At 42.2% G+C, this 258060-nt stretch overlaps 1 protein-coding gene and 1 non-coding gene across 2 annotated transcripts; one reads left to right on the top strand and one right to left on the bottom strand.

Annotated features, from left to right (window-relative positions):
* Positions 1–67163: 67163 nt before the first annotated feature.
* On the bottom strand, positions 67164–67236 carry Trnaa-cgc. The gene has a single exon. It is a non-coding gene; the product is annotated as a tRNA-Ala (tRNA).
* A 23164-nt stretch (positions 67237–90400) lies between these two features.
* Positions 90401–242138, top strand: LOC124803191 (orexin receptor type 2-like). Its single transcript, XM_047264374.1, has 7 exons — positions 90401–90412; positions 117449–117596; positions 135816–136070; positions 140077–140088; positions 162769–162931; positions 192074–192237; positions 241828–242138. The coding sequence occupies exons 1-7, from the start codon at positions 90401–90403 to the stop codon at positions 242136–242138; spliced, it is 1065 nt and encodes a 354-aa protein (XP_047120330.1).
* The last annotated feature ends 15922 nt before the right edge of the window (positions 242139–258060 follow it).

The raw sequence follows: 258060 nt of genomic DNA on the forward strand, positions 1-258060 counted from the left end.
ACAGGCATCACAACAATCTTCCACCAGACAACGCCGGTCTACTGCTGTTTGTGTATGAGAAATCGGTTGGAAACTTTCCTCATGTCAGCACGTTGTAGGTGTCGCCACCGGCGCCAACGTTGTTTGAATGCTCTGAAAAGCTAATCATTTGCGTATCACAGCATCTTCTTCCTGTCGGTTAAATTTCGCGTCTGTAGCACGTCATCTTCGTGGTTTCGCAATTTTAATGGCCAGTAGTGTATAAATGATCCAGTAGTAAATGTCGGATGCTCCATACGGCTGGTCGCAGATGATCTGTTAGCACGCCAAAGGGCAGTGTCGATTTGCAAAAGGCCTGAGGAGAATTGATGAATAGTGCAAGGACTGCCTGTTGGCCCTGAACGTAAATGTATGTAGCTTACGTTACTATAGGTGTTCTTCAGAGTAGCATATTTGGAACAGTATTGTTCCTGATATACGTCAATAACTTTCCCAATAGTGTTAGTCACGGGGAAAAGTACTCTTCGCTGATGACAGCAATATTACATTCACTGAGAGCACAAGAGCACGCTTTTGCACAGAAAGCAAATGAAACCGTGATGGAAGTTTACAATACGCAATAAAGTTACATATAAAGAAAAAAATGCAACTGCTGTGTAAGTATACCATTGATGACGAATCTACCGTTCTATGAACAACAGCTGTTCCATAATTCCGATCACCTTGAACACCAATTGCAAAGGTGCGATAAGAAATAATGTCTCTGTCGTAGTAGGCCTCCAATCCTTCTAATGGCTTATCACTACCTCGTACAACAGCAAGTGTTAACCATGAATTGCCTGGAACAGTTTCTGTAGTTGTACATGAAAAGTTAATCTTGCATCCAACAAAAGTGAAGGGTCCAATCAGTAGCTCCTCTTGAGAAACATTGTTCGGAACGAAGCTAAAGCTGTCAACTGTCTTGTAGACTGGTAGTCTACTCCTTCTTCTATATCCTCTCCTGCGGTACGGCATGGCTGTGTGCTCGGTGCGGCTGCCTCGAGTCGAATGAGCCTGCAGCTGCCTCAGTAGCGGAAGCGCTGATAAGACGTCACGCGCGCCTTATCGTGACGTCACTTCCGCTGATAAGTTTGATTTTCGAGCAACACGGGCCTAGTAAAACTAGGGCCCGTGTTCCGTGTGCCTCGCTTGGCGCACTGGTCAGACAAGATCCAACGAAGAGTGGCGCATTTCATCACAGGATCGTTTAGTCAGCACGAGAGCTTTACAGATATGTTCAACGAACTCCATGGGCAGACGCAAGAAGAGAAGCGTTGTGCATCACATAGTGGTTACTGAAGAGTCGGACAAAATATTGCTTCCTTCCATATAAGACCCGCGAAAAAACCAAAACGAAGAAATTGGAGAAATAGAGCTAACACAGAGGTTTACCGACAAGCATTCTTCCCATACGGTATTCGCGAATGAAACATGTAGGGGCGGTGTGGGAGGCACCGGAGGGAGAGGGAGGGGGGGGAGGAAATCAACTAGTTGTACCAGAAGTACCGTCAGCTGTATAATGGAACAATGACAATGAAAATTTATCCCGAACTGGAACTCGAACCCGTATTTCCCGCGAGCCTAATGTTAAGGCGACTGCTCGCCTTGCAGTTAGGCTTGCCATAAGCGGGAAATACGGGTTCGAGTTCCATTTCGGCACAAATTTTCATTGTCATTGTTCCATTATACAGCTGATGGGAGTACATTTAGTGTAATCCTAATATACATACATCTGGAAAATAATGGTTTCGCCCTACAACGTACGGATCTCACCGACATAATGGTCGTGTGTACTTTGATTTCCTGCAACACGATCTAATCGACTATATGGATGACGTTCCTTGTGGCGAAAGCATGTGTATGTGTTACACGCATATTGGTGAGCCGCCGACCTTTCATATGACCGTTCGAGAATACGTAGCAGAAACATCCACAGCTAGTGTATCGGTTTTGGATCGCCAGCACCATGTCCTCCAATGCTCCCCGAATTCAACCCCGGTTTTGTGTGTGTGTGAGGGGGTGGGGGGGGGGGGGGTAGTGGGGTCAATGAACTTTGATAAAGCGTTAGGGATGGCTGTCAATGGATTCGCAACATCCCTGCGATTTTGGAGCCTATCCGGACGTCAATGGGCAAAGTTGCAAAGCCATGCCTTCTCGTTAACGATGTTCATGTGGACCACTTGTAATGTGTTTATACTCATGTGGATATCTGCAGTCTGGATCTTCGGAGACTCTATTTTAATGTGTTCATGCACTTAGTCGTAATGAGTCGTATCGGAAAAACCAATGGTTTTGGACCTGTATTTGTTAGCTTTATTTGCTTGTTTCGAGTCCTGTATCCTCTCTTTTTTTTTTTTTTGTACTTATAATAGTCACCTTCTATATATATCCGGTTTTGTTAAGAGCAAATTTCTGCAGTGCGCTATGACCATAGCACCACACAGTCTGTTTCACCAGGTAACACACAGACACAATCATGACATCCTCTTTGATCGAAGACGCACTTGTTACTCGCATAGCCCTCACGAATAGACCTTTTGTCTGCAGGCCGTTGTGGACGAACGGTTCTAAGCGCTTCAGTCCGGAACCGCGCGGCTGCTACGGTCGCAGGTTCGAATCCTACCTCGGGCATTGATTTGTGTGATGTCCTTAGATTAGTTAGGTTTAACTAGTTCTAAGTTCTAGGGGACTGATGACCTCAGATGTTAAGTCCCATAGTGCTCAGAGCCATTTGAACCAGAGCTTTTGTCTCGGACTCCGTCGTCTGCGTCGCGCCCTCTCCGGCTGTTCACAGACGGCAAGTCGATACGACGCAGTCAACGACAATTTGCGCTCCCCCCCCCCCCCCCCCTTTCCCACCAGAAGCTCTCAGCAGAGTCTCCGCTGGCTGCGGTTTCCGCTCCTCATTCTGTGCGGTGAAGTCAAAAAGGTATGCGCAAGCACTCCGTGTTCTCTCTGGATCCTCAAAGGAGCACTTTAACCCGTTAATGCTGTTTATAAATACACTTATCGTTCTTTACGACTCCTCTTACCTTTGTACTGTCATGACCTACGCGCTTCGTCCCGTGTTTCTTAATACTTAATGTGTGATGATTTCTGCCTGCAGTTCCATTAATTTACAGAATATAAAAGACGTAGGGTCCAAGAAACCTTTAAGCACAAGATTATATAGCTAGCAGGGCTTCCTGAACCGATTATTTTGAAATGAGGAGCCAATGGTCGGAAATGAATATTTCAAGTGGTACATGCTGCTGAATGAGGGATGTACGTTGATATACAGGATGAGGCATTTAAAACTTTCTTTGGAAATATCTGGAAAATCACAACTCAGATTTAAAAGGGGTCGTATTACCAGTTGTTTTTCTCGAAGGGGAAAATCCAGTGACACGAAACTCAAACATTCTGCCCCCACCCCTTCCCCAGGGGCAGGAGGGGGGGGGGGGGGGTCAACTTTGAAATCTTAAACAGGAATCCCCATTTTTTATTGCGGATTCGGATTCTCCGGTAAAGGTTTCGTAACTTCTGTGTTTAAATTTTTTTCCTCTGTCATAATAAAACTGTAATTGACAAAAACCAAAATGGATTATTATGATTATATCTCCAGAAATACACTTCAGATTATGATTCTAGGAAGCTACAAAGGCAGTTACTTCAAAATTTTCAGCGAGAAACCGGCTTTTGAAGTAAAAAAGCTTGATTCTCCAAAACATAATATACCACTTTGTCCACATTATTGATGTAATTTCTTTCACAGTTGTCGCTGAAATGTAAAGTAGTTGGAACAATTCATCAGTTTGCTTATTATTCATTTAAAAATTACTTTTAGCGTGACCCAGATACTGTGAAAGAAAGTGCACCAATAATGTGGACAAAGCAATGTATTATTTCTAGATAATCTAGTTTCTTGCTATAAAACCAGTTTGTAGTTAAAGGTTTTATAGTAACTGCCTTTCTAACCTCCTGCGGTCCTAACCTGATGTGTATTTCTTGAGATATTACAATTTTTCAACGATGTTAAATACATTTTTATTTTTGTCGATAACATTGCCATCTATTACACAACGAAAAAAAAGGTAAACACAAATAATGTTAAGTATTCTTTCCCGAAGAACCAGAAACCGCAGTAAGAACTGTGGGTTTCTATTTAAGATTTCAGTGTTGACCCAATTCCTCCCCCCCCCCCCCACACACACACACAGTCCTGGGGGGTGGAACAGGGAGTCTACTTTGGTGTCATTAAATGTACCCCTTCGAGACGATAAACTTTTACTACGCCTTTTTTAATCCGATTTGTAGTTTCCAAATATTTCTAAATGCCTCACCTTGTGTATGTTAATTTGTTCTTTTTAAGAATTGGCACGCTGTCTCTTGTTAGTGGAGGAAGTATTTTTTTTTTTTTTTTACCGTAGCTTGGAGGTAGAGTGAAGACAAGTAACGGGACGTTGCACACCTTATGTACATAGAGCGCTCATTCAAGAGCACTCTTTTTTTTTTTTTTTTAGTCATCAGTCTTCTGACTGGTTTGATGATGCGGCCCGCCACGAATACCTCTCGTGTGCCAACCTCTCTATCTCAGAGTAGCCCCTGCAACCTACGACCTCAATTATTTGCTGGATGTATTCCAGTCACTGTCTTCCTCTACAGTTTTTGTTGTCTACAGCTCGCTCTAGTACAGCGCAAGTCATTCCCTGATGTCTTAAGGAATGTACTATCATCCTGTCCCTTCTGCTTGTCATTGTCTTCCACATATTATTTTCCTCTACGATTCTGCGCATAACCTCTTTCTTCCTCACCTTATCACTCCACCTAATTTTCAACATTCGTCGGTAGCACCACATCTCATATGGTTCGATTCTCTTCTGTCCCGGTTTTCCCACAGTCCATATTTCACTACCATACACTACTGTGCTCCAAACGTACATACTCAGAAACTCCTTCCTCAAATTAGGGCCTATGTTTGTTACTACTAGACTTGTCTTGGCCAGAATTGCCATTTTTGGCACTGCTAGTCTGCTTTTTATGTTCTCCTTGCTCCGTCTATCATTGGTTATTTTGCTGCCTAGGTAGTAGAATGCCTTAGCTTCATCCACGTCGTGGCCATCAACCCTGATGTTAAATTTCTCGCTGTTCTTATTTCTGCTACTTCTCACCATTTTCATCTTTCTTCGATTTGCTCTCAGTCCATATTCAGTACTCATTACGGTGTTCATTCCATTCAGCAGATGATGTAATTCTTCTTTACTTTCACTCAGGATAGCACTGTCATCAGCTAGTCGTATCACTGATATCCTTTCACCTTGAATATTAATTTCACTCCTGAACCTTTCTTTTATTTCCATCATTGCTTCTTCGATGTACCGATTGAAGAGTAGGGACGAAAGACTACATTCCTGTTGCTCTGGCTGTGCCCTCTTGTAATGTTTTATGGAAAAATTTAGAAATTTGTGGTAAGCACTATGGGACCAGACTGCTTAGGTCATCGGTCCCTAGTCTTACGCACTACTTAATCTAGCTTAAACTAACTTATCCTAATCACAACATACACAGAGATGCCCGAGGGAGAACTCGAACCTCCGACGGGGGTGGGAGCCGCGCGAACCGTAACAAGGCGCCCCAGATCGCACGTCTACCCCGCGAGGCTAATGCGTTATAGTGCCTGGCTGGATAAGGAGGGGGTGTTTTGCTAGGTGGGTGACCGGTTTCATCTCACTACAACACAAAATGCTCACGTAGTTAAAATACACTTTATTACAGGAACCAATTGAGTACTTAATTTCAATAACGTCTTATCTGAAGTTCTGTGGATAACAGCAATCAAAGAACGTACGAATTATTGAATCTTGTCCGTGTCCACGTCACAACCACATACAATGACTAACGTTCCGTGACAGCTAGCTAAGGTGCGATGCGACGACTATCACTGTGGAAGACTAAAGCACAGTGCGACGTATTGAGGTGCAATACTAATTGAGTCCCGATGTGACGCACTGAGGTTGAGAGACTGAGACAGCACGGTCGGCGGCCTTCATGCACGCTGCCCAGGGGCGTTTCCGGCGCGTAGCCTGGGGACTTGTCTTGGTCTTCTCTTGCCATAGTAACGCCGAGTCCAGCGCCTGCTAAGCAATGTTTTCTAATGCCGTCCAGTATGCTGGCGAAGACGTACGCTAGCACGCCTGTCTTACACCCTTTTCAATCCGAACACTTCGTTCCTGGTCGTCCAGTCTTCTTCTTTCCTCTTGGCTCTTGTACATATTGTATATTGCCCTCCTCTCCCTATAGCTTACCCCTATTTTTCTCAGAATTTCGAAAATCTTTCACCATTTTACATTGTCGAATGCTTTTTCCAGGTCGACAAATCCTATGAACGTGTTTTGATTTTTCTTTAGTCTTGCTTCACCCACAACGTCACAATTGCTTCTCTGCTGCCTTTACCTTTCCTAACGCAAAACTGATCGTCATTTAACATATCCTCAATTTTCTTATCCATTCTTCTGTATATTATTCTTATAAGCAACTTGGATGCGTGAGCTGTTAAGGCGACTGTGCGACAATTATCTGACTTGTTGGCTCTTGCAGTCTTCGGAATTGTGTGGATGATATTTTTCTGAAAGTCAGATGGTATGTCGCCAGACTCATACATCGTACACACCAAAGTGAATAGTCATTTTCTTCCAACTTTCACCAATTATTTTAGAATTTCTGATGGTATGTTAGCTTTCCCTACTGTCTTATTTGATCTTAAATCCTCCAAATCTCTCATAAATTCTAATACTTGATCCCCTATCTCTTCTAAATCCACTCCTGTTTCTTCTTCTACCACATTAGACAAATCTTCCCCCTCATAGAGGCCTTCAATGTCCTCTTTCCACATACCTCCTCTCTCCCCTCCAGTTAACAGTGGAATTCCCGTTGCACTCTTAATGCTACTACCCTTGCTTTTAATTTCAAGAAAGCTATTTTGTCTTTTCTGTATTCTGAGTCAGTCCTTCCGGCAATCATTTCTTTTTCGATTTCTTCACATTTTCCGTGCAGCCATTTCTTCGTAGCATCCCTGAACTTCCTATTTATTTCATGCGTCAGTGACCTGTATTTCTATATTCCTGAGTTTCCCTGAACATTATTCTACTTCCCTCTTCTATCGATCAGCTGAAGTATTTCTCTTGTTACCTGTGGTTCCTTTCCAATTACCTTCTTTGTACCTACGTTTTTCTTTCCAACTTCTGTGATTTCTCTTTTTAGAGATGTACATTTCTCATCAACAGTACTGCCTACTGAGCTATTCCTTATTGCAGTATCTATGGCCTTTTTGAAGATCATCATCGATCCCTTCAGTCTGTCATTTTTATTACAGGGAACAGCCAGCTCTATGACCGAACACGCTGAGTTACCGTCGCAGCATCACTAAACCAGAGGTGTGTGTGTTCAAATGGCTCTGAGCACTATGGGACAACATCTGAGGTCATCAGTCCCCTAGAACTTAGAACTACTTAAACCTAAGGACATCACACGCATTCATGCCCGAGTCAGGATTCGAACCTGCGACCATAGCGGTCGCGCGGTTCCAGACTGAAGCGCCTAGAACCGCTTGGCCACACCGGCCGGCGGTGTGTGTGTGTGTGTGTGTGTGTGTGTGTGTGTGTGTGTGTGTGTGTGTGTGTGTGTGTGTTTGTCTATTGAACTGGGCACCTAGAAGCGACGGAGAGGCTTCGTTCGGCGGTAGCCCTCAGTAGTGGTTCACAACCCCACAACAGGTCACAGCAGTTCACCCACCCCACCTCCGTGCCACTCCGAACCCACGATTATTGTGCGGTTCGGCCCCCCGTGGACCCCATCCCCCCCCCCCCCCCCTGCCACCGGGAACGTTTCATACAGGAGTAATTATGGTGTACTCGTACATGGAGACAGTCTTTGCGCAGCAATCGCAGACATATTGTAACTGAGGCGGAATAAAGGGAACCAGCCCACATTCGCCGAGGCAGATAGAAAACCACCTAGAAACCATCCACTCGCTTGCCGGCACACCGAACCTTGACACTAATCAGCCGGGCGGATTCGTGTCGGGGACCGGTACGCCTTCTCGCTCGGGAAGCGGCACGTTAGACAGCGCGGCTAGCCGGGCGAGCAACCAGAGGTACTTACAAAAGCAGTCACGCGCTGAAATATTCACTTCCGGCCACATGTTCCTCATTTCAGAATAGTTTAGGAATCTCTACAATCTACGAGTATATAATCCGGACTGGTATACTGTTTCTGCTACGTGCTGACGACTAAACCGCTGAACCGATTTCGATGACATTTGGGGTGGAGATAGCTTCAACCCTGAGGAAAACGTAGGTTACTTTAGAAAGTTATGGACAAAAATCTGTCCATAAAAGGGTGAAGTATGTAATGGACGTCTTGTTTCCATCAGGTTCACCATTCGGAATGTTTATAAGTTATTCCGTGACAGTGCGAATAAAATGTTTACTAGTGCGCGCAGTTTCAAAAAAAAAAATTAAACTGAATTCGTACGCTACATGACGGAGTTTTTAGAGAAAAATATTGTGAAGATACGATGCAACATCCGACTGTAAGCTCCAAAATCGTATTTAAAACTGTTACTTCGAGAATGCAGCAAGAAACATATTATTTATATTATTTTACGATACGCCTCGCAAACATAAGTCAGATTTAACGCATAGTTCTGGAGAGCTGGATCTCCGAAAATTAATCGAAACCGACAAACCTCTGATCAATCTCAGACCTGCGGAAACTTAGATGCAGAATTTCATGCGGTCTTAAGAGACATTAAAACAGTCACAAGCCCTTCCCGTTTTATACTCCAAGAGTCACGTGTCTGTTATAGCGCCTGAGACGCTCGAAGACTCACAAATAAGGCGTCATATAAATGTTCTACAGCAAAGAGAGAGACGTCGTACCTTTTCAATTCAAAATATTGCGATTCCCACTAAAAAATGCTAACGAAATGACAACAAATGAAGCGCAAGTGTAAACACTCAAAGTTGCTCATGTGACGTGTAACAAATCCACAAAATCTTTGAGTCCTCGCAAAAGAAGCCAAGGCCAAAAACTTTGTTTTTAGAACAGTGTTAATATCGTGCAATAAATAATTTATAAAAAAGAAAAAAATGTAGTATTTGCCATTACGTAACTAAGACATAATGGCAAAATAATAAAAACACTCTCATTATATACTTATATTAATGGCGATGCGTACATTTTACATACACACAAACATATCTATATCACTATATTGCCCTATGCAAAGTGATTCAGCTGCCCCTAGTTAAAGATTTTTGCAACCCACAACGCTTTGAAATACTACGCGCAATAGGTTCACGTTCTCTCGCTCGCTACGTGCAAATTGATAGTCCTACAGAATAAATGAACAGGACCTTTTTTAGGAAACTTAACGTACTTAAATTTCTTACTGAGATACGTTTTCGCTAGAAGCCGATGTTTTCGAATTATTCGAGAAAAACGTACAAAAATGACCTTCAATCGAATTTTCCTTGAATTACTCGGAAACCGTGGCGTCCAGCGAAATCGTATCCCAGTACAAAATGTAACTACAATAAATTTCCTAGAAAAAGATCTACATCTACATGGATATGCTTAAAATCACATTTAAATGCCTGTCAGAGGGTTTATCGAACCACCTTCACAATTCTTTATTGTTCCATTCTTGTATAGCGCGTGGAAAGAACGAACACCTCTATCTTCCCGTAAGAGTTATGATTTCCCTTATTTTATAACACTGATCATTTCTCCCTATGTAGATCGGTGTCGACTCAATTTTTTTGTATTCGGAGGAGAAAGTTGGTGAGGGGAACTTCACAACAAGATTCCGCCGCAACGAAAAACCCCTTCGTTTTGAAGATGCCCACCCCAAATCCTGTATCGTTTCAGGGACACTCTTTCCCCTAATTCGCGATAATACAAAACGTGCTGCTCTTCTTTGAACTTTTTCGATCTACTCAGTCAATCCTATCTGGTAGGGATCCCACACCGTCGGACGAGCGTAGTGTAGGCAGTCTCCTTAGTAGATCTGTTATATTTTTTAAGTACCCTGACAATAAAACATACACTCCTGGACACATTGACACCGGTGTGTCAGACCCACCATACTTGCTCCGGACACTGCGAGAGGGCTGTACAAGCAATGATCACACGCACGGCACAGCGGACACACCAGGAACCGCGGTGTTGGCCGTCGAATGGCGCTAGCTGCGCAGCATTTGTGCACCGCCGCCGTCAGTGTCAGCCAGTTTGCCGTGGCATACGGAGCTCCATCGCAGTCTTTAACACTGGTAGCATGCCGCGACAGCGTGGACGTGAACCATATGTGCAGTTGACGGACTTTGAGCGAGGGCGTATAGTGGGCATGCGGGAGGCCGGGTGGACGTACCGCCGAATTGCTCAACACGTGGGGCGTGAGGTCTCCACAGTACATCGATGTTGTCGCCAGTGGTCGGCGGAAGGTGCACGTGCCCGTCGACCTGGGACCGGACCGCAGCGACGCACGGATGCACGCCGAGACCGTAGGATCCTACGCAGTGCCTTAGGGGACCGCACCGCCACTTCCCAGCAAATTAGGGACACTGTTGCTCCTGGGGTATCGGCGAGGACCATTCGCAACCGTCTCCACGAAGCTGGGCTATGGTCCCGCACACCGTTAGGCCGTCTTCCGCTCACGCCCCAACATCGTGCAGCCCGCCTCCAGTGGTGTCGCGACAGGCGTGAATGGAGGGACGAATGGAGACGTGTCGTCTTCAGCGATGAGAGTCGCTTCTGCCTTGGTGCCAATGATGGTCGTATGCGTGTTAGGCGCCGTGCAGGTGAGAGCCACAATCAGGACTGCATACGACCGAGGCACACAGGGCCAACACCCGGCGTCATGGTGTGGGGAGCGATCTCCTTCACTGGCTGTACACCACTGGTGATCGTCGAGGGACACTGAATAGTGCACGGTACATCCAAACCGTCATCGAACCCATCGTTCTACCATTCCTAGACCGGCAAGGGAACTTGCTGTTCCAACAGGACAATGCACGTCCGCATGTATCCCGTGCCACCCAACGTGCTCTAGAAGGTGTAAGTCAACTACCCTGGCCAGCAAGATCTCCGGATCTGTCCCCCATTGAGCATGTTTGGGACTGGATGAAGCGTCGTCTCACGCGGTCTGCACGTCCAGCACGAACGCTGGTCCAACTGAGGCGCCAGGTGGAAATGGCATGGCAAGCCGTTCCACAGGACTACATCCAGCATCTCTACGATCGTCTCCATGGGAGAATAGCAACCTGCATTGCTGCGAAAGGTGGATATACACTGTACTAGTGCCGACATTGTGCATGCTCTGTTGCCTGTGTCTATGTGCCTGTGGTTCTGTCAGTGTGATCATGTGATGTATCTGACCCCAGGAATGTGTCGATAACGTTTCCCCTTCCTGGGACAGTGAATTCACGGTGTTCTTATTTCAATTTCCAGGAGTGCAGTGTTTGGTTAGCCTTCCTCACAAAATTTTTTGTGTGTTCCATCCAATTTGAGTTGTTCGTAGCTGCATTTCCTAGGTATTTAGTTGAATTTACGGGCTTTAGTTTTGACTGACTTATCGTGTAATCGAAGTTTAAAGGATTCATTTTAACACTCATGTGGATGACTTCACTCTCTTCGTTATTTAGGGCCAACTGCCAATTTTTGCACCATACAGATAACTTTTCTAAATCGTTTTGCAATTTTTGATCGTCTCATGACTTTATTAGTCGATAAACGACAGCGTCATCTGCAAACCGCGCTGGGTAGCCTCGCGGTCTGAGGCTCCTTGCCACGGTTCGTGCGGCTCCCGATAGATAGGGAACAGCAAAGGGCCTATAACACTACCTTGCGGAACGCCAGAAATCACTTCTGTTTTACTCGATCACTTTCCGTCAGTTACTACGAACTGTGACCTCTCTGACAGGAAATCACGAATCCAGTCACATAACTGAGACGCAATTTTACTACGAGCCGCTTGTGTGGTACCGTGTCAGAAGCCTTCCGGAATTCCAGAAATACGGAATTAATCTGGAATCCCTTGTCAATAGCACTCAACACTTAACGCGAGTAAAGAGCTAGTTGTGTCTCACAAGAACGATGTTCTCTAAATCCGTTTTGACTGTGTGTCAATAGACCATTTTCGTCGAGGTAACTCATAATGTTCGAATACAATATATGTTCCAAAATCCGGCTGCATATCGACGTTGATGATATGGGCCTGTAATTAAGTGGATTTCTCCTACTACCTTTCTTGAATATTGGTGTGATTGTGCAACTTCCCAGTCTTTGGGTACAGATCTTTCGTCGAGCGAACGGTTGTATATAATTGTTAAGTATCGAGCTTTTGCATCGGCATACTCTGAAAGGAACCTCATTGGTATACAGCCTGAAACAGAATACTTGCTTTTATTAAGTGATTTAAGTTGCTTCACTACTCCGAGAGTATTTACTTCTACGTTATTCATGTTGGCAGCTGTTTTTGATTCGAATTCTGGAATATTTACTTCGTCTTCTTTTGTGAAATATTTCGGAAGGCTGTGTTTTTTTTCTGTAGGATTAATAGTTTGCGAGTAGCGAGCGTGACAATATGGAAATTTTGTGCTTGGTTTTCGTAGGCGTTGCTGGTTGCATAAAACCCTTAAGTAGGGGCAACTGAATCACGCCGTATTTATAAATTACTAGCTTACTTTCTTATCATCACTCATTATAACGAAAGTACTGATGTTCCAGGGCTGCCGAGGACAACATCTACCCTTGTCAATCAAAATGTCACAAATACTGTCTTGTTATCTTCTGTAAATTATCTATACATACACTTCTAACAGTACTACAATCGTTATTAACACATAATTCTGTTTTCACTCTGATGAATAATGAGAAAATCCTTACTAAACGACTTATAGTCTCTTTTCGTAGACGTATTAATTACAGAGATATCAGTATCGCTTTTTGAAATGTAACTATGGTAATTTCTGCCGGCAGTATCGTAGCTCTAAAAGAGACAGTGGCGTTTCACGCTTCAGAATCCGATTGCGACTTTCGGAGTAATTACGGTGCTCAGAACTTAGGATTCATCTGTTATGTAAATGAAACAGATTGCCTCCTTACGTAGAGCTTCATGATTTCACACTCAAATAAGTAAATATATCAAGTCAGACATGGAGAAAACGGTCTGATGCAGCGCCGCAATACCAGTACAAAACAGGCACAGAGGAGAGAGACCGCTACAAGCGACCGGTGGCCCTACTAAGCAGATAGTAGGATCAGACCTAAAGTAAATTACCACATTAGAGTTTAATAGACAGTAGTTCCCGCTAACGAGTTGCAAGCCAAATAAATCACCTACCCTAAACGTTGCATGGGGGCTTAATTAAATTAATTATGATTGAAAATGAATTTAATCTTTAGTAACTGTATGTCCGATTACGTAAGTCTCGTAATCGGTTGCCCCTGACTAGAATATTTACGCTATCTGACTGCAACAAACAATATAAGAAAATTTTCGTAAACACAGTTAATTAATTAAGACCCCAGCAACTATAAAAAAAGAAAACCAACAAGACCAATAAGCACAAGAGTCACTGTTCTGTATGTGGGAGTGTGACTCAACGTCCACATCTGGCACGGTTCTTTTCCAACAAGACAAGAATTTTGATACCAATTATACTGACGTGACAAAAGAAATTTAGAAAAACTATAATTACGCAAAAAAATCACAATTACACTCTAATACAAGAACACGAGCCAGATGCTTTGTTGACTGAACCTGTAGTGACACATTATTTCAGATACACAACTAATAAAGGAACATTATAAATTTTACCTTCATATATATTGACGAAATGCACTCATTACAATAACATCTGCTATCTCTCCCATCAAATAACTGCATAAAACAAGGAGCAACACTCTTTACTACCACATCTCACTCCGACTTCACGACAATCACGAGCTCTTAACACACACTGTGCTCTCTACTAGCACTGACTGCCACGAACTCTCAACAACCACTGACTTCTACAATCTCATAACAAGCACTGTGGAGGCGGCTTAATAGTACTCTTTGGCGCACTCTCTGGCGCAGTGGCACAGTGTAGCCACCTTTCATATGCCCCTCCTCCACAGGCCAGAATTTGATGGTATTTTTGCCAGCATTGGTGGTGAAAATACCACCAAATTCGTCCACAAAAATACAGACAAAAATAAAAGATAATATTAATACCTAAACATCACATAATTAGTTAAAAATTTTGGCTTTGCACTGACCTTTCACTAACCTAATGTATGAAATACAGTAAGCAATACAACTTCTTTTCATACATGTGACTTTACATAATAGTTTACAATATACAAAAAATCAGTTTATGCAAATGTTCACATAAAATGCCTTCAATGATTAGTTTATACAAAAAAAGAACACCAACAGGTAACATCTTTTCAGTAGAAGCAGTCCATCAGTTGCATCCAGTAAAGTTTAGCAGGTACACCCAGCAACAAGTCACATTAATTCAGTAGAAACAGTTCATCAGTGGCACCCAGCAATGTTAAGCAGGTGCAGACACCAACAAGTGACATCATTTCAGTAGAAGCAGTCCATCAGAGGCACCCAGCAATGTTGAGCAGGTGCAGACACCAACAAGTGACCATCATTTCAGTAGAAGCAGTCCATCAGTTGCACTCAGTAAGGTTTAGCAGGTACACCCAGCACAAGTCACATTAGTTCAGTAGAGGCAATCCATCAGAGGTACCCAGCAATGTTGAGTAGGTGCAGACAGCAACAAGTGACTTCATTTCAGTAGAAACAGTTCATCAGTTGCACCCAGCAATGTTGAGCATGTGCAGACACCAACAAGTGACATCATTTCAGCAGAAACAGTCCATCAGTTGCACCCAGCAATGTTGAGTAGGTGCATACAGCAACAAGTGACTTCATTTCAGTGGAAACAGTTCATTAGATGCACCCAGCAATGTTAAGCAGGTGCCGACACCAACAAGTGACATCATTTCAGTAGAAGCAGTCCATCAGTTGCACCCAGCAATGTTGAGCAGGTGCAGACACCAACAAGTGACATCATTTCAGCAGAAACAGTCCATCAGTTGCGCCCAGCAATGTTGAGCAGGTGCAACAGCAACAAGTGACTTCATTTCAGTAGAAACAGTTCATCAGTTGCACCCAGCAATGTTGAGCAGGTCCAGACACCAACAAGTGACATCTCTCAGCCGAAGCAGTTCCACAAAATTCACAAGCACTGATCACACAGTTCATCAGCAGAAATTAAACACGACCAAATGTCACACATCATGTTGAAAAGTGCAGGTAACAGTTCAGAATATTTATCTTCACTAATCAGACAGTTCAGGCATGAACAATAGTTTGAATGCACATACAAATGCTTTTACAGTAACATACAAATCATAACAAACACACAAATGATGTCAGATAATTTTCATATTAACTATTACAATACACAAATACCAGTAAACCTATAATATTTATGGGTCTCAGTGCAAGCCACTACCAACAAATAAAATAATATTTAGGAGATAGGTGGGTAGGATTAGGAAAGGAAAACACACAAAACACACTCACGCATCTCTCATCCACATTAAATACTACTGTGTAATTGAATAGTGTTAATTGTGTAAATGAAATTCTGTCTAAATCTGATGTTCATCATGTGTATCAAGTAGTAGTGGCAGCAATGTATAACAGTCAATAATAGTTAGTCAACGTCATAGTCATCATGTCAAGACCAATGTTTGCCAAGCCAGATCAAAATGTACTGTTGTTGAACAACTGTCAGTGAGCCAAGATATGCAATTACTTCCTCTCTCCAAAAAAAAGTATATATTGCTTAGTGATTTAACAAAGTGTGTGTATAGACTATCTTCCTTCTATTTTAGTGTTCTAGTCTGCTATCTTCATCCTCCTTGTTCCATAAGACCAACAAAAAAATATGCTCCTCACTTACTTTACCTCTTATACACCAAAACTCCAATAATCATTAGCATCACATAATCTCAATAATACCTCAATAATACCTCTTCAATACGTCTTATCATCAATATCATTTACCTTACCTCCTGTCCACAAAAACTCCAATAATCAACAACTTAATATACTCTCAATACCTCAATAATACGTCGCTACATATAAACCTCAGCACCAATATCATTTCACTTCCAACACAACTCTTTCCTCTAGTCAGTCTCCTCGAACAAGTACAGATAAAATCCTAATGCAACTTCAATTCAGCATCCCATACAATCCGAAGACACAGTGTCCACACACAACCTCTGTGTAATCCATCTGACCCAAATTTTCTACTCATTATAAATTATAAGATACATTTTGGTTCCTTGTCCATTATTACATAAAAGAAATGCATACCTGACCTCTAACAGACTTAGTTTGAATAACTCTCAGTAATTAAGTACGATTACGGAGTGTGAATGATCATAATATTTCACAGTGTGTACACCACTTCAAGAATCATAGCAGAAGCAAACATGTGGAGTATTTTTTGTGTCAAGTGTCACTTCCTATTTCAATTGCTCACGAGAAATGCAGTGTAATAACTGTTAATGGTCTAAACCTAGTATTGGTATGTCATGTCGTTAACTTCCTTCCTATTAGCATAAATTTATACAGCTTCCATAAAACCTCAGCTCATGTGACTTTCTTGTACTAATGTCGTTCGTCGAATGATAGCAGTTAATTTTTTTATCTTAAAAATATAAGGCACTGAGCGTAAGCAAAACTTGCAATAGCGAGTAAATATACCAGTAGAGAACAGAATGTCAACAAATGTATGCAGCATAATTCTTACAACGAGGCTCTGCCAAGCGAACAATCTATAATTAATACAGTAGTGTGACCTAAACTCTATGTTTATACACAGTATATCAGCATTTCTATATTCTAAATTGAAGAGCAGTTATGGCAACAAAACAGAAATGTGTAAATATGTAATCCATACGCATAGCAGTAAACATATATCTTACGTAATAAACAGGTCATTATCATCATATCAGCATACGCAAATAAATGTTCATATGTAATCTTAATAAGTAAACATGAAGGCGCAAGCAGATAAATCACAAAGTACAACATACATCAGCATAAGCAAATAAATGTTCATATGTCATCTTAGCAAGTAAACATGGAGGCGCAAGCAGATAAATCACAAAGTATAACTTACATACATAATCACAGTCAGCACAATTAATCAGGTTACAATTATAATTTAAATAAATAAGCACAGCAGGCACATAATTAAAAAAAAATATGACATCAGTGAAAAAGCAGTGCAGCCAAGCGATGCATAATATATATAAATAACAACCCTGTTCATTAATCAATAATTGTCAAAATCAGTAAATGTACACAAGCACGTCGCTTCACCAGTAAATTCATAGAACATAAAATTAGCACAAAGTATGAATCACGTAATCGCGAGCAGCAAATTACGTCTAAAGTACGTACCTAAGTGGAAATATGTTACCTGAAAAATGAACTCAATTAACAGTTACCTTTTTTAGTTTATTAGTTTCTTCTTCGAAATTACATTCTTCCTGAAAATTTCTCGATAGCAAGTCGTCTTAACGTCGGACACGCACAGAATTTACCTGAAGTTCTTAAATACTTTACACAACCGTATCCTGAAAAATACTGAATGTTAATAACAGAATTCATCAAGGCACTATAGCTTTATACTGAATTTTTAGTCGGAGAAATTAAACTGTGTGTTTGTTTACGGCTGTCAGTGCATTCGCACTGAGCGCTCGATCAGCTGTAGGCGCGTGACGTAGGAAGCAATTGTTTGCGGTCAACGACTGCCTTGTGCGGCGCGCAGACTTCACTGTTGCTTTGAGCATGTGCCGCCGCCAAAACACAGCGCGGTATCCTTGTACTCTCTGCGTGTTTACATGTAGCTGTTAGTTTCTCACAAGTATGTCATTCCACAAAAATTTTAACGTTTGATATATGATGTATTCCTTTAGAGCGTCGTGATTTAAGAGTTTCTACTTCGACAGTGTTATCATGAATAATTTTGCGAATTCTATATGGACCGTTATAAAGCAGAAAAAATTTGCGACACAAGCCTTTTCCTTTGTGAGACAAACGGTGGGATTTAATTAATACCTTTTGACCAACCGACAAATTTTTTAAACGACCAGGACGCTTCGCCGATTTCTTTCTTCTAGCAGCCGCAGATGCAATATTTTGTAGAGCCAGGTTAACAACTTCAGAATGTCGCAGTTTCCGTGAAGGCGGAAAAGGAACGATTTCAGAAATGCGATTTGTCGGTGCTTTATTTTTTAATATCAATAGAGGCGGTAAAGAAGTTGAGTCATTAGGAAGTTCATTCAGAATGTTTTGAAAAATATGAAGATACTGATCCCAAGTTCTGTGATTCTGATGACAATAAAGGCGGCACAATTTATTGATTTCCTTCATCCATCTCTCTGAAGCATTAGATTGAGGGTGAAAAAGTGAAATGAAAATTGGTTTAATTTTACGACGGTGTAGAGTACGAAGCCAAATTTTAGAACGAAACTGTGATCCATTATCTGATATAACCTTGTCAACATGACCAACTTCTTTAAGAAAATGTTTGACGAAAGCATTAGATACTGAACGAGCTGTTGCTTTGCGTAAAGGTGTAAAACACACATATTTTGATGTCAGTTCCACTGCTACGAAAATGTACGCAAAACCATTAGTAGAACGAACCACTGGACCGAACAAATCGACTGCAGCCATCTCCTTTAATTTCGCTGGAATGATGGGAAACAACGGTGCTCTGTGAGAAATCGTTGGAGGCTTAGCCATTTGACATAATTTACATTTGGCAAGAACAGATCGAATACGTTTTTCCATATTACTGAAGTAACAATTTTCTCGTAATTTGTGAAAGCATTTTCGGGGACCAAAGTGTGCATAACTGAGATGCGTATACCAAATCAATTTATTGACCCACTCATCAGGAATACAAACTAACCAAACGGAGTTGTCGACCGATTTTCGTTTAAAAAGAACTTTCCAGATAGATCGCAAAAACGAGGTGTGGCCAAATCGTCCAAACTAACAAAGCGTCTAAGAAAATTAGAGACACCAAGGAAACTACGAACGTCACGCCTTGTGCCAGGAACAGCACAATTACGAATAGCGTCTAATTTCTCTGGATCAGGATGAATACCTTCTGTAGAAATAATGTGGCCGGGAAATTTCACCTGTGAACGACCAAATTCAGATTTTTCTAAGTTCACTGTAATGCCAACTCGTGCAAAAATACGTAATAATGAATCCAAAATTCTGCTGTGCTCACTCCAAGAACGTTTAGCAATAAGAATGTCGTCAACATAAGAAGCAATATTGTCACGAAGATAAACAGGTAAAATTTCATTTAGGCTCCGAATGAATGCTGATGAAGATACAGTAAGTCCAATCGGTAATTTCCGAAATCACTTTTAGGTACAATTAGTCATATCAGGTTATTATTTACTTACTCTCTAGATAGATTGATAGTCGAAGAGCTGGTTTGACAGATGCAAAGAATAGTAAAAGAGTAGGCAGCGGTACAGAAGACTAAAAGAGAAATAGCACCACTACAGCTCGGGGCCCTATGCTCGCTACGGCACATATTCACTTAGAGTAGTGAATCCCCTGAGGACCTTAATAAGTCCAAACAGTAATTTTCGAAATCTCATTTAGGTAAATTGTCATGTCCGGTTATTGTTTACTTACTCTCTAGATAGATTGATAGTCGAAGAGTTGGTTTGACAGATGCAAAGAATAGTAAAAGAGTAGGCAGCGGTACAGAAAACTAAAAGAGAAACAGCACCACTACAGCTCGGGGCCCTATGCTCGCTACGGCACATATTCACTTTAGAGTAGTGAATCCCCTGAGGACTTTAATAGCTGCACATAATTTCTAGTTTGTGACCTTGTGGCACATCTGGCGGAAGTGCGTACGTAAATTGATCTAGCCATGAACATGGATGTATGTCATCCTTAGAATTACGAAAGATCTTAAATGTCCGAACAGTTAAGAAGTGTTTATAGTCAAAGTTTTCGCCTCGTGGCGACAAAGACCTACCGCGTCTGTCCCGGTCCGAATGTCGATTATTGTTAAATTCACGCGCCTGGCGCTCTCTTGTTGCTTCTCGTAAATGAAACAAATTACTTTCTTCACACCCTTCTGCTAAACTAACACTTGTCAATTTATCTGAGATCTCCTCAACTCTTTCCGATGAGTCACTTAATTGTTCTTTCTGTTTAATTACGTCTTCTGTAAATGTCGCGACTCGGGTTTCGGTGTTGTCACATTTAGTAGTTAACTGTTCACACTGTTGCGTTAAGTTATTTATTCTGTCGTTTGGTACGGATTCCTCGATTCTCTCAAGTATTTCTTCCTTATCGTTTGCACGTTGTAAATTTAACTCTGAAAATTTTTGTACTATCACGCGATCTCTTTCTTCCTGTTCTCTATCCTGTTCCCTTTGTCTGATTTCTACTGCAATTAATCTATTATTGTGAGAATTCAGAATCGGTTGTACTTCTTCCCTGATTTCTTTCTTCAATTCATCTTTCATATTTTTGAAACATGTCCCTATTCGTGAATCTATCCGTGTTTCCAAAGTTCCCATCTCTGTTTTAAATTCAGATCCTAACCGTGTTTCCATTGTTCCCATATCAGTTTTAATTTCAGATCGCAAAGTTCCCATCTGTGTTTCCATTGTTTCCATTCGTGTTACCATTGTTCCCATTTGTGATCCCAGATTTAATATTGCACCCATCAACTGCTCCAAGGTAGCCGGTTCGCAATTCTTTTCGCGCCTAACATTTCCCGCAAAACCAGTTTCCTCCGTCATAGCTGTAAAGCTATCTGTGTTCGATACAATTTCAGAATCTTCTATCGTTAATCTCGGATTCTGTGAATTTTCTGATTGAGAAAAATTTTGAAATGGTTCCGGACTATTTTCCCGACTTATTCATTGTTTTCCACTTCATTATCCATCATACTGTTTTCCTCTGTTGGCGAGTTCGCCATGTTAACAATTTCGTTATTCTCACTATTCATCATTTTTGCCTTTTTCATTGATCGCGTAATCATTTACAAAATATACGAAAGATTCGTCACTGTACGAAAATCACACACAATGACCCCTTATCTCCAACAATACTATTCACACGCAATATCTCCCTCAAACACGATCAAACGAACAATTCAAATAATTGCACTAATTTGTCAACGCGTGTACAAGGCAATAAAAATTAAATTTTGAAAAATACCATTAGAAGAATGCTAATTACCAAATCTACACACTCAATACAGACTACAATCACTATACTACAAATTACTACAACAATACTACAGTCTACAATTTTCACAATCAGAAGAATCCAAGGGACGATCCTGGCAGGGTCGCCACGTGCATGGGGGCTTAATTAAATTAATTATGATTGAAAATGATTTTAATTTTTAGTAACTGTATGTCCGATTACGTAAGTCTCGTAATCGGTTGGCCCTGACTAGAATATTTACGCTATCTGACTGCAACAAACAATATAAGAAAATTTTCGTAAACACAGTTAATTAATTAAGACCCCAGCAACTATAAAAAAAGAAAACCAACAAGACCAATAAGCACAAGAGTCACTGTTCTGTATGTGGGAGTGTGACTCAACGTCCACATCTGGCACGGTTCTTTTCCAACAAGACAAGAATTTTGATACCAATTATACTGACGTGACAAAAGAAATTTAGAAAAACTATAATTACGCAAAAAAATCACAATTACACTCTAATACAAGAACACGAGCCAGATGCTTTGTTGACTGAACCTGTAGTGACACATTATTTCAGATACACAACTAATAAAGGAACATTATAAATTTTACCTTCATATATATTGACGAAATGCACTCATTACAATAACATCTGCTATCTCTCCCATCAAATAACTGCATAAAACAAGGAGCAACACTCTTTACTACCACATCTCACTCCGACTTCACGACAATCACGAGCTCTTAACACACACTGTGCTCTCTACTAGCACTGACTGCCACGAACTCTCAACAACCACTGACTTCTACAATCTCATAACAAGCACTGTGGAGGCGGCTTAATAGTACTCTTTGGCGCACTCTCTGGCGCAGTGGCACAGTGTAGCCACCTTTCAACGTATACCCAACCGATCACAGCAATAAACGCCATAAGGGTAAAGGCTGCATCTTACTCCTTTTAAAATAAGAAGAAAGTGACCATGTACTGTTCAATTGTGTCAACTTCAAATTAATTTGAAAAATAAATGTTTTTCACAAACAAAAAGAAACTTGATGCAGAATGCAGAATGAAGGCAAAAAGATATCCCGACAGACGGTGTCCAACAAGAATGACAATTCAGCGAATGTACAAGTAATTTATACTTTAAGGGGAGTGTGGTACTACACAGAGAATAAGTAGCATGCCTGCAATGAGCAGGGCAAATGAAATAGATATTTGAAGCTGTTGCTCATAATATACAAGATAACTCCAGAGAAACTGAGAGTGCCTAGCCTATTGTCGTTACCATTTTGTACGCAAACTGTTTCCATCTTTATCAAATCACTTCACCGGCAGATTAACTAACAGTATTTCAGAAGACACATCTAAGTACGTCGCTCGGTTCTAATGCGACAGAATGATAGGTTCTTCTTCAAAGAATTTTCTTTACCGATGCAGCTACCATTACGATTCGTTGAAAGTTGAAAGTAAAAAAATGCATTATTGGACCAATGAGAATCCGTACTGGTTGAGGTAGATTGGTCGCAGAGGCAGTGGAGTGTGAGCTGTTGGTGCGGAATTATTGAAGACTACGTGATCAGTTCTTGCTTCATTGAAGAATCCTTAATGTATAAAAGACACGCACAATTTCTTGCCGAAATTTTACTCGCTCAGGTAGAGGAAGTACAACTTGAAATACGTGTATGTAGGTGGTACCAGCAGTATAGATGTCCGGCTCTCTACTCGCTTGTAGCTAGGAAAGCGCCCACCCGTCTTTTTCCTGGTTGCTGGGTAGAACGTGAAGGCGTTATCAGCTGACCTGTGCGTTAGTCTGATTCGACGCCACTGAAATTTTTTGTTTGCCGTCAACTTAAAGATGAAGCTGATGTTAAGCTTCCGACGACCAAAGATGATTTAAGGTATTCCGTTGTTACAGCTGTGCAATGACATCGAAGGAATCTTTTCAAGCCGGCCAGAATTTGTTGAACCCGCGGCTTCAAACGTGTATTCCAATAGACGGAGGGAATTTGAAACATTTGATGCCACAAATGAAATTTTAAGTAAGTGTTTATGACCACATTCTTTTGTGCTTTCCTTTTTATCTCTTCTGATGCAATTTTGCAATGTAAGTGTTTATCTTGACATTGAATAACACGAAGTTATTATTTAACAGTCCTTATACCTCAGTTTTCTGTTTTACAAATTCATTCGATTTTTACTTTCACCTCTTTACCAAGGATCTCGTAGAAACAAGAGCAGAACTATTGCCGTAGATAATTGGCGAATCATCCTTAGGTGATATGTCCTTGATCTTCCAGTTGGTGTACCGATCGAGCGACAATGGTACTTAAGTATCTTTACTATGTTTTAAATTAAACTTTTCTCCACTGCTCTGCTATAGTAGGTAGACTCTCTTTGCTGTTTCAAGATAGAACGCACCATGAGTCTGATGCGACAGTTTCCTAAAACAAAATAAAATTCCCAGTTAGACTGTACTCGATTTCTTGTTACTTTTTAAAGGAAAACATACCGCTATTTAATTGTTTTACTGTTTATTTATATACAACCTAGGTTTCAGCCTTTTATGTCATTTTCAAGCATTTGATTTTATGTCCTTAACAAATACTGCAGTACACTTAATATATTGTCAAGCTCAAAGTTGGCCACAAATTAAGAAAAAAATTGCACATTAATTCTTAGTTTATGGCCAACTTTGAGCCTGACAACATGTTAAGTGTACTGCAATATATGTAAAAGACATGAAATAAAATGCTTGAAAATGACATAAAAGGCCGAAACCTAGGTTGTACTTAAACAAACAACAAAGCAGTCAAATGGCGGTGTGTTCCTTTAAAAAACACTGTATGACTGTTGCTCAACAACATCAAAAACTGATTTCATGTTAAAAACAGATAAATCCTTAGTTATAAACATAACTAGCTGACCAACCGGCATTTCTCGGGTATTCATTTCGCCAATTTTCTGTTACAAACGAAACCTTATATGTACTCCTGCAGTAGACTCGGTGTGAGATGATCCTGGAAGGTTTCTGTGTGCTGGGTGCAGCTGCTTCGCGTGTCTACAATGCGATTTTGTAAACATCTGTATGGGACCGCCTTTCCATAGCTCTGTACACGGTCTTTGTTTACGCCTACAAACGTTTGCACTTCGCAGTTGAAAGCTATCAAAAGCGCTGCCACGTATCAAGGACTCCCCTAACCTGACTAGACTGTAGGAATAAGAGTAAACAATAAATGCATTAATACGTCATACAGGATCGGCATTTTTTTCACGCGTCTCAGTGTTTATGATGTCGTATCTCTTGAACTATGTGTCGTATAATGATATGTTTGTGTAGTTACATTCAGCTCCATATTTGGATACTATCTGAGAAATATTTTGCGATTCGAGTTAGTAGCAAAGAAGTAATAAATTTAAACGTCATGCATGATGCGGTAGTTTTTCACTCATCTCATGGTTTATGACGTTATATCTCTTGGACTATGATAAATGGTGGTTGCTACCCCCGTAGCGACTGTTGCCCGACAGTAAGGGATATCTGTACCACTTTTGGTTGAAATCGGTCCAACGGTTTAGGGAGAGATGTGGAAAACACACACACACACGCATAAGTACATAAATTTTTATAATATATATGGATTTCTCTGAAATTACTAATCGGATTTTGAAGAGTGAAACACCGTTGATTTCGTCTCTTTTAAAATTACAATACAAAGAAAAGAAATTATCATAGTTCCATTTGAAAGAGCGAAATTGATAAAGATGTCTCTGTAATTAATATAGCTCTGACAAGAAACTATGTTGCCCTCCTGTCTCATTGTTTTTATCAAAAATGAAGCAGAAAACAATGAAATCCATTATTACGCAAACAAGTCGATTCTTCTTCTTCTGCTGCTGCTGCTTATTCATTAATGGATGTTGACGGCCACATGTTGCATCTTTCTTTTGTGAACCGCAGTATGTAATAGTTGGTCTACGCTTTGCAGTCCTGTCCACTGCTTTATATTGTCCAACCAGGACAACCTTCCCTTCTATTGTTAACTGCAGAAGCATATATTTGGTGTTCCGCACTATATGTCCTAGGTATGCAGTTTTGCTTCTTTTAAGCACTGTCAACATTTCTCGCTGCTTGTTCATTCGTTCTAATTCTTCGGTGTTGGTTATTTTTGCAGTCCACAGTATTTTAAGCATTCTGCGATAAATCCACATTTCAAAGGCCTCTAACTTCTTCGTTGTTGTTATATTTAGTGTCCATCTTTCGGAGCCATATAGAAGCACGGACCAGATGAAGCGTTTTACAAATCGGGCTCTAAGGTTTACGTTCAGGTCCGTGCTTGTAAGAATATTTTTAAGTTTTACGAAGGTGTTTCGGGCGTCCTCTATGCGACATTTTATCTCCATGGCTGTTCGCCAGTCTTCACGAAGCCAGGTTCCGAGGTATTTTAACTTGTTGACTCTTTGTATTACAGACTCTTGATACCGTAGATTTGCGTCTTTACATGAATCAGACTCACGTGTGACAATCATAAAATTAGTCTTTTTAATGTTAATATTCACACTTAGAGTACTGCTGTAATCTCCTACTATGTTGACGAATTGTTGAAGGTAATCTAAATTATCAACTACCAATAACGTGTAATTAGCATAGCGAATGTTGTTGCTGTACACTCCGTTAACCTTTATCTCTTTTTTTACATCAAGTGCCTCTTGAAAAATACTCTCGGAGTATAAGTTAAATAACAGGGGTGCAGTATGCATCCTTGTCGGACTCCTCTACATATACTGACAAAATCTCGGACCTTATTATCAAATTTAACCTGCACTGTTTGATTCCAAAATAAATTCTGTATACAGCGGATATCTTTCTCATCTATATCAATTCTTTTGAGAATTTTCATGAGTTTATGATGTTTTACTCTATCGAATCCTTTTTCGTAAATAAAACAGAGGCCTACATTTTTACCCTGATCATAGCAGTTTTGTACTAGAACTTGTAGTGCAACTATTGCTTCTCTTGTACCTAAACCTTTCCTAAATCCAAACTGTGACTCACTAATGAATTTCTCACATTTTTCGTATAGCCTTTGATGTATGACTCTCAGAAATATTTTCAGAGAATGGCTCATAAGACTAATGAGTTTGTGATCTCCACATCTTCTCACATTCCTCTTCTTTGGTAAGGGAATGAAAGTTGATAATAGCCATTCGGCAGGGTAATGTCCAGTGCCGTAAATTTTGTTAAACAGTTTTTGTATGACTTTGATACCTTCTTCATCAAGGAGTTTAATAAGTTCGATTGAAATTTCATTAGACCCTATGGCTTTATTGGTTTTTGATTTTTTGATGGCTTTCTCGATTTCTTCGTTCATGATTGGAGGTCCTGTTACATTGTTGTTCCTAGAAAGCTCAACATTTGGCCCATCATCTGAAAAGAGGTTCTTAATGTACTCCTCCAATATCTCTTTCTTCTCAATGGTAGCTAGAACTTTTTTATTATTTTTGTTGGCTAATAAGCGTATGTTTCTTGTTCTATATATGCCAGCAGTTTCTTTTAACCTTTTATGTCCATTAAAATCATCATGTGAAGCTTACAAGCTTTCAATTTCTTCACATTCATGTTGTACCCATTCATTTTTTGCTGCTCTAATCTTTGATCTTTTGAGTTTCTGGATATTATTTTACTTAATTTGATCTAACTGGCCTTTATACCTTCGCCGTTCATCCATCAGTGAAAGAATGTCATCAGTCATCCATTTCTGTTTTCGATCTCTTGTTTTATATCCTATTTTTTCTCGATCAGTGCTTAGCATGATGTTTTTCATCTCTTCCCGTACTCTGAAACAGTTTTCTTGGTCAATCAGAGGTTTCATTGACACTATTTTGATGTCCTTGCTATCGTCACTTGTTAGTTCAGTCTGTTTGAGTTTTTCATAAGCTATCTTCCTTTGTTGAGTTGGTTTTATATGTTTTACAAGTTTTGTTTTTAAAGAAGCTACCAGTAGTACACGGATAGATGGAACATCTGATCCAGGATAATTGTATTCCTTGTAACTGAAGTTCTAAAACGCTTATTAATTAAAACTCACAATATGTCAGTTACATGTATGTGTAGCTGAGTACATCAGAACAGTAGCGTTTGTGTCAAAATTATATTTGAGATGCAACTGCACAAAAAAGGAGAACTTTCTAAAAGCATCTGAAAACGGTTTGGGACGAGAAAACAAAGTGAAAGTACTGAAACACCACTAGAGTTCAATATAACTCCGCTTTGAGTCTCCCACTACGGCGGCAGAATCTTCGTTATCTTCAGCAATGAGACATGATTTTATTAGAAATATACACTACGCCGACATCTTACTGGATGTGCAGACACCATCTTCAGCACTTTTGGATTCGATGTAAGCTTTTAGAAACGTTCTTCATTGGAGACAGTGACTCGTATAGTAAAAAGAGAAAAAGGTCACAATCTGCCCTGCCTTTGCATCAGATATAAGAAATTACTGACGTACACAAATGTTTTGCAACTACAACGAACTTTTGTTTTTTTAATTTCGAAAGTCCGTGGCTTGTGCGGGTTGGTTTCACGAATAAATATTTTTAAGTAACACCATTACTGATAATTGCCGGTTGATACTGTTAATAGAGTTCAATTCAAAACCTTTGACTTCTAAATATTTTAGTATTAAATAAAATAATTGAAAACATTATTGTACACGTCTGAAACGCATAGTTCGTGATTCTGACACAGCCAGGTGGACTGTTAACCCCCAAGCACTATCCACTATAAGTATCTTCAGTATAAATTTCCTTTAATTTACGTCTATGGTCACAAACTTTTTATTGACAGATTACCGGTTTTGGTCTATAATGACCATCTTCAGATCTGTGTTTTATAAAAACATTGTCCTAATGTACTGCAACCATAGTGGCATCGTTAAATGTTAAATGCAAAATCAGCGCCAGCATCGTCAAATATATATAAATAACAGCATATGCACGACTCATGCTGTCAGTAGTATCTTAAGTAATTTAAATTATACATATATGATGACTTACGGGTTTATAACCTCCAATGATTTCTGTCACAACCTTCAATCAGATCACTAAAATGTTCCAGCATCAAGTGAACTGATGAGCAAAACTTATGGACGAAAGTATGATGCATCACTGCCAAGTACGAGAATTATTGCACAGTCACCTTAACAGCTCATGCATCCCAAGTTGCTTAGACAGTGAAAAACAGATATACAGCACAATGAAAAAGAAAATTGAGAACGTGTTCGATGACGATCAGTTTGACTTTTAGAAAAGTAAAGGCATCAGAGAGGCAATAGCGGTTGATAATGGAAGAGAGGCTAAAGAAAAATCAAGACACGTTGATAGAATTTGTCGACCTGGAAATGTTCGACAATGTAAAATGGTGCACGAAATTTGAAATTCTGAGAAAAAGAGGGGTAATACATAGAAAGAGATGGGTAATATACAATATGTCAAGCGCCAAAAGGGAGTTGTAAGAGTGGGCGGTCAACTGCGAAGTGCTCGGATTAAAAAGGGTGTAAGACAGGAAGTGTAAGACAGGAATGTAGTCTTTCGCAACTATTATTTAATCTGTACATCCAAGAAGCAATGATGCAAATAAAAGGAAGGTTCAGCAGTGGAATTAAATTTCAAGGCGAAAGGATATCAATGATACTATTCGCTGATGACATTGCTATCCTAAGTGAAAGTGAAGAAGAATTACACGATCTGCTGAATGGAATGAACAGACTAATTAGTATAGAATGTGGATTGAGAATAAATCGAAGAAAGACAAAAGTAATGAGATGTAGCAAAGTGAGAACAGCGAGAACCTTAATATCAGGAATGCCAGTCACGAAGTAGATGTAGTTAAGGAATTCTGCTACCTAGGCAGCAAAATAACCAATGACGGACGTAGCAAGGAGGACATCAAAAGTATACTAGCATTTGAAAAAAGGGCATTCCTGGCCAAGAGAAATCTACTTCTATCAAACATGGGCCTTAATGAGGAAAAACTATCTGAGAATGTGCGTTTGGAGCACAGCATTGTATAGTAGTTAAACATGGACTGTGATAAAACTGGAATAGCAGAGAGTCGAAGCATTTGAAATGTGGTGTTACAGACGAGTGTTGAAAATTAGCTGGACTGATAAGATAAGGAATGAGGAGATTCTGCGCAGAGTCGAAGAGGAAAGGAATGTATGGAAAATGCTGATAACGAGAAGAGACAGGATGATGGAACATCTGTTAAGATATCTGGAAACGATTTCCTTGGTACTAGAGGGAGCTGTAGAGGGCAAAAACTGCAGAGGAAGACAGAGATTGGAATACATCCAGCAAATAATTGAGGACGCAGGTTGCAAGTGCTACTCTGAGATGAAGAAGTTGGCACAGGAGAGGAATTCGTGGCAGGCAGCATGAAAGCAGTCAGAAGACAACTGATGACAAAAAAAAAAACCCACTGCCAAGTAACATAGCTGGACGAATCTTGGAGCATACATAGAAGGGATTGGTAGAGTACAGTACAGGAGGCAAAGCGATGATATGAACAGAAATGAAGAAATGACACTCTTATTCAAAGACAATACTTACTCTGAAGTCATCACGATTCCCGATAGTGCCCTGAACATTAAAAAAGGAGCGACACATGGCACGTGATCACAACGGACTGCAGAGCATGCTCAGCAAGGTTGGTAACGAGTTTTTGCCGTAGTATATTTCATTCCTCCAACAGCGCGGTTGGCAACTATTCGATGGTCCTTGGTGCATGCGGGCGTGCTTGCAAGACGTGTCTCGTACGAAACACGCGGGTGGTCCATGTTACTTAACTCGGACGACGGGTAGTCATTGCGCCGAATATTCTCTCGTTCCAAGAACTGTTCCACCTGCGCCGTTCGATATGGTCGTCCACTGTGATCCGTAAAATTAAAATCAAAGCCTAATGCACCCCTGAAAACAAGCTGTGAGGAAGGAGTACAATGTCACAGTAGCGTTGCCCGATGAGTGCACCGTGTTCAAAGATTTGGACGTCTGTACGCCCAAGCAACACTGTAACTCCCCACACCGCAAGAACTGGACCACCAAAACGATCATGTTCGGGAAAGTTCCTGGGTTCATTTAATGTAGCAGGACAGAGCGGATTAGGTTGTGGAAAGGGGCCAAAATGAGTTGCTGTCAGTTGCACTCAACATACAAGCTTTATTTATCAACACACAATTTTACAAGAATAATGTAAAACACTCAAAACTTTAATCGACCTTTTATTAACTTTAGATCGGCTGAAGGCCACATTCAAAATCCCAAGGCTCAAACAAAACTGAAATACTAGGTTCTTCTGGAGGTTTCGCCCAAGAATATTTTCTAAATCTTCAATCTAATCGGCCGGTTGGAGTGGCCGTGCGGTTCTAGGCGCTACAGTCTGGAGCCGAGCGACCACTACGGTCGCAGGTTCGAATCCTGCCTCGGGCATGGATGTGTGTGATGTCCTTAGGTTAGTTAGGTTTAATTAGTTCTAAGTTCTAGGCGACTGATGACCTCAGAAGTTAAGTCGCATAGTGCTCAGAGCCATTTGAACCATTTCAATCTAATCGGCTGAAGGCCTTAGCAATTTAATGTTAATGGAACTAAGCTGGAGGTCGCATATTAAGCAATAAGAGGAGTTTCAATCAAAAGGCAGGAAGTCTTATCTTAAAACATTTCATGCAAATTGGGCTGAAGGCCCCATTGAAAATCGTAACAATCTTATGCCTTAAGGGCAAGAGAAGAAGATTAATTTAAGAGATATTAAAATTCGGCTGAAGGCCATTCACCGACAAATAATGTAACAGCTTAAGCCCTAGAAGAAAAGTATCAGTTTTAAAGGGCAGAAGGCTTTATCTTAAAACATTTCATATAAAATAGAGAATAACAATTGCACACCTTAAGGGTAAGACAAGGACATTAATTTAAGAGATATCGAAACTTGGCTGAAAGCCACACATCAACCAAATAACTAAAATCAAAACAGGGAAATTACTACGTAAGACACAAGGAACGGCGCTCAGAAGTTTCCAATGGTCGGAATGGGATTGTAACACTAACGCCCGTTTAGGTGAGACGGGCAGCCTGTCCAACGACTTCTTAATCTGGAGGCAACCCAACTGCCAGATAGCCGACGTCAACGACCACAAGTCAGAAGATACAGCTGGTGAACTTCCGTAACAGGGAATTATTAAGATAAGTTAAATTTCACAGGAAGATGGCTGGAATCTTAGCCAACTTAAATACACACATGTTGTTGCTTGTGGGAATGTCCCAAAAGCGACAACCAGGATCAAACGACGAAATATAAACAGTTGAGGCTCGATAGTAAGTGAGGACTCAACTTTCATGTCCAAGATTGGGGGCGACAAACTTTGTAGCACTTGCAAGCAGCACCTCACACTCCAACCGCGCGTGCACGCCTCCAGCAGCTCCAGCCTGACTTCGCACGACGGTGGCTAACTTGCTGCTCCACGCCAACCGACCGAGTGGACTGCTGGTCCGTCCGCAGCTGCTGCTCCGTCGCGACTGCACTGCTGGTGCGTCTCCCACTCACTGACTACCCGACACACGACGACCCGGAAATACTATCGGTCGCTCCAGAGACGGTACGACAGTGCGCTTATCGATACGCGCTGCTCTGCCACTCTCGGGCAAGTAAGCAGGAAGTTAGTGACGCCAGTAAATGGAATAAGAAAACGAGGCGTCACTACCGTAATTGAAGATGACAAACAATTAATGGGATGAACACGAGCCGTGCATGGCTCGGAGGGTACATCCAGAATCACTAGTCCCATGTGTGCAGATTCCCTCAATCCTTGTTGATCCAGTCACTGTGCTCTTGGCACCACAACAAACGGTATCACGGACCTGGAGGTGTCCACGGAACACAATTTACTGGTCACTGGGAAATGAGACCACCCCCACGCAGTCGTCGTGGCATTGTGTATAGTGAGAGACCATTCCTGTTAAATGCGGCTGCACTTGCACCCGGTGTTTGACGTGAGTCCCTTCTTGCCTGCTGCACAACGTAGCAGCCATCTGCTGCTGTAGTGGGCCGTGGTCGATCACCTCCTCTCGTCCAGCAGTGCCCGTGGTTCGGAACGCTCCCGAAGTACGTGACACAATGCGGTAAGCAATGCTAAACACCTCCTCTAGAGTTCACACTTGGTAATTCCTCCAGTTTTCCAATGATTCTGACTCGTGTGAAGTCTAAATGTTGTCTCCGGGCCTTGTGCTGCGGGGCCAGAACCAATTGGCGCTATAGCCACGCTAACCTCACGCGATGTGACGCCCAGCTTTATCTGCACGAGTGAGAGATCTCTGGAAACATCCTCCCGACTTTCATTCATTTCCACTGGATAGTTAATACGTTACGTTACTTTATATACCTCGTCCTCAAGAAGAAATGCAGATGATAAACGGGTATTCATTGGACAAATATATTATACTAGAACTGACATGTGATTACATTTTCACGCGATTTGGGTTCATAGATCCTGAGAATTTAGTACCCAGAACAACCACCTCGGGCCGTAATAACGGCCTTGATATGCCTGCGCTTTGAGTCAAACAAAGCTTGGATGGCGTGTACAGGTACAGCTGCCCATGCAGCTTCAACACGATACCACAGTTCATCAAGAGTAGATTGGCGTATTGTGACGAGCCAGTTGCTCGTCCACCATTGACCAGACGTTTTCAGTTGGTGAGAGATCTGGAGAATGTGATGCTCAGGGTAGCATTCGGACATTTTCTGTATCCAGAAAGGCCCGTACAGGACCTGCAACATGCGGTCGTGCGTTATCCTGCTGAAATGCAGGGTTTCGCAGGGATCGAATGAAGGGTAGAGCCACAATGCGAACAAGAGGTGACCAAGACGTGTGACCAATGGCACCCCATACCATCACGCCAGGTGATACGCCAATACGGTGTTCACCGCGATGTCGCCAAACACGGATGCGACCATCATGATGCTGTAAACAGAACCAGGATTCATCCGAAAAAATGACGTTTTGTCATTCGTGCACCCACGTTCGTTGTTGAGTACACCATCGCAGGCGCTCCTGCCTGTGATGCAGCGTCAAGGGTAACCGCAGCCATGATCTCCGAGCTGATAGTCCATGCTGCTGCAAACGTCGTCAAACTGTTCGTGCAGATGGTTGTTGTCTTGCAAACGTCCCCATCTGTTGACTCAGGGATCGAGACGTGGCTGCACGATCCGTTACACCCATGCGGATAAGATGCCTGTCATCTCGACTGCTATTGATGCGAGGCCGTTGGGATCCAGCATGGCGTTCCGTATTATCCTCCGAACCCACAGATTCCATATTCTGTTAACAGTCACTGGATCTCGACCAGACGGCCGGTGTGGTCGTGCGGTTCTAGGCGCTACAGTCTGGAACCGCGCTACCGCTACGGTCGCAGGTTCGAACCCTGCCTCGGACATCGATGTGTGTGATGTCCTTAGGTCAGTTAGGTCCAAGTAGTTGTAAGTTCTAGGGGACTGATGACCTCAGACGTTAACTCCCATAGTGCTCAGAGCCATTTGAACCATTTGATCTCGACCAACGCGAGCAGCAGTGTCGCAGTACGATAAACCGCTATAGCGATAGGCTACAATCCGACCTTTATCAAAGTCGGAAACGTGACGGTACGCATTTCTCCTTCTTACACGAGGCATCACAACAACGTTTCACCAGACTGGTCAACTGCTGTTTGTGTATGAGAAATCGGTTGGAAACTTCCCTCATGTCAGCACGTTGTAGGTGTCGCCACCGGCGCCAACCTTGTGTCAATGCTCTGAAAAGCTAATCATTTGCATAACACAGCATCTTCTTCCTGTCGGTTAAATTTCGCTTCTGTAGCATGTCATCTTCGTCGTGTAGCAATTTTAACGGCCAGTAATGTACGTATTACAACCACGCACCGTCTCTACAATTCCATCAACAGAATTTAAATTTAATCCTGAAAATTAATAAACAGGAAACAGAATTAGGAAACAAATGTTCTGAAATAATAAGTACAAATTATTAGTATATAAACTCTGACAAAGTTCGATAACAAGTCTGTAAATATCGATCATTAGGCTCAAGTACCGACATACATGATTTTTAATTTTCAGTGCTCCCTCAGTCGTAAAAATTTACATTAGCTGTCGTTACCATACTCTACTTAAACTAGCGATACCAATCTCCATGGAACTTACGTTTCATAGCAAGCAAACGCCCCCGCACAGATATCTCTGGTGGTACGTTGAAGGAGATTTACAAATCATATGCAATGAAAAAAGTACAGGGCTCCATACTACTGCAAGGATCTCCTACGCAGAATAAAATGTATGTACTACGAGGGAGCCTTTCGGTCGAGTGGAGGTCAGGCGGTCCTGCGGCCGCGCAGGCTGTAGATTCCTCTACTTTGGCCACAGGGTGGTAGGGCTTCTGGTTCCACTAAACAGGTCAGGAGTCCATTACACGCAGGAGGCGGCTAACCTGGTAGCGGGAACTGTGGGGCGTGCACTGGGCGGTTCCTCAGTTTAGGGAGTACCAGTAAAAGACAAGAAGGGCTTCATTTTCAAAGGGTGCAGGTCGAACACAGAACGTAGATCTAGGAACCATCGATATAACAGCTGTGTTGAGAAAGTACCAGAGCTCCACGCGCTAATAGAAAGCACTGATGCACAAATAGTTGTAGACACTGAAAGCTGGCTAAAGCCGGAGGTAAGTTCAGCCGAAATTTTTGCGAAGAACCTAACAGTGTTCAGAAAGGACAGGTTAAATACAGCTGGCGGTGGAGAGTTTGTTGCCGTTAGAAGTAGTTTATCTTGTAGCGAAACTGAAACAGACAGTCCCTGTGATTTGGTATGAATAGAGGTCATTCTTGGCAACCAGAATAAAATAATAATTTGATCCTTTTACTGACCTCCCAACTCAGATGATACAATTGCTGAAAGGTTAAAAGAAAACTTGGGTCTAATTTCAAACACGTACCCGGCTCATACATTTATAGTTGGTGGCGACTTCAATTTACTCTCGATATGTTGGCGAAAATACCTTTCAAAACCGGAAGTAGGCATAAAGCATCATCCAAAATCGTGCTAAACACATTCTCTGAAAATTATTTCGAGCAGTTAATTCATGTGTTCAATCGAATAGTAAACGGTTGCAAAAACACACCTGATCTCCTACCAACAAATAATCCTGAACTAATAACGAGCGTCAAAGCGTGTACAGGGATTAGTGAACACAGGGTTGTCGTAGGGAGATTAAATACCGTAACTCCCCAATCCATCTAAAATGAACGAAAACTATATATATTCAAAAAAGGAGATAAAAATTCGCTTCCTAAGAGACAATATCAATTCCTTTCATTTTAACAATGTAAGTGCAGACCAGATGTCGCGTAAATTCAAAGAAAGAGCAAGTTTGTTTGTGTGGTCATCCACCGCAGCAGGCATATTGTTCTAAGGCATCATCAGTAGTATTATTTGCTGATCTACGTTTCCTCCAGACCAGATGAGAGGAAACGCAGATCAGCAAACCATCCCAATGATGATGCCTTAGAACATGAAAAAGGCGAAACGCGTCTGGGATAAATAAATTGTCAGCAGGAAAAGCCAGTTTTATTTACAAAACAGGTATCAAAGAAAGAGCATTGACAGGAACTGAAAGATTTCTACTAAATAAATTGACAAATGACGGAGCTGATGCCCCATGGTACACAAAACAGGTCAGAAAACTGTTGCAGAAACAACGCAAAAAGCATGCCAAATTTAATTGAACGCAAAATCCCCAAGGTGGCGATCTTTTACAGAAGCTCGAAATTTAGGTCGGACTTCAATAAGAGGTGCTTATAACCGTTTCCACAACGAAACCGTCTCGAAACCTGGCAGAAAATCCAAAGAGATACTGGTCGCATGTCAAGTATGCTAGCGGCAAGACACGATCAATGCCTTCTCATCGCGATATCAAAGGAAATACTATCAATAAAAGTGCTTTTAAAGCAGAGTTACTAAAGACAGCTTTTCGAAATTCCTTCGCAAAAGAAGGCGAAGTAAATATTCCAAAGTTGGGATCAAGAACAGCTGCCAACATAACTTAGAAGTAGATATCGTGAGAGTAGTGAAGCAACTTAATCACTTAATAAAAGAAAGTCTTTTGGTCCAAATTGTATACCAGTTAGGTTCGTTTCAGAGTACGCTAATGCAACAGCTCCATACTTAACAATCATATATAACCGCTCGCTCGGCGAAAGATCGGTACCCGAAGACTGGAAAGTTGCACAGGTCACAGGCCCATATCATTAACGTTGATATGCAACAGGATTCTGGAACATACACTGTGTTCGAACATTGTGAATTACCTTGTAAAGGTCAACATGGCTTTAGAAAACAACTCTAGTGAGAAAGATAACTAGCTCTTTACTCACACGAAGTGCTGATTGGCTATCTACAAGGGATTTCAAACAGATTAGGCATTTCTAGATTTACAGAAGTATCTTGAAACCGTACCTCAAAAGCGGCTTGTAATCAAATTGCGTGATTATGTTATATCGTCTCAGTTATGCGATTGGATTGGTGCTTTCCTGTCAGAAAGGTCACAGTTCGTAGCTGGTAACGGAAAGTCATCGGGTAAAACGGAATTGATTTCTGGCGTTGCCCAGGTAGTGTTATAGGCCCTCTCCTGTTCCTTATCTACCTAAACAATTTAGGAGACAATCTGAACAGCCGTCTTGGGTTGTCTGCAGATGATGATGTCTTTTATCGTCTAGTAAAGTCATCAGATCAAATTAAAAAACAGATTTAGATATCTGTAAGGTGCAAAACTTGGCAGTTGACCCAAAATAGTGGAAAATGTGAGGTCATCCACATGAGTGCTAAAAGTAATCCGGTAAACTTCGGTTACACGATAAATCAATCAAATTGAAATTATTTCTGCTCGATAACTTCTTCTGGTCACAGATGATTTACTGAATAGATAAATTGGTGCGTGACTGAGCTATATTTATTAAATTTTATTATTGATGAAAGCAAATATCCAGTTATACATATGATCAGTTTCTAGCCATACTTTCAGTGAGAAAATGCGTAATATTGGCAAACTTACTGATACTTTCCACACTACAGCGAATGGTCCAAAGTATGATCTACGAAACGTTTAAAGGAATAACTAACCAGTGGATTATACCAGCATCGGTGGCTATCACTTTTTCTTTGTGCAAGTCACGAGTCACAGTTCCCTGTTACTGTCGAATATAAGCCATTATTATATTCACGAGTTACGCTGTGAACACTACTTATATTTGCTTTTAAATAAAATGAATATGTTTGTGTGTGTGTGTGTGTGTGTGTGTGTGTGTGTGTGTGTGTGCGTGCGTTTGTGTGTTTCTCGTCTTCATTAAACTGGGCAATGTAACGTTACAGTGTTGAAAAGGTTAATAGGACACGGTTGATTTCTTTCTTATTGTTCCCCGATCCGAGCATGTGTCCAGCCTTTAACGATTTCTTTGTTTACGGGACATCAAAATTCAGTCCACATATTTTCCGATGTGTTGTGAGATTTGCCATTGAAATCGTAGTCACTAGCACGTTTGCTTTCGTGTTATGCCATAATTGTTTTTCAAGGGATTTACGCTATTTTTAAGGGGAATTTATAGGAAATTAATTGTATTCAAGTGAGTATTGTTCCCTCAAACTGTCGCTCAACTAATTTTATCCACATTTAGCCCCGACTGCCAATAACTGAATTACAGGCCTACTGACAGATATTATTAATACTACCGTGAGTTTCCTGCAATGCAAAATTTTTCGATACTGATGCGGTAGCATTGATGCTAGCTCACGTCAAGCCATTTCTCTGTGAGTGCGTTTAACGAATCCTACCAGTTCGATATTCTGTAAGTGGGGGTGTGATTATAGCAAATTTGTGCATGGATATCACGTAGTTGGTGATAATAATAAAAGGCCGTGATAACCGGCACCAGATACAGTTCTTTTAGACTACTGAGAAAAAATGATAAAATACTGTCGAATATATTATCCATAGACTTCTTTACTCTATTTAGTAGTACTTAATTTCATAATTCATTTGTCTCCAGTTTTTAATGTTTGTCGATAGCTTCCAGCCGCTATTTCTTCAGATTTCCAATGGTCCAAGTTTCACTTCCATACAGTTCTGTGCTTCCAAAGAACAGTTTTAGTAAACTCTTTATCTTGACACTAGTTGTTGTAATCACCAGACACACTTGGTGTCTGGAAGAGAACCCTGAAGCACAGATAGGAGTTGGTATTACGAGGCGGCTTGTTGGCATGAAACAACTACACAGCCTTGTTACAGGGACAAGTAGGGTTAGGCGACACAAATTGTGAAACGCCACAATGATTTACTACCAGAAACTTTATAATACTTGACTTTATAACACTTGACTTTTAAATTTTTACTAACAGAAACTTTATAGCATTTGGCTTTATACTTCTAAACTGTAGCACGCGTGGTAATAGTTCAGTGTTCACTTGCGCTGATTTGTAACTCTGGTCTAGTCCTGATTCCAGTGAACTGCGATCACTTGTTGAGCGTCCAGTTTGGCTCTTCCTGGTGGCGACTGTAGACACGATCCTGACGTTGTCTTCGTCTGTATCCACATCTACATTACTCTGCAATTTACACTAAAGCGCCGAGCTGAGGTCTCATCAAACCACCTTCAGGCTCCATCGTTCCACTCTCGAACATCGTGCAGAAGAAATTTACATTTAAATCTTACCGTGCGAGCTCTGATTCTCTTATTTTATTACGATGGTCATTTCTCCCTATGTAGGTAAGCCTGAAAAGATGTTATTGCATTCTAACGAGAAAGTTGGTGATTGAAATTCCATAAAAAGACCTCGCCCTCAACGAAAAAGTCTTTCTTTTAATATTGCTGTCCCCAACATGCTCATCATATCCGTGACACTCTCTTCCGTGTTTCGCGATAGTAAAAAAATTAACTGTCCTTCTCTGAACCTTATACATGTTGTGTGTCAATCTTACCTGCTAAGGATCTATACGCGCAGCAGTTCTCTAGAAAAGGACGGCAAATAAAGTTAAATAAGACATTATAATACTTATAACTAACCTTTCAGTACAGACTAATGGGGAAACAGCACATAATACCCATAAGAAAAAAGGAACTCGCACGACATTTAGACTGCAAGAATTATTAACTGGCCAAACATACGCATTTGATCACTTCACCATACTCTACACCTACAAGGCCTTGACTTGAACAGGGAGATAAAAACAACAGTGGTCCTAAGCCATTACGTAGACCGTCTCACCACCTTGCGCAACACTCCCTCCATCCTCTATCTCTAAGAAACTTAAAATGACAACAACCCATCCAAAGATCTGCCCTTCATTTCAGCTTACCCTTACTGTCAGGGCTCCACACCCCTCCCCACTGCCCAATTTCCCTCAATTTAATTTACAAATGCTTGGCTATTGCTCATCCTCTCTAAACCTTCCACATCCTTTTCAAAACACAGCCCTTGCAACAACAGTTCTCTTTTATCGTTCACTTTAGGTTTAATAATTTGAAAAATATGTATATATTTCACATTTTTAATTTATTTACAATCCATGCTTGTTTGTTTTATTTGTGAATTCGGCTGAAAAGCGATTACGAAACGCTGTCAGTCACGCTCCCCTCCCCCTCATTACGGACGAAGGAACGAAATAACAAGAAAGAAAACAAATTGCTGAAAATACATTTTACCCGAACAAGTTTCGAAGCGATATTTCCAAGAAAACGTGCCTGTATGTCAGGTCTCAAGCATCCTGTACACTGGTCTATGCAGTTTTTCTCTTCCTTGTATAGTTACTCGATCTCAATTTAGAGTAAAATGTTATCAAGTTGTTGGACTCCTAATTTGATTTTCGAAGAGGCACTATCTCCTTTCAGGTTGTTAACAAGTCTTCTTCGTAGGTCTTAAGTAGCATCCCTGCCTACCTCCCTGTTTTATGACTACCGCTGACCATAACTACTTTCCAGTTTCTATGACGATTCTGACAGATATACACTCCTGGAAATGAAAAAAGAACACATTGACACCGGTGTGTCAGACCCACCATACTTTCTCCGGACAATGCGAGAGGGCTGTACAAGCAATGATCACACGCACGGCACAGCGGACACACCAGGAACCGCGGTGTTGGCCGTCGAATGGCGCTAGCTGCGCGGCATTTGTGCACCGCCGCCGTCAGTGTCAGCCAGTTTGCCGTGGCATACGGAGCTCCATCGCAGTCTTTAACACTGGTAGCATGCCGCGACAGCGTGGACGTGAACCGTATGTGCAGTTGACGGACTTTGAGCGAGGGCGTATAGTGGGCATGCGGGAGGCCGGGTGGACGTACCGCCGAATTGTTCAACACGTGGGGCGTGAGGTCTCCACAGTACATCGATGTTGTCGCCAGTGGTCGGCGGAAGGTGCACGTGCCCGTCGACCTGGGACCGGACCGCAGCGACGCACGGATGCACGCCAAGACCGTAGGATCCTACGCAGTGCCGTAGGGGACCACACCGCCACTTCCCAGCAAATTAGGGACACTGTTGCTCCTGGGGTATCGGCGAGGACCATTCGCAACCGTCTCCATGAAGCTGGGCTACGGTCCCGCACACCGTTAGGCTGTCTTCCGCTCACGCCCCAACATCGTGCAGCCCGCCTCCAGTGGTGTCGCGACAGGCGTGAATGGAGGGACGAATGGAGACGTGTCGTCTTCAGCGATGAGAGTCGCTTCTGCCTTGGTGCCAATGATGGTCGTATGCGTGTTTGGCGCCGTGCAGGTGAGCACCACAATCAGGACTGCATACGACCGAGGCACACAGGGCCAACACCCGGCATCATGGTGTGGGGAGAGATCTCCTACACTGGCCGTACACCACTGGTGATCGTCGAGGGGACACTGAATAGTGCACGGTACATCCAAACCGTCATCGAACCCATCGTTCTACCATTCCTAGCCCGGCAAGGGAACTTGCTGTTCCAACAGCACAATGCACGTCCGCATGTATCCCGTGCCACCCAACGTGCTCTAGAAGGTGTAAGTCAACTACCCTGGCCAGCAAGATCTCCGGATCTGTCCCCCATTGAGCATGTTTGGGACTGGATGAAGCGTCGTCTCACGCGGTCTGCACGTCCAGCACGAACGCTGGTCCAACTGAGGCGCCAGGTGGAAATGGCATGGCAAGCCGTTCCACAGGACTACATCCAGCATCTCTACGATCGTCTCCATGGGAGAATAGCAGCCTGCATTGCTGCGAAAGGTGGATATACACTGTACTAGTGCCGACATTGTGCATGCTCTGTTGCCTGTGTCTATGTGCCTGTGGTTCCGTCAGTGTGATCATGTGATGTATCTGACCCCAGGAATGTGTCAATAAAGTTTCCCCTTCCTGGGACAATGAATTCACGGTGTTCTTATTTCAATTTCCAGGAGTGTATTAATATAAAGACTCTGAATCACGCGATTCAGAAGTCTTGGGTAGCCACTCCTTATGATCTCCCAAAGGTTTTTCCTGCCAGATTGATGAAACGCCTATCCGAAAGTCATGAAAGACAAGTGTTTCTCCATTTATTATAAAAAAAACTATATTCAGATACTATGCGGAGCCTTTCAGTTAGAGCCTTTGATTTATCATTATTTTCATACACTTTGTACACTTATAAATCTGTGGAGGAATGGCGGCCCAATTTTCCCCGACAGCCGAAACCAGAGAAGATATGTTGGACGCTGACTCTAACTCATGCCAAAGGTCTTCCAGTGAATTTAGGTGTGGACGCTTGAGGAGCTGGTCCATTCCAGGAAAGCTGTTGTCCGTAAATCATTGCCTCACAGACGCTGATTTATGACAGGAGCATTGTCATCTGATACAAACATCGTCTCCGAAATGTTCCTTTACTGCAGGCAGTATACTGTGCAGTAAAATACCTTCATATCCTTCCGCATTTAACGTTTCCTCAAGTGGAATAAGGGAACCAACCGTAATCACGAAAAACACCCCCATACCACAACCACACCTCTTCCGTATTTCACTGTTGGCACTACACATGGCGGCAAGTAACATTCTACAGAGCTGCCAGGTGTGGCCGAGCGGTTCTAAGCACTTCAGTCTGGAACCGCGCGACCGCTACGATCGCAGGTTCGAATCCTGCCTCGGGCATGGATGTGTGTGATGTCCTTAGGTTAGTTAGGTTTAAGTAGTTCTAAGTTCTAGGGGACTGATGACCTCAGATGTTAAGTCCCATAGTGCTCAGAGCCATTTGAACAATTTTTGAACATTCTACAGACTTTCGCCAAACCCAAATCTTCCATTAGATTTCCACAGGGTATAACGTGTGTCCTCTTTCGTAACCACTCTTTTTCGGTCATTCACTATCCAGAATCGGCACCCTGTAAACCAGCTCAATCGTCGCTTAGCACTGACTGCATAAATTTGTGACTCACGACGAGCTGCTCGAGTACTGAACCCCGTCCTTTTTAAGTCATTACGCACAGTCATTGCGCTGCTCGGACTCTCTGCACAACTCAAAGCTTAACGCCTCACCTGGGCCCGTCAGCACCGACAATGGAATGTTGATGACTGGAAACTTGTTGCCTGGTCAGACGAGTCTCGTTTCAAATTGTACCGAGAGGATGGACGTGTACGACCTCATTAATCCATGGATCCTGCATGTCAGCATGGGACTCTTCAAGCTGATGGAGGCTCTGTGATGGTGTATGGGGCGCGTGCAGTTGGAGTGATATGGGACCCCTGATACGTCTAGATACGACTGTGACAGGCGACACGTACGTAAGCATCCTGTCTGATCACCTGCATCCATTCATGTCCATTGTACATTCCGACAGACTTGGGCAATTCCAGTAGGACAATGCGCCACCCCACACCTCCAGAATTGCTACTGAGTGGCTCCCGGAACACTCTTCTCAGTTTAAATACTTCCACTGGCCACCAAACTTCCCAGACATGAACGTTTTTGAGCATATCTGGGATGCCTTGCAACGTGCCGTTTAGAAGAGATATCCATCCCCTCGTACTCTTACGGATTTGTGGATAGCCCTGCAGGATTCATAGTACAGTTCCCTCCAGCACTACTTCAAACATTAGTCAAGTCCGTGAGACGTCGTGTTGCGGCACTTCTGCGTGCTCGAAGGGCCCTACGCGTTGTTACGCGGGTGTACCAGTTTCTTTCGTTCTTCAGAGTATGGCCGCGAACTCGCCTTTCGTGACATCTAGTAGTTAATTTCGCATCCCATATTGGTGTTCGGGTATTTTTGATCAGATAGTGTATTTTTAATTATTGCGATCGTATCGTTTTCCTTTCTTAAAAAGATACGTAACTTACGCTAAAGCCTACTCGTAAGTTATTTCGCAGCTTTCCCAGCACGTGCTGAAAAACATAAACATCCTAAATTTTAGGACTATACAGACATAATTAGTTCTAGTTTTGCACAGTTTGTTAAGGTGGCCTGTCGTTTATTTCGGCAACGCTCTTTTAATTTTCGCCATTTACAAAGCATCACTACTAGGTGTCCAAACTGTCAAGTTTCCTTCCTTGTAAGATATTACAGTGGTGTGGAAGTACGGAGGCGGCAGCGTGATACTTACTACACAGATAGCGAATACTTTATGGCGTCGTCAGTGCGCCCTCTCTATCTCATATGACACACGCCAGCCGTTGTCTCTTCTGGTTATTGGCAACTCTGAGATAAGCGCCACGTTACGCCACTATTCCTGGTTTTGATCCTCTATAGGAAAAATGACATGCTTGCGAACTATAGTAGTCGTTTCTTAATGTAATACTTGTGTTTGCTTTATCTTCCTGTTCTTTCCTTTCTTAAAGAGTTAGCATTTGTTACGTTATGTTGCTCAGTGCGTCTGTTGTCTGTTGTTGGTTTGTGTTTCATCTCTCCATCTCTTGTTTGGCCTATCTATTCATATTTTCTCTATCCGTCGGCCATTCTTTTTTATCTTCATATTACCAAGTAGGATCACGCAAAAACTTAATTCCTCTTCTTTCTTCGTTGGACTTTAGTTTTCCAGCACTGTTTCATGTTTTTCCCATGTTTTCTTTTCCTTTCTTTTGTGCACGTTCTTAATTTCCTATTTCTTCTACATTGAAAATTTTATAGATTTAGTATTTTATTCTTAGAAAGGTTTCTCTCTTTCTTTGTCGTTATTTCTTTCTAATTCTTTTCTTATACCTGCAATTCATGCTGTCACCGATTTTTTTTTTTTCAGAAATACCAGTATGTTTCATTAGGCTCTTCTCACTCATTCATTAGAAGTGTCCAAAGAGAGTCAATCTTCGCTTTGCCACTACTTCTGATATTTTCTCTGTGTTTTCATAGCTCTGCTCGTTACTTCACATTTCCAACCATATGTACTATGTACAATACCCAATATTTTTCTTATAATCCGTCTTTCAAGGGTCTCTAGTCTCTCTAGGTTATAAATCATCGTTAAAGATTCGCATGCATACTTACGTATAGTATGCGTCAAGTACTAAAGATCTTATCTCTTGTGCCCCTAAGTCCTGTTTCTGCTTTTGATACATCCTAGCAGAAAGTTATATGTTTGAGAAACCATTGCAATCGCTTCTCCCTCATTAATTTAAACATTCTATGTTCAATCATTCTTGTGACATGATCTCTCCATTTTTTCCATGCTCTTTCATCTGCTCATGTATACTTTTTAGTCCTAGTTCTTTTATGGTTGTTGTATTAGTTATTATATCAGATAGTTTACTGTCAGCTGTTCAACTCAATTTATGCAGTTTCTCTTCTTACTTGATTTCAAGCTTTGTCTAAATTTCTCTGCTATAAAATGTAGATGGTATTTCCATTGATTTTTAGAACCTTATTGTGGTTTCTTTCCTCACCTTTTTATTCAGTTTTCGGTATTCGGTTCCATAATGAACAGTACCATGGCTGAATAAATTCACCAATCACAAAATAACGTGAAAATCAACGGTAAACGTTCTACATGCACCAACCGACGGCGTGGTGAAGTGTTGCCGGGGCTGGACTCCAGTTAAGGTGTTTTAATTCGGCATGGTACCACGGTACTATAGGTTTTAAATTTTAATGTTGACTGTGCCTTACTCTGGCATGTTATAGTCATTTTTATGCTTCTGAAGAAGGCTAGATTAATCTAGCCGAAACCTGGGTAAAGACCAGCAAATTTTCGCAACTGAGGCGGATTTATCAATATATTAGTCCATCACAGTTGCTGACGGGGCTGCAATATGCTAAAAATTCGTAACGTTAACAACGGCAACCAGCCACTGTTGTAATATTGTTTGTTAGGAACAAATAGCGTCGTTATCGGTTTCGAACCGGAAAGCTTAACCTCAGATGGCTGTGCTCATTTAAAAATACATTATTGTGTTTACGTGATGGTCGTTCATTGTAGCCAACTTTCCTTGGGGTGGCTATGAGCTAAAGCAAAAAAAGAAGTAAGAAAAAGAACTATTTTATTGTGCATTGACCTATCAACGAAATGCAATAACAAACAGCTACCTAAAACAATAAGTAAATTTCTTTTGTGTTATTTACATGATCACTACTGCGTCTTCTTATTTCATTTTCGAAGAATTGCATATTATGGCAGATTTAACAATTTCCTGGACTTCGAACACACAAATAGTGTAGAGCACCAAACACACACACACACACACACACACACACACACACACAAACACACACAGACACACACACACTCTTAATATTTCTGCCACGCTGTATCTGTCAGAGAACTTTCAGTTTTCCACCCCTCAACGGCTGTAAGTGTCACAAGTCAGTTATGACTCTGTGCTAATTGACCACGTACTCAGTTATGCGCTTTGTTGATTAAAAGGAATTTTGGGAGTGAAAGATAATTAACTTAGAAATTTGTTCATAATGAACAAATATTCTGCCTCACAGCTCCCCAACTCATTGGAACGATTTAATGAACTGGAGTGAGAATACTTGAGGCCTCACGCATTCAGTCCATATGCAGCTGAACTACAAACACCTTCCGGAATTTGGGACCGCCTGAGTGCAGTGGCACCAGTTACGTGGTGCAGTCACATTAATGTGACCGCCGCCTATGTTCGACGTCAAAGTACAACAACCACTGACTCACGAAAGGCGGCAGCCCTAGCAGCGGAGGGTATATAAAGTCTGTCGGGGGGATGCGGATAACAGTGCGGAAACGAATCGAGTTATCTGACGTCCGAAAGGGCTTTCGGACCAAGGGTGGAAGCATTCTGAAACGGCTACGTTCGTACACTTTTCGCGTGTCGCCATGGTTAAGTATGCTCTGCAGGACAAAATGACGTTGTCCACAAGTGTCGCAGAGACAGTTGTGGTGCACCACAGGCCACAGATGACAGGGGTGAACAATGGCTGCGGGAATGTGTACGGGCGATTAGCCGTGCAACTATTGAACAACTGACCACTCAGATGAACCAAGCGCCTACCAACAAAGACTCCTCAATCGACCGTTCAGCCAACGTTGCTGTATATCTCTTTGAGGGGCAGGTAAACACCACTAAAATTTACCCTAGTGGGGCAAGAAAATTTATTTGCAAATTTGAAATTTCTTTTACTTGTAACACATTTGATTTATTGTCTTGACATGTTTTATACATTGAGTTTGTAAAAATTCACTCAAACAACAACAAAATATTAACATTAAATGTGGTCACTACAGGTAACCACCACCCCATTACAGTATACAAATTCGATATTTGGTGGCTGAACTTTCAAATAACTAGTTTTTAATTTTCGTGGCATCTCTTGAAACAGTTCTTGCCTGCTCTCAGACACAAAGGTACTTTGAACACATCCACACTGTTCGCACTGGATTTTTCTTTGAACTGCAAACTGCACATTTTCTAGATGATGAGTGAATTGGTTGATGTTTACTGCTTTCGTGGTGAATACTTTCGTCTACGTATGGTTTGTGTGATTTGATCAGAGTTTCTGTACTACTTTGGGATACAGAAGCAAAATTAGCTGCCACTGAAACTATTTTTGGAGCCAACAAGATTTTGTACACCTCTCGACGGAAGTCTTTATTGGAGAACTGCTCCATTTCGATTTCTTTGTGCATAATCAACGCGTTTGTCCCACTGCAGTCTAAAAAGTGAAACAAAAAAAATCTCATCCACCATTTCTTGCTTTTTCTGTCAATAGCATAGTCTGACTTTAGTCGATCAAAATTATCCACATAGTTCATAGTGGAATTGTAGTCTTTCAATACAATTGGACAAGTGATATTGGTTATTGTTCCATCTTTCATTTTTCGAGTTACTGTGGACACATCTGATGGTGAATGACATGTTGAAATCAAGTTGACTGCCCTGTTATCTTTCCATCTATAGATTACTATGCCATCATTGCTTATTTTGTAATCGAATCCCCCTCTTTCCAGTTCCTTTTCCTCCTTGAGTTTTGGTATGTTTCTCCTTCTGGGATTTATTGTTCCACAAGCGTACACAATTGGATTTCAGGTCCTTGAATAGATCATATGATGTAAAATAATTGCCTATGAAAATAATATGATTCTTTCCATGAAGACGACTGGTTAAATTTAGAACCACACGACTGCACAGAAGACTAGAACAGCTAGTCGTTAATGTGGGGTCATTTCCATCACTGTCAACACTGCTGTCACTAGAAGGTATTTCTTCAAATAAAATTCCGTAACATTTGTCCTCAGTTATTCCTTTTCGGCTAGACATATTCGATGGAGACGAAGAAAATATACTGGGTGGAACAGAAGTGCGGTGGTTAGCAGCACTAACCACACAGAAATTTTCAGTAAAACATGGAAAATTCTATTTCAATTTAAAGTTACATTACACGAAGACTTATTTGTGTTCAACACATAAATATAAGCAATTACTTGCCAAAATTAGTCGTATAAAGAAGAGCTACAGAGAATACTGCACGCCGCTTCCAAGAACAGTGCTAACAATGAAGAAGTATCAACTATTGTTCCGAATACGCGGCAAAAATTCGCGCAGAGGACCTTCACTGCCATCTAGCGGCATTTTAGGCAACAATTAGCTGGTTTGCAGAGAGACTACTGGCCCCTGAGTGGTAAAGGGAGAAAATATTATGTGGTTAGCCACAGTGACCACCGCCCATTGAAACCGTCTACGTATGTGGTTAGTTACAGTTTTGCCTGCCCTTCAAAGAGATATGAGCCCTGCTGCAGGCGCCCAGTTCACGCATCCATACTGACTGCTGTTCACCGGTGGCGAAGGCTGAGACTTGCATAACAGTACCGAACTGACGTTCACTGAATGGCGACAGGTGGCCTTTTCAAATGAATGTTTTATGCTCCACCGGACAGATGGCCTTATGCGCGGTACGGCCGTGCAACAATCGTCGTAAGGGTTCAGGTCGGAGGAGAAAGCGTCGTGATCTGGGGAATGTCTTTGTGCGAGCTCGTCATTATGGAAGGCACAGTCGTCTATCTTTGAGGGATCATGTACACGGCTACTTGCAGTTTTTTTTTCCTCGGCACCATACCATCTACCAGCAAGCCAACGCATCGTGTCATACAGCCGGCAGTGTACGTGCATGGTCCGAAGAAGAGTACCAAGAGGAGTTAATCGTACTCCCCTGGCCATCAACGCGCTACGCCCCCCTCCCTCCCCCCCCCCCCCCCCAACTATTTCAACGTAATAGAGAATCTGTGTGTACCACTGGATCGGGCTGTTTGCGCCATGGATCCTCAACTGTGGAAGCTAGCGCCGCTGGCCACGACACAGGTGTCGGCATGACTCCAAATTCGTGTCCCTACCTTCCAGAACCTCACTGACTCTCTACCTGCACGTTGTAATGGTACTTGAATTACGTAACCATTATGGCAGCTCCCCCCCATGAACCATGGACCTTGCCGTTGGTGGGGAGGCTGGCGTGCCTCAGCGATACAGATAGCCGTACCGTAGGTGCAACCACAACGGAGGGGTATCCGTTGAGAGGCCAGACAAACTTGTGGTTCCTGAAGAGGGGCAACAGCCTTTTCAGTAGTTGCAGGGGCAACAGTCTGGATGATTGACTGATCTGGCCTTGTAACACTAACCAAAACGGTCTTGCTGTGCTGGTACTGCGAACGGTTGAAAGTAAGGGGAAACTACAGCCGTTATTTTTCCCGAGGTCATGCAGCTCTACTGTATGGTTAATGATGATGGCGTCCTCTTGGGTAAAATATTCCGGAGGTAAAATAGTCCCCCGTTCGGATCTCCGGGCGGGGACTACTCAAGAAGAAGTTGTTATCAGGAGAAAGAAAACTGGCGTTCTATGGATCGGAGCGTGGAATGTCAGATCCCTTAATCGAGCAGGTAGGTTAGAAAATTTAAAAAGGGAAATGGATAGGTTAAAGTTAAAAATAGTGGGAATTAGTGAAGATCGGTGGCGGGAGGAACAAGACTTTTGGCCAGGCGAATACAGGGTTATAAATACAAAGTCAAATAGGGGTAATTCAGGAGTAGGTTTGTGTTGTTATGGTCTTCAGTCCTGAGACTGGTTTGATGCAGCTCTCCATGCTACTCTATCCTGTGTAAGCTTCTTCATCTCCCAGTACCTACTGCAACCTACATCCTTCTGAATCTGGTTAGTGTATTCATCTCTTGGTCTCCCTCTACGATTTTTACCCTCCACGCTGCCCTCCAATGCTAAATTTGTGATCCCTTCATGCCTCAAAACATGTCCTACCAAACGATCCCTTCTTCTAGTCAAGTTGTGCCACAAACTTCTCTTCTCCCCAATCCTATTCAATACCTCCTCATTAGTTACGTGATCTACCCACCTTATCTTCAGCATTCTTCTGTAGCTCCACATTTCGAAAGCTTCTATTCTCTTCTTGTCCAAAATAGTTATCGTCCATGTTTCACTTCCATACATGGCTACACTCCATACAAATACATTCAGAAACGACTTCCTGACACTTAAATCTATACTCGATGTTAACAAATTTCTCTTCTTCAGAAACGCTTTCCTTGCCATTGCCAGTCTACATTTTATACCCTCTCTACTTCGACCATCATCAGTTATTTTACTCCCTAAATAACCAAACTCCTTTACTACTTTAAGTGTCTCATTTCCTAATCCAATTCCCTCAGCATCTCCAGACTTAATTTGACTGCATTCCATTATCCTCGTTTTGCTTTTGTTGATGTTCATCTTATATCCTCCTTTCAAGACACTGTCCATTCCGTTCAACTGCTCTTCCAAGTCCTTTGCTGTCTCTGACAGAATTACAATGTCATCGGCGAACCTCAAAGTTTTTACTTCTTGTCCATGAATTTTAATACCTACTCCGAATTTTTCTTTTGTTTCCTTTACTGCTTGCTCAATATACAGATTGAATAACATCGGGGAGAGGCTACAACCCTATCTCACTCCTTTCCCAACCACTGCTTCCCTTTCATGCCCCTCGACTCTTATAACTGCCATCTAGTTTCTGTACAAATTGTAAATAGCCTTTCACTCCCTGTATTTTACCCCTGCCACCTTCAGAATTTGAAAGAGAGTATTCCAGTTAACATTGTCAAAAGCTTTCTCTAAGTCTACAAATGCTAGAAACGTAGGTTTGCCTTTTCTTAATCTTTCTTCTAAGATAAGTCGTAAGGTCAGTATTGCCTCACGTGGTTTAATAGTGAATAAAAAAATAGGAGTACGGGTAAGCTACTACAAACAGCATAGTGAACGCATTATTGTGGCCAAGATAGACACGAAGCCCACGCCTACTACAGTAGTACAAGTTTATATATCAACTAGCTCTGCAGATGAGGAAGAAATTGAAGAAATGTATGATGAAATAAAAGAAATTATTCAGATTGTGAAGGGAGACGAAAATTTAATAGTCGTGGGTGACTGGAATTCGGTAGTAGGAAAAGGGAGAGAAGGAAACGTAGTAGGTGAATATGGATTGGGGGTAAGAAATGAAAGAGGAAGCCGCCTAGTAGAATTTTCCACGGAACACAGCTTAATCATAGCTAACACGGTTCAAGAATCATAAAAGAAGGTTGTATACATGGAAGAAGCCGGGAGATACTGACAGGTTTCAGATAGATTATATAATGGTAAGACAGAGATTTAGGAACCAGGTTTTAAATTGTAAGACATTTCCAGGGGCAGATGTGGACTCTGACCACAATCAATTGGTTATAAACAGTAGATTGAAACTGAAGAAACTGCAAAAAGGTGGGAATTTAAGGAGATGAGACCTGGATAAACTGAAAGAACCAGAGGTTGTACAGAGTTTCAGGGAGAGCAAAAGGGAACAATTGACAGGAGTGGGGGAAAGAAATACAGTAGAAGAAGGATGGGTAGCTTTGAGGGATGAAGTAGTGAAAGCAGCAGAGGATCAAGTAGGTAAAAAGACAAGGGCTAGTAGAAATCCTTGGGTAACAGAAGAAATATTGAATTTCATTAATGAAAGGAGAAAATATAAAAATGCAGTAAATGAAGCAGGCAAAAAGGAATACAAACTTCTCAAAAATGAGATCGACAGGAAGTGCAAAATGGCTAAGCAGGGATGGCTAGAGGACAAATGTAAGGATGTAGAGGTCTATCTCACTAGGGGTAAGATAAATACTGCGTACAGGAAAATTAAAGAGACCTTTGGAGAAAAGAGAACCGCTTGTATGAATATCAAGAGCTCAGATGGAAACCCAGTTCTAAGCAAAGAAGGGAAAGCAGTATGTAGAGGGTCTATACAAGGGCGATGTATTTGAGGACAATATTATGGAAATTGAAGAGGATGTAGATGAAGATGAAATGGGAGATATAATACTGCGTGAAGAGTTTGACAGAACACCGAAAGACCTGAGTCGAAACAAGGCCCCGGGAGTAGATAACATTCCACTAGAACTACTGACAGCCTTAGGAGAGCCAGTCCTGAAAAAACTCTACCATCTGGTGAGCAAGATGTATGAAACAGGCGAAATACCCTCAGACTTCAAGAAGAATATAATAATTCCAATCCCAAAGAAAGCAGGTGTTGACAGATGTGAAAATTACCGAACTATCAGTTTAATAAGTCACGGATGCAAAATACTAACTCGAATTCTGTACAGACTAATGGAAAAACTAGTAGAAGCTGACCTCGGGGAAGATCAGTTTGGATTCCGTAGACATATTGGAACACGTGAGGCAATACTGACCCTACGACTTATCCTGGAAGCTAGGAAAGGCAAACCTACGTTTCTAACATTTGTAGACTTAGAGAAAGCTTTTGACAATATTCACTGGAATACTCTCTTTCAGATTCTGAAGGTGGCAGGGGTAAAATACAGGGAACGAAAGGCTATTTACAATTTGTACAGAAACCAAATCGCAGTTATAACAGTTGAGGGGCATGAAAGGGAAGCAGTGGTTGGGAAGGGAGTGAGATGGGGTTGTAGCCTCTCCCCGATGTTATTCAATCTGTATATTGAGCAATCAGTGAAGGAAAGAAAAGAAAAATTCGGAGTAGGTATTAAAATCCATGGAGAAGAAATAAAAACCTTGAGGTTCGCCGATGACATTGTAATTCTATCAGAGACAGAAGAGCAGTTGAACGGAATGGATAGCATCTTGAAAGGGGGATATAAGATGAACATCAACAAAAGCAACACGAGGATAATGGAATGTAGTCGAATTAAGTCGGGAGATGCTGAGGGTATTAGATTAGGAAATGAGACACTTAAAGTAGTAAAGGAGTTTGGCTATTTGGGGAGCAAAATAACTGATGATAGTCGAAGTAGAGAGGATAAAAAATGTAGACTGGCAATGGCAAGGAAAGCATTTCTGAAGAAGAGAAATTTGTTAACATCGAGTATTGATTTAAGTGTCAGGAAGTCATTTCTGAAAGTATTTGTATGGAGTGTAGCCATGTATGGAAGTGAAACATGGACGATAAATAGTTTGGACAAGAAGAGAATAGAAGCTCTCGAAATGTGGTGCTACAGAAGAATGCTGAAGATTAGATGGGTAGATCACATAACTAATGAGGAGGTATTGAATAGGATTGGGGAGAAGAGAAGTTTGTGGCACAACTTGACCAGAAGAAGGGATCGATTGGTAGGACATGTTCTGAGGCATCAAGGGATCACCAATTTAGCATTGGAGGGCAGCGTGGAGGGTAAAAATCGTAGAGGGAGACCAAGAGATGAATACACCAAGCAGATTCAGAAGGATGTAGGTTGCAGTAGGTACTGGGAGATGAAGAAGCTTGCACAGGATAGACTAGCATGGAGAGCTGCATCAAACCAGTCTCAGGACTGAAGACCACAACAACGAAACAACTACGGCAGCTCACCTGAACCTCTCGATACCAGCAATATTCTACTGTGTTTCTGTAAAGTAGTTAACATATTTCTGAGACAACATTCAGATTTGATTTCATTAATGTAGAGGCACTTTGATACATCGATATGTTTATGTTGCAATGATATTATTCTTATGTGTATTCTTTCTTGTGTCACTATGATCTTTGACGTACTTGTAACTCTTGATTTTTGGGCGCGTCAGCGATTTTTAGTTTGTTAGAGAGTTAGAGACTGTAAAGTCAAGTATTGGACGTCATGTTGGAAAGACGCATATTGTAGTCAGTTTATATAATGTGAACTTTAACAGTGAGGAAGATGTTTTCAGGTATGTTTTGTATTGTGAAGTGATGTTTTGTGTGTTACGCGATATTGCAAGAAAAGCAATAAAAAGGAAGTGTAACTTAAGTTCGGACTGCTGATTATTTTTTTACATCACCATTGTGCTAACTTTCAAAGGTTTAATCTTCAAGAATGGTTTGTGAAACACATCTATAAAACCTTTGGAAATAGCAGAATAAAACCTAGGCCTCTTTGCATCCGAGCTTGGAATCATCACCACCTAGATTTTCTACGATTGAGCCATGATTTTACAATGTCCACGTTAGAAAAGGTACTTATACAGACTTTTGACAGGAGGTAAATTTAATATGACTGCAACGTGTAATACAACTCTCACGCTCTCGCTTCTTCGTTCATGTAATCAGTCGTTGTCCTCTTTTTAACTTTATTTTTGTAAATGCCGGGGTGGAATTCACAGAGATGGAAGCTACTGGTGGTTCGTCCTGTAATTATATCCCGAGTCTTGGAGGAATTGATTCTGAGTTTTCACTGACTGTTCCAGGAGTTGAAATGGTTGAGAAGGAGTTGGAGGAATAGTTGGAATTATTTACGACTAATAAGGACGAACAGAATGGTGAAGCTACAATTGCCTAGATTGTGTTTGGAAAAGGAGAAAATGAATTCAGCTACAAAATTTGAAATAGGGACGTGTTAAAATGTAGCTGTGGCCTAGCGGTTCTAGGCGCTTCAATTCGGAACCATGTTGTTGCTACGGTCGCAGGTTCGAGTCCTGCCTCGGGCATTTATGTCTGTGATGTCCTTACGTTAGTTAGGTTTAAGTAGTTCTAACTCTAGGGGACTGATGACCTCAGATGTTAAGTCCCATAGTGCTCAGAGCCATTTGAACCACTTGATTTAAAATGTTAGTACCGTCGAAAAGTGCTCTCTCAGCTGAAAAGTTTTTTCGAAAACTTTTTTTGTATTTTGCGCAGTTTCGGTGAAGTCATCAAAAATCTTCCTGCCAACATGTCACGTGTGCTACGTCACGCCATAGCACGCCACTTACCCATATCTAGTGTTAACTGTTGATGTTAGAAATCTTGACTTGCATACCCTCGCTGACAGTGTCATTACTCGTGTCCAGTGAGCCGCGTTTTACAACTATATTGTGAAAGCTTTCACAAGCTGCGTATGGTTGCTCAGTTAGGTACCCTGATCGTTCATGTGTCTTTTTGATATTTGACATACGGATACTCAATAATGGCTAAAAATTACCTATAATGGTAGCAAAAATGTCGCAAGAGGTTTTAATGGCGACAGAATTGCAAGTATCCGAGTTGCAATACGTCTCGACTCATCTTTCTTCACCAAAAATAACACTGAGACTCTAGGGCGAGCAGATGTACTATCTGCGTACCTGTAGGTGATATGTACGTCCGTATCCCATCTGTCATTAAGAAAATATTATTTACAGACAAAAATCGCTTCTGCACTTTGTTTTTAAATACAAAACACCACGACTTTCATACAGTGGACTGATGAAAAGTCCTCTAAATGTAACGTAAGGGGAAATATCCACAATCCTCATTATTGATGAGAAGAAAATACTTATTGTTTACGTCACCAAGACAACTTGCACGTCTTAAACGTGGATAGTTGGTTTGGGCTCATCCCTGAAGCGCCTTTTCGTTTTTCAACAATTACATGCTGAGCGCTACTCAAAAATGGTTCAAATGGCTCTGAGCACTGTGGGACTTAACATCTGTGGTCATCAGTCCCCTAGAACTTGGAACTACTTAAACCTAACTAACCTAAGGACATCACACACATCCACGCCCGAGGCTGGATTCGAACCTGCAATCGTAGCGGTCACGCGGTTCCAGGCTGAAGCGCCTAGAACCGCTCGGCCACACCGGCCGGCTGAGCGCTACTCTGAAGCTTCTCCAGCGTGCAATGACAGATATTCCGCTGTCAACAGCGACATTTCAGTTCAGCAGAAGATGCACAGTGCTTGTTTTGAAAATGACTTATTGACTGCCACCATCAGTTTATTCAAACAAAGTGACTCGTTTCGGACGGCATCTACCAAACTCAGATCATAAGCACATTGAGAGTCTGGTTTCAAGAGTGCTGCGACTGAAACACGGCATGTTTTTCATGGTCAGACAATGGCCGATGACGGACGAGACCAGTAATTTCTTTTGAAATTAGTGTAACTGTGACGGATGTTAGTCACATTGCAAAACGTTGTGTGTCCAGAACATGTGAAGAGTGGAAGTGTCATCTGTTCTAAGTTGCAAATCTCATATTTGTCTGGAGAATGAAAAAGCTGTGTCACTCTTTCTAAATGACTTGTTTGTGTCCATAGAACCGAGAAGGTAATCTACCACAGAATTTTGCTAATCACCTTATCATCGCAAAAAATAAGGCAAAATTTTGAAAAACACAGCCCTCAGTTGCGAACGCAATTTATTTGTGACCTAGGTTTCCGTGTCACAAGGGACACCTTCTTCGGACAAAATTAAAAATAGATGTTACAGCATAACGTACCAAAAAATACGAAAACTGCGGTCATACCTGACAGCGTCAGATAGTCAGAATTAAAATAAAATGCAACAGAGGTGCAAGCCACTAGGGGCTGCCATGTGTCCTCTGCTACAGTCAACTGTTAACTGAACTGACCGGTTCTAAGTGCAAATAAGAACGTATCTATTCCAAGTGCTAGTAACATTGAGGAACTAGATTTTATTTGTGGTAACACAATTATTGAAATAAAGCAGTAATATTTTAAGTAGTAGGACTGTAGTCAACAAAATAACTTCTCAATTCTTTTAAATTTTATTCAAGAGCAGAACAAAATGAAATTCAGGAAATAAGTCTCTCAGTATTGACTTCTATTTGTTACACAACTCCACACAAGTTTATGTTAGAATCTCTAATAAGACTTATTAACCTCGTTGTTTATTGTCTGTGTAACAGGACTTCCTCTCTTCTTTTCTCTTTCCTTAACATTTTCCTGCCACACGTAGTTTTTTCTATTCCCTTCTCCACAGTTTTTTACAATTTTTGAAATCCAGATTATCTACTTCCCTCACAAAGACGTTTTATTGATAGAAACAAATGCTTGCACGCGCTCTACTTACCACGCGCATCGACCAAATTGAGGACAGTTTGGTGCATGGCACTTCAAACTCAGAGGGGACGACTACTGGACACAAAGCCTTTTAGAAACAAATGCTTGCACGCGCTCTACTTACCACGCGCATCGACCAAATGGAGGACAGTTTGGCGCATGGCACTTCAAACTCAGAGGGAACGACTACTGGACACAAAGCCAATATATCCATATTACCACTGAAATTTTGAAGATCCACTTTCCATGAACTTCCAGGCAGACTAAGTCCTACGAATCTACTCACCGGTAACCGTTTTCCCAAAAGTATTTTACTGGAAATAGACCGGACGCACCGTTGTGATGAATCAGGTCTGAAGCATGAGATTTAACGTCTCGTCGAAATAAGGTCTGATGCAGTCCGTATAAGCTAAATGTCTCGAACGCTTCACATCATTAAAAGATTTCTAACTGGAACTACGATAATGGCTTTGTTAGGAAAGGGTAGAATGAGAGAAAAATCTGTATCGGAAGTAAAACTTTGTAGCAAGTGCCTCATCTCCACTACTTTGACTACAAGAAAGATCTATGAAGATGGCTAGCGAAAAAATTTAAAAATATGTATCTATAAGAGAATAAGTAGGGAAATCAAAGGAAAAGCTTGCAATACAGGTACAAATTAAATTTTGTAAAGTAATGACACTCCCACACTGTATAGAGTAGAAAGTGAGATTGTAAAACGAAACTCTTAGGCAAATGAAATCGCCAAAAATGAGATTCTGCAGATCTGTAAAAGTTCTACCCCAGAGAATGAAATCGGAAACGTCTGCATAATGTTAAAATTAGGTGTGAAATCTGTAATAGAGAAATCTGCGCTAGGAAAAAAGCTGCATATATTTCAGACCACAATCCCAGTTCATAAACATTTGTGGAGAAGTTCAGTGGACAGACCGTGGACTCGATATATAAACCGAAACCAGCAGGCTAATGAGAATAGAATGAAGAAGGTACAATATAGCAAATGAAAACGAGACAGAAATGATAGCACTCGAAGTGCCTCTTCTGTAAGATTCAGATGAAACAAGAAGGCCTGTGACAAAGAAGGTCTGTGACAAAGCCTTAGTAACAGTTTCTAAGTTCAAGAGGTCGAGTCGCATCCCTGTATGACTTCCTGCTCGACACACGGTTTTAATTTGTAAGAAGGGTCGCAACCGTAACCTTTAGCATTACTTTGGCTGAGTCAGCTGCCTTAAGTGAACGAGGCAGGAGGCAGTGAATAGCGCAAGCCTTCAGGGAGATAGCAGCAATCCCATTAACAGACACGGTAGCAGACGACGTGGGTGGAAAGGTTACGGCCCATAGGAATGAGAGAAGGAGGTGCGTGCGCATCCTTAATGTTTATTCACTCGATGCAGTAAGCATGAGGTCATATTCGTTAGCTGTCTCATACTGTCTTCCTCTCTACAGGTCTTCCGATCTTCAGGAAGGAAGGGAAGTAATTTGGAGTTTGTCTCGCCACCACCGTGGTAATTAAGTGCGGAGCACTATCTCAGTCAGACAAAGATGTGAAAGAGAGCAGCCCTTATGAAAGGAAGCGTCCCAAACTTCTCCTTAACTGATATAAATAAGCAGACTCCCACGGCCCGTGCAAATCATTTTGTGTGTGCAACCACGTCTTTGAAAAACTAAAACACTAAAGCTAGCGAGTTTTAGATCGTTCCAGCGACCGTCCTCAGGGCGTTGACTAAATTAGAGTTTTATTGATTTTTTTTTTGTTTGGCCTACAGAAGAACACATGAAATAACTTATGTCTTCTTTCTGTTTTCATTGTTATTCATTTCCCCACGAGGAACGCAGCGGATAATGCAGTACTTTAAAACACCGGTTTTATATGTCAGACAAATGCTGTTCAATATGTGAAACATGAAATAAATTCTGTTTTCAAAAAGATACACATTGTTGAAACACCTCATGATTAAAAAAACAAGTTAAAATGTAATCAGAGATGATGTTGATGTTACTATGGTACAATTGTGATGCTATCGGAGCATGAATATCGTGTTCGTGATGAAAGTGGAATAGTGAGTACTACAACGGAACCCTGTGGAATAACTGTTATTGACGGGAAGGATGGACAAGAGAGCAAATGAAAGGATGGAGAGAGGTGGTGCGTTGTCCACTAGGTCTGGAAGGATGGATATCGTCGTCGGGTAGTGGGATTTATCGTCGTAGATAAAGTGTTCTACAGTCTAAATTCTCAGAAAAATAGGTGTAAACTGCAGAATAGGAGAATAATATACAATATGTACAAAATCTATAAAGGGAACAATAAGAATGGGATGCCATAAACGACATTCTCAGACTAAAAATGGTGTAAGACAAGGATGTAATCTTTCGCCCTTACTGTTTAATCTGTATACTGAAGAAGCAGTGAGAGAAATATAAGAAAGGCTTAAGGCCGGTTTTAAAATTCAGGGTGAAAGGATGTCAGCGATAAGATTCGTTGATGACACTGATATTCTCAATGAAAGTGATGAAGAATTAGAGGACATGTTGAGTGAAATCGACAGTCTAATGAGTAAGCAAAAAGACAAAAGTAATGAGGAATAGGAGAAATAATATTAGTAACAACACTTGTTTCAGGAATGTTACTGTCAAAAAACCATTGCCTAACAATGCTGCTTTATTTTATTTTATTTATTTATACGTCAAGTTCCGTAGGACCAAATTCAGGAGCAAATCGCCAAGGTCATGGAACGTGTCAGTACATGAAATTATAACATAAAAGTAATAACAGATAAAAATAAAATGTTTATGAACCACGAGGTCATTAGCTTAAGTAAACGCAATCAATAATACAACATAACAATCAGTTTAATTTTTTTTTCAAGATATTCCTCAACAGAATAGAAGAAGTGACCCATAAGCAAACTCTTCAGTTTCGATTTGAAAGCGGGTGGATTACTGCTGACATTTTTGAATTCTTGTGGTAGTTTATTGAAAATGGATGCCCACCTTTCCGCACAAGAGTTCAGTAAATGTTTTTGGAGTCCTGAAAAAGACATTTGTAGCTGTCTATTTCCTTCGGACGAAGATATACACGCTTGGATGCAATCACGGTTCGGTAGGCTACCGGAAACATTTTTCCACGAAAGGATTGACAGTTACGTCTCAAAGTGCGACAAATGTGTTAACAGTTACGGGGATTACTTTTGAAATAATGAACAGTTTAATAACTTCTTTTCCACCTGTCTCGTTTTCATAAGGAATATGTCGCCATTCCGACGGCTGAGACTGCGGCGGGGTAGCGAGCTTTTAGGGCAAAAAGTAAGTGGACAGTTTCTGTGTCCCACAAGACAGACAGTGCCAGACAGCTAGGGTGTGGTGGTGCACTCTTCGTGGACGTAGATGTGCAAAAGGCAATGAAAACGCACCAGACGTCTCTGAACAAAGCCAAACCGCTGTATCTCCGGCAGTGTGTGTCCTGGACACTCGGCAACTCTCCACTTTTAATTCCTCACGCCTCGCGCACAGGATCCGTCTTTACACGGCCCGGATGCCCTGCTGAACCACCGAACGGCGTCGTAGAAGTTTTACGAGGTGCTTGGGACTAGTCGCGAGGGGAAACCAGACATTTACTGTCCCTGACCGCCAGTAACGTGCCAGCACTTCTCGCGTCACATCAATCCAGCGTACTCTACGATTTATCGATTCTGTCTTTGTTACTTAACGGAAGTTTTCACTGTTCGGTAGGTCAGTGCAGGTTTATTGAGTGCCTACCTGACTGTGTGCCCAAAGCCACGTATCCCCTAAACGTCAAAAAAATCCAGTCTTTACAAATAACAAAATGGCTTGAAATAAATGGTGTTTATTAAAACTTTTGCCTAAGTTATATATTCCCTATTAGACATTCACCTGTTGTAGCATGCCTAACGTTTATTTCTGAACTAGCTTTACCATTCATGTTAATGTAGCGAAAGGGGCAGGATTTCGACCGTGTGTGTAAATAGCAAGTAAGCTACGAAGCAAATTGTCAAACTGGAAAGTATTCGTGGCTTTATTCATCAAACAGTGAGAGTAGGCACGTAAATTTGAGGGAGGTCTGGATGCTTTTGCAAAATTTTAGCAAGGCCTACAGGGAACATAATAACTCACATGCCGGAAAATTTTCGTTTTTCAAGTTTACTTAGTGTGGGCCAAAAGTCCCGAAAGGGTTATATCTGTGAGTAAAAGTTTTATTCTTTTCTACTTTCTTTTCTTTCAGATACTGACTACTGACAAAAGAAGGGCGGGAGACTGTCAATCCTTGCTCTTTAAATCTGTAAAATATCAGTGGAAACTAATTATAAACAAAAAAGTTATTCACAGTTATAGCCCCTTTGTGACTTTTTGTCCACCCTGTATGAACTCGTATTATAAGCATAAATTTGTTTTTAATGCTTATTTTTGCTCTTATAAATAATATAAGAGATACAGAATTACAAGTCAATTCGAGAAATCACATTTGTGGTCTTGAACCAACTTTACATACTTCGCTTCTCGTGAAGAACATCTTTCGCGAAGAATGCCTTGAAGGTGGGAATACGTTAACCATAAACGGTATATGCTCTCAAAAAAATTATTTTTTAAGAAATATAGTTTCACATATGTATGCGGGGCCATGTAAACAGCCTGTGTTTTACAATTTTCGTTATTTTCCGTAACAAGTTCGCTCCAAAATTCTTTAGCGGATGCAGCTGCTTTACGAGGACAAGGAAACATCTTCTTACAAGTCGACTACATCTATTTGAGGCGAATGCTGTAGAAAACTAAACAGATTTGCAACCACATCAGTCCATTCTGCCACTGGGGGCACTTCGTACGGCGATTTTAAGAATTGCCACAGCTTCCACATTTCGGTAAAGTCTTGTAATCTTTCCGTAAATTCCTTGCCAAGCTCTGTTCTAAAAGCTAGAAACACTGCCGTGTCTATTTCGAAATACTTCTTTTAATATTCAAGTGTTGTTGGAAAATGAATAAATTCTTGATATCCAGTAACGTTTTCAAACAAGAAATCCACTCTGCGACGGAAACCAGACTGACTTTGTTTCAAATCTCATATTAAATTCTCGTTTCCTTGTACGTCGGTGTTGAACACATTTAAATATTTCAGAATGTCTTTCACGAAAATCACAGCTAGCAATTTCACTCGCATACTAGAAATTCCAGGTATGCCCTTGCTCCCTTGTATCCAAATTTCCCAATAATTAGGCTAGTTGTCATTTTATTTGCCAGAAATTACCATTAACTAAGCCAAAGAACATTCTAGTGTTGTAGTAAATCAGAGTACGCCATATCACATTCAGACAGAAACTCCTTGAACTGCCTTTGTCGAAGAGCTTTTCAGGTTACTACTGAGTGTGTCAAAAAGGGCTGTCTGATAAAATAGTAACACACCCTTGTTATCTCTGGTCCTCTTTAAATATCTTTGCCTGTCGTAAATGGAGCACCATCAGTTCATTTTTTTTTTTTTTTTTTTTTTTGTCATCAGTCTACTTACTGACTGGTTTGATGCGGTCCGCCACGAATTTCTTTCCTGTGCTAACCTCTTCATCTCATAGTAGCACTTGCAACCTACGTCCTCAATTATTTGCTTGACGTATTCCAATCTCTGTCTTCCTCTACAGTTTTTGCCCTTTACAGCTCCCTCTAGTACCATGGAAGTCATTCCCTCATGTCTTAGCAGATGTCCTATCATCCTGTCCCTTCTCCTTATCAGTGTTTTCCACATATTCCTTTCCTCTCCGATTATGCGTAGGACCTCCTCATTCCTTACCTTATCAGTCTACGTAATTTTCAACATTCGTCTATAGCACCACATCTCAAATGCTTCGATTCTCTTCTGTTCCGGTTTTCCCACAGTCCATGTTTCACTACCATACAATGCTGTACTCCAGACGTACATCCTCAGAAATTTCTTCATCAAATTAACGCCGGTATTTGATATTAGTAGACTTCTCTTGGCCAGAAATGCCTTTTTTGCCATAGCGAGTCTGCTTTTGATGTCCTCCTTGCTCCGTCCGTCATTGGTTATTTTACTGCCTAGGTAGCAGAATTCCTTAACTTCATTGACTTCGTGACCATCAATCCTGATGTTAAGTTTCTCGCTGTTCCCATTTCTACTACTTCTCATTGCCTTCGTCTTTCTCCGATTTACTCTCAAACCATACTGTGTACTCATTAGACTTCATTCCGTTCAGCATATCATTTAATTCTTCTTCACTTTCACTCAGGATAGCAATGTCATAAGCGAATTGTATCATTGATATCCTTTCACCTTGTATTTTAATTCCACTCCTGAACCTTTCTTTTATTTCCATCATTGCTTCCTCGATGTACAGATTGAAGAGTAGGGGCGAAAGGCTACAGCCTTGTCTTACACCCTTCTTAATACGAGCACTTCGTTCTTGATCGTCCACTCGTATTATTCCCTCTTGGTTGTTGTACATATGGTATATGACCCGTCTCTCCCTATAGCTTACCCCTACTTTTTTCAGAATCTCGAACAGCTTGCACCATTTTATATTGTCGAAAGCTTTTTCCAGGTCGACAAATCCTATGAAAGTGTCTCGATTTTTCTTTAGCCTTGCTTCCATTATTAGCCGTAACGTCAGAATTGCCTCTCTCGTCCCTTTACTTTTCCTAAAGCCAAACTGATCGTCACCTAGTGGCTTCTCAATTTTCTTTTCCATTCTTCTGTATATTATTCTTGTAAGCAGCTTCGATGGATGAGCTGTTAAGCTGATTGTGCGATAATTCTCGCACTTGTCAGCTCTTGCCGTCTTCGGAATTGTGTGGATGATGCTGTTCCGAAAGTCAGATGGTATGTCGCCAGACTCACATATTCTACACACCAACGTGAATAGTCGTTTTGTTTCCACTTCCCCCAATGATTTTAGAAATTCTGATGGAATGTTATCTATCCCTTCTGCCTTATTTGACCGTAAGTCCTCCAAAGCTCTTTTAAATTCCGATTCTAATACTGGATCCCCTATCTCTTCTAAATCGACTCCTGTTTCTTCTTCTATCACATCAGACAAATCTTCACCCTCATAGAGGTTTTCAATGTATTCTTTCCACCTATCTGCTCTCTCCTCTGCATTTATCAGTGGAATTCCCGTTGCACTCTTAATGTTACCACCGTGGCTTTTAATGTCACCAAAGGTTGTTTTGACCTTCCTGTATGCTGAGTCTGTCCTTCCGAGAATCATATCTTTTTCGATGTCTTCACATTTTTCCTGCAGCCATTTCGTATTAGCTTCCCTGCACTTCCGATTTATTTCATTCCTCAGCGACTTGTATTTCTCTATTCCTGATTTTCCCGGAACGTGTTTGTACTTCCCCCTTTCATCAATCAACTGAAGTATTTCTTCTGTTACCCATGGTTTCTTCGCAGCTACCTTCTTTGTACCTATGTTTTCCTTCCCAACTTCTGTGATGGCCCTTTCTAGAGATGTCGATTCCTCTTCAACTGTACTGCCTACTGCGCTATTCCTTATTGCTGTATCTATAGCGTTAGAGAACTTCAAACGTATCTCGTCATTCCTTAGTACTTCCGTATCCCACTTCTTTGCGTATTGATTCTTCCTGACTAATGTCTTGAACTTCAGCCTACTCTTCATCACTACTATATTGTGATCTGAGTTTATATCTGCTCCTGGGTACGCCTTACAATACAGTATCTGATTTCGGAATGTCTGACCATGATGTAATCTAATTGAAATCTTCCCGTATCTCCCAGCCTTTTCCAAGCATACTTCCTCCTCTTGTGATTCTTGAACAGGGTATTCGCTATTATTAGCTGAAACTTGTTACAGAACTCAATTAGTCTTTCTCCTCTTTCATTCCTCGTCCCAAGCCCATATTCTCCTGTAACATTTTCTTCTACTCCTTCCCCTACAACTGCATTCCAGTCGCCCATGACTATTAGATTTTCGTCCCCCTTTACATACTGCATTACCCTTTCAATATCCTCATACACTTTCTCTATCTGTTCATCTTCAGCTTGCGACGTCGGCATGTATACCTGAACTATCGTTGTCGGTGTTGGTCTGCTGTCGATTCTGATCAGAACAACCCGGTCACTGAACTGTTCACAGTAACACACCCTCTGCCCTACCTTCCTATTCATAACGAATCCTAAACCTGTTATACCATTTTCTGCTGCTGTTGATATTACCCGATACTCATCTGACCAGAAATCCTTGTCTTCCTTCCACTTCACTTCAGTTCATATGGAAACTATTTTATCGTAATTAATGTTTGATTTTGTCAAGAAATCATCAAAAGTCTTGAACAAACCTTCTCCGCGAATCTTGCCTTTAAACGGCAGTAATACTATTAGCAATTTTTCCCTATGTACGATACAATCGCGCAAATGCTGACGTCATCAACAGTGTCACATGGTTCGTCAAGGACAATAGCATAAGAATGACAATGGCACAGCAATGTGGCCTCTGTTAAAGTTCACCCTAGCTACTTTTCTTCTCAGTTTGCGTGCTTCGTTTATTACTTCCTGCCAACAGTGGAATACCTTGAATAACGGCGACGATATCCGTCTTTTCTTCAAAATGTGCAGTGCGCACTTCCAACATACATTCATTTACTACCTCAGAGTCCCTGAATGGCTTCTGGTTTTTATTAAGCTTCCAGCGCACGTGCGACGCCGTTTCTCTGCAGATTTGTCTCAGTCGCTCTTGCACCACCCAAGCACATGCTTTTTTATAGGACGTTAAACATGCTTGTAGTTTAACTACGGTAACAAACTTCATGGGTACCACCTCGCATAGTGTCAGACCTATTTATGTCCGACGTAGAGCAGTAGCTAGACGTGGCCTGGACTCAATAACTCATTGGAAGTCTCCTGCAGTCGTATGAAGGGCTTATTTCAATAGTGCTACAGGTCCATTACCTCCATTTCTGCCTATAATGCTTCTGAAATCAATGATCCAAACAAACAGAAAGAAAGGTTCATCTCTAGCAAGAAGCCATATGCTTGAATATTTCTGATATCTCAACTGCAGATTTTTCAGCGCTCATTTAACTATAGGACCTTGTATCTCACAATGAACAAAAATGGACTTGCACCGCTATTGAAATAAGCCCTTCATATTGAGCCGTGCTTCCTCTATAGCTGTCCATAATTGCGAAAGTGTTGTCGGTGCAGGATACTGTGCATGAAGTGACTTATCTCATAAATGTTCGGTGGAGTTAATGTCGGGTGATCTGGGTGGCCAAATCAATCGCTCGAATTGTCCAGAATTTTCTTCAAACCAGTCGCGAACAATTGTGGCCCAGTGAGATGGTGTATTCTCATCCATAGTTGTTTGGAACATGAAGTCCATGAATGGCTGTAAATGGTCTCCAAGAAGTCGATCATAATCAGGGACCAGTTCATTCCATGTAAACACAGCTCATATCATTATAGAACCACCAACAGCTTGCACAGTGCCTTGTTGACAACCTGTGTCCATGGCTTCGTGGTGTCTGCCGCACGGGAACCCTGCCATCAGCTGTTACCAACTGAAGTCGCGACTCATCTGACCAGGCCACGGTTTTCCGGTTGTCTAGTGTTCAATCGATATGGTCACGAACCCACGACAGGCAAGCCAAATTTCGTCTCAGTGTCCTAACGGATACGTTTGTCGTATGTCCCACATCAACTGCTGCAGTTGCTTCACACTGTGTTACTTGTCTGGCAGCACTGACAACTCTACACAAACACCGCTGTTCTCGGTCGTTAAGCGAAGGCCGTCGGCCACCGCATTGTCCATGGTGAGAGGTAATGCCTGAATTTTGGCGTTCTCGGCACGCTCTTGATACTGTGGACCTCGGTGGTGGTGGTTAGTGTTTAACGTCTCGTCGACAACGAGGTCATTAGAGACGGAGCGCAAGCTCGGGTTAGGGAAGGATTGGGAAGGAAATCGGCCGTGCCCTTTCAGAGGAACCATCCCGGCATTTGCTTGAAACGATTTAGGGAAATCACGGAAAACCTAAATCAGGATGGCTGGAGACGGGATTGAACCGTCGTCCTCCCGAATGCGAGTCCAGTGTGCTAACCACTGCACCACCTCGCTCGGTGTGGACCTCGGAATACTGAATTCCTTAACGAATTCCGAAATGGGACGTCCCACGCGTCCAGCTCTAACTACCAAGCTGCGTTGAAACTGTCTTAGTTCCAGTCGCGCTGCCACAATCCCATCGGAAACCTTTTCACATGAATCACCTGTGAACAAACGCCAGTTCTGCCATGCGCTGCCCCTTGTACCTTGTGTGTGCGATACTATCGCCATCTGTACGTGTCCATATCGCTATACGATGACTTTTGTCACCTCAGTGTATCTTGAGGCGTTTCACTGAGAGGAGGAAAGTTTTTCTGGAACTATGATGTTATGTTTAGTAGCGTCACTACAAACTAGCGCTTTTAAGAATAGCGACCGTTTTGTAGCAGTTGAGGCAAACTGAAACGGCTGTAGGTCTAACAGTCAGAAACTTTCTAATTTCACTGTCAACATTACGCTTTTTAGACACCATATTTACTGATGCACGAAACTTTATTAGTACACGTCTATAAAGGAACGAACGCTCATGTTGCAACAGCCGTGCGGGGTTGCCGTGCGGTTTGAGGCATCTTGTCCCGGGCCGGGCGGCTCCACCCGTCGGAGGTTCGAGTCCTTCGTCGGGCATGGGTGTGTTTATTGTCCTTAGAATAAGTTAGTTTAAATTAGATTAAGTAGTGTGTAAGCTTCGGGACCGATGACCTCAGCAGTTTGGTCCCATAAGACCTTACCATAAATTTCCAAAATATTCACTTTGCAACAGATCACAGCGACGGATGCCGGCCCACTGCCGTCCACATCGCAGCTCACATTTCGGTCGACCAATGGTCGAAACGCACTTGGCAAAGAGTCGATCAGCCCTGCCACATCAACTTCGGCATTGCTGACGTTGAAATAAAATCAAAATCAGTCTTCGAGAGCATGACAGTGGATGCTCGAGCTTGTGCGTACAGATTCCTACTAGAATCATTTTTTTTTTTTACTAATTTACTTTGTTTCATCGCCATCAACGTTGAAATTCATTTGCGCTGCAAAATCGAATGCACTGATGCTCGAGCAGCCGCACACCTCGCAGAAATCGCCTCACGTCAGATGCACGCTATGTGATCAAAAGAATTTGGATACTCCTATGTGATACGGAATTGAACACTAGATGTAACGGGAGGCAGACCTGCCAGTATAAAATGTGAGAAACAATAAAAGGAGAATGGGACGGCCAGCAGAGCTAAGCTATTACGGACATTTAAACCATTCTAAACCCGCTCAAGTCGACTGTTGGTGATGTGACTGTGAAGTGGAAAAGTAAAGGGACAACCACAGCTAAACCAGGATCAGGCAGAGAGCAGGTACCAACGTGCAGGAACCGCTGAGCATTGCAGAGGTTGGTTGCAAAAAATGGCGCCATACCAAGGATGCGAATCCCTCGTGAACTCCAGACCACTACCAGCAGTTCTGCAAACACAGTGATTGTGCGAAGGGAGTTAAAAAGAGAGGGGTGCAATGGTCAGCATTTCCCATGAAATATACTTTCATGAAGTCAGTGCTAACTGGCGCTTGAGCCGGTGTAGAAAGTGGATCGACAGCGGATGACTGGGAACGAGTGACTCTGACTGATGTATCGCGCTGTATCACGTGGAAATCCGGTTGGATTGTTTAGTTTTGTCGGACGTCTGTAGAGCGTTACCTGCCATCATGTGTATTCCCACTGGTGAAGCATGCACGAGATCGTGTTGCGGTATAGGGGTATTTTTCGTGATTAGATTGTGGCCCTCTTATTTTGCCTAAAAAATCGCAAAAAGTGGAAGGATACGAACACATTTCAAACCTTCTTAATAAACGAAATGAATTTCATGTATGAGTCAGCTATCATCAGGAATATTTTGTGAATAAAACCATCTAGATCGCTATTATTTCTTTTAAATTTGTTGTATCTGGGATTCACAGTCATAAAATAGCCTGCAAACAGTAATCTGCAGCTGCGGTCTAATGCATTTGTGACTAGTGACGGTTTAACGAACATGTGCACTTACAGATTATGTAGTTTTACGATGTTTGAATACGTGTGCTCGGACTGTGTAACAACGTCAAGAGTGTATTTAACAGTATTGACAGTGACTTACAAATCCTATGTCGCAGATTCCTACACCTTCTACCCCTCCGCCGTTGTGCCCCAAGGTTCCGTCCTCTCCCCTCTTTTCTACCTTCTGTATACGGCGGACATGCCGCCCCGCCTCCACCCCCCCACACCTCCCCCGTCCACCTTCTCCAATACGCCGATGACACCGCATTCCTTGCCCTCGCCCCAACCTGTGACTCTCCCAACACCTTCTCCAATCCCATCTAGACCGGTTCACCACTTGGTGCAACCAGTGGTTGCTCAAGGTCAATCCTTCCAAGACCCAGGCGATCATTGTTGGCAAAACCACCCTTCCTTCCGTCTCCTCGACTTCTATATCATCATTTATGGCCGTCCTATCACCCTCGCCCCCACCCACAAGTACCTTTGCATCACCCTTGACCGTCGCCTCTCCTGGACCCCCCATCTCCTTACAATCCAAGCAAAAAGTACACTCCCGTCTCCTCAAGTTCCTTTCTGCCTGCACATGGGGTCTGGACCCCTCCACCATTCTCCACACCTATAAACCCCTCATCCGCCCTATTCTCTGCTCCCCCCAACCTGCCTGGATCTCCGCCCCTCCTACCTTTTACAAATTCCTTCAAATCCTGGAACGCCATGCGCTCCGTCGCCCCTCCCCCATGCAGATCCTGTATGACCTCATTCCATTCCCGCACCTCCTCCGTTTCCTCAAATGGATACGGATCCTCTACACCTCCCGTAAACTTGATCCCCCTCACCCGCTTGTCTCACCCATCCTCTCCCACTCCCGTCTGCTGCCGTGCCTGTATTCCCACATCCCACCCGCTCTCCATCTCTCCACTCTCCGTACCCTCGCCCAAGGTGGCTTCCACCAACTCTTCCTCCCTGATGATGCCCTCGTCCCCTCCATCCACCCCTCCTACCAACTTTGATCCTCCCAATCCACCCCCTGGGTCTTTTCCCAAGGGCATCTTCTCTCCCTCCTCCCTTCCTCCCTCCTTCGTCCCCCCTGGGATTTCCCTAGCCTCCTATCTTCTTTCCTCCTCCTCCCCCTCCCGTCTCCTCTGCCACTGACATCTACACCCTCCCCTCTCCTCCTCCCCCACCTTTTCCCCTGTGGCAGGTCCCCGGATTCGTACATGTACAGTGAAAATTCGCGCGCCGGAGATCATCGCCATTGGTTTGTTCTGTGTGCCATCGTGTTAGTGCTTTAGTATTTCACCGCCCTCGCTCCATCGTCCACATGTGTCATTTTAGTCATCTGTGTTCGTGTACCAGTGCTTCGTTTTTTTTAGTTTATCACGCCTGTGAACGGCTCCGTGTTTTTTTACTCATGTGTCTACTGTTTTTTGTCCATCGTTATGTTTTGTTCTTCTGTGTCTTCCCGTTTCTATTTGTATTATCTGTGGCCGAAGAGCTGCGTAATATTGCCGCTGCCGGCCTACCTTTGTATAAGGTGTTAAAATAACAATAAAGAAAGAAAAAGACATACAAATGTGTCAGCTTACATTACGTTGACACTGCTTAAAGCCATAATATCACTTGATAATGGCCTAAGGCCATTGCAATAGTGTAATAAAAACTTATAACGGTCACTGGCGGAAAGATGATGTCCTTCAAAAAATTAATTTTTTGGATTATGATGCAGAAGGAAAAGGAAAGGAAAAAAATAGTTGTCATATATACAGTTTTATTCACAAAACATTTTCCAGCACTGTGTTTGCGTTATCACGACAATGCAACCTGTGATCAATCAGCTTCTGTGAGGGGTGGTTTCTTGACAGCAACATTCCCGAAATGGACTCGCCTACTCAGAGTCCCGGCCCGAATCCAGTGGAACACCTTTGGAATGAGTTAGATCGTGAGCTTTGCCGAAGACCCTATCGTTCGACATCACTACCTTCTCATGTTTCGGCCCTTGGGGAAGAATGGTGTACCATTTCTCCATAGACCTCCAGACGCGTCACTGAAAGTGTTCTGTTCCCAACGGAGCTCGATCCTTACGTCGTATCTAGGTCCACCGGAATTCTTTTGATCAGATAGTGTATGATGACCAATGGTCATAAGGCAACATGACAGTGTTGCTGCGTTTAGGCTTATTGTCGGCATGGCAGCGTAGGACGGGGTTACGAGTAAACTCTAAAATTTTGTTGCACATTCAATTCAGTCACGGTATTACCATGCCAGAAGGACTTCATGGAATGCAAAAAGTCTGGTAACTGTCTACTGAATTTTAATTTAATGATAAATTAAAGTTTTAAACTATTTTTTGCGGTCAAGTTATGAACGTTGCCTACTGTAAGTGACTTCACACTTCCGGTAAGCTGAGCAGTTTGTTACAGAATATTTCTGCCGTGATCGGCGCAACACACGAGAAAGAAAGGTTAATTTTTGCGTCCCACCAGGAATTCCTCGCGTCCAGATGCAGGTTGCTCATCTCTACGCAACTCACAATTGTTATCAAGTTGATTTTCAACGTATCGCTAACATTTTCTGGAATTCACCAGAATACTATAGATGAGCGTAAAGGCGCCATTCCACTAAAAAATAAAAGGGAACGATATCGAAATTATTGCATTTCTGACACAACCCATTACCATTTTGTGTAAAATTTAATTTGGAATTTGTTATTCACGGTAAGTTAACAGAAATTCACAGTGAAGCACACAAAACGGCACGAGGAAATAAAATAAAGTCTCACAGCTTGGGAGGATGTGTGTGTGTGTTTTTTTTTTTTTTTTCTTCCAGTAATTTTTGGGTTTGCAGCCGGATACAATCAACATTGTGCCACGATATTTCGGCCCAGAGACGTCAGGCCATCCTCAGGTGAGCAGACGAAGTACTGAATGCAGTCATGGTACTTATAGCGAATTTCGCACATGCAAATGGAACTGCGTCAGGAGGCGACATGCGCGAGGCAGCCAAGTTGTGTGTGCTGCCCTCAGTGGTGAAGTAAGAACAAACTCATCGCTGAGTATCGACTGAGCATGTCGATTCCGTTGTGACCGCATAATTTTAATAATTGGCTTCCAATTTTTATCCAGCTGAAAGCCGTTATCACGATTCATGACAAGGGCCAGAGGTTGACCAACGCGTTATGGACTTGCTCAGTCTGTGAAGCTCTTACTCTTGAATAAATCATCCAGTTTTTCTGAAACTGTAATCATTTATTTGTCTGCACGTATACATCACATCTACTGATTTCCCTACCACTCAGATAAATTCTTTTGATGCATCGTTTACACACCCGCCTATGGTGTATACCTGTAGGAAGTTACATCCGGTCACGTCTTCTGGGTGCTTCACTTACTTGTCAGGCAGTGCATATCCCGACATGACACGAAGTAAATGGATGTTGTTAGAACGATAATTAAATATTATGCGCTTCGGTCCGAGGTTGTAGTTGTCAACCAATAAGCTGACTCTCTTCTTCTGTTAACTCCAGATTTCTCAGTAGCAAAACATCGTCACAAATATATTCATAGCTAGCTTCTTTCACTATCGCATAAACTTACAGAATAAGCAGGCCACACTTTTTACACAGTACAACGTTGAAACCAATCACACGCGTTCCTCGAATACTGATCAAGCGAATAATTAATAATAGTTACAGGAGCATAAGCTATTTATAAAAGTTTTAGTAACATGTACTCATATTCCATTCTTAGTAACCTTAATCACAGTTAAATCTGTTAATTTACAATAATTCAGAACATATGTTGCAACTACTACACTGAGATGAAGAGGTTGCCAAAGGAGAATAACCGTTGATGAATTTCGAAAAATAACTAATGGAAAGCATAATTGCTGACAAATTACAGCATCATACTTAAAAATGGTAATTTTACATTAGAAATCATTTTAAAATTACTATTACCATTTCCACAACTATTTCCTGTTATTCTTTACAATTCTTATAACAGAAACTTTAAATAGCACTGCTAATATTCCTAAAGTTTATATTAATACTATCCACACAGTGCTTTTTATTTACAACCAACTATTAACAAAACGTAAATTGTTATAAGAATTGATAGTACCACAAAATAAATTTAAATTTCACACATAACATTTAATTATAAGTCAACATGGTGTAATGAAGTATCTTTCGTTAGTAAATTAATGTAAGTACGAAACAATACACATTGTGTCATGCTGTCTGCTAGTCGGAAATCATGTTCTCCAATAGTACCCAACATTAAACAGCATGGTCGTAGAAAAAAGTCAGTATGTAAACTAATGAGGCAGCGCAACACGTTATCTAATGCTGATACTAGTTCTTAGGTAGCATTTCAAATTGTAAATTGTAATACATCAGTGTTAGTCTGTCGCTACCTCATTTGATTATATTTTGTAAAGCCAGTGCAAGCAAGGCCCTGTAAAAGAGAGGCGATAAAAACTTCAGTCTTTGATATTCGGGTATCACAATGAATGAAGGGCCCAGAGGAGAAAGGGATGAAGGGGTGGGAGGGGGGGGATGAGAATGTTCTAGTGTCACGCTTCATTTCTTGTAACAGAATCATGTGAGAAGTCAATAGTTCTGAGCCGATATCGCGATTGAATCACACATATATCTCACGGAATGGTGCTTGGTTAAGGCTCAGATATACGGGAGGAATGGAGCGCAGTTTCTCGGCAAACAATCCAATTTAGGTTCTCGTATAGTAGACTCCCTGAATCATGGCAGGGGTAGATAGATAGTCGGTGACTTTTCTTCACAATCATTTTACAGTATTAGACATACCAATGTAATATCGCAGTAAAACACAGCTAAAAGTTAACAAACACGCAGGTGTATTGTTCTAGTTAATTCAAAAATAGTGTTGTACTACATATCCACACCTGACGGAATACATTGCACTCAACGCGCAAAACACACACATATGCTTCCGACTGTGCAGAATGGATTAATGATCGAGTTAATCTATTTAAAGAGATTTTTAATAAGCACGATCACTGTTTTTAATTACTACTCCTATGGCTGTTTTCTGTAGTTTGGATAATGCAGGCATATTTTGTGTATTTCGTTTCCAAACGTTGTAGCAAACTAAGGCCTGTGTTCTTACCTACGTATATATTTGATATTTTTATAATGCTACCGTGTCTTTTATAATGTTATTTTGCGTATGGACCCTTAGGGCTTATAAAAAGAGGTCTGCAGACGGTCATCACACCGAAATCGCTAACCTATTAATAAATAAAAAGTGAGGCATGGGCTTTTGTTTTCTTTAACGCGTAACTGATGCGACCTTCATATTACAAAATGCAGATACCAAACCAATACATCTGGGTAGAAATTGATGCGAATGGCATCCAAGCAATTCAGAGAAAGGAAATCCGATTAGAAGCTTATGAGAGGTAATTCAATGTCAGTCGCTGGGGAAAATAAGTAGGAATAAAGACAAATTTCCGCAGTTTGTGAAACGGGCGAGAGCTTCTGCTAAAATTGCTTCGAAGAGTGGCACAGAATAAAAATGTGGATGAGGTTGTCAGGATTGATGTTCTACTGTGATTGATTCGTTAGACTCTTATTTGCTTACGGACAAATAGATACATTTTACTTTGTCATCTTATGTAGTCCTTACAACGAAGACTTCATAAAATATTACCGAAAAATATGTAACAATTTAAATAAAATTTAGTCAGACAATTGCCTACGACTGCTTGTTCCCAATGAAATGTATGAATTATTTTTGAAGCTCTTCGACTAATCTACTGAGAAATCATGTTTTATATTTCATTAATGAACTCCACCACCTTTGGATAGTATATGATAATCAAAAAAAACGTTTAACTGTGATATGCTCAAAGTAGATTCGCTTATTATTATTATTATTATTATTCTCAAGCAGCAGGGTGTTGTGCTAGCGTTGACTTACTTGCTATCTTTTACTCTCAACTGTAGCAGGATCATTGACTGAGCTTTCCAGTCACGTCTTGCCGCTGTTTCCCATAGGTTCCCTTTTTCAATTTCATTTCTGCTGTGGCTGTCCATTTCATTTCATTTTCGGTGCTTTAATCATTCACACAGACACATACATGAATACACACAAACAGCAGCCTCCAACATCAGCGATTACTTCTAGCTAGAACGAATTGGCAGAAGATTAGAGACATGATAGAAGATTTTCCCGTGCAAGATATCCAACGTAGCATAGACTACAAAAGATGTCTTTTAACAGGCTTATTCAAAGAGCACAAAAGCAGCCATCCCACGAGAGAAAGCCGGACGGCAACAAACTAGAATGGTCTACAGGGTGGGACGCTTAAATCCGTACAAATGAGACTTTTTTAAAAGCAAATTTATTAAAACAAAATACAAATGAAGATAAAAATCCTTTTACATATAAGTAGTGGTGTCTTTCAAGAGTACCATTATTCGATGTAATCCCCTTCAGCCGCAATGACAGTCTCCAGTCTGGTCCTGAAGCCATCGTAAGCACTCATTAAAACAGCACTGTCCATATTCGCGAATGCTGCTTCGATAGGGGTGCGCAGAGATGCGACATTAGGGTGCCTCGTCTTATTGGTAACTCTTTCCACTACGCTCCAAACATAGTAGTCGACGGGGTTCAAATTCGGGCTACTCGGGGGCCAGAGCTCCTTTGACCAGAACATGTCAACGTTTTGTACTAAATGGCTCGTATGAGATCCTCCTCTGCCAGCGACAAGATTGTACGCTCGCTGACATTCAATACTGACGAAAATTTCCTCAGCGATTGCCCTGGGTCCTCCGAAATCAACACCTGAGTCTTTTCGATGACCGCCTCAGTTGGGGACACGTGTTTTCTCGAATGAAGTTTCCTCGCCGAGTGAGCGGAACCTCCTTCAGACTTTTCCGAAGCATTATATGTGGCCTCACTATCGTAAATAGCTGACCTGGGGTACCCGAAGAATCGAATTATTTCAGTGGGCGAAGACCCAGCACGATGATTTTCGATAATCGCGGCTCTTCGGTTGTACTCCTCATTTGACCGTAACATCTCCGCCATTTTGAGATTCTGACGGTTTACTGCAGTAAAGCCTATGGCTTTCAAGAACGCCAATCGCGACCTCTGGTGGAGCTTCGATATGACGGGAAATTCAAATTGAAATCTGTCCGGAATTAAGCACCGCACCCTGTACAGAGCTGACAAGACTACGGAAAGACTCATGGGACAAAAGAAGATACTACCGAAGAGCGAGGGCAGCACGATAGCTCAGATTTGAACTGCACCGTGGCGCGAAACAAAAATACAAAAAAGAATTAAACAGGGCAAGACAGCAACATCTGGACGACTTTGTTAAAAGACAGCTATAGAAGACAGGATGGGGAGAACCGTTTAAGTTACAGACGGTACGAATTAAGACCACAACGATTCTGTCAACATTAATATGAGCAGGCGGTAAGAAGACATAAGGCTGTAGATGCTCGGCTAGTTGTTTGCTGACTCAAGCTCCTCCCTAACGACGATCAAACACACGACTACCAACACCATATGGACTTAAGTGACCAGATGAACGACATTTACGCAAAAGGCAGTGTTACCAATTCTTTCGACCCTGAAGAGGTGGCGCCAGCGATAGCTAGACGTAACAATAGAAGTCGCAGACCCAGATGGTATACATTCGGAAGTTCTTAAAAATACGGCGACAGAGATCACGCCCATTCTAACGGACATGCTAAAAGACTCCTTATAACAAGGCAGAGTCCCTTCTCTATGGGAAAGAACCCACGTGGTCAGCTGACACCAAAACATACGGGCCAATCTGCGTCCTAAACACATTGGAGCGATTCATTTGTGGTCGACTACAATCACACAGGCAGCTCTTTGGTCTAAAACCACCCCATTAAGGTTTTAGGGCAAAAAGATCAATAGACGACTCGATCAAGCGCGCATTAGAAATAATACACTCGACAAACGATAAATATGTAGTTGCAGTTGTAATCGACGATCTCGGAGCTTTTGATAACCTTTGGTTGCCTGCATTGTTCGCTGAGGGAGATGCAACTAATAGGTGCGCTATACAGGGTGTCCCATTAATCTTGACCACCCTAAATAACTGTTTGTCCAGATGCAAACTACAAAATGTTTCAAGCAAATGTTCTTTAGCCGTCAGGGGGACATCAATCAGCATGATTGCCTTCGTTGTAGCTTTGTTTTTTTTTACAGAGATATGAACAGCGGTATGGCGTTTTTAAATGGCACACATCGGGTAACGAGCTCCATGTAGACGTCGAACGACATATTGTAGTATACAACCTAGTACAAACAGCATGTTTGCTAACAAAAATGCAAAATACTAGTCGTGTCCCCATTGATAAATACATACAGTGCATAGTTACCAGAACAAACGTATCGCAATGTATTAAATACACCGTTGATTCCGAGAATTACGGATGTAATAAAATTAGCTACTTAAGGCATTATAAGACATACACAGGATTTGTTTAAAGTTTTAGGCTAACTTTATGTAGTTTTATATCAAGAATTGTCAAAAAAATTTTAGAAGTACATTTGGAAAAAGATTAGATAAAAATAATGTAATTCTGTATGAAAATTTGTCTTAAGGATTTGTTGTAAAAATATTTTTAAAATTTTGATAATCTGGACACTGCCCATATTCTGTTACAGGATGGCATTTCTGACATTAGTCATCTAGGACAAATATCACGTGAACATATTTGTTCTAGCACAGGATCATGGGCTCAGTTTATGAGCGATTGCAATGCTACGTGGTGTAATAATTGCGCATTGGTTGTAGTAAAGATTGGAAGAGTGTTCACCTAGATATCAGGTGATCAGATTGCACACAGGCGTCAGGTGACGAGATTTCACTTAGCCTCAAGTGACGTGTTGTCGTGGATAAGCTGATATAAACATTCTAATTGACAACAAAAGCACAAAACATTAACTAGCCCACTGTCAGTATATATAATTTCAATGCATTCTTGATGAAATATATCTGTGCATGTAGATATCGAGCTGTTCCTGATGCATTAAAATCAACCTACATGTCATACCATCAGCTGTTCATAGAGACTTTTTGACGTGGTTGTTGGTTGTCATATTGCTTGTCATTTTGTATAAAGAAAAATTTGGGAAATAATTATTAAGAATTTTTATAAAATGTGTAAAAATATCTAAAATGGTGTATAAAGGTTTACGTATAAATTATGTTTTATGTGTGATGCACATGATTTTACTGGCAAATTTTAAAAAAATGTAAAATACAAACTTGACTTATATCTTATGGTGACAATTTAGGCATATGTAATTATATGTAATAGTAGAACCATGATAATATCAATTCGTACTACTATTGCGCCATCTGGTGTACTTACGTACCACTAAGACTCTGTCAGTTGTAAAGTGGTGATGAATTTGAGGACTTGTAATCAGCTCAATGACATGCGTGGATATAGCTGATATTTTAAAATTTACATGCTGTCTCTAATATAGCTCACGATATTGACATGGATAGACATTGTATAGCACCACATACTGTAAACATGGGTATGTTGTTACTCCAAATCATGTATATAATTATGAATGCTGTTATTTTAGTTGCTGGTTCCTAGCATTTTCGGTCCCATCTTTTGCAGATCCAAAAATGGCAGAGAGAATTGCCGAAATGGTAACTTTTATGAATAAATGATTTTAGCAATCTTGGCAGCTGGAAGTTTATTCAGCGTTCATAATACTACAGATGAACCCCGTCTGACGATGTTAGAAGTGTACAGCCGGTATCCACCATATCAGGGACCGGCTACAGCAGTCGTGGGCCAGCTAACCTCGGCAGAGAACACAGTGACTTTATGACACTTTTACAACCGAATTAGGGCATGTATCCAGGTCAGAGAGGGTGCAACGTCGTCCTGATAAGTGGGCTCATATTGCCAACTTCTTTGTAAATTTAACTCGATTTGGTAATAAATGAAATAATATCACACATCCTCTCAAACGGTGAAGTTACAATTTCATTTCCCCCTGCATTTCTGGATCTTTTGCCAGATAGTGAATAGAAAAGATTACCAGACATAACGTGAAGTTGACGTTTGTTTTATGTTGATACATGTTGCAAAATGACGTATGTTAAGTTTCGGTGCAATATTTGACCTGGGCTTTTGGGAAGAACGTCATTTTAGTAGTATTGAACCCATCTATCCATCTATGACTGACAAATCTTTTTAATGTATTGAATTTCAAAATAAAATTAGAAGGTCCCGCCTGTGCTTATCGTTACCAGATCTTGAGAGATAGCTGTGATATTTTATGCGATTGCGTAGGATGAAAAATCATATGTCACGTACTCCTACAGTAGGTAGTATATGTCGAAAGTAAAAGAAACTTTCTATAATGTTGTGACGTAGCAATGGAGTAGTGGTGCGGGGATTTACAGGCACACGTTATGATATTCCAATGAACAAAGATTCGTGCTTTTATTACACACAAGTATTTAAACAGAAAACTCAATAGTCTTACTAGAGAATCGAGAGAACAATTTTATTACACGCTGTTCTTTTAAATACAACTTTTAAGATCAATGAGCAGGGAAAATTTGAATTTAAAGTTTCATTCACCTTTTACCTTTAAGAAACAACTAATAGTAAGACAGCAGCTAATGAACCAGCATGACATAAACTTACTTAGAATCCAGAATGAGATTTTCACTCTGCAGCGGAGTGTGCGCTGATATGAAACTTCCTGGCAGATTAAAACTGTGTGCCCGACCGAGACTCGAACTCGGGATCTTTGCCTTTCGCGGGCAAGTGCTCTACCATCTAAGCTACCGAAGCTACCGAAGCACGACTCACGCCCAGTACTCACAGCTTTACTTAGAATCAACCAAAACAACTTTGAAATTGTGTGCTGGGTTCAGCTTCCTGCATTTGGAATAAGCAATTTTAAAAGAGCACACAGCTAATCTTCACACAAAAAATGAATCCAGTCAATTAACATGACAGACAGAAATCATAAAAATGTCACTAGCAGTTATCAAGAAATCAGCATCACATAAGCGTACTTGAAATCACCCAAAACAGATTTCAAATTATGTACTGGGTTCACTTTCCTGCATTTAGAATAAACAATTTTAAAGCGCCCACAGATAATCTTTACATAAGGAACAACTAACATGGCAGATGGAAATCGCACTGGTCTCACTAGCAATTAACGAGAAAATTTTGAATTTCCGCACTGAGTTTACCGTCCTCCATTTCAGAATAAATAATATTAAAACTATCACAGGTAAATCTTACACAACAGACAAGTCCATAACTACTTGGAATAGATAGCTTACACGTTAACATCACCCATATACAGCCCTCCTTCCAAAATGTGAACGACACCTTTTTTCAATAATAATCAAATGAATACTCAACATAATGTAATAAATAAGGTTCATGTCAAGACAAGCAAGTACATCCAAAATCACGTGAATTCATTAAAATTACCAAGATCCGCACCAGTAACGTACTGCACTATAACCAAGTTACTCAACTGTGTGAGCAGTAAATGCGCTTTTACAAACTGTAAGGCCACATGAATCCACACAGGCTAACAGTTGCAAACGGCCATCTCGACCAACATCACCTTTTTTATGTGGCTGTTTAACGTCGCTCACAGTCCACAATTCGGCGAATGGCGGTATGGAGCAGTTCCAGCGGGGATCCTTCATAAAATTCCTCTTACCCACTCGATTCAACAACGGCTTGGAACCTCCAGTTGACCGTCCATGCGCCGGAACCAGTCCAACGGATCACCAAGGGAAAGACTGCTGCCACTCTCCATCAGCCATCTCTGTCGCACCGAGAGCTTTTGTCGTCCCACTCCGGAAGGTCCTGCTCGCACACTACCAGCAGCACGGACGCGACCGATCCCGGAGCGTCCTCTCTGTCATTACGGCCACTCGGCGGGAATTCAAAGTGGCGAATCCAACCGTCAGAAATGATATGACTGAAAACCAATATCTTGTGAGATATGGGCCAATCTGTCATCTTATGCTCATCTATCCATCTGTCTCCTGCATGTGGTTATCACTTATCCTGACACATCTTTCAGGCCTACTCCGCAGTGAATCGCGCATCACGCACCCTTCCAAATATACATGGCTCCGTGCATATTGCGTCACCTGCCTTGGTCACATGCTCCTGTAACGTCCGAGGATACACCTATGCCATTAAAAGTAGCCACAGGATTCGGGCCATGCCACCACCATAGCGGTGATGCCCCATCGTGCACAAACCACAGTCTTCTCTTTTTGCAAAGATGACGTTCTCAGTTAGCGCTGATAATTCATGGCGCAGAAATCGGTGACACACATCACCTTCTGATCTGTTTGGTAAAGTGTATGACTCTACGAGTGTCGCCGACAGTTTATGCCCATGCATTGTTACTGAAACTATCTTGATGCTTCATCTCCAAGGTTGCTCGAGGATTTGCATATAACCACTTTTGCATATTGTGGTAATTTATGACGCCATCTCTTGTGAATCCCCCCTTATCTGTAGGCTAACTGCGCACCTTTAAAGGCCCATATCGAAGCAGGTATTATTTTCTGGGTTTCTAATTACAGGAACTTCTCTTCTACGAGGGGCGTTCAATGAGTCGATTTCGTTTGAAGAAAAGCAAAATTTGTTGTGGATATCATGGAATATTCCCGCTTCAGCTCCTACAGTTCCATAAAATTCCGCTAACTGGCGAGCTATACGTAGCCTTGAAAATAGCATCTGTAACGGAGGTGCGGTCCTTTTGGCGGCAAACGAGAGCTCTGCAGATATTCATAGGCGCTTGCAGAACGTCTACGCAGACCTGGCAGTGAAAAGAAGCACGGTGAGTCGTTGGACGAGGCGTACGTCATCATCGCAACAGGGTTGCACAATCATGTCCGATCTCCCGCGTGCAATGCTGTAACGTGCGGCTACTCTCATTCGGGATAATCGACGCATCAGAATCAATCATCAGAGTCATCGTGGCGGTTTTCTGGGACTGTGAAGGAGTTATTCTGTTTGATGTCCTCCCTCGTGGTGCAACGATCAACTCTGAAGTGTGTTGTGCTACCCTCAGGAAATTGAGGATACGACTTCAGCCTTTTCGACACCATAAAAATGTAAACGAATCTCCCCTTCTGAATGGTAACGCAAGGTCTCAAACAAGTCTGCGCACAGAGAGAAGCTCACAAAACTTCGTTGGAACTGTCTTCCTCATCCACCCTATAACCGGGACCTTGCACCTAATTTCCATATGTTGAGCCCAATGAAAGATGCACTCCGCGGAAACCAGTATGTGGATGATATGAAGGTTGCTGGTGCAGCAGAACGTTTACTCCAACGTCGACTAGCAGCGTGATACCATGCGTGCATACAGGCCCTCCCAATAAGGTGGCGTAAAGCAGCCACATTGAACGGAGATAATGTTAAGAAATATGATTTTGTAGCCTAAAGAGTAGGTAATAATATCTTGTATTGGGATCCTGAAAAAAAAATACTGACCTGCTTTCAGAAAAAAAAGTGTTTCATTTGTACATTTTGACAAACACCTTTTGAGTATACTCAATTTTATTTCGACAACCAGGCCCTGCGGTTTGACTCTTAACTTAGATAACTTCCAGAAAGTAGGGACTCCATATCTATCCATCTACGTTATGGAACTATAACCTTTATGAACCTGAAGATGCCTCTATGCTGACATACAGCTGATAGCTGCGAATAAAGCACCTTCATACAGCTATGCGGCTTTTGGAAACACCTCATCACCTTAACTTTCTAATTATTATAATTTTTATGATAATTTGAATGATTATTGAATGTTCACTTCGTTATTGATATTCACTTTCGTCGTAGTAGTAATTGTAGCACACATTTTTCAACTGTGTATTCCGTTTTTGGTAGATAGTTAAAATTGCAAATATTCTGACAAAGTCAGCTTGCTACGGTTCCTAAACTTGACGTCGTCTCATGTTACCCACTCTCCCTCATGGACCGTTACGAAATTCATTTTCTGCCCCTGTCCCTACGATGACAGCTGCTGCACCAATCTGTAGACCACCTCTCCATACCGTTGTGTACGAAGCAGAAATTTCCCACAAATACACCTCTGACCACAATGTCCGCTAATTCCTTTGCAACTGGATATACGACATCCAGCGCAACACAAGTTGTGTTGGCTGGAAGACGAGTATGTGTTTGAGTTGTTCTACAACAGATACGATCCCGAAATTTGTTCTACCATTGCAAAGTGTGCAAACCATTGCGAGTAAGACGGTTCTGTCATCTATCCTGAAACAAACGAAATACACATTTGAACAAAGTTTGATGTACTAATTGATTCATTAATGAACTTACTACGGCAAAAATGACTCTATTTAAAATACTTTATATGATATATATACACTACTGGCCATTAAAATTGCTACACCAAGAAGATGACGTGCTACAGACGCGAAATTTAACCGACAGAAAGAAGATGCTGTGATATGCAAATGATTAGCTTTTCAGAGCATTCACACAACGTTGGCGCCGGTGGCGACACCTACAACTTGCTGACATGAGGAAAGTTTCCAACTGATTTCTCATACACAAACAGCAGTAGACCGGCGTTGCCTGGTGAAAGATTGTTGTGACGCCTCGTGTAAGGAGGAGAAATGCGTGCCACAACGTTTCCGACTTTGATAAAGGTCGGATTGTAGCCTATCGCGTTTGCGGTTTATCGTATCGCGACACTCCTGCTCGCGTTGGTCGAGATCCAATGACTGTTAGCTGAATATGAAATCGGTGGGTACAGGAGGGTAATACGGAACGCCGTGCTGGATCCCAACGGCCTCATATCACTAGCAGTCGAGACGACAGGCATCTTATCCGCATGGGTGTAACGGATCGTGCAGCCACGTCTCGATCCCTGAGTCAACAGATGGGGACGATTGCAAGACAACAACCATCTGCACGAACATTTCGACGACGTATGCAGCAGAAAGGACTACCAGGTCGGAGACCATGGCTGCGGTTACCCTTGACGCTGCGTCAGAGACAGGAGCGCCTGCTATGGTGTACTCAACGACGAACCTGGGTGCACAAATGGCAAAACGTCATTTTTTCGGATGAATCCAGGTTCTGTTTACAGCATCATGATGGTCGCATCCGTGTTTCGCGACATCGCGGTGAACGCACATTGGAAGCGTGTATTCGTCATCGACATACTGGCGTATCACCCTTCGTGATGGTATGGGGTGCCATTGGTTTCACGTCACGGTCACCTCTTGTTCGCCTGGACGGCACTTTGAACAGTGGACGTTACATTTCAGATGTGTTACGACCCGTGGCTCTAACCTTCATTCGATCCCTGCGAAAAAGTTCAATTTATCAGCATAATGCACGACCGCATGTTGCAGGTCCTGTACGGCCTTTCTGGATAAAGAAAATGTTCGACTGCTGCCCTGGCCAGGACGTTCTCCAGATCTCTCACCAACTGAAAACGTCTGGTCAATGGTGGCTCGGCAACTGGCTCGTCCCAATACGCCAGTCACTACTCTTGATGAGCCGGCCGCGGTGGTCTAGCGGTTCTAGGCGCTCGGTCCGGAACCGCGAGACTGCTACGGTCGCAGGTTCGAATCCTGCCTCGGGAATGGATGTGTGTGATGTCCTTAGGTTAGTTAGGTTTAAGTAGTTCTAAGTTCTAGGGGACTTACGACCACAGATGTTAAGTCCCATAGTGCTCAGAGCCATTTGAACTACTCTTGATGAACTGTGGAATCGTGTTGAAGCTGCATGGGCAGCTGTACCTGTACACGCCATCCAAGCTCTGTTTGACTCAATGCCCAGGCGTATCAAGGCCGTTATCACGGCCAGAGTTGGTTGTTCTGGGTACTGATTTCTCAGGATCCATGAATCAAATTGCGTGAAAATGTACTCACAAGTCAGTTCTAGTATAATATATTTGTCCAATGAATTATCTGCAATTCTTCTTGGTGTAGCCATTTTGAATGGCCTGTAGTATATATATATATATATATATATATATATATATATATATATATATATATATATATATATGTGTGTGTGTGTGTGTGTGTGTGTGTGTGTGTGTGTGTGTGTGTGTGTGCGATGAAATTGAAAAAAAAATGTAGCGTCAGCATGATAGCGGCGAACCTTAGTCACTACGCTCGCTTGGATGAAACGTGATTAACGTTACGAGTATAGGAGTGCGCACAAAACTCCAACATCGATTTTCTCGGAAACTGAGGGCCATTGTATGAAAATCCGCTAGCCAATGTCCTGCTCAGGACAGGTCCCTCTACAAAATATCTGTTGTTGTTGTGGTCTTCAGTCCTGAGACTGGTTTGATGCAGCTCTCCATGCTACTCTATCCTGCGCAAGCTCCTTCATCTCCCAGTACCTACTGCAACCTACATCCTTCTGAATCTGCTTAGTGTATTCATCTCTTGGTCTCCCTCTACGAATTTTACCCTCCACGCTGCCCTCCAATGCAAAATTGGTGATCCCTTGAAGCCTCAGAACATGTCCTACCAATCGATCCCTTCCTCTAGTCAAGTTGTGCCACAAACGTCTCCTCTCCCCAATCCTATTCAATACCTCGTCATTAGTTACGTGATCTACCCATCTAATCTTCAGTATTCTTCTGTACGCATTTCGAAAGCTTCTATTCTCTTCCTTTCCAAACTATTTATCGTCCATGTTTCACTTCCATACATGGCTACACTCCATACAAGAAATGACTTCCTGACACTTAAATCTATACTCGATGTTAACAAATTTCTCTTCTTCAGAAACGCTTTCCTTGCCATTGCCAGTCTACATTTTATATCCTCTCTACTTCGACCATCATCAGTTATTTTGCTACCCAAATAACAAAACTCCTTTACTACTTTAAGTGTCTCATTTCCTAATCTAATACCATCAGCATCTCCCGACTTAATTCGACTACGTTCCATTATCCTCGTTTTGCTTTTGTTGATGTTCATCTTATACCCTCCTTTCAAGACACTGTCCATTCCGTTCAACTGCTATTCCAAGTCCTTTGCTGTCTCTGATGGAATTACAATGTCATCGGCGAACCACTAAGTTTTTATTTCTTCTCCATGGATTTTAATACCTACTCCGAATTTTTCTTTTGTTTCCTTCACTGCCTGCTCAATATACAGATTGAATAACATTGGGGAGAGGCTACAACCCCTGTCTCACTCCCTTCCCAACCACTGATTCCCTTTCATGCCCCTCAACTCTTTAACTGCCATTTGGTTTCTGTACAAATTGTAAATAGCCTTTCGTTCCTTATATTTTACCCCTGCCACCTTCAGAATCTGAAAGAGAGTATTCCAGTCAACATTGTCAACAGCTTTCCCTAAGTCTACAAATGCTAGAAACGTAGGTTTGCCTTTCCTTAATCTAGCTTCCAAGATAAGTCGTAGGGTCAGTATTGCCTCACGTTGTGGGGCGGCGGATAATTTGTAAAAATGTGTTGGTTATATAAATATGTTTGAATGTAGAAACACTGCATTTCCTGGCCGATGCACCATATGTGGGGCGGCGGATAATTTGTAAAAAATAAATTGCTGTATAAATGCTTGAATGTTGAATCAGTTTCAGGCTTTTAGAATGTTGTTAATGCTGTCTTTCGCCGTTCTCAACGCTGGCTCTCTATTTACTTTTTAGCACCCAGAAAGTGATTTAACAAAACGTGAAGCATGTAATTAGAATTCCTAGTGCCCACTTCATCTGAGAATACCATTATAGCTGCAGCTTATAGCTCTGAGGAATTAGGAGATTGTCCGGGATTTCTAATAAAAACCGATTTTCCAAAATAGTTGAGTATATTCTGAAATTCACTGATAAAAAACACAAGTATCCCTACAACCTAACTAACAGAGCAGTTCAGAGTCTAATGCGCTGATGCAACTATAAATGTCCGAATTAAATGTTAAAAAGAATGCTCGACATAATTTGATGAGAGTATTTCATCAAACGCCACGCTAAATAATTGGTAGAATGTCTGTCCCGCGACGGCACGTGAAAATACGACAATACGCAAACTGAAGCTAGATAATGAAAATCATCCCAGAATTAACCCTTCACTTGAAATGATTTCATGGTTCCGCGTATCTCTAGTAACTTAATACGGCACCCGAGGCTGTTTGTAGCAGTGATACCGATGCGACGTGACTCCCGACACAGATGGCGTGTTATTCAGCGTCTAGAGAGAACTGGGGCCTTCCTTCCTCGCGCAGCGTTCTTATATATAAAGCCGCGGTGCGGACGGCTTAGGGAACGCCTGATCAAATCGACTCTCCCGACTAGCCGCTGGGCTAGTAACGCACCACTTCAAGTTACATAATAATTTATAGCTTCTTTTGCTGATGGCCGATGAAGCTCTTAATTTAAATGTGCATTCAGCACGCAGGTAAGTATTGATAATAAAATTTTGACGTGGCTGAGTTAAATATTTTGGGCGAGAGAATTAATTAAATTACACTGCACGCAGTAGATGAGCTCTGAACTGGCCCTTTTGAGATCCGCTATCGCTATAATTTTATAGGTATTCAAAAGAAACTTTTCACATCTTCATAGTCATAGCGGACCTCCAACCTACTTAAATCTAAACATCCTAGCCTTATTTATTAGCCTACTTAATCTATCTTGCTTCCTTCAGTTTTGAGATGAAAACCAGAAAATCATGAATTTCCACTAAAATCTTAATTTGTGAAATCCAAAGTACTGTTTTTATTAAATCATTATGAAAAATGAATCTAAATATAAATTTTGAAGTCTCTAGCTCTTTTCTGTTGCGCCAATGATTTTTTCAGAAAAACGTCCAAATTTCGAAAATGGCTGAAGTTATCGAACTGATATTTAACACATATTAATTTAGTATTACTTCTGACATGCCAGAAAAGTTTTTGGTTCTTTGCTTGATTTTTAAAGTATTGCGCAACATTTATGACGTCAGAGCTAGTTACAGCAGACTGGCTGGCACACAATGGAAAGACTGATGTGAATTTACTACAGCGTGAGTAGGCTGCTTCCCTACAACGTGTTCCAATATTTCTACGGAATCCAAACTGATCTTCCCCGAACTCGGCTTCTATTAGTTTTTCCATTCGTCTGTAAAGAATTCGCGTTAGTATTTTGCAGCCGTGACTAATTAAACTGATAGTTCGGTAATTTTCACATCTGTCAACACCTGCTTTCTTTGGGATTGGAATTATTATATTCTTCTTGACGTCTGAGGGTATTTCGCCTGTCTCATACATCTTGTTCACCAGATGGTAGATTTTTGTCAGGACTGGCTCTCCCAAGGCTGTCAGTAGTTCTAATGGAATGTTACCCACTCCCGGGGCCTTGTTTCGACTCAGGTCTTTCAGTGCTCTGTCAAACTCTTCACGCAGTATCATATCTCCCATTTCACCTTCATCTACATCCTCTTCCATTTCCAAAATATTGTCCTCAAATACATCGCCCTTGTATAGACCCTCTATATACACTTAGCCGGCCAGTGTGGTCGAGCGGTTCTAGGCGCCTCAGTCTGGAACCGTGCTACTGCTATGGTCGCTGGTTCGAATCCTGCCTCGGGCATGGATGTGTGTGTTGTCCTTAGGTTAGTTAGGTTTAACTAGTTCTAAGTTCTAGGGGACTGATGACCTCAGATGTTAAGTCCCATAGTGCTCAGAGCCATTTGAACCTCTATATACTCCTTCCACCTTTCTGCTTTCCCTTCTTTGCTTAGAACTGGGTTTCCATCTTGATATTCATACAAGTGGTTCTGTTTTCTCCCAAGGTCTCTTTAATTTTCCTATAGGCAGTATCTATCTTACCCCTAGTGAGATAAGCCTCTACATCCTTACATTTGTCTTCTAGCCATCCCTGCTTAGCCATTTTGCACTTCCTGTCGATCTCATTTTTGAGACGTTTGATTCCTTTTTGCCTGCTTCATTTACTGAATTTTTATATTTTCTCCTTTCATCAATTAAATTCAATATTTCTTCTGTTACCCAATGATTTCTTCTAGCCCTTGTCTTTTTACCTACCTGATCCTCTGCTGCCTTCACTACTTCAACCCTCAAAGCTACCCATTCTTCTTCTACTGTATTTCTTTCCCCCATTCCTGTCAATTGTTCCTTTATGCTCTCCCTGAAACTCTGTACAACATACCTAAGACTCATCAAAAACCAATGATTAACAAGTCTTCCCTTGTCAGAGCGCCCAAGTGCCACCGTACATGTTTGGAAAGATGAGCCGTCATTGACCGTTGTCCGTCGTCGACCGATTCGTCCACTGCCCGCACCACTGTCCCCACAACCCAAAATGAAATGTTCGAATCGCGTGAATGAAATAGCTGAAATGGCGATCACGAAGTGATGTGAATGGTGAGAAAATAGATCGCCATCCCCTGTTTAGCAAGGAGAGTCTAGTTGTCGTGACGCCATAATTCCACGAGTTAACCAAGCACGCCGTTCGGGACTTCCTGACAGGGTCGCCAGGACTGCCGAAGGGATCACCTGGCGCTGGCCGACACGGCGAGTTACACGGAGCGGCGCAGCCGATGCGCCCTGATTGTGGCTGCATTATTCAGGTCTCCCGGGAGCGGGCGCGCCTCTGGACATCTCCTGGATGACCCGCCGTGACTTCCATCACGAATCTCATTACGGACCGCACGCGGCGCAGACGGCAGGCTGGGCCACGCCTAGGGCGATGAGCGGAGCCCTCCACTTCCGCTACCTGACAGCTCGCCGTGGAGACCTCACGCTCCCAAGAGCAATTCTGGCGCCACGGCTTTGAAATCGGTTATGTTTCTTCCAACTATCCAGAATCCAGAGTTAACCTGAATTCACAAGACTTTATCTTCTACACTATTTTGAGGAGGCGATGATTTACAGCTTCCAAAATTGATTGACAAATCGTGGTAGAGCACGTCTGTAGTAATCAGTTTATGACAAAAGCTGTTCAGTTATAAACAGACCACCGTCATGCAGCAGACGTGTCACAATCTATAACTACTAACAAGCTTCATGTTGCAAACCAACATCTCCACTCAGCTATATATCAGAAGCACTTACAGGATGTCATAGGAGGAATGATCAGTATTCAGGGATATGACGGAAAAGGTAATTTGGAGCAAAAGACTTCATTTGGGGATATACGCTATCTCGAATGGTTCTGAGATAGAGTACATTTAATATATACTGTTATTTATCTCTGTCCTCTTCAATACATTGTTAGGTTAACACATTACACATGTACAACAGTTAGTAAACATCTTTTTATGAGATTTATTAACAACTATAAATCTTTCCAACATTATCTGCATTAGGTATGAAGATATTAGCTATTGGTGACATATGAAAATTTGTGCCTGACTGGGACTCGCACCCTGGATTTCCTACTTGTCGCCTCAACCACTTTGGCTATCCGAGGATGCTTCCAGATCCACTCAAACTTCCACATCCGGGTTCGGGTTCAGGTCCCAGTCCGGCGCTAGTTTTCATGTGTCACCAACAAGTAATATCAAATTGTCATGTGTCACCAACAAGTAACATCTTCATACCTAAGATGTCAGTAAGATTCCGCAGTTGCTAGTGAACTTCATAAATTTAGTGCGACTGCAATTTCGTTACCAATGTCTGTTTCTTCAGACATTGATAAAAATAAGTGTCGCAACATGCGTTCTACAGAGCATCAATTGAAAAATACATGTTCCATAACAGATAAAAATAAGTGTCGCAACATGCGTTCTACAGAGCATCAATTGAAAAATACATGTTCAATAACACATTCACCTCTAACCTTTACCATACACGTCACACTACAGCTGTTGTACAGTTCACAATAAATGTTCGAGTATACCGCCATCAACTTCAATGCATTTGAGCTCTCTTGGGAGACATTCCGGAATAGTCCCCCATTCGGATCTCCGGGAGGGGACTGCCAAGTGGGAGGTTACCATGAGAAAAAGATTGAATAATCAACGAAAGGATAACGTTCTACGAGTCGGGGCGTGGAATGTCAGAAGCTTGAACGTGGTAGGGAAACTAGAAAATCTGAAAGGGGAAATGCAAAGGCTCAATCTAGATATAGTAGGGGTCAGTGAAGTGAAGTGGAAGGAAGACAAGGATTTCTGGTCAGATGAGTATCGGGTAATATCAACAGCAGCAGAAAATGGTATAACAGGTGTAGGATTCGTTATGAATAGGAAGGTAGGGCAGAGGGTGTGTTACTGTGAACAGTTCAGTGACCGGGTTGTTCTAATCAGAATCGACAGCAGACCAACACCGACAACGGTAGTTCAGGTATACATACCGACGTCGCAAGCTGAAGATGAACAGATAGAGAAAGTGTATGAGGATATTGAAAGGGTAATGTAGTATGTAAAGGGGGACGAAAATCTAATAGTCATGGGCGACTGGAATGCAGTTGTAGGGGAAGGAGTAGAAGAAAAGGTTACAGGAGAATATGGGCTTGGGACAAGGAATGAAAGCGGAGAAAGACTAATTCAGTTCTGTAACAAGTTTCAGCTAATAATAGTGAATACCCTGTTCAAGAATCACAAGAGGAGGAGGTATACTTGCAAAAGGCCGGGAGATACGGGAAGATTTCAATTAGATTACGTCATGGTCAGACAGAGATTCCGAAATCAGATACTGGACTGTAACGCGTACCCAGGAGCAGATATAGACTCAGATCACAATATAGTAGTGATGAAGAGTAGGCTGAAGTTCAAGACATTAGTCAAGAAGAATCAATACGCAAAGAAGTGGGACACGGAAGTACTAAGGAATGACGAGATACGTTTGAAATTCTCTAACGCTATAGATACGGCAATAAGGAATAGCGCAGTAGGCAGTACAGTTGAAGAGGAATCGACATCTCTAAAAAGGGCCATTACAGAAGTTGGGAAGGAAAACATAGGTACAAAGAAGGTAGCTGCGAAGAAACCATGGGTAACAGAAGAAATACTTCAGTCGATTGATGAAAGGAGGAAGTACAAACATGTTCCGGGAAAATCAAGAATACAGAAAGTCGCTGAGGAATGAAATAAATAGGAAGTGCAGGGAAGCTAAGACGAAATGGCTGCAGGAAAAATGTGAAGACATCGAAAAAGATACGATTGTCGGAAGGACAGACTCAGCATACAGGAATGTCAAAACAATCTTTGGTGACATTAAAAGCAACGGTGGTAACATTAAGAGTGCAACGGGAATTACACTGTTAAATGCAGAGGAGAGAGCAGATAGGTGGAAAGAATACATTGAAAGCCTCTATGAGGGTGAAGATTTGTCTGATGTAATAGAAGAAGAAACAGGAGTCGATTTAGAAGAGATAGGGGATCCAGTATTAGAATCGGAATCTAAAAGAGCTTTGGAGGACTTACGGTCAAATAAGGCAGAAGGGATAGATAACATTCCATCAGAATTTCTAAAATCTTTGGGGGAAGTGGCAACAAAACGACTATTCACGTTGGTGTGTAGAATATATGAGTCTGGCGACATACCATCTGACTTTCGGAAAAGCATCATCCACACAGTTCCGAAGACGGCAAGAGCTGACAAGTGCGGGAATTATCGCACAATCAGCTTAACAGCAGGATTTGTCGACCTGCAAAAAGCGTTCGACAATATAAAATGGTGCAAGCTGTTCGAGATTCTGAAAAAAGTAGGGGTAAGCTATAGGGAGAGACGGGTCATATACAATATGTACAATAACCAAGAGGGAATAATAAGAGTCGACGATCAAGAACGAAGTGCTCGTATTAAGAAGGGTCTAAGACAAGGCTGAAGCCTGTCGCCCCTACTCTTCAATCTGTACATCGAGGAAGCAATGATGGAAATAAAAGAAAGGTTCAGGAGTGGAGTTAAAATACAAGGTGAAAGGATATCAATGATACGATTCGCTGATGACATTGCTATCCTGAGCGAAAGTGAAGAAGATTTAAATGATCTGCTGAACGGAATGAACAGTCTAATGAGTACACAGTATGGTTTGAGAGTAAATCGGAAAAAGACGAAGGTAATGAGAAGTAGTAGAACTGAGAACAGCGAGAAACTTAACATCAGGATTGATGGTCACGAAGTCAATGAAGTTAAGGAATTCTGCTACCTAGGCAGTAAAATAACCAATGACGGACGGAGCAAGGAGGACATCAAAAGCAGACTCTCTATGGCAAAAAAGGCATTTCTGGTCAAGAGAAGTCTACTAATATCAAATACCGGCCTTAATTTGAGGAAGAAATTTCTGAGGATGTACGTCTGGAGTACAGCATCGTATGGTAGTGAAACATGGACTGTGGGGAAACCGGAACAGAAGAGAATCGAAGCATTTGAGATGTGGTGCTATAGACGAATGTTGAAAATTACGTGGACTGATAAGGTAAGGAATGAGGAGGTTCTACGCAGAATCGGAGAGGAAAGGAATATGTGGAAAACACTGATAAGGAGTAGGGACAGGATGATAGTACATCTGCTAAGACATGAGGGAATGACTTCCATGGTACTAGAGGGAACTGTAGAGGGCAAAAACTGTAGAGGAAGACAGAGATTGGAATACGTCAAGCAAATAATTGAGGACGTAGGTTGCAAGTGCTACTCTGAGATGAAGAGGTTAGCACAGGAAAGGAATTCGTGGCGGGCCGCATCAAACCAGTCAGCAGACTGATGACCCAAAAAAAAAAAAAAAAAAAAAAAAAAAAAAGGGAGAACATGTTTTCGTTGTCTGTCTCTGCACGTTATCTAATGAGGGCAGCAGCGTCCATGTGCGTAACCAAGCAGTTCATATTCACATGCCGTTTGTTAACCTCAGATTCATTCAGTCTCATTAACAAAAAATTAGTTACTTAAGGTCTGGCGATTTTGGTGACCAGTTAATTCTACTACCATGACCAAGCCGGCGATTAGGGTAAATGCAGGTGACAATTTTCCTCATACCCATTGTAAAATGAACATTACATTCGTTCTACTTTCGAAATCCTTCGAAATAGGGCATGAAATGTTTTTGAATAGGACATGAAATGTTTCTGCTTCAATGAGCGTACCTGCCATATTCCTGAAAACTGACCAGTCCTCCTGGACACCCAGCGTTCATTTCATACTGTGCAGGCCATAGGAACAAGGCGTTATTGCGTATTTGAAAACGTTATTTACTTGTTAAAATATATCTGACCTGTCTGTGACATGTCGAAAATGATTGTTGTAATATTATTTTGGTGTTTGGTAATTTTTAATGATTGTTGTAAACATTATTTTGGTATTTCCTACCCTCGTACCTGGCCACTTTTCCCCCTCAACAACTCACTCCCTATCCCATAGCAGTTCTTTTAGAGTTTCTAGTGACAGAAAAATGCTACTCTTAAACTTCAGTGTCTCGGCAACATGTTTTAAATGTTTTAATGAGCGTTTATTATGTTTCATTTTACCTTTTATTATTTCTGTTTTTATCTGCCAGTGCAACAAGTCATATATCATTTATCTAAGATACTCCATTTTATTTTCACCTTAAAAAATTTTTAATTCCGTGTAAATATCTCCAGTATCCGTTCCTTCCTTTCGTCTCATTTGATTTTTACTGTCAATTAGCTGAAGAGCGGCTTGCCTGCGCCGCTGACAGCCCAACCCCACTGCCCATGTAGGGCCTGGAGGGACGAAAAACAATAAGGAAAACAAAAACAAAAAAGTGCAGCACTTTATTTGGTCTGATTGTGTCAATTGTTAAAAAAAAAAGGGAGTGATCCACAGACAGTGCTCCAAGGATCGACCTGAGAGAAGTCCCTACAGCTGCGTTAGCGGTGAGACTGACAGCCAAGAGTTATGCTCACCTAACAAGATCGCAACTCAAACTGGGGACAGTTTAAACGCCGAACAATCCTCTTACCAAATCCACCCAATGTTTGATAATTCAGGAGAGGACAAAGTGACAGACAGCACTGCGTCTTCAGAATCCGGTGTTTAAAACACTGAAAGGCAGCAGGAAACACTACAACCACGGTAGACAAAAGAAACCACAATCCACACCGCAATCAAGAAGGCTGTCGAACTACACGTCATGCCGGACAGCATCGGCAAGACGAGGAAAAGTACACTGCCGCAAAAATACGCTAACCTCCAGGGCAGGTAACTGGGGTGTTAGCGGCCACTAGGCAGTAAAATACCACTAGCTGCACTTCACCAAATAATAACACAAAATTCAAAAACTAGTAACAGGCAGTAGAAGATGGCTAATAGAGTCCGCCAACTCGACACGCTCCACTTGCTGCTGTTCATCTCATGGCGACCCTCGAGCAGCAACGCACGAACAAACGGCGTGATCACAAAAATGGAGGTTTTACTACTGGATTAATGTTCACTCAACTCAACTTGCTGGGTCTGGTGGACAACGAGGTTGTCGCCCTCGCAACTACAGCCCCTCGATGCCAACGTGCCGCCAGCCGTCCCGGCATGTCCTTGTACTGCCGGACCTCTCTGCTGCTCCGTCCCAACCGAACTACCGGCACACCCGACCTGAAAAACACTTCACGTTCTTCCAAAGATAGTACGGGTACTAGATATCGATAAAAGCTGCTGCTGCCACTCGCAGACAGCAAACGTAGTGGCGCCAGTAAACAGAAGAAGGAAACGGGACGCCACTATCCTTTATCACACGATGCCAACCTACCAACGGCACCAACGCGAGCAGTACACGGCTCAATTACAGTCATGTGACCGTTTGGAAATCTAAATTTTATTGTGCATCTAAAACGGTTATATTTACATTCAGAGTATGTGTCACTGTAAGGGGGTGTTACGAACGTGTATTACAAGGACACTTAAGCTCATGGATGTACCATGTGACTCAACTGTCCTCTCCACTGCGCTCCACACAAATCCTCATAATCTGTCATCTGCCCCTCCCATTGCCACCCCGCCTTTCATTATCCCTCTAATGAATAGTCCTATTGTGGGGACTGTCTTGTTATAGGAATGTGCAGAGAAAGTCATTGATCTGTTCTGGCTCAGGGTCTTTCACTTTCTTGCTAATACTTTTTTTTTTTTTTCATCAGTCTACTGACTGGTTTGATGCGGCCCGCCACGAATTCACGAATTCCTTTCCTCTACAGTTTTTGCCCTCTACAGCTCCCTCTAGTACCATGGAAGTCATTCCCTCATGTCTTAGCAGATGTCCTATCATCCTGTCCCTTCTCCTTATCAGTGTTTTCCACAGATTCCCTTCCTCTCCGATTCTGCGTAGAACCTCCTCATTCCTTACCTTATCAGTCCACCTAATTTTCAACATTCGTCTATAGCACCACATCTCAAATGCTTCGATTCTCTTCTGTTCCGGTTTTCCCACAGTCCATGTTTCACTACCATACGATGCTGTACTCCAGACGTACATCCTCAGAAATTTCTTCCTCAAATTAAGGCCGGTATTTGATATTAGTAGACTTCTCTTGGCCAGAAATGCCTTTTTTGCCATAGCGAGTCTGCTTTTGGTGTCCTCCTTGCTCCGTTCGTCATTGGTTATTTTACTGCCTAGGTAGCAGAATTCCTTAACTTCATTGACTTCGTGACCATCAATCCTGATGTTAAGTTTCTCGCTGTTCTCATTTCTACTACTTCTCATTACCTTTGTCTTTCTCCGATTTACTCTCAAACCATACTGTGTACTCATTAGACTGTTCATTCCGTTCAGCAGATCATTTAATTCTTCTTCACTTTCACTCAGGATAGCAATGTCATCAGCGAATCGTATCATTGATATCCTTTCACCTTGTATTTTAATTCCACTCCTGAACCTTTCTTTTATTTCCATCATTGCTTCCTCGATGTACAGATTGAAGAGTAGGGGCGACAGGCTTCAGCCTTGTCTTAGACCCTTCTTAATACGAGCACTTCGTTCTTGATCGTCGACTCTTATTATTCCCTTTTGGTTGTTGTACATATTGTATATGACCCGTCTCTCCCTATAGCTTACTCCTACTTTTTTCAGAATCTCGAACAGCTTGCACCATTTTATATTGTCGAACGCTTTTTCCAGGTCGACAAATCCTATGAAAGTGTCTTGATTTTTCTTTAGCCTTGCTTCCATTGTTAGCCGTAACGTCAGAATTGCCTCTCCCGTCCCTTTACTTTTCCTAAAGCCAAACTGATCGTCACCTAGCGCATTCTCAATTTTCCTTTCCATTCTCGTGTATATTATTGTTGTAAGCTGTTAAGCTGATTGTGCGATAATTCTCGCACTTGTCAGCTCTTGCCGTCTTCGGAATTGTGTGGACGATGCTTTTCCGAAAGTCAGATGGTATATCGCCAGACTCATATATTCTACACACCAACGTGAATAGTCGTTTTGTTGCCACTTCCCCCAATGATTTTAGAAATTCTGATGGAATGTTATCTATCCCTTCTGCCTTATTTGACCGTAAGTCCTCCAAAGCTCTTTTAAATTCCTATGGTAATGCAAACATCATGTGGCCCACATTGGTGCTGCTTTGTTACGACCTCTGCCATTGTTTTGACGTATGTTAACGTCAGTTGATGAACAGAAGTGACGAATGCAGGTCATAGGAATATATTGGCTGTTAAATACACCATACTGTGTGTTAATGGTTTTCCACTGTACACAATATCAGTCATAGTATGTGTCTTCAACATATAATCATATCCTGCCTATAAGAATAGAAATATGTTTTTTCTATTTGGTCTGATTGTGTCAATTGTTTAAAAATAATATTTTGTTTAAATTATTCCTATTGTTTGTGGCCTTCAGCCGACAAATAATTTGAATTCTTCTTAATGAGGCTTTCATCCGTCAGTGTAGCTTGTGTTGCAGTCGATTTGCTTGTTTTCACGGTTTTCGTCCAGTAGATAAAGTTTGTAGTTTTTGCTGCATTCCCATCATTGCACACATAACCTTGCATAATTCAGCGTTTCAGATTTGTCACTGAATCCATTTCCATCACAGTCCTATCGTTCCACACGTAGATTTGTATCACTGAGAACTTCAGCTTTGTTAGAAGTCTGTTTTTTGACAAAGCTGAAGTGCTCAGTGATACAAATTTACGTGTTCTACGATAAGAATGTTGTGGAAATGCATTCACTGACAAATCTGAAGCGCTGAGTTATGTACGTTTACCCGTGCAATGATGAGAATGCAGCGAAAACTACAAACTTTGTCTGCTGGACGAAAGCCGTGAAAACAAGCACTCCAAACCGACATTTCACGTGGCTCACATCCCAGTGCAAATCTGTAACTCAACCATCTGTGTGGCGTGCTTATAATTACGCATTACTTATATTTTAGGGCAACTAATCAGTAAAAAAACGCAACACATGTTCTAATGAAAGCGTGAAAGCTGTCTGACGATGAACTGTAATGATTCGAAACCGGTAACGGTACCTTTTGAATAAAGGAACTTAAAATAAATGTATGGCTGGTTGCTGTCTCAGCACCATCAATACAGATGTTTCTAAATCACATATACAAAAAAAATGTAGTATATGCCTGGCCGAATCTTTATTAGAGTATTACGCAAAAGTCAGATTTTTGCTAATATATAAGGTATGTAGCCCATTTCTGTCGAAACGTTTTTTAGAGTACAGTGTTAAAAATTTGAAGTAATTGAGTCAATTCGAAAGGATATAGCCTAAATGCATCCAAATGTTTGTAAAGGTGTCGTATAAATATCATCAAGAACTATTCGAGATTTTTGGTAACAACTATAAACTACGGTTTGTCTTCATTTCGAAGTATATATATATAAGTTGTCAGCAGATTTATTTCAAGTTTTTACACCATACTCTAATGAATGTTCGGACAGATATGGAAGGATGTGTAGCCTATGTCCACCCGAACGTTTATTAGAATAACATGCAAAAATCTGAAGTAAATCGATCAAGGACGTTCTGAAATTTTTGGCAACTACGCTAAACTATGAGTTGCTTTTATATATTAGTATAGATATCTAAGAACATCCTTACGGAGATTCCGAAATTATTCAGTAGGTGATTTACACGAGTATTATGGACACTAACTTTAACACAACACTTTTTTAAAGTACGTTCAAAGCTATTTTTCATTTGAAAATTCCCTATTTCTCGGTGTAATTTTCAGAATGCTGTAACACACATCATGAGCTCTTCTAATCACTTCTGTACCAGTTTTCCCCTTCTCCGTGATTTACTTTCATACAGTGCTGTGCTCCATCGTACATTTTTTTTAAAATACCCTTCTCAGACGAAGACTCAGGTTTCATATAACACACTTATTTTACTGAGAAAAACTCCCTTTGTCTGTGTAAGCCTACTCCATTATTTTCTCCTTGCTTCATTCGTCTTGCGTTATTTTGCTCCCACGGCAGCACAATAACTGCACTTCATATACTCCTTTGTCTCTAATTTTTATGCAAAGAATGGCAATTCCTCTTTTTTAATACCACCATCCCGAAGAGGTAGACACTTGAGACGTAACACAGCTCAGAAGTCAATGAAAATGCAGTATTAGCTCGCTTTCTTCTCTGTTGTGGCACAGGATACTTTGTGTAACACTGCTGTTTCCCCCATTCCATATACCTTCATCTCTACAATTTCCATATTTCATTGCTTCACAGATGTTCCTTTATGACAAAGAGCTGAAAAAAATCACCATCTCCGAACGGTTCTTCCATGCACCACACAATGGGTAAAATGTGTTCACATCCTTCCACACTTTCTCTTACCACACTCTGACCACGAAAAATACCCCCATGCCGTGACACGACATTCTCCGTCACTGTAGGTACTACATTTGGTGGCAGGTAACGTTATACGAGCATTTCCGAAACCCAAATTCTTCCATAGGATTGTCACCCGATAAAGCGTGTTTCATCATGGCGTCGCTCTTTACACCATCTGAAGTGTCACATAGCATTGACTAACAAATTCGTGTCTTATGAAGGGCTGCACGGCCATTGTATCCCACACAACTTCCTGCGCACTGTCATTGTGCTAGCTAGGCGGCTGATAGCACGCTGAAACTGGCGAGTTACATCTTCCGCTTATTTCATGCGATTTTTTACAGCCACCCTCCGCAATACTAAACGGCCCCTGTCCATCCGCTCATGAGATCTACTTCCCCTTTGTTTAGCTGTGGTTTTTTTCTTCGCATTTTCGTACTCACATCAGCAGCAGTCCACAGGCAGAGCTTAAGAAGCGTCATGCCTTGTTTTTTATCATTGGTTGCAGTCCAGTGGTATCTTATTTCTTCTTCGGTTACCGCCATAACGTTGCTGTCTTCTCTCCGTGAGTGGCGGCAACAGCAGCGTGTATCGATGCTAGTACTGCTGAACTATCTTTGGTGTGGCGGATATATATTCCGGCTGTGCAGTGTGTGGCAGTCGGTCGGTTGGGGCAGAGCAGCGAGGAAGTCTCCATGGTGCGTTGTCAGGCCGGAGCCGCTGGCGGCGTGCACACATTGTTGGGAGTTGGGAGGCGCTTCTTGCGAGGTTTACGAAGTTCGTCGCCCATCGATCCTGGACACTAAAGTTGAGTGCTCTCTTAATCTACTATCAAGCCTCAACTGCTATCACACCTCTTCGTTGGATCTTGGTTGTCGCTTTCTGAGAGATTCCCGCCAGCAACAACATGTGTACATTGAAGTTGGCTAGAATTGCAGCCGTCTTCCTGTGTGGTGTTTAACTTAATTTCTGTGTCTGGGCTTTAAGCCGTGAGATTGTTTGGGTTTCGTATGTGGCCTTCAGCCGAGTTTTATGTGAAGCATTTTAGGATAAAGTCCTTAGCGTATTGTAGTTGAAATTTAGAAGCTCTTCCGTTTAGGCCTTAAGCTGTAAAATTGTTTTCTGCATGGTGTGTGGCCTTCAGCCGAGTTTTAATCTCTCTAAACTAAAAATTAAAAATCCTTGTCTTGCCCTTAAATCATAAGATAGTTATTCTTTAGTATGAGGCCTTCAGACGAATTTTTCGCGAAATATTTTAAGATAAGGCCTTCAGCCTTTTCAAATTGAAAGCTCTTCTTCCTAGGCCTTAAGCCGTTAAATTGTTTTATTGACATGCGGGCTTTAGATTAAACAATGAAAATCTTTGTCTCGGCCTTAAGCCGTAACACTGTTCTTGATTAATGTGAGGCCTTCAGCCGAGTTCTATGGGAAAAATTTAAGCTAAGGCTTTCAGAATATTTGTATTGAAGATAATTTTTTTTTTCATAAACGAGTGAAACCTCCAAAAGAATTCCTGTACCTCAGTTCTTTGCTTACGTCTTGTGTCATGGATTTTCGATATGGCCTACAGCCGATCTAAATTAAATCAAAGGAGGTCTTTCGATAAAACCTTAAGACTTTTGATTCTCGCTTGTGTGATTTTCTGTTTTAAGAAATAAATTTTATATGTTGAATGCAACTGACAGTAACTTATTTTGGCCCCTTTCCACAAATATAACCTCATCCGCTCTGTCCTGCTAGCCCAGGGATTTCAGGCCTGACGGCTGGTGTGGCCGAGCGGTTCTAGGCGCTTCAGTCTGGAACCAAGCGACCGCTACAGTCGCAGGTTCGAATCCTGCCTCGGACATGGATGTGTGTGATGTCCTTAGGTTAGTTAGGTTTAAGTAGTTCTAAGTTCTAGGAGACTGATGACCTCAGATGTTAAGTCCCATAGTGCTCAGAGCCATTTGAACCATTTTTGACATCACACGCATTCATGCCCGGGGCAGGATTCGAACCTGCGACCGTAGCAACAGCGCGGTTCCAGACTGAAGCGCCTAGAGCAGCTCTGCCACAACGGCCGACAAAAAGTCAATGTACGTTGATCTGCCTCCACTTCTTCAATATATTCAGTAGGTGAGATTCTTCTCAAAATATGTACACCTAGTATCACTTCAGTCTTAAACATTCTATGCAAGTTAAATTAATTCTCCTGGTCTAGAGTGGAAGTTTCGATTGTATTCCTCTGTCATTAATTTCTCGTACATTTTCACTTAGAAATACATGAAGCAGGCCAAAAGAAATACAAACGTCTCAAAAATGAGATCGACACGAAGTGCAAAATGGCTAAGCAGGGATGACTAGGGGACAAATACAAGATTGTAGAAGCATACAGCACTAGGGTAAGATAGATACTGCCTACAGGAAAATTAAAGAGACCTTTGGAGAAACGAAAATCATCTATGTAAATATCAAGAGTTCGCATGGAAAACCAGTAGTAAGCAAAGAAGGAAAAGCAGAAAGGTGGAAGGAGTATACAAAGGGTCTGTACAAGGGATATGTACTGGAGGGAAATATTATGGAAATGCAAGAGCATTGGCTGAAGATGACTTGGGAGATATGATACTTCGTCAAGAACTTTAAAGAACACTGAAAGACCTAAGCAGAAACAAGGCTCCGGGAGTAGACAACGTTCCATTAAAACTACTGATAGCCTTTGGAGCGCCAGCCATGACAAAACTCTACCATCTGGTGAGCAAGATGTATGAGACTTGCGAAATACACTCAGACTTCAAGAAGAGTATAATAATTCCAATCCCAAAGAAAGCAGGTGTTGACAGATGTGAAAATTACCGAACTAGCAGTTTAGTAAGTCATGGTTGCAAAATACTAACACGAATTCTTTACAAACGAATGGGGAAGATCAGCTTGGATTCCTTAGAAATGTTGAAACACGCGAGGCAATACTGACCCTACGACGTATCTTCGAACGTAGGTTAAGGAAAGGCAAACCTACATTTCTAACGTTTGTAGAGTTACAAAAAGATTTTAACAATGTTGACTGAAATACTCTCTTTCCAATTATGAATGTGGAAAGTATAAAATACAAGGAGTGAAAGGCTATTTACAGTTTGTACAGAAACCAGATGGCAGTTATAAGAGTCGAGGGACATGAAAGTGAAGCAGTGGTTGAGAAGGGAGTGAGACAGGGTTGTAGTCCATCCCCGATGTCATTCAATCCGTATATTTAGCAATCAGTAAAGGAAACAAAAGAAAAATTGGGAGTGGGAATTGAAATACATGGAGCAGAAATAAAAACTTTGAGGTTTGCTGACGACACTGTAATTCTGACAGAGACGGCAATGGATCTGTAAGGGCAGCTGAATGGACTGGACAGTGTCTCGAAAGGAGAAAAATAAGATGAATATCAACAAAAGCAAAACGAGGATAATAGAATGCAGTCGATTTAAATCAGAGGATGCTGAGGGAATTAGATTAGGAAGTGAGAAACTTAAAGTAGTAAATGATTTTTGCTATATGGGGAGCAAAATAACTGATGATAGTCGAAGTAGAAATGATATAAAAGGTAGACTGGCAATGCCATGGAAAGTGTTTCTGAAGAAGAGAAATTTGTTAACATCGAGTATAGATTTAAGTGCCAGGATGTCTTTTCTGAAAGTATTTGTGTGGAGTGTAGCCATGTATGAAAGCGAAACATGGACGGTGAACAGTGTATACAAGAAGAGATTAGAAGCTTTCGAAATGTGGTGCTACAGAAGATTAGATGGGTGGATCACGTAACTGATGAGAAGGTACTGAATACAATTGGGGAGAAGAAGACTTTGTGGCATAACTTGACTAGAAGAAGCGATCGGTTGATAGGACGCGTTCGGAGGCATCAAGGGGTCACCAATTTATTGTTGGAGGGAAGCGTGGAGAGAGACACTAAGCAGATTCAGAAGGATGTAGATTGCAGTAGTTATTCGGAGATGAAGAGGCTTGCACAGGAAAGAGTATCGTAGAGAGCTGCATCAAACCAGTCTCAGGTCTGAAGACCACAACAACAACGTGCATTTCCAATACAAACAATTTCTTACTGTTACCACTCCATGATCTCTTCCATATAACAAGTTGCCTTGATGTCTCTCATAGAATTATACTTCACGAGCTTGCGACTGGCAGTATTGGCGTCAAAAATAGATAATTAATACAAATCTGCAAATTGTCCATTTTTTTAATGTACAAGCTTCTTTTTAATTTTTCTACCTTCGTATTTCCAATCACATTTTCATTTACTTACAATTTGGAATGCAATTTAAGAAATAATTTAGATAAAATTAAAATGATACATAATGGGTGATTCAGCTGCCCCTACCGATGTCGTTTGATGCAACACGAAATGTCACATGTAGCCTTCAAAAACCTCGAGTAAGATTTAAGTTTTCTCTTACTCGCTACGTGCTAATTATTGGTAATACGGAAAAAATGTACAGGAGATTTTATGCAGGACATTTAATGTAGTTAAATTTAGTGCTGGGATACGTTTTCACTAGAGGCCGTTGTTTTCAGTTATTCAAGAAAAACTTACGAAAGCGACCTTCAAATGATCCTCTCACTCTAACACTCAGGCCCCACCAGTCAGAATTTCTAGCACCTTGTTCATGGCACTCACTCCTACCACCGTACGAAAAATTTTGACTGCACGAAGTATTTACCACATTCAGCCGTCTTTGGTCTTCATTGACTGTCCATATTACGCCACTGGCTTAATCGGACATTTATAGAGCGTAAAATTGACGTTTCTGTTAATTTTACCAAATAATTTTTTGACTTTTTGCTGCGTAAAATAAACAATTATGTCATAGTATTGTCAATGCGTTCTGACTACGAAACTACTGAGCTAGTAAGGGATAAGTTTGAATGGATTGCCAACGCAATTACTTTTAGGGTAACGTATACATTTACAAAAGTCGTTTCTCTTTCATTACTGTCACAGGCACGTTTAAATTAATAATGTTAATGAAATCACTGACTGCTGTGGTAGTTTAACAGACCAATCAACAGAGAGAAAAAAAGTCGAATATCGAGAATAGTTTGTGCAGCAGGAAATTTTTGTACAGTGGTAGGAGCGAGCGCCACGAACAACGTACTAGAAATCCTGACTTGTGAGAGACGAGTGAGGGTGGAGGTGCGTCTGAAGGTAACTTTTGTACGTTTGTCCTGGATAACTCGAAACCTAAGGCTCCTAGCCAAAACGAATCCCCGTACAAAATTGAACTGCATTAAACCTCCTACAAAAAGGTCTACATCTACATCCATACTCCGCAAGCCACCTGACGGTGTGTGGCGGAGGGTACCCTGAGTACCTCTATCGGTTCTCCCTTCTATTCCAGTCTCATATTGTTCGTGGAAAGAAGGATTGTCGGTATGCCTCTGTGCGGGCTCTAATCTCTCTGATTTAATCCTCATGGTCTCTTCGCGAGATATACCTAGGAGGGAGCAATATATCACTTGACTCTTCGGTGAAGGTATGTTCTCGAAACTTTAACAAAAGCCCGTACCGAGCTACTGAGCGTCTCTCCTGCAGAGTCTTCCACTGGAGTTTATCTGTCATCTCCGTAACGCTTTCGCAATTACTAAATGATCCTGTAACAAAGCGCGCTGCTCTCCGTTGGATCCTCTCTATCTCTTCTATCAACCCTATCTGGTACGGATCCCACACTGTTGAGCAGTATTCAAGCAGTGGGCGAACAAGCGTACTGTAACCTAGTTCCTTTCTTTTCGGATTGCATTTCCTTAGGATTTTTCCAATGAATCTCAGTCTGGCATCTGCTTTACCGACGATCAACTGTATATGATCATTCCATTTTAAATCACTCCTAATGTGTACTCCCAGATAATTTATGGAATTAACTGCTTCCAGTTGCTGACCTGCTATTTTGTGGCTAAATGATAAGGGATCTATCTTTCTATGTATTCGCAGCACATTACACTTTTCTAAATTGAGATTGAATTGCCATTCCCTGCACCATGCGTCAATTCGCTGCAGATCCTCCTGCATTTCTGTACAGTTTTCCATTGTTACAACCTGTTCATTTTTTCTGTGGGCGCGTGGCGAGCAAGAGAATATTAAAATCTCGCAGGTGGTTTCCGAAAGCCGCATATAGCATTGCTGGTCGCATAACAGGACTTCGATAGGGGTAGTTCTGTATAGTAATTTGACTGAAACCTTATCCAAACCATCTTAAAATGACGCACGCATCTTAGAAACTTAAAAGATAGATGTGGTTCTTTACGAATATTCCCAGTCTGTACTCTGTCAAAACTTGTTTACATTAAAAGAACAAAATTCGTACAGCCTCTTGTAAGATACCTAAAACTAAACTAAAACTCCGTCCGAACAAGCCTTGGAAGGCCCAACGGCACCGACCGGCCGCTGTGTCATCCTCAGCCTACAGGCGCCACTGGATGCGGATATGAAGGGGCATGTGGGCAACATATCGCTCCCGCGGTCATACGTCAATTTACGAGACAGGTGCCGCTACTTCTCAATCAAGTAGCTCCTCAGTTTGCCTCATAAGAGCTGAATGCACTCCGTTTGTCAACAGCGTTTAATTCAGTGGGATTGCTTGAAGTCGAATTAAATTGAACGCATTTAGAATGATATTCGGATAGTAATGGTACGAAAACAACCAGCTCCGACTCTAGCACAAAATGGAAGAGCAGACAATTGCAGATACTATACACAGCAGCGGTGTCACTGTCATGAAATGAAACGGAAACCAACGAACAGTACCCTCTGGAACGATAGAGAACGAATTAATTTCTCAACACACATTTTTATTTTCCAAGAATCTCTACCTGTTCACAGCTATCACACTTATAATTAACGCTACTCACAATCCCAATTATCTTCAGAAAATTTAGAGAAGGTAATTTTGTTCCATATAGATAATAAATATTGAATATTTTAGTACTTATAACGTAATAAAAAACGTAAAACCATTAAGATTGTAGACAAAGACTTAAATTCGGCTTAACGATATTCAATTAAGTAATGAAACAACTCAGTGCGCTATCCTCTCACCTCTTAAGCATCATGAATTGTTTTATCTGTTACGGCTACAACACACCGCAGCTGTTTTCGTAAACTACACAGCAGGAAATACTGAAACCATCCCCAGATTTTTGGAACCGATTTTTAGTACCGTTACTAGTTTCAGGCATGAGCCCATCGTCAGATGGTAGCGTTGATTGCTTGGCAAATTGTAAATCTGTGTCTTAGTGAAAAGCCATCCTTTACTTGTTATAAGAATGAGGTTTGATACTATGTTTCGATCCATGCTGTTCCATGATTTCAATTAAGTACAAGATCCTGTATCTTACAGGCTACTCATTGTCTTTCCTGTTGACTGGCGGCAGCAGAAACTTTAGTTGCGAAAACAGATAATGCTATACTTCCGCTACAAAACAGATAGCAGGCTTACTGAAAAGTTGATAGCAACTTGTGCATATGTAAAAACGGCCATGCGTGAGCCCCCACAATAATTGTCACAGTCAGACCCTGGCAAAGATTGATCAGAAATTCCTACAAAGTTCCTGACACATGTAAAGATAATGAACGGACCCAAACCCACCACTCAGTCACTCACGGATCTGACTGGTGTCGAAACTGAAGACAACGGACAGTAAACAGAAATTTTAAATTTTATGTTTCAATATGTATACACACAAGAGGCTACTACCGTAGCAACTTTTGACCCCAAAAAAGACTCTCAAATGGCTGATATCGATAATAGGATCACTGGTATTAAGGATAATTGAAAATCGTGAAAGCGAGCAAGGCATCAAGGCGTGAAGGAATTCCGATTGAGTTTTATATTTATTGCTCCCTCGAGAATCGGTTCCGCAGTGATTAGTCCAGTGTGGGGAAAAGAGCGCAGATCGCTCCTGTTTACAGAAAGGCAAATAGATCGTAAGCAGAAAATTATAGGACAATATCACTGAAGTCTGTATGTAGGAGTACCCTAGAGCTAACACTAAGCTAAGAAACTATAACGTTCTGGAGGCAAACAAGTTTCTCTCTCTCTCTCTCTCTCTCTCTCTCTCTCTCTCCCAACCCCCCCCCCCCCCTCTCTCTCTCTCTCTCTCCCTCGCTACAAGAAAAAAATGCCTCATGCGAAACACATCAGTGACGTCTTGGAAAAAAAAAGAAAGCCCTCATGCCAAACACGAGGGACGTCTTGTAAACGGATAAACGATACATGCAAGTGATTGGGTAGATTCTCTCTTTCTAGGCTGCCATAAGGTGTTCGAACAATACCACACCGTCAATTACTAACAAACATACGACCCTACCAAATACCCCTCCCCCCAAATACATGATTGGCTCGACGAATATTTGACAAATATAAGGGGCAGTAAATGAAAACGAGGCGTTATGTCACGAGCTTGGCGCGGACGTTAGTAACATACACTATGTGATCAAAAGTATCCGGACACCTGACTGAAAATGACAAGTTCGTGCTGCCCTCCATCAGTAATACTGGAATTCAATATGTTGTTAGCCCACCCTTAGCCTTGACGACCGCTTCCACTCTCGTAGGCACAAGTTCAATCAGGTGCTGGAAGGCTTCTTGGGGAATGGCAGCCCATTCTTCACGGAGTGCTGCACTGAAGAGAGGTATCGATGTCGGTCGATGAGGCCTGGCACGAAGTCGGCGTTCCAAAACATCCCAAAGGTGTTCTATAGGATTCAGTTCTGGATTCTGTACAGGCCAATCCACTACAGGGATGTTATTGACGTGTAACCACTCCGCCACAAGCCGTGCACAATGCACAGGTGCCCGATCATGTTAAAAGATGCAGTCCCCGTCCCCGATTTGCTCTTCAACAGTGGGAAGCAAGAAGGTGCTTAAAACATCAGTGTAGGCCTGTGGTGTGAAACTGCCACGCAAAACAGCAAGGCGTGTAAGCCCCCTCCATGAAAAACACGCCTACCCCATAACACCACCATCTCCGAATTTTACTGTTGGCACTACACACGCTGGCAGACGACGTTCACCGGGCATTCGCCATACCCACAAAAAATGGTTCAAATGGCTCTGACCACTATGCGACTTAACTTCTGAGGTCATCAGTCCCCTAGAACTTAGAACTACTTAAACCTAACTAACCTAAGGACATCACACACATCCATGCCCGGGGCAGGATTCGAACTTGCGACCGTAGCGGTCGCGCGGTTCCAGACTGTAGCGCCTAGAACCGCTCGGCCATCCCGGCCGGGCCATACCCACACCCTGCAATCGGATTGCCATATTGTGTTCCGTGATTCGTCACTACACACAACGTTTTTCCACTGTTCAATCGTCCAATGTTTACTCTACTTACACCAAGCGAGGCATCGTTTGGCATTTACCAGCGCTTAGGCTTATGAGCAGTCTCCCGACCATGAAATCCAAGTTTTCCCACCTCCCACCTAACTGTCGTAGTACTTGTAGTGGAACCTGATGCAGTTTGGAATTCCTGTGTGATGGTTGGATAGATGTATGCCTATTACACATTAATACCCTCTTCAACTGTCGGCGATCTCTGTCAGTCAATAGGCGAGATCTGCCTGTACGCTTTTGTGCTGTACGTGTCCCGTCGCGTTACCACTTCACTATCACATCGGAAACAGTGGACCTAGGGATGGTTAGGAGTGTGGAAATCTCGCGTACAGGCGTATGACACAAGTGACACCCAAACAGGTGACCACATTAGAAGTCCGTGAGCCCCCTATTCTGCTCGCTCATGATGCCTAATAACTACTGAGGTCGCTGATATGGAGTGCCTGACAGAAGGTGGCAGCACAATGCACCTAATACGAAAAACGTGTGTTTTTGGTGGTGTTCGTATACTTTTGATCACATAGTGTAGGTAGGTGTGTGTTTAGGCGCTGTTACTGGGAATCGAGGAGGAACAGCGCGAACGTTCACCGCTGTGCTATTTGTCTGTTTCACGTGCTCGACGTGAGGTTAGCGAGTAGTGTGAGCGTGGCACTTCACTATGGAGGCCTTGAAAGACGAACAGCGACGTGTAGTGCTGTTTTTGACAGCGGGAGATGTCAGGAAGTGAAATTCGTTCCGGAACATCTGCTGTGTGTGTGAGGAACACGATATGTCACATGCGCTTGTTTTTGCGTGCAATAAAAGATTTCTGGTAACCAGAATGCTGTGAGGACGGGGCGTGAGTCGTGGTTGGGTAGCTCAGTTGGTAGAGCACTTGCCCGCGCAAGGCAAAGGTCCCGAGTTTGAGTCTCGGTCCGGCACACAGTTTTAATCTGCCAGGAAGTTTGATTTCTGGTATGTTTGAAAGACAGCAGTCGGCCAGGACAGGCTCGCAGTGGCATTACCAAATCATTGCTGCAGTGGATGCTGTCGGCATGAATGACCGACAGCGGTCGGTCGGAAACATTCGGCTCATGTTAGGTATCACTCACGGTACCGCTCACCCTATCATCTGAACATCTGAAGTTCCATGAAATGTGTTCCCCAAACCCTGACGGAGGAGTAGTAATTGAAGAGAATGTCAACATCATTGTAACACCTGGAGTGGCATCATAGTGAAGAATATCGTTTCCTGCCCCGAGCTGTGCCACAAGACGAAGCATGGTGTCATTATTTTGAGCCGCAGAGCAAACATGAGAGCCAACAATGGAAGCATATGGATTCACTCCCACCGGTAAACATCCAAAGCCGTGCACGACAGCTCGGGGAGAGTCATGATGAGCCTTTTCTTTGACTGCAGGGGACTCTCTGCTCATTACTTTCTGGGAAGCGACGCCAAAATTAACGCACGGCGGTACGATACCATTCTGTTGCACGGTAATAAATTCGATTCGTTGAAAAAGTTGTTTCGACTGTGCCGCAGCATTTGAGCTTGGAAGCCCATACATATCATTCGATCAGTCCCGATCTTTCCCCGTACGAGTTCCATATTTTTGGATCTCTGAAGGAGAACAATCGCGGCTGTCGGTTTGATTCGGACGAAGAGATACACGCCTGTGTACAATCACATTTCCGTAGGAAACCACAACCATTTTTCGATGACGGTATTGACCGCCTTGCCTCACAGTGAGGTAACTGTATTAACAGTTGCGCTATTACTTTTGAAATAATAAACGATTTACTTATTTCTTTCCATGTGTTTCGTTTTCACTTGACAGCCCCTTACAGAACGGTGAATGTTCTCCAGAAGCTAAAGTGGTGCCGGTTGTGCCCCAAAGCGATCGTAAGAGCCATTCTAAAGTTTTTTCAATACATAGAGGGTATTACAAAGTCTTCGCATCAAGTGTCCAGCGCGTGGGGAGCAACGTTTGGTAAAATGTTTGCTAATGTTACCAGGCGACACTGGGACGACCAATTTCAACTAACTGGCAGTGTCTGCAGACTATCTACAACCGCAAATTCATAGAGTGATTTCAAATGGAAAACCGTAAGAGCGAGTGTCTCTAAGCGAAGAAAGATATTTTAGAAGCAAATCAGGAACTTTATTTGCTGCGTTTATCCCTTCCACACTGGGGATGATTATAGGCAACATAAACTTCATAGCGCGCCACAGAGTGCGTGCGCCTTGCTGCCTCTCAAGCGCAAAAGCAATACAAAAGGACGCCCACCATCGCCAGAACATGTCAGCGAACATTTCATGTCTAACAAAAGTTGTTCCCCACGATGTGATCTGTCACTCCAAGAAGTCTTGAGGCAAAGATTTTGTAATACATTGTCTTAACGATTTCTCTGACAGATTCAGCAGCACTATTTGATTGTTCGGTGACGTAGTAATTGTGTACAGCAAATTATCGTCGGCCGGTTGGTTTGGGGGGGGGGGGGGGGGGGGGACCAAACAGCGATGTCCCATCGGCTTAGGGAAGGATTGGGAAAGAAGTCGGCAGTGCCCGTTCAAAGGAACGATCCCGACATTTGCCTGAAGCGATTTAGGGAAATCACGGAAAACCTAAATCAGGATAGCCAGAGGCTGGTTTGAACCGTCGTCCTCCCGAATGCGAGTCAAGTATGTAAGGAATTGCAGAAAGACTTCTGTAAAATTACCACTTGGCTTAATGAATGGCGGGTCTATTCAAATATGGGTAAATATAATACAATGCCGATAAAAAAAAAACAACCGTATAGCATCTGATTACACGGTTACTGGTGAACATAACATCAAATATTTAAGAGGGCTATTTTGTTTTTGAAGATCCTATCACTAGAGAAATGGAAACCACATTGAATATAAGAAATTTTCCACTGGCAAAACTCGGATACAGTTTCCAGCTACTTCTCTACATAGTCGATGCTCCAACTTAGACACCTGTCGTAGCGTGGTACCAACTTCCCAATACCCTCCTCATAGAAGGCAGTAACCTGTGCTTTCTGCTAATTCTCTACGCTGATTTGCAGTTTGTTGCCTGTGCAAAAATGCTGTCCTCATAGCTGGCGGTTCGTATGACCGAAGAGATGAAAATCAGAGGAAGCCAAGTATGGTGGCTATGTGGTGGGAGATCAAAGCCTTCCAATCGAAAATGTTGCAGGTGCGTCTTTGTTGCAGCTGCAGTGTACAGCTGAACATTTTCATCAGTGCCTGATGAAAAAATTGCTCTTCGTTTGTTCTGAATTGCCCTTAGTAGCAGAGTTTCTTGTATCGCATATTCCACTCGCTGAACAAGACCATCGCCTAATACTGGCTTTCTTTCCTAACCACCTGCATCATGAACATCTGTAAGGCTGGCTTCAGTTTCTGCACTGTTTCCGCACTTTTCTGTAACGCATGACAATTACGTTATGTGGGCACCATGAACTAACGCTGCAACCCTCAGCTAGAAGAAATCGAACGACAGCACGCACTTCACACTTGGCGGGAAGCTCTGTTGTTTTAGGCTTCTTCACGCGCTCTCTGTGCGCTCAGAATTGAAAAGTGCGACGTGACGCGATCGACGGCCTCACTAGTGACTCTGCACAACACATCTACACAGATCTTCATCGGACTTTCACTGTAGTTTTAATGGCGCGACCAATCGTATCTCGAAAAAAAAAACAGACCTCGTATTTATGGGTAACCCTAAGAAGCCTTATGAAATGGGGCGATCACGTAAAATCAGTATTAGCGAAGGTGAATGGAAGACTTGTTGTAAGGGCTGTGCGACAGTGCGGTGCGTCTGTAAAGGAAAACTCATACAAAGAGCAGATGCACCCAGTTCTGTTCCAATGTTTTGGCATGGAACAGCCTTCGAATTAATTCAGAGGCGCTCTGGTAGGATCGTAACAGACCCGTATAGCATGACGAAAGTGTGACAGAAATTTTCGGGTAAGGTAAATGGCACTCCTTGAGAGAAGACGAGTTTTACTGAAGCTCGAAATGTAGCACGAACTTCGGTGAGAGAATTTTAATAGTTTTCACAACGAACCACTGTCTCAGAATCTGGTAGAAAACCCAAAGAGATTCTGGTCGTATATAAAGCACACATCTACATTTACTACATCTACATGGATAATCTGAAATCACATTTAAGTGCCTGGTAGAGAGTTCATCGAACCACCTCCACAATTGTCTATTATTCCAATCTCGTACAGCGCGCGTAAAGAACGAACACCTATATCTTTTTGTACGAGCTCTCATTTCCCTTATTTTATCGTGGTGATCGTTTCTCCCTATGTAAGTCGGTCTCCGCAAAATATTTTCGCATTCAGAGGAGAAAGTTGGTAATTGGAATTCCGTGAGAAGATTCCCTCGCAACGAAAAACGCCTTTCTTTCAATGATGTCCAACCCAAATCCTGTATCATTTCAGTGGCTCTCTCCCCCATATTTCGCGATAATATAAAACGTACTGCCCTTCTTTGAACTTTTTCGATGTACTCCTTCAATCCTATCTGGTAAGGCTCACACACCGCGCAGTAGTATTCTAAAAGAGGGCGGACAAGCGTAGTGTAGGCAGTCTCCTCAGTAGATCTGTTACATTTTCTAAGTGTCCTGCCAATATAACGCAGTCATTGGTTACCCTTCCCCACAACATTTTCTATGTGTTCCTTCCAATTTAAGTTGTTCTTAATTGTAATTGCTAGGTATTTAGTTGAATTTGTGGCCTTTATATTTGACTGATTTATCGTGTAACCGAAGTTTAACGGATTCCTTTTAGCACTCATTGGATGACCTTACACATTTCGTTATTTTCGTACCATTCAGATATATTTTCTAAATCGTTTTGCAATTTGTTTTGATCTTCTGATGACTTTATTAGTCGATAAACGACGCCGTCATCTGCAAACAACCTGAGGCGGCTGCTCATATTGTCTCCCAAATCGTTTATATAGATAAGGAACATCAAAGGTCCTATAACACTACTTTGGGGAAAGCCAGAAATCACTTCTGTTTTACTCTATGACTTTCTGTCAATTACTGCGACTGTGACCTCTCTGACAGGAAGTCACATATCCAGTCACATAACTGAGACGATATTCCATAAGCACGCAATTTTATTATAAGCCACTTGTGTGGTACAGTGTCAAAAGCCTTCTGGAAATCCATAAATCGATCTGAAATCCCTTTTCAATAGCACTCAACACTTCATGCGAATAAAGAGCTCGTTGCGTTTCACAAGAACGATTTTTTCTAAACCCACGTTGACTGTGTGTCAATAGACTGTTTTCTTCGACGTATTTCATAGTGTTCGAACACAATGTATGTTCCAGAATCCTGCTGCATATCGACGTTAATGATATGGGCCTGTAATTAAGTGGATTATTCCAACTACCTTTCTTGAATATTGGTGTGACCTGTACACCATTCCATTCTTTGGGTACGTATCTTTCAAAAATGGCTCTAAGCACTATGGGACTAAACATCTGAGGTCATGAGTCCCCTATACTTAGAACTACTTAAACCTAACTAACCTAAGGACATCGCACACAGCCCTGCCCGAGGCAGGATTCGAACCTACGACCGTAGCAGGACCGCGGTTCGGGACTGAAGCGCCTAGAACCGCACGGTCACAGCGGCCGGCTACGGATCTTTCGTCGAGCGAACGATTGTATATGATTGTCAAGTATGGAGCTAGCGCATCAGCATACTCGGAAAGGAACCTAATTGGTATACAGTCTGGACCAGAAGATTTGCATTTATTAAGTGATATAAGTTGCTTCACTACTCCGAGGATATTTTTTTCTACGTTACTCATGTTGGCAACTGTTCTTGATTCGAATTCTGGAATATTTACTTCGTCTTCTTTTGTGAAGGCATTTCGGAAGGCTGTGTTTAGTAACTCTTCTTTAGCAGCACTGTCTTCGATAGTATCTCCATTGCTATCGCGCAGAGAAGGCATTGATTGTTTCTTGCCACTAACATTCTTCACATACGACGAGAATCTCTTTGGATTTTCTGCCAGGTTTCGAGAGAAAGTTTCGTTGTGGAAACTGTTATAAGCATCTCGCATTGAAGCCCGCGCTAAATTTCGAGCCTCTGTAAAAGATCGCCAATCGTGGGGATACGCAATCTTGGCAAGACGCAATGATACCTTCATTGCGCGATAACGTTGGTGATATTATTGATGACAGTGCCACTAAAGCAGAATTACTAAAGAGGACTTTCCGAAATTCCTTCGCAAAGTGAGACGAAATAAAAATTCCAGAATCCTCACCATGAGCAATTGCGAACATGAGTAACCTAGAAGTAGATATCCTTGGTTTAGTGAAGCAGCTGAAAACAAGAAAGGCAGGTTCCTGTCAGGGTATGCTGATACAATAGCTCCATACTTCGCGATCGTTTACGATCGCTCGCTCGTAAAAAGATTGGTACCCAAAGACTGGAAAGTTATGCAAGTCACACCAGTACCCATGAAAGGAAATAATAGTAATCCACTGAATTACCGGCCAATATCACTAACGTCAGTTTGCAGCAGGATTTTGGAAAATATACTTTGTTCTAACATTATAAATAACCGCAAAGAAAACGATTTATTGACAAACAGTCAACACAGACTCAGAAAACATCATTCTTGGCAAACGCAACTACCTCACTATTCTCACGAAGTAATGAGTGCTATCGAAAAGGAACCTCAAATTATTTCCGTATTTTTAGATTTCCAGAAGGCTTTTGACAATGTCTGTGTCACGTGAATTCTAATCAAATTACGTGCCCATGCCGTATACCGTATAGTCTCAGCTGCGCAACTGGATTCGTGGTTTGCTGTTAGAGAAGTCACAGTTCGTAATAACAGACAGAAAGTCATCGGGTAAAACAAAAGTATTATCTGGCGTTCCCAACGAAGCGTTATAGGTCCTCTGCTGTCGCTGACCTACATAAACGATTTAGGAAACAATCTGACCTGCCCTCTTGGAGTGTCTGCAAATTATGTTGTCACTTACAGTCCTGTAAAGCCATCAGATGGACTGAAAAACTGAAAAACAATTTCTAGAACATATCTGTATCGTACAAAAAGTGGCAAAAGTGGCAAAAGTGGCAATTGACTGTAAATAACGAAAAATGTAATGCCATTCACATCAGTACTAAAAAGAATCCTCTAAATTTTGGGTTACACAATAAAGCCCACAAATCTAAAGGCTGTAAACTCAACTAAATACTTAGGGATTACAATTACGAATAACTTAAATTGGAACGATTGCGGGGAATCAAACCAAAGACTGCGATTTATTGGCAGAAATGTAACAGGTCTACTAAAGACACTGCTTGCACTACTCTTGTCCGTCCTCTTCTGGAATATTGCTGTGCAGTGTGGCATTCACATCAGTCAGGATTGACGGAGGACTCGGAAAAGTTCAAAGAAGGGCAGCGCGTTTCGTATTATGGCGAAATAAGGGAGGGACTGCTATGGATATGATATACGATTTGGGGTAGCAGTCATTAAAAGAAATACGTTTTCCGCTGCGGCAGGATCTTCTTATGAAATTTCAGTCACCAACTTCCTCCTCAGAGTGTGAAAATGTTTCGTTGGTGCCCATCTACATAGGGAGGAATGATCAGCATAATTAGAGAAATCAGAGCTCACATGGAAAGATTTAAGTGTTCGTTTCTTAGCGAGTTGTTCCAGAGTGGAACGGTATAGAAGTAACTTGAAAGTGGTTCGACGAACCTTCTGTAGGGCACTTAGTTGTGAATTTCAGAGTAATCATGTAGATGAAGTAGTACTGGAAAAATTCAGTAATTTAAAATAACCGGTATTTAAACTGTGCTATGGCTGCCATCAACATTTTCCTTACGCAGGGCTCATAGGTAAAAGATAAGAAGTTAGGGAATGTACAGAGGCATACAGTCATTTTAGCTCGCTCAATATCCAAATGTGACAGGAAGAAAGTTGCTAATATTGGTCCGATGTACCATCCGCCATGCAATGTGCAGCGATATTCATGTAGATGTTTACGAAGACAGCGCCCACGGGCCGTGCCGCTTTGCATCACAGATCAGAGCGACAGCGGGTCCCTCTCTCTGTTGCAGACGGTGTCGGTGGCGGTATCGGTGCTGACGCTGACGTTCATCAGCATCGACCGCTGGTACGCCATCTGCTTCCCGCTGCGCTTCAACTCCACCACCAGCCGCGCCAAGACAGCCATCGGCATCATCTGGTTTGTGTCGCTCGCCTTCGGTAAGTGCTTCTGTCCCCGTCCATTGTATTGCATCTGCTCGTATTGAGATCGGCCTATACTGTTGGCATAAACTCGACCCCCCCCCCCCCCATTCAGTACTGTCTCATATCCTCGAATGTCGTGAATATGGCGTCTTCTTATTTTCTTTGGACTCCTCGTGTCCAGAATTGCAGGTCCGCGACTTCGTAGGTGGTAATTTGAATGGTTCAATGACAAACAAACTTGGTATAATTTTTGTTTATAATTACCCAAAAAAAATAAAAACACTACAGTATGCCCACCATCAGAGTTGCAACCATACTAATTCACAGAATATGAAACTGTTTAAACCGAACATTAATCGGTGGATTAATTAAGCAGTGTTTGGAAGATCTAATACAGATTGGCAACGTCAATAAAGCTTTCTGGCTCAATACTCACATCCTTGAGCATGTAGTCTAGCCTAATAAGTTTCTTAATGTGGCCATTTCCACATAAAGTTTATAAATATTTCTTCCATAAACTTGAAAATAATCAGAATAAACAGATCTATCACGGAAATTATCGTACACACGAAAGTAAAGCTGCAAAGAAAACGCTTTAAAGACCAAGTATATATGACAAGCCTTTAAAGAGCAATTGTGATGGCAAACTCATTGCTTCAATTAATAGAGAAAATCAAGTCAATAGATGATAATCAGAAGAAAGCCAAAAAAACTCGCACCAAACTATCTCTAAAGCTAAAATCCAGCTGTCGACTTAGAAAACACATTGCCTTTTCTGATATTTGAATGACGCTCTATTAAAAATATTTTGAGACTGAAAAAATGTTGGAACTTTTTTAGCCTTCGGGCATATATGACAGAAATACGTCAAGGCCGCACAACAGCGGACAGGACGATCTACATAACCTAACTTTTCGTTACTTACTGTTACACAAATCATTTCACAAAAAATTTGACCATTTTCTTATTCAATTTTTTTATTTATTTTCAAGTTTCTTTCAGAAAGCGTGCTCTCAAAATTACTCGACTTTTGTACTTGATTTTAAGGAAGACGTTTTCACAGTTAAATATCACACCAGTGCAACTTTTAATGCAAAAATTGCTATGACTTGAAAAGATGAATTTTTTGACACTTCATTTACATAGCTAGCAGCAGCTCCTCTTAAAATATTTAAATTTTCCCTCAAACCACTAATTACGTTTTCCATAACTAGCATGATTACTTTCAAGCAAATAAACTTTTTTTTTCTGGCTAGACCTCAGGCTGCTCAGTTTTATAGCATTTGTTCACTTCCCACACTTAGTCTGAGTATGAAAATTAGCAAAAATCCATTGCGTAATTTTTTCTTAAACCACTAGTTAATGTTTTCTCAATCACTATGGTTGCCTTCAAGCAATTCATTATTTTTCAAAACTACACCTAGTGCTGGTCGGTTTGATACCCCATTTGTCCATTTCCCCCTCCTCGCTTGGCTATGAAAATTGTGATAGAAGCCCATTATATAATTTATGGGGTATTGTGTACGACTTCCTGCACTATGGTAAGGGGAAATGTGTTACAGAGTGGTGCTGCAACTGTCGTTGTAGGAAAGCAACACAAGAGCAGAAATAACTAGCAAACAAGTTAACGCCGGCCGCTGTGACCGAGCGGTTCTAGGTGTTTCAGTCCGAAACCACGCTGCTGTTACGGTCGCAGGTTCGAATCCTGCCTCAGGCATGGATGTTTGTGATGTCCTTAGGTTAGTTAGGTCTAGGGGACTGATGACCTCAGATGTTAAGGCCCATAGTGCTTAGAGCCATTTGAACCATTTTTGATCAAGTTAACACAACAAACAGAAGATTTACTTAACTTATATTTCTCCAAGCGAATGAACACTAATTACAAATAACCCCAAGGCTCACAGAATAGCAACTAGGATGAGGCTCGCTGTCCTAAGCACAAAGGAAGGTGTCATAGCGTAACGGCTTCAAGCACAAGAGGCGTGAGTGGCTGCCGACGGCCGTCCTATGTTGTGGCGGCAGAGGGCACTCATAGTAGGAAGCTGGAGGTGTGGCTCACTGGGCGCACACCATTGGGTCCGCCAGATCCTGTGCAACAGCTGTCAGTGTCCGAGGGAAACCTGTCGTTCCATTACCAACCTTGGTACACCGTGGGAAGATATCGATACTCGATACACATAGCAGCAGCAGCATTCCTTCAGGCCACGGGTGGCCCATCGGGACCATCCGACCGCCGTGTCATCCTCAGATGAGAATGCTGATAGGAGGAGCGTGTGGTCAGCACACTGCTTTCCCAGTCGTTATGATGGTTTTCTTTGACCGGAGCCGCTACTATTCGGTCGAGTAGCTCCTCAATTGGCGTCACGAGGCTGAGTGCACCCCGAAAAATGGCAACAGCGCATGACGGCCCAGATAGTCATCCATCCAAGTGCCGGCCACGCTCGACAGCGCTTAACTTCGGTGATCTGACGGCAAGGCCGGTGCCGTCGATATACATAGGGAACCTTGTTTTCTCTCCACTCAAACATTTGACCAAAAATCCAATCATCTCTCGCCCCCTTTGCCTCTCCTGCTCATCCTTCATCTATTCCCTGACAGTTATTTGATCCACTTTCAACAATCAGCAGTCTCTATCCCCCCCAAGAGTGACACACCACTCCCCCAATGCATTAACATAATTTTACAAACTCTGAAGTATATATGCCATCACACTACAATTCATACTGAAAAAGCACACATTCAAGCACATACATGAACACAACCACACACACGTACATGTGCACACACACACACACACACACACACACACACACACACACACACACACATACACACACACACACAAATACACATAAAGAACAGAAATGAATGTACTCTAAAGTTCGCAACAATTGTACGAAGTGTTTGAGATAAGGAGCTTTTCTCTGTAGCTAACAAAATAATAAATGAATGGTAGAATTATTTAAATTGTTAAACAGAAGAGTTGTTACTCTTTCTCCGGAGTTAATTTATATGTTTTTCAGAGCTACTACAACGAGTTATAATTTTTTAAGTAGAACGTAATTTTTTCTGTCAGTTAGCTAATGTACACTACTGGCCATTAAAATTGCTACACCAAGAAGAAATGCAGATGCTAAACGGGTATTCATTGGACAAATATATTCTACTAGAACTGACATGTGATTACATTTTCACGCAGTTTGGGTACATAGATCCTGAGAAACCAGTACCCGAGCTTGGATGGCGTGTACAGGTACAGCTGCCCATGCAGCATCAACACGATACCACAGTTCATCAAGAGTAGTGACGCGTATTGTGACGAGCCAGTTGCTCGGCCACCATTGACCAGACGTTTTCAATTGGTGAGAGATCTGGAGAATGTGCTGGCCAGGGCAGCAGTCGAACATTTTCTGTATCCAGAAAGTCCTGTACAGGACCTGCAACGTGCGGTTGTCCATTATCCTGCTGAAATGGAGGGTTTCGCAGGGATCGAATGAGGGGTAGAGCCACGGGTCGTAACACATCTGAAATATAACGTCCACTGTTCAAAGTGCCGTCACTGCGAACAAGAGGTGACCGAGACGTGTAACCAATGGCACCCCGTACCATCACGCCGGGTGATACGCCAGTATGGCGATGCCCAATACACGCTTCCAATGTGCGTTCACCGCGATGTCGCCAAACACGGATGCGACCATCACGATGTTGTAAACGGAACCCGGATTCATCCGGAAAAATGACGTTTTGCACATTCAAGTACCCAGGCTCGTCGCTGAGGACACCATCGCAGGCGCTCCTGCCTGTGATGCAGCGTCAAGGGTAACCGCAGCCATGGTCTCCGACCTGATAGTCCATGCTGCTGCAAACGTCGTCGAACTGTTCGTGCAGATGGTTGTCGTCTTGCAAACGTCCCCACCTGTTGACTCAGGGATCGAGGTGTGGCTGCACGATCCGTTACAGCCATGCGGATAAGATGCCTGTCATCTCGACTGCTAGTGATACGAGGCCGTTGGGATCCAGCACGGCGTTCCGTATTACCCTCCTGAACCCACCGAATCCCTATTCTGCTAACAGTCATTGGATCTCGACCAACGCGAGCAGCAATGTCGCGATACGATAAACCGCTATTGCGATATGCTACAATCCGACCTTCATGAAAGTCGGAAACGTGTTGGTACGCATTTCTCCTCCTTACACGAGGCATCACAACAACGTTTCACCAGGCAACGTCGGTCAACTGCTGTTTGTGTATGAGAAATCGGTTGGAAACTTTCCACATGTCAGCACGTTGTAGGTGTCGCCACAGGCGCCAGCCTTGTGTGAATGCTCTGAAAAGCTAATCATTTGCATATCACAGCATCTTCTTCCTGTTGGTTAAATTTTGCGTCTGTAGCAAGTCATCTTCGTGGCGTAGCAGTTTTAATGGCCAGTAGTGCTTTTAAACTAAATGAGATCAAAGCAAAATAAAATTTCTATCAATTTTAGTCAAGGACCTAGAAACGTTCAAAGGTTTATAGATGGATGCAACATGTTGGACATAAAGTTGCTGGCGTCGTGGAGCGACAAGCACCCTTGACGCACTGTTTGAAGACATCTGGGGTTGTGGATTCGACGACATAAACACGATTCTTTAAGTACCACATAAATCTTAAGCCACTGGTGTTAAATCGAATGGGAAGACTATGAGGATCATTCCTGAGGACACTGGCGTCCTAACTATATTCCAGCAAATTCATTGCTCAGTTCTCAAAGCACGCCAAACTTGGAATGAGCCGGACAAACGTCGTGCTGCATCCACATACGGCCTCTAATGTCTACTAGAATGAGATTTTCACCTCACAGTTGAGTGTGTGCTGTTATTAAACTTCCTTGTTGATTAAAACTCGGGACCTTTGCTTTTCGCGGGCAAGTGACCGGCATTTCTTCCAGGACTGCTAGTCCTGCAAGTTTAGCATGATAACTTCTATGTCGTTTGGAAGATAGGAGATGAAGTACTGACGGAAATTAAGCTGTGAGGACAGGTCCTGGTCGTGCTTAGGTTGCTCAGTCGGCAGATCACTTGCCTGCGAAAGGCAAAGGTCCCCAGGTCGAATCTCGGCCAGTCATACAGTTTTAATCTGTCAGCAAATTTCTTCTCTAGTATCTAGCAAGACATTTTCAAGCAGAGAACTTACACTGTCTATAATACACTTAGGTGACAAAAGTCATGGGATACGTCCTAATTTCGTGTCGAACGTCATTTTTACCCGGCGTACGGCAGCAACTCGACATGGCATAGACTCAAAACGTCGTTGGAAGTCCCCTGCAGAAATTCTGAGCCTAGCTTCATCTATAGCCACCCATAATTGCGAAAGTATTACCGGTTCAGGATTTTGAGCGCGAAATGCCCTCTCGACTATGTCCCGTAAATGTTCGATGGGATTCATGTTGGACGATCTCGATGGCGAAATCATTCTCTCCAATCGTCCAGAATGTTTTTCAATTCAATCGCGAGTAATTCTGGCCTTGTTACAAGATGTGTTGTTATCCAAAAATATTCCATCATTGTTTGGGAGCATGAAATCTACGAGTGGCTGCAAATAGTCTCCAAGTAGTCGAATATAACCATTTACAGTCAGTGATCGGTCCAGTTGGACCAGAGGATCCAGGCCATTCCGTGTAAACACAGCCCACAGCATTATGGAGCGACTACCAACTTGCTGAGTGCCTTGTTGACCACTTGGAAGCTTTGCTTCGTGGGGTCTGCGCCATACTCGAGCCCTACCATCAGCTCTTAGCAATGGAAACTGGGACTCATCTGACCAGGCCACGGTTTTATATTCGTGTAGGATCCGAACGCTACGGTCACAAGCGATGTCGTGCTATTAGGAAAGGCACTCGCATCGGTCGTCTTCTGCCATGGCCCATTCACGTCAAATTTCGACGCACTGTCCTGAAGGATACGTTCGTCGTACGACCCACATTCAATTCTGTTGTTACTCCGTATTATGTTGCTTCTCTGATAGTCCTGACAACTCTATTCAATCGCCCTTTCTCTCCGTCGTTAAATGAAGGCCGTCGACCACTGTGCTATTCGAGGCGAGAGGTAATGCCTGAAATCTGGTATTCTCGGTGCTCTCTTACCACTGTGGATCTCGGAATATTGAATTCCTTAACGGTTTCGAAGTGAAATGTCCTACGCGTCTAGCTCCAATCACCATTCAACGTTCAAAGTCTGTTAATTCCCGTCGCAAACCTTTCCAGGTGAATTTTGTGATTACAAATGATAGCTCCGTCAATGCGCTACCCTACTAAACCTTGTCTACACGCTACTGCGGACATCTACATACGTGCATATGCAATGACTTTTGTCACCTCGTGGTAAGGGTTCGATGCATCTTACCTGTCAGAGTACATACAAAGCAGTGTGGATCGATGATTTCGTCTCCAAGAATTCCCCACCACACATGGACCAACTCGTTGGACGAGAGACGTGACGGACCCATGTAAGATTTTCTGTGGTCTAGTAATGTATTTTACGACGGTTCACTGCACCATTACTTACGGGCGTGGATTCATCAGATAACATGACACTTTGTAAGCCGTGCAGAGCGAAATTATTCACGGACCACTCGCAGAAAGCAACTCCGTGTTTGTTCCACGTCAGTGTCCCCCGGACCAGACTTACTTTGTTTGTGCATTCTGATCTGCAGTGTAAGTACAGTGTCTTCAGTCCAACTGACTTCGAACAGTGCATTGATGAATATCGTCACTCATTGACACAATCAGTTTTATGTACAGCATGTGAGATCCACCCTTAAAAATTTTAACATTTCTAGCTCTTTAACTAAAATTTATAGAAATTGAATTTAAATACCATTTATTTAAAAACAGCGTTATCTACATGATAAAAAATAGAACTCATTGCAATAACACTCTGCATAACATCTGAACAAACTATATTCATATCTCTGGATAACGAGTAACGCTTCTTACGTTACTTGTCTAAAGAAATATTTGTTTGGTTTATTATTTTCTAAGTTACACAGAAACACTCATTATCTGAAGCACCCTGTGTTCACATAACAGACAAGAGGCACAAAGTGAACAAACAGTGTAAGGACAATTCTCTTAAGATAAACATGCTGTTCTTGCCAGATCAGAAGTGAAGTGTTTTGCAGAATTTAGCTAAAATCAAAAGATCTCGACGCGAATATATGGTGATTTTTCTGAACTGAAGTGGAAGTGCACCCTCAAACTTATGATCAGATGAGAGGAAACACAGATTTCAAAAGGACAAACGAGTAATTGCAACCTTTTATTCATGTAAAAATTATGATTTTAACACTTTCGAATCAATATCGAATGTATAAACGAGACTGTATCGTTCCAGAAAAAAATACACTGAGGATGTTTTTAACATAATACTATATTGCAGCAAGAAAAGAGTGTTTGATGAACAATTTGCTAAACACCTCTGGCCTCGAAACATTGTTTTCTAAGTATAGCACTTTAATTGTGACATCAGTCAGCGACTAATGATTTCCGGCGTATAAAGTCAAACATCACAACAGCCTCCTAACAGGAGGGCGGAAGATCAGCCGTAAAAGATTGGATCTTCCTCTGAAGTAAGACATGGGAAACTCTCCTTAAGGTTGGGAGGATTACATTAATCAACGGCATGGCGATCGAGAAAGCAACTGAGAAGATGATGATCTCTAACATACCAAAGCAATCATTGTTAGTTGCCATTCGGTTCTCGAAGATGTGAACACTAAGTGGTGGGTGACCATCAGAAAAAGACTGAAAAACCAACAAAAGGGTAACATTTTACGAGTATTGGAGTAAAATGTCAAAACTCTGAATGTGGTAGAGTAGCTAGACAGTCTGAAAACGGAACTTAAAGTAGATGTAGTGACCATCAGTGAAATGAAACGGGAAGAAGACAGATGTTTGATCTGATCAGTATCAGCAGTAGAATTCATTGTGAAGAGGAACTTAGCGCAGGAGCTGAATCACCGTTAATGGTTCTGTGACTGGGCTATTCTCATCAGAAATAAAGTTATACATGGAAAAGGCAAAAAAACTCAGAAAAATACTAATTGTATTACCTCATCGTGAGGAAAAAGTTCCAAACTCAGATATTCGAGCAAAAGGTGTATCTAGGAGCAAATACAGATCGCAATTTAGTGATGATGAAGAGCAAGATGAAGTTTAAGCTAATTGTCAGGAAGAATCAACGTGGAAAAAAGAGGGCTACTGAAACAGTGAAGAGTGATGATGTACGTTTGACGTTCTCTGAGGCTCTAGGTACTGCGATACTGAATACCACTCCAAGGAGCTACGCTGATGAGGAATGGATATCTCTAAAAAGAGCAGTCACAGAATTTGGGCAGATAAAGATAGTTACAAGGAATGTAACGGCGAAGAAACCTTGGGTAACAGAAGAAATACTTCAACCGGTCAAAGAAACGAGGGTGTACAGAAATGGTCAGGGAAATTCAGATGTACCTCACGTAGAAATGAAATAAGTAGCAAATTCGAAATGACTGCAGGTACAATGTGAAGAAATCGATAAAGAAACGGTCGCCAGAACTGATGCAGTATATAGAAAAGTCAAAACAACGTTGGGGGAAATTAAAAGCAAGAGTGGCAACATCAAGAGTGCAAGGACAATTACGCTGTTAAACGCAGAGGAGAAAGAGGATACGTGGAAAGCGTGCAGAAGAAATGGGAATCGATATGGAGGATATGGGGGACCCAGTATTAGAATCAGAGCTTAACAGACCTTTGGAAGACAGTGACAAATAAGGCAGAAGCGAAAGGTAATATTCCTTCAGAATTTCTAAGATCATTAGGGGAAATGGAAACCAAATGACTATTCAGGTTCGTGTGTACAACCTACGAGGCTTGGGACATATCAGCAGACTATCGGGAAACCATCATCCACAGAATCTCGAAGATAGCAAAGGCACCGGCCAGAGTGGCTGAGAGGTTCTAGGCGCTTCAGTCCGGAACCGCGCGACCGCTACGGTCGCAGGTTCGAATCCTGCTTCGGGCATGGATGTGTATGATGTCCTTAGGTGAGTTAGGTTTAAGTAGTTCGAAGTTCTAGGGGGCTGATGACCTCAGATGTTAAGTCCCATAGTGCTCAGAGCCATTTGAGCCATAGCAAAGGCAGATAGGTGCAAGAGCTATCGCACACTCAGCTTAATGGCTCATGCATTCAAGTTGCTTACAAGAATCTACTTTGATCATTCGCAAATCACATTTAAGTGCGTGGAAGAGGGCTCATCGAATACAGAATATTGCAATTGAAAACTGAGGATGTGACAGATGACGGTCAGTTTGGTTTTGGAATTCGTGATAGCCGCATCAAAACAGTCAGTAGACTAACCACTAAAACAAGAAAAAGAAATAAAAATGTTGCGGAACACCCGGCATGCAAGATTTAATGATGACAATTGTATATATAGAGTCTTTATCAGCTGTTATTGGTTTTTCTTACAAAGCTTACTGCAAATAATTAAGGAGCACTTTTATTTATAAAGCATTTTCTGTGATCATTCTGGAAATCTGGATGCAAAATATATGATTTGGTATTTGGTTGATTTTATCATTTGTGTGTTTTTTTTTCTTTTCTATTATGACTTTATGAATGTGGTAATTTTCTTGTAGGATAGGAAGGTGTTTTATGTTTTTTATAATTAAAATTTCCATTTCTGTGTCTCCGATGGTAATTTTATATTGGTGTTGGTGTAAGTGTTCAGTGAAAGCTAAATGATTTGTCCTGTACTTTCACGCTCTTTCAAGCTCTTTATATCTTTGGTGACTTATTTTTATGTTTTGTTTTCTGAAAGTATTAGATATTATGATATTATATGTGTGTACTTGTGGTTGTATGTCACTATTTATTTTTTTCCTTTGTCACACTGTGTGTTCGTGTTCTTGTGCCTTGTATGTTTGTTTACGTGGAAGCCTGTCCTTGTGTCACTGAAAGTTGGGTGTTTGCTCTTTTCTCTTTGTATTTCTGCCCTTTGTTCAGCCTCGTTACCAAGTTTTCTTTGTATCTATTGTTAATGTGGCTATTTTCCTGTGGTATTCATTTGTTTTGTTTATTAACTTTATGTAGTAACCTGATGCACAATAAGCACACTGTCCGGCACTGGATTAGATGGAGTGGATCCTGAATGTGATAGATGAACCAAGCAGTAAAACTGACCGGTTAAATGCAGCCATAAAATGTATTCATGAAAAAGAAAATTTTACAAAAGAAAAGGAGCAAAACAGTTAAATTTCTTGAACAGAAGCATGAAGATTCAAAACAACAAACACATATTCGACATGTATCGAAAACTCACAACAGACACAATAATAAACCAGACATCAAATCATACACACTTACACAAACAAGCAGGACTTAGATATGTGCTGCACAAACTAAACACAGATCCATTAGACACAGATGTCTACCAAAAATAAATGCATACGTAGTACAAATAGTCACAAACAATGACTACAAAGGAAACATAATAACAAAGCTGAATAATGAAATCAGCAAATGCTCAGCTATCACCAACACAAGGACAGATTTCCACACAAACAAAGTAACAAGACACAAGAGCAAATACTGAGAGTGGTGAACACATGAAACTACACTACTACTCCTATTTGTATTTTGATGTTTTACAAAAGTGATATGAAGTGGAATAAACATCAAAGCAGCATGAAAACGAGGATATAAAAAGCCAAGAATGAATGTGCAACCAATTTGCTTTCAATCTTAACCTAAACCGACAATGAAGGAACAAGCAATGGTTTGCAAGATATGTAAACAAGAGGCAAAAATACCTTGAGTAAATTGTATGTCAATTTTGTCAGGTAATACTGTCTTAAACCTACAGATACCAACATCTATAGGCATACTATGTTTCCATATTTCCAGAATGACCACAAAAGATGATTTATAAATAAAAGCAAATTGTGTCTGGTGAAAAGTACTCTTATTATTTTCAGTAAGTTTAAGAGATAGGATTAGAAGACCAAGAACGAAGTGATCGAATTACAGTGCTAATGATATTGCTATCCTTAGTGAAAGTGAAGGAAATTTACAAATTCTATTGAATGGAATGAACAGCTTAATGAGTACACAATATAGATTGAGAGTAAACAGAAGAAAGACGAACTTAATCAGAAGTAGCAGAAACGAGAATATTGAGAAACTTAACATCAAAATAGGTGATCATGAAGTGTACGAAGTCAAGGAATTGAGGTCCCTTGTAGGAAAACTAAATCTATTAATATTAAACATAGGCCTTAATTTGAGGAAGAAATTCCTGAGAATATACATTTGGAGCACAGCGTTGTATGGTAGTGAATCATGGATTGTGAGTAAACTGGAACACGAGAGAATCGATGCATTTGAGATGTGGTACAAACAGAAGAATTCAGAATGAGATTTTCACTCTGCAGCGGAGAGTGCGCTGATATGAAACTTTCCTGGCAGATTAAAACTCTGTGCCGGACCGAGACTCGAACTCGGGACGTTTGCCTTTCGCGGGCAAGTGCTCTACCAACTGAGCTACCCAAGCATGACTCACGCCCCGTCCTCACAGTTTTACTTCTGCCAGTACCTCGCCTCCTACCTTCCAAACTTTACAGAAGCTCTACTGCGAACCTTGCAGAACTAGCACTCGTGAAAGAAAGGATATTGCGGAGACATTGCTTAGCCACAGCCTGGGGGATGTTTCCAGAATGAGATTTTCACTCTGCAGTGGAGTATACGCTGATATGGAACTTCCTGGTAGATTAAAACTCTGTGCCGGACCGAGACTCGAACTCGGGACCTTTGCCTTTCGCGGGCAAGTGCTCTACCAACTGAGCTACCCAAGCATGACTCACGCCCCGTCCTCACAGTTTTACTTCTGCCAGTACCTCGCCTCCTACCTTCCAAACTTTACAGAAGCTCTACTGCGAACCTTGCAGAACTAGCACTCGTGAAAGAAAGGATATTGCGGAGACATTGCTTAGCCACAGCCTGGGGGATGTTTCCAGAATGAGATTTTCACTCTGCAGTGGAGTATACGCTGATATGGAACTTCCTGGTAGATTAAAACTCTGTGCCGGACCGAGACTCGAACTCGGGACCTTTGCCTTTCGCGGGCAAGTGCTCTACCAACTGAGCTACCCAAGCACGACTCACGCCCCGTCCTCACAGTTTTACTTCTGCCAGTACCTCGCCTCCTACCTTCCAAACTTTACAGAAGCTCTACTGCGAACCTTGCAGAACTAGCACTCGTGAAAGAAAGGATATTGCGGAGACATTGCTTAGCCACAGCCTGGGGGATGTTTCCAGAATGAGATTTTCACTCTGCAGTGGAGTATACGCTGATATGGAACTTCCTGGTAGATTGAAACTGTGTGCCGGACCGAGATTCGAACTCGCGACCTTTGCCTTTCGCGGGCAAGTGCTCTACCAACTGAGCTACCCAAGCACGACTCACGCCCCGTCCTCACAGTTTTACTTCTGCCAGTACCTCGCCTCCTACCTTCCAAACTTTACAGAAGCTCTACTGCGAACCTTGCAGAACTAGCACTCGTGAAAGAAAGGATATTGCGGAGACATTGCTTAGCCACAGCCTGGGGGATGTTTCCAGAATGAGATTTTCACTCTGCAGTGGAGTATACGCTGATATGGAACTTCCTGGTAGATTAAAACTGTGTGCCGGACCGAGATTCGAAATCGGGACCTTTGCCTTTCGCGGGCAAGTGCTCTACCAACTGAGCTACCCAAGCACGACTCACGCCCCGTCCTCACAGTTTTACTTCTGCCAGTACCTCGCCTCCTACCTTCCAAACTTTACAGAAGCTCTACTGCGAACCTTGCAGAACTAGCACTCGTGAAAGAAAGGATATTGCGGAGACATTGCTTAGCCACAGCCTGGGGGATGTTTCCAGAATGAGATTTTCACTCTGCAGTGGAGTATACGCTGATATGGAACTTCCTGGTAGATTAAAACTGTGTGCCGGACCGAGATTCGAAATCGGGACCTTTGCCTTTCGCGGGCAAGTGCTCTACTAACTGAGCTACCCAAGCACGACTCACGCCCCGCCCTCACAGTTTTACTTCTGCCAGTACCTCGTCTCCTACCTTCCAAACTTTACAGAAGCTCTCCTGCGAACCATGCAGGACTAGCACTCCTGAAAGGAAGGTTGGTAGAGCACTTGCCCGCGAAAGGCAAAGGTCCCGAGATCGAGACTCGGTCTGGCACACATTTTTAATCTGCCAGGAAAGTTTCAAAACAGGATAATGTTGAAAATTAAGTGGACGTACGAGATAAGGAAAGAAGAGATTCCCTGCAGAATCAACGAAAAAAGGAACATACGGAAAACACTGAGAAGAAGGAGAGGATGATACGGCAAGTGCTATGATATGGGGGAATACCTTCCACAGCACTGGAGGGAGTTGTACAGAGTAAAACCTGTAGGAGGGAAAAAAAGAAAGCAATGGTGCATCGCATACACGACTGTGTTTGTATACGTAATGCCTTTACTTTTAAATATAGCTAAACTATTGGGACAAAAATCGCAGCACCAAGACGTAGCCGTGCAACGTAAGCGAAAGATGGTAGGCGTCTATTAAAATTTTGCGCCAGTGAGTGGCGTAGCAGCGCGACAATGACGATGCAAACCAGGTCTACTTTAAATACACGGTGTCGTGAGCGTTAGTTACATTTGACATTTGACGTGGCGACTTTATACTAGTCAAGAATGCTTCTAAGTCGACAAAGACGCCAATATCAACACCTCCTCGAGTTTGAACGAGGACGTGTAATAGGGCTACGATGAGCTGGGTGGTCCTTCTGCGATATTGTAGAAAGACTTGGCACGAATGCAGCCACTGTACATGACTGCTGACAGCGGAGTGACGAGAGTGTGCGATAGCAAGATGATCGGGCTCCGGACGGCCACATGGCAATCCGAGAGGGAAGACCATTGTGTTCGCCGTATGGCTCTGGCGCATCGGACTGCATCTGCAGCAGCACTCTGAACAGCTGTTGGCACCACAGTGACACAACGGACTGTTACAAATCGGTTACTTCAAGGAGAGCCCGACGCCCTGTAGCGTGCTTTCTACTGACCCCAAACCACAGCCGTTTGCGACTTCAGTGGTGCCAAACGAGAGATCAATGGAGGGTAGGGTGGAGGTCTATTGTATTTCTGATGAAAGATGGTTCTACCCCGGTGCCAGTGTCGTGTGTTGGTTAGATGGAGGCCAGTTGAGGGCCTGTAAGCAACCTGTCTAGGTGCTAGATACACTGGACCTACACCTGGAGTTATGGCCTGTATAACTGCAGGAGCACTCTCATGTTTATCCTACGTACTCTGATTGCAAATTATACCTCAGCCTGGTGATTCGACCTATTCTGCTGTCATTCATGAACAGCAGTCCCGGGGGTGTTCTGCAACACGATACCCCTGACCCACACACCGCTGTTGTATCCCGACATGCTCTACAGAGTGTCTTGTTGCCTCGGCCCGCTCGATCACCAGATCTGATTCTAGTCGGGCACATAAGGGACACCATCGGACGACAACTGCAGTGACATCCACAAACAGCATTAACATCCCCTGTACTGACAACCAAATGCAACAGGAATTGAACCCCATCCCACAAACTGACTTTCGACACCTACGCAACACAATGCAAGAACGACTGCATGTTTGCATTCAACTCCCTGGTAGTTACATTGCTTAACAATGTACCAGCGTTTCACGATTGCCCTGACTTATTTCGGGCTTCCATTAACCTGTGATCTTGTAATTTTAGTCACGTATGTATGTTACCTAGACAGTGTACGGCAAGAAAGGAAGAATGAATTGATTGTTGGTGTTAATAACGATCATCCTCCTTTACCTCCTCTGCATTACTGCATATGACGTGTCACTGAGCACATTTGTTCTGTGCATGCAGTACACGTGAAGCGCCCAGTTGTTTCAAAAAATGATTCAAATGGCTCTGAGCACTATGGGACTTAACATCTGAGGTCATCAGTCCCCTAGAACGTAGAATTACTTAAACCTAACTAACCTAAGGACATCACACACATCCATGGCCAAGGCAGGATTCGAACCTGCGACCGTAGCGGTAGCGCGGTTCCAGACTGAAGCGCCTAGAACCGCACGGCCACACTGGCCGGCCCTAGTTGTTTCCACTGCACTGTGTGGAATACGAAGGTTCTCTTATAGTTCACTGACCTGCTGTCTTCAAGTTGATGTCCCCAGCGCAGAAAACAGTACGCAGGTCGTAGGTTCTGTATCTTAAGGCTGAAACTGAGTTTTAGCGAGGTTCTGTTCTGGAATACAGCCAAACGAGAAGACTACAGGATCTTAACACAACACCTTCTGATACAGCAAAGTACATGATCAAACTCAATGTTTACGGAAATGTATCTTTACACTATTTGTGGCACGTGTCTGTGCCTCGTGACTACCGGAGTGAATCTTTTAATACTGAATACTGGCAAACACATCCTGCGACAGACAACATGTCTATGCTTCTCGACTGTCTAATCCAGAGTGACGAACAGGAACTTAAATAAAAATTGGAAACACATCCTACGACAGACAACATGTCTGTTCTTCTAGACTGCCTAATCCAGAGTGACGAACAGCCCGAAACACTTCGCGCGCCATACCAGAAAAAGCGTGACCCGAACGCTTCGTCTTCAATTTCGTCAGTCTTTCGTTTTTGATTTAAATTGTTTTTCATAATTCTAAAATGACTGACTGATAGTCAGCTGTTGAGAGATATTTATATTAAAAAGTGAAGTCATTCCAATGAATAGTTTAACTAATAACTATACTTTAACGTATTGGCGCCCTTGCTCCGAACACAGCACCCAGTCACAGAACAGTAACATTATGCACGGTCTTTCTCACGGCAATGGTACAGAATCTAACATCTGCCACAGGTACCTCACACCATAATTCGTCATCTGCATACTTCTTGCATCTCCACTGCTCTGGGAACAGCTTTTTGGAGCCTAATATGATGGCTGACTAAGCCAGAAATATTACACTAGACAGATATATTTCCGTAATTTCATTACTTTACATTAATTACTTTTTTGGTGTTCTTTTTGCCTGTGTATACTGACTATTCGTACCGCTGACTGAGAATGGTCACTGATGACCCTACTACTGAATCTCTCTCTCTCTCTCTCTCTCTTTCCAAGCATTAACCCCGACTTGCGGGGTCTGCTGTTTTGCTACATCTCCTCCATTTCTCCATGTCGTTGACATTTTCTGGTCTTAAGCCAACAACGTGCAAGTCTGCCCTCATGTTATCAGTGCATCTCTTTTCCTGTCTTCCTGGTGGTCTTGTTGCTCCTGGGTTGATGTGGAGCGCTGTTTTTGCAACTGAGTTATCTTGCTTTCTCATGACGTGGCCGCTCCAGAGGAGAAGGACTTCCCTCACTTTGTCGGTGATCGGTGCGACATTAAACCTTTGCCTCAGTCCCATACATTGCTGGGCGTATCATGGTCTTATATACTTTTGCCTTTAGATACTGAGGCATCTTTTTATCGCAGAGGACTCCAGTGACCTGTCTCTACTATTGAATGTCCCAATATTAAATCCATCCATCCATTCATTCATTCACCCATCCATCCATCCATCTATTCTTAAAGGCATTTTGCGGAGTATAGATGTACAGTACTGGCCATTAAAATTGCTACGCCACGAAGATGACGTGCTACAGACGCGAAATTTAACCAACAGAAAGAACATTGTGATATGCAAATGATTAGCTCTTCAGAGCATTCACACAAGGTTGGCGCCGGTGGCGACACCTACAACGTGCTGACATAAGGAAAGTTTCCAACCGATTTCTCATACACAAACAGCAGTTCACCGGCGTTGCCTGGTGAACGTTGTTGTGATTCCTCGTGTAAGGAGGAGAAATGCGTACCATCACGTTTCCGACTTTGATAAAGGTCGGATTGTAGCCTATCGCGATTGCCGTTTATCGTATCGCGACATTGCTGCTCCCGTTGGTCGAGATCCAATGACTGTTAGCAGAATACAGAATCGGTGGGTTCAGGAAGGTAATATGGATCTCCGTGCTGGATCCCAACTGCCTCGTATGACTAGCATTCGAGATGACAGGCATCTTATCCGCATGGCTGTAACGGATCGTGCAGCCACGTCTCGATCCGAGAGTCAGCAGATGGGGACGTTTGCAAGACAACAACCATCTGCACGAACAATTCGACGACGTTTGCAGCAGCATGGACTATCATCTCGGACACCATGGATGCGGTTACCCTTGACGCTGCATCACAGACAGGAGCGCCTGCGATGGTGTACTCAACGACGAACCTGCGTGCACGAATGGCAAAACGTCATTTTTTGAATGAATCCATGCTCTGTTTACAGCATCATGATGGTCGCACCCGTGTTTGGTACATCGCGGTGAACGCACATTGGAAGCGTGTATTCATCATCGCCATACTGGTGTATCACCCGGCGTGATGGTATCGGGTGCCACTGGTTACACGTCTCGGTCACCTCTTGTTTGCATTGACGGCACTTTGAACAGTGGACGTTACATGTCAGATGTGTTACGACCAGTGGCTCTACCCTTCATTCGATCCCCGTGAAACCCTACATTTCAGCAGGATAATGCACGACCGCATGTTGCAGGTCCTGTACAAGCCTTTCTGGATACAGAAAATGTTCTACTGTTGCCCTGGCCAGCGCATTGTCCAGATGTCTCACCAATTGAAAACGTCTGGTCAATGGTGGCCGTGCAACTGGCTCGTCAGAATAAGCCAGTCACTACTCTTGACGAACTGTAATGTCGTGTTGAAGCTGTATGAGCAGCTGTACGTGTACACGCCATCCAAGCTCTGTTTGACTAAATGCCCGGGCGTATCAAGGCCGTTATTAGGGCCAGAGGTGGTTGTTCTGGGTACTGATTTCTCAGGGTCGATGTACCCAAATTACGTAAAAATGTAGTCACATGTCAATTCTAGTACAGTATATTTGTCCAATGAATACCCGTTTATCTTCTGCATTTCTTCTTGGTGTAGCAATTTTAATGGCCAGTAGTGTAGATGTAGATCAAGGTGGGTCCCATCCATCGTCTCTCTACACAGATATTTTTGGATCGACTTGTTTGGGCTGAATGTCTGTTTCATTTTCGAGCGTACAGTCTGAACACGTGCTGAGAGTGAGTGGTCTGCGTGCAGACATCCCGGAGCTGGTGGTGCTGAGGGCCCGCGGCCGCGACTGGGACTCTGTGCTGCTGACGCAGTGCGAGAGCACCTGGAGCTACGACTCCGAGATGGTGTTCCACGGCGCCAAGAGCCTGCTGCTGTACACGCTGCCGCTGCTCTTCATGTCGGTCGCCTACTACCAGATCGTGCGCGTCCTCTGGCGCTCCGACACCATACCCGGACACGGCAGCAGCCGCAGCGGCGCGCTCAGCTCCAGCGCCAACGGCCGTGCCTACACCTCCTCCGGAAACTGCGGTACGTACATCTCCGTCCTGCAAAGTATGGGTGTTTCTGACCAAAACGAGTGTAACATCTGTAATTGGAGGAAGAAACAAAATCAAACGTGACGAGTGGAGAGAGTGTGTGGTGCAATTTCAGTGATTACAAAATAAGATTAACTTTACAAAGAATATAGCAGTATAAGCCTACTTACCAGTATAACGGGGCACACACACTCTGGCCCGGATTCGTGCACTGATTCGCATGGGAAGCCTGTCGTAAGGCCGTTGTATCCTCTTCTGAGGCAAATGTTACAACTGTCTATGAAAATCTCTATATGGTACTGGTGTAGCCTCCCCCTTACTAATCGGCCTATCCTGCTTGCGATATAAAATATGACCTTGGATCTCGTGAATGCCTAATGAATTTTTACTAATCGGATAAGGCTATCTTTCCCGAAGAAATAGTACCAATAAGTAGGAAGAAAGTGTACAACAGACTTTTCTGATGGAAAAGTCTACTAAAATTAAAAGGTAATTAAATCGAACTGGATTGTAATTTGGAAAAATGAAAGTTATTTTGTGCATTCACTCACGAACAACACTGGACAGAAAAGGGGTACCACTGATCATGAATCCAAAAGTTACACTAATGAACGAAAAGGAAGTAATTAACGGTCGCCAGCCCACTAGGGCAGTTTACATCCAAAATCCTGTACAAGATGATGGGAAAGAAAAACATGAATTGTTAACCACTGACGTGGCAACTGAAGGTTGTCACTTTTTTTAACACTAACTTTAAGTGAGTATGTAATGATGAAGAAAACTGACAACTGACTCTTACGTTATTTTTGTCATTAAATTTCGAAAAAAACAATCGAGTAATGATTTGAAAATATACAATTAAACTGTACGTTAGTACTGAACTTTGTTACGTGAACAATGACTTTCAATGACCTCAACGTATCGTCATCAAAGAAATTTAGAAAAAAAGCAAGTGCTTTTTACTTTGCAGTAACTTATTTTGCAAACTGGATTTCAAATTATTGTCTGAACAACTGAGCTTCTTTTACTGACTTGAACAGAAATAAATAATAGAATACGTACCAAACCAAACAGCCGTGTGCTCCAAGTTATATCTAAAATAAATAAAACTTCTGCACTCTTAATTTGTGCATTTCTTTAGATTTGGGTTCTTTCCAGTGATTGATTCTCAAACTTGAAAATGAAATTCCTTTACTTTACTCATATACTGAAACCTCTGTTTTACAACAGTTAATTGAAAGTAGACTGAGGCAAAATTTCTTAAAAGTGAAATTATACATTAATAATTTGACTGTAACTATTCAATTTGTTTCTTATGACCCTCGGTTAGCATATGAGAGAAGAAAAGGAACAAGGACCCTGCTTGGTAACAATGTCTGAGGACAATGAGGACACAATCGTCCTGAGTTTAACTGATTATTATTTAAATAAATTTTTTCAATCAAATCACATTCTGTTGTGCTTCTGGGTTCGCTGTTAATACTTTCTACCAATGAACATTCTTACTTCAGCGTTGTACATACGACGAAACTTGGAGCCGCCGACAAATCTCTGTTGCTGGAACTGCTGCTGTTGTTGAAGACGGTAGCATCTTGTGGAGCATGGCTAACTACAGGAACAAGCAACCTTAATTAATACAGCCTCTTTCGTCCGTCCACTGTTCTTACTCCTGCTACTAGACATCTGGCTGGCGCACGTACATGACGGAAATGAAGTGGTACTCTCTACTGCGAGAGCGTTAACACTACACTTCCGCACACTACAAGCGCTCGAACCTGTCTCCCTCTCTCCACGCGCTCCGCGCAACAACCACCTACCCAAAGATTTTAGAACGCACAGGCACTGCTATTATCGTTTCTAGTCGATGCAAATAACAATTCCTTTTGATTTTTCCCAGAACTTGTAAGTTTCACAGGAAGACACAGATAAATATAATGAAATTTCAACGGACTTCTACATAAATTTACACATACAATGAAGCAATGTCCTTACTAATTAAAGAAAGCATTTAAATTAAAAATGGTTCAAATGGCTCTGAGCACTATGGGACTTAACATCTGTGGTCATCAGTCCCCTAGAACTTAGAACTACTTATACCGAACTAACCTAAGGACATCACACACATCCATGCCCGAGGCAGGATTCGAACCTGCGACCGTAGCAGTCACGCGGTTCCGGACTGCGCGCCTAGAACCGCTAGACCACCGCGGCCGGCGCATTTAAATTACAAATATTTACAAACAATTCAGCAAAAAAGTTTATATATCGGTAGGAGGTGCCATGCATCCTGCATTTTCGATGTTACACTGGGACAGAGTTTAAACCAGAGCTGCTCCCTCACATCTTCTGTCGGAACAGACCTGGGGATCTTACTGACCATAGGAGTACCTCAGCATCACGGAGACAGTTCATAGAGACACGCTCCATGTGTGGACGACCGTCGTCGTGTTGAAAAATGCTACCACTGTACTGTTCCGTGAGAGGTAACACTTGCGACCGCGAGATGTCAGTGCTATCAGAGTTCCTTCAATCACTACCGACCATGAAATTAGGTCATGCCCAATGGCTTTCCACACCATGACGCCAGGAACAACAATGCTATACCTCTCTAAACCATTGCAAGAACGGCATCTCTACCCAGATCACCAATATAGCCGCCGGCGATGGCCACCCAGGGAAGTGCGTAACCCTCATTCATTTACGAAGGCAATGCGACGCCATTAATCAGTAGTCCATGCTTTCCAGGTACGGTACCACTCTAAATGCAGCCGTTTCTGATATGTTGTTAACGACAGCCTACGCATTGGACAGTATTTTCCCATCCTGGCTGTTGCTAGTCCCCGTCCAATGGTTCGGGATGGCACAGACTGTCGCGGGGAGACCAATAAGTGTTCTCGCATGGCAAGTGTAAAGAGGTTACGATTTCCTTGTTGCACAGTACGGCGATCCCCCATTGTGGTGGTTATACGTGGTCGCCCGGAGCTTTTGCGACGGTTATCCCCGCCCTCCGGTCCCATGTAGTCCAACATCGGACCACTTGTCAGATATGAATGCCTCGCAAATCTGAAAATTACACGATTCGAACAGCCGGCCAAATGAAGGCGAACAATGAGACCACTTTCAGTCTCACACTAGTATGCGGCATCTCCGTGTCCTTCACAGAGATCACCCAACTTCTAACGCTGTTCATGCGGCTTATAAACACTACCTGGTAACAACAATGATAACGCACTCTTGTGGCCGTTCTGTCTATGACAGAGAATTTGCAAATCTAATCATCTGCATACCAGCCCACGGGCGTACGTGTACGATGTTACATTGGCATTCGGCCATGTCTTCTGCTTGCTTCACTTTTTTGACAGGCAGTGTATTATTAGTTTCAAGAGTAATGAGTGCTGTTCACAGGGGATGTAAAATTGACTCCATATTTTTAGATTTCGAGAAGGTTTTTCACACAGTGCCTCATAAGTGACTTCTAATCAAATTGCGTGCCTACCGACTACCGCCTCGGTTACGCGACTGGATTCATGATATCCTGTCAGAAAGGTCGTAGTTCATAGTAACTGATGGAAAGTCATCGAGTAAGACAAAAGTAATATCTGGCGTTCCCTAGGAAGTGTTATAGGCCCTCTGCTGTTCCTGTTCTACACAAACAATTTAGGAGACAATCTGATTAGCGCTCTTAGATGTTTGCAGATGAAATTATCATTTATCGTGTGTTAAAGTCATCAGAAGATCAAAACAAATTGCAAAAGTGGCAATTGACTCTAAATAATGAAAAATGTGGAGTCACCCACATGGATACGAAAAGGAACCCGCTAAATTTCGGTTACATAATAAACCACACAAATCTGTAAATTCAGCTAAATACTTAGGGATTACAAATACGAATAACTTAGGTTGGGACGATCACATAGATAATTTGTGGGCAAAGCAAATCAAAGAATACGATTTATTGGCAGAGCACTGAGATAATTCAACAGGTCTACTAAAGAGACTGCCTATTCTGCGTTTGTACGTTCTCTTCTGGCGTATTCCTGTGCAATATGGGATCCACATCAGATAGGATCGAAAGAAGACATAGAAAGAGCTCAAAGAAGGGCGGTCTGTGTTGTACTAACGCGAATTACAGGAGAGGGCGCCATGTATATGATACGTGAATTGGTGTGGTAATTATAAAGAAAGACGTTTTTCATTGCGGCACGATCTTCTCATCAGTCACCAGCTTCCTCCTCAGAGTGCGAAAATATTTTGTTGGCGCCTACCTAAGTGAAGGACTTTCTGATGTTGCTGCACGGGACTGTTCTTCTGTTCACGTAATTTACCCTGCAAGAGACTTATGAACACACATCAAGGATTTACTCAATGGTTAATTTGGTTCTGGGAAATGATGATGAAGAACCTCAGGCTGCAGAAGAATAAAATGTGCATGCTGAACTGCCACCAGTTGAAGGTGACAGTGAAGATGCTAAAAGTTTGCTAATGCTAAAGACTGAAAAATCATTCCTCATTCTATGAATGCTGTGATTCTTGACCATATTTATGTCATTTCATTGTAAGCTAGACATTTTTGTTATTGTTTCTGTGGAACAATTAAAAAAACATAGGGAGGAATGATCATCGTCATAAAGTAAGAGAAATCAAAGATTCCCTAGAAAGATTTAAGTGCTCGTTTCTCCCTCGCGCTGTTCGAGAGTGGAACGTAGAGAAATAGCTTGAAGATGGTTTCTATAAACCCTCTGCCAGACAATTGTCAATTGCAAAGTAATCATGTAAATGTAGAAGTGTACGATGCAGCAACTCAACTGAATGAAAAATTATGTTTGAAAATGAGATAAAACTGCCTAGCAATACCAAATATGAGATTAAGACATATAAAGTTTTCATTAAAACTTCGAAAAAAAAAAAAAGATCTGCTACCATCATGTTTGGTGGCAGTGTCAATCCTTTTCTCTGTACTCTCGCTCCACGCGGACACATTTTTTCCAGTAGTGGATAACTGCAGAGACGTTGGCTGTAGAAGCTGCTATTTGGCTGTTCAGGAGACGTTCTATCTCGAACGTCACCTCATTGCCCTTCTGGAAATACCTGTTACGCTTTTGTTTCTTCATCCGAGGAAAGAGAATGCAGTCACTGGGTGCCACGTCAGGTGATTACCGGAGCGAGAATCAGCTAGGACGGTTTCGCGGGGCAAAAATACCCGCTTGGCCAGCTTCCAGCGACACTTCTTGACAGCCTCCAGCAAGCTCGCTTGAAGAGTTCGGAAGCATACCCCTGCGATAGTTGACCCCTCACGAGCGTAATCTGTTAGCACTCACCATGAAAGTTACAAAACACACCATCTTTCGCGATAATGAGTCCGCATTTTTCGGCGGAGATTATTTCCGCATGTTTCCAGTGCTTGCTATGCTACTCTGTCTTAGAGTCATAGTACCACACTCAGTAGCCGGCTATAGGAGTCATCTGGATTTGCCTGACGCAGCTGAAAAGTATCTGCTGCTGCTGTCAGGCTTCTTGAATGGTTGTGAGCAGTCGCGAGACCCAGTGGGCAACGACCTTCATCGTGACCAAAACGTGGTGAAGATACTGACAGCAGATCAATGACTGATTTTCACTTTTCCCGCAATCGCTTCGATTGTGATATGTGGGTCTTCGAGAACCAGAGTCTTTCCTTCTCTTGCGATTCTCGATTCTTCAAGGGCAGGTGGTGTGACACTTTGTTCTTTTTCATTCACACTTGTCTGACAACAACTGAAGGTTCGCGCCCTCTCCCGCTGTGCAATATGGTGGTGCACTGTTATCGTAAACTTCGACCGACTCATCATGGATTCTTGGAGCTTTGTTCTCTTCAAAAGCAGGAAACTTGTTTCGATACGATACTCTGCCAATAAGTCTCCGCTATTTCCCGTTGGATCCTCAACTGGCGTACTATGATCTGCAAAGAAAATAAAAAATTAATTACGTAATTTCATTTTATTCCAGGCCATAAATAAAACTGCATGATTACGTCTTGTAAACTACATATTTTAATCAAATAGCCTGGTGAAAATAATATCTTTCCTTGAATTAAATGAAGCTATGTGCACACCCACAAGAAAACAGTCCAAAAACAAGGGATCATAAATTCGCTTTAGTATACCAAGCGGACTAATTCTTTTGAAAACAGTTGAGCACAGTTCTGCATCAGATTATCTAGAGACGACATTAATTTATCTGACATACGTCCACTTGCTGGGCAGTTGCTCATCTTTGTTTCTTATTCGTGTGAAACTACTACATCACTTTACTCATTCTGAGCCGCAAGGGGCGGTCTGTGATAACAGATTAAAGAAGATAAACTTCTTCAACAAACTCGCTAGTAAGAACCTTTACTCTCCAATATACGGTCGCAGGTTCGAATCCTGCCTCGGGCATGGATGTGTGTGATGTCCTTAGGTTAGATAGGTTTAAGTAGTTCTAAGTTCTAGGGGACTGATGACCACAGATGGTAAGTCCCATAGTGCTCAGAGCCAGCCTCTCCAATACCGGTTTCGGTAAACAATGTTACTATCTTCACATCTGGAAAACATGTATACAGTGTAAGCATATACAATGCAATTGTAATACACAGTATCAGATACAATATTGTTGTTGTTGTTGTTGTTGTGGTCTTCAGTCCTGAGACTGGTTTGATGCAGCTCTCCATGCTACTCTATCCTGTGCAAGCTTCTTCATCTCCCAGTACTTACTGCAACCTGCATCCTTCTGAATCTGCTTAGTGTATTCATCTCTTGGTCTCCCTCTACGATTTTTACCCTCCATGCTGCCCTCCAATCCTAAATTTGTGATCCATTGATGCCTCAGAACATGTCCTACTAACCGGTCCCTTCTTTTTATCGAGTTGTGCCACAGACTCCTCTTCTCCCCAATTCTATTCAATACTACATCATTAGTTATCATAGTTATGTGATCTACCCATCTACTCTTCAGCATTCTTCTGTAGCACCACATTTCGAATGCTTCTATTCTCTTCTTGTCCAAACTATTTATCGTCCATGTTTCACTTCCATACATGGCTGCACTCCATACAAATATTTTCAGAAACGACTTCCTGACACTTAAATCTATACTCTATGTTAACAAATTTCACTACTTCAGAAACGCTTTCCTTGCCATTGCCAGTCTACATTTTATATCCTCTCTACTTCGACCATCATCAATTATTTTGCTCCCCAAATAGCAAAACTCCTTTACTACTTTAAGTGTCTCATTTCCTAATCTAATTCCCTCAGCATCACCCGATTTAATTCGACTACATTCCATTATCCTAGTTTTGCTTTTGTTGATGTTCATCTTATATCCTCCTTTCAAGACACTGTCCATTCCGTTGAGCTGCCCTTCCAAGTCCTTTCTTGTCTCTGATAGAATTACAATGTCATCGGCGAACCTCAAAGTTTTTATTTCTTCTCCATGGATTTTAATAGTTACTACGAATTTTTCTTTGGTTTCCTTTACTGCTTGCTTAATATACAGATTGAATAACATCGGGGATAGGCTACAACCCTGTCTCACTCCCTTCCCAACCACTGATTCCCTTTCATGCCCCTCGACACTAATAACTGCCATCTGGTTTCTGTACAAATTGTAAGTAGCCTTCTGCTCCCTGTATTTTACCCCTGACACCTTTAGAATTTGAAAGAGAGTACTCCAGTCAACATTGTCAAAAGCTTTCTCTAAGTCTACAAATGCTAGAAACGTAGGTTTGCCTTCCCTTAATCTTTCTTCTAAGATAAGTCGTAAGGTCAGTATTGCCTCACGTGTTCCAGTATTTCTACGGAATCCAAACTGATCTTCCCTGAGGTCGGCTTCTACCAGTTTTTTCATTCGTCTGTAAAGAATTCGTGTTCGTATTTTGCAGCCGTGACTTATTAAACTGATAGTTAGGTAACTTTCACATCTGTCAACACCTTCTATCTTTGAGATTGAAATTATTATATTCTTCTTGAAGTCTGAGGGTATTTCGCCTGTCTCATACATATTGCTCACCAGATGGTAGAGTTTTGTCAGGACTGGCTCTCCCAAGGCCGTCAGTAGTTCTAATGGAATGTTGTCTACTCCCGGGTCCTTGTTTCGATTCAGGTCTTTCAGTGCTCTATCAAACTCTTCACGCAGTATCGTATCTCCCATTTCATCTTCATCTACATCCTCTTCCATTTCCATAATATTGTCCTCAAGTACATCGCCCTTGTATAGACCCTCTATATACTCCTTCCACCTTTTTGCTTTCCCTCCTTTGCTTAGAACTGTGTTTCCATCTGAGCTCTTGATATTTATACAAGTGGTTCTCCTTTCTCCAAAGGTCTCTTTAATTTTCCTGTAGGCAGTATCTATCTTACCCCTAGTGAGATAAGCCTCTACACCCTTACATTTGTCCTCTAGCCATCCCTGCTTAGCCATTTTGCACCTCCTGTCGATCTCATTTTTGAGACGTTTGTATTCCTTTTTGCCTGCTTCATTTACTGCATTTTTATATTTTCTCCTTTCATCAATTAAATTCAATATTTCTTCCGTTACCCAAGGATTTCTACTAGCCCTCGTCTTTTTACCTACTTGATCCTCTGCTGCCTTCACTATTTCATCCCTCAGAGATACCCATTCTACTGTACTTCTCTCCCCCATTCCTGTCAATTGTTCCCTTATGCTGTTCCTGAAACTCTGTACAACCTCTGGTTTAGTCAGTTTATCCAGGTCCCATCTCCTTAAATTCCCACCTTTTTGCAGTTTCTTCAGTTTTGATCTACAGTTCATAACCAGTAGATTGTGATCAGAGTCCACATCTGCCCCTGGAAATGGCTTACAATTTAAAACCTGGTTCCTAAATCTCTGTCTTACCATTATATAATCTATCTGATACCTTCTGATACTAAGAAACACAAAAAGGCCAGTAAACGTAAGTGTGGCTGCTTATCCTAGCAGGCCCCATGCACACCACATAGTTCATATCATTGGTGGTTACAATGCTGTGTTTATACAGTGTATCTTCATAATACAGTGTCCTTCAAGCACACAGATGGTCTCCCTATGCAGGAATCACGAATTGTGCGAGCATAGGGGTTGTGACTACGTAATACACTATGTGTTCAAAAGTACCCGGACACCCTCAAAAACATACGTTTTTCATATTAGGGTGCATTATGCTGCCGCCTACTGCCAAGTACTCCATATCAGCGACCTCAGTAGTCATTAGACATCGTGAGAGAGCAGAATGGGGCACTACGCGGAACTCACGGACTTCGAACGTGGTCAGGTGATTGGGTGTCACTTGTGTCATACGTCTGTACGCGAGATATCCACACTCCTAAACATCCCTAGGTCCATGGTTTCCGATGTGATAGTGAAGTGGAAACGCGAAAGGACACGTACAGCACAAAAGCGTAAAGGCCAACCTCGTCTGTTGACTGACAGAGATCGCCGACAGCTGAAGAGGTTCATTACTAGATGGGCATTCTGTTAGTAAAAGGGTGAATGGCGTTTCAGACCATGGTGCACAAATTTTAAGACTAAAATGCTTTTTTACTCAAACAAATGTCACATATAATTACAAACTACTTTGTAAAGTTAATCCAACAGCAATAGAGAGCTTTTAAACCTTGTCAAGGATGTTTGTAGTGTCGATAACATAGATGATAAACGTAATGCTTTCCATAACACATTTCTCGTGCTATTTGAGAGTTGCTTTCTGTTACAACGCTATAAACGGGGTACTAGCAGTAATAGGCAGCCCGGGTGGCTGACTAGTGGAATAAGGATATGATGAAGAACAAAGCGGGAATTATATCAGTCAAGTAGATCATTACAAACAGTATTGTAAGGTGCTTAAAACGTTATTAGGAAGGCAAATAGTATGTGGTATGCAAATAGAATAGCTAATTCACAGGATAAAATTAAAACCATGTGGTCAGTTGTGAAGGAAGTGTCTGGTCATTAGCACAAGGTCGACGATATAAAGTCAGTTCGTAGTAAAAATATTTCTGTTACTGATAAATCAAGTATATCTACAGTATTTAACAATCATTTTCTGAGGATTGAGCGTGAATTAAATAAAAATTTAGTTTCTACAGGGAATCGTGTAACTTTCTTGGCAGAAGCCTTTCCCAGATTGATATCTGAAATACTCCTCTGTGTTACCGACAAGGGGGTGATTGAGTCAATAATTAAATCACTGAAGCCTAAGGGTTATCATGGATATGATGTAGTGCCTTGCAGAATATTAAAGTACTGTGCTGTACATGTTAGCCCTGATTTAGCCATATTTGTAATTTTTCCTTTAGGAACGATGAAAGTACTCAGATATCTATATGCACTGTAGCTGTTCGTTGCAGATTTTTGACATAGTTTTCACATCTTCGTAAATACCATTTCTGACTACGTTACGGTGATTTGAAAATAAGTCTCGGGCCGAAACTAGTCATCGAGTGAATAAAAATGGTAAAATTTGCAGCTTTAGACTGATTTTTCGTTGTACTGAGAATTTAGTGTTGTGCATTTGTGTAATTCATTAAAGATGTTCTATTACATTGTGGTGAGGACACCAGAAAAATATAAAAAATGCGTTATAAATGTCATATCGCTATACACAGTTACAGAAATACTTTACTGGTAGCACTGTATAATAACGAACTCATCAAACCCACTATTTAACGGAGTATCTGTTAGTCGTATGATCCACGTGCCGGAGAAACCTCAGAAAATTTTTGACAAATCTTCTTCACAATCAATGTACAACGAACGTTAACAACAGTAACTTAAAGCTAACACAATTATACTACGAAAAAATTACTCACTAAAGCTAAATCTAATAGTAAGTCACGCAGTGATCTAGTTATCATTTCACTTATACATTGATCAAGCTATCAGTTCACCATGCATGAATTATTCTAATGAACAGTAACATTTCTTCTACAGAATGTTATTTGTAAACTTGTTTTTAGGAGATTTTGTACCTTATTGGCATATTTTGCCTATTATTTTATTGTATATTTTTATTTCCATACACTATGGATTTTGAGCGTATAACTTCAATGTATGTGGCGCAAACAATTATCTTTGGATCTTGTGTGGTAAACTTGGCCATAATTATTTTATCAACTAAATCTGTATAGTGATTATAAATCAGTGACTTTATATGAAGAAAAAAGTTACGAATTCTAGTTCCTGAAATAATGGATAACAAGATTATATTGTCTATGCTTCACACATGCATGAAACATGAAACAGTATTCTCCCGCAGCTTCAGTGACTGAGATACAGTATTTGAACGTGCCCAAAACACTATACCAAAGTTAATGGAAGACTCAAACTTACTATGATTTGTTTTTTTGGTCGGGGGGGGGGGGGGGGGAGGATGCATTTGTGTCAGCAGAACTTGCTAATATCCGCACTGCAAATGTAGAACTGCTTAATTAAGTTGTTTAAATTTAATCCAAGCAATTTGACTGTATCAACTTCTTCCTAAAGATGATCATTATGACGTACTCTAATGTCCACGCATTTTGAATGCTTGGTTTTCAACTGTATTAGGTAAGTTTTTGCGTTGTTCAGTTTGGACCCGTTTAACGGGAACCAATTTCGTAGTATCGTCTCCGAGTGATGCACCTGCTCAGCACGTCAACACGAGCCTGTAGCAGCTCTGGTTTTCCAGCACAGACGCAAATGTAAAGCGCTGTAACATGGCAGGTTACAACATGACTCATCAGGGTATTGTCTTTACTGATATTGGATACTCGTATGTGGTAAGAGGACGGAGGCAAATGTAACTAGATTGTCTTCCCTGTGCCTGAAGACGCCCAAGTGATGAATACTGCTACTAGGAGTTGTTCTGCATGACATCATCATCATGATCATCATCATCATCATCATCATCATCATCATCATCAGGCATGCTGGATGAAGGCTTCTTTAAATTTTTCTTTGCATTATGGTCTTAAGCTACACCCATGTACGCTGCTGGTCATTTAAATTGCAGCACCATGACGGTGGCAAGCACCAAACGGCAAACTGACCTGTAGTACACAACATACTCGCATAAACAAATGCCTAGAACTTCAGCGCAACCACACAAAGCAGGTAGCAATAACTCCATCTACATTCAACATATAACGAAAGATTGCACAGTGGATTTCTCGTTCAGAAAACACATTTTAATATTGCTTCTTTTGAGAAGACAGTGAAAGAGGGTAAAACGTCTACCAACTGGCGTGGGAATCTGACAGCGGCAGGTTCAGAGCCTGTCGAGACTGCGGTTATCGGTCCATGATACTGCTGCTCGTGTTGGTCGGGATCTGACGATGTCATCCAAATATGGAATACGTGGGTTCAGAAGGGCCATACTCCACGCCCTAACTAACCAGCAGCAGAGAGTACAGACATATTGCTCATTTGTCTGTGTGGGATTGTACAGACACATCACGTACGTTGCGTCAGAAAATGAGCTTGTCTGCAACACTCTAGCACTACGGACCGTCAGCACGGCGACCTTTGACGTAGCAGCAGTGAGGGCCGCGCCGGCAGTGCTGCATGCATCGATAATAGCATGGCAACACTGCTTCTTTTCAGTCCTGGTTCTGCATGCAGCATCCCGGTGGACATATCCGTGCATGTAGGCACCGATGAGAAGGAACGTCGGCAGATTGTAATCGTCGTCGTAATACGGACCTCACACCTGGCATGATCATATGAAGTGTCAGTGGTTACAGAATATGGTCATCTCTTGTACATGCAGCTGTTTAGTTTAACAGCAGGTATAGCATTTCTGACGAGTTAAGGCCGATATCAATGTCCTATTTTTGAAGTCTCCGTGGCGTTATCTTTAAACAGAAGAAAGAACGCATGATGCCCCTGCTGTGCTAATCTACCTCGATACGATGGGTATTTGACTGTTGCCCTGACCAGCACATTTCGAGATCTGTCGCCCATTGGAACCGTCTGAAAATGGGTGGACTCCACGCCACCATTCATCAGTCACTCCTCTTGATAAACTCTGGTACAGAGCTGACACAACAGGATCAGCTTCGCAAAATATTTTTCTTCTGATTTCCCGGATCTCTAGAATGACTGTGCAACTAGATCCCATATCTGCTTGCCCCGAACAAGTACAAACACAAAATTTCTGATTATTGGGCCAGATTTATTTAAATATGAATTAATTAAACTGATAAATATGTGCCACCTCACAGGTCATTTGATGAATTAATAAAATACCAATCTATATATTGGATATATACGAGGGTTGGAACTTAAATAGTGGCAACAATTTATTCACAGCCGATACAAAAGAGATACATATTAGCACCTGTTATTGTGCTTCAAAGTAGTCACTAGTCCCTCAAAGCTGGTCGTTTTTGGAGCATCAACTGCGAGCAGCTTTGCGAAAGAAGCGGCAACACTTTCTGCATAACCCACTCATCATTTTGACGACAATGCGCGGGCGCATACAGCGCAAGCTGTGGCTGCTCTGTTCGTTCGATGGGACTGGGAAGTACTGCACCATCCACCATAATCCTCCGATTTAAGTCCTTGTGACTTTGATTTGATTCCGAAGATGAAGGAACCACTTCGTGGCTTTCGCTTCAGAACTGTTCCAGAGATTCGACAGGCAGTAGACCACTCCATTCGCACCATCAACAGAACAGGCTCTGCTAACGGTGTACTACGCCTTTCACATCGCTGGCAACTGGTTCTACACAACGCTGGTGACTACTTTGAAGCACAGTAACAGGTGCAAACACGTAACTCTTTTGTATCGGTTCTGAATAAATAGTTGCCACTATTTAAGTTCCAACCTACGTATATACAATAATCACGACAAATTTCATTGATACAACTGGTGCAAACTGACTGATTTTAAGGATCCTGATTAGGGAGAGGAATGGCGCAGTGAGATGTAATATCAATGAATTTAGCAATAATTAACATTTCCTCATTAAGACTAACACACACACACATGTTAAGTTAAAACACAGCTACTTTGAATGCCGGCGCGTGAATCTCGACACATGGTACATTATACAACTCAACAACTGGGCCAACAAGTGTGGGACAAGTCTGCTAAATTACTGGTAACGATTTATCAAGATGACACACACCACGTTCACTCTGATAGCTTCCCTATTCCACATGTAAGCTCATTGGGTCCGAACGCGACATGCTGTAGCGGTCAGTTTGAGAAATAAAAGTCTACTTCCGAAATTTCGTAAAATTCAGTAATCTTGTCAATAAATTTACCAAACATAAGCATATCTACTCCGCAATGAAACTGAGGCTTCAATTCGAACACGAGAGGTGTTTACGTCGAACTGGAGCTTTGTGGTTTACAAAGAAACGCACGTGGTGCAGCAGAGTTCGGGCTGCTGAGTCCATGGGGATGAAATAAATTAAATAAAATTTAACACAAGCATCCCACAACGCACACGTCACATTCGGATATGATACACGAAACTGCACATAACGTGGCGACACCGCTCGTCCATGCCAAGTTCAAATTGCATTAAAGATCTCATCGAATAAACTGAATACTAATGAAATTAACATCGTTCCATGAGTGAAATAGTTGGTGCGGCATGATTATCGTTACCACAGACCAGAGTGACTACCGGCAACTCAAACAAAGCTAACGCTTACACACTTCAGCTTAGCAACTAGAGAAAACACTCAGAGCGTCCTTACTCACCGGGGACCTGGGGAATAGTAAAACTAACCTGCTCAGTCGCTGGTATCTAAGAATTAACCCGTAAGGGCCCAGAGAGGGTAAGCGGTTTCTACCTGTACCAACCTCACAACCAGTGGCCACTAGTGCCTGTCTGACCCAACGTAGCCTTATTCAATGCTCTACATCTACATCTACATGGTTACTTTCAATTCACACTTAAGTGCCTGGGAGAGGGCTCATCGAACCATTTTCATACTACTTCTCTACCATTCCACTCTCGAATGGCGCGTGGGAAAAAGGAACACCTAAATCTTTCCGTTCGAGCTCTGATTTCTCTTATTTTATTATGATGATCATTTCTCCCCACATAGGTGGGTGTCAACAAAATATTTAAGCATTCGGAAGAGTAAGTTGGTGATTGAAATTGCGTAAATAGATCTCGCCGCAAAGAAAACCGCCTTTGTTTCAGTGACTGATTGCACATGACTCGCGTACCATATCAGTGACACTCTCACCGCTATTGAGCGATAACACGAAACGAGCTGCCCTTCTTTTCACTTTTTTGATGTCCTCCGTCAATCCTACCTGGTAAGGATCCCATACCGCGCAGCAATATTCCAGCAGAGGACGGACAAGTGTTATGTAGGCTGTCTCTTTAGTGGGTTTGTCGCATCTTCTAAGTGTTCTGCCAACAAAGCGGTCTTTGTTTCGCCTTCCCCACAATATTATCCATGGGGTCTTTCCAATTTAAGTTGCTCGTAATTGTAATTCCTAGGTATTTAGTCGAATTGACAGCCCTTATATTTGTGCGATTTATCGTGTACCCAAAATTTATCGGATTTCTTTTAGTACCCATGAGGATGACCTCGCACTTTCCTTTGTTTAGTGCTAATTGTCACTTTTCGCACCAAACAGACATTCTCTCTAGATCAGTTTGTAATTGGAATTGATTGTCTGATGATTTTACTAGACGGTAAATTACAGCGTCATCTGCAAACAATCTAAGGGGGCTGCTCAGATTATGACCTAGCTCATCTATATAAATCAGGAACAACAGAGGGCCTATGACACTACCTTGCGAACGCCAGATATCACTTCTGTTCTACTCGATGATTTACCGTCTGTCACTACGTACTGTGACCTCTCTGAGAGGAAATCACGAATCCAGTCACACAACTGAGACGATACTCCATATGCACTCACTTTGATTGATGGTCGCTTGTGAGGAACGGTATCAAAAGCCTTCCGGAAATCCAGGAATATGGAATTGAGCTGAGATCCCATGTCGACAGCACTCATTACTTCATGGAAATAAAGAGCTATCTGTGTTGCACAAGAGCGATATTTTTTGAACCCGTGTTGGTTATATATCAATAAGTCAATTTCCTTCAAGGTGATTTATAATGTTCTAGAACAGTATAAGCTCCAAAATCCTACTGCAAATTGAAGTCAGTGATATGGGTCTGTAATTCAATGGGTTTCTCCTATTTTCTTTTTGAATATTGGTGTGACCTGTGCTACTTTCCAGTCTTTAGGAACAGACTTTTCGTCAAGTGAGCGGTTGTATATGATTGCTAAGAAAGGCGCTATTTTGTCTGCATACTCTGAGAGGAACCTGATTGGTATACCATCTGGACCGGAAGACTTGCCTTTCTTAAGTGATTTGAGTTGGCTAAACTGCTCTTAACATTCAAGGAAATCTCCTGGCAACTAGTACCAGCTACAGACAAACCACACACTCATACTAGCACACCACAGTGTAGAGAGGAAAGATATCACATGAATACATGATAATGCATTACACAGATACATACAGAACACAGTTATGAATTTGAAATTCAAAAAGACATTTTTCTTTAGCGTTGAAATGCCGCTGTAATAGCACGCACTCTGTCGTCCATCTTTCTTCCCGGATATAGTCGTACCGAACATTTGAGTCGTTAAAAACTGTAGCAAAACCGAAGTTTGCTTTCCAAGATCAATTGTTTCTAAAAGAGGTGGCAGCATTGTTTACTAAAGTTCACACCGTTTACATCCTCAGATCAACAGGAAGTTTAATCGCGCGTTCTTCCACTCCACTATATGATACAATAAGTAAAAGTTCATTATTGGCTAGCCTTGCGGTGTTGCAGTTTTAATGTCCAGCAGTGTGTGTTGCTCCTGAATGTTTTAGAATCTCATCTACCCACCTCTATCACGCTGACATCACGAATCGGTGAAAAACTTTCTTGATTCATTTACCGTCTATTCTTCTCATTAAATGCTTTGCCAACTTACATTAATTAAGTCTCCCACTCTGTTTGTCACCTAATAAATTAGATTGTTTTCCTTTCTTTCCTAGTAATTGCCATGCATCTCTCCATTGTTGCTTACCAATCCTTACGTTTTGAATGGTTTTTCGTGTTGAAAGTCCGTCTCCCTGTGCCATAAGTCAAAATTGGTAAGATCCACTGATTGCGAATTTCCCTTCTCAGACACGCAGGAAGATCAGTATTTAGTCTACTAAAAGCACGTGTAGCCATTTTTACTCTTCTGTGAATTTCTTTCACTTTACATTCAGTCACTATCTTCAGCTGTCCTGAGGTCATCACCTGTTCTATAACAGTTGCTTTGCATTACTATCGTCTAGATATGTTGGTGTCACGTGATTACAGTCTTATTGTAATTGACTTGAGACCTTCATCACCGGATTACTCTAAATCTTATGTACGGTAAGTAGCTTCTGGTACTAGGGCAGGATACAGTTAGGACGGGCGTTCGATAAGTAATGCAACACATTTTTCCTCTCTGCCAGTTTCAGTTGAAAAATGCAGTATTTGTTGTGTAACATAGTAGAATTTTCCCTCATTAGCCCCTGTCGTTTCATGAAGGCGGTGGCGCTATACGCAGCCTTCAAAATGGCATCTGTAAAACCTAGTTTACACGACGACATTAGGTTGCGCCACTCTGCAATGAAGCCAGTAGATACTTCAGTTTCGTCGTTTTGTGGGTTCCTGAGTCGTGTCTGAAATGAAAGTTTTGGCAGCTGCACGAGCTGTGATGGAGTTAAAGCTTGTTGCATGGAATCGATGCATAAGAAAAAAACAAGAAACGTGTTTCGATTCGTAACTGGATGAAGAAAAGACGTCAGCTCGGTTGCTTAGCATCCTTGCTGAAATAATTTGTAATGGAAGACCCAAGAAGTTCTTTTACTTATGTTAGAATGTCACCATAACTGTTAACGTTTCTTCTAAATAGAGTTAATTATGCGATAAGTAATAAAGATATTGTAATGCATGAAACACTGCCGCCAGAACTGAAATTACATATGGCATTGCATGCGTTACAATCGAGAACACTCGGCATGCTATAATATGCGGTTTTAGTTGGTGCCAGCCGGGGTGGCCGTGCGGTTCTAGGCGATACAGTCTGGAACCGCGAGACAGCTACGGTCGCAGGTTCGAATCCTATCTCGGGCATGGATGTGTGTGATGTCCTTGGGTTAGTTAGGTTTAAGTAGTTCTAAGTTCTAGGGGACTGATGACCTCAGAAGTTAAGTCCCATAGTGCTCAGAGCCATTTGAACTATTTTTTTTTATTTGGTGGTTTTTCATTAATTCCAATAATTATTAACAGTAATAGTTATTAACATTAACAGCACTAATTACTCAAAGCAGGCCGCATTGAGAAGATAATGGTTTGCAAACTACTCTCTTGAATATAGATCTGTACAGTGGCAATATTTCAAATTTCAAACATTTCTGAATGGGGAGCAATACAGCGACGTTTTAAATAGATGAATATAGAACAAAGAAAGTAGCTTCTTGATTTGCATAGCCTTCCCTCCTGCCAACAATATTACTTAAAAAAAAGAGTGGGCCAGCTAGAACGATGGGAATTTAGTCTTGTAGACAAAAGCATTTCTACAGCTAGAATTACGTTTGCTTGTATTCTTCTTAATTCAGTTGTGTATGTGCTCCTAATTCAGTAAATTTTGCCCTGCATCTCACATATTGTCAAACTATTTATGTTCTGATTGCACATGACGGTCTCAGGAGGAGCAGTACGTTGCTTATTTTTGTAACCAGCATCACCGAAATCCCACAAACACCCACGCAAAGCATAGATATCCAAAAAGCAAACATTATTCTCCGGTCCCCACTTTACAGTCAGTTTGTCTACACTCTACGAACACACACAACCTCAAAACTCACGCGGCTAGTGTCACGAAAGTTGGAACACGCCGAAACTGTTTAGTTTCACCGATGAGTTGCGCAAACGCGCGGCGCGCATGCGCAGTTTCCGGTAGAGCAGCTGCCTGCAACCTAGTGTCGTGTAAACTAAACGGTGGTGCGTTCCAAGTAGAGAGCTGTCACTGAGTTTCTTTTGGCGAAAAACCATGGCATCTCAGATGTTCATAAGCACTTCCAGAATGTCTACGGAGACCTGTCAGTGAGCAAAAGCACGGTGAGTCGTTGGGTGAGGCGTCTGTCATCATCGCAACGAGGTCGCGCGAACCTGTCCGATGTCCTTCATGTGAGCCGGCCGCACAAAGCTGTCACTACTGCAATGTCGGAAAGCGCGGGCACTCTCACACGAGGTGATCAACGGATCCCAAACAAACACCTCGCTGCACAACTGGGCGTTTCTGTTGGTAGTTCTGAAACACTCGTTCACCAGCTAGGGTACCCAAAAGCGTGTGCCTGCTGGCTTCCTCGCCGCCTAACAGAAGATATGAAGAGCAACGAAGGACCATTTACGAATAATTGCTTGCGGGTTGCGAGACTGATCGTGACAGTTTTTTGTCGAACACCGTCACAGGAGATGAAACACGAGTTCATCACTTCGAACCGAAAAAAATGGTTGCCCATCCGCCACATCAACTCTCCTCCGAAGCAAACGTTCAGAACCGCACCTCCTGCCGGTAAAGTAATGGCGGCAGTCTGCTGGGGCTCTAAAGGTGTTAGTAGTAGTAGTAGTAGTAGTAGTAGTAGTAGCTCTATTCATCCGTAGATCTCTTTTTGCAAGGATATAGGACATGTCAAAGTATTTACAAATTTAGATCAATTTAAAATAAGTTAATTCGTATACGCATATATTTAAAGAATCCTAGTTAGAGACAATCATTAGATTACTCCTGGTATACAATACTTTTTTCACAAATAAGTTGTTAAATAATGTAATGCCACATTGTTCACTCGTATGCCATTATCAGTCACTGCACACACTATACACACATTGTTTCATAACACTTCACTGACTACACACACACACACACACACACTGGTGATCCCTGGGGGGCCATTTTCGGCACCGCAACTTCCCAGTTGCTATCCTGAAAAACTGAGTCAGCATCCCTCCATAATGAGTGAGAGGTTGAGCTTAGAAAGAGGAAGAGGTGTTAGTATTGTGCTATGCATAGCTTGGGGTAAGTATTTCTATAAAGGAAAAAAAGAAGGAAAAAAATTAAGTGAAGGTGTTATGTGAAATTTTGGATAGTTTATAATCATTATTATTATTATTTATTTGTATAACATTTTTTATCAAACTCTGCTTTAGCTAAGTAATCCTTCAAAGTATAAAATGTATTGCATCAGAGGTATTTTTAGCTGCCTTTTTAAATAAGTGTATTTTGGCAATTTCTTTGATCACTTTTGGTACTTTATTGTACAGTTTTATTGCTTCGTAGAAAATGCTGTTTTGAGTTTTATGTTTACTTTTTTCTTGGTAAATGTAAGTTGAGTCTATCTCTTGTTGCATCGTCATGGACAGAGCTGGCTTTGCAGTCAAAAACCTCAGTGTTCTGAACAGATCTCTACTATGAGCTCGACTAGTATTTTTGGTTATTATTCTTATGGCTCTTTTCTGGAGTTTGAACATTGTATTCATATTTTGTGCATTTGTTCCCCCCAAAAAAAATTCCATAGCTAAGAATTGAGTGTTCATATGAATATATGTAACTAAAATTAGTCTGTTTGATGTCCTCCCTCACGGTGCGACGAACAACTCTGAAGTGTATTGCGCTATCGCAAGGAAATTGAAGAAACGACTTCAGCGTGTTCGTTGCCACAAAAATGGAAACGAACTTCTTCTCCATGACAACGCAAGAAGCTCACAAAACTTAATTGGACTATTCTTCCTCATCCATCCTATAGCTCCGATCACGCTCCTTGCGACTTTCCATGTGTTTGGCCCAAAGAAGGATGTACTCCTAGGGAAGCAGTACGCGGATGATGGGGAGGTTACTGATGTAGCAACACGTTGGCTCTGACGTCGACTAGTAGAGTGGTGCAGTTTGGGCATATTGAAACTCCCCCTTTGCATGAAAAGAATTACTGTGCTGGTAAAACCTCTACGTTACTTGATTTTCAAACTCCAGAGTAAAACTGAACGTACTGAGGCTGTTTTCTCTTTACTTTGTAACCTCCCAACAGTAAAAAATATAATTATATAATTCACATTAAGCGTAACCTCCCAACAGATAAGTTCCGTAACCTACTAATAATAAAATGTGACTAATCTCTCAATAAAAAATTGTGGCTCACTTATAACCTTTCAATAATTGACTGTGAATTTAAATTGGTAAATTTTGGACACCAGCAGTGCTGCGTCATGGCCCTGAAAATTCATTCTGAATAAATATAAAAATCTTACCTTATTGGAGTCGCCGGATAACGCGTATATACAGGGTGTTTCAAAAATGACCGGTATATTTGAAACGGCAATAAAAACTAAACGAGCAGCGATAGAAATACACCGTTTGTTGCAATATGCTTGGGACAACAGTACATTTTCAGGCAGACAAACTTTCGAAATTACAGTAGTTACAATTTTCAACAACAGATGGCGCTGCGGTCTGGGAAACTCTATAGTACGATATTTTCCACATATCCACCATGCGTAGCAATAATATGGCGTAGTCGCTGAATGAAATTACCCGAAACCTTTGACAACGTGTCTGGCGGAATGGCTTCACATGCAGATGAGATGTACTGCTTCAGCTGTTCAATTGTTTCTGGATTCTGGCGGTACACCTGGTCTTTCAAGTGTCCGCACAGAAAGAAGTCACAGGGGTTCATGTCTGGCGAATAGGGAGGCCAATCCACGCCGCCTCCTGTATGTTTCGGATAGCCCAAAGCAATCACACGATCATCGAAATATTCATTCAGGAAATTAAAGACGTCGGCCGTGCGATGTGGCCAGGCACCATCTTGCATAAACCACGAGGTGTTCGCAGTGTCGTCTAAGGCAGTTTGTACCGCCACAAATTCACGAAGAATGTCCAGATAGCGTGATGCAGTAATCGTTTCGGATCTGAAAAATGGGCCAATGATTCCTTTGGAAGAAATGGCGGCCCAGACCAGTACTTTTTGAGGATGCAGGAACGATGGGACTGCAACATGGGGCTTTTCGGTTCCCCAGATGCGCCAGTTCTGTTTATTGACGAAGCCGTCCAGGTAAAAATAAGCTTCGTCAGTAAACCAAATGCTGCCCACATGCATATCGCCGTCATCAATCCTGTGCACTATATCGTTAGCGAATGTCTCTCGTGCAGCAATGGTAGCGGCGCTGAGGGGTTGCCGCATTTGAATTTTGTATGGATAGAGGTGTAAACTCTGGCGCATGAGACGATACGTGGACGTTGGCGTCATTTGGACCGCAGCTGCAACACGGCGAACGGAAACCCGAGGCCGCTGTTGGATCACCTGCTGCACTAGCTGCGCGTTGCCCTCTGTGGTTGCCGTACGCGGTCGCCCTACCTTTCCAGCACGTTCATCCGTCACGTTCCCAGTCCGTTGAAATTTTTCAAACAGATCCTTTATTGTATTGCTTTTCGGTCCTTTGGTTACATTAAACCTCCGTTGAAAACTTCGTCTTGTTGCAACAACACTGTGTTCTAGGCGGTGGAATTCCAACACCAGAAAAATCCTCTGTTCTAAGGAATAAACCATGTTGTCTACAGCACACGTGCACGTTGTGAACAGCACACGCTTACAGCAGAAAGACGACGTACAGAATGGCGCACCCACAGACTGCGTTGTCTTCTATATCTTTCACATCACTTGCAGCGCCATCTGTTGTTGAAAATTGTAACTACTGTAATTTCGAAAGTTTGTTCGCCTGAAAATGTACTGTTGTCCCAAGCATATTGCAACAAATGATGTATTTCTGTCGCTGATCGTTTAGTTTTTATTGCCGTTTCAAATATACCGGCCATTTTTGAAACACGCTGTATCTGCTGCTATAAGAAATTTTTCTGGCACAGCCCAGTGCAATGCTGGCCGCTAGATTTGTCATGTATAAAAAGAAACAACTGATTTTTTTTTACAATAATCGGGATGACCATGGATTGCAGAAATTAGTAAATTCTTTAAATTCAAATGAATGATTGTCAAAACAATCAATTTTATAAAAAAGATTATTATTAAAAGATTTTTAAAACATTTACATGGAACTTGATATAACAATAGTACAAATTTTGTTGTAATAAACTACATATGCGCGCGGCTATTTTTACCTTATACTACATCGCTCAGGCACCGCCATCACTCCCCACGACCGGCATTGCGAACTCCATACACCAGACTGATAACTACTACTTACTCCTACTGACACTGCTCTTACTGCAGCCAACACTGCTCTCTGGTCTGAGATTCTCTTATAGCTTACATATCGCAGGCAGCGCGTAAGCAATCACGTCGGGGAAGTTGCTGCTGTACAAGGTAACGTTGACCACGACACTGTATGGAGAGTGCTACGGGAGGACCAGTTGTTTCTGTACCATGTACAGCGTGTGCAGGCACTATCAGCAGCTGATTGACCTCCTCGGGTACACTTCTGCGGATGGTTCATCCAACAATGTGTCAATCCTCATTTCAGTGCAAATGATCTCTTTACGGATGAGGCTTCATTCCAACGTGATCAAATTGTAAATTTTCACAATCAACTTGTGTGGGCTGAAGAGAATCCGCACGTAATTGTGCAATCACGTCATCAACACTGATTTTCTGTGAACTTTTGGGCAGGCATTGTTGGTAATGTGTTGATTGGGCCCCATGTTCTTCCACCTACGCTCAATGGAGCACGTTATCATGATTTCATACGGGATACTCTACCTGTGCTGCTAGAACATGTGCCTTTACAAGTACGACACAACATGTGGTTCATGCACGGTGCAGCTCCTGCACATTTCAGTCGAAGTGTTGGTACGCTTCTCAACAACAGATTCGGTGACCGATGAATTGGTAGAGGCGGACCAATTCCATGGCCTCCATGCTCTCTTGACCTCAACCCTCTTGACTTTCATTTATGGGGGCATTTGAAAGCTCTTGTGTACACAACCCCAGTACCAAATGTAGAGACTCTTCGTGCTCGTATTGTGGATGGCTGTGATACAATATGCCACTCTCCAGGGCTGCATCAGCACGTCAGGGATTCCATGTGACAGAGGGTGGATGCATGTATCCTTGCTAACGGAGGACATTTTCAACATTTCCTGTAACAAAGTGTGTGATGTCACGCTGGTACGTTCTGTTGCTGTGTGTTTCCATTACATGATTAATGTGATTTGAAGAGAAGTAATAAAATGAGCTATAACACGGAAAGTAAGCATTTCCGGACACATGACCACATAACATATTTTCTTTCATTGTGTGTCAGGAATGTTTCCTGAAAGTTTGGCCGTACCTTTCTGTAACACCCTGTATATATTTGTGACATTCAGTTAAACAGATCTCTTTTCTGACGAACACACGTCCAGATCGTCAGTTCATATTAACATCTCTCAGAACGCTGGCACCTCTCTCCCTACATCCACCGCTGCTGACGGGTCACTTCCAACTGCCCAACGCTACTGGCTGTTCTCACCCAACAGCTCAACACTACACGCTGTTCACATCCAACAGACCAACACTATACGCTGTTCACATCCAACAGCCCAACACTACATGTTGTTCACATCCAACTGCCCAACACTAGACGCTGTTCACATCCAACTGCCCATCATTACACGCTGTTCACATCCAACTGCCCAACACTACACGCTGTTCACATCCAACTGCCCAACACTACACACTGTTCATATCCAACAGGCCTACACTACACGCTCTTCACATCCAACAGACCAACACTACACGCTGATCACATCCAACAGACCAACACTACACGTTGTTCACATCAGACAGACCAACACTACACGATGTTCACATCCAACAGACCAACACTACACACTGTTCACATCCAGCAGACCAACACTACATGCCATTCACATCCAACTGCTCAACACTAGACGCCATTCACATCCAACTGCCCAACACTACACGCTGTTCATTCACAACCGACCAACACTACACACTGTTCACACACGACATACCAACACTACACGCTGTTCACATCCAACAGACCAACACTACATGCTGTTCACAAATAACAGACCAACACTACACGCTGTTCACATCCAACAGACCATCACTACATGCCATTCACATCCAACAGACCAACACTACATGCTGTTCACATCCAACAGACCAACACTACACGCTGTCCACATCCAACAGACCAACATTACATGCCATTCACATCCAACTGCCCAACACTACACGCTGTTCACTCACAACAGACCAACACTACACGCTGTTCACACACAACAGACCAACACTACACGCTGTTCACATCCAACAGACCAACACTACATGCTGTTCACATCCAACAGACCAATACTACATGCTGTTCACGTCCAACTGCCCAACACTACATGCTGTTCATATCCAACAGACCAACACTACATGCTGTTCACAACCAACTTCCCAACACTAGATGCTGTTCACATCCAACAGACGAACAGTACACGCCGTTCACATCCAACAGACCAACATTACACTCTGTTCACATCCTACAGCCCAACACTACACGCTGTTCACATCCAACTCCCCAACAACACTCGTGAATATCTTCCAACAACGAGTCCAACCAGCCGCAGACTGCACACAGTGCAGTCAGAAATTTTAATACCCGGTCTCCATCTGTCCACCCTCCTTACCCTCTCCCAAGGTGGCTTTCGCCAGCTCTCTCTCCCTGATGATGTCCTCATCCCTTCCATCTACCCCTCCTATCAACTTTGACCCTGCCCCGCCCCCCACTTCCCGTGTCCTTTCCTTTCGGCACCCTCCCTCCCTTCTCTTCTCTTCCCTTCTTTTTCCATCTCCCCATCCCCTCCCTTCCCCCTCTTCCCCCGGGCTTCCTCTCCCCCTTCCTCCCTCCCCCCTATCACCCCTGCCCGTGGCATCTCTGCTCTCCCCTTTCGCTCTCCCGCTCCCCTTCCTCCTCCTCCTCTCTTGGCAGGTCCCCGGACTCGCACACGCATAGTGAACCTTTGCGCGCCGGAGATCGTCGCCTTCTGTGTCTCGTGTGTGTGACGTCGTTTAGTGTTTTTGGTGTCCGCCGTCCCACACCTACGTTCACTTGTGCCGTCGGACTCATCAGTGTTTTGTGCGCCGTGCCAACGTGTTTTCAGTGTTGTTATCGTCACATGTGAACGACTCCGTGTTTTTTGTGTCTCTGTGACCTCTCTCTTTTGCCCGTCACTTTGTTCATTGTCATTCACCATTTTTTTATACTCTTGTAAAACGCTATGGCTGAAGAGCGGCGTAGTGTGCCGCTGCCAGCCTACCTGAGTTGTACAGGTTTAAAAATAATAATAAAGTAAAAAAAAAAAATTAGTATAGAGTGCTATGTAGCGTTACCAACATTAAACCTAAACAGCCTACTTACAATATGAGCGCTCCCAGTAAGGCGCCGTAAGGAACGAAGATTATGTTGACAAATAGTGTCTTGTAGACAAAAGAGTGGATGCAATATGACGTACTGGAATCCTGAATTAAACCATCCTGTTTTCTGAAAAAAAAGTGTCTCTTTACTTGTTGAATACCCCTCGTACTCTTTCGAGTGTGCTAGCTTCGCAGCAGATGCGTCCTCTGACTTGGTGCGATGCCTGTCTACAGCGCCGCCGCTGACGAGCTTCGCCAGCCGGCGCAGCGCCATGGGCGCCAACGCGGCCACCGAGGTGCAGCTGCGGTCGCGTCGCAAGGCGGCCAAGATGCTGGTCGCCGTCGTCGTCATGTTCGCGCTCTGCTACCTCCCCGTCCACCTGCTCAACATCCTCAGGTGCGTACCCTGCCTACCCACTCCATGACCCCCTCTGTGTTTTAACGTGACGGAGTGTTTGCTGTGTGCATATCCTACTACCGTCCATGCTCATTGACGTCCATCTCTTCTATAATCCTAGAACATATTCTGAGCTAAAACATTCTAAAAGGACTGCCTCTTTCACGCCACCAAACATGGATTCCGAAAACATCTACACTACTGACCTTTACAATTGCTACACAGAGAAGGAATGCAGATGATAAACGGGTATTCCTTGGACAAATATATTATACTAGAACTGACATGTGGTTACATTTTCACGCAATTTGGATGCATAGATCCTGAGAAATCAGTACCCACAACAACCACCTCTGGACGTAATAACGGCGTTGATACACATGGGCATCGAATCAAACCGAGCTTGCATGGCGTGTTAAGGTACAGCTGCCCATGCAGCTTCAACACGATACCACAGTTCATCAAAAGTAGTCACTGGCGTATTGTGACGAGCCAGTTGCTCGGCCACCATTGAGCAGACGTTTTCAGGTGGTGAGAGATCTGGAGAATGCGCTGGCCAGGGCAGCAGTCGAACATTTTCTGTATCCAGAAAGGCCCGTACAGGACCTGCAATATGCGGTCGTGCATTATCCTGCTAGAATGTAGGGTTTCGCAAGGATCGATCGAAGGGTAGAGCCACGGGTCGTAACACATCTAAAATGTAACGTCCACTGTTCAAAGTGCCGTCAATGCGAACAAGAGGTGACCGAGACGTGTAACCAATTGCACCCCATACCGTCACGCCGGGTGATACGCCAGTATGGCGATGACGAATACGCGCATCCAATGTGCGTTCACCGCGATGTCGCCAAACCCGGATTCGACCATCGTAAACAGAACCTGGATTCATCCGAAAAAATGACGTTTTGCTATTCGTGCAACCAGGTTCATCGTTGAGTGCACCATCGCAGGCGCTGCTGTCTGTGATGCAGCGTCAAGGGTAGCCGCAGCCTTGGTCTCCGAACTGATAGTCTGTGCTGCTGCAAACGTCGTTGAACTGTTCGTGCAGATGGTTGTTGTCTTGAAAACGTCCCTATCTATTGACTCAGGGATCCGTTACAGCCATGCGGATAAGATGGTCATGTCGACTGCTAGTGATACGAGGCCGTTGGGATCCAGCACGGCGTTCCGTATTTCCCTCCTGAACCAAGCAATTCCATATTCTGCTAACAGTCATTGGATCTCGACCAACGCGAGCAGCAATGTCGTGATACGATAAACCACAATCGCGATAGGCTACAATCCGACCTTTATCAAAGATGGAAACGTGATGGTACGCATTTCTCCTCCTTACACGAGGTATCACAACAACGTTTCACCAGGCAACGCCGGTCAACTGCTGTTTGTGTGTGAGAAATCGGTTGGAAACTTTCCTCATGTCAGCACGTGTTAGGTGTGAATGCTCTGAAAAGCTAATCATTTGCATATCACAGCATCTTCTTCCTGTCGGTTAAATTTCTCGTCTGTAGCACGTCATCTTCGTGGTGTAGCAATTTTAATGGTCATTAGTGTATTAATAGATAGCCAACTTGCGCTTTTCTCATATGAAATCCTGAAAGCCAAGGACCAAGGCAATCAGAGGGTTGCTGTGTTTCTTGAATTCCGAAAAGCATTTGTCTCGATACTACACCTACAATTATTAATAGTAGTACTTTATACAAATGAAATTTGTGACTGAATTGACGATTTCTGGGTAACAAGATGCACCTTTTTATCTGGATGGAGAGTTCTCTACAGCAGAAGGAGCTTCACTCGTTCCCCAGCAAAGTTTGTTGGGACCCTTGTTGTTCATTACGTATATTAACGAGCGGGCAGAAAATATTACTTGCAGCATCAGAATTTTTGCAGCTGCCGCAATTATCTATAACGAAGTACTATGGGAACGAAAAAAGCACCGTCCGAACAGCCTTGAATGCCCAACAGAACCGACCGGCCGCCAAGCCATCCTCAGGCCTGAGACATCATCAGTTGCGCATACGGAGGGGCATATGCTCAACACACCGCTCTCCCATCCCGTATCATGTTTCGTGACCGGTGCCGCAACTTTTCAGTCAAGTAGCTCCTCAATTGGCCTCACAAGGGCTGAGTGTACCTCGCATTCCTAGAGCACTCTTTAGTCCCGGACGGTGACCCATCCAAGTGCTAGCGAAGCTCAACAGCCCCTAATTTCGGTGATCTGACGGTAACCGGCGTTACTACTGCGACAAGGCAGTATATGTATAAGTTGCAATCTTGGCATCACATTTGAATCTTATCAAGATCTAACTGGACATTTGTGCAGCCTTGTTTAAAAAGCAGAGAGAGAGAGAGATAGAGTCGCATCTGGAACCAGTAAACTCATACAAATATCTGGATGAAATGATTGCATAAGCTCAATCATAGGCAATACGCATGACAAGTGGGAAACTTTGGCTTGTTGGCAGGGTCTAGGAAAATGTAGCCAGTCTGGAAAGGACACTGCTTATAAGTTACTTGTGCATCCCATCTTATAATAGTGCTCAAGTCTATGGGACCTGTACCAAATAGGACTAACAGTCGATACTGAACGTATTCCAAAAAGGGCGTCACAAGCGGTCAAAGATTTATTTGACTCTCGCGAAAACTTCACAGAAGTGCTAAGAAACTAACTGGTAAACAGTTGAAGATACACACAAGTATTCATGTTCATGTGAAAGGGTACTTACAAATGTAGGGGATCTCGTTTTAAGGGAGGAATCTAGAAATATTCTTCAGCTCTCTTCGTATCTCTCTCGTAAGAACTGTGATGCTAAAACCAATTACAGGACGCACTGAATCAATCATTCTTACACTATTCCATATGCAATTGGAACGGGAAGAAACCCTAATATGTGGTACCTTGCTAAGTACCCTCTACCGTGCACTTCACTGCGATTTGGAGTCTCTTTATGTAGACGTAGAAGGAGCTGGCCGTGGTTCGTCGAGAGTTCAATACGTTTCAGGTAGCTGGATTGGTGTGTAATGTTTGTGCAACAAGTGAAGAACCAAATGGTATCCTTCGAGTATCACATGCTCGGATCACGAGCTCTGCTGCCGAGGCACCTTCCACAGTACCCGATAAGGTTTTATTGCACTCGTCGCGATGTATTCTGGATTATCGCTGGTCCACTTTCCTCAAGACAGAGAACAAATATGAGGGCTGTCCATCTGACGCCTCTCGTTCACCTTATGTACGACAATGTAGCAAGGTAAAGAATGAGGAGGATCTCCGCAGAACCGGCGAGGAAAGGAATATATGGAAAACACTGACAAAAAGAAGGTGTGCAGGATGATACGACATATGTTAAGACATCAGGGAATAACTTCCATGGAACCACAGGGAGATGTGGAGGGTAAAAATGTAGAGGGAGACAGAGATTGGGACATATCCAGCAAATAAGTGAGGGCATAGGTTGCTAGTGCTACTCTGAGATGAAAAAGCTCGCATGGGAGAGAAATTCCTGGTGCGCCGCATCAAACCAGTCAGAAGACTGATGACACAAAAAAAGAACATGTGTCCACTTCTACAGTAGGACCTGAGTGGACACTAGGGGGGAGGGGGACCCTTATTTGTCGAGAGTTGCAATCTTAAGTTGGTTATGGAGCAAAATCTAAGGCAAGAAAGCCAACCGATGTGCTGTCATTATATCTACCAGAGTATCTGCCTGCTGCTATCGAGAGTGCATTGTGCTGTCATCTTCGCATTTCAGCTCATATCAGTATCAATGACACCTGTCGCTTGAATTTTAAGGCCATCCTCAGTTCTTACAAACAGTTGGCCGAACTGGTGAACGCCTGCTCACTGGATGCAAGCTCGGCCTATTCACTGTGCGCAAACTGGACTAAACATTTGCAATATTGTACCTTTGATTGGGTGTCTCTGGTTTGGAGCCGGTTGGAGGGTCACAACCAGAAGCTTTGTCGATTCTGCGATTGTCTTTGGCTGCAGATTCCTGAACCTAGACAGCCCAGAGACAGGTAGTGCTACTTTCATTGTTTTCAACAAGAAGTGTCAGCTATCAGCCGCCTTTAGTGAATTAGCAATCTAGTTAAAAGTTGATTAACTCTCGACAGTAAATTGATTTCTTAGGATTTATTACTGAATGACACGAACCTATGGATAAGACATTGGATTCGCTATCGGTTTAAGAAATTTCCGTCTTATGTCAAAGCGGTAGGTGGATCAAAACAAAATGTCACTCTGTGACCAAAACGGTAATGAAACAGAGGATGACAGACTAAAGGCCGAAATACTAAATGTCTTTTTCCAAAGCTCTTTTACAGAGGAAGACTGCACTGTAGTTCCTTCACTAGATTGTCGCACAGATGACAAAATGGTAGATATCGAAATAGACGACAGAGGGATAGAGAAACAATTAAACTCTCCCAAAAGAGGAAAGGCCGCTGGACCTGATGGGATACCAGTTCGATTTTACACAGAGTACGCGAAGGAACTTGCCCCCCTTCTTGCAGCGGTGTACCGTAGGTCTCTAGAAGAGCGTAGCGTCCCGAAGGATTGGAAAAGGGCACAGGTCATCCCTGTTTTCAAGAAGGGACGTCGAAGAAATGTGCAGAACTATAGACCTATATCTCTAACGTCGATCAGTTGAAGAATTTTGGAAAACGTATTATGTTCGAGTATAATGACTTTTCTGGAAACTAGAAATCTACTCTGTAGGAATCAGCATGGGTTTCTAAAAAGACGATCGTGTGAAACCCAGGTCGCGCTATTCGTCCACGAGACTCAGAGGGCCATAGACACGGGTTCCCAGGTAGATGCCGTGTTTCTTGACTTCCGCAAGGCATTTGATACAGTTCCTCACAGTCGTTTAATGAACAAAGTAAGAACATATGGACTATCAGACCAATTGTGTGATTGGATTGAAGAGTTTATAGATAACAGAACCCAGCATGTCATTCTCAATGGAGAGTAGTCTTCCGAAGTAAGAGTGATTTCAGGTGTGCCGCAGGGGAGTGTCGTAGGACCGTTGCTATTCACAATATACATAAATGACCTTGTGGATGACATCGGAAGTGCACTGAGGCTTTTTGCGGATGATGCTGTGGTATATCGAGAGGTTGTAACAATGGAAAATTGTACTGAAATGCAGGAGGATCTGCAGCGAATTGACGTATGGTGCAGGGAATGGCAATTGAATCTCAAGCAGATTGTAGCGTAGTCATTAGACATTTGTACAGGTTAGTTCATACATTCTTTGCGTGCTTACCTTGCATTATCTAGGCACGGACTCGTGTTTCAATAACTGTTGTTCAACATCGATTATAATGGACAGGGACTGTGATTGCTGTGTTTGGATGAGGGCTGAGTTGACATCCCTTTGCTCACAGCTGCAGGCGGCGCTGACTTCGGTCGTGCCAATGGGCACCACTGTGAGGAGCCGGACTTGGGTATCACGGGGATGTCAACCTCGTCTCGTCTGTCCCCAGATCGATCTGCCGCTGTGGTTGCCCCGATTGCTGCTCGCAGTGGGACTGAGCCCTCGCCTGTGGTTGATTGGGAGGTCGTTCCAAGGCGTGGCAGGCAGCGAAAGACGTCCCTGTAGGCTGATCAGAAAGCCTCCCCGGTGCGTCTGACAAACAGGTTTCAGGTACTGTCTCTGGCTGAGCCAGATGCAGCTGCCTGCCCTGTTTCAGAGGATGATTTTCAGCCTTCAAAGTCCGGGCAATCGCAGAGGGTGGGCTTATTGGTAGTTGGGAGCTCCAATGTTAGGCGCGTGATGGGGACCCTTAGGGATATGGCGGCTAAGGTGGGGAAGAAATCCATTGTGCACTCCGTGTGCATTCCGGGTGGAGTCATTCCTGATGTGGAAAGGGTCCTTCCATGCCATGAAGAGCACAGGGTGCAGCCAGCTGCAGGTGGTGGCACATGTCGGCACTAATGACGTGTGTCTCTTTGGATCTGAGGAAATTCTCTCTGGATTCCAGCGGCTATCTGATTTGGTGAAGGCTGCCGGTCTTGCTTACGAGATGAAGGCAGAGCTCACCATCTGCAGCATCCTTGACAGAACCGACTGCGGACCTTTGGTGCAGAGCTGGGTGGAGGGTCTGAATCAGAGGCTCAGACGGTTTTGCTACCGTGTTGGCTGCAGATTCCTTGACTTGCGCCATAGGGTGGTGGGGTTTCGGGTTCCGCTGAATAGGTCAGGAGTTCACTACACTCAGCTGGCGGCTACACGGGTAGCGGAGGCTGTGTGGCGTGGAGTGGGCGGTTTTTTAGGTTAGAAGGCCTCGGGAAAGTACGGGGTGGGCTGCAATCTCAAAGGGTGCATGGCAAATACAGGACGTGCTTGGATCCAGGAACAGTCGGAATTGTAGTTCTAAATTGTTGTGGTTGTGCTGGGAAAGTCCCTGATCTTCAAGCGCTAATAGAAAGCACAAAAGCTGATTTGTTATTGGTACAGAAAGCTGGCTAAAGCCTGAAATAAGTTCTGCATAAATTTTTACGAAGTCTCAGACGGTGTTCAGGAAAGATAGATTAGGCAGAATTGGTGGTGGAGTGTTTGGGTCTGTTAGTAGTGGTTTATCTTGTAGTGAAGTCGAAGTAGATACTCTGTGCGAATTGGTATGGGTGGAGGTTATACTTAACAGCCGAACTAAGTTAATAATTGGCTCCTTCTACCGACCCCCAGACTCCGATGATATACACTCCTGGAAATGGAAAAAAGAACACATTGACACCGGTGTGTCAGACCCACCATACTTGCTCCGGACACTGCGAGAGGGCTGTACAAGCAATGATCACACGCACGGCACAGCGGACGCACCAGGAACCGCGGTGTTGGCGCGTCGAATGGCGCTAGCTGCGCAGCATTTGTGCACCGCCGCCGTCAGTGTCAGCCAGTTTGCCGTGGCATACGGAGCTCCATCGCAGTCTTTAACACTGGTAGCATGCCACGACAGCGTGGACGTGAACCGTATGTGCAGTTGACGGACTTTGAGCGAGGGCGTATAGTGGGCATGCGGGAGGCCGGGTGGACGTACCGCCGAATTGCTCAACACGTGGGGCGTGAGGTCTCCATAGTACATCGATGTTGTCGCCAGTGGTCGGCGGAAGGTGCACGTGCCCGTCGACCTGGGACCGGACCGCAACGACGCACGGATGCACGCCAAGACCGTAGGATCCTACACAGTGCCGTAGGGGACCGCACCGCCACTTCCCAGCAAATTAGGGACACTGTTGCTCCTGGGGTATCGGCGAGGACCATTCGCAACCGTCTCCATGAAGCTGGGCTACGGTCCCGCACACCGTTAGGCCGTCTTCCGCTCACGCCCCAACATCGTGCAGCCCGCCTCCAGTGGTGTCGCGACAGGCGTGAATGGAGGGACGAATGGAGACGTGTCGTCTTCAGCGATGAGAGTCGCTTCTGCCTTGGTGCCAATGATGGTCGTATGCGTGTTTGGCGCCGTGCAGGTGAGCGCCACAATCAGGACTGCATACGACCGAGGCACACAGGGCCAACACCCGGCATCATGGTGTGGGGAGCGATCTCCTACACTGGCCGTACACCACTGGTGATCGTCGAGGGGACACTGAATAGTGTACGGTACATCCAAACCGTCATCGAACCCATCGTTCTACCATTCCTAGACCGGCAAGGGAACTTGCTGTTCCAACAGGACAATGCACGTCCGCATGTATCCCGTGCCACCCAACGTGCTCTAGAAGGTGTAAGTGAACTACCCTGGCCAGCAAGATCTCCGGATCTGTCCCCCATTGAGCATGTTTGGGACTGGATGAAGCGTCGTCTCACGCGGTCTGCACGTCCATCACGAACGCTGGTCCAACTGAGGCGCCAGGTGGAAATGGCATGGCAAGCCGTTCCACAGGACTACATCCAGCATCTCTACGATCGTCTCCATGGGAGAATAGCAGCCTGCATTGCTGCGAAAGGTGGATATACACTGTACTAGTGCCGACATTGTGCATGCTCTGTTGCCTGTGTCTATGTGCCTGTGGTTCTGTCAATGTGATCATGTGATGTATCTGACCCCAGGAATGTGTCAATAAAGTTTCCCCTTCCTGGGACAATGAATTCACGGTGTTCTTATTTCAATTTCCAGGAGTGTAGTTGCTGAACAGTTCAGAGAAAATTTGAGTCTCGTAACAAATAAATACCCCACTCATACGGTTATAGTTGGTGGGGACTTCAACCTTCCCTCGATATGTTGGCAAAAATACTTGTTCAAAACCGGTGGTAGGCAGAAAACATCTTCCGAGATTGTCCTAAATGCTTTCTCCGAAAATTATTTCGAGCAGTTAGTACACGAACCCACGCGAATTGTAAATGGTTGCGAAAACACACTTGACCGCTTAGCCACAAACAATCCAGAGCTAATAGAGAGCATCATGACTGATACAGGGATTAGTGATCACAAGGTCGTTGTAACTAGGCTCAATACCGTTTCTTCCAAATCCACCAGAAAAAACGCAAAATAGTTTTATTTAAAAAAGCGGATAAAGTGTCACTAGAAGCCTTCCTAAGAGACAATCTCCATTCCTTCCGAACTGACTATGCAAATGTAGAGGAGATGTGGCTCAAATTCAAAGATATAGTAGCAACAGCAATTGAGATATTCATACCTCATAAATTGGTAAGAGATGGAACTGATCCCCCATGGTACACAAAACAGGTCCGAACGCTGTTGCAGAGGTAACAGAAAAAGCATGAGAAGTTCAGAAGAACGCGAAATCCCGAAGATTAGCTAAAATTTACAGACGCGCGAAATTTGGCACGGACTTCAATGCGAGATGCCTTTAATGGGTTCCACAACGAAACATTGTCTCGAAATTTGGTAGAAAATCCGAAGAAATTCTGGTCGTATGTAAAGTACACAAGCGGCAAGACGCAGTCAATACCTTCGCTGCGCAGTGCCGATGGTACTGTTACCGACGACTGTGCCGCTAAAGCCGAGTTATTGAACGCAATTTTCCGAAATTCCTTCACCATGGAAGACGATTGGAATATTCCAGAATTTGAAACGTGAACAGCTGCTAGCATGAGTTTCTTAGAAGTAGATACCTTAGGGGTTGCGAAGCAACTCAAATCGCTTGATACGGGCAAGTCTTCAGGTCCAGATTGTATACCGATTAGGTTCTTTTCAGATTACGCTGATACAATAGCTCCCTACTTAGCAATCATATACAACCGCTCGCTCACCGATAGATCTGTACCTACAGATTGGAAAATTGCGCAGGTCGCACCAGTGTTTAAGATGGGTAGTAGGAGAAATCCATCGAACTACATATCTATATCAGTGACGTCGGATTGCAGTAGGGTTTTGGAGCATATACTGTATTCAAACATTATGAATCACATCGAAGGGAACGACCTATTGATACGTAATCAGCATGGTTTCAGAAAACATCGTTCTTGTGCAACGCAGCTAGCTCTTTATTCGCACGAAGTAATGGGCGCTATCGACAGGGGATCTCAAGTTGATTCCGTATTTCTAGATTTCCGGAAAGCTTTTGACACTATTCCTCACAAGCGACTTCTAATCAAGCTGCTGGCCTATGGGGTATCGTCTCAGTTGTGCGACTGGATTCGTGATTTCCTGACAGGAAGGTCGCAGTTCGTAGTAATAGACGGCAAATCATCGAGTAAAACTGAAGTGATATCAGGTGTTCCCCGGGGAAGCGTCCTGGGATCTCTCCTGTTCCTGATCTATATAAATGACCTGGGTGACAATCTGAGCAGTTCTCTTAGGTTGTTCGTAGATGATACTGTAATTTACCGTCTAGTAAGGTCATCCGACGACCACTATCAGTTGCAAAGCGATTTAGAAAAGATTGCTGTATGGTGTGGCGGGTGGCAGTTGACGCTAAATAACGAAAAGTGTGAGGTGATTCACATGAGTTCCAAAAGAAATCCGTTGGAATTCGATTACTCCGTAAATAGTACAATTCTCAAGGCTGTCAATTCAACTAAGTACCTGGGTGTTAAAATTACGAACAACTTCAGTTGGAAAGACCATATAGATAATTTTGTGGGGAAGGCGAGCCAAAGGTTGCGTTTCATTGGCAGGACACTTAGAAGATGCAGCAAGTCCACTAAAGAGACAGCTTACACTACACTCGTTCGTCCTCTGTTAGAATATTGCTGCGCGGTGTGGGATCCTTACCAGGTGGGATTGACGGAGGACATCGAAAGGGTGCAAAAAAGGGCAGCTCGTTTTGTATTATCACGTAATAGGGGAGAGAGTGTGGCAGATATGATATGCGAGTTGGGATGGAAGTCATTAAAGCAAAGACGTTTTTCGTAGCGGCGAGATCGATTTACGAAATTTCAGTCACCAACTTTCTCTTCCGAATGCGAAAATATTTTGTTGAGCCAACCTACATAGGTAGAATGATCTTCAAAATAAAATAAGAGAAATCAGAGCTCGAACAGAAAGGTTGAGGTGTTCGTTTTTCCCGCGCGCTGTTCGGGAGCGGAATGGTAGAGAGATAGTATGATTGTGGTTCGATGAACCCTCTGCCAAGCACTTAAATGTGAATTGCAAAGTAATCATGTAGATGTAGCTGTAGATGTAGATGATTTAGTAATCGCGAAAGCGTTACGGAGATGATAGATAAACTCCCGTGGAAGACTCTGCAGGAGAGACGCTCAGTAGCTCGGTACGGGCTTTTCTTGAAGTTTCGAGACCATACCTTCACGTAGGAGTCAAGCAGTATATTGCTCCCTCCTACGTATATCTCGCGAAGAGACCATGAGGATAAAATCAGAGATATTAGAGGCATACCGACAATCCTTCTTTCCACGAACAATACGAGACTGGAATAGAAGGGAGAACCGATAGAGGTACTCAAGGTACCCCCCGCCACACACCGTCAGGTGGCTTGCGGAGTATGAATGTAGAAGTAGATGTATATGTGTTGGAGGCCAGACTCCACACGACAGGACAGGTTGCACTACACAATGGAAGCTGCTATCTGAGTAGCAGAGTACACTTGGAAAGCATATGACGGTTTTCTAGGACAGATGTAATTTCGAAGTCATCAGATAACAACTTTCCAGTTCATATATCAAGGAAGAAATCGTGTTGCCAACATATTGTATCCAGTGAGGATATCAAAATTCTAATTGTTTGCTCAAGCGTTTGTAACAAAGACCCACAATTCACCATTTTTCAGCAAATATTTGTGTCCAAATTATACTGGATAAAATTTGAGGTACAAAGTTTCTAAATATTTAATAAGATACGAAAACTATAGCGAAAAGATAGTTTAAATTTCCCAAGGATCAGTGTATTCTTTGCAATAAAATGAGTCGGGTAACGTCCAAATTCAAACTTAATACGCACTTATATGTTTGCGAGTTACTGGCCTATACGCTTCAAAATTAGTCACCAGACGCCTTTACTGGCCAAGATGTCTTTACTCGCCACCTGGACTCTTCTTGTACTAAATAGTAGCAGGAGGAGACTTTAACCTAGCAAGTATAGACTATGTGCTGGTGGAACGAACAGGAAATCAGGAGAAATAGTAACGAATATTTTATTCAACAATGCCTTGACCATCTAGTTCTATGCCTCATGCTTAACAAATATTTTAACCCTCGTGGGGACAAACAGAGCTGAGCCTATCAACGGTTAGTAAAAAGGCAGGGTTTAGAGATTATGATGTAATTATAACCATGATGGCTACTAGGATCAATAAATCCATCAAAAACATTAAATGACGTTTTATGCTCCGCAGGATAGACAAACAGGTGTAAAAATCCTTCTTAAGAAACGAATAGATAGCTTTTAATTCGAATGTGATGTAGTGGGCAAAGTTTAAAGTATCGTACTTCACGCTCTAGATATGCCGCGTAAGCCGTGCAAAGCAATGCTAACAACTGCAGCTGAGGTACATGCCGCTCTAGGTAAGTATACGTCGCGCATGCCGTGCAAAATAATGCTAACGACCGTAGCTTAGGTACATGCCGACGTGACAAGCATAGGGTGAAGAGATAGAGTATGAGGATACTGAAAGGGTAATTCAGTACATAAAGGGAGATGAGAAATCTAATAATGGGGATTGGAAGGAGATTTTAGGGCAAGGAGTAGATGAAAGGGCTTGGGAGAATGTGGCCAAGGTAGCAGGGACGAGAGAGAAGAAAAACTAATTGATATCTGCATTAAATATCAGCTAGTAATAGCGAATACTCTGTTCAAGATTCACAAATGGACGAGGTAGATGTTGAAAAGGCCCGGAGATACAGAAAGATTCCAATTGGGTTACATGATGATCAGACAGATTCCGAAATCAGAAAATTGATTGTAAGGCATACCTGGAACAAATATAGACTCATACCACGACTTAATAATGATGAAGAGGAGACTGGAGTCTAAGAGAATCATATGAAACAATCAGTGTGGAAGTATGTGGGATACTGATGCACTAAGGAAGGATGAGACGCGTTTGAAATTCGTTAAAATGTGGATAATGCGATAAGGAGTACTACAATAAGCATTTCAGTTGAAGAGGACTGGACATCCCTAAAAAGAGAAATCACGGAAACTGGAAAGACAAACATGGGTATTAGGAAAGTAATTGAGAAGAAACCTCGGGTAACAGAAGAAATACTTCAACTGATCGAGGAAAAAGGAACAACAACAATGTTCAGGGAAATACTGGAGTACCACAACATAAACCACCTAACAGTGAAATAAATAAGAAGTGCAGGAGAGGCAAGGCGAAATGGCAGCAGAAAAAAATATGACAAAAAAGAAAAACAAATTATTGTTGGAAAGACTGACTCAAGAATATTGAAAACAACCGCCGGTGAAATGAGAAGCAAGGGCGGCAACATTAGGAGTTCAATGGGAATTCCACGGTTAACCACAGAAGGAAGAGTGGATAGGTGGAGAGAGTACACTAAAGACCTTTGTTATTGAGAGGGATTGGCTAATGACATGATATAGGAAGAAATTAGACATTGAAGAGACCGGGGATCCACGATTATAGCTCTGGAAAAATTAAGATCAAATACCGCAGAAAGCTTACATACATTCCACCACAATTTCTAAAATCACTGGGGAAGTGGCAACCAAACGACAGTTCATGTTGATGTCTAGAATCTACGATACTTGCGACATAGCATCAGACATTTGGAAAACATCATCCAACAGTTGCAAAGGCACCAAGGACAGATAAGTGCGAGAATTATCGCACAACCATCTTGACAGCTCACGCATCCAAGTTAATAAGAAGAATTTACAGAACAATAGAAAAGAAATTTGAGGATCTGTTAGATGACGGCTAGTTTGGTTTTAAAAGGGGTAAAGGAGGCATCAGAGAGACAATTCTGACGTTGCGTTTGATAATACGTAGTAGCAATACTAGAGAAAAATCAAGACACGTTCATAAGATATGTCGACCAGAAAGACGGATTGAGAGGAGACCGAACAAAGACGAAAGTAATGAGAAGCAGCAGAGATGAAAATAACGAGAAACTAAACTTCAACGTTGGTGATCAGGAAAGTGGACGAAGTAAAGAATTCTGCTACCTTGGAAGCAAAGTAACACATTACAGATGAAGGAAAAAGGAGACGAACGAAACAATAAGATTATAAAAATTAGCACAGGTGAAGAGGGCATTCGTGACCAAAAGAAAACATAGGCATACGAATAGGTCTTAACCTGAGGAAAAAGCTTCTGAGAATGTAAGTTTGAGTACAACTTTGTATGATAGTGAACCGCGGAAAACCACAGCCCAAGAGAATATAAGCGTTTGGGATGTGTTGCTACAGCAGAATGTTGATAATTAGATGGATTCATAAGACAAAGAATGAGGCGGTTTCCGCGTATCGGCGAAGAAAGGAACATATGGGAAACACTGACAAGAAGAATGGTAAAGATGACAGGACATTCGTTAATACAACAGGCATTACCTTCAGTGGTACCAGATGGAGTTGCACGTAAAGGGTAAAAACTGTAGTGGACATAGTTTGGTACACAAACAATAAATAATTGGGAACGTATGTTGCGAGTGCTACTCTGAGATGAAGTGGTTGGCACAGGAGAGAAATTCGTGGCGACCAAACAGAACACTGATGACTCAAAAAAAAAAGAACATTCTGAGTAAAGACGGGAAAAACTGAAACTGGTTTAATAATAAGTTCAGAAAAGGATGGATGAATGTCGAGAGGCAAAAATTAGCAGAAAATTATCATCCGTAACAACTTCCATCATCATACGTAAGTGAAAGATCTGTCCGAGAATCTTTATCTTACGTCAGATCTCTAAGTAGGTCGAAAACTCCTGTCCAGTGACTGGTCGACCTGTCTGGTGCGGAAGTAAGAGACAGGAAAAGGAAACCCGAAGTCTTAAAACTCGTATCCTATTTTAAAAAATCGTTCACACAAGAATGTTACACAGAATGATCATTGTTTGACAGCCCCACAGACTATCAAATGTATTGCACAGAAATGAGCATCCATGGTGTTGGAAAACAACGAATCAGTATAATATAAATAACACGCCAGGCCTTGATGGAATTCCGTTTCGTTTCACAGAAAGTCCTCAGCGGCATAGGCATCACTCTGTTATTTTGATCTGCGTATAATTTCGTACTCATTTACGGACAAAAGCTGATTGACAGCGAAACAGTTGAGCGTGAAGGGGGCATTGTCGGTTTGCCGACGCGTGCGTGCAGTATGGCACCAGCAGCAGCCGCTGTGCGCTTCGTACTATCTTCTCACGCTGACTTTTAAAGGAAATTATTGAGTTCACTTTACAGTATCGTAATATCCTCGTCGCTCGACGAACGCACTACTGTGTATAAAATGATACCGTTCTCCTATTATTTACATGTCTCAACAAAAGCAACAGGACGTGTACTGTCTTTTACAATTATCATTATGATTCACGTTTAGTTGGCGTATTCTGTGCGAAAATGGCGCTCAGATGGATCTGAATCCTTCTAGTGAATACAATAACTAGCAACATTTAGAACAATATTCACTGCTTAAGTACTTACCAATCACTGTAGTGTGAAAATATTACATGCTTGTGCAAAGAGATATTCCTCAACAACTAAATGAGATTTATTATGGAAGTGCGGTAGGCGACACTCACTAAAAATATGTAACACAAACCATGTCTACAAGCACTCAGACAGGCGAATTATGGCAAAGGATAAATGTTAGTTTAGAGTCACTTCCTCGTTCCATCGAGACACACAATGTCTCCAAACGGTATCTTAATAAGGATTTCATTTTTTTCCATAATAATTTTGCGTCCATTAATTTGTTTGCATAAGAAACCACGCGAACTGACTACAGTTAACAAAAAAGTCTTGCTGCTGCCGATTAACTCTGTCTCGCGAAGAGTAACGCATAGTCTTTTTTTCTAGTTGGGCGTTCTTCTCTCTCATAAAGTCCGTATATGTGGTGACGAACATCTTTTTTGGAATGAGTCCAACTTCGTTGTTCGTTGTCTTGTCTTCCTCTTTTTACTGGCTGTCCGTAGCTTAGATGAAACAGCTCCTTCCTGTTCTGCACGGTGTTTTTCCTTTCAAACTTTCACGGCAGTGTTTTTATCAGGCTTCAAAGCATCTGGTGTTCTCTCGACTTCGTTAGGGCAGCAGAGTCGCACCATTGTCTCTCCTCGAAATATTTCAGCAGCGAGCTCATAAACTCACGTGTGTGACCACGCGAAACGTGAGCAGATCGTCGATCTTTCCAGTTAGCAACCACACTAATCTGCACACCTCCGCTGCAAGCTACAGGCAGTCCGCAGCACAAAATAAACCAGCCGCACGGAGAAACAAAAGACTCAAAGAAGAGGATGGTAACAGGTTAGCGGCCGCAAGAGTCGCCTGCAAGCGGCTACAGTAACCGCCACCTGCGGTAGCAGAGCGATTTGACAACTGCGAACAGAAGTGCGTTTTCTGATTGGTTGTTGCTATGGCAGCAGCCCAGTAAACAGCTACACGTCAGTCACTTTGATATTCTGATCAAGGTACAGAAGGCGGTATTTGTGAGAAATGGAGCTCGCCTGTTTATGTTTTAACTGTACTTTTTTTTTGTGAAGTAGAACATTAAAATCATAGTTTCAGTTTTACGCCATTTTCTTTGAAAATATTCTGCAAATCATTTTGAAAGTTCAAACGGTTCAAATGGCTCTGAGCACTATGGGACTTAACATCTGTGGTCATCAGTCCCCTAGAACTTAGAACTACTTAAACCTAACTAACCTAAGGACATCACACACATCCATGCCCGAGGCAGGATTCGAACCTGCGACCATAGCAGTCGCGCGGTTCCGGACTGAGCGCCTAGAACCGCTAGACCACCGCGGCCGGCTTTTAAAGTTCCTTTTGCATTACTCTTTCTCTGGCGATAGCCATTTCTGATGAGTTACCCTGATTTACTGACACCTTCCGTTTCCTCATACCTAGAGATGTACGGGATGTCTCAAGAGGGATGGGCACTATGCAGGTATCTGACAGGAGTTATCACTAAAAGCAAAAAAGAACACTAAATACGGGCTCTAAAATTCATACCTTAGATCTACGAGCATTCCCTCATCATCGATAAAACTAAACAAATCTCTTCTATTGCAAGCTCTTTGCATTACATATTTTGAGAGGTGGTAGTATGGACCAAAACAAAAAATATATCCCGTGAAAATGGCCTCTAAAATGCATATCTTAAGAGTTTCGCTTCTGTGAAACACATGTCTTCTTCTGAACAAGTGCTCATACCTCTTAAGGTGTGCATTTTAGAGGCCATGTACACCAGTCTTTTTTTTCTTGTTTTGGACCAAACTACCTCCTCCCAAAATATGGAAACCAAAGAGCTTGTAGTAAAAGAGATTTGCTTCACAGTTTCGAAGAGGCAGAAGTACTCGTAGCTCTTAAGGTATGCATTTTAAGGCCAATGTTCACTACACTGTTTTGCTTCGTCTGATCGTTCATGTCCTATCCCTGAATAATAACCATTCCTCCTTGGACATCCTGTATACCTTACGTGGCAGTACTTCTGGAACATCGTTGTTTTCATTATTAACTATCTGTGTTTCCGAATACTCTCTAGACCTATACAAACATTTAAATACATCTACGAAGCTTGAGTTGGAAGAAGATGTGGAAGGAAATGAGTTATGTATTTTGTGAAGGGATACTCGATCAAGGGCAATCGTGGTAAAAGTCAGAATGTCCGTACGCTGATTACAGCCCTGCATTACCGATCTACATCTACATCTACATCTACATCCATACTCCGCAAGCCACCTGACGGTGTGTGGCGGAGGGTACACTGAGTACCTCTATCGGTTCTCCCTTCTATTCCAGTCTCGTATTGTTCGTGGAAAGAAGGATTGTCGGTATGCTTCTGTGTGGGCTCTAATCTCTCTGATTTTATCCTCATGGTCTCTTCGCGAGATATGCGTAGGAGGGAGCAATATACTGCTTGACTCCTCGGTAAAGGTACGTTCTCGAATCTTCAACAAAAGCCCGTACCGAGCTACTGAGCGTCTCTCCTGCAGTCTTTTCCACTGGAATTTATATACAATCTCCGTAACGCTTTAGCGATTACTAAATGATCCTGTAACGAAGCGCGCTGCTCTCCGTTGGATTTTCTCTATCTCTTCTATCAACCCTATCTGGTACGAATCCCACATTGCTGAGCAGTATTCAAGCAGGGGCGAACAAGCGTACTATAACCTACTTCCTTTGTTTTCGGATTGCATTTCCTTAGGATTCTTCCAATGAATCTCAGTCTGGCATCTGCTTTACCGACGATCAACTTTATATGATCATTCCATTTTAAATCACTCCTAATGCGTACTCCCAGATAATTTATGGAATTAACTGCTTCCAGTTGCTGACCTGCTATATTGTAGCTAAATGATATGGGATTTTTCTTTCTATGTATTCGCAGCACATTACACTTGTCTACATTGAGATTCAGTTGCCATTCCCCGCACCATACGTCAATTCGCTGCAGATCCTCCTGCATTTCAGTACAATTTTCCATTGTTACAACCTCTCGATATACCACAGCATCATCCGCAAAAAGCCTCAGTGCACTTCCGATGTCATCCACAAGGTCATTTATGTATATTGTGAATAGCAACGGTCCTACGACACTCCCCTGCGGCACACCTGAAATCACTCTCACTTCGGAAGACTACTCTCCATTGAGAATGACATGCTGGGTTCTGTTATCTATAAACTCTTCAATCCAATCACACAATTGGTCTGATAGTCCATATGTTCTTACTTTGTTCATTAAACGACTGTGGGGAACTGTATCAAATGCCTTGCGGAAGTCAAGAAACACGGCATCTACCTGGGAACCCGTGTCTATGGCCCTCTGAGTCTCGTGGACGAATAGCGCGACCTGGGTTTCACACGATCGTCTATTTAGAAACCCATGCTGATTCCTACAGAGTAAATTTCTAGTTTCCAGAAAAGTCATTATACTCGAACATAATACGTGTTCCAAAATTCTTCAACTGATCGACGTTAGAGATATAGGTCTATAGTTCTGCACATTTCTTCGACATCCCTTCTTGAAAACGGAGATGACCTGTGCAATTTTCCAATCCTTTGGAATGCTACGCTCTTCTAGAGACCTACGGTACACCGCTGCAAGAAGGGGGGCAAGTTCCTTCGCGTACTCTGTGTAAAATCGAACTGGTATCCCATCAGGTCCAGCGGCCTTTCCTCTTTTGGGAGAGTTTAATTGTTTCTCTATCCCTTTGTCGTCTATTTCGATATCTACCATTTTGTCATCTGTGCGACAATCTAGTGAAGGAACTACAGTGCAGTCTTCCTCTGTAAAAGAGCTTTGGAAAAAGACCTTTAGTATTTCGGCATTTAGTCTGTCATCCTCTGTTTCATTACCGTTTTGGTCACAGAGTGACATTTTGTTTTGATCCACCTACCGCTTTGACATAAGACGGAAATTTCTTAAACCGATAGCGAATCCAATGTCTTATCCATCGGTTCGTGTCATTCAGTAATAAATCTGTACGGCTTCTTGTTATTAGATTAACGTCCGGTGTTTAATCCATACCTTTGTAATTTTGTATTTGTGGGGATCCACATGGTCCATATTAGGCTGTAACGCGATGTTTATTTAATCGAGCGATTAGCTAATTTCGACTAAGCTTCATTATCAAGCACATTTGTAACACCATAAAATTACTGCCCGGCACTTCGACATAAAAACCCGCATACGACATTACACTACAAACACAGTTGCCACAGTCATCTAAGCTAATTATAGGCACTTGAGGAAGACGAATTCGTGTTTAACGCCTTTTTGATTTCGCCATGAACCATGGACCTTGCCGTTGGTGGGGAGGCTTGCGTGCCTCAGCGATACAGATGGCCGTACCGTAGGTGCAACCACAACGGAGGGGTATCTGTTGAGAGGCCAGACAAACATATGGTTCCTGAAGAGGGGCAGCAGCCTTTTCAGTAGTTGCAGGGGCAACAGTCTGGATGATTGACTGATCTGGCCTTGTAACATTAACCAAAACGGCCTTGCTGTGCTGGTACTGCGAACGGCTGAAAGCAAGGGGAAACTACAGCCGTAATTTTTCCCGAGGACATGCAGCTTTACTGTATGATTAAATGATGATGGCGTCCTCTTGGATAAAATATTCCGGAGGTAAAATAGTCCCCCATTCGGATCTCCGGGCGGGGACTACTCAAGAGGATGTCGTTATCAGGAGAAAGAAAACTGGCGTTCTACGGATCGGAGCGTGGAATGTCAGATCCCTTAATCGGGCAGGTAGGTTAGAAAATTTAAAAAGGGAAATAGATAGGTTAAAGTTAGATATAGTGGGAATTAGTGAAGTTCGGTGGCAGGAGGAACAAGGCTTTTGGTCAGGTGATTACAGGGTTATAAATACAAAATCAAATAGGGGTAATGCAGGAGTAGGTTTAATAATGAATAAAAAAATAGGAGTGCGGGTTAGCTACTACAAACAGCATAGTGAACGCATTATTGTGGCCAAGATAGACACAAAGCCCATGCCTACTACAGTAGTACAAGTTTATATGCCAACTAGCTCTGCAGATGATGAAGAAATTGATGAAATGTATGACGAGATAAAAGAAATTATTCAGGTAGTGAAGGGAGACGAAAATTTAATAGTCATGGGTGACTGGAATTCGTCAGTAGGAAAAGGGAGAGAAGGAAACATAGTAGGTGAATATGGATTGGGGGGAAGAAATGAAAGAGGAAGCCGCCTTGTAGAATTTTGCACAGAGCATAACTTAATCATAGCTAACACCTGGTTCAAGAATCATAAAAGAAGGTTGTATACCTGGAAGAATCCTGGAGATAGTAAAAGGTATCAGATAGATTATATAATGGTAAGACAGAGATTTAGGAACCAGGTTTTAAACTGTAAGACATTTCCAGGGGCAGATGTTGATTCTGACCACAACCTATTGGTTATGAACTACAGATTGAAACTGAAGAAACTGCAAAAAGGTGGGAATTTAAGGAGATCGGACCTGGATAAACTGAAAGAACCAGAGGTTGTACAGAGTTTCAGGGAGAGCATAAGGGAACAATTGACAGGAATGGGGGAAAGAAACACAGTGGAAGAGGAATGGGTATGTCTGAGGGATGAAGTAGTGAAGGCAGCAGAGGATCAAGTAGGTAAAAAGACGAGGGCTAATAGAAATCCTTGGATAACAGAAGAAATATTGAATTTAATTGATGAAAGGAGAAAATATAAAAATGCAGTAAATGAAACAGGCAAGAAGGAATACAAGCGTCTCAAAAATGAGATCGACAGGAAGTGCAAAATGGCTAAGCAGGGATGGCTAGAGGACAAATGTAAGGATGTAGAGGCTTGTCTCACTAGAGGTAAGATAGATACTGCCTACAGGAAAATTAAAGAGACCTTTGGAGAGAAGAGCTCAGATGGCAACCCAGTTCTAAGCAAAGAAGGGAAGGCAGAAAGGTGGAAGGAGTATATCGAGGGTTTATACAGGGGCGATGTACTTGAGGACAATATTATGGAAATGGAAGAGGATGTAGATGAAGATGAAATGGGAGATAAGATACTGCGTGAAGAGTTTGACAGAGCACTGACAGACGTGAGTCGAAACAAGGCCCCGGGAGTAGACAACATTCCATTAGAACTACTGATGGCCTTGGGAGAGCCAGTCATGACAAAACTCTACCATCTGGTGAGCAAGATGTATGAGACAGGCGAAATACCCACAGACTTCAAGAAGAATATAATAATTCCAATCCCAAAGAAAGCAGGTGTTGACAGATGTGAAAATTATCGAACTAACAGTTTAATAAGTCACAGCTGCAAAATACTAACGCGAATTCTTTACAGACGAATGGAAAAACTAGTAGAAGCGGACCTCGGGGAAGATCAGTTTGGATTCCGTAGAAATGTTGGAACACATGAGGCAATACTAACCTTACGACTTATCTTAGAAGAAAGATTAAGAAAAGGCAAACCTACGTTTCTAGCATTTGTAGACTTAGAGAAAGCTTTTGACAACGTTAACTGGAATACTCTCTTTCAAATTCTGAAGGTGGCAGGGGTAAAATACAGGGAGCGAAAGACTATTTACAATTTGTACAGAAACCAGATGGCAGTTATAAGAGTCGAGGGGCATGAAAGGGAAGCAGTGGTTGGGAAAGGAGTGAGACAGGGTTGTAGCCTCTCCCCGATGTTATTCAATCTGTATATTGAGCAAGCAGTAAAGGAAACAAAAGAAAAATTCGGAGTAGGTATTAAAATTCATGGAGAAGAAGTAAAAACTATGAGGTTCGCCGATGACATTGTAATTCTGTCAGAGACAGCAAAGGACTTGGAAGAGCAGTTGAATGGAATGGACAGTGTCTTGAAAGGAGGATATAAGATGAACATCAACAAAAGCAAAACGAGGATAATGGAATCTAGTCAAATTAAATCGGGTGATGCTGAGGGGATTAGATTAGGTAATGAGACACTTAAAGTAGTAAAGGAGTTTTGCTATTTAGGGAGTAAAATAACTGATGATGGTCGATGTAGAGAGGATATAAAATGTAGACTAGCAATGGCAAGGAAATCGTTTCTGAAGAAGAGAAATTTGTTAACATCGAGTATAGATTTAATTGTCAGGAAGTCGTTTCTGAAAGTATTTGTATGGAGTGTAGCCATGTATGGAAGTGAAACATGGACGATAACCAGTTTGGACAAGAAGAGAATAGAAGCTTTCGAAATGTGGTGCTACAGAAGAATGCTGAAGATAAGATGGGTAGATCACGTAACTAATGAGGAGGTATTGAATAGGATTGGGGAGAAGAGAAGTTTGTGGCACAACTTGACTAGAAGAAGGGATCGGTTGGTAGGACATGTTTTGAGGCATCAAGGGATCACAAATTTAGCATTGGAGGGCAGCGTGGAGGGTAAAAATCGTAGAGGGAGACCAAGAGATCAATACACTAAGCAGATTCAGAAGGATGTAGGTTGCAGTAGGTACTGGGAGATGAAGCAGCTTGCACAGGATAGAGTAGCATGGAGAGCTGCATCAAACCAGTCTCAGGACTGAAGACCACAACAACAACAACATGACTGAAGACTAACGCTGTGTTGCTTCAATCGCAGTGAATAAGAGAGCCCTTCTCTGTGACACCATGGATGGCATGTAACTGTCATTTACACTGGAGTATCAGGCCGTGCAAGGGTCCTAGCTGTATCTTGCTGCGTCAAAGCAAAACACAGAATTTCTTATTTGTCCACCAACCAAAGCCGTACCGAGGTGATCCTACGCCCTTGACAGAAGTGCCAAAGCAGCGTCTCCCCCTTCCCTCCCACCGGAAACTTCCTGCGACTTTTTCTATACAACAATAGGAAATTTAGAATTTGTAAGATGAGATTAATAAAGAAACGGGTATAATTGAAAAATATTAGTTAAATGAGCTATGGAATAAGTTACAGATTGCACAGACTTCCTGAAAGAATTGAGAGTAAAACAAAATCTATGTTTTACTGTTTGTGATAACTACTGTACATCGATTTGATCATCATGTATAATGAAGAACAGATTTTATTGCTCCTATTAAATTATTAACAATGTATGAATCAGTAATAAGAAATAAATGAAGAAAGGCTATAAATAAAGTGCTGAGAACAGAGTTCTTTCCAAGAATTGTGTTATTATAGTTTTACTTTACATCTCCTTGCTTTGAGTGCAGCAATCTCGTTGGTAATGTCATTGAAACCAAGTTTAGCGGCTGTGTCGTATTTGTCGACAAGACAGCTGAATTTGACGGTCTGCTTCAAATATACGAGGGATATTCGGAAAGTAAGTTCCGATCGGTCAATAAATGAAAACCACTGTGAAAATCTAATAAAGCTTTGCACATATGTGTTCTACAGCGTCTGTAGAATGCCTATCGGTTGCATCACTTCGCTCTTTTCAGTTCTGGGCGCATGGTAAGCACATAAAGATGCGTAGAAAATAGTGTCTCCCGCCAAGTATGAGGTCCTGGTGAGAGATTTCACCTGATGTTATGCAGCCCACATTACGAAACTGTCATACGGTTCCTACTTCGTGACAATCCTCGGTAGCAATCCGCAGGGGCAATGAAAATGCGCTTGCAGCGTTTCATCACCCACACTACAGCCGGTAATTGGCTCACTCTGTGTTTCATCTCTTCTCACATTAACTACTGGCTATGAAGACAACATTTTCACATAGACAAAGAGCTACAGATGAGCGTAGAGAATTCGTCGGAAGCACAGGCGGCTGCCTTCCTATGACGAGGGTACTGGAAAGTTGGAAGAATGCTACGACAAATGTCTAAGTCGGAGTGGTGACTGTGTAGAGCAAAGGATAAAAGTTGTAGTAACTGTTGCAAATAAAATATTTCTCATTTTCGAAGTGGTTTCCATTTCGCGATCAATCGGAACTTACTTTTCGGATAGCCCTAGTACTCAACCATAAGTAGTTTTCTTTCATCTTTACTTTGCCGACACTACATTTAATTTTTCACCTGTCATAAACATACGCAAATCTGTTTCGATGTTTGAATAAGCATCTAATAACCCATTCAAGAAAAGAATAACTATATCCTAACTGGAGTTTGTATCAGCACTTATCATCAGGACTTTCTATTAAAATCTGAAAGCAGCTCTACTTCACGGGTATTTCTGTTATATTTGACATCAAAATCTGCTGCATATTTTTCAAAATAAGATACAGAGGTCTAATTTAACGTTTTCCTGACATAAACATTTCTGACTTACGTGTTATTGCCATATGTGCTATAGACACCATCTAACTTTTCAGGAATGTTTATAACGATTGATTTCCTTTATTTATCTTAAGGAAAGAGTCGTCAGTATTCTGATGGTACTTATGATTAAATTTTCTGGCAGATTAAAACTTTGCGCCGGACCAAGACTCGAACTTGGAACCTTTACATTTGGCGGGCGGGTGCTCTACCAACTGAGCTACCCAAGCACGAATCACGACCCGTCCTCACAGCTTTACTTCCGCGAGCACCCGGTCTCCTCTTCCAAACTTCAGAGAAACTCTCCTGCGAACCTTGCAGAACTAGCACTTCTGGAAGAAAGCCCCGAGTTTGAATCTCGGTCCGGCGCACAGTTTTAATTTGCCACGAAGTTTCATATCAGCGCACACTCCGCTTCAGAGTGAAAGTTTCATTCTTGATACATTTATACTGTTCATCATGATTGCCCCTCCTGTGCCGATCACGTACCGTAAGAGAAACTTTTGCAACCAACGATCTCAGCTTATGTCGTATGTATGCAGCCTCTCCCTACAGTTTTTGCTCTTACCGCTCCATGTAGTACGACGTAAGTTATCCCCTGATGTGTTAACACGTGACCTATGAAATATCGGTAGTTGAAGTGGCCAATAAACACAATCAGACATCTTCAAAAAGGTAACGCATTAGTAAGTTTAATTACAATATGTACACTTAATAATGAGAATACACATAACTTGTGGTACTGAGTTATATAAGAGTAATGAATTTGATAGTAACAAATATTGTTAAATACTTATATGGATATGGTGTCTGTTCTTTCGGACAAGGATAGAATATGGGTCTCGCGTGAGGCGTACGCGAGATAGTCCTTGCAGTCGCGATATCCTCTGTGCCCTCGGTGGCTCAGATGGATAGAGCGTCTGCCATGTAAGCAAGAGATCCCGGGTTCGAGTCCCGATCGGGCACACATTTTCACCTGTCCCCGTTGATATATATCAACGCCCGTTAGCAGGTGAACGTATTATATAATTCTAATATTCTTTAATGTTAATGCAATCTGATAAGACTCTGACACAGAGTAAAGTTCAAAAAAAATGGTTCAAATGGCTCTGAGCACTATGGGACTCAACTTCTGAGGTCATCAGTCCCCTAGATTTTAGAACTACATAAACCTAATTAACCTAAGGACATCACACACATCCATGCCCGAGGCAGGATTCGAACTTGCGACCGTAGTGGTCTCGCGGTTCCAGACTGTAGCGCCTAGAACCGCAAGCCACTCCGGCCAGCGTGAAGTTCAGTAGTATCGATCTACATGGATGTATTGTCTTTGCAGACTTCCGTACTAGGGCTGATATGTCTGTATAAACGTTGAATCTGGAGCGAAGGTGAGAGTGCGGCTGCTTAAAACGACTTGGCAACCAGTCAGAGTTGTGGGCAATGAGATCATGTCAGCTTAGCGTCCTCTGGTTGCATGTATGCCTGGCGCCCCGCCCCCTCCCACCCCCACCCCCACCCCCACCCCATCAGAGACAGCGAGCAATGGAAGAGGTATCTCTCCTGGTGGCTAGTTGGAGGGAGGCTTAAAAGTTCCGTCTCCTACATAGCTGCGAGCGGTGCCGAGTGCACTCGATGAAGATGAGGTCGATACTGCAGTCCATCAACCTGTCACTTCTCATAATCAGTATTTTCCACATAACCGTACCTTATCGATCTTTCTTTCCCAATTTTTCAGCAGTCCATGATTCACTTCTACACTACTCTGCACTCCAGACATTCGAGGGGCGTTCGATAAGTAATGCAACACTTTTCTTCCGAAAGCAGGTTGGTTTCATTCAAGATTCCAATACATCATATAATTTCCCACTCTTTAAGATACAAAACCCTATTTGCAACATAATCTCCGTTCAATGGGAGGGCCTGTATGCTTGCATGGTACCATTCTGCTGGTCGGCGTCGGAGCTAATGTCATACTGTATCACCAACCTCCCCATCAACCACGTACTGGTTCCCGGGGAGTCGGAAGATGCAAGGTTCGGGCTGTGGGATGAGGAATGAAGTTTTGGGAACTCCTCTGGGGCGCGCAGACTCGTCTGGGGCCTTGCGATGTCGTGGAGAAGGAGAAGTCCGTTTGCATATTTGTGGTCACGAACACGCTGAAGTCGTTTCTTTAATTTCCTGAGGGTACCACAGTACACTTCAGAGTTGGTCATTCCACCAAGAAGGAGGACATCAAACAGAATAACCCTTTCAAAGTCCCAGAAGGCCATCGCCAAGACAATACCGGCTGAGGGTACGGCTTTGTACCTTTTCTTCAGTAGAGAGATGGTGTGGAGCCACTCCATGGATTGCCGTTTTGTTTCCGATTCGAAGTGATGAACCCATGTTTCACGGCTAGACAAAAAGCTGTCACGATCAGCCTCGTAACGTGCAAGAAATTTCGCACAGATGGTCCTTCGTTGCTATCTATGGTCTTCTGCGAGGCAGTGAGGCGCGCAGCGTAGACATACCTTTGAGAACCTCAACTGGTAGACGAGTGTGTCAGCCCTACCAATAGAAACGTCCAGATCAGCAGCGAAGTGCTTGATTGTGATCTGTCTATCACCTCGAATAAGAGTGTCCGCACATCCCAACACTGCAGGAGTCAGAGCTGGCCGGTACGTAAGAGATCGGTCAGGTTGGCGCGATCTTGGTGCGACGATGACAGACACTTTGGCCAACTCACCGAGCTTTTGTTCACTACCAGGTCTCACAGAAACATTGCAAGCACCTACGAATATTTTCCGTGCTCTGGTTATCAGCTAAAAGAAAATGACAGCACTGTGATTGGTACGCATCTCCGTTACAGACGCTATTTTGAAGGCTACATATAGCGCCGCCAACTATCCAAACTTCATGAAACAATGGGGGCTGATGTATGAATATTCCACGACGTCGCATAACAAATTCCTTATTTCTTTAACCGAAACTGTCCGAGAACAAAAATGTGTTACATTACTTATTGAACGCCCCACGTGCATTTCCAGAAATTTCTTTCTCGCATTAAGGTCTAAGTTTGCTACTATTAGACATCTTTGGCGAGGAAAAACGTCTGTCTGTCTGCTTTTTTACTTCGTTCATCATTCATAATTCTCCATCCAAGGTAGCAGAATTTCTATACTTCCTCGACGAAGTTTGAAATTTTCATTAATCTCATTTCTGCTGCTTCCAGCTTTTTCTTCTACCTTTGATTGGTTGTCAATCCACATTATTTGCTCAGTAGACTGTTCATTCCATGCACCAGGTATTATGATTCTTCCTCACACTGATAGAGGATAGCAGTGTCTTCTTATTATTGACATCTTTTCACCCTGAATTTTAACCTTACTCATAATGTTCTCTCTTTCCTTCATTGCTTCTTCGACAAACAGACTGAATAATTTTGAAGATGAGCATTTCTCTCTCACTGTTAGATCCCTATAGTACCCTCTTGCATCTCGTACATTTTGTATATTACCTACACTATGTGATCAAAAGCATTCAGACATTGGCTGAAAATGACTAACAAGTTTATGGCACCCTCCATCGATAATGCTGGAATTCAATTTAGTGTTGGTCCACCCTTAGCCTTGGGTGACAGCTTCCACTCTCCCAGGCATACGTTCAGTCAGGTGCTGGAAGGTTTCTTGGAGAATGGCAGCTCATTCTTCATGGAGTGCTGCACTGAGGAGAGGTATCGATGTCGGTCGGTGAGGCCTGGCACGAAGTCGGCGTTCCAAAACTTCCCAAAGGTGTTCTGTAGGATTCAGGTCAGGACTTTGTGCAGGCCAGTACATTACAGGTATATTATTGTGTGTAACCACTCCACCACAGGCCGTGAATTATGAACAGCTGCTCGATTGTGTTGAAAGTTGCAACGCCATCACTGAACTGCTCTTCAACGGTGGGAAGCTAGAAGGTGCTTGAAACATCAATGTAGGCCTGTGCTGTGATAGTGCCACTCAAAACAACAAGGGCTGCAAGTCCACTCCGTGAAAAACACGACAACACCATAACACCACTGCCTCCGAGTTTTACTATTGGCACTACACACGCTGGCAAATGACGTTTACCGGGTATTCGCCATACCCATACCCTGCCATCGGATCGCCACATTGTGTGCCGTGATTCGTCACTCCACACAACGTTTTTCTACTGTTCAAGCGCCCAATGTTTACGCTCCTTAAACCAAGCGAGGCATCTTTTGGCATTTAGCGGCGTGGTGTGTGACTTATGAGCAACAGCTCGACCATGAAATCCAAGTTTTCTCACCTCCCGCATAACTGTCAAAGTACTTGTAGTGGATCCTGATGCAGTTTGGAATTCCTGTGTGATGGTCTAGATAGATGTCTGCCTATTACACATTACGACCCTCTTCAACTGTCGGCGGTCTTTGTCAGTCAACAGACGAGGTCGTCCTGTACGCTTTTGTGCTGTACGTATCCCTTCACGTTTCCACTTCACTGCGACATCGGAAACAGTGGATCTAGCCATGTTTAGGAGTGTGGAAATCTCGTGTACAGACCCGTATGACACAAGTGACACCCAATCACTCGACCACGTTCGAAGTCCGTGAGTTCCGCGGAGCGCCCCTTTCGGCTCTCTCATGATATTCAGTGACTACTGAGGTCGCTGATGTGGAATACCTGGCAGTAGGTGACAACACAATGCACCTAATACGAAAAGCGTGTATTTTTGGGAGTGTCCGGATGCTTTTGATAACAGTGTACGTTTCTCTAGGTGTAATCCCGTTTCACTCAGGATTTCGATTACCTTACATCACTTTTCATTGGACACTTTTTCTATATCAACAAAAATTATACATGTGTGTGTGATTTATGTGCCAACTATAGTATCTGATTGCAGGTACACGATGGATATTCCACAGAACGACGCGACTAGCATCATTTCCATGTTGGCACACTGGCTGTGTTACGCCAACTCTGCCGTCAACCCCATCATCTACAACTTCATGAGCGGTGAGTACGCTTTCTCTAACCCATCGCTCTTCCGCTCGTGCGCTCCTCATTGTCAGTGGATGGAAGGGATGCACATCAAACGTTTAGCGGGAATCACAGTAATTTTTCATAGATTAAAGCGCGCTCACATCTCTCGTTTGAAACAACGCAATTTGAGACTAGCTTTACACATAGTTTGCAGTAACTTGACGGCATAAACTTCACCTCCTCTCTGGCACCGAACGAGCAAAGGTAAGATTCTAGACTCGCATTTGGCAGACCTAAGATTTAAATCCCGATTCAGTCATCCAGATTTAGGTTTTCTCTGTTTTTCCCAAACTCGCTTAAGCCATTTGCTGAGATAGTTCCTTGAAAGGAACGTAGCCGATTCCTCTCTCAGTCCTTCCCCAACGCTTTTTTGTGTTCCGTCTGTAGTGAACTCGATCTTGACAGGACATTAAATCCCAATCTTCATTCCTTCTTCCTTAATACACAGGGGCTATACAAGTACATAGTACCACACTGATTTATTTACGTAACTGTGTACACGCTAGCGCCTGCAGCTATCTTTCGACAGGGTCACCATCTAAGGGCAGACTGGAATTCCTGAGACAGCGGTCGTCCCCTTTTTCAAGAAACGTCACAGAACAGATGCAAATAATTATGGAGGTATACGGGCAGGGGTAAAATACAGGGAGCGAAAGGCTATTTACAGTTTGTACAGAAACCAGATGGCAGTTACAAGAGTCGAGGGGCATGAAAGGGAAGCAGTGGTTGGGAAGGGAGTGAGACAGAGTTGTAGCCTACCCCGATGTTATTCAATCTGTATATTGAGCAAGCAGTAAAGGAAACAAAAGAAAAATTCGGAGTTGGAATTTAAATCCATGGAGAAGAAATAAACACTTTGAGGTTCGCCGATGACATTGTAATTCTGTCAGAGACAGCAAAGGACCTGGAAGAGCAGCTGAACGGAATGGACAGTGTCTTGAAAGGAGGATACAAGATGACCATCAACAAAAGCAAAACGAGTATAATGGAATGTAGTCAAATTAAATCGGGTGATGCTGCGGGAATTAGATTAATAAATGAGACGCTTTAAGTAGTAAATGAGTTTTGCTATTTGGGGAGCAAAATAACTGATTATGGTCGAAGTAGAGAGGATATAAAATGTAGACTGGCAATGGCAAGGAAAGCGTTTCTGAAGAACAGAAATTTGTTAACATCGAGTATAGATTTATGTGACAGGAAGTCATTTCTGAAAGTATTTGTATGGAGTGTAGCCATGTATGGAAGTGAAACATGGACGATAAATAGTTTAGACAAGAAGAGAATAGAAGCTTTCGATGTATCACATAACTAATGAGGAGGTATTGAATAGAGTTGGAGAGAAGAGAAATTGATGGCACAACTTGACTAGAAGAAGGGATCGGTTGGTAGGTCATATTCTGAGGCATCAAGGGATCACAAATTTAGTATTGGAGGGCAGCGTGGAGGGTAAAAATCGTAGAGGGAGACCAAGAGATGAATACACTAAGCAGATTCAGAAGGATGCAGGTTGCAGTAGGTACTGGGAGATGAAGAAGCTTGCACAGGATAGAGTAGCATGGAGAGCTGCATCAAACCAGTCTCTGGACTGAAGACCACAACAACAACAACCGCTGACGTCAGTGTGTTGCAGAATTATGGAACATGGCTTATGCTAATGTGCTATGATGTTTATAGAGAACGAAAATAGCCTCTATAAAAACCAACACGGATTCCCAAAACAGAGATGTTTCGAAATCAGCTCGCTCTTTTTGTCTATGAGATCGAGAGCACCGTACACAAAGGTCCGAGCTTGTTTCCGCGTTCCTTGACTTCAGGAAGGCACATCACACAGTTCCGCACTGTCGTTTAGGCAACAAAATACGGGTTTATCGACTATCGAACCACATTTGTGACTGGATTCAAGACTTCCCTGCAGATAGAATTCGATGGGTTGCTCGTAATGGAACAAAATCCACAAAAATTAATTTCAGGAGTATCTCATGGAAGTGTCAAAGGACTTTTACTGTTAAATATATAAGTGATAAAATGCAGTTGTTCCCAACCCCTCAGAAAAGTACGTTTTACCTCTCAGGGGGTAAAGTTTAGTTTTCTGAGGGTTAAAAACAAAACGGTTCAACTGTCTTTCTATCACGAAAGTAAATTGTTTTTTAAAATCATTATTTCGTAGGACGTAATTACTGGTTAGAAAAGCTACCAATAATTAGATTTTCTTTTCATATACTAGCATTAATGTATGACACAGTGTTTCGGGGATAACAGCTTGTGAAAGTAGCGTATGAGCAAGATCTTCCTCGCACAGGCCACCCGCTACACATATACTGTGTACTACGCGATTATGAGTGTTATATTGAGACAAGTACATCACATGCGATATAATATTTCATGAAAATGGTTTCCCAGAGTTATAGGTAGTTCCACAAGAGAACATAAATTATTTTATTATTCACTTCGCAACAATAAACAAACTAATTGTCAGCAAAAAAGTAACTATGGAATGGCTGCTATACTGCTGTACGTTCTACCCACTATTATTATTATTATTATTGTTATTATTATTGGTGGCAGTGTTCAGACAACAAGCACTGGCAGCCTGAAATCTTCCAGTTCGGCCAATTCAGAAGTAACGAGCCCAAGAATCAAGCGATTTACAAACAATCGGCCCAAGTATAGTTCACACATTTTCATTTGTTTGATTTTAAATGGGAGTGTAATGTCGTGGGTGAAGCAAGCGTCGCTAGGGAGAGCAATGGTGGAAAGGAAGCATATTTTGTAAGAAGTTTCTACCATCCATGTTGATATACATCTTTCTTTTCTGAGAAGGAGGCTTAGGTAACTCTCGCAGTGCACTGAGAATTGCTTCATCATTCTATAAAAAAAGATTGTTAGAAATAACTTGTACTAATTATCTCATTGGTTTATTAGTTCGTGATTCAACAATACACTTACATAAACTGTCATCTATCTTTCGTAGTTTTAAAAACAAAATCATTCAAAAATATTTTTTTCGTTCTGATGTTAAATAGATGATAATGTTGATGATGGCAGGGGAGTTTATTGCACTCAATGGTATTTTTATTAGAAAGGCTGACGGCTACTGATTTTTCTTTTTTCTTTCGTCTGTCTTCCGACTGGTTTGGTGCGGCCCACCACAAATTCCCCTCCTGCGTCAATCTCTTCATCTCGGAGCAGCACTTGGACCCCTATGTTGTCAATTATTTGTCGGATTTATTCCAATCTCTGTCTTCCCCTACAGTTTTTACCCTCCACATCCCCATCTAGTACCACAATAAGCGACAAATCACCGGAAACAGTAACTACCGTAAAATACCTAGGAATAATCATTCGGAGCGACCGTAAGTGGGATGACCACGTAAAACGAACTATAGGAAAAGCAGATAATATCAGCTTAGTCTTAAGGAAATGTAATTCAGTCACAAATGAAGTCGATTACACAACCAATTGTTCGACCAGTTCTCGAGTATTGCTCATCAGTCTGGGATCCTCGCTAGGTTGCATCCATCTCACATACGTCTTGCATGATGACCACAACGAGTAAATCTGAGAAATGAGGTCTACTACGGAGATTTACCGACAATTATTGTCCCCGTGCGCAGTTCGCAAATGGAACAAGGAAGGCAAAAGAAGATAGTGGTACCAGAAGTACCTTCTGCCACACATCGTAAGGTGGTTTTGGGAGTATGCAGAGGTTGAACAAAAGTGTGGAAACACCAAAAACAATACCATACCTAATACTGTGTAGGAGACCCAATGGCATTGAAAACAGACCCGTTGGCATTCAAAACAGCCTCTAATACTCTCGGGATGTATAAAAATACGTCCTGTTTGGTTTTCAAGGGAGTCTCATACCACGACGAGGGTGGATAGCGATTACCCTTCTCTGCAAAGTAGGCCACAAAGGCTCAATAACATTGAGACATGGTGACAGAGGTGGGCAGGGGAGATGCGACCGTTCATCCATACTTTACAACCATCACAAACTGAAATGTTACATGAGTATGACCAACTGTAATCATATTAAAATAGTCGAACAAATTATGCATGACATACAATATAACCATTTCGGTAGACCTAGATGAGAGGCAACAATTTGAAATAAAACAGAAGCTAATATTACAATTTGTTTGTTTAAAAAAACGTAAGGGCATCATATCAGAATGTATAACAGATCAGTTTGAAGCAGATGCATGAGGACATCCAGAAAACATCTTAGCATACTGTGCTTAAGGACGTAAAGTTAGGATCACTGGTTGACTAAAACTGATGCCTAGGCAATCGTAATGCTAAAAAGTGGCTGAAAGTATGTCTTCTGTTCTGCTTATTGACTAACGACTATCTCTGCAACATTGTTCACGATGCTATCTAACGACGCACATTTCATGCTGTCAGCATGAGTTTCTCCTCCATAAAAGTAGCATAAACGTATCTTTGTCAAGTTGTTTACGAGGTTCTGACATGTAGTTTTCGCAGTGCATATTTGTTTGTATAGTAACTCTTTGACAGCCTTTCTATGGATAATGCTAGCGCCACCTACTGGTCTTCGTTTACTTCTTTGACAGCTTAATCGCCACAATCAGTTTAGCACTGGTTATCTTCGAATAGACAACGGCACTGTCAAATTATGCCTACCTGAGATGAGATCTATGTTGTTTTCAGTCTATGTGCTCACTTTTGTGAGTTTAATCTAAATATAAGTAATTGTGTCATTATGTACGTATTTGTTATCGTTAATTTTCTTATCCACGTTATTCCACAGCTTTAGTCTCACGATGAAACTTTGAAACACGCAAGGCTTGATAAAGAATTGGGGGTTCAAGCCCTTTATACGAGGATGCTCCAGAAAGTAAGTTCCAATCGGTCACGAAATGGGAACCACAGTGAAAACCAGAAACGTTTTATTTACAACAGTTAGGTACACCTTTCACCTACTTCTCTACACAGTCGCCGCTCCAACTTCGGTTTTTGTCGTAGTGTTGTATCAACGTTCCAATATCCTCGTCTTAGAAATCAGCCGCCTGTGCTTTCGGCTTCTGCACTGGTCTGCAGCTAGTTGTCTGTGGAAAAATTGTGTCTTCCTATCCAGCGGTTCTTGTGAGCAGAGATGAGACTCAGAGGGAGCCAATTACGGGCTGTATTGTGGGTGATCAAACACTTCTTCTCCTCGTAAACGCTGCAGGAGCGTCTTCATTGCTCCTGCAGTGTGCGGCCGAGAACTGGCATGAAGAAGGAACTGCTCGACAGTTGTGTTATGTGGGCTGCATGACACAGGCGAAATCTCTAACCAGGCCGTCATACTTGGCAGGAGACGCTATTCCCTACGCATCTTTACATGCTCGCTGTGCACTCAAAACTGAAAAAAGCGACGCGACGCGATCGACGGGCATACTAGAGACGCTGGCCAACACATCTCTGCAAAGCTTTACCGGATTTTCCCAGTGGTTTTCATTTCGCGTCCGACCGGAACTTACTCTCTGGACAGCACTCCTATATTTCAAGCTTTTACCAATTCTGAATGGTCGCCTGCCTCTACCATGGGTGTATTTCTCCATCAAGTAATGTAACTAAATTCCACCACTATAAATAGGAAACTTTCACTTTAAGGGATTCGTTAAAGATAGCTTTCAGTGGATCAGATGTAGCCCTGCGTAACATTATTTCAGGAAATGTATCCGCAGATTGCAAATACGAGACCACCACAACTATACAATTGACTGGAAACAAATGAAAATTTGTGATGGACCATACTCGAATCCGGATTTCCCGCTTTACGCGAGCGCTCGCCTTAACCGTTTGGCTACCCCAGCACGCTTCACCGAAAAATCCAAACTCTCATACGCCCCAGCGTCTGCTTTCTACAGTACTCGCACTATGATGCGACTCCCGCTCATGGTGAGACTTACTTTGTTTCCTTGTCAGGCTGCCTTGGCTTTGGCATGAAATGCCAGTGCCTGTATTTGACAGTGCTTGTCCAAACAAACATTTCTTCGAACTTCACAGAGACTGTCAAATACAGACTTTGCTCTAATGTACTACTACATAATAATTGGGGACATAGGCTGCAAGTGCTACTCTGAGAGATGAAGAGATGGGCATAGGAGAGGCCGTATCAAACCAGTCAGAAGACTGACGAATCAAAAAAAAAATCCTTAGCGTTTCTATTTCACCGTCACCATTACCAACCGTCGACTTGGATAGCTTGAGAAGAGCTGGAATATCCCTGATGGATTTGATGCTCAGGTGACATCTAGGATTGGTCTACGTTCTAAATCACTGAGCTCTGCTCACCGGCGTGTTCTGATGTTGCTGCTCCGCTACTGAAAACGCAATAGTCCTAGCCTACTTTTATACCTAGCTGATTCGCATCTAAAGACATCTAGTGGCAAATTCTGCATTACATAGGGGTATCCGGATACTGTTTATCAGATTGTGTAATGGATGAAAGGATATGATCAAACAAGGTACTGGGCGGTGTTCATGTTGAGGTTCCATTATGTGACACAAACGAAAAACCAAAGTCTCATGATTCAATAAATGTTCATTCATTTTCGTGTCAGCAAGAAAATAGTGTTTGTCCACTGAAGCAGCACACATGAAATGCAAGTGTTGAAGTGTTGGAGTTATGTGCTGAGTCTCTAGCGAAGAAGTAAGCAGAACCACTGATGTTGTGGAGAATGGGTCACATTTAATTCAATAAACAAAGGCTCGGGAAAGTGTCTGTTTTTAGGCAGCGTCATTACCCTTTAGATGGTAAGGGAGTTCCAATTTATCCAGGAGAATCAAGTGAAAGTCAATTTGTGATGGGTGGGGGGGGGGGGGGGTGGGGGGGGGGGGGAACCTCGACATCTGAGTCAGATAGTAGAATATGCACAATCGAACAAACAGATACCAGCTATTGGTTGTTAGGCTTAGGTGAATCGAAAGATTTTTCGAAATCGAATGGAACTCTGTTCGTGCAACTTTATCTCCGTCAAGAGCATAGCCACGCATAACTGACCGCTACGGTCGCAGGTTCGAATCCTGCCTCGGGCATGGATGTGTGTGATGTCCTTAGGTTGGTTAGATTTAAGTATTTCTGAGTTCTAGGGGACTGATGACCTCAGATGTTAAGTCCCATACTGCTCAGAGCCATTTGAACCATAACTGACGGGAAAAAAACTGAGTATAACTTTGCGGCTTTCTCAGCACCCAACACTTCTATACCGTGGAACCAGAAATGTGGGGACAAGGATTTATATCTACATTTGCAGGATCGGACAAAAATATGGAAACATATCGAGAAATGGATCCTTGAACACAAATGCAGTTGCTAGCCACGCCTGCTGTAGCTGACCATGAACGATACGCCTGTGATGTCCTCAGTAGGTTGCAGTTGCTGATGTATCAGTCGTGGACAGAACAGTATTCTGTACTATAGTTGTGAGTGCATTACGTCGGAGCTAAGAGAATTCGAACGTGGGCAGACTGTTGGCAATCGTATGGTGGGTGTTCCTGTAACCAAGGAAGCCTAAGTGTTTGGTGTTTCAAGAGGCACTGTATCGAAAGATTATACCATATACAGGGAAAGTGGGAAAAAAACACCATCCGCTAAGCCACAACGCGGACGAAAGCGTATGTTGAATGAGCGTAACGGGTAGTCATTGAAGAAGAGTGTGACGAACAATAACGAGACGACAGCTGTAAAAGTAACTGCAGAATTCGCATTCGCCAAACCTGTCATCATCAAAACAGCACGAAGGGAACTCCATAGGCAAGGAACTGGAGGACGAGCTGGAATTCCAAAACCACTCATCAGTGTTGCAAACAACCATAACAGGAAAAGTGGTGCCAAAGCCATAAAACGTGAAATGTGGAGTAACAGAAGAAATTCATTCGGTCGGACGAGTCTCGTTTCACACTGTTTCCAACTCCTGGTCGAGTTTACGTTCCAGGAAGGAGACATGGCGAGGGTTCGTGATGATCTGGCCAGCCATTTCGTGGTATTCCCTGGGCCCCATGGTTACTCCGCAAGTTTGGATTACTGTCAAGGTTTGTGTGGCCATTTTTTTAATGGTACCATGTGTTTCGATGGGGGGGGGGGGGGGGGGTGGCAGCTAGCAGTCAGCCATGACCCTTGCAAATGGTCATTGTTTCAGCATGCAAGTTAAGTCCTGCATGATTTCCCAACAAATGTCCAAGAACCTTGGGTGGGGTCTAGTATCAAAGTGTTCCACAGTAGAAGGGAAGTTCCCTCTAGAGCACTTAAATTTTTCTATGTACAATTAGTCAGCAATGGCCAACTTCAATCCCTTGTCTAATCAACCTAATTATTTGCTAGCAATTTTTTCCTGTAGCTAAGCATTCTCCCTTCCCATGGTAAATCTGCCTATCAAGCGTGGAATTTAGGCCGAGGATTATGCAGACATGGGGCTCAGTTTAACAGTTATTTGATTAAGCACCCATACTTCAATAAATAAAAAAGTAAACCACTTACAATAAAACAAAATTCATATTTCCTTTGCCCGAAAGAACTATACATAGTGCCAAAATAACCTATCGTACAATTATCCTTATAACATTAACAGAACAAATTCGAAAAAAAGTATCACAATCCGAAAGCAGAAAGATAATGAGAATCTGCCCCACAATCAGACTCAATATGACTCCCCCAAGTACTCACGCTCAGGAGTTTTCGTCTCTTTCCCTTCTTCGCAACCTTCAGGGTGTTGAATTTCCCGTCGTATCATCTTTCGATTTGTAGGCGGAATTTGCAGTACTTCCCTAATGAATTATTGACATTGGAAATCGTCACTGGCCAGGTTTGGTGACAGGGGGGCCAACATATTCGATTCTGCTTCGAAAATTCCCTAAATTATCATTTACCTGTGGATGGGCTTCCCATCCCATCATCAGCAGTCAGTCTAGTGTATATAAGCTCCAATTGTTTTCCATGGCGGACCTCGTGTCACAACAAGAGTCGTACTGGCAGCCTCTCAGTCTACAGTGAGTGCCTTAGCAGCTTATACGTCTATTTTCTTAACAAAAGTCTGTGAATGCGTCCAAGTGTCTTTTTTCTGTGTTCCTGAGTCGCCAAGAAGTCTGCAACTTAACAGCAAGGTCTTGAAGTTTCTCGCGCAAGTTTCCCAAGCCTTTGGGAATTTGGTGGCCCACCTCAGCTGTCAGTCAGTTTTCAAGCAGCACGCACCTTCCACTGCGAAGCTCAACAATTGTGCACAACATCTGTCCATTTTTTGTGGCTAGTGATAAATCTCACGGTAACAAGGCACGCCTTAACTAGATCTCTTTCCTCCAGTGTGTTGAGCTGCAAATTACTACGTGGCTTCTTGTCATAGTTTTTTAAGCTTTTTGTACATCAGATTAAGAGTCATAGTAAGGTGCCCTATCTATTGCACCCACTTCCTGTTCATTAAAAAAACATGTATGCACTTCCAAAAGCATAGTACAAATCATTTGCTTGCTTAGCAGTGTTTATAGGGAATACAGTTACCATTTTTACCCAAAATGTGACAAGTTCATACAAGAAAAGTCCTTGACCACTCATAAGTAACCCTGATGTGACATGCATAAAAACTTACAAGGATAAACATGTAAGTAACACGCTAGGAACATAAATTTTTCAGTTATGGTTAAATTACAGAAGAAGAAACACATAACGCATGGGATGGTTTAGAAGCCATGTGAAACATACTGCAAAAGAAATTAAACATCACTTCACACTTATCAAACAAAATAGGATATGTAATGGTGTCAATAAAGATTATAAACTAAACGTATGCATAGAAAAAAACTTGAAATAACGTTGTTACAACCCATATAGTACATTACATAGACAAGAAAACATAAGGGTGAGTCAATAGATAAGGCGCAAACTAGAATACAGACATGAGAGGCGCGTATAGCAGCCTGAAATTTATTTTACTTTTCAACATAATCCCCTCGTAAACTTAATCACTTACCCAACGCTCGACGAAGCGTTAAAAACCTTCCGCGTAGAATTCTTGTGGCAGTTGTCGCATCTACCGAATGACCTCTCGAGGTATAACAAGTTTATTTAGTTCCTTAAGTTGCCGCAACCCACAAGACCGATGTGCCCTGAGGGTAGCAAAATACCCCTAGACGGGGAAACAGTGAGCCACCGGTGGAGAACCATGGCGGTCAAGACGCTCCTTGTTTGTAATTTAATTGCACTTCGCTGAATTCTTGTCCAAATTCAACAAAAATTTCCATTAAATACACTTCTAACCATATACGGGACGAACTGCTCTATGGGCGTGCTCTGTAGACAGTCCCTCGGTTAACAAAAATCGCTTTTTTCTAATCGGGTTAATATTGGCTGCGGAATGATGTGTATCGGCTATTTTCCACGCGACATCTAGATACGTGTAGACGCGAAATGCAAAAAAACATTCCGTATTCTGTCGTTTGCTATTTTTTTTATTGACTCATCCACGTAATTTAGACACTCAATATCAGAGTACCTTAAGCGGGGACGCCGGTCGAATAGGATGGAATGGTTACCAACATAAGATCATAGATGATACACAAAAATGTCGTCCTCAGTCGGTTCACGTACTAACAGTTAAAAAATCAGTGCATAGCATTACATTGCACCACCTGTGATCATGAAATACAAGGTAAACACTAACCATCTTTGAAGGCCTCTCGCATTTTCAGGGATTTATTTAGGTGTTATAATATGAGCTGTGTGAGCCATGCCAATGACCTTGAATAATAATAATAATAATAAAGTAAAATAAAATAAAAATGAAACAAAACATTTGTTTACCTAACTCTTTGTAATCGCGCACTTAAGCTATTCTGATCTACCCTTAACCTCGAACATACAAATGATCTTTATCATGCCTAAATCTATTTCTCCTGCACTATTTTAAAAGAAAACGGCATCCGTGTCTCCGATTGTAAATACTCACTAGTGTGGGACTCCTGACACATTTTCTCTAACGTCACCAGTTTTACACAGAACCTAATGCAGCATCAAAGCATACAAATACATAAACTTAACGTGGCCGCATCACGCTGAAATATATCTAAAACGTCACAAAGTACTCCGGCGCAATGTGAAATTGTAGCTTCGCTAATGTGGACGGCTCTTCTCAGCCTTGTGCTGCATGATGCGTCAGCACATAGACAATATGCGCTCACACATGCATTCGACAGTTGTCCTCTCCGCAACTGTACTAATAAATTCAGTTTTCATGCATACAAATAAGTTGTTGTTGTTGTGGTCTTCAGTCCTGAGACTGGTTTGGTGCAGCTCTCCATGCTACTCTATCCTGTGCAAGCTTCTTCATCTCCCAGTACCTAATGCAGCCTACATCCTTCTGAATCTGCTTAGTGTATTCATCTCTTGGTCTCCCTCTACGACTTTTACCCTCCACGCTGCCCTCCAATACTAAATTGGTGATCCCTCGATGTCTCAGAACATGTCCTACCAACCGATCCCTTCTTCTAGTCAAGTTGTGCCACAAGCTCCTCTTCTCCCCAATTCTATTCAATACCTCCTCATTGGTTATGTGATCTACCCATCTACAAATAAGTATAAAGTTACAATAAGCGCATGCCAACTACTGTCTCATGTAATATGTTCAAAATACTGGATTTTTACAATCTTTACAGCCATTACCACTTGTATAACGTTTTCTGTTACCTTCCTAACAGAAAAGAATGAAAAACAGTGTCTCGGACAATGTTTAACACTCTAAAGGTAAAAAAAAATCCACCTGCATACGATCTTTAACAAATTACTGAGTCCCACCATAGACATAATACATACTTTCATAGAGGTCACATATTACGAAAAACAATACCTTCTGTGACTATTTTAATCTGCTCCTGCTACTCATTTCACTTACAGTCACAAATATGACACTTGTATCAGCAACTATCAGCTGAAGTAAGAAGTATTGGTGTACTTACGTGTTTAGTCAATAACTTATTCACAACATGATTCATGAGAACAAATGCAACAGCATGGACATACATTAATTACAAAAGAGTGAAGCCTCCAGAACACTTAGAACGCCACGAGGCATAGACTGACAAAAGAAAAATCACTATCCGCTCGAATTACTGTTCTTAAACAATTTTACACTTGATTGGGAAGAGTAAGTCTGTTCTCCACAAAAATTCTTTTCCTACAATTTTCAAGCACACCATCGACTAGGGAAAGACTGAGAGGCCATCTACAAATCAAGGGACATACACAGTCCACTTTCACAAGCTGTCCTTGTCTCCAGAATTTTAAGAGTAGGGAATAAAAACATTATACGAATACACCTGTAGTACAAATATGGACTGCAGCACCCATGGGTTCAACACAAAGCTACTTGGTAAGAATTCCAGTGTCATCCACCTGGCACAACTTTGCACAGGCTTAATTAATATAATACCAGCAGTGACTTCATAATTCATAGTATCAGTCAAAAGCTGAGATCTCCAAATCTGGTTATTCATGTGGTTGATGGCCACGTTGTTCTTCGAAGGAAAATCACGTTTGTACTTTTCTTTGTCATTTACTTTGCAAAGATAAATTAAAACAATAATAAACGATAGTATAAGATATTCCTAATTGTGAAAGATAGAAAATTTGACCTTAAACTCCTCTACAGCACAAGCTAAGCTGTATTGGTGCGATCTCGCCAAAACAGTGATGCACAAGGGCACCTCTTTTTTTATTTTTAAAGAAAGTGTCCGATCGATCGTGAAATCAAATCCATAGCGAAAATCCGGTGAAGATATGAGCATACTTATTCTGCAACACCACTGCTACGCCTGTCGATCACGTCACGTCGCACTTTTCAGTTCTGAGCATACAGTGTGCACTGAAAGATGTCTAGTAGGAAAGGGAAGAGAAGGAAAAGTAGTAGGTGAATACGGAATAGGGATAAGGAATAAAAGAGGAAGCAGACTGGTAAAATTTTGCACAGAGCATAACTTGATCATAGCTAACACTTGGTTTAAGAATCATGAAAGAAGGTTGTATATGTGGAAGAGGCTTGGAGACAGTGGAAGCTTTCAGATAGATTATATAATGGTAAGACAGAGATTTACGAACCAGGTTTTCAATCATTATCCAGGGGTAGCTGTGGACTCTGACCACAATCTATTGGTTTTGAACTGTAGAGTAAAACTGAAGAAACTACAAAGAGGTGTGAATTTAAGAAGATGGGACCTGTATAAACTGAAAGAACCAGAGGTTGTAGAGAGTCTGAAGGAAAGCATTAGGAAACGATTAACAGGAACAGGTGAAAGAAATACAGTAGAAGAAGAAGGGGTAGCTTTGAGAGACGAAATACTGAAGGCAGCAGAAAATGAAGTAGGTAAAAAGCCGAGGGGTAGTAGAAATCTTTGGGTAACAGAAGCGATTTTGAATTTAATTGAAGAAAGGAGAAAATATAAAAATGCAGTAAATGAAGCAGGCAAAAAAGAATACAAACGTCTCAAAAACGAGATCGACGGGAAGTGCAAAATGGCTAAGACGGGGTGGCAAGAGGACGTAAGGATGTAGTGGCATATATCACTAGAGGTAAGATAGATACTGCCTACAGGAAAATTAAAGAGACCTTTGGAGAAAAGAGAACTACTTGTATTCATATCAAGAGCACAGATGGAAAACTAGTTTTAAGCAAAGAAGGGAAAGCAGAAAGATGGAAGGCGTATATAGAGGGTCTATACAAGGGCGATGTACTTGAGGGCAATGTTATGGAAATGAAGCTGGTCGTAGGTTGTGTTCCAAAAATGAAGAGCATAGAGACAGAAGTGATGACACTTTCTGCAGGACCTGACCATCATTTTGCAGGACAGTGCTCAAGCACGTACAGTGCAAGCTATTACTGATTTGTTTGACCGATGGGACTGTTAAGTGCTATACCACCTACTGCACCCCCCTGACTTAAGCCCTCGTGAGTTCAACTCGATTTCTAAACTGAAGGAAATACTTCACGGCATTCGCTTCAGAAGTGCTACAAATTCGTCGGGCAATAGACCGCGCCGCTCGAACTGTCAATACAACTGGCAGTGCTAAGACTACCCTACGACTTCCATATCGCTGGCAACGGGTTATGCGCAATACTGGTGACTACTTTGAAGGTCAGTAAAACTTTGAAACACTTGTCTATTTTGTACAAGCTGTAAATAAATAGTTGCCACTATTAACGTTCCAACCCTCTTATATCACTGCTCTGACCTCGACTGACACTTGCAATGTATTGAGGACGCTGCACAGATGCCAGTCGTGGTCAGATGCAACAGGCTTGGCTAGCATCTGTATTTATGTTCAAGCATGCATTTCTCTCTTGTTTCCATATTTTTGTCCAACCCCTGTATGCTCTCCAATAACTAATCAGGCCACTCGGTTCGCAGCCACTTGCCAAACTCATTCAAGAAGAGTGTGTAAGGGGGAATACGGTAGTACTTCAGTGAACTCTTAACCTTTTGTGAGTGAAATTCAAATTTCGGGAACGTCTGGATGTTTTTGTTGAGAACTTCAATCCGAAGACTCATTTGATGAAGTTATCCATGCTAGTCTACCCTGTGAAAGCTTCTTCATTTCTGCACAGCTGCTGCACCCTATATCCATTTCAATCTGCTTACTGCATCCAATCCTCAGTCTCCCTCTACAATTTTTACCTCCCCCCCCCCCTCCAAACACACACGCAAACACATTCTTACATTACCAAATTGACGATTTCTTGATGCCTCAGGACGTGTCCTATCAAAGGATCCCTTCTTTTAGTCAAGTTGTACCATAAAAATTTCTTTTTTGTCCAAATTCGGTTCAGTACTTCAATATTAGTTATTCGTTCTGCCAATTTAATTTTAGACATTCTTGTCTAGCACTATATTTCGAAAGCTTCTGTTCTCTGAACTGAAATGCTTATCGTCCACGTGTCACTGTCGTACAAAGCTACACTCCATGTTAATACCTTCAGAAAAGACTGTCCAATACTTAAACTTGTATTCGATGTTAACAAGTTTCTCTTCTTCAGAAACACTTTCCTTGCTATTGTCAGTTTGCATTTTATATTCTCTCTACTTCGGCCACCGTCAGTTATTTTTATCCCCAAATATTGGAGACATAACAGAGACTTAAGTCATCAATAATATAGTCTCCTTCACTATTTACAACTGTCTGCCAACGATGGGGTAGCATTTTGATTCCGCAACTGCAGAAATCAAGTGATCTTGAGGCGAAGAATTCGTCGAGCCATGTTCGGAGCGCATTTTCATCCTGAAAGGAAGTTCATTGAAGGTTGTTCGTTAGAGAGCGAGAAAGGTGAAAGTTTGAGGGCGCAAGATCAGGTGAATAAAGTGAATGCGGAGTGACTTCCCAACCCGACTCCTGTATAGTACTTTCTGTCACTCTATCAGAGTGCGGGCGGGAGTTATCGTGAAGTAGCATCACTTCACGCACCCTTCCTGGTCGTTGTACTTGGACTATGTCTGCAAGACGACCAGTTCTTGCCAGTAAATGTCATCTGTGTTGGTTACAATTCCTAGTACACCACACCGTCGCTGTTCTACCAAATGCCTGACATTATCTTTTGTGGATTTGAACGGAGAGTTTCTGCTTTGTTTGGGCTCAACCATTCCTTTCTTTTCGGTGTGTTAGGATAACGACACCATTTATCGTCACCAATAACGATACAGAATAGGAGTAGGCGGTGTTATTCACAAGCCAACTGCTATCGAGCAAGCAGAGATGCACATACAAACACCCACCGATTTTTGTGATTTTGGTTTAGAGCAAGCGGTGCCCACGCACCCGATTTTTGAGCCTTCGGAATTGCACGCAAATGTCGCACGACAATGCAATAATCCCTGTTCATTACAATACAAATAAGAACTGACAATCGATAAATAAACCCATAGCAACAGGAATACTAACATTCAAAACAAAAACGCTACGAACTTATGCACCAACCTAATAACAAATCTCATCACCTACTTTTAGTGCCTCACTTTGGGCTCTAATTCTACCAACATTCCCCTTATTTCATTCATCTTATAACATCTTTTCGAAACACTATCCATTCCGTTCAACTGCACTAGCAAACACTTTGCCATCTCTGACAGAACTGCAATGTCATGAGCAAACTGCAAAATTTTTATTTCTGCTCCTTGAATTTTAATTCCTTTTTCCAGTTTCTCCTTCGTTTTCCTTCATTGTTTGATCAATGTACAGACTGAATAACACAGCGGAGAGACTAAACCTCTATCTCATTCCTTTCTCAGCCACTTCTTTCCTTGCTGCTTCGTAAATACAGAGGAATGACTATCATGAAGAAATAACAGAAATCAGATAGCACAGACACAGAGTTAGATGTTCATTTTTCCCATGCGGAACTCAAGAATAGAATATTAGAGATATAGTTTGAAAGTGCCATGCTCAACACGTTAAGCGAAGTGGAGTGTAGTAGAACAACGGACTGGGATTCAGGAGGCTGGCATTTCAGCATCCTGGCCGCGACACACATTTAGGTTTTTCATGTTTTCCGTAAATCTCTCAAGGAAAATGCTACTATCGCGGATGTCTCGCTCGACCCAATGTCCCAAGCAACTGGAATAATCGTAGGTGACTCCTGCATACAAGAAGGGTGAAAAAGCAGACCTACTAAGTTACGGACCAATGTCCTTAACATCGGTTTGAAGGTATTCTCAGTTCGAATACAATAAATTTCCTTGAGACGGAGATCTCAAATGGAATAATCAGATTACACAAGTAACGGGTAAGGCGAACTCTAGATTGGGGTTTATTGGTAGAATCCTGAAGCGATGCAGTCCTTCAACAAAGGAAATAGCTTACAATACGTTGTATTGCATTGTATTGTGTGTTAACTGGGGACCTAGAAACGACGGAGAGGCTCCTTCCCCGCCGCAGCCGCAGTGGTCCACAATCCCACGACGACTATTGCAGTCCACTTCACCCCTTAGCCGCCCCACACCGAACCCAGGGTTATTGTGCGGTTCAGTCCCCGGTGGACCCCCCAGGGAACGTCTCATACCAGACGAGTGTAACTCGTATGTTTGCGTGGTGGAGTAATGTAGGTGTACGGGTACGTGGAGAACTTGTAAGCGCAGCAATCGCCGACATAGTGTAACTGAGGCGGAATAAGGGGAACCAGCCCGCATTCGCCGAGGCAGATGGAAAGCCGCCTAAAAACCATCCACAGACTGGCCAGTTCACCGGACCTCGACACAAATCCGCCGGGCGGATTCGTGCCGGGAACCAGGCGCTCCTTCCCACTCCGGAAAGCCGTGCGTTACACCGCACGGCCAACCGGGCGGGCCTTACAATACGTTAGTTCGTCCAGCCTTGGAGTATTGTTCGTCCGTATGGGACTCTTACCAGTTGGGTCTGATTCAAGAGTTTGAGAAGGTCCAAAGAAGAGCGGCAAGATTCGTGACTGGTACATTTAGCCATCGCGAGAGCGTTACAAATCTAATAGAGAGTTTCAAGTGGGACGCACTTGCAGATAGACGGCGCGATAAACAGAAGGGGCTACTCACTAAATTCCGAAATCCGATCTTCACCGAGGATGTAGAGCATATATTATTACCACCAACTTTAAAATCGCGCAATGATCACCATTCAAAGATAAGGGAAATAAGAGCTCGCACTGAGGCGTTCAGACAGTCGTTTTTTCCTCGAGCGATCCGCGAGTGGAACTGGGGGGAGGAGGGGGGGGGGGAATATGACTTTGGCGCGAATTGTGCCCTCCGCCACATACCGCTTGGAAGCTATCGGAGTATATATGTCGATGTGGAAAAGATTCAGTCCACAATCAGCGTTGTTTTAGAAAGCATCGCTGGCGCAAAATTCAGCTTTCCGTTTTCTCACACGATCTTCTGAGGACCATGTATGCAATAGGCACATTCCACATTCCTAGATTTCCGGAAAGTGTTTGACACGGTACCCCACTGCAGGCTTTTAATGAAGGTACGAACATACGGAATACGTTCCCAGATATTCAGACAGCTGTACTTTGCGTATTACTAATAGATTTGACCAACTGTCAGAGTTTAGTGGAGAGGAGTCTTGTAGCTGTAGTTGTAGGAAACATGCAGCAATCCTCAGCAGTTAGGAAGCCTAAGTCAGCTGCAAATTCTAACAGAGAAGAATGTTCTGCTGCTAGGTAGTCCGCAGGGCAGATGTGCGGACCAGCAGTTGCAGGAAGTGTTGGCGAGTGAGTACCAGGTCACCAGCATTGTGAAGCCTACTATAGGGATAGCTCAGGTAACTGTTAGCATAGGGGGGATATACAGGAATTTTACGAAAGAGGATCAGGTAGTGATTGTGGGTGGAGCTGGAAATAGTCTTGATAGGGACGAGAAATATTATGTAGGTGGTGACCTGGTAAAGATATCTACCGAAACTGGTGGCACAAATGTGCACTTCGCGCAACTGTTTCAGCGTCATGGTCAGCCTCATCTTAAAGTGGCTGTTAGGCGTATTAACATGGGGCTGGAGAAGGCGCTGATGGCGGAGGACGTGGCTCACATTGCAGTGGTGCCAGTCGAGTCCATCAACAGATCAGGTTTCACTAGGCATGGTCTGCACATCAACAGGTATGGGAAGGGGGGCTGGCAAAGCTTATAGCTGACAGTGTAGTGGGTGGTGGGATCACTTATGAGAAAATTCCTGTGGTAGATGGTGTTAGAGCTGCATCCTTTTTAGACTGAAGTCAGCTGATAGATATCCCTGCTTAAAGGAAGTCCATCTAACACAGGAATGGCCTTCAAAGGAAATCTGGTTTCCAAATAGTGAAGGAATTAGCATATTTCATCAAAATATAAGAAGTATTAGAGATGAAGTTAGTAAACTGCTTATAGATGTTTACTCTGACATTATTGGTATATCGGAGCGCCATTTGAATAATTTGAAAATTCAGAGGCTCGCTGTACCAGGATACAGATTACGTGGCTGTTTTTCAAGGAGTTTTTTGCGGAGTGAGGGAGTGGTCATGTACGTAAAAAGCAGTGTTCCATTTTAGTACGTAGACGTATCTCGGCACTGCACTGAACAGGTATTTGAATATTGTGCGGAGGCAGTTGAATTTAGTGAAACTATACTTCTAGTTGTTGTTGTTTATAGGTCCCCTAACTCTAGACCTAGCGGGGTGGCGCAGTGGTTAGACACTGGACTCGCATTCGGGAGGACGACGGTTCAATCCCGAGTCCGGCCATCCTGATTTAGGTTTTCCGTGATTTCCCTAAATCATTCCAGGCAAATGCCGGGATGGTTCCTCTGAAAGGGCACGGCCGACTTCCTTCCCAATCCTTCCCTCATCCGATGAGACCGATGACCACGCTGTCTGGTCTCCTTCCCCAAACCAACCAACCAACCCTAACTCCAGCTTCAGAGCATTTCTTGGTTCACTTTACAGTAAGCACCCAAAATTAATTGTGTGTGGTGACTTCAATATTAATTTTGTATGTGATTGTGCAAGATGAAGGATGTTGGAATATCTAAATTTATATGATCTGCCGCAGACAGTGTTTTTCCAACAACGGGCAGGGGAACAGTTACGCAGCCATAGACAATATTTTTATTCATTCTTCATTACTAGATAGGCATTCTATTAGAAAAGGGTGAATAGCCTTTCAGACCATGATACACAAATTTTAAAACTAAAAGGTTTTTGTGCTCAAACAAATGTTGTATATAATTACAAACTACGTAGAAAAACTAATCCAACGACAATGGAGACTTTTTTAAACCTTGTTAAGGAAGAAGAGTGGCATAATGTTTATAGTGTCGGTATCATAGATGACAAATACAGTACCATGCTTTCCTAAACACTTCTCGTCTCTTTGAAAGTTGCTTCCCATTCGAACGTTCTAAACAGGGTGGGATAAGGAAATCATGTAAAAAAAGCTGAAATTATTTCAAAATTTTAGAAGTAGTCACGATCGAGCTACAGTAGCACATCACAGTCAGTATTGTAAGGTGCTTAAAAATGTTATCAGGAAGGCAAAGAGTATGTGGTACGCAAATAGAATAGCTAATTCACAGGATAAAATTAAAACCATATCGTCAGTCGTGAAGGAACTAACTGATCAACAGCAAAAGGTCGACGATATAATGTCAGTTCGTAGTAAAAATATTTCTGTTACTGGTAAGTCAGATATATGTACAGTATTTAACGATCACTTTCTGAACATTGCTGGTGAATTAAATAAAAACCTAGTTTCTACAGGGAATCGTATAACTCTCTTGGAAAATTCCTTTCCGAGATTTATGTCTGAAATACTCCTCTGTGATACTGGCAAGTGGGAGATAGAGCCAATAATTAAATCACTGTACACTAAGGACTCTCATGGATATGATGGAGTACCTAGCAGAATATTAAAGTGCTGTGCTGCACATTTTAGCCCTGTACTTAGCCATATTTGTAATTTCGGTTTTGAGAATGGTCAGCTTCAGAACGATTAAAGTACTCAGTAGAAAGCCGCTTTATAAAAGGGAGAAAGGGGTAATGGATACAATTTTAGAACTATTTCTATACCATCAGTGTTTGCTACAGTTACTGAATAGGTTGCGTAGGTAAGGATAATTGATCATTTGATATCACATAATTTTCTATCAAATGTACAGTTGGTTTTTGGAAGTGGTTTAAAAACCGAAAATGCTGTATTCTCTTTTCCCTGTGAGGTACTGGATGGATTAAACAAAAGGTTTCGAACTGCTAGGCATATATTTTTATTTAACTAAGGCGTTTGATTGTGTTGATCACAAAATATTGCTCCAGAAGTTGGAGCATTATGGAATACAGGGAGTAGTTCACAATTGGTTCACCTCTTACTTTAATAACAGACAGAAAAAGGTCATTATTCACATTGTTGAGAATGGTTGTGATGTGGGGTCTGAGTAGGGCACAGTCAAATGGATGCTGTCCCAGGGATCAGTGTTGGGGCCTCTCCTTTTCCTTATTTACATAAACGATATATCCTCTAGTATTACAGGTGATATTAAAATATTTCTGTTTGCTGATGACACTAGCTTGGTTGTTGTTGTTGTTGTCGTCTTCAGTCCTGAGACTGGATTGATGCAGCTCTCCATGCTATATCCTGTGCAAGCTTTTTCATCTCCCAGTACCTACTGCAACCCACATCCTTCTGAATCTGCTTAGTGTATTCATCTCTTGGTCTCCCTCTACGATTTTTATCCTCCACGCTGCCCTCCAATACTAAATTGGTGATCCCTTGATGCCTCAGAACATGTCCTACCAACCGATCCCTTCTTCTGGTCAAGTTGTGCCACAAACGTCTCTTCTCCCCTATCCTATTCAATACTTCCTCATTAGTTATGTGATCTACCCATCTAATCTTCAGCATTCTTCTGTAGCACCACATTTCGAAAGCTTCTATTCTCTTCTTGTCTAAACTATTTATCGTCCATGTTTCACTTCCATACATGGCTACACTCCATACAAATACTTTCAGAAATGACTCCCTGACACTTAAATCTATACTCGATGTTAACAAATTTTTCTTCTTCAGAAACGCTTTCCTTGCCATTGCCAGTCTACATTTTATATTCTCTCTACTTCGACCATCATCAGTTATTTTGCTCCTCAAATAGCAAAACTCCTTTACTACTTTAAGTGTCTCATTTCCTAATCTAATTCCCTCAACATCACCCGACTTAATTAGACTACATTCCATTATCCTTGTTTTGCTTTTGTTGATGTTCATCTTATATCCTCCTTTCAAGAAACTGTCCATTCCATTCAACTGCTCTTCCAAGTCCTTTGCTGTCTCTGACAGAATTACAATGTCATCGGCGAACCTAAAACTTTTTATTTCTTCTCCATGAATTTTAATACCTACACCGAATTTTTCTTTTGTTTCCTTTACTGCTTGCTCAATATATAGATTGAACAACATTGGGGACAGGCTACAACCCTGTCTTACTCCCTTCCCAACCATTGCTTCCCTTTCATGTCCCTCGACTCTTATAACTGCCATCTGGTTTCTGTACAAATTGTAAATAGCCTTTCGCTCCCTGTATTTTACCCCTGCCACCTTTAGAATTTGAAAGAGAGTATTCCAGTCAACATTGTCAAAAGCTTTCTCTAAGTCTACAAATGCTAGAAACGTAGGTTTGCCTTTCCTTAATCTTTCTTCTAAGATAAGTCGTAAGGTCAGTATTGGCTCAGGTGTTCCAGTGTTTCTACGGAATCCAAACTGATCTTCTCCGAGGTTGGCTTCTACTAGTGTTTCCATTCGTCTGTAAAGAATTCGTGTTAGTATTTTGCAGCTGTGACTTATTAAACTGATAGGTCGGTAATTTTCACATCTGTCAACACCTGCTTTCTTTGGGATTGGAATTATTATATTCTTCTTGAAGTCTGAGGGTATTTCGCCTGTTTCATACATCTTGCTCACCAGATGGGAGAGTTTTGTCAGGACTGGCTCTCCCAAGGCCGTCAGTAGTTCCAATGGAATGTTGTCTACTCTGGGGGCCTTGTTTCGACTCAGGTCTTCCAGTGCTCTGTCAGACTCTTCACGCAGTATCATATCTTGCATTTCATCTTCATCTACATCCTCTTCCATTTCCATAATATTGTCCTCAAGTACATCGCCCTTGTATTGACCCTCTATATACTCCTTCTACCTTCCTGTTTTCCCTTCTTTGCTTAGAACTGGGTTCCCATCTGAGCTCTTGATATTCATACAAGTCGTTCTCTTATCTCCAAAGGTCTCTTTAATTTTCCTGTAGGCAGTATCTATCTTACCCCTAGTGAGATAGGCCTCTACATCCTTACATTTGTCCTCTAGCCATCCCCGCTTAGCCATTTTGCACTTCCTGTCGATCTCATTTTTGACACGTTTGTATTCCTTTTTGCCTGCTTCATTTACTGCATTTTTATATTTTCTCCTTTCATCAATTAAATTCCATATTTCTTCTGTTACCCAAGGATTTCCTTGGGTAACAGAAGAACTAGCTTGGTAGTAAAGGATTTTATGTGCAACATTGACACTGTTTCAAATAGTGCAATTCATGATGTAAGTTTATGGCTTGTAGAAAATAAACTAACGTTAAATCACAGTAAGACTTAGTTTTTACAGTTTATAACACAAAATTCAACAAAACACGACGTTTTAATTTTGCAAAATGGGTATATGATTAGTGAAACTGAACAGTTCATATTTCTAGGTGTTCAGATAGATAGTAAACTGTTGTGGAAAGTCCATGTTCAGGATCTTGTTCAAAGACTTAATACTGCATTTTTACTATTCTAACGGTATTCTCAAAGGATATTTTTTACTCAGAAATGGGCGACTCGGGCAGTAAGTGGTGTAAGTTCACGAACCTCTTGTCGATCCCTGTTCACCAGCCTGCGTGTTCTTTACTGTCGTTTCTTGTTAACAGTATCAACTTACTCCCAAGAATTAACAGCTTTCACTCAATACTAGGTATAAATCCAATATGCATTTATATCACACTTCCTTGACTCTTTCTCTTGTGCAGAAAGATGTACGGTATACTGCTGCATCCATTTTCAATAAACTACCACAAGAATTCAAAAATCTTAGCAGTAATCCAAGCGCTTTCAAATTTTATCTGTTATTACTTTCATGTTGTCGTTTTATGTACTGACATGTTCCATGACCTTGGAGGTTTGACCCTCAATTTGGTGCTACTGAACAAGACTAATAAAGTAAAATAAATATGGGAGTGGCTAGAAAACTTCGTAAGTAACAGAACCCTGTCCTTGACAGCGGGAATTCATCAGAGACAAAAATATCGTCAGGAGTGCACCAGGGAAGTGTTATAGGACTGCTCTTATTCTCTGTCTGTCTAAATCAGGGATCCCCAAACTACTTTGGACAAGTGACCCCTTTTCCAAAATGAACTCTTACCTCAGACCCCCATGTCCAAATTACCTACTTTTAAGGTCAACCCCCTTATTCATAATGGTCCGCTAACTTAAAGCAGCTGCTACAGAGTGTTATTTTTCATTCTGACTTAGGTCAATAAAAGAAGACAGAGTGTGAATTAGTAATGCTTTAAGTTACCAGACAGTTTTAAATATTGTGTTAATTTAATAGCGGTCGATTTTTAGACCTTGTCGACCCCCAAAATCAGATTTTGTTCATGTCGACCCCTAGGAAACCGATATCGACCCCAAGGGGTCGATATCGACCACTTTGGGAATCCCTGGTCGAAATGACCTGACGACCAGAGGTAGCAGCAATCTGCGGCAGTTTGCTGATTATACTGTGGTGTATGGGTAGATGTCGTCGCACATCAGGTTCGTGGCAAGAACTGGCATTGGCCGTAACGTAAAGTGTCTGTCTCTTCATGATCTTTGCTTGCGCTACGAAATAAACAGCCAACCACCTATTTTGAGCGTATAAGTCCTTGCACACAGCCAAATATTTGTGACAAGTAATAATGCTGCTCGTTTCGCCCGCAGTAATTTAAGGTGTCCTCTTAGCTTCCTACCCAACCACACTCCGGGAAACCGTCACATATTCGAAAAAAACAGCGGATTATTTGTGACATGGAAGAAGATGAAATATATTGCTCCTCGTTTCACCCGCAGCAATTTAAGCTGTCCTCTTAGGTTCCCGCCACACATTCCTAAATCGACACATATTCGGAAATAAATAGCCAAATATTTGTTCCATCTGTCGTATTGTAATCAGATGGAAATGTAAATAACATTGAATATCGAAGAACGTACTTGTATTACATTTACAAGAATGTCTCAGAACGTGTTAACAGCGCTAAGGTGAAAGAAAACAAACACACACACAAACTTGCATGCAGCTGCACGTGAACCAGATAGCCTTCCACACCGCAGTCTGCGGTTTTCTCCATTTCGCTACGATTGTGTCGCAGTAATTTTGGGTATGGTCTTAATTATCATACTTTCTCTCGAAGGCTTCATGCATCATTAACTGACATTTAATGATAAGAGTGATGTATAAATGTTCAATGCGCCGTTGCCTTGAAATGGCATATTCCAAGTTATAGTACAAAACGGCTAAATTACACCAGTACTGTGTAACAGTCTCTGGCCCTAAACGGAAATGGTGCAAGTCCTCCGTTAACGTATACTCTCTGTCTGTAGACTCGTTATCAATGGGATTTTAAACCCCAGTCTTCCTTCTAATGAGTCGCAGATTAATATTATAGATGTGACTAACGAAGGCCCGGAGATTTTGTTCGATTTGTCGCAGCTCGAAAGCGGAGAGGATTTCGTTCAAGCATGCCGCTACCAATGATTTCCGCGAGAGGGATAGTGAGAGAGGTGAGCTGCCTGCTTGAGCCTTTGGTTTGCACTATAGAAAATTTATACCTATGCAGTAAGCGTAGCGTGCCCCTATTCTCAACCTCAAACCTGGCTAGTCAAGTAATTTCGGGACGACGTTGCTTGTCTACAATTTTCAATAACAGCGAAACTTACACTTACACTATCCGATTTGTTTTATATACGTTTCTGCACATTTGAGTTTAAGTTACAGCTATGGCACAGTATTGTCGTTTCTAGGGATGTAAAGAGAAGGGCAGACAGTCACTTTTCATAGGTTTCTTCAGAAAATGTATAACTGCGAAGTCATATTGATATGAGGCACATTATATGTTGAAAAATATCGAGACACAGTATTATAAAGTCTTGCATTATAAGATATTTCTACAGTTTTATGAACATATACTTACGAGACAATGCTAGATAAATTTGCAAGTGTATGTGAGTAAACTGCCAGTCGGTATATACATATTGGTGCTTTGTTAGTAAGTAGATAAAATTTATGCATGATCCCAGTCTGATTAATTTCCTCCACTTTGTGCAGGTCCTCAAATCCTTGCATGTATCTAAGTATTTCTGCATGGGACAGTTCCCTATACATTTTTAATGTAACGTTATTAATTAGAACAGATTCGACAATATGAATCAGTGAAATAGAAAACTTAAAAAAATGTTGACGGTCACTTTTTTTATTTCTCCAAAATTCGAGCATTGAATTTGTATTTGCTATTTTTATTTTTATTTATTTGTTTATTTATTTACTTTGTGGCAGAGTATAGTTTTACTTTTCTGATAAGATGTCGAAAAAATGGTTTTAGACAGTTTACTTGCCTATAAAATGCAGAGGGGTAAATAAATAAAAATTAAAAATAATAATGGACAAGCTGGTGGTGACAACCGATACCGTATTTACTGTCACAGTCTCATAGTTCCAAATGCGTTTTTCTTTCGCAACACTGCAACGTAATTAATTAGAACAGAGATTCGACAATATGAATAAGTATAACATAAAAAGAAAGAAATGTTGTTGGCTGTCACTTCTTATTCCGTTGCCGAAAAAAACGTTAATAAAGTAGAATCAAAGCAATGATACTGTGGCGGAAAAGCACAGTAGCATTGCTGTTTACATTTTCAAGCACACTTCAGTTCCTGATATCAAATTGTTAAGATGTCTGTAAAATGGGTATACAAAGTTTCACGTTACTTCTGAAGGTGATCCAGGATGGAGTAGTTTACAATTGGTTCACCTCTTACTTTAATAACAGATAGCAAAAGGTCATTATTCACGTTGTTGAGAATGGCTGTGATGTGGGGTCTGAGTAGGGCACAGTCAAATGGGGGGTGCCCCAGGGATCAGTGTTGGGGCCACTCCTTTTCCTTATTTACATAAACGATATGTCCTCTATTATTACAGGCGATATTAAAATATTTCTGTTTGCTGATGACACTACCTTGGTAGTAAAGGATTTTATGTGCAACATTGGCACTGTTTCAAATAGTGCAATTCATGACATAAGTTTATGGCTTGTAGAAAATAAATCAACGTTAAATCACAGTAAGACTCATATTTTACAGATTATAACACACAATTCAACAAAACACGACGTTTTAATTTTGCAGAATGGTTATATGATTAGTGAAACTGAACAGTTCAAATTTCTAGGTGTTCAGATAGATAGTAAACTGTCGTGGAAAGTCCATGTTCAGGATCTTGTTCAAAGACTTAATGCTGCATTTTTACTATTCGAAAGGTATTTTTTACTCAGAAACGGGCGACTCGGGCAATAAGTGGTGCAAGTTCGCGAAGCTCTTGTCGATCCCTGTTCACTAGCCTGCGTGTTTTGACAATGGCCTCTCAATATATACATATTCTTTACTGTCGTTTCTTGTTAACAGCATCAACTTACTCCCAAGAATGACATAAGCGAAGTAGGGACACTCAAAATACGCAGAGCGCTATACGGGTTAAGATGTGCCGTCCCAAAATCACGTGACTTGAGCTGCAGGAGATTTGCAGACGGAATTCCGAATGCTCACTCCCTACATGACTATGCTCCACGGTTTGCACGCGCGCCAGTCGCTCCAGCGCCCCCTTGTCGTGGCGGCCAGGCGGCACCGAGCCGCGCACCTGTTGGCAGGCAAGTTCCGGCAGGCCTTCCGCCGGCTCTTCCGGGTCTGCGCCCCGCGCCGCTGCGGCTGTGCCTGCGGCGACGGCAGCGCCGCCGAGGGCCGCGGCGGCGGCGGCAGCTACGAGCTACGGCGCCGCGGCAACCGCACGTCCGTGTCGCGGCGCGTCACGTGGGCCGTGCCGCCGGCCACGCTCGCCTGCCAGTGACAGTTCCTGCACCAGTAGCTGCGCGGCGCTGCCTGTCCGCGCCCAGGGGCGCCAACTGCCCCGCCTCAGTGGCCCTCCACATTGGGCAGTCGGTAACGGCTCGTCAGGCAGCTGGGGTCGTTAACGTGCGAGGGTGATTCAATAACAACCCGTGTTTGCGCACAGATCTCATTGCTAATGACAGCTGACTACAACACCTATACAGAGAGCGGTTAAAGTGTCCCCTCGACGTCAGTGTTATTCTACTGGGAATTTGTAATTAAAGTGCACCCACCTACAAAGGTCCAGTGCAGGCCTTAATTATCGCACGGCAGCGAAACTTGGTAGATATTGCTAATGCGTTAATGCGGAACAGATTTACGCTAAAAAAAATGTAGTTCCAATTTTGGTCAACAGGTGCAGATCAGACGCTGTAAATGCAAGAAAGATGTTTAGAATGGTTTTCGCATGTAATGGTACTTGGGCAGAAAAAGGCATAGTGTTGATTTTATTATTAATCACCACATACTCAATGAAGGTAGCAGAGGATCAAGTAGGTAAAAAGGTGACGACTAATAGAAATCCTTGGGTAACGGAAGAGAGATGGAATTTAATTGATGAAAGGAGAAAATATAAAAATGCAGTAAATGAGGCAGGCAAAAAGGAATACGAACGTCTCAAAAATTAGATCGACAGAAAGTGCAAAATGGCTAAGCAGGGATGGCTAGAGGACAAAAGTAAGGATGTAGGATCACTAGGGGTAAGATAGATACTGCCTACAGAAAAATTAAAGAGACCTTTGGAGACAAGAGAACCACTTGCATGAATATCAAGAGCTCAGATGGAAACCCAGTTAGCTGCGCGGGATTAGGCGAGTTTCACACACGTTTTAACTTTTTTTTTCTAAGCAAAGAAGGGAAAGCAGAAAGGTGGAACGAGTACACAGAGGGTGTATACAAGGACGATGTTCTTGAGGACAATATTATAGAAATGCAAGAGGGAGTAGATGAAGATGAAATGGGAGATATGATACTGCGTGAAGAGTTTGCCAGAGCACTGAAAGACCTAAGTCGAAACGAGGCCCCGGGAGTAGACAACATTCCATTAGAACTACTGACAGCCTAACAAAACTCTACCATCTAGTGAGCAAGATGTATGAGACAGGCGAAATATCCTCAGACTTCAAGAAAAATATAATAATTCCAATCCCAAAGAAAGCAGCTGTTGACAGATGTGAAAATTACCGAACTATCAGTTTAATATGTCACAGCTGCGATATACTAACACCAATTCTTTACGGACGAATGGAAAAACTGGTACAAGCCGACCTCGGGGAAGATCAGTTTGGATTCCGTAGAAATGTTTGATCACGTGAGGCAATACTGACCCTACGACATATCTTAGAAGACAGATTAATGAAAGGCAAACCTACGTTTCTAGCATTTGTAGACTTAGAGAAAGCTTTTAACATTGTTGACTGGAATACTCTCTTTCAAATTCTAAAGGTGGCAGGGGTAAAATACAGGGAGGGAAAGGCTATTTATAATTTGTACAAAAACCAGATGGCAGTTATAAGAGTCGAGGGGCATGAAAGGGAAGCAGTGGTTGGGAAGGGAGTGAGACAGGGTTGTAGCCTCTCCCCGATGTTATTCAATCTGTATATTGAGCAAGCAGTGAAGGAAACAAAAGAAAAATTCGGAGTAGGTATTAAAATCCATGGAGAAGAAATAAAACCTTTGGGTTCCCCGATGACATTGTAATTCTGTCAGAGACAGCAAAGGACTTGGAAGAGCAGTTGAACGGAATGGATAGTGTCTTGAAAGGAGGATATAAGATGAAAATCAACAAAAGCAAAATAAGGATAATGGAATGTAGTCGAATTAAATCGGGTGATGCTGAGCGAATTAGATTAGGAAATGAGAAACTTGAAGTAGTAAATGAGTTTTGCTATTTGGGGAGCAAAATAACTGATGATGATCGAAGTAGAGAGAATATAAAATGTAGACTGGCAATGGCAAGGAAAGCGTTTCTGAAGAAGAAAAATTTGTTAACATCGAGTATAGATTTAAGTGTCAGGGAGTCGTTTCTGAAAGTATTTGTGTGGAGTTAGCCATGTATGGAAGTGAAACATGGACGATAAATAGCTTGGACAAGAAGAGAATAGAATCTTTCGTAATGTGGTGCTACAGAAGAATGCTGAAGATTAGATGGGTGATCAAATAATTAATGAGGAGGTATCGAATAGAATCGGAGAAAAGATAAATTTGTGGCACAACTTGACTAGAAGAAGGGATCGGTTGGTAGGGCATATAATCTGAGGCATCAAGGGATCACCAATTTAGTATTGGAGGGCAGCGCAGAGGGTAAAAATCGTAGAGGGAGACCAAGAGATGAATACACTAAACAGATTCAGAAGGCTGTAGGTTGCAGTAGGTACTGGGAGATGAAGAGGCTTGCACGGGGTAGAGTAGCACGGAGAGCTGCATCAAACCAGTCTCTGGACTGAAGACCACAACAACAACACAACTCACTTTCGAGATACTACATCCGCAAAACGACTGATCAACAGTTTCTCTCAGCAGATCCGCTGGAATCTAAGCAACATCTTTCTGTGTCCTGGCTTTCAGATGAGGTAGAGACCAAATATGTCCCTAGTAAATGCGTTCTTTTAGATGTACCCAAAGCCAAAAGTCACATGGATTCACATCAGACGTTTTAGCAGGCCATGCATCTAGAAAACCTCTGCCGATAACACGTTCGCGGAACCTTGCATTAAGCAGATCTTTCGCTGGGCGAGCGACAAGATACGATGTGTTGCGCCATCTTGCATGAAAACAGCGGTTTCCACACTGTTGCGCTCTTCGAAAGCAGAAACCACACGCTGTGTAAGGAGGTCTATATAAAGCGCACACATCACAGAACACCTGTCAGCGCATCTGGGCTTCTCTTCAAAGAACAGCGGGCCGAGAATAAAGGTGCTTGTGGATCCACACCGCACAATCACATATGGCGAGTGCAATGACTCTTTGTGCACAAAACGCAGTTTACCAGTATCCCAAATTCGGCAATTCTGCGCATTCACTGCACCTTGTAGTGTAAAATATGCCTCGTCACTCCATAAAATATTGCCCAAACACATCTCATGAACTTCGATCCATGCCAGAAACCGAAGAGCAAATTCACAAGTTTGCTGCAGATCATGAGGTTTCAGTTGCTGCACCGTCTGGGTCTTGTACAAGCAACTGTACCAATGTAAAATAAACCGCAAAACTTCCCATACCGTTGACCATGGGACGAATAAGTCTCGTGACACGACACGAACGCAAGCACTACCTGGGACACTTGCTGCATGGTCAGTTACAGCAACAGCAACCTCGTCAAGAACTTCCTCTTCCAGGTGCCACACCAAGCCCCACCCGTGTTTTCGAATTTCATTATCTTCTTTAAACCATTTAATGACACCGGGCCTCTCCTCAGACCTTTTAGTCGGCGATATTCTCTCAGTGCAGCAGCGTAATTGCTGCTGTTCACATAAAACTGTTCCACTAACAGTCCCTGGTCTCTCTTCTCGATAGCCATATTGTTCACTCATGTTGTGACTTGTCAAATGACAGTGTGGAGCTCGTACCAGAATACATACAGTGTACAGCGCCAGATTTGCAGCTGGTAGCCTAAATAGAAACTACTGCTTTTCCAAGCTGCGACATGGTCGCGAATGGAACAGAGATCCAGAAAGTGTAGAATAAATTTCTTTATTTCACGTCTATGATCACAGGCATGTCGGTCCTCAGACAACCGATTCCGGTCAGCAATGACCATCAGCAGACCTGCAGAAAAAAATGGGACAAAACAAAAGTACAGCTTAAAACAATAAAATAGGCCACGATGAAAAAGTATTACACACACACATGTGAAAATAATACGCTTTAAATATGACGAGGCATACCTATTTGAACAGTAGCACTGTTAACAACATGACTGTCGTATAGCCCATATTTTTTTGTATGTGTGACGGTGCTGGCGCTGATTTTGTGTTTACCATTTTACAATGCCACTATGGCTGCATTATATTAGGACATGTTTTAAAGACAGGTGGGTCTCGTCATATTTAAAGCGCATAATTTTCACATGTATGTCAGTAATATTTTTTCATTATGGCCTATTTTATTCTTTTAAGCTGCAGACAATCCACTAGTTGTATATGTGTTCTTTCTCATGTTTTGCTGCAGACCTGAAGATGGTCACTGCCGACCGAAATCAGTAGTCTGAGGATCTACAAGTTTTTGGTCATAGACATGAAATAAAGAAATTTATTCTAATGTCTTTCCAGGGTAAATCTGCTCTACATTAATGTATTAGCATATCTACCAAGATTCGCTGCCACACTGGACCTCCGTGAGTACCTGCCCTTTAATAATAAACATTCGGCACAATAATATTGCGCAATATTGTTGACGTTGTCCCTAGATGGCTCAATGAAACTGTCTAGTGTTTAGTCTGATTCGATTTTAAGACGATCAACACTCTTCTGCCACGGTAATTGCGCAACTTTCTTCCAAGCAGAAGAAAAAGGGGTGACTGAAAAATTGGCATAAGGAGCGTGTAAAATTCATTAATGATAACTTACTAAGAAAACTTAGGTTGAAAGAGGTAAATGATCATAAAATTTTAGTACACCCTGATGGTCCAACATTTGATACATTACCGTTACTGGCAAAGATTGCCCTCCCATGTTTTTTTTCCTAAAGATTATTTTTAAAAAGTCCGTCCGAGCAGCTGTAGCATACAGCTTCCTATATCTAGCGAGCAACTGCTCATCAGAGTTACTTATTCATTTTCCAATTTTTTACCCTTCTGCCACAACATCCCATAATGTTGCAAATCATTTCTACATTTCATTGCAACATACACACATCAAAAAACGTTTTGAATCACCCCCGTTCCCAAAACTCCTGAAGACAGATGTTGACTGTGGATGTTGTATTACAGACACAGTCCCTTTGACTGTTCAGAGATGTCATTAAACACGCCCAAAGATGTGAACAACCATGCATGAGCAGCCCCTATTTTACGGAGGAGGTCCGACAGCCGATCAATTCCAGTCATTCCACCAGGAAGGAGCTACACGACTCGTCTTGTCTACAGTTCAATACCGCGGTTCGATCGCGTCCGCATTGTTACATTCTGCCAGGAAGGGCTTTCAACAAGGGAAGTGTCCAGGTGTCTCGGAGTCAACCAAAGTGATGTTGTTCAGACATGGAGGAGGTACAGAGAGACAGGAACTGTCGATGAGATGACTCGCCCAGGCCACCCAACGGCTACTACTGCAGTGGATGACCGCTCTCTAAGGATTATGGCTCGGAGGAACCCTGACAGCAACGCCACCGTGTAGAATAATGCATTTCGTGCAGCCACAGGATGTCGTGTTACGACTCAAACTGTGTGCAATAGGCTGCAGGGTGCGCAACTTCACTCCCGACGTCCATGGCGAGGCCCATCTTTGCAACCACGACACCATGCAGCGCGGTACAGATGGGCCCAACAACATGCCGAATGGACCGCTCAGGTTTGGCATCACGTTCTCTTCACCGATGAGTGTCGCATATACCTTCAACCAGACAATCGTCGGAGACGTGTTTGGAGGCAACCCTGTCAGGTTGAAAGCTCTAGACACACTGTCCAGTGAGTGCAGCCAGGTGGAGGTTCCCTGCTGTTTTGGGGTGGTATTATGTGGGGCCAATGTACGCCGCTGGTGGTTATGGAAGGCGCCGTAACGGCTGTACGATACGTGAATGCCATCCTCCGACCGATAGTGCAACCATATCGGCAGTATATTCCCGAGGCATTCGTCTTCAAGGACGACAATTCGCGCCCCCATCGAGCACTTCTTGTGAATGACTTTCTTCAGGATAACGACATCGCTCGACTAGAGTGGCCAGCAGGTTCTCCAGAGACGAACCCTATCGAACATGCCTGGGATAGTTTGAAGAAGGCTGTTTATGAACGACTCTGAGGGATCTACGCCGAATTGCTGTTGAGGAGTGGAACATTCAGGATCAACAGTGCCTTGATGAACTTGTGGATAGTATGCCACGACGAGTACAGGCATGCATCAGTACAAGAGGACGTGCTACTGGGTATCAGAGGTACCGATGTGTACAGCAGTCTGGACCACCACCTCTGAAGGTCTCACTGTACGGTGGTACAACATACAAAGTGTGGTTTTCATGAGCAATAAAGAGGGAGGTTATGATGTTTATGTTGATCGCTATTCCAATTTTCTGTACAGGTTCCAGAACTCTCGGAACCGAGGTGACGCAAAACTTTTTTTGATGTGTGTAATATTAATGATCTTTCTTCTTGTAAGTGAACGAGTGGCAAGAATATTGTCAATACTGTTCACAGACAGCGCAGTATTTCTCAGGGTGCACAATACGTTTCAAAAATTTATGATCACTTTAGTATTATTACACAGCGTCCCAACATAATCCATACACGTTCGATACTATTGCACAACTACAAAAAATGAGCAACAATATTGATCATCTAGGGGCTGATTAATGGCTCCATAGTTCACATTACCTGTAATCGATAGTGACTTAGGTATTCTTCGCTTTTCAACCGAGTTAGTGACTTTACAAATGTACTCTAATATTCAGTAGTCTTTCATGTTTTGTCAGCGATATAATGTCCAAAATTAAATGAAAAATAGTCATCATCCTTGGTTCTCACCAAGGTTTTTCAGGAGGTTCCCGTTCGTTGTAAGGTAAAGGCCTGAACTGGAATCCGCACCAAAATATTCCCAAGTGGGACTCCCTCTGCCGCATTACCAACCCGGCTAGTAGTTGGCGAATTTCAACAATGATTGACAGAAATCTCAAAACGCCATATTCAACATATCTCGTACTTACAGTTGTTGGAGTAGGGTGCCCACTGTAGATTGAGCCAAGCGTATCAATACATATTCCATGACGTAATTCATTGCTGGTAGAAATACAATAGATTTTGGTGCGCTTCTGCGTCTCCTTAGTCGGCTCATTTCACGTTATGTAACGTACGTAATAGAAAGTGAAATGTGCAGTGATAATTTTCATATAAACTTTTCATTCTATTTTTGTACAGCAAATTTTTATTGATGGGATTTTATTCGATGTAACTAATATGGATTACTTAATTATTAAAGGTAGTCCAGAGAAATGACAGGTTGTTCCGCTGTCAAAAATCAAAATTGCAGTGAAGGTGCCTTCAAGAGGCTAGTATTCCCAAGAAATTAAGGAAATAGGGCCATATGTAGGGTTTGTTGACATCTAGCTGCGGTGTGTGCATACGAGGAGAAATTTTACGTTGCATAACTTGCCTAAACAACATTTAACATCAATTTTCATTAAAAGCCTTCAATGTAGTACTTGATGTTTATTATCTAATTCTATAAAGTTTTGCTTTACAATGTATGAGTTAATGAATTAATAAGACAAAAAACTAAAAGAAAGCCATCCGCTGTGACCGAGCGGTTCTAGGCACTTCAATCCGGAACCGCGCTGCTGCTACGGTCGTAGGTTCGAGTCCTGCCTCGGGCATGGATCTGTGTGATGTCATTAGATTAGTTAGGTTTAAGTAGTTCTAAGTCTAGGGGACTGATGACGTCAGATGTTAAGTCCCATAGTGTTTAGAGCCATTTGAACCATTTGATGTAAAAGAAAGCTGAATTAACTAAGATATTCAACATGATTTATAAACATCACTATGAACAATTGTATTAAAAAAGAACAAAAATTAACTTTCATGTCTATACAAAAATCATTATTTCAGTTTTAAGAATAACATTACTGTAAAGAGTAGGAAATATTTTTGTTAGGCAGATGCCAGTTAACAAAGGGAATGTATCAACTAACAAATTTTACCTGTATTTATTTCAAAGAAAACATTTCCTCAAATAATCAGCTTTAAAATGGAAGTTTTGGATAATGTTACGGAATAATTTGTTTATGCCTACACTTCATATTAATTGAGTACTTATAAAATCTTCATAACCTATTTCTATTTAAGTGAAAATGTTGATCCTGTCTTCTAACAAGGTTGGTCAAAGCCTGTTTTTGACCAATTTGAGTTCTCAAAATGACATTTTTCAAGTGTTTTTGATATCTTAAGTGACAGGTACATTCTTAGAGCGACCTTGATATTAGAAATACAAATTGGCATTTTACAGGTACTCCAAGCAATCCATCTCATTTCATATTGCTTAAATTCAAGTGACCATTCTTTTAAAACAGTCTTGTTGGTGTGCTGTCGCCATTTGCACCATATCAGGAAAGAAGGTTCAGCATAACGGTCATCGATGTTTTTCTACCCAATATGAGAGGTGGTTACAATTAAACTGACAGTGTTTCGAGTGTTGCAGTGCGGGCTGTATACATCGCAGGTATGTTCGTCAATAGGTGCGCTCGTTGATTACGACGAAAAAAATTATAATTCCGCTTTCCAGCACCGGGTGAAAATATGCCGCAGTAGGCAGTCAAAATGTGGTGTTGGTCCAGAAAAAGGGGAGGAACGATCAAACAGATGATAACTGTGGTTCTTGTACGTTTATTATGATATGTTTACAAGTTACAACACATTTCCAGTATGGTCTCCTGGCTGAGTAACATGCTGCATTCGTTAACACGGCTTGGTCGACATTGCTCACAGCATATCCGGTAGAATCAGAGTGATTTGTCGTCGTACGCTGTCCTTCAGAAACTTCGACACATACTCTGTCTTGCAGCTGCTCTAGCACCTGAAGGCAGGCAAGCTCTACCTGAGGGGTGTCGAAGGGGATACCTAACTCTCAGGTGTCAGAGCACTCACGAAGCTGAATGCGTGTCGCAGTTTCTGACAGGTACAACCTTTGCCTGCGCCATTTAAGCGTATGAGCCCTTTGCTGCTTCGGATCACCAGATTTTGTCGAACAGTTTTTAACAGTACCTAGTGGTTTCAAGCTATACAGCAGAGCAAAAATTTCGGTCGGGATACACTCCAAAGGGATCAGGGGTTCGAGGGGTTGTAGCCCCACGATATCCTGATAATAGGGTTGAAACGCCCAAGGGATGGCAGCAGTGTCGAACTTTGTAAAGAACCTCGTCCTTTGCTCATCACACTGCGAACTATGGTATTCGGCTACGAAATATGTGGTAATCAACGCCCCAAGCGAAGGAATTGTTTCATTGACGCACTTTATGCCATTCCCTGAGGCCTTTTCGCGTCGATTCTAAGCGGCGGTGTGTGTGAAAGGTTTTACTCGGCTACCTATAAGAAAACCACGTGACTTCAACGCTGGGCGTCGCACTTTTGAACTCCATCGCTTAGGCGTTAAGTTAAGGGGGTGAAATGTTGATAAGAGGGGGTGTGACGACCTTCCCATCGTGTGACACGTATGCTGGGCGGAGCTGTGGTGAAATCTGGTGTCATTGTTACACGATTAACCCACCTAAGACGTGACATCAAGTTCTGAGCTGTCCCCCTTTTTTTCGCATACCTTGCCGTTTCAAGTGTTGTCGAGACCGAGGGTGATGTCGCATGGCGATACGATTTTGCACCCTTACAGAGAAAAGTTGTAGGCAACTTTGAGTCAGATTTCAAATTTCTACGTCAAAATGGGAAACAGTTTTGGGATCTGGAAAAAGTGAACCTTTAATTGCGTTGCACAGTGTATTTAGTTCACAGTCAAATATTCTTCGAAACTCCACTCATAGTTTCTCCATGTGCTCCTTTCCTGTGTCAAAAGTTCCAAGTTCTTCATCTGGTAGAAAATCCGAAGAAATTCTGGTCGTATGTAAAGTACACAAGCGGCAAGACGCAGTCAATACCTTCGCTGCGCAGTGCCGATGGTACTGTTACCGACGACTGTGCCGCTAACGCGGAGTTATTGAACGCAGTTTTCCGAAATTCCTTCGCCAGGGAAGACGAATGGAATATTCCAGAATTTGAAACACGAACAGCTGCTAGCATGAGTTTCTTAGAAGTAGATACCTTGGGGGTTGCGAAGCAACTCAAATCGCTTATATGGGCAAATCTTCGGGTCCAGATTGTATACCGATTAGATTACGCTGATACAATAGCTCCCTACTTAGCAATCATTTACAACCGCTCGCTCACCGATAGATATGTACCTACAGATTGGAAAATTGCGCAGGTCGCACCAGTGTTTAAGAAGGGTAGTAGGAGTAATCCATCGAACTAAAGACCTATGTCATTGACGTCGGTTTGCAGTAGGGTTTTGGAGTACATACTGTATTCAAACATTATGAATCACCTCGAAGGGAATGATCTATTGATACGTAATCAGCATGGTTTCAGAAAACATCGTTCTTGTGCAACGCAGGTAGCTCTTTATTCGCACGAAGCAATGGCCACTATCGTCAGGGGATCTCAAGTTGATTCCGAATTTCTAGATTTCCGGAAAGCTTTTGACACCGTTCCTCACAAGCGACTTCTAATCAAGCTGCGGGCCTATGGGGTATCGTCTTAGTTGTGCGACTGGATTCGTGATTTCCTGTCAGGAAGGTCGCAGTTCGTAGTAATAGACGGCAAATCATCGAGTAAAACTGAAGTGATATCAGGTGTTCCCCAGGGAAGCGTCCTGGGACCTCTGCTGTTCCTGATCTATATAAATGACCTGGGTGACAATCCGAGCAGTTCTCTTAGGTTGTTCGCAGATGATGCTGTAATTTACCGTCTAGTAAGGTCATCCGAAGACCACTATCAGTTGCAAAGCGATTTAGAAAAGATTGCTGTATGGTGTGGCAGGTGGCAGTTGACGCTAAATAACGAAAAGTGTGAGGTGATCCACGTGAGTTCCGAAAGAAATCCGTTGGAATTCGATTACTCGATAAATAGTACAATTCTCAAGGCTGTCAATTCAACTAAGTACCTGGGTGTCAAAATTACGAACAACTTCAGTTGGAAAGACCACATAGATAATATTGTGGGGAATGTGAGCCAAAGGTTGCGTTTCATTAGCAGGAGACTTAGAAGACGCAACAAGTCCACTAAAGAGACAGCTTACACTACAGTCGTTCGTCCTCTGTTAGAATATTGCTGCGCGGTGTGGGATCCTTACCAGGTGGGATTGACGGAGGACATCGAAAGGGTGCAAAAAAGGGCAGCTCGTTTTGTATTATCACGTAATAGGGGAGAGAGTGTGGCAGATATGATACGCGAGTTGGGATGGAAGTCATTAAAGCAAACACGTTTTTCGTCGCGACTAGATCTATTTACGAAATTTCAGTCACCAACTTTCTCTTCCGAATGCGAAAATATTTTGTTGAGCCCAACCTACATAGGTAGGAATGATCATCAAAATAAAATAAGAGAAATCAGAGCTCGAACAGAAAAGTTTAGGTGTTCGTTTATCCCGCGCGCTGTTCGGGAGTGGAATGGTAGAGAGAAAGTATGATTGTGATTCGATGAACCCTCTGCCAAGCACTTAAATGTGAATTGCAGAGTAATCATGTAGATGTAGATGTAGATGTAGAGATACGAAATTACTGCTTTATATCTAGTTTACTCAACGTTTAAATCTTCCCACTTTTGTAGTTGGCCTTTGTGTTTTGGTAATCACAACCGTCTCGTGTTCATTGATACCAGTTTCGATGTGGACTCCCTCAAAGAGGTCAGGTCTATTTGTTGCATTAGATGTTATATATTTTCATCACGAGTCCGACTCCATATGATGTGTTCTGGCTAGTTTTCAGAGAAGGGATTTAGTAATGTTTCACAGGATGTATTGTAACGTTAACAAAACTGTAATTACCCCAGTTTGAGCGATTTAAGTCTGCTCCAATGATTACAGTACGATTGAACAACTTACGTACAAGCAAACTGGTGTGTTCTCTAAAGTTTCGCTTACATCAGAAAGTGGGCAATAGAAGGGTACAATTGCAATTTTATGCCCAGCCCTGACATTGATTCTTGCCCAAGTAATCTCACGTGCAGCTTCAATTTCTAGCTCGGTGGATTTCAGTTTTTTATCTGCTGCGAGAAATATGCCACTTCACTTTCCCATTAGTTTAGCATTTCGATATGTGCTTGAATTTTCCCCAGAAATCTCACTGCTGTCAACTGCAGCCTTAACCAGCTCCCTGTACCCAGTATTATGTCAGACTCACCGCTTTTAAGGAGCGCTTCAAACTCTGGCAATTTGTTGTGAACGCTTCATTGGTTAACTACTAGGATTCTAATACTCTCACCTCTGAAAGAGGATTGGGGGGGGGGGGATATTTCTTTGGATCTTACATTAATACTTCCGGGTCCCTCATAGCTATTGTTGTTTGGACTGAACGGAGAGTTGCCTAATCCAAAAGAAAAACCTTATGGGTACCCCACACACAGTCAACTACCTGATTAGCAGCCTCTGATTTGTAGTGCTCACTTGACCCACTTAGGGAAACCTTACAGTTCTCAAACGTATCGTGCACAGACCCTTTGCAGTCTCTGGTTCAAGCCTTCCACTCGACTCAGAACCAGGGTGGCAGCAATCTGTTCTCGGAACCATGCTGCAGACTGTGAGCTCCGTTCATACTTCGTGGGAAAGACTGGGATTTTCAACTTCCTCTGCAGTTTTGCAATGGTCCAAGTATGGCTTCAAAGACCAGACGACGGGCTTCGTTTGTCCTAATGCGCGCTACAATCTTAAGTTAGTTACACCCTGTTGCCTTAGTGGCTATTGGGACAGCTCCTTCAACATGGTGAACGAGCTCCTCAGCCAAACACAGTGAGTGTTCATAATGTTCGTCCCCATCCCTTTCTGCCATTTCTCTGTGAGGTACCATTATTCACCATACGTTTGAGTTGCCAACGATTAATAGATTTTGCATAGGGGACACAGCACATTTTCCAACATGTGAAGTGGGTGTCCCTGGCTCTGTTTCGATTTCAGTGGAAGACAGCGCTCCTACCACTAACACATCACTCACAGTCAAGTAGACGAGTGGCCATCGATCTTGTATTTCCTGCAGAAGAGACGGTATCCACATGAGAGGATAGTATCTTGAGATACCGGTACCTTTGTGATCTTTGGTACAAAGCTCTAGGGGCCGTCCCATCACACTCATTTACAGCAGCTTCCAGTCGCTTGACAGTAACCACGGCGATTTCCACCTGCTTACGAACAGCAACTAACTAATCCTGTGCCCGAGAACACCACACACAATGGTGGTGCACTGTGCTTGGTGCATTTCACAGAATAGTATACAAATAACTTTAAGTTAATCTTGCCGATTCTCTTAATTTATAGGTACGATATCATAAAAGGATTACCAATAGTGTTTCACAACTGAGGCGATTTATAGTAAATACGAGATAGCTATTACAACAGAAAAGCTTGGTACAAATTTTACTGTTCCTCTGAAACTTTTTTCAGGTTCTGGACACTAACAAATTCAACAGTGGTGTTAATTTACGATGAACGCAGACAACGTATACTCCTGTTAAAAGAGAAAGCTAATGTGACCAGATGTGTTTTTACAATAACTGTAAATCACAGACGTCGATTTAGTACGAAATAGGTTATGCACAATACTCGACACTTAATCAGGATTATCCAGAATATGCGTGAGGGCTCTCTAAAGTAGATATAGCTATTGTGTACTGTTATCTGTTATACGACGCTAAAACACAACCCATACTCATTCATAGGTTAGTCTGGATGTGGCAGCCATTTCAATCATTTGTGCTACGTGGTCTTTCCCGAGATGGAAAGGCGTAGTTCCTTCAGTGATCCGATATTTGCTTCTGGATAGAAGTAATTGTACGAAGATGAAAACAAAATTTGATGTTGTCTACGGCGATCCATAACCATCAGTGACAATGTTCACACATTATCGATTCACCAAATTTAAAGATGGCCGAGTGTCTGTTTTAGAGGACCACTCAGGATGCCCAGCAAATCTTGAAAAAAAAAAAAATCCACAACACCATTCTCACTGATAATCAAACGAAAATGCACAAAGTAGCTGAGGAGATAGGTCAGTCTCATCAGCTGAAAAAAATTTACCTATGATATATGCGCGATATATACGTGTAAACCGTCATACTCATAAACTTTGTCGAAAATGGGAAACGGTCGCAAGACAGCGCCACAGAGAGATATCGGATCGCTTCTAAAAAAAATTGAAGGAACCATATCTCCATTTGGTGAAGAAGAAAGGGCAGTTTCACCACGACAATGTGGCAGCAGATTTCTCTGACATCGTCTCTTACCAGATAGAATTGACGAAGGATATCGAAAAAGTTCAAAGAAGGGCAGTCCGTTTTGTACTATCGCGAAATATGGGGGGAGAGAATCACGGATATGGTCCGCGAATTAGGAATGGCAGTCATTAATACAAAGGCGTTTCTCGTTGCGGCGAGATATTTTCACGAAATTTCAATCACGAACTTTCTCCTCCGAATGTGAAAATATTTTGCTGATGTCCACCCACATTGGCAGAAATTATAAAAGTGATAAAATAAGAGAAATCATAGAACACACGTAAGGATTTCAGTAGTGGTTTTCCCAGGCGCTGTTCGAGAATGGAACTATAGGGAAATCGTGCAAAGCTGGTTAAGTGAAAACTGTAGAGCAGTCACGTAGATGCAGAAAAAGCTGCATTAATTGCTTTATTAATCACAGCCGTAACCCCGTATTTGCTGTCTGGCTTGCTGCGATTTCTTCTTGTTCCTAAACATCAAGACATGGCTAACAGGTGAAAAATTCTGCTCAAATAAGAACGTCATCGTCGAGACAGAGTCGTATTTTACAGATATTGACAACTCGTATTTTTCGTAGAGGTTAAACAGGGCTTGGAATTTTTGGATAAATACGAATGCCTATGAGGGCACTATATTGAAAAATAATTGTTTTCAGTGTTTCTTCATTACTAACGCTGGTACGTACTGAATCACCTTTATCCATTGGGTTCAGTTATTAGATGTCCTTCACAACAAATGCATCTAGATTGATAAGTCTGGTAAATTTTCATGACACAGAGGAATATTTTATCCAACGTGACTGTTGGTGATCGCAGTTCTTGTAACAAGTTTGTTTCAAATAGGTCTAGTGCACAGTAATTCATTGACAATTATGATAAGGCTGGTGTGGGCAAATAGCGTCCCACGGGCCGCACTGCGGTCAGCTAATCGTTTTATGCGGCCAGCTAAGTCAGAATTTTTATGTAACAATTTATACCTTTTCTGAAATTCCAAGTTAACTAATGCATGCAGCCATCAAAAGGTGAGGCCCTCCGCTAACCTCTGCTTCCATAAAGTGGCCTTCAAGCCAAATCGATCGTCCATTCCTGCCTTAAGGTATTAGGACCACATTTTGTGGAAACGGGGGAACTGTATCCATTGGCATCCCCACTTATCCCAGTCGCTGTCCTGTGGTTGCCTCAAGCTTGATATTCTTTTCCTATTGCATGCTTAATCCACCTTGGCTTCACGTTTGATCGCAGTTCGGTGACCGAGCATGACGAAAATTAACAACAGCATATGCAATACCTAACAAAGACTATTTGTAGAATTTGTGTTCTCCGTATAACGGTGGAGTCCACATCTGTCACTGAAATAAGAAAACATTGGGCAGCTTGAGAAACTTACGTTTTTGCACAGTTTTCTCTGTACAGTCGGCAATTTTTCCCAGGATGTGGTTACAAGGGAAGACAGAAGGAAGCTTGTATTTTAACGCCATGTCGACGACGAAGTCATTAGAGACAAAGCACAATATCAGATTGGACAGAAATTGAGAAGAAAGTCAGCGGCGTTCTTTTTTAAAGAATCATTCCAGCATTCTTCTTAAGCGATTTAGGAAAACCACCAAAGTATCCAAGTAAGATAACATAAATTCAGTTATTACTAGCAAAGTAACGTGGAAACTCTATAGAGTTAGATCAATTTTACATTTCTTATAATTTTGTACATGGAGAAAAGAAAGATGTATTTAGCATTGCAGAGCAGAAAAATAATATCAAATAAAAACATGATCTACACTGTACAAGATCTTGTATGCAAACTAGTAGTACTGCCTTGGGCTAACAGTAGCAAACAGACGTTCTCAAAAGATGGGCTACCCTACCTGCCGACCTGATTCACAACTGACGAGCTATTATTACCGCCTCTCCATTAAAGGAACAGCCACCAACGCTGCCCATGTAATAACTTCCTGCATCGGACATACAGAAATTTAATACAGGTGTGGACCCAAGACATACGAGTAAAACATTTTACACATTCAGTTTCACTTCATACTCAAAGGAGTACTCTCTTCTGTCTGCCTGCCGAAGAAGCATTTCAGTAACGTTCATTATCACGAGTGCATTCAACTGTAAAATTAGTATAAAATAGTATAAAACGAAATTAATTCTGGTTGTTATATTTATTTGATTGAAAAAAGTGAAAGTTATTGTTATATGTCGTTAAATCCATTACCATAAAATGAATATATGGCGGGAGAATTGATTTACTTCTGATGTTACTAGATGATGCCACCGTCCCTCTTCTGTGTATGTACAGTGTTCAGCACACTCCATTTTAAATAAACGAATTTCTGGTCAAAATCTACTACTTGTAGTGGGTGTGCATCACATTCTCGTGTGTAAATCAGCCACCAGCAGTACCACGAGTGAGTCACGTCAGTGATGAGTTGACTGAGCGAAGTGCAGATTTCTAAAATACCAAGTAAGCTACAAACTGCGCATGCGCAGAAATACGTGACTGTGGTGTGCTAACATTGGAAATTAACCTATTCTCGCAGATCTCGCTCATGTTATAGTAGTGGCTTTTGTGTATTCTTAGTCTTTATTTTGTTCTTTACTTTATTTTCGTGGTACATTGCAAAGATTGCACGAGGGCCTAGTATCTTTCCTGCTATTGTTCTAAAGAGACAAAATATCTCAAAGCAAAGAGGTATTTAAGTTCTACAATGACTGTGCAAAGAAAAAGCCTACAGAATGCGCAGGCCTAATTGAGAACGTAAATGGATAAACGTTTTCTAATGAATATTGATTCAACATGTCAGAAGTATTTAACAAGAAAAATAATTTTCGATGTTATTTGACAATTACAAAGAAAAGAAGATACAAAGGATAAAGTAAAAGTGAGCTTTCTATATATTGTTAGACTTGTTTGTAAGTACATATTCTCTCGAGAAGGTAAATATAGATGTTTCGAAATGTTTAGATGACTTTTATTTCCATTCTCAGGAGTGTAGAGAATTTTCCAACCGACCTTTGTCCAGAACATCCACTAATAATTTAGCTTTGGTTATTAGCGAACTGTGTTATGACTGGTTTTCACACATTGTTACTATATTTCGACTTTTCTGTAAGAGGGGTTACCTCACATAACCACACTTTCACCATTCAGGTAGCAAACAGCACAGCACATAGCTTTCACAACAAAAGCAATTTTGGCGCTGACGTGTAAACAAAAATAACCACTCGTGACAGGTGAGACGCAGTACAAGAGGGGCGCCACATAGGCTCACTTGCCACGAGTAGTTGAACAGAATGACCTTCTCAATGCCAACCAGCATGGATTTCGAAAACATCGATCTTGTCGAACCCAACTCTCACTTTTCTCACATGAGATACTGAAAGCTTTGATCAAGGCAACCACGTAGATGCAATATTTCTTGATTTCCGGAAAGCGTCTGACTCAGTACTGCACCTATGCTTGTCAAAAGTACGATCATATGCGATATCGAGTGAAATTTGTGACTGGATTGAGGACCTTTTGGTACAAAGGACACAGCATGTTACCTTGGATAGAGAGTCATCGTCAGATGTAGAAGTGACTTCAGGACAGTAAAGTCAGGCTTTTTGCAGATTATGCAGTTATCTAAAATGAAATACCATCTCAAAGGAGCTGCATAAATATTCAGTCAAATCTTGATAAGATTTCAACGTGGTGCAGAGATTGGCAACTTGCTCCAAATGTTCAAAAGTATAAAATTTTTCACTTCAAGTAACAAAAAAAAATTATTTTCCTACGACTATATCATCTCACGGTGGTTTGCAGAGCATAGATGAAGATGTACGTGTTGTCGATTGTGACAAAACTGCTCAAGTAGATGGGGATTTGAAACTACTGCATCTCAGAAGTATTTGGCTGTTTATTTCCGAATATGTTGCGATTTCGGAGAGTGTGTTTAGGCAGGATCCTAAAAAGGCAGCTTAAATGTCAATAAAGCCCCTTAAAGGTCATGTCACTAGGCAGTGCTGTCCCAGACTTTCTGCCTTTCTTGTGATGTCATAGACGTGTGCCAAGCAGCAACTAATTCACTAACAGCTGTGATAGGTAGATCTTCAGAACTCTTCACTCAACACAATCAGTTTATCATTGACATCACTGTCCCACTCGCGATGTGGTCGACTGTTGATTTACATGCAGCCACGTAACATGCATCCATCCCGAGCAGTCGATTTTGAGCAGAAAGTTGTTCGTGTAAAACACGATTTATACTAAAGTTGTTCGTTTCTTCTTGCTTGTGTTTTGCTGCTCCATAACTGTGTACTGAATTCATATCCACTCCAATTACTAAAAACTTCTTTATTATACTCCACAGTCAGTTCTGGCTTTTATACGGAAGCCATTTCTATTGAAGTCTGAAATCGTACCTGCAGTCAAACGATGTACAAAGGCTCTAATGAATACTTAAATATCTTATGTTACAGGAATGTGGGAGTTTTGACATGATAAACTTTTAAGTTTACAAATGTGCAGTATAAATATAGAAAGAAGAAAACATAAAAATATAGCATTACTGACTGTTCCGTATGTGCTTGGTAGAACTTTTTATATGTTATGAATGAAAAAACACACAACAGTGGTGTAATATTCTATAATATTTATTGCTATTTCAGAAACCGGTTTTTAACTGTTGCGCCATCATTAGGTACGAAGATAAGTAAGTGGTGCAATGATATTTTGTTGAATAAAAGATTTTGAACTAGTGCGTGTAATTTACAGGGTGTCTCCATTCCCAGAAATGAAAATGTTAATGTCATATTTAAGAATAAAATGAGCGAAATTACTTCAATGTAAAAAAAAGTTTTAAAAATTTGACTTTCACTTACCTACTTTATCTCACCAGTATACCTTATTTGGTTGTAATTTACGATCTATTAAAGACAAGATTGTCTTGTTCAGGCACACCCTTGGAACATGTCACCAAATTTCATTGTTAAATTTATTTTCTTCTATAAATAATTGTTATAATTTGTATGTAATTCATCAGTTAATGTGTCCCTTATTTCAACTTAGTTAAATAATCTTACATCGCGTTTACACTTAAATAATTCCTCTCGTTTTATTCTTAAATCTTACATTAACATTTTCATCTCCGTAAATGGAGATACTCTGTAGATACACTAGTTTAAAATCTCTGCACCACATATTTATGTTTGTACCTGATGATAGCCGAAAGCCGATTTATGAAATAAATAATAAATATTGCAGAATATTGGACCACTGTTGTGTGTGTTTTCATTCATAAAGAAAAACATAGTTTATATTGTGCTACAGGGAAGATAAGTTACTTGATTAAGAAAGTAAAAGTCGAGTAGCTATAAAAAGTGATGTGCCCAACAATATCGTAGGAAAACGGGCTTATCACAACTGCAAAAACTGTAGATGTTGATAAATGAAAAGTATTGCCATGCTCTAGTATTAAAAGCAACTACATATCGACATGTTAGAGATTTTAAATGTTATACTTTATCAATAAAAAAACTAAATGTAGTTGTATGGATTGAATGAAATTCTAAACTAATTTCAGTGGACGTTGCGTCACGCCAGAAGGTCACGAGGTCTACGAGAAAGACAGGCCGTGGCGCGTGCGTCACGAAGGTAGTCCTGTACTCGCTCGCTCAAATCAGCAGACAAACTTCGTTTCTACACCTGTTACCTCGTAACTAAGCGTGTTCGTACAAACGAAAACTGAATCTTCTACTGGAATCCGCTATTATGGAATCTTACTGTTGTTGTTGTTATTACTGTTGTTGTGCTCTTCGGTCATGAGACTGGTTTGATGAAGCTGTCCATGCTACTCTATCCTGTGCAAGCTGCTTCATCTCCCAGTACGTACTGCAGCCTACATCCTTCTGAATCTGCTTAGTGTATTCATCTCTTGGTCTCCCTCTACGATTTTTACCCTCCACGCTGCCCTCCAATACTAAATTGGTGATCCCTTGATGCCTCAGAACATGTCCTACCAATCGATCCCTTCTTCTAATCAAGTTGTTCCACAAACTCCTCTTCTCCCCAATCCTATTCAGTACCCCCTCATTAGTTATATGATCTACCCATATAATCTTCAGCATTCTTCTGTAGCACCACATTTCGAAAGCTTCTATTCTCTTCTTGTCCAAACTATTTATCGTCCATGTTTCACTTTCATACATGGCTACACTCCATACAAATACTTTCAGAAATGACTTCATGACACTTAAATCTATACTCGATGTTAACAAATTCCTCTTCTTCAGAAACGCTTTCCTTGCCATTGCCAGTTTACATTTTATATCTTCTCTACTTCGACCACCATCAGTTATTTTGCTCCCCAAATAGCAAAACTCCTTTACTACTTTAAGTGTCTCATTTCCTAATCTAATTCCTCGGCATCACCCGGGTTAATTAGACTACACTCCATTATCCTCGTTTTGCTTTTGTTGATGTTCATCTTATATCCTCCTTTCAAGACACTATGCATTCCGTTCAGCTGCTCTTCCAGGTCCTTACAATGTCACCGGCGAATCTCAAAAGTTTTTATTTCTTCTCCATGGATTTTAATACCCACTCCGAATTTTCCTTTTGTTTCCTTTACTGCTTGCTCAATATACAGATTGAATAACATCAGGGAGAGGCTACAACCCTGTCTCACTCCCTTCCCAACCACTGCTTCTCTTTCATGCCCCTCGACTCTTGTAACTGCCATCTGGTTTCTGTACAAATTGTAAATAGCCTTTCGCTCCCTGTATTTTACCCCTGCCACCTTTAGAATTTGAAAGAGAGTATTCCAGTCAACATTGTCAAAAGCTTTCTCTAAGTCTACAAATGCTAGAAACGTAGGTTTGCCTTTCCTTAATCTTTCTTCTAAGATAAGTCGTAAGGTCAATATTGCCTCACGTGTTCCAACATTTCTACAGAATCCAAACTGATGTTGCCCGAGGTCGGCTTCTACTAGTTTTTCCATTCATCTGTAAAGAATTCGCGTTAGTATTTTGCAGCCGTGACTTATTAAACTGATAGTTCGGTAATTTTCACATCTGTCAACACCTACTTTCTTTGGGTTTGGAATTATTATATTCTTTTTGAAGTCTGAGGGTATTGCGCCTGTCTCATACATCTTGCTCACCAGATAGTAGTTTTGTCAGGACTGGCTCTCCCAAGGCTGTCAGTAGTTCTAATGGAATGTTGTCTACTCCCGGGGCCTTGATTCGACTCGGGTCTTTCAGTGCTCTGTCAAACTCTTCATGCAGTATCATATCCTGTTTTCATCTTCATCTACATCCTCTTCCATTTCCATAATATTGTCCTCAAGTACATCACCCTTGTATAGACCCTCTATATACTCCTTCCACCTTTCTACTTTCCCTTCCTTGCTTAGAAATGGTTTTCCATCTGAGCTCTTGATATTCATACAAGTGTTTCTCTTTTCTCCAAAGGTCTCTTTAATTTTCATGTAGGCAGTATCTATCTTACCACTAGTGAGATAAGCCTTCATAATAGCAGATGTTAGTACTTACACGCCCAGCTGCGAGTTAACAGGTTTAGAAACGCATATTGTCTGCTGAGCTGAGCGAGCGACCGAGTTCAGGACTACCTTCGTGACGTACGCGCCGCGGCCTGTCTTTTCATGGGCCTCGTGAAGATCAAGTGTAAAGTTACGTCCTCTTTTGCGGATGTGCTGAAGTTGGAACACTCCGAAATTTTGTCGGTACAGTTCGCCGAAGCACTTTCCGATGAGCAGCTGGTGGTCGGTTTCAGGCAAGTTCCGGCGCGAGTTCCGGCGCACGTTCGGGCTGTGGTGCTGGCGCGGGGGCGGCAACCGGCTGGGCCCGACGCGGGGGCGGGCGCGGCGCGGCGGCCGGCGCACGCCCGGCAGGCTGGCGGGGGCCAGCTACGCGTGCGCCGGCGCCGGCGCCTCCCCCGGCGCCGCCGGCAACTCCACCGTGGCGTACACGGGCCGCTTCACGGAGACGGTGCCGTTGCAGCAGACCGCCACGGCCACGGCCAACGCCAGCCACCTGCCGCCCGCCGCCGCCGCCGCCATCGTCCGCATCGACGACGTCGACTGACGCCGGAGCCGGCTGGCCGCCGCCGACGACCACCTCGACGAGGTGGCCAGCACCAGTCTGTAGCGGAGGCGCCGCGGTGCCAGCCAGCCCACGCAGTAACCCTTAGAAGACCAGAAACCCCGGTTCTACTTCCGGACGCCACTTGATTGTAGGCTACAATGTTGGTTCAAGCAGAACAGCAGGTGATGCCAGGGCCCTGCATAGTGCCACACGATGTGATTTCACTTGGATGCTCAAGATGCACGGTCCCAAACAAACTCTGTTCGTCGTCAGTTTCACGCGAAATTAAACACTGCGCTATTAATCCTTCATGTTTGTTGTTACCCAACTGGAGTCCCCTTCCAGCGTCCGTCTCTTAATGACCTCGATGTCGATGGGGCGTTAAACCTTAATCTTCCTTCCCGCTTCCTGCCAACCGTACAGATTTTATTTTTTATTTTACATCCTGATCAAGTCTTGCGGGGAGTGCGAGGAGTGGAGGAAGCAAACTCCGCCTCTCAAAGCCCAACACACAGACAGCCGCGAAGACGGCCAAAGTAGGCAACGTTAATCAAAATACTAACTTCTCTAATCCGTTACTAAAAAGTTAAATTCGTGAAACGTTAAGGCGGTACTTTACAGGAGATATATCGGAAGTGAAAGTTAATCGATAATCGTGATTGGTGGTACTACACTTTATATTGTGGAAGTAGAGAAATAAGCGAGTGAATCAAACGTATTACCGTCACCTACATAAAAAATATCTGCTTGGGGAAGTTTAGGTGGGACGTCGAGGACGTAGAGCAAGCATGTTGGTGACAAAAAAGTTTATTATGCTTCGATCCCCACCAGCTTGGGACACACCGCTGCCAATGGCTGTAATGCCAAATGGCTCTACAGTCTTTCTCTGTCGTATTCTTTTGACCGTATTACTGCTACTGACTCCGCTGTCGATATCCGAACGGCCATGCTTCATTTTCCTTTCTGGCTTTCTTCGGTGGGACCATGCCGTCTTGTTTATTAAAACTGTACATACCGCGATTCATGTGTTCTCTTTATGCGTTGTTTCAAATTGTTACGTGCGAGCGCTTAATGTTGATTTCTTTGGACAAGTACTAACTTCCCTCATCCGTTACTAAAAAATTAAATTCGTTAAACGTTTAAGGCGGTACTTTACAGGAGATATATCGCAAGTGTAAGTTAATCGATAATCGTGATTGATGGTACTAAACTTTACGTTGTGGAAGTGGAGAAATAAGCAAGTGAATCAAACGTATTACCGTCACTTACACAAAAAATGTCTGCTTGGGGAAGTTTAGGTGGGACGTCGAGGACGTACAGCAATCATGTTCGTAACAAAAAAGTTCGTTATGCATCGGTCCCCACTAGCTTGGGACACACCGCTGCCAATGGCTGTAATGCCAAATGGCTCTCCAGTCATTCTCTGTCGTATTCTTTTAACCGGATTACTGCTACTGACCCCGCTGTCGATATCTGAATGGCCATGCTTCATTTTCCTTTTTGGCTTTCTTCGGTGGGACAATGCCGCCTTGTTTCTTAAAACTGTACATACCGCGATTCATGTGCTCTCTTTATGTGTTGTTTCAAATTGTTAAGTGCGAGCGCTTAATGTTGATGTTTTTTTTTGGACAAGAACAGTTTACAATCGAAAAATATTTGTTCTCCCGATTCTGGATACAAAATTAACGTAATCACTTAAATGCGGTCACGGATTTTCATCAGTTGTAGATCTAGAATCCGATTCCAAGATCTAGTTTCCACAATCAATCCGCAAACAAAAATAAGTACTTAACGCAAACTCAGTAAACAAACTATAATAAACTGTAAATATTCTCGCTCGCAGTCGATCGTTTACACCAATCGCTCGCACCCCGGCGTAACCACACACCTACATGACCTGAACTTGGAATACGATTTCCGCAGGCCGCGCGACGTCATTATCAAAAAATAGTAGGTACCTGATTAACGAACTCAAAGAAAGTTAACAGAAGTTACAAAATCCCTAAACGTCTTTAGAAATTAACTCAAAAATTAATCCGTTACTCGAAAAGTTAATTTCGTTAATTTATAATTAATGGTGTTGTGCCCAAATATGGTCACGGATGACGCGACACGTGTCTGTATTGTCAGATGACTAATGTCGGCAACGACCAGACACAACATTCAGCTGGTCTAGAACCCGAGAGCCCACGTTCAGGACGTTCTGAACAAACTACAAATCACACCCTGTCTCGAAAAGCCACGTATGACTGTTAGTAGGTCTGTGCCACACGCTCATAGCACCTTTCACAAATCATCTCACTTTCCTAACACACACGTGTTCTGTTTTTCCTACCACTCATCTAGTACACTCGACACACAATGTCCGTTTGAATCGCAAAATCAGGCGATGTTGCTTAAATATGCCGTATCAATAGTAAAGAATTTCCTTCTCTCCTTTAAACTTCTCGAGACATCTAGCACAATATGTTTCCAGTTACTTTTTAATGGTTTTCGCCTATGTTTCACTACAGAACACGAAGCAACTTCAATATTTTCATAGCTCATATGAATAGGACCACGTGAGCACAATGTATGGGACAAAGAAAGCCTGAGCCGTGGCTAAGTGTGTGTTTGTTTACATTAGGGTTGAACTATTGATTAACATAGTATATAGTCCGATTTAAATCAGTTGGCACCTAAAGCTTACAGTCTAAAGATGCAGCAAGTACTGACTGCAGGCAGCTGCCATACAGGAATAGAAATTCCCTTTAGGGTCTTCAAAATTTTAACTGAGGCCAGTCTTTTATTTTTTTATTTAGTTTTTACTTTAATACCATACCACCTCACTTGGCCATGAATGTTTCCACAATTGTGCATTGCATTGAGTTTGATATGGAAGATGGCTTTTGTTTTGGTCACTATTTCACTCATAACAAGATGCTTAAAGCCTATCTCACACAAAAGTAAATAAAACTTCTGAAATTACATGTTCCCCTACACCCCTCTTTCAAGAACTTTCATTGCACATCGTAAGGCATATAAAATTAAATGTAACATGAAGCTCCTATTGCAACAGCTCACTAAGAACAGGCAAGCAGAATGCTTTGCGCAACACATGAGTCAACACAGTTGGAGCTGTCAATGCCGGGCCCTACTCCACTGGTATACTGATGGCAGGAGCGGTTCCACCCACCATCCATTAAATGCCAGCTAGTTTAAACTGGACTAAAGTGCAGCCACCTACATGGTGAGCAGTAGCTGTGCCAACACTGCCATATTCACAAACAGTACAACTTGTCAGTCTAGTACATAATGTCCACAAAAGCATCTTAGTTTTACAGTGTTGCACTGGTATTAATTGTTAATGTGTAGCACAACATCTGTACTGTGGTAAGTTAATGAGTGTACTTTAAGAACACTGCAGGAAGGTGACATGGCTTGGTAACATCAGAAGTTATCTGTTGTCGGAGAGCTGAAAGACACAGTAAGAGGAAAAGTGCATTGTGTATGTCCAACACGAGTAGTGAAGTCCTAGCAGCAAACATTAGCTGTCTCATTGTTAGAGTGGACAGTGAGCTAATGATGGCAGTTAAGGTTGTACCATCGGTGGAAGCTGACATGTTGTTGTCATTTCTCATGATGAATATATCGTGTATACAGTACACAGCATGCAGGGTGGCACTATGCAGGGCACTGGTACACGACGTCTTCCAATATTCACATTCCTCAGTGTAGTAACCATGTTCGTTTCTCAGCAGAAATGGTCATGTGCAGTAACAGGGGGTGGAGCACAGTCACCTTTGTGTGCTGGAGGATGGAGTGGATGTAAAGATGCTCTGGGAAGGCTTGGAGACCTTGGATTAGTACCGTGTACCTTAAAGTTGCTGGATCCCATCGTTAGTATCTAAGACCCTGTACTTCACCAAGTTTACGGAAAGGAAAACTGAAACATCTTAGTACCACAAACCAGGGGCCAATACTCAGGACCATGACTGATCTGGAATCTGCCTGCCAGCTGTGATGAATACAGTAGATGCACACTGGCCAGTTGGAGTGGCCTACATGCTATACTGGTCACTAGAGTCTAATCCTACCTGAGACCATATTTGCTGTGGCAAGGGCCAGAGCTGTTCACAGCAGCCACAACACAGAGTCACAATAACACAGAGACAGTGATGTGACCACAGTCACTATTCAATCTAGAGCATTACTATAGTTGCAGATCACCTATCAGTTTTATATTTTTGAATGCTGTTCTAGTCGAGAGTGGGATTTTTGCTTATCCATGAAAACAATTTGCAATTGCAATTTCAACACATATAACATGAGAACTGCCAAGTTAAATGAAGATTATCACAGTAAGCGCAACAGTGAATTAATTTCATTGATTGTAACATTTCCCTGAATATCATCACCCACTTGGTCTCTGATACAGATTGGCACTCCCACCAAATCTTTTCCCCAGTGGCACTAGTCTCACATGCCCCTTGTTGAATGAGGAAGAGACATCAGTGGCATTAAAAAATATATATATGCTGCTGGTCTTGGAGCATGTTTGTGTGGACCAATTAATAAACCTAACTGTTTACAACAAGCAGGAGATCTGGATTTGCATCCTTATCTGGCAAGAAGAGGAATCTTTTAACATTCCAGGTCAAGATTTGCACAAGGTTGTTCACTTTTATTGCCTACTTGGAACTGCTCATTGCAACTAATGATGTCACATTCATCCACAGTGAAATATTACAACACTCTCAGTTAAATTACAGTGGAATCAATTGATGAACATCACTTTCCACATATAAATGCCATCAAAAGAATGTTTAGAAGCAACTTCCTATTAGTTGAACTGCAAAAACAATGGTCATTATGGAATTCTGACAGGGCAATCAAAGCCAACAGCTATGAGCAAAGGTTGGACTAAAATGTCAAAAGATGAAACTGGTGTTGACCAAAAATAATGTTCAATTTACACAAAAACCAAGATAAAAATGATGAGAGCATACACTAACTACAACAAGAAGGACATGATTAAGAATTCACACATGTAGGTATGAAGTAGGTCACAATTGCAATTTTAGCCAAAAAGATGCAGAAACTTTTAACTTGTGACAGCTTATAGTTCTTTCACCAATCAACCTCTAATTTCAACAATGCCATATCAATATCATACTTAACACTATGGTTGCATTGCACGGATGTCAACAGTCTGTCATTTTCAGTCTTTAGCATTGGAATAAGCTGAAGGCTGAAAAACATTTGGAATATTTAAAAATCTATATACATCTACCTACATGGGATCAAAATCACACTCAACTGCAAATTCTTATTTTTATATGTATCTACGTAACACAAGCAAGAACTTAAACAATATACAAAAACCGCTGATTGTGTGTAAGACATTGGCAATCTCACATTACTATTCTGTTCAAGAATGTTATGTTTGAAGATGAAAAATAAGACCTGTACTGTCATTAGTATTCACACCTGTTAACCTGCCAAGTGCTTTTCACCTACCTGTGTGTTGAATAGATGTGTCAACACATGCATCACACTCACTCATTACATATGACCTTGCCAGCAAGAAACTCATATCTCTAGCACAAGCATTCATGATCGAGGCGACTTGGTCATACTTGTAGCGCAAGGGAAATTGGAGAAATACAATGCTGAATGAAATGCAATGAGAACAGTATGCACACCAAGGTCACTCTTAGCAAAGAAAATCCTACAGACAACAACATTCTAGCAGTGCCTCTTTCAAATACTGTTTTAATTTAAATTAATGACAATGCAATGAAGAAGTTGTACCAACGAGATAAACTTGTGTACACTGTGCTGTCATGACATTTGGTGTAATAAAGTTTGTAATTACTAGTTCCATTTTTCAAGGCCGTCATGGGGGTATCACAATATTGATTCTGTGTGAGGCATGATATTTCCTTGTATGAGAGTATTGTAGCTGTAACGTAACTGAATGTTCCTAACATGTTCTAGTTCATGAAACAACAAAATGTAGAACTGTAACATTCCCTCTCGATATCTGTCTGTATCAGCTCTGTGATGACACAGTAAAATGATATTTTTCTAGATACATAACACTTCTCTGTAAAGTACAAATATACTGCAAGAATCTGTTCTTGAGTGTCTTCAAGTGACCTCTGCAACAATTATTTTCAAATAAAATTGATTCTTCGAGAAACAAGATGAATTTTATTTCCACTCTTACACCTTTCCCTGGCTCAAATAAAACATGCAAAGTGATTCACCACAAAGAAATGAATAAAATACAAATCTTTTAACACTCTGGCCCAACATGTGGTTGTTGGCAGTTGTGCATGCATGAGGTGAGGTGAGATTGCTTGTGTGAACAAATGGTATGCATTTCTTTTTTTCCAAGGGAAGTTGAGGTCAAAAGCTTATGTGTACATGTCTTTTAATTGTGCCTGTCTGCAACTTAGTACGTTATCTTTACAGTAGGTAGTAATCTGTCTTTTCCTACACTGTTAATATTCCTACCTGGAGTTTCCATTGTTTAATGTATTAACAACGTAATATGGCTGCTGTTAGAAAAAGTTTTACAGCTGTTAGGACATTACAACCACTTAAAAACAAAAAGAGGTTGGGTCTGCTTGTTGACTGGGTGTATCCTCAAAAGAAACAAATATTTCCAATTATTGTCAGTTTTGCCTGCTCTTGATCCAAGATATTCCACACTACAGGAAATTTATACAATTCACTAGTACACACAGTATAATATAAAGGGTGAACTTAGAATGGTATAATAATGCTTGCCCATATTAAATGAACCTAAAAAATATAGAAACAATTAAAGGGCTGGAAGCAAGAGATACACACAGTTTAATGTACACATTTTATTTGATCAATTGTATTAAAAAATTCTGCTGGGCCAAGTTAACAAACTGCTATGGCATTCCAATGAGTGAACACGCCATTCTTCCAGATTAAGAAGTTAAGACCAAGGTAAGTCAACCCTAATTTTCCATAAGCTCCGTGTGTGACTGCTGATTTTTCTGATGAAAGCATCAAAAATATGGTTTAATTTCTACACTTTAAATCATTAATTTTTTATGGAATAATTTTCTTTGTGCAGAAATGAACTGTAAGTATAATAATCGATATCAAACATCAAGTAATCAAATAAAAAAAATAAAAAGCCTAAGCAGGCTAATACCTGCCTCACAATAAATCTACTATCACAAGAGAAAGTGTCACAATCTGAAAAGAGCACCAGCGCAGGAACAAAAATTAGCTACAGTTTAAACTTACTCCTACAAGCAGAGGTGCAATTTATGAAACTGTAAAAATGTTGATCATCTCACTTAAATCATAACTAACTGACAGTTTCCCCCACTTCATAGATGACTCTCTGAATAGATCATTTCTTTGCTTAGATGGGTTAAGATTTCCCAAATTTTATTCTAGACTAATATTAAAGTAAACATAAACATAACTCACAGATTAGGCCTTAGGCTCATTTCAGTGGCCTAGTGCTACCCACTAGGCAGTACAAGAAGTGATGTACAATTGTGGGACATGTGATCAGCATGTCACCAATCCCTCCAGCCATTATTGACATTAGATAACTCCTGGTGATACTGTTGCTTCTTTATTACAGCTGCTCCTCATATATTATCACAAGGTCTGAAGGGACCCCATACCTTATCTCTCTATCTCTACCAAAAATCTAAGGAGGTACTGAGGATTGAACCTGGGTCCATCCTCACCAAAGGCAGAAACACTAACCTTTTCTTTCTAAAACTTTATTTAACAAAATAACTTTACACAAAAATATGACAGTAACATATGAACAACAAAATTATCATTTTATGAATTGTTGCACACACTGCAACATATCACACTTGAGTCTTAAGTATGGATAATTGTGTGAATGCGCCTTTCTGTTTGTTTCATCAGGGTCTGCATGTGTAAAATGTTATTAACGTTTAATGCATATCAGTTGGTGATGAACTGTCAGACTTGTGGATATCTCTTGAAACTTTTCAAATTAGCTCTTATTTAGTTTTCTTTTTCTTTTGTTTTCTAGTTGAGTTCAGTGAGTTACCTTTTTTTGTTACATAATCATAAGTTTTAAGAAATTTGTAATCTTTTATTTATATTTTTGGTTTTCATTAGGCTGTGATGCTGTGTAGTGAGATACAGCCAGAAATCTTCCTTGTTTATATTTTCTTCTGCCAGAATGTAGTGTATTTTATGTCCTTTGATCCAGTTCACAGCATTGCATTCTGTGACTGGGTACAGAACATAATCTGGGTTTAGAAGAACTGCTAGTGTACCATACAGGGTGACAATTATTGAACTATATGAAAAAAAAACATAAATTAGCAAGAAACTACAGTGTGCACACACTTTATTCAACACGTAAATGTCACTACAGATATTCGAATTTAGGTTCTGACATGTCTGAAATGCCTGCCGTCACTGGCCATGATGTGGCACAGACGAACAGTGAAATTCTGCCTGACCTGTCGAAGTGTCAGAACATTGATGCTGTCGATATCCTCATGAATGGCTGTTTTCAGCTCAGCGATGGTTTTGGGGTTATTGCTGCACCTTGTCTTTAATATAGCCCCACAAAAAGGAGTCGCATGTGTTCAGATCCGGAGAATATAGTGACCAACTGAGGCCCATGCCAGGTGCCTCTGGGTACCCAGAGCCAGAATGCGGTCACCCAAGTGCTCCTCCAGGACATCAAAATTTTCCTGCTTCAATGGGATTGAGCTCCATCTTTCATGAACAATATCTTGTTGAAATCAGGATCATTTTGGATAATGCGAATGAAATCATCTTCCGAAACCTTCACATACTGGTCGGTAGTCAATGTGCCATCAAGGAATATTGCACCAATTATCCCATGACTGGACATTGAACATCACATAGTCACCCGTTGAGGTTGAAGAGACTTATTGATCATGAAATGCAGATTCTCAATCTCCCAGATGTGCCAATTTTGCTTATTGACGAACCCATCCAGATGAAAGTGGGTTTTGTCATTAAACCAAACTGTATCCACATCAAAGCCCCGTTCGCCAATTCTGTGGACAACAATGTTGATGAAACACAAGCACTGTTCCATCTCTTGGGGCTTAATGGCTCATGGGATTGAATTTTGTATGGGAAGAGACGCAGGTCTTCAACAACAATTTGTCACAGTGTCTCCTGGTTGATTCCCACCTGTTGTGCAGCTCATCTGATCAATTTACTGGGATTGGTTTGAAACACAGTATGTGTCTTCTCGATGTTTTCATGCGCTTTCAATTCTCTCAAACTTGAGAATCAAATTCTTGATTGTTAGCACTCTTGGACCAGTTGCCTTCAGCTGGAACTCGGTTGCAAACTTCCGTTGAGCCACAGTTGGGCTGTTATTGCTCGCATAGCAGGCCTTCATAATGACTACATGCTCAGGCATGCTGTACTGTGACATTTTCACGAGCAAATGGCTGACAACAACAAAGTGCGTGTGCATGCGCATACCAATTCCCATCATGTTCCGTGGTCAAGTGCGCATTTGAACTTCCTAACAGAATCTGTTTAGAAGTTATGACTATTTTATTTCGTATAGTTCAAGAACAGTCACCCTGTATCTGGGAGCTATCCTTTTTATCTTGCTAGCTTCTGCCTGACAACCTGCCAAATCTCAGTTACACTGTTACAGACAGATCTTGTTGTTCGCTGTCAATTAAATTACAACATGGACATGATGATGAGGACATCATCATAAAGTCTGGAGCTGGTAGATACTTTCCTATTAACTGCTTTGCATCAAGTTGCCTTAGTGTTTGCTGGTAGGTTCTGTCATCTGATATTTCTCCATGTGGCTTTCCAGTCATAGGCTGGATATTTAATTTGACCACATTTTTACTTTTGTTTCCTATCAGTTTAAGATATATTTCTTTTGTCTTTGTCATATTATTTTCTGGAATGTTTCTCTATATATATACCTGAATTCAATTAAAATTTGTTTCAGACAATGAAATCTGGGTGGGGCATGTTACACGTTTATAGACAGGTCACAGTTATGAGTAATTTCATTAAGCAAGTGGGATGTTAAAAACTACAAAGAACAAAACTCATCTAGCTTGAAGGGGAAAACCAGATGGCACTTTTTTTGCTTTGTGATAGATGGCACTGTAACAGTCACAAACGTATAAGTATGTGGTATCACGTAACATTCCGCCAGTGCAGACGGTATTTGCTTCGTGATACATTACCCGTGTTAGAATGGACCATTTACCAATTGCGGAAAAGGTCGATATCGTGTTGATGTACGGCTATTGTGATCAAAATGCCCAACGGGCCTGTGCTATGGATGCTGCTTGGTATTCTGGACAACATCATCCAAGTGTCCGGACTGTTCACTGGATAGTTACGTTATTTAAGGAAACAGGAAGTGTTCAGCCACATGTGAAAAGTCAGCCATGACCTGCAACAAATGATGATGCCCAAGTAGGTGTTTTAGCTGCTGTCGCAGCTAATCTGCACATCAGTAGCAGACAAGTTGCCCGAGAATCGGGAATCTCAAAAACATCGGTGTTGAGAATGCTACATCAACATCAATTGCACCTGTACCATACTCCTATGCACCAGGAATTGCAACTTTGAACATCGTGTACAGTTCTGCCACTGGGCACAAGAGAAATTACATGAAGATGACAGATTTTTTGCACACGTTCTATTTAGTGACGAAGCGTCATTCACCAACAGTGGCGGAACATCAGCGACCTTGGCGGGCTAATTTATGGTGCGGCATTATGGGAAGAAGATTAATTGGCCTCCATTTTATCAATGGCAATCTAAATGGTGCAATGTATGCTGATTTTCTACGTAATGTTCTACCGATGTTACTAAAAGATGTTTCACTGCATGACAGAATGGTGATGTACTTCCACAATGATGGATGTCCAGCACGTAGCTTGCATACGGTTTCATGACAGGTGGATTGGTCGTTGAAGCACCATTTCATGGCCCGCACGTTCACAGCATCTGACATTCCCAGATTTCTTTCTGTGGGGAAAGCTGAAGGATATTTGCTATTGCGATCCACCAACAACGCCTGACAACATGTGTCAGCGCATTGTCAATGCATGTGTGAACATTGTGGAAGGCGAACTACTCACTGTTGAGAGGAATGTCGTTACACGTATTGCCAAATGCATTGAGGTTAACGGACATCTTTTGAGCATTTATTGCATTAATGTGGTATTTACAGGTAATCACGCTGTAACAGCATGCGTTCTCTGAAATGATAAGTTCACAAAGGTACATGTATCACATTGGAACAACCGAAACAAAATGTTTAAACGTACCTACGCTCTGTATTTAAATTTAAAAAACCTACCTGTTACCAACTGTTCATCTAAAATTGTGAGCCATATGTTTGTGCCTATTACAGCGCCATCTATCACAAAGTGAAAAGAGTGATCCAAGTAAAACATTCCTATTTCTTTACATATTACATGAATATGTAATAAAAAATGGGGGTTCCTATTTAAAAAAAACACAGATGCTATCCGTTTGACCTACGGCAGCACCATCTAGTGGGCCAACAATAGTGTCATATGGTCACACACTCAACAGTGCCTCCATTATGACAGCTGCCACCCATTCCATATCAAACGGTCCCTTCCCTACAGCCTAGGTCTTCGTGGCTAACGAATCTGCTCCAGTCCTGAATCCCTGAACCATTAAACCAACAACCCGAAAACAGCTTTCGCATCCCGCAACTACCCTCCCGACCTGGTACAGAAGCAAATAACCAGAGCCACTTCCTCATCCCCTCAAACCCAGAACCTCCCACAGAAGAACCCCAAAAGTGCCCCACTTGTGACAGGATACTTTCCGGGACTGGACCAGAATCTGAAAGTGGCTCTCCAGCAGGGATACGACTTCCTCAAATCCTGCCCTGAAATGAGATCCATCCTTCATGAAATCCTCCCCACTCCACCAAGAGTACCTTTCCGCCATCCATCTAACCTTCGTAACCTCTTAGTTCATCCCTATGAAATCCCCAAACCACCTTCCCTATCCTCTGGCTCCTACCCTTGTAACCGCCCCGGTGTAAAACCTGTCCCATGCACCCTCCCACCACCACCTACCTGTAACCCGGAAGGTGTACACGATCGAAGGCAGAGCCACCTGTGAAAGCACCCACGTGATTTACCAACTGACCTGCCTACACTGTGAAGCTTTCTATGTGGGAATAACCAGCAACAAACTGTCCTTTCGCATGAATGGACACAGGCAGACAGTGTATGTTGGTAAGGAGGATCATCCTGGGGCTAAACATGCCTTGGTGCACGGCCAGCACGTCTTGGCACAGTGTTACACCGTCCAGGTTATCTGGATACTTCCCACTAACACTAACCTGTCAGAACTCCGGAGATGGGAACTCGCCTTGCAGTATATCCTCTCTTCTCGTTACCTGCCAGGCCTCAACCTCCGCTAATTTCAAGTTGCCGCCGCTCATACCTCACCTGTCATTCAACAACATCTTTGCCTCGACTGACATCTCTGCCCAAACTCTTTGCCTTTACACATGTCTGCTTGTGTCTGTATATTTGCAGATGAATGTGTGTGTGTGTGTGTGTGTGTGTGTGTGTGTGTGTGTGTGTGTGCGCGCGCGCGAGCATACACCTGACCTTTTCTTCCCCTAAGGTAAGTCTTTCCGCTCCCGGGATTGGAATGACTCCTTACCCTCTCCCTTAAAACCCAAATCCTTTCGTCTTTCCCTCTCCTTCCCTCTTTCCTGACGAAGCAACCGTTGGTTGCGAAAGCAGAATTTTGTGTGTATGTTTGTGTGTCTATCGACCTGCCAGCACTTTCGTTCGGCAAGTCACATCATCACACACACACACACACACACACACACACACACACACACACACACACACAGACATACAGGGATGACCTCTGAAATTTGTCGAGTTTCCTAATGCTATACTCTTGTATAATTGCGAGCATTTTCTTGCAGTTAGCAGCGATGGTGTGTTTTATACTGGATCTGTAATCAATATCTAATATTTTCATATGGGAGATGACCTTTAACTGTCCTGACTTTTGCATACGTATTTTGAGTCCAATATTCGTGATACTTGATTTTGTTTTACTTAGCTTTGCTCCTGATGCCATTTTGTACTGGTGAATGATTTGTAGGGCCTTCTCTACATCATTTTCCCTAGTAATCATGAGGCCGACACCATCAGGGTATGCCCTACATATATTTTGGCCATTTTTATTTAGTCCTCTTAGCTGTTGTTTCAGAGTGGCCAGCAGAGATTCTAATGTAATGGTTAACAAGGTGACCGACATTGTAGATCCTTGTCTTAGCGAACTATTGCAGTTCAATTTTCCCATTAGCTGACTGTTTACTAGGATTCTGGATAAACCCTGGCTCAGTATTCTGAGTATTAATTTGATAAATCTTTGTGGAAAATCCATTGCACTCATCTTTTTGAATAAGTAAAGATTGTTTACTCTATCAAAGACTTTTTGAAAGTCTACTGACATTATAGTGCATTTTAATTTGAGAACATCTGCTATGGCTATTATATCTCTATATCTACATCTATACCTACATATATACTCCGCTAGCCACCGAGCGGTGTGTGGTGGAGGGCACAATTCGCACCAAAGTCATATTTCCCCCACTTCTATTCCACTTGCAGATCACGCGAGGGAAAAATGACTGTCTGAACACCTCAGTACGAGCTCTAATTTCCCTTATATTTGAATGGTGATCATTGCATGATTTGAAAGTTGGCAGTAATAATATATGCTCTACATCCTCGGCGAAGATCGGATTTCGGAATTTAGTGAGCAGCCCCTTCTGTTTAGCGCGTTGTCCATCTGCAAGTGTGTCCCACTTCAAACTTTCTATGAGGTTTGTAAAGCTCTCGCTATAGCTAAATGTACCAGTCACGAATCTTGCCGTTCTTCTTTGGACCTTTTCAATCTCTTGAATCAGACCGAACTGGTAAGAGTCCTACACAGACGAATAATACTCTACGACTGGACGAACTAACGTATTGTAAGCAATTTCCTTTGTTGAAGGACTGCATCGCTTCAGGATTCTGCCAATAAACCGCAATCTAGAGTTCGCCTTGCCCGTTACTTGTGTAATCTGATCATTCCATTTGAGATCATTTTGAACAGCCACACCCAGATACTTGGTGGATGTTACCACTTCCAAAGACTGGGCATTTATTTTGTACTCATACATTAATGGGGATTTTCGCCTTGTTATACGCAGCAGGTTACACTTACTAATATTGAGAGATAACTGCCAGTCAGTACACCACACATTTACTTTCTGAAAATCCTCATTGATTTGTTTGCAACTTTCATGTGATACTACTTTCCTGTAGACTACAGCATCATCAGTATACAGTCTAATGCCGCTGTCAATACCATCAACCAGATTGTTTATTTAAATCATAAAAAGCAGCAGAACTATTACGCTGCCCTGGGGCACACCTGAAGTTATGCTTGTTTCTGTTGAAGTCACCCCATTCAGGACGACATACTGCTCTCTGTCTGTTAGAAGACTTTCTACCCAACCGCATATGTCATCGGATAGACCACAAGCACGCACTTTTTGGAGCAAGCGACAGAGAGAAACTGAGTCGAATGCCTTTCGAAAGCCGAGAAATATGGTATCAACCTGGGAGCCAGTATCTAGAGCCTATTGTATATCACGCACAAAGAGGGCCAGCTGTGTCTCACATGACCGCTGTTTCCTTAAACCGTGCTAGTTTCTGCAGATGAGCTTTCTAGACTCTGAGACGGTCATTATGTCTGAACACAAAACATTAGCTAACAATAAAAGTTCAGAATGTAAAGCATAAATACAAACTCTACTTTATAGGAACCAATGGGCTTACAGTACACTATCACTAAAGCCCACAACAAGCTAAGGAATTTGAGTAGACGGCAAGGTGAGTTTTAGCTTTCTGCTAACCAAACTGTATATAAGTAGGGCTCAGAAGTAGTATTGTAACACTGATTTACACAGTCTGCATAATCATTCTGTCCTTGCCCACACTGGTTTGGTATGGGCCAGTTACTATATGCATTACATTCTTGAGCCTCCGAGCTAGTATACCTGTCGTGATCTTATAGTCACTATTCAACAAAGTTATGGGTCTAAGGTTTTTGATGGATAAACTGTGTGGATTTTTTTGGAACCAAAACCACAATTCCTTCCACGTCACTTGGGATTTGTGCATCAAGATTCATTAGTTTTTTTCTATATGCATATAACAATTTATTTTTAATTTGTTCTTGTAAAATCTGGTGCAACTCTAAGGGCATTCCACCATAACCTTTTTTTTATTATTTTTTTTTTTTTTAATACTGACACACTCAAATCTTCTCTCTTTCCAAAGTGAGATCTGAGTTGGTACTGTTGAGTTTTCTTTGAAAATTTATTTAAGAGGACCTCCTGTGCGTTATTATGAATAGGTCTACTGGACATGAAATCAGTGAAATGGTTGCACATGCCTTCTTTTATTTCATGCTGTGTGTTTAGTGTGGTCCCTGCTTTCCTTTTAATTTCTGTCAATATTTTCTTTGTGCACTATTTCCTTAAATAGTAACGTGATATGTTGAGGTCTCTTCACCGTGTACAGAATCATGCATCCCCACCCACATTTTCTATCCATCTATTTGTTTTCACCTCAGTGAAAAAAGTTTGGATTTTATTTTCTTGATCTTCACACAATTCTTGATAACTGATGCATCTAGCCAGTAAAGGTCTCACCGTCATCAGAAGTACAATTCACTCTTTTATTTTTGTGCCAAAAGATTTTTTTCAAGCGAGTAATTCATTAACATTTTTCATATTTTGAGTTTAGTGCATTTGAGCCACCAGCTTATTGCAGAGTTACACAATGTGAATTTT

The sequence above is a fragment of the Schistocerca piceifrons genome, chromosome 6, assembly GCF_021461385.2.
Source record: "Schistocerca piceifrons isolate TAMUIC-IGC-003096 chromosome 6, iqSchPice1.1, whole genome shotgun sequence".
Taxonomy (NCBI): domain Eukaryota; kingdom Metazoa; phylum Arthropoda; class Insecta; order Orthoptera; family Acrididae; genus Schistocerca; species Schistocerca piceifrons.

Excerpts from the sequence above, each read along its gene's own strand:
- LOC124803191 (XM_047264374.1), top strand. Across the intron at positions 117,597-135,815 it reads GTTTGTGTCGCTCGCCTTCG|ACATCCCGGAGCTGGTGGTG; the intron begins GTAAGTGCTTCT and ends GTCTGCGTGCAG. Across the intron at positions 192,238-241,827 it reads CCGCTCGTGCGCTCCTCATT|GCAAGTTCCGGCGCGAGTTC; the intron begins GTCAGTGGATGG and ends GGTCGGTTTCAG.